Source organism: Scleropages formosus, chromosome 7 (genome assembly GCF_900964775.1).
Source record: "Scleropages formosus chromosome 7, fSclFor1.1, whole genome shotgun sequence".
In the NCBI taxonomy this organism is placed as follows: domain Eukaryota; kingdom Metazoa; phylum Chordata; class Actinopteri; order Osteoglossiformes; family Osteoglossidae; genus Scleropages; species Scleropages formosus.
This window is the reverse complement of record NC_041812.1, coordinates 27,026,918-27,283,854: the sequence shown is the minus strand read 5'-3', so window position 1 is coordinate 27,283,854 and position 256,937 is coordinate 27,026,918. Positions and strand designations below refer to the sequence as shown.

General features: G+C 45.0%; 4 protein-coding genes across 8 annotated transcripts; 2 read left to right on the top strand and 2 right to left on the bottom strand.

Annotated features, from left to right (window-relative positions):
- Window positions 1–32,627: 32,627 nt before the first annotated feature.
- LOC108926253 (SH2 domain-containing adapter protein F-like) lies at window positions 32,628–103,658 on the top strand. 3 transcript variants are annotated; one of them, XM_029253308.1, is made up of 7 exons: window positions 32,628–34,263; window positions 52,373–52,502; window positions 85,133–85,351; window positions 91,033–91,164; window positions 96,847–97,021; window positions 97,238–97,357; window positions 100,075–103,658. In XM_029253308.1, the coding sequence occupies exons 1-7, from the start codon at window positions 33,814–33,816 to the stop codon at window positions 100,259–100,261; spliced, it is 1,413 nt and encodes a 470-aa protein (XP_029109141.1). In that variant the 5' UTR covers window positions 32,628–33,813; the 3' UTR covers window positions 100,262–103,658. The 3 variants fall into 3 exon arrangements, with proteins under 3 accessions (XP_029109141.1, XP_029109142.1, XP_029109143.1); XM_029253309.1 differs by lacking the exon at window positions 91,033–91,164 and adding an exon at window positions 85,847–85,948; XM_029253310.1 differs by lacking the exon at window positions 91,033–91,164.
- Window positions 103,659–108,841: 5,183 nt separating this feature from the next.
- Window positions 108,842–113,144, bottom strand: ubl7a (ubiquitin-like 7a (bone marrow stromal cell-derived)). The gene is made up of 10 exons (XM_018738854.2): window positions 112,692–113,144; window positions 112,480–112,599; window positions 112,194–112,276; window positions 111,492–111,576; window positions 111,344–111,401; window positions 111,003–111,136; window positions 110,857–110,906; window positions 110,518–110,694; window positions 109,756–109,866; window positions 108,842–109,269 (listed from the first exon to the last, which is right to left on the bottom strand). The coding sequence occupies exons 1-10, from the start codon at window positions 112,873–112,875 to the stop codon at window positions 109,132–109,134; spliced, it is 1,140 nt and encodes a 379-aa protein (XP_018594370.1). The 5' UTR covers window positions 112,876–113,144; the 3' UTR covers window positions 108,842–109,131.
- Window positions 113,145–114,422: 1,278 nt separating this feature from the next.
- Window positions 114,423–167,029, top strand: LOC108926274 (CD276 antigen-like). Of its 3 annotated transcripts, none has more exons than XM_018738864.2 (8): window positions 114,423–114,465; window positions 120,218–120,309; window positions 131,985–132,335; window positions 135,432–135,728; window positions 147,768–147,901; window positions 153,611–153,649; window positions 156,123–156,155; window positions 165,823–167,029. In XM_018738864.2, the coding sequence occupies exons 2-7, from the start codon at window positions 120,255–120,257 to the stop codon at window positions 156,126–156,128; spliced, it is 882 nt and encodes a 293-aa protein (XP_018594380.2). In that variant the 5' UTR covers window positions 114,423–114,465; window positions 120,218–120,254; the 3' UTR covers window positions 156,129–156,155; window positions 165,823–167,029. The 3 variants fall into 3 exon arrangements, with proteins under 3 accessions (XP_018594380.2, XP_018594378.2, XP_018594381.2); XM_018738862.2 differs by lacking the exon at window positions 114,423–114,465 and adding an exon at window positions 115,852–116,086; XM_018738865.2 differs by lacking the exons at window positions 114,423–114,465; window positions 120,218–120,309 and adding an exon at window positions 121,837–121,882.
- A 55,804-nt stretch (window positions 167,030–222,833) lies between these two features.
- Window positions 222,834–250,240, bottom strand: LOC108926190 (inhibitory synaptic factor 1-like). Its single transcript, XM_018738756.2, has 3 exons — window positions 249,747–250,240; window positions 248,706–249,057; window positions 222,834–223,698 (listed from the first exon to the last, which is right to left on the bottom strand). The coding sequence occupies exons 2-3, from the start codon at window positions 248,847–248,849 to the stop codon at window positions 222,892–222,894; spliced, it is 951 nt and encodes a 316-aa protein (XP_018594272.1). The 5' UTR covers window positions 248,850–249,057; window positions 249,747–250,240; the 3' UTR covers window positions 222,834–222,891.
- Window positions 250,241–256,937: the final 6,697 nt, after the last annotated feature.

The window sequence follows — 256,937 nt, the reverse complement described above, 5'->3', positions numbered from 1 at the left end:
AGTCTTTACCATACCTTTAGTGACTAAACTGTCAGTATTGTATGCAGGGGAAATGGTAACAGAAGATTTTATTTGATTATTTTATGTGTTTGAGTAAAAAAAAAAAAACTGTTCTGCTTCAGCTCCGTGGGCTGTGAACCTTCTGCAAAATACCACCTGGTTTGAAATTTTATGGTTAGAAATGGAATAGTATTTTTTCTTTTTACCAATAAACTTGGTTTCCCGTAATTAGAATTAGCTGGTGTGGAACAAGCGACTGGATGCCTCGGAAAATAATTGCTGCCATCCATTACAGCCCGACAACGAGAGATGGAGCTTTAAACAATAATTAACATCCCGAGATTCTAATTTGGGATCGTTCGTTTCAATTATCTCCTGGTAGCTTTTCAAATGATGTGTGTCCATGTTTACGCAGCTACAGAGTTTAACCGTACATCGGAAGATATCTCAAATTTTTTGGAACTGAAATGATTGGCAGTTGTATAAACTGCACACAGCTCCAGATCCTGCGCCACTTGGATATTGTTTTTAGGTCCGTGTGCCGCAGTGGCCTGGCTGTGGTTGGAGAAGGTGCGATGGAGCCGTTTTCCCCCAGCACCTGCAAAGACTTTTTTTCTCAGAGTTTCAATGACGAGAAGCCCGGGTGTCTGGGGACAACTGGGACCCCGTTTCTCTCACCTGTTGCATTGCTCTCTGCGCTGAGCGCCCCGGCCCTCGCTTATGGGATGTGGGGCAGAGTTCTGGTGAGGGCCGATCGAGGCCCGTGGTGGAAACAGCCGGGGGGAGCGCAAGTTGTGCCCGAACATGACTTAACGCCCGCCAGCAAATAATTTCTTTTTCTCCTCGCTGTTGACGTTTTCCCACAGTACCTGCAAATGATCGCAGCACTGGAGCTCAGGGAAATATGCAAATGATGGAGGCAAGGGAAAGAAAGCAGATTTTAATTCCCAGTGTGGTCCACTTCTCTCTGCACACTGTAGGCCAGAGCATGAAACTGTTCAGAAAGCGTGAGAAGTGTAAACAATTAGGGATGAGCTGTCTTATAAACAGTAATACCGCGATCATCACACCTTACCAAGTACATTTTGAGCCCAGGAGAGAACATCCACCCTACATGCGCAAAGCTAATGCCATATTTCCCCTGATTCCCAACGTGTGTTTATCCTGGCTAGTGGGCTGATCACCCAAATGCTGCGACATCTCAAAAATCTGGGTTAATAATGTTTACTTGAGGGTCTCCCTAAGCATTGCTCATTTGCAGGAGAAAAGTATTGCTCATTTGAAGGAGGATGCTTTGGGGGTAGGGGGTGTGTGGTGGCGCAGCAGGTTTGACCTGTGCCTGCTCTCTGGTGGGTCTGGGGGTCAAGTCCCGCTTGGGGTGCCTTGCAATGGATTGGCGTTCCATCCTGGGTGTGTCCCCTCCCACTCCAGCCTTGCGCCTTGTATCGCCGGGTTAGGCTCTGGTTCCCCGTGACCCCACTGGGACAAGCAGTTTCAGTCAATGTGTGTGTGTGTTTTGGGGGTGACCCCATACCTCTTGCCCGACAGCATTCACCTGATCTGCTCCTAGCTGTAGAGTAGGTGGGCAACCATGGGGGTATCAGCCCTCTACTGGACTGAAATGCAAACCTGCCTCTTAGAAACTGTCCATCTTGGAAGTGGTGTAAATATTAATGATGCTTCCATCCGGCTGCATGCGCATCATGAATTAGAAGCTACAATCACCAGTTCCCTTAAAAAACCAATTAGATTTTCTTTTCGCACCCGTTCTTGACCGAGCCGATCATAAATATTCATTGTTTGCGTTTTTGTCAGCCTTTCTTCCCGGCAAAGTAGATGTCTTTTAGCTAAGGGATTTATTTAATATGAAAATTCATAGCGCAGTGTTGATTTAGGCAGTCTTATTAAATATCTTCCCAGGGTGCTTGAGCATAGTTGCAAAATTAAAATCCGCCATAATTAAACCACCCGTTACGTTCCACAGAATGTTCCCTCGCTTTCACCCTCATTGGACTCGTGTTCTACAAATGCCTCCATGTAGGAAACCCAAGCAGGGCCAGATTGCCCCCCACAAGGAACTCAGTGTAGGAGGTGAACTAGAACACCTCTGTGCAGCAGCTCCTAATAACCAAAGTGAATCAACCAGTAAAAGCTATAATATGGTAGTTCCTGTTCTCCATCCGTGGTATTTCTTACTGTCAGGTGAACTGAACGCGAAGAAGCTGCAGCTGAAAATGCTGTTTTTGCAATCAAAGAGGAAAAGGGCGGGTTACCGTGGTACAAGTCAGCCTTGCAGGTAGATGGCTTACAGTGAGTGCTGTGTGGTCAGTCGCTGTCAGGCCTTTATGAATGAGGCGCGGTCCTGGTGCTCGCGCCAGCCTCACGGAGCCCTGCGGCCAGCCCAGCTGGACCATCTGTCTCCCGCCGTGCCACGGCTAAGATGCGCCGGGCGGCCCGGAGACAGATTGTCACAGGTGGGGCACACTTAAGTGGCTGATGAATGAGAGGCCAGGGGTGGTTAAATGGCTTCATGACACCATCAGCGATAAATAGATCACAAGAAAGCGAACGTGCATCCCTCTTGGCGGGTGAAGGGGGTCCCGTTGGTAAAAGGCGAAAGAGACGTGACAAACGGCGCTGTGTTGAACTGTTTTGTTTTTTTCACGCAGATATTCCCCCCCCCCCCCTCCCCATTTCATCAAAGCATGGAGTCCAGAGTCCGTCCCAGGAGCGTAGGGTGCGAGGAAGGGTGGCTGCCGGTCCATATGCGCACTAATATATTAATATATTACTTTTAGAGTCATCAGTTGATCTGAAACATGTCTTTGGACTGTGGGAGGAAACAAGAGCACCCAGTGGATACTCAGGGGGAGCATGCAAACTAAACACAGACGGAGCCGGATTAAAACTCATGTCTAACCCACATGCCACCCAGTGCACCAGTGCTATTCGCTGTGCCACCTTGCTGCCCCGCGCTGATATTTTCTCCTTCAGCTTTAGACATTCGCACAAGCCATGGGCGCTGGGGCCGTAGTTGCCATAATGGGGCAAGTGGTTGTGTAGTGGTTAACGCTACTGGCTTTGGACCCAAAGGTCACAGGTTTGATTCCCACTTCCAGCTGTAGTGTACACACACATTTGCTAAAACTGCTTGCCCCAAGTGGGGTCGCGGCAAGCCGGAGCATAACTTGGCAACACAGGGCATAAGGCTGGAGGGGGAGGGGACACACCCAGGATGGGATGCCAGTCTATCACAAGGCACCCCAAGCGGGACTCGAACCCCAGACCCACCAGACAGCGGGACCTGACCAAGCCCGCCGCACCACCGCACCTGATTCCACAACCCCCCCCAGCTGTAGTACCCTTCAGCAAAGTACTTACCCTGGATTGCTCTGGTAAAATTACCCAGCTGTAAAAATGGGTAAATAATTGTAAAGTAGCTTAACATTGTCAGTTGCTTTGGAGAAAAGAATCAGCTGAATCAACATACAGTATGTAATAAAGGTTCTGGTCCTCTGTTGATACAGTGTTACTCAGCTGTATCAATGGGTAAATTAGTGTACAAACCTAACGTCTTAAGAAGCTCCGGTGAAAAGTGTGATGTAAATGAAGAAATAATAAGGGAACGTGGACTGTTTGTATGGAGGAAAGTGTGTCAAGTGCTGTGGGCAGCGCCTCCAGAACAACATCATAAGTGTTACCTTATCTGGTTCTCACACAGAAACGGGAACGCCACCGATATGCGACTTTATGCTTCTGCGGAAGCAGGATGTCTGGATCCAGAGACAAGATCAAACACTGGCTGACAGAAACAGATAAAACAAGGTAAATGTAGGTACTTGGCACATGCGTGGACCCCTGCATCTAAAATGGACACAGCTGGATCGCTGTCCTCCTGCGTGAGGCTGAGAAGTACCAGAGCCCAGAGAGAGAAATCAAAGCTGTTGGACTCGATAAACATCTTATCGTCGGGGGTGCGAGAGACGTCTTGAACGCAGCAGCTGGAGTTCGACTGAATTTCTAACCCGCCGCAGCAGAAAAGTCCCTTTGTTTCGTTTCTTTCCAGCATCGTTGCATTTTCGATACGAAATCTTCCCGTGAGCGCAAGAAAATAGTGCGATGCACATACGGTGTAGTGTGGATGCACACTTCATATGGACAGGCTATACAGTAGCAATCAAAAGTTTGAGTACAGCAGGCATCCTGGCCAGTACTTGTATGGGAGGAACTGGACTGGAGTGAAAGAAGCACAATCCAAGTGTCCCACATCTTTGGGACCTGCTGCAGAAGAGCTGGGAATGTTTTCTTATCTACTGCTTATACTTATTTTTAAAAATCGAATTTCCGGCAAGCATATTCACATTTTTTGAATGGTACCGTATAAATACGTGAAAGGGGTATTTGCATTGTGATCACGTCTTAAGCAAAGGTTGATGCGTAATGTCCACTTCAGTGAGCAGCGCATGTGTCCTCATCCTTTTTACCTGAGCCCATTAGCCGGGGAGTCTCTAGGCTCTTTTACTTTGGCCTGAAATATCACCCACATTACACTGGTTTTACAGCGTCCGCAGCTAGAGCGCTACATTTCACGTGCATATAAACCGTGTTCCGATTAGACCGCTGCAAGGCCTTCGGGTGCCCTAGAGATGGACTTGGACCAGCATCGCAGATCCAGACGCCATTAATCAATGAGCTCAATCGGCAGACGAACGGGGGGTCCTTTTTCACTCTTGAGACAAGTCGATATCTCCGCGCATCCGGATGGGAGCGATCCCATTAAGGCAACCCTCGACCCCAGTCCTCGTGGCGGGATTCATCAGGGCCTGATGGTTGCGGGGGAGGCGATCCATCTGAGCGTGATGAGGATGAGACGAGAGAGCTGTAGCCACGGGGGAGCTGTTCTCAGGCAACAGTGCGTCTCTCCGGCTGCCTGAGAGACCCGGTGAGACGTCGTCTCCTCCAGAGCTCTTCTAGAGCAACACCACTGGGAGTGGACCTTCTTGCCACTGTTACTCGGAGCTCTGTGGTGCATAGTGCTGTATTACACTATTGACTTGCCAGATGTTTAGTATTGAAAGTTTATGGTTTTACAGAGTACCAGTTCAACACGAGTACCTCCCTGAAGGTCCAGGCAGAATTAAAGGTTGATATCCGCTGGTTTCGATCAGTCACATTGTGCAAGAAGCTGGATGTGAATGTCACGTTTAATAGTGGCTCACAGTGCCTTTCTTTCTCTCTCTCTCTCTCTTTTTTAGCGAACAATTACAATCAAGCAGCGTTAATAACAATAGTTGTTTAAGATCTGTTTTAACATGCATATTAAACAAAGTGTCAGATAGGAGCAAAAAGAGTTCATAACATAGCAGCGTTACGATTGAACCTATTATGCAAATTATGAACTGTTCAAATTATACCACGTGTTCAAAGATAAGAACGAACAAATATTGATGTAGGGAAAACACACAGAGAAGCGGCTAGAGCAGTACTCCAAAATTATTAAGTGTATGCTCTGTATTTACAAACACATGCATACAATTAAGGCCTTTTTGTGACCATTGCCTTGTGTCTGCTTAGCATTAATTTTATTTTTTGTAGGTTGACTTTTCATACAACTTGATTACGTAATTTATCCCTATAAAAAAAGCATTGCTGCTTTGGGGTACAATTATTCACTTTTTATTTATGTGTATAAAATTTCCCATATAAAACGAGAACGTTGTTTTTATAATATTTGCAACACATTGCTTTTATTTTCATTATACCTAATAATGTCTTTGACAGTAAATGAGTGGCTTTGTTCCTACCATAGTTATGTACAGTATAATAATACAGTGATTTTGTGTGCACCGTGGCACCAGAAATACCACTTAATCTTCAGGCACCAGCAAAAGTGCCCTACCTATAACTGTGCTTGGATTATACAGATTATGCCTTTTAAATAGTTTTGAATATGCTTGGGAAGCTAACGCTTGCGTTGTGTGCACTTTTCAAAGACAACAGGATTCCACAGAATTACCGCATTTATATTTGCATTTACTCATTTAGCAGATGCTTTCTCCAAAGCGACTTTAAGTGACTACAATGTAGTATTTAGCTGACACCTTTATCCAAGGTGACTTGCAGCTACTCCCTATAATCACATTCTCCCATGTCTACATTTTTAAATAATTACCATTGTCACTCCAGACGCTTCTTATAGTTATTTGCTTTGTGTAAAATATGATGAAGCTCATTCTCTGCAGAATTTCATTTTGTTGTAAGGTACATAGCAAATTGTGGACTGGTACAGATGGCCGTAGAGTGCTGAGCGAGTAGTGCTGCTGTCTCACAGCGCCTGGGTGGTGCGAGAGGACGTGGGTTCGATCCCCGCTTAGTCTGTGTGGAGTTTGCGTGTTCTCCCCATGTCTGCGTGGGTTTCCTCCTACAGTCCAAAGACATTCTGTTCAGGTTCCCTCATAGTGTGTGAGTGACAGAGAGAGAGTGTGTGTTCCACTGATGTATGGATGAGTGACCCAGTATAAGTAGTGTATCTAGCAGTGCAAGTCTTCGGGTGCTCTGGTTTCCTCCCACAGTCCAAAGACATGCTGTTCAGGTTCACCCATAGTGTAACAAAGAGTGTGTGTGTGTTCCACTGATGTATGGATGAGTGACCCAGTGTAAGTAGTGTCTCTAGCAGTGTAAGTCACCTCGGTGAATAAGGTGTGTGGGCTGGTAACACTACATAGAGTTCATTGGAAGTCGCTTTGGAGAAAACTGCTAAATAAATAAATGTAACAGTACTCCTGTATTATTGGTGTCCGGTCTGTTCAAAACCATTTATGTGAGTCCACCTTCAACAGACATATTTCCACACTTGGTCCTCACTTTCACCGTATTCCATTTCCTCATAACGTCCGACCACTCCCTCATCGAACAAGACACACGCGCGTTTACAGCGGCTCTTTTGGTCCATTGTGTGAAGAAATTTGAATGTGATTGTGGAAACCACTTTAAGGTGATTTACTGAAAGGTTTGAAAAGTGTTGCAGTGAAGATGTCAGATTGAGAAGATATCAGATTCACACAGCCTGGAAAAGTGCAGTGCTGGGACTGGGAATCTGAACAAAGAGCCAACTAGAAATGTAAATGCGTTCATCTCTGCAGCGCTAGTAATTTTCATTTACATAATTTACATTCATGTATCTGACTCTTCTTTCCCTGGTGACTTACCATGCTAGGCTTACACACAATTTACCCACTCATACATGGGGGTAGTTTTTAGTGGGCTAATTCAGTGTAAATAACTTGGTGGAGGGGATCTGAACAAAGGTCTTCTGATGGTAAGGCCAGTGCTGTACCTGCTGCCCCACATGTATTTTTGAGTTGTGTCTGTGTACGATAGATGAATATCTCTGCACCAGTGGCACCTTTTCGTGGTGAAAGACTTTAGTACACAGATCTTGCTGCGGATATGGAATTATTACATTTTTCTTTTCCTGCCTGCTGGCAACCAAATGATGTGTTTAAATTTCCCTTCCCCACACACACATCGTGCGTAATTTTCCCAAAAATATTTTTGAAGGTGGGCAGGATGCACAGTTTGGAAGCTCCAAATGCAGGCAGTGTTTAATTTATTGCATATTTAATGTCCAGCTAATAGTGATTTGTGTAATTAACAGTGTGCTGGAAAGGCACCCGTCTGCCAGGATAAGATCTGCAGTGTCTCGGTGTGGAGAACGCCTCCCGAGGCTCGGATGAAATTAGACACAGGGCTGCCTGTCAACTGCGCTTTTCGTTCTGTTGGAGATGCAGGCAGGAGCGCTCTGAACATCATTAGGGCTCTGCTGCAACCTGGCCTCTCTCACTCTTCTCACTGCGTGCAGTGAGAAAGATTTGTGTTGTATTATTATTATTATTATTATTATTATTAGCAACAACAATAAATATAAATACACACACACACACACACACACACACACACACATTTTCAGAACCGCTTGTCCCATATGGGGTCACGGGGAACCGGAGCCTACCCGGCAACACAGGGCGTAAGGCTGGAGGGGGAGGGGACACACCCAGGACGGGACGCCAGTCCGTCGCAAGGCACCCCAAGCGGGACTTGAACCCCAGACCCACCGGAGAGCAGGACTAATGAATAATAAATATAATATTAAATAAATTATTATTATTTAGTTCTGCAAGTTCATTTTGAGGTTGACGATTCAAACCTTACAGACCTGAGCTGTGATTCTGGCCAAGTCGACCTGCTGTTGCATTTTATACAACAAGCGAAGGGCAGTTTTTATCCTCTCCATCAGGAAAAAGAGCCCCTTCCTCTCTCACCTGGTGTCCAGTGTACTTGACAGCTGCGGGGGGGTCCAACATTTTCAGAGTTAATGATAAACCTACCCGTGACCAGGTCGCACGATCCCGTTCTCAGTGCCAACCCCGGGATCGCAAACACGGCACTTTTTAATTACCCGCCCTTCTTTCCACAAGTTATATTAATGACTGTTTCATATTTTAAGTAGCCTATTTATATGCAAAGTCCTTTCTGATGGATCTTTCCATTATTTCACATCAATATATTAATGTGTTCAGATGAAGAGATGGTGAGCCTGGCCTAGAATGGTAGATGTTGTCTTCGTGCAGGCCCGTTGGCTACTGTGCCACGGTGCATCTGTCAGGATGTCCAGTTTACGGTTATTTACTTTTCTCCAAAGAGACTTCCAATGGATACTACATAATGTTACCAGCCCACACACCTTATTCACCAAAGTAATTTACACTGCTAGATACACTACTTACACTGGGTCACTCATCCATACATCAGTGGAACACACTCTGTCACTCACACACTATGGGGGAACCTGAACAGCATGTCTTTGGACTGTGGGAGGAAACCAGAGCACCCGGAGAAAACCCACACAGACAGAGGGAGAACATGCAAACTCGACACAGACTGAGCGGGGATCAAACCCACATCCTCTCGCACCACCCAGGTGCTGTGAGACAGCAGCGCTACTCCCTGTGGCACCGTGCCGCCCCCATTTACAAGTGGAACATCGTTCACTCAGACATCAGTTCGATCTGCAGGTTGTAGAGCATTTGTACCACGTGCTTGTTTGGAGAATTTTCCTTGAATTTGCTCGCTGCTGTCGAGTAAAATATAACGCTAGTTAACGATGGAGATTGGGCGGTCCAACCATGGGTAGGAGGCAGGGACATCGCAAGGGACAGCGCCCCTGCCCTAATTCAATAATGACAGCCAGCTGCACCCACTCAAGCACAAGAAGGGGGACTTTAAAGGCAGCTGGCCTGAAGACTCGGGATGGTGTTTTGGGTGGTTTCTGGTGAGCAGCTACAGGATTATTATTGGATTATTATTATGATTATTATTATTGATTGCTTCCCAAATTATGCAGTTTTTTGGTTTTGTTGTCTTTACACTTTTTTTTTTTTCCCCTTTCTTTAAACCTGTGCCTCAGTACTGACTCAATTCTTTACAAGTAAGCTTTACCTGCCCTAGCGTTCCATCAGGATATCTTCGTATCTCAAACAAGCCTTTAAATTAATTTAGCGGACGCTTTTCTCCAAAGCGAAGTACATCTCCGAGAACAATACAGAAAGCGCATTACGCCACCAGAAGGAGAGATTCGGACGCAGGCTGTCAGATGAAGTTAGTTAACACTAGGCCTTTCAATTAGCTGAGTTTCATGTGTCACTTAACATCAGCTGTGGAGCAACGTGGTGCAGGAGTGGGGTGACAATGGGATGCTCGCTAACTCACGCTCTCTAGCCCGATCTCCAGTGTGCGTGGCCCTGACGGCCTCCCCCCACGTAACCCCCACCTCTTCCCTGCATGTGCAGTGGTGCTGGGTACTCATTCACAGAGGGGACCGGGGGGGGCTTCGCATGATCGAGGTGGACAAAAGGGTTTTGAGAGATGATTGGACATGTCAGCAATGATGGACTGGTCTGTTCGCTCTCGTAAAGCCTCGACTTTGTGGTGGGCTCATGGCCTTTATGCGCGTGCGCATGTGTGTTTGTGTGTGCGCGCGCTTGGTTTTAATGGCCCTGGCTAGAAAAAGGTCGAGACAGGCGAGGCGGTGCACTTCATCTCCCTCACGATTATGCCCTGCTACATTTGCTGTACGTACGAAAATGTCCATTATTGATTCACAGCAAAATGTGCCTTTATTTGTCCGTGTCAATAAACGATTAAGGTAATTACATAGCACTTAGACCTGCAGTTTACTGATGACATCATGCAAAGAGAGCGAGACGTTCTAAATGGGCTTTTACACAACAGTGCAAACCTTATTAAAAATCTTAGTCACTTCTGTGCGACTGCAATTAAAAAGAGAAGGATTACCCTGAATGGGTCTCGCCTGTCATAACAGATCTGAAAGGCAAAGGCATCTTTAATAGTGCTCCCGTGCCTAAAAGAACGTCTGTTTTCATCACTGTTAATTTTATTATCGCATTTCCGGCATCGCGATACAAAATAGAGCGCGAGTGCATTTTGTAGTCTTACGTCACCTCGAGGAATGTTGCTGATTGTAAAAGCGTTACAGCAGGAGTTTCTCTGAAGGTGCATGTTGCGGACTATCTATCATACGCTTGATATGATATATGGATCTGCGGTATTCTGCAGCTTGCTGTGTCATGTTGTAATCAAAAAGAGTTTTGTGTTTCAGTACCAAATAACCTTTGAAAAATTGATGTTGCCACGCTGATTTTGTTAACGTTGATCTGCGCTCCCTGGCTGGCGCTGCTTTGGACGCTAACGTCCGACATGTTCGGCTAGTGAATTCTTAAGGCCGACGTTAAAGATCCAGAACATGAGTTTGGCTGCCAGAAATCAGGAAGGGAACCATCATGCTTGATCCATATAGTCTCCAGCCGGGAAGGTCATGTTCTCCGTTGTGTCTGGGTGCCCCTTGTACCGTGCGTGCACCGGTTTGTGACAACGCCCTCTGCTGGGGTGCTTCGGACAGGGCTTGATGAGAAGTTTTGTCCAATAAAACGAGCTGAGATTTCATACCAAAGGCCTCGACGTGCTCGGAGACATTCTTTCTGCATGCCAAAAATCATTTTTAATATGCACGAATATAACATAAATCCATTATCGTGACTGATGGGGGAAAAAATATTAGTGGGTGTTGCGGGAGCGGGCTACTGAAGTGAGCTGGGGGCTGGTTGATTAGTTATTAATTTAAGAGATGCGTTTCTCCAAGATCGAATTCCAGTGAACACCGTATAGTGTGTAGAATTTAGCCCACACCTTTACTGCCCGAGGTGTCTTACAGTGCTAGATACACCAGTGACTCACTCATCCGTACATCGGTGGAACACATTTTCTCTCTCTCTCACATACACTATGGGCAATTTAGGGTCACCAGTTCACTTGAAACGTGGGTCTTTGGACTGTGGGAGGAAACCAGAGCACCTGCAGGAAACCGGTGTGTGATTAAATATATATATGCGAATGAAGATGGCATAGCTTGAGTGCTAATAAACACAAACTCCAGCAACCGAAATGAATGATGCTAATCATTTATTCCTTATTAAGTGTGAATTTAAATAACACTGGAATCATTCTGTCGCTGGAGATTACAATACGGGACCCTGTAAACCACCTGAAATGAGGAGAAATGAGCCAAAACTGCAACAAAAATGGATACATTTTAATTCGTACTATTTTTTGATGTGACAGATTTTTTGTCCCCCATTAAATATTCCTCTTTGTGACAAAATGTGTCAAACTTGTTAGAAGATGACGCCCGAGGTATGCACGTGTTTCCCGTATCTCTCTGAAATGCGGGAACAGCTCCGTTTCCTCGTTGGCGAAGCAATTAGCGAGGTGCCGGCCCATGGAGGCCCGAGGACGTGACGCAATTTAATTTCTTGCAGCGGCTCATCCGACGCACCTGCGATTTCAGGCCAGCAATGGAGGGAGCGCTCGGACGAGCCGGCGGGTGAGAACGGACCCGTCCTGTACCCCCAGTGACCTACAAACTGGCAGAAGCTGGGCGTTTCAGTGGCGATGATCTCAGATTGATGTCGATGCAATCGAAGCTTCCTGCTTAACGCGCAACCAATCGTTTTGTCACCAAGGAGCTGGAGGCATAGCAGAGAGGAAAACTGAAAGCCAAGGCTGTAGACCTGCTCTTTTCCATCAGTGTCGATGTCTTACTGACAGCGAGGATGACGTCCAGATGTTCTGACTGCACCTTAAGGTATGCATAACACATTGTAGAGGCACCTCTACCATGGCGCGCCATCACTTGCCCAAGACGGGATATACATGCAATCTCATCCTGTCCAGGGGGGAAGGAGTTAAGCCCACGCAACACACTGCTTCCGAGTTCCATCTCATTCGTTTAATTGGGCCGTTGATCTCTTTAATTCGTTCGCCCTACCTGGCTTCCTGCAGATGCCCATGTTAATGTCTTTTAGACCCCGCAGCCTTGGTCGCAGGGGCCTAGTCTGGTGGCTGAAATCACATTATTGTTATGGAGTGTTTTTATTACATTGTTGTGGTTGTACCTCTCCGTCTTCGTCTCCGAGTTGTACGTCGCCTTGTAGAAAAGCATCTGCTAAACGTATTGACGTAAATGTTTGCTTTATCCTGGTTTTCCGGTGGACTGCTCTGCACGTGCGGCGGATGCCGTGACGCAGGTGCTTCGGAGACGGGGCACTCTGTGAAACCCGCCGCTCACCCTGCAGGTGAAACGCAACTTTCCTGCAGGCGAGTGATTAATGGATTGTTAACGGAAAGGTGTTTCGGGTGACGTGCTGGGCGGTTCTGGACAGGAAAATGTGGACTGACAAGGGCATCAGCCAGAGCGGTGCTGCCATTGCGCCCCCACCCCCCACACCCCATCCTCTTTTCCTTCATTTGTCCCCTCTCCCTGCACGTGTGCTCTGCAGCACTGACCTCAGAGAATGTGAGCTGCTGGCAGGTTGGTCCTGCGCATCATCTCTGCAAGTGCTAATTAATTTCACCACCGAGGCGCTTGTGGCAGAGTCGTCGCCGCGGCCTGAGCTGCAGCAGGCTTCCGTTGCTCACGTTCGTGTTGCTGCTTTCCTCGTGCTTTTGACAAGCGACACGCGGAGCTGAACGTGCCACGCGCGGGCACTGCACCGTGACTCTAATCTCCGTTAATTCACGCACCTGTCAGGCGCGGCCATAAACAAGGCCCCTTTTTATATGTGCGTCCAAACAAGGCATACATCACCGTGTTTGTTTTCCCCGCGGGCTGTCACGTCCTGCCGCTCTCACCTCTGCTTCGCCTCCGTCGCTTTTACGAGCAGCTGAGCCGGGAGCGCGCCGTTGGCGCGGATTGATGGCTTCCAGCACGGCGAGAAGGTGCACGGTGCCAAACAGCAGGTTTGAGCTGCAAAACATGGCCAGCCAGCATAGAAGGTGTGGGGTGGGTGAGCGGCGACTGATGGGGCTCAGCCTCCTTTTTGCGTGTGACACCTTGCGGCTTCCCTTCCCCTTTCCCCATTCCCCTTTCCTTTCCCTTCCCCCTTTCCCTGTTCCTCATTCCCCTTCCCCTTTCAACTTCCCCCTTCCCCTGTTCCCCATTCCCCTTCCCTTCCCCTTTCCCCTTCCCCCTTTGCCAGTTCCTCATTCCCTTCCCCTTTCAACTCCCCCGTTCCCTTTCCCTTCCCCCTTTCAACTTCCCCCTCTCCCCATTCCCCTTTTCCACTTCCCCCTTTCCCGTTCCCCATTCCCCTTCCCCTTTCAACCTCCCCCATTCCCCTTCCACTTTCCCCTTCCCCCTTTCCCTGTTCCTCATTCCCCTTCCCCTTTCAACCTCCCCCGTTCCCCATTCCCCTTCCCTTTCCCTGTTCCTCATTCCCCTTCCCCTTTCAACTTCCCCCTTCCCCTGTTCCCCATTCCCCTTCCCTTCCCCTTTCCCCTTCCCCCTTTGCCAGTTCCTCATTCCCCTTCCCCTTTCAACCTCCCCCGTTCCCCTTCCACTTTCAACTTCCCCCTTCCCCTGTTCCCCATTCCCCTTCCCTTCCCTTCCCCATTCCCCTTTCCCCGTTCCTCATTCCCCTTCCCCTTTCAACCTCCCCCGTTCCCCTTTCAACTTCCCCCTTCCCCTGTTCCCCATTCCCCTTCCCTTCCCCATTCCCCTTTCCCCGTTCCTCATTCCCCTTCCCCTTTCAACCTCCCCCGTTCCCCTTTCAACTTCCCCCTTTCCCCCTTTCTCCATTCCCCGTTCCCCTTCCCTTCCACTTTCAGCTTCCCCCTTCCCCTTTCCCCTTCCCTGGACGCAGCAGACAGGTAATGAACTATACGGAGCCTGCAGTCGGCATCTCTCTCGTTAGAACTCAATCAATTTACATGTGTATCGTATAACTCAACTCGGTGGCCCGCAGTTAATGTTTATCGACCTCCCCACAGAGCTTCACGGGCACTGAGCGCCGCTTGTGTTTTTGGCTGCATCTGGTTCCTGCCCCCCTTTGGTCCACATTTTATTGGCAGGCCGCTGCAGAACTGCGAAGGAATGTCAAGTTATTTACGCTGCCATCATGTATGATTAATTGCACACATTTAGGGAGTTTGCTCAGCTGCGTCGGGACACACGTGTCCGTGCCCGGTAGCCCTAATTTTGCGAAGAGCTATATAAGTGTATTGTGTTACCGTACAGTACCATAGTAAGCAGATGAACTGGAAGCGGATACTCGCTGATGTTTTCCTCTGTCTCTATTTGCCCTCATCAAGTCCCCATTGTTTGCAGTGAATTATGGTTTGCTTAGTGCTTTGTGCATGTTGCTGCTGATAAGGGCATCCACTAAGCCAATTACGACAGTAAAAATAATCTCCTGGATATCTCCATGCCCTTGCCGTGGAATGCGACTCAAAGAGGGCTTATTGATTTTGGTCGGTCGGGGGATCTGGGGGGTCTTGGGCAAAATGGCTATGGCCGCACACGGCATGCGGGGCTGTCAGGACTGTTTACTGGAAGCTCGCCTTGATGGTCTGTGATTACCGGACCAAATTGGGCCAATCAAAGCCCCGCCAGGCTCGTTTAGCACCCTCGTCTCCCTCAGCCTAGACACACACAAGCGCGCACACAAATGCACACACCGATCTTCCATCCCAGCTCCAATTCCCTGCCAATTGTTTCAGCAAACCCCCCCCCCCCCCCGTCTATTATACTTGACATTCCATTGGATTTTTAATCACTTTGTTTGATTTAGCCATACTGGAAAGAAATGAGAGGCACCAAAACTGTAGACTGAGGAACACAAACATGGCCACATGAGCACCTACCAGCAAGGAAAGGTCTTTGGAAAAGAGATCCCTGGGGAACATACTTGTCTCACGAACAAGCGCCTTCTGCTAATCACCCAGCGAGAGCCGCTAATACTTTGGAACATGCGATGAATGTAGGTCCACCCATTCTGTGGAGGTTCCACCCCCTCTCTCTCGAGAGAGAGAGTTGGCTAGAAGTTAACTTGCATCCTGCTCGACGTGACCCATCGCTCCTACCAGCTGAAGGGGCGTCTTTGCCTGTCCTTGGAAGAGAGCGCTCCTGGAGTTGGGGATGGGGGGAGAATGTTGCTGTATATTTTTTCTGCTTCAGGGACATGCATTTGTATTCCTTTCTTGACTCTGACAGGGCAGACAAAGGTGGTGCGGGGAAGTGGGTGGGGGCAGCGGAGACAGAGGGGAGCTGCGGAGGAGCTACAAGGTGCCAAAATCAAAGGCTTAACAAGCCGCTCGCCCTCATGGGCATTTCAGCACCTGTAATCGCGCTGGGAGGGGAAATACTGCGCTGCATATCGCCAGCCCACATGGTCAGGTGGTGCGAGATCCAAAGCAAACAGGATGAATTTTAACGTAAACATGGAGGGGAAATATCTAAATGTAAATAAATCAAAGCCGCGCACAAACTGACTGTGCTTCCAGTGTCACACAGGCGCGCGTACATTCGTCCCCCGAGACTTTGTCTTAGCAGAAATTTTTTCACTTTTCCCAGGCCCACTTCTGGATTTCCCAGGCCTCCAAACAGCTGAGGGCGATGAGACATTTCCAATTCTTATTTAGCGGTTCCTTTTCTCCAGCGTGATGAAGTGTGATTGTTACGTAGTCTTTCTCCACTTTTCTCCAAAGTATACAGTGCGTAAAAGCTATGAAAGGGCTCCTGGAGCGCAGGTAGACAGTGTTACAGAATACAGTGTTAAAAAGTAATTAATGAGGGAAACTGCCTTATTTTGCTGCATTGTGGCAACTACTGTTAACTGCTGAACTGTGTCCATTTTCCAGGATTCTGTGATATTTTAGCACAAATCTGTGTTTGTTTTCTGGAGCAAGAACCCATAAAAAAGATTTATCACTGAAAACAGCGGTAATTGCGTATTTGAGTTACGAGGACGGGGGGCGTGGTGGCGCAGCAGGTTTGGCCGGGTCCCGCTATGGCGGGTCTGGGGTTAGAGTCCCGCTTGGGGTGCCTTGCGACGGACTGGCACCCCGTCCAGGGTGCGTCCCCTCCCCCTCCAGCCTTGTGCCCTGCATTGCCGGGTTAGGCCCCGGCTCACCGTGACCCCGCTCGGGACAAGCGCTTTCAGTCAATGTGTGTGTGAGTTACGAGAATTCACCTCAGTTCAAGGTTTTTCAAGAACAAATGACCCTTTGTAAGGTGGGGGAAGATTGTTCTGAAATGCACCTCTGTTTCCTCTGAGTTTGTATGTAGTTGTACATATGAGTACTTTTAAGTATTATACTTGCACACACATATATCCACGCAAGGTGCCGAGTCAAAGAGGACCCGTAGCGACCACTTGCCTGGTTTTCGAGGCAAGTCAAGGGAGGTGGGTTGCCTTCCTCTGCATGTTGGGGGAGGTAAGTGCAAGGAGAAACACGGGCTGCCATGTACCCCAGGTGGGACTCGAACCCCAGGCCCGCCACACAGCGAGGCACCGGTCAATCCCGCCACACCACCACCACCACCCACATATATACAGTTATACAGTTCAATTCTTTTTACAGAACTGAGCACAAAACTACAAGATACTGAATGTTCCATGAAGAACATCGTACTGTGCTTTGGTCCCTGTAAACCAAATTACTTAGCAATTCCCAAATGTCATTTAATTTTTTTAAAAACCTATCTATGACCTCTTCAAGGTCACCACATGGGTGAAATCTTTGTTTTAGATGAATTTCAAAATCAGATTTATGTCAGCTTTCTTTAAATGCCAACAACTGCTGCGGGACAGACCTGGACTCGGCGCTTGCTGAGGAGCCCGATTCTGTCCTGCGGATGTGCTGATGTGGACAGAATTTCTGTTCTGGTCAGCCGTGTCACGGTAATGCAGAGTGTGTGTTACATTCCTGACAGCTCGCAGACAGAGAGAATGGTGGATGAAAAGGGCACTGGAGCAGTGCGCTCGCTCTCAGGTGACGGAGCAGTAGAGGTTGACAAAGGTCAGCTGCAAGATGATGGCAAATAAGTTCTGATCTCGTCAGCCCACTGCCTGCCTGCCACCTCCTCAGCAAAGCAGACTTGTGTGTGTGCGGTTGTGTGTGTATGCGCGTGCCAAGAGAAACACCAGCAGTGGTACTCAGACCGCGAACTTGCCCCGACCGCACAGAGTTGACAGGGGCTGCGGACCGTGAATCTTGGAGGGAGCTGCTCTGTCCCAAAGGGTCACTCAGCCCAACTGACCAAGTGCTTCTCCTCTCTGAACCCGTAGCTGAGAAGCTCAGCTCAGGGGAGGAAACACACTGTGAAGTAGTACACCACCCTGGTTTTCGAGCCAGTGAATTTCGTACCTTAACTTTGATTTACGAGTGACTTCCCTTCTTGAGGGCTTGAAGGAACCGGTGGTATGAATGATCCTCGTTTCATGTCTCAGGTTTGTAGCTCTCAATTGAACGTGCCTAAATTTGGCCTCATAATATAATACACTGATGATTTAGTTCTGGAGAACGTAATGTTGTTATTAATTGAATTCATATAAATTCAGTTCAATTTATAATTCACTGCTGTCATATTATATTTGCCAATTTTGAGAAACATATCTGGCTTGTGATAATCCATTTTGTTTGTTTTTTTTTTTTTTTTGCTTTTATAAAGAGCACAGGGCCACAGCAGCAATACAGTACAACCATAAATTGCAAATATTGTAATTGCAATATTGTAAACTGTAACTTTTTGACCTTGACACCTTGCTGTATGTATGACCACGTCTGCAATTTCTCTGTATTTGCTTTGTGTGTATCTACACACATATATAGGGTATATAGGTATTATGGTGGCACGGTAGCATAGTGAGTAGCGCTGCTGTCTCACAGCACCTGGGTGGTGTGGGAAGATGTGGGTTCGATCCCCGCTTAGTCCGTGTGGAGTTTGTATGTTCTCCCTCTATCTGTGTGGGTTTCCGCCGGGTGCTCTGGTTTCCTCCCACACTCCAAAGACATGTTGTTCAGGTTCTTCTGTAGTGTATGAGTGACACAGAGAGTGTGTGTGTTCCACTGATGTATGGATGGAGTGACCCATTGTAAGTAGCGTATCTAGCAGTGTAAGTCACCTTGGCGAATAAGGTGTGTGGGCTGATAACACTACATAGAGTTCATTGGAAATCACTTTGGAAAAAAGTGTCTCCCGAATAAAAAAATGTAAATATGCACAGTGGCTGTCTTAAAATCTCTTGCAGGACTATTATTATAAATTCAATAAAACACGCTGGTATAAACTTCAACCTTTCATTCATTATTATTAATTGCTCATCCGGTGCAGAATCATGGTGCTAATGTAACATGACACAAGTAAATTATTGAAAGTATAACTGAACAAACACGCCGCTCTTTTTTTAAGAAAACCCCAACATCACTTTGATTGTTCTGATTAGATTTTTCCACTACATACATAGTTCATTTCTTCCTTCCTTGGGGCTAATTATTTGCACAGGGCAATAAATAATTCCCGCTGGGCGTTGACACACAATACTTTTTCTTCACGGCTCTGTGAATGTGCAAAGGTTTAATGTCACTGCCTCGGAGTGCCAGCTTCCGCAAGACGAATGCTGGGAGACGATGCCTGAAACAAACATACGGATGAGTTGTTCAAGAAGGTTCCCTATAATATTCTTCTCGCCCTGCCTCTTTTTCCACTTTGTCTTTCCGTATCTTCCTTCTTTATCGTGTTCCTGCTCCATCTGTCCCTGTCTCTCAATGTTTGGGTCTGTATCAGCCTGTATCTGGTGGCTCGTTCAGCCTTTCGTAGCTCAACTCACACACAACAGTCACCCTAAAGGGAATTTGGCCAAGCAGCCACACACACCAGCGTGGATCGCTGCCAGCAATGCTGTGGCCCTCTGTGTAAGTGTTTATGTGCTTAGCGGTATCAGTCTGCCTTTTTTGCCGATGTCACATGAGACTTTGTTCCTCCTGCCCTGTGCTGCTGCACGCCCATAGGAGGTATGTGAAGGTCTGAGGTCTTGAGCTCTGGTGGCCCACCGTGGTGAAAGTTAATGTGGTGCTGTAAAGGTCTCCAGGCATTCTCTGCTGAGCATGCTGTTGAACTATCGCTGTCTTCTGACATTTAAGACAATCCAATTCATCTCACTTCAGCTAACTTTTATGCTTTATGCAGCTACGTGTGTGATGTACACTGGTTCGTATGGTAGGGTGTGACAAATTGACTGTACTCTAGAATCACGTGTCTGCATCCAGATCTTTCCTTCTCTTGGTGTAATGCACACATTGTATTTTTCTCTGAGATGTATGTTGCTTTGGAGAAAAGCATCTGCTAAATGAATGAGTGTAAACGTTGCCCCTTTCCACACCAGGCGTACTCGAGACCCTCAGATCCATCACAAATGTGCAAAAGTACACTAATGGTGAACTCCGCCTAGGGATTCCTTCGGGGTCCCCTGCCGGTCCCAAGCCTAGATAAAGGTGGAGGGTTGGGTGTGAGGCTAGCGACCCCATCCCGTAAAAAACCTACACCGCTACAGAAACGCCAACAAATACTGTCGGCGGCCTGTGCCCCAGGAGGGGTAGTAGGCATAAGTAAGTAAGTATGGTGAACAGGATATGAAAATACCCATTTAGAAACAGGAATGTGCAAAGGCAGCTGAGGACAGAAACGGAATGGCCTAAGGCCTCTATACAAAGAACGAACCTGTGGGGGTCCGAGGCCAGCTGGCTACCGAACTCCTCTTGGACACGTCGACACACGTATGGGAAAGTGTGTGTTTCGTCTAACATCTGGGCTCTACAGGACTAAGGTCCAAGAAGACTGGATAAGGAATTTCTCATCAACCTTTGAGTTCCTACTACTTTAACAAATGCTGAAGAGTGATTAGGTAGGTTTGATGCGAACTGATGAGTTGATGTGAATTCTTGCCGTCTGCACATTAATATCTTCCGAAGTCTCCAAAACTGTGTTGGGCCACGAGAGTCAAAACTTTGTCCACACTCCATTTTTTTTTTCCCCACCCTCTCCCACTTCCTCTGAAGGTTTTAACTTGCAGCTTATGGATCCCGATTGCTTGCTGCATGTTTAATGCAGAAGTTAAGCTCATTTGGCTGGTTCTGTACATTTCGCTCGACTATAGTGGCAAAGTTACCCAGTCTGCTTGCCTCGGGCAGTGTAAGGAGCGGAGAGGTGCTTTCAATTAGGAGTTGCTCGTACCGAGAAACGAGTTGAACTGAAAACCGGATCTTGACATTTTTGAATATCTCAACGTAATGTATATAGAGCACTTTCTTCTGAATTCATATTCATAAGACCACCATTGTTTCATAGCAGACATAGTTTCAGCTGTCAATGTCTGCAAATTGTCTGAGTTTTCTGAGCAATGTTAGTTTGTAAGCAACTGTAAGAACTTGAAATGTAAAAGGGTATGTCACTATAGCCTGGGCTCGGCGTGAGGTCCATTCATGATGCTTTAACTTCCTGTTACTATGGAGGAGCAGGCGAACCACATTTGTGGGTCAGTAAATTTCAGCGTGTCTGTCTGGCTAGTGCTGTGCACACCCACTTTGTGAGAGAGGGACGTAATTACTACAGGTTGAGTGGAGCGGCAGAGCGTGGAAATGCCAACAGTGTTGATTGTGACAGAGAGAGACTGTCTTTCAAGGCCCCCATCTGACACTCCCTGCTTCCTCCACTCATTAATTTCAATGAGTTTCCACAGACAGTGGAGGAGCGGGGGGTGTGGAGGCACTGTGTTCGACATCTCTGTAATCAATCAATCCATCTCCGGGTTAAGGAGTGTGTCTCGGCCCATCATAGCACATACACCGGTGATTCATTAGCCATTAGCCATCCGCCATCAGCGCTGAATCTCGTTCGCTCAAGTCTCACACGCCGTTCCCCAGCTGACGGGACACACATAATCTCCGTGGAGGGATAGAAGCTCCGTACCTACGTGCACTATGAATTACGGGATACTACCCATTTCAGTCCATGTCATGGTGCACCCCATCACTCATAGCTGTGAGGTTGTTAGCAAGTCGAGAGGAGCTGCATTAGGACTGTTCAGCTGAAAATTGAATTCATATTTGAATGAATTTGGATCCCATTCAATTTCGTGAGCACTGGCAGACATTTTTCAAGCCTTCATATTCAGAAATGGGTAAGATATGGTGTCTCATTTGCAGTAAAGGGTTCTATGAGGACTGAGCACCGTCGTTTGAAAATGGAGAGCTGTGGTACTTCTAACACTGCACGAAACTGCGAATCACAGTCATGGCATCATTTGATTAAAATCAGGCAGCAAAAAATTAATCTCTGCTCAAATGATTTTAAATTTGGTTCAACTATATGAGGATATAGAGGTATATATTCCTGCATAATATCCGTCTCAAACTGTGACATCCGTAGCAATTCGAGAGGGTTGAATACAGGAATACAATCACCTCCACAGTGTATGTCGTGAGCCAACTTCACCTTTTCATTCCACGGGCTCCAGGCTTCCTCAGGTAACATGGTACACCTGGAGGGGAGCTTTAGCTGCCCAATTTCATCCACAGCCCCACAGACACATAAGTGGTCATGGGTGGCACCGAGAGCAATTACCCAACCATTTGACCCACACTGGGGAACAGGAGCCCATTTGTGTTGCCCGGACTCTCACCGCAGACTACAGTGTAGCGCAGCACGGAGTCGAAACCAGGTTTCCTTCACAGGGCATATCGAAATGAACGAGGTAGGCTGAGTCGAGCATTATTGTAGAGCCTAGAGGTGTTAAGTTAAAATCCCACCTCCTGCTGCAGTACTCGAGCAAAGTGCTTACAATGAATTTCCTCAGTAAATGTTACCCTCCTCTATAAACGGTTGCAGCATTTTAAGACATTTTGGATAAAAACCCAACTAAGTAAATAAATGTGAAAAGTTAAAAATTTCAATTTTCCAGACTTCCAACTAGATAATCTCCAGGCTGGACTGAAGTTCCTTACAAAATCAAATGTGGCAAAAGGGAAAATTATGCTTTTTGCTAAACCGAGCACGGGTGGTTAGGAGTGTCGTCTTGTATGCGTGTCACGGGTCATTTTGACCTCCCCACATGTTTAACGGACCCATCACGGCAACCTGTGGTGACAGTGTTTCATGGAGGAGAACCCATGGGCTGCTTCGTAGTTCGGACATCCTTGCCACGTCTCCGGGACAGCGCTCCGCCCATTCATCATCCTCAGCATCTAATCATGTTCCTGACGACTGAGCTTTTATTGAGTCATGAGATTCGCCCCTCGCTGTTGTCAGGCCCTTGAGGAAATTACTTACTTATCATTCACGGCTCAGCGGTCACCGCTTGCGTGCGTTCTCTCTCTTCCCCTCTCCCTTCCTCTATGTCTTTCTAGGACAGTGTTCTCCAACAGAGGTCGGCACTCTCTGCTTTCTCGCTTTCTTTGCCCAGGAACGAATAATTTCCGAGAAAACTACGTTGATGTAATTTCCCGAGAACAAGGGCCATTAAACACAGCCTGCCGGCGTCCAATTTCTACCAAAATATGCTTAAGTGGCGTGCGGCGACGTTGTGTGTTTGTGTCCGACACTGCAAAGAAATGTGCAGAATTACCACGTTGTCGCGCTCGCAAAACACATGTAGCCACACAAATTGCATCTGTAATCTGTCTCCGATGCCTCTTTGGAGGACAATATACATGCACTGCGCAACCTCCTATTTCGCCCCAGGGACGATTTCACTGGCAATTGGTAGCCGGAGCAAGAATGTATCCAAATGTTATTTTACTTACGTTGCTAATCAGCCCACTTCAGATTCTGGGGTTTAATTAGACTTTCCTTCTGTATAGTGACTGGAAGGACTCATTTCATGCCTCGAATTGGCACGGAATTCACTGGAACGCTGAAATTCGGCTCAATTGGAAAGGCGTCCTCTGCAGATGACTATTACTGAGAATTGCAGAACCTCACACACCCATCCCATCATATCACAAGATAATTTCTCACGGTTCTCTGACATTTGCTTTTATTCTAAAATGAAGATCCTGCTGTTAAGCGTTTATTGAATGACTGAGAAAACGCTCACCTGTTTTTGCTAACGTTTGTCCTGGTCGCAGCAATCCAGAGCCTATCCTGAAACCACTGGCGGGGGGGGGGGAATACCATGGATGGGACACCCGTTCTTCACAGGGCAGACACACACACGCGCACACACACACACACACAGCAGTCAACTTTAGTGCCCAATTAACGTCAACTGCAAGTTTTCGGACCGTGCGAGGAAACCCATGTAGACACGGCTAGAACACGCAATCTCTGCACAGACGGCTGGAATCACACCCACGCCCAAAGAGCCCAGGCACTGTGAGGTGGCAGTGCCACCCAACCGACAGAACCATCGGGTAGAAAATGTTCATTTTGAAAATGCATCTCACAATGAATGTAATAAATACAACTTTCCCAACCTTCGCATTTAACGGCAAAGTACTTCCAGATGAAAGAAACCCGCAGTTGTGTTAGAACAAGGCTTTATTTACATTTCTGTATTCATTCCTTGTTATGTGTGCGCTTTCCAACATAATGTCAGTACCATATTATATTTGCACAAAACGCTACAGAAGCCTCTGAGATGCATTGAAACAGACATGTCGGTCTGTGCATACCTGCTCCTTTTACAGTTTCTGAGAATTACCGCATCCTTCGCAATGAGCCTCATAGGCTGTTCTTGACAGAAAAATACCTTGGAAAGTGAGGGTGCTGTCATGGCTGCCAGGCCTAATCTGTTCTTGAACATCGCTACAGCAGACGCTAAGTCTCTTAAAGATGAAACTTTGCTGATCTGTGTTTGTTTGATGCTTCACCAGTGTAGCTTTTAAAATGAAGAAAGTAAGCTCCGAAACGACTCTTCGGTAGTTTAAAAAAAAAAAGTACTTCGACTTATTGATCATCTATTCACAAGGTTGTGTATATAATATATAAATGTAGCAAGGCGAGATTAAAATTTTCTTTTCAGAATGAGGCCATAGGTTTCCCTAAGAAGTTATGAATTTAAGGGTAATAGTGCAGTGATTAGAGCTGGCACCTTTGGATTCACAGGTTGCAGGTTTGAATCCCACCTTCTGCTGTTGTACCCTTGAGCAAGGCACTTACACTAAAGTGCCCCAGTAATGTCTCCCAGCTGTATAAATGGGTTAGTAATGGTAGGTAACTTAATGCTGTAAGTTGCTTTGGAGAAAAGTGTCGTATTAAAGTAATGAATCAAGACTATAATTAAAAGATAACCTAATTCATGGATATGATTCAAAATCTTGTCCATCCATTTAAAAAAAAAAAAAAAAAAATTTAATTAATTAAGGGAGGCGCAGTGGTGCAGCGGGTTTGGCTGGGTCCTGCTCTCTGGTGGGTCTGGGCTTCAAGTCCCATTTGGGGTGCCTTGTGACGGCCTGGCATCCTGTCCTGGGTGTGTCTCCCCCTCCCCTCCAGTCCTGCGCCCTGTGTTGCCGGGTTAGGCTCCGGGTTGCCGCAACCCCAATTGGGATAAGCGGTTTCAGTCAGAGTGTGTGTGTGTGTGTAGTTTAATTAAAAATGAATAGAACACAGAAGAAATGCCCATTAAGTCCTTCTCCTGTGTATTCCTGCTTATCCAACACACTGCCCACGCTCACCGTCAGATCAACATTCTTTCCCTACATCTGCTTCAAACAGTGTTCTGGCACTTAGGAGGCCAGTATGCTCATCTGAAAAACAGCAGTGTTCGACACTAAACAGTAAAAAATGCGTATCCTAGTCGCCGTTGCCAGAGAGCACAGGAGAAGACGGAACTGATTAACATATGTGCTTTATAAATAGAACTCAGTGCCTGGGAAGGCACCACACTGCTCTACTGCATTCGCTGTTTGCTGTCGCTGAGACCAAGGAACAGTCAAGCTGGCAACGAGAGCCACGTGCTGCGGGTCCGAATGTACTGAATGGAGGAAAAACAACAATTGCGCACTGGTGAAGTAGGATTACACTTCTCTGCTGTCTTTCCTCAATGCAGACCTGTTGAAAGCCCCCCAAGAGCATCGGTAGAGCACGAATGCACGTGCCTTTTTGTCACGTCCATAGTTTAAAAACACCAATGAATGCAAGCTGACATTCAGAGCAGCCAAAAAATGTCTTTTTTTCTTTCGTCAACACCAGAGTGAAATCCAACCTCAGTGAAAACTCAGTAAAAATGGACAGACTGGACGGGGTGGTGTGTTGACGCCAGGTAGCACAACAGCCCCTGCTGCGGATGGACAAGAGCAGAAGAGGTCAGCGCCTAATCTGAGTGTGGAGGGTAAACAATGCCATGTGACCACAGTAAGGGGGGTAATGCGTTTCAAAGATCGATGCGGCACACAGAGGCTCTGGCCTTGAGCTCCTGCTGTGTGACGTGTGTAAATAGGGTGCACCTTCCTTCTGTTAAACAAATGGGCGCAGGAGAAGGGACAAGTGGCGAGCTGCCTCTAAGCCCTCATTTGTCAGCTGCCATCAAGCGTGTCATCCTGAGTGGAGAGGCGAGGCTGTGCGCAATGGTACTGCGATCCATCTCAGTCTGAGCGCACCCTGTAGCAGGCGCAGCGGGCTGGAACCGAGGAGGGGCTCGTCCAAACTGTCACCGCTACAATAGCCACTCAGAAAAGAAATACGTTTTTCAACGCTTGCACAGAGTTGGTAATCATCTGTGTGATGTTTTTTCTGTGAAGAATCACACCGCTCGACATCCTGTGTGCATCTGTGTTTGGACATTGTGTTTAAATTGAGAAGAAATGGAACATTCCAGAATTCTGGAGAATATACATATATGCTTAGTTATCCTAAGAGCTAACCTGAGTGCTCCTTGAAAGTATGTGAACCTGTTTTGTTCCTTAGTTTCACACAAAGTGGTTATTTAATGAGAACCAGTTTTTCTCATGTGGCACAATAGGTGTGTAATGACCAATTTAATGTAATATTTTATACAATCATATTAACCTTCTCAGGGGGCGCAGTGGCGCAGCGGGTTTGACCGGGTCCTGCTCTCTGGTGGGTCTGGGGTTCAAGTCTTGCTTGGGGTGACTTGAGATGGAGTGGTGTCTTGTCCTGGGTGTTTCCCCTCCAGCCTTATGCCCTGTGTTGATGGGTTAGGCTCTGGCTCGCCACGACCCCACTTGGGATTAGCGGCTTCAGTCAATGTGTGTGTGATATTAACCATCTCTATAGGGTTTGCATACTTTCAAGTAGCACTGTCTGTCATCAGTTTCAGCAGCTAATACTTAAAACACCGCACATGAGATATCTTTTAGAAGTACATTTTAGGGTTTTGAACAGAGTCTGCTCCCTCACACGACCAACCGATGTATTCCTATCCATGTAATACTGCTGTTTTAATTGACAGATGAAGCATCTGATGGTTTCACCTTGACTTTGACCTCAAGGCTTTAGGACTCAATGAAAATATGAAAAGGCTGTGAAAAGTTGTCTTTCAGAATGTAGGTCAATCAACTGAACTCGCAGTCCTGGCTGCTTTTGTTGATCATAAGTTACGAGGCCATTCATGGACAGGAGAGCTGCGTTCCTGCTGGGATTTCAGGTAACACGTCTAACGCTGTAGCTTCTGCTCTGGGCAGATTAATAGTTTGCTTCTGTTGCAGCACAGATTCTGAGATTAAATCTCCCATAAACGCAGAAAGTCAGCAGAAAAATATCAAGACAAGAATCAGAATGCTGGAAAAAATGGAACAAAAAATAAAACAAGAAAAACTGAAACTCAAAGAACTTTGAGGAAGGAAGGGGAAGTATTCTCTCACAAGGAGAGTTTAAACCCACCAAGAGCATGAGAAAAAACAGATTTGGTTTGTCAGTTTGCAGATTTGAACAACATAACCCTTCTCCTCTTCCCCAAGAAATATATAACAAAAGGTAAACCATTTCCACTAAAAAAAGAAATAAAGAAAAATCTCTGTGCTTTATACTACCAGCACAATGTGAAATCCCTTTAAAAAAAAAATCTCTCAATTTCTCCATCCACAACTGCTAGAAAGCACAAGGAGATGTACATGTCGGAGAGAACTGCTGCCGTGTTGTTATTTTGGCAGTTCTTTTACATCGCAGCTATAATTCTTTGAGGACTTATGTACGACAGTTGGGGAAAGTGCCGTTCTTTTGCCAGTCATTGAGTGTTGGGCTGATTTGACAGCTGGCGCAGAGTGGTTAACGCTCCTGTTGAACATTACATGTCACTGCTGCCACCTCTGGGGAACGGAGATGGCTGAATGCCGGAGTGCCGTCCATTGTACCGGTATAACGGTGAAAGCTTCCGCTACCGGATCTCTCCCTTTGGATCAATGCCTTTTCTTTTCCCAGACATTAAGGAGCTTTATGTGTTTAGATTACCGGTCATAAGGTTCAGAAATAGGATCTACCACATCAGGGTCCCATTGGTCATACATAAACCTGAGTCCATCCCACACCTGCAGTGCTGTCAGTGTCTGTAGTGGACACTGGGCCATGAAACATTGTGAGCACAAAGTCCAAGTTGACATTAACAAGAAGGGTCTGTCTGGCAGCTGGGAGGAGGCAACCAGAGCAAAGTGAAATGGACCTGATTCTAGTTTAAGAAAAACTAATCCAAAAGTGTGAGAACACACAAATGTTTTCTAGTGTCTCCCTGTGAGAACATGCTTTTGTACTTGTCCCCCAGCATACGGAATTCACGTGCAATAGCATATGTTCATCAGCGGCGTCCGGAATCTACATAAAGTCTGGTCGTCTTCGTTTAGCTGAAATGGATAATTCAGCCCGCCGAACATGTGAGCAATTGCATTTGTGTGTGACGTGTCAGATTTAGCAAGCAAGCATCACCTCCTTTGAGGAGTGTATCTACTCCCTACAGCTGCTGCTGGAATACATTATAAAAACATCATTTGTCCCATATGAACCTTTTGACAGAGAGCAATCAGCTCCAATAAACACTTCTTTTCACCCTCACTGCAGCAGATTCCACATTTCATAATTTTCTGTTAAACAACTGCACAGCACTCAAGGTACTTTAACAGCAGCGATGGTTATGAACTGAATCAGCTTGTTTCTTTTCTGTCATTGTTTCATGTTTTGCTTTCAAAGTCTTATTTTATTAAAAATAAACAGGCAATGACCGACATTTTCCACTGACAGGAGGTGTTGACAGTGTTGTGCTCGCTACAAATTGTGCAATATTGAAAGAGACTCATCAGAACATGACATTCCAATAAATGGTTTTCCCTTGAGGAGAACTGAAATGAATCATGTCTGGATAAGGATAACTGGAATCGTATGCCAAAACCCCAGGTCTCTGGCATGAAGAAATAATGCTTACCAACCTGTCAAGTGAGATGATGCCATCCCACATAATTAGCGGAGGAAATGTAACCGTGTTTTACCTCGCTTACAGCAATCTTTCTGTGGATTACTCAGTGTAGTGAAATCGCGGTATTTAAGGACACAGCAGACCCCTGCTGATCCCTAGTGAGGCATTCATTCACGTTTGAATGTAGAATTTAGCAACATTTTTTCTTAAGATGTAGAGAAGGGTTGCTACAGAATCAGGTCACATATCAAAAAGGGGCAGATGGTCTGAATAGGAATAGAAGATTTGGCAGAAATATTCAACACAAAACAGCCGTGTTGATGACACATCTCACGGAAGCACTCAAGGCAGATAAAAGGCTGTCGTGAAAGTGGATTCGGGGTCCATTTGAAGTCCGCCCCACGTTTCATCTTTCAGAGTGCATGGGATTCGGCTACAGGTACCCATAAAGGAAGGCTTCTCCATTTCTGCCTGACGATTGCTCCTCCGAACGATCAAGACGCCCTCGCATCAGGCCAGTGTCTTCAACGGCAAACACACGCTTGAAAATCTCATAAGGAGTCGCCCTACTGTGGTACCTCCGAGATGAGGAGTAAAGGACTCAGAAGTCCTTCCAGGAAGAATTTGCCTGAAACTTGGCGAACCTTGATAGGCTTTCACTCTCAACCACTTTACCGTCTTTCCTGGAGTATTCCAGGCTCTTCATGAGTGCACTTGGCTGAGATTCGAAACGATATAAACTGACCTTGCAGTTTGCCTGGGTTTTAAAGGCTCGTTATGGATGTTTGCATGTGGTTGCAAAGTGGTCAGCATTTGTGTGACGACGTGCACATCTCTGTGACGCGTAGGACCCATGTAGGTTCTTGACAACCTTTCAAAATAGGACAGCCATAACACTGGCAAGTCTGCCTCAGGTTGCGGCTCGTTTGCAATGCAAATGTTGCTTCTGGCAGTGACCCGGTGGCCATAAAGCCTTCTCCATACGGCTGGTGCGTGATTGATAACGGCCCACAGTGACTCGCTGCCTTTGGGCCAAGCACATTAATCTCGGAGGGCAGTGCTGCCCGTGTTCTCGCAGCATTTGCGGGCTGTTTGTTGTTGGCACCGTGAGCCATGCTGATTAGCAGCCCAGCGCCACCCAGGATGCAGCAGTAACAGGGCAGTGCCAAGTGTTCGCTGGCCTCCTGCCATGCCACTAAAACGCACATTCAGTGATTATCCATCGGGATACCATGTTCTGTACACAACTGCGTCTCACAATGTATTATTTCTGTGCTTAGCCAACACTTAACTTTACCACATCTACATTTTGCAACTATATTTAGTGGATCGTGTACCTCGGCTTTAAGTAGACCATTGCAGCATTTTTATAGTAGCTTTTTGTGCTTATTCACCCAAGCTGTGGCTAATTGGTTCCTCTGAAATGAGGACAAAGGGGGCAAAGATGCTGACCAGAGAGTTTTTTTTTTTTTCATATTTTTCAGATGCCACCTTTCTCAGAAGCAGCCAGCGTGGCGGGTGTGAGGATGCTGCTCTGCCAAGGTGTTAGTGTGCAAACGTGAAACTGAAGATGCGGTCTGCAGCCTGCGTCTCTCAGAAAACACACGAACACTACATTCTAGAGTAAAGGGTATTCTATTTCCGGAGAAGGGACTGAAGCAGACTGCTTGATAAAAGCCGGACCGTGCGGTTACTCAGGCACTTTATGGCCCCCACCATGGGCTCATTGTCTCCCTGCAGGGACGGCAGCAGGTCTGGACCCCATGACACCAATGGAGTCTGGCTCCAAAGATTCAATTAGTGCCTCCCATGTGCATTCAAGGTCCCCGTGTCCCATGTGCCTGACTTTGGACCTTGCACCTTGCAGAGAAGGTGCATGCTGTTGTCTGGAAGATGTGATCTTACAGAATTACATTCGCTCTGTCATACAATATATAGAAGGAAAAGGGCTGGATTGTTTGACAGCAGAACTGGGCTTCTGTAAAGATACAAAGCTTTGTGTTTCACAATCAATACAACACTATTTATTTTCCAGCGTGGGTAAGATAAACATTGTACTCGCTATAAAGCTGCTTTATGCTACAGCTTTATCTTGATATTTTCCTTTAATACATGAATATTCATTTGCATAGGTATATATGTATATAAATGTGGTGTTTCTCTATATTTGAAAATGATACATCACATCTGTATACGTTTCAATAATTTCCGGTGACATATCCATTATACAGAATTGAAATTAAACATCAATTTTCCAGGTTAGGCAGGATTTAGGGAATCTGCAGTCAAGGAGCCTTTACACTGCTGCTAGCTACTCCTGTATTGTATGTAAATGTTTGTGTACCTTTAAAATAAATTCTAGGAAGGCGATCAGGATTATCCTGAGTTTTGTGCACCTACTCATGCGATGAACATGGGTGCATGAAGTGGAAAGAAACAAACTAGGTTTACTTAAGAATCACACGTCTGCAACTATGTCTCCCTTTCTCCTGATGTGATGCACAAATTGTATTTCTCTGAGATGTATGTTGCTTTGGAGAAAAGTGTCTGCTAAATGAATAAATGTAAAATGTAAATGTAAGGACCTGCAGTGAGGTGTCTCTCTTCAGCCATCATCTGCAATGCTGATAAGGATCCATTGACTGCACATCTGGACATGAATGGGCCTCAGATCAGAGGGAGTAGACTGTCACCTTTCGCTCTTCGTTACTCTGCTGTCAGACATGGAAACATCCAAATGTATTTAAAAGATCAGCATCGTATTAGACAAATGCATTAACATATTAAAAGATATTTTTTTTTGTTTGCTTAAATTGAACCTTTATGCTACCTGTCATAAACAAAGAAGTTTTTGCTAACAGTAAAAGTATGGAGCAATATTGTAACGACGCACGTTATTAGGAAATGTCACGTTTGAGCGGGAGACAAATGTTTATTGTAAATAGGTGAGAATTGTGGGGAAAATGTGAAACTGTTGTTCAACTGCTGTGGGGCCTCACGGGGATTATGAGGGGGTGAGCTTGAGAAGGGCTAAGATCTTGAGAAGGCTGGTTTGAGGTGTAGGTTCAAACAGAAAAGAAGGAAAAGGGGTCCTCAGACCAAGAGCATTATTTCCTTGTGTTCATGCCGTTCCATCTCGCCGTGTGCTGGTGTTCCAATAAACGTTGTAATAAATGGTGTCCGTGCATCCTTCTTCACCCCATCTGAATCCAGAGCCAACTGAGTCTCTGCTTCTCCCCACACATTATAGCTATAACCCACTCCTGCAGATAGCTCCAGTATAAAATTCACAGCTTTTGGTAATATCTCACACTCCACACAGCTCCTGGTTCAAGCCATGGTGATAATCCCACCTGGGCTGATGCAACTCCTTCCTGTCTGGTCTTCCGTTCTTTGCCACCAAGCCTCTCTGGCTGATCCAGAAGACGTGGCACAAGTTGTGCTCAACTTGCCAAAACAGTCCCATGTATCTCCCTTCAGTGGCACCTCACCACTGAGGCTCATTCAAGGAGTTGCTCAGAGGCACCACTTTGGAGACATGTCCATTGAGTCATTCACCTGACACTTTCTGAACTTACAATCATTTACACATTTATACAGTTGGGTAATTTTACTGGAGTATTTCAGGGTAGTAGCGGGTGCGGTGGCGCAGTGGGACCGGGTCCTGCTCTCTAGTGGGTCTGGGGTTCGAGTCCTGCTTGGGGTGCCTTGCGACTGACTGGAGTCACATCCTGGGTGTGTCCCCTCCCCCTGCAGCCTTTCGCCCTGCGTTGCTCGGTTAGGCTCTGGTTTGCTACGACCCTGTATGGGACAAGCGGTTTCAGATGATGTGTGTGTGTGTGTGTGTGTCTACATTGCTCAAGGTTACTACAGAGTTGCTGGAATGCAAAGTTATGAAAAAGAAAAGCCTGGTCATAGTGCTGCTCTGCCTTTATAAAACTCCAGTCCAGTGACCCTCCTCACAGTTGTGTCTGGCAGACCGGTGACACACTCCATCCACCCTGTGAGGGGTCTGGGCACACACTCCGCATTGTCCAAACTGCGGGCTTTGTGTACCGAAAACTGCTTCACCTCTCCCCATGTATTGTACCCAGGTATTTCAACCCTTTGAGTGTCTTCTTCATATTTAATTATTTTTAATCCAGTTTTCCGGAGTTCTTATAGTTTCATGTAGTGATATTCAGTCAGTGTTGGTTATTATGAAAATAAGGCATGTGCAAAAAACCCTAATTTTTGCAGCGCCTCAGGTGTATTGACACGTCCATACGTGTGTGAGTGTGTGTGTCACGTAGCTCTGCTGTGTACACAGGTGAATGATTGTAGGGAGTTCAGTGTACTCAGTGTAACTAGTATTGCAAGTCACCTTCACAAGTGTCAGCGAAATCCTAACCCTTACTAACTAGTAAGCTGTTGTGCACGCTCGAGAGAAGCGTTTGCTAATGAATAAATGTGAAATACACAAAAAAAGATGAATCCTGACGTGTCTCGATTTTATACACAGCTACGGGCCCATTAAAAGTCTAGAATACAGAGCTAATAAAGCGCGATGATTTGAAAAACTTGTCATTCGAAGATTTTCTCGAGCTTCGACGTGCGGCACGATTAGAACTCCTTTAAAACGAGTGGAAGTAAAACACGGTACCGCGCGTCCGCGCTCGCTCTCGGCGCTGTGTGCGAAATCGCCGCTAGGGGGCAGCGCGCGCTTCGCCTACCTGCAAGCTAGAGAGGCTGCACCTCGTCTCGCGCTGCCAAAAGGCCGCTCTCGCGCGCTCGCTCGCTCTCCCTCCTTCCCTCCCATGTTGCCTAGCGGTGGACGGGGGTAGAGCGCGCGAGTGGCTCCTCTGCGCTGCGCTCCCAGTCAGTCACTCACTCACTCACTCACTGAGTCACTGTTAGTCTGCTCTCAGCGGCGGAGTTGGCGGGAGACTCGGGTTCGAGCCCGGAGTCACTACGAGGCGGGGCGAGAGCGCGCGCACCTGGCACGGAGGAAAAGTGGAGCGGCGAATATCGGAAAAGTGACTTTGGAGAGCGATGCGCTGGCATGGCCAGATGGTTCAAGGAACACCTGCCGGGATTCAAAAGTTCCAAGGCGTCGCCTCCGGCTCCACCAAAGCCGGACTACAGGCACTGCCACATGGCGGCGTGCGGCGGCGGCGGCGACGCCGGCGGCGCCCCGGGCTTCCAGCAGACGGGCCCCGGGGCCACCTGTCAGTACCCGAGCGCCGCGCAGCCCGACATCCTGGCCGCATACAAGCTGCAGAAGGAGCTGGACTTCGAGGACCCGTACACGGCGGGCGGGAACCTCTCCTTCCCGGGCTTCTCCTCTCTCGCGGCGCCCGACGTCAAGTACGTGTCTCCGAAGCACCGGCTCATCAAGGTGGAAACGCTGGAGAAAAGCGGCGCCGGGACCTCTCAGAGTCAGAGCGCGAGCGCGGCTGGCGCGAGGTCCCCGCCTTCGTCACCCCCCACTGAGCAGGACGGCAAGGAGAAGGTGAGGGGTGTGTGTGTGTGTGTGTGTGTGTGTGTGTGTGTGTGTGTGTGTGTGTGTGTGTGTGTGTGTGTGTGTGAGAGAGAGAGAGAACCCCGGAGCAACTTTGTCTCGAGCGCTTCCACGCGCCATACATAATTGATTTACATTATCATAAAAACCTGTGTGAAGTACCTCACACTCGTACTGTATCACCGAATTAGTACTGACACTAAATCAGTTCCGTTACTCACACCGTCACTGCATAACTCACTTTAAATCAATGACGGTAAACACTGACTCTATCAGTGACATCACTGGACCATTTATTACTAACACCGTATCAGTTACATCACTAACATTTGCAATAATAATCACTTACTTTAATAATATATCAATTACATGGCTACCACATTGGCTCAATTTACTAACATTGTGTTACATTCTAATTTTGAATTACACTGATAAAACTCTTCCGTTCACCTTCATTACGTTTATAGAAAATTAAATCTGTGCAAGTCCCAGAGTGTGATGCAAAGTACAAATACAGGATATATAGTCGTGTATCACTGGCTTTACTAACATTGCGTCATTATCGACACTATCAGTTACAGTACTGATACTGTACCAGTTACATCACCAGAACTAGCTCATTTCTCTGGTTTACTGACACTGTTCACATTTCCTTTCCTTTGTCCAAGTTTCACATCTGTTAGTTGAAAGAAGCTGTAGACCCCCCAGCCCCCTCCCCTCCTCCCATATGCTCCTCAGTGTAAAATGTGCTTCTAGAGCATGTAAAAACCAGTGATACAGCAACTTGTCGAAAAATATCAATAGTACTCAGTGGAGTAAAAAACAAATGTTGTGGGGGAAGCATTAGGCAGGCTTGAACATTGGTGGGGGGGGCATCCCGGGGGGGGGGGGGCATCCCTCCCACCCCCGTCCCCCGATCCTCCTTGTTGCTCCTCGTCTGGTGGAATCAGTCATCTGTTTTATCTTCTCTACCTGTCAGTGTGTTTGCAGTAGACTGCAGTGTGTAAGAGCAGTGCGGCGGAAACCGGATGAACAGGTTGTTGGAACAGCTCGGTGTCACTCTGTGCACAGACACTCTGAAATTTACCTTTACCCTCAGCGACCGTTTACCGTAATGTCCACTGACCGATATTTAATGTTCCTTCGCTGCACAGATACCGTGGTGTTACTAAGGAAAACACGAGTGACCGATAAATGGAACGAATCCCAACTTTTCCCGCCTGCACTGAGCTGTTGCCGTCAATCCTTTAGCAGTACAATATTTTAAGAGAAAATGTTTAAAACCTTTTCACTGAAGAAAAGGAACCCTTTCAATCAGAGTAGGTGTGATGGAGTTCGCACAAAGAAGACCGCTGAACATCTTCAAACCGAAGATGAATAGTTGTGGACCTCAATCAGTAATGGATTTGAGGGCTTTCATCCTCTTTGTGGTTCTGGCTGCGGATGCTGGTTTACTTCGGTAAGCAGTAAAATGTCACTGCGTCTCCTTTTTCCACATTAAAACATTCCCTTTACTGTTCTTTATTGCGGTTATCCTGAGAGCCGGCATCCGTCACCCTCTCCTACATATGCTCTTTATACAGTAGGTGTTCAGCCGTGCTCCACAGTTACTTGAAACCCCATGTGACATGCTCATCTGTGGAAAGAATGTGTGTATAAAAATGTCTGCCACTGGCAAACTTAATTAGCAGGTGTAAGAAAGAAGCAGCCCCTGTGCGTGAAAGGACTAGACATGGGAGGTGTGGGAACTGAAAGAAGTATGTGCTGGAGACACAAGTGTGGAGGTGTTGCTCAACGCGGACAACACCCCTCCCTCAGGACTCCTCCGTTCGGCTAATCCACTGATCCCTGGGCGCTGTGTGTGTGTGTGTGTGTGTGTGTGTGTGTGTGTGTGTGTGTGTGTGTGTGTGTGTGTGTGTGTGTGTGTGTGTGTGTGCGTGCGCGCGCGCACATTTCTGCCTTATGCATTTAAATGTGTAAAGCACACTATAGCCTTTTTTATAACAGCAGATAAGTCAGCAGCGGTAGATTATGACCATAAATGTCCGACTGTAACATGACCACCTTATCACCTGCTTCCATAGAAAATGAACAGTACGCTGTGTGTATGATAACTGTGAACAAGATTATTAGCACTGACCTGCAGTTATAACTGGGTTGCAAAGCTGACCTTTCTCTGCCACTTTATCCTCATTTCACCCCAGATTTCCTTGCAAGGACTGAGATGATCACCCACTGGGCTGTGTCTGGTCTTTCTTGTGATTGTCTTGCTAAATGTATGGTTTTCTGTCATTGTCTCTGAGCTACCAGCTTGTTTTTTCATTTGTTTGTTATTACTGACCATTCATCCGCTGCAGCACCATTGTGGTTTGAAGCCCATCCCAGAAGCATGGGGTGTGAGGCAGGGTACATGCTGGATGGGACACCAGTCCACGATAGGACAATAACACACACACAGAGGCATTTTGGAGTTACCAGTTTGTCTGAACTGTGGGATTAAACCAGAGCACCTACAGGAACCTGGTGACGATGCGGGGAGAACATGGATCGTGGGGACTGCGCACAGACTGAGACAGGTGACTGTGCAGGAGCTGTGGGGCACCAGTGCTACCTGCTGCTCCCCCATCCCACCTGTCATCTTTTTCTTGCTATATTTAATACCGCGAGTGTTCCTTGATAAGTGTGGTTGTGCATCTTGTTCTATTTACTCAAATTGCTTTAATATTTATGTGTATTCATTAAGCAGATGCTTTTTTCCAAACATATATCTCTGAGAGCGGTACAAAGAGTGCGTTAGACCAACAGAAGGAAAGTTCTCCATGCAGACACGTGATTCTGGAATACAGTGAATTTGTCACATACTGCTGTATAAACCAGTGAACATTACATGAATAGGTGCATATAGGAGAATGGGGGGGGGAGTGACTCCGAAAGACATGTTTTTTTTAAAAAAAAAAAAAAACAACTTTAATTTGTATCCCTGAGGGGAGTTTTGAAATGGTGCTTAATCGCAATGCTGCTGTTGTCCCATGCAGCAGTTAGCGAGTTCTCGGGCGATGACCCAATGCCCATACTGCCGGTGTTCCCCTCTGCTGTCATCTCTTAGTGGCAGTTACATTTACCATGCGTTGTCTTTTTACATGGTTTCAGCAAAGACACCGACATGTGGCGATTAATGAGAGGTGCTTGTCTTCCTGCACACATGGCATAATATGCAGTAATTGAGGGGGGTGGGAGTTTTATGTCTGGATGATTTTATGTTTGCGAAAATCACTTTGATCATCGGTGCTATTATTTGTAATTTGTGGGTTTTTTATGTTTGTTTATAATGCCGAGACCTTCGAGGTACACCGAGTGGAGGCACATCAATTACTGTACCATCCTGGCGTAGAGCTAATTAAATCCTCCCTCAAGCAGCTGTGCCTCCTTCCCATCGCCGACATTCTTCAGGGCATTTGAAAACTTGCCCAGAGATTCAGAGAGGATGATCTCACGCGTGAAACGGAATGGGATCCAGCATTACTGCGAAGGTTACCTCCTCAAGGAAACGTCGCGTGCAGGCTCCGTGTAATCCTTCGACATTAGGGTGTGTGTTTTTCTTTTTTTTTTTTTGTTTTCCTCTCCTCGCTGTACTCAGCCACCCATTAATGTAGCAGTTCACTAGATACCTGTGTTCTGGTGTGACTGGGTGTTTTGTTCCAACGAAAAAGGGATGTTTTTGTGAAACGTGTGCGTAACGTAGTCTACTGCAGACGAAATTCGTTTCTTTTCCCTTTTCGTGGAAAGGAGCACATCTTCTGAGGGAGGATTTGTGTATGGATGCTATGTTCTGCGTGTGTGTTGCTGGAAGTTTAGCATCAGAAGTTCTCTCCTGTGTGATGTTTTCCCTAGATGTTAGAGGATGGAGGCTGTCCTGTTTCAAACTGTACAGCGATTGACCTGTAATGCTTCACTGTCCTTGTAAAGACAAAGTGAGCAACTGGACACCATTGCTTCTCTAGTTCTCATGCCGATACTAACGTACCTGCATATTATGTCTTTCTCTTTCCTTGTCTAGTAATAATCACAGTTGTTGAGGTTGTTGCTAGGTTGTGGTTAGAGAGGGCTGCCCCCTTGCAGTCCAAGGGCCTAGGTTGAATCCATGCTTCTGCTGCAATACCTTTGAGCGTGGTACCAATGCTGAATTGCAGCACTAAAAATTATTCTGCTGTATAAATGAGTGAATAACTGTAAGTAGCTTAGTAATGCAAACATTGTGTGTTCGCATCTCATACTGTGCAGTTTAAGTAAGCAGGTAAGGTCCGGTATCTTGCTGAAGTACAGTACACTGGCTCCTGCTGTATACTACTATACAAAACAGAACTGAGACAAGAAGTTTGTTTGTAACTCAATTTTTTTCATAATTCCTAAGTCACTTTGAGCAATATCAGAATCGATAAACACTACATAATAGTGACATCCCTGTTTTGACTCTACGGTTAGGTTCTGTAAAAACCTCTGATGAAGGTGCTGTTAAAAGTGCTCCAAACACTTCTGTTCATTCATTCACTACCAGTCATCACTTGTCCAGTCCAGGGAGGAGTAGCCAGAAGCCTGTTCTGAAGCCACAGGTCTCCAGGCAGGGTACAGCCTGGATGTGATTGCCATTTATTTTGTTAACGTCAAAGTGCGTTAAAATTAGAACTCATTAAAATTACTGAAAATAAAAAAATTTTGTACTCCACAGCCTCCTATTTAATGCCGGTTGTTGACAGATTTATCCCATAAATACGCAATGTTCTTCACCTTCTGGCCACTTTCAGCTGTTTTTGTTCTCCAGTAATGGCAGCTCTGTCATCTCAGGCCCTGGGCTGTATGATCACACCTCGATATCCCTGTGTTTCTTCCTCCAGGTGCTCTCCAAGGGCATGTGTTTCAGGTCAACTGGTGTCTCCAGATTTCCCGTATTTTTGAGCAAGCGAATGTGTTATATATTTATTTACACTGTCAAAATGAGTGAGTGATTGTAAGGAGTTTAGTGTATCAATTTAAAGTCGCCTTGGGTAAAAGCATCAGCTTAATGTTACTTAATATAACAAACATCTACAGAATGAGTAAATGTAAACATTAAAATCTGCAAATCAGATTAATGCAGTCAAAGTACCCCATTGTCACTTTCGAAACCTAAAATGTAGGTATAATGAAAATATTTACTGAGATTAATTATTATTAGCTTCAAGCTATATTAAAATTAAAACAAATTTAAAATGGCAGTAAATAAATACGCATTCTCGACAAGTGCCAATACCTGACCAGTTTGTCAAGTAGTTGTCTAACGTTCATCTTATTGATCAGCGCTCAGAGATCAGATGAGCTGCAAACACTGTGGAAGTGAGTTGAATAGGAAGGTCTCTCGCTCCCGTTTCAGTGCCATCGAATTATGGCACCTGGAAATGCAGGTTGATTTCGCTGTGCTGCAATAAAATGGTAAAGGATGTACTATTAAACATAAACCGATAATGTTTTTGAAAATTTGTAACTCTGGTGTTCATAAGACGAGGAGCCAGTGTGCAAGTCCTCTCTTGTGACTCGAACTGTTGCAAATCCAGCTCTTTAGTCACTATGCTACCTGCTGCGTACCCTCGTATTTATATGCTTTGTGTCTTACTACTTTGGGAATTATTCCAAGCAGGCAGCAGCGAGTATAGCGACAAGAACCATCACTTTTCACCTCGAAGGACCCAGGTTCAAATCCCATCTCCTGTTCTAGTAACCTAGAGGAAGGTACGTAGCCTGAATTGCTCTAGTAAAAGTGCTCGGCTTTATGAATGGGAAATCACTGTAAGTAACCTAACGCTGTGACTCGCTTTGAAGAAAAGCATGAGCTGAATTATTAAACAACTGATCAGTACGTAGTTACCGGGTAGGCTCCGGTTCCCCGTGACCCCGTAAGGGACAAGCGGTTCTGAAAATGTATGTGTGTGTGTGTGATCAGTACGTAAGAATACAAATGTGGTTGACGTACTTGATACAGGTTCTGTTTCTTACCTGCTTCCACACATGACATAATGGAATGACGACCGAAAGCAAAATGTGCCGTGAATTTCCTGTGAAAGACTCTGCAGTCTTCAAAAAAAGGCACACTTTATTTTTTTATTTTTGTTTTGGAGCCTGCCCGTGTGTGCCTGTTGCACACCCATCCAAAATACTTTCCGACACCCAATCGTTTCAAAATCCAAGAGTCATTCAGGCCTGTTTTTGTTACTGTGCTTTCAGCCAGTTTTCCCCCCATACATTCTCCTGAAACGAGAGCTTTCTGATTCGTTTCCCCCTCTATTGCCTCTCCAAATTGATGCTGCAAATGGGCATGAGCTGGTCCACCTACTCCATCAGAACGAGAACACAAATAATCAGATCCCTGGACATGGAATGATCCAATTAGGTGTCGTTTGGAGAAGTCCATGAACAGACGGCTATGCCAGATCGGCTTGAGAGAGCATTTAAGCACTGTGTGGGACTCTCACCTTGTTTACCGTGACACTCCAGCAGCACACACTCTGCCTTCTTTCCTTCCTCTCCTTTCTTTTTTTTTGTTCTCCCTCCACTAATTTGTTTCCCTAAATAATAGGCGTGTCATTTTCGGGCTCAGCCGCACAGTAAGAGAGCCCACGGGCGTATGGTGCGGCATGGCTGTCGCGGCTCTCCGTGTGACGCCGATCCTCAAATTGAGCCCATTGTTGAAAGCGGCCCACTGTCTTTGTACAGGGCCGAGGTCGGTGCCTCTCTTTTCCAGAGCGAGCAGTCAGGTTTCCCTTCGGGAGACGAGTTGGGGCGGAAAGCCATCTACCGTATAAATATTAGTTTTCTTCTTGCTCTCTGTGGGCTCTTGGAGAGGTAACGGTGCTGTCGTGTTTTGTTTGTCTTTCGAGAGCTCGACTTCTGTCCGTTAGAGTCCAACCGCCAGCCCGTAAACGCTGTCCGTCTGTCCACAGGGGCCAGAAAGCGGCCCTTGCAGCCCGTTTCCCGGTGGCCAGATGACTTTTATTTACCAAATATCAGCAAACAAGAAGTCCTGTTTTGGAAGAGGACAGAGTTTACATAATGAGATTAGCGCACAAGTCGACGTGGCCTTTGTCCCCAGCTCTTTCTGGAGTCCAGCCCGGGTGTCCTTGTGGTCTTTTGACTGTTTGGGCAATCAGAAATCATTTCTCGAGGACTACTGGGTGAATATAACTCCCCTAGTAAGCTTTTGTAATTTGTTTTTTTTTAAATTAAGTGTTGGAGATTGCCCGTTAAAGTATGTCAATATTAAGTACCTCAGAAATGTGTCAAATGTTTAGCCTTGCTATAAATATTTGTTGCCAGCAGAAACTGCTGCTGGAATAAAGCCGTCATGAGAATTATGCCGCGTTTGGGCAGAAATGAAGCTGTCGTGAGAAAATCTTGCTCTCAGTGACGTGCACTGATTTTTGACACCAGGGACGAGGAGAAAGTGAAGCATTGCGGCTTCTCTTTGGTTGTTGCCGCATCTCTTTTTCGACTTGAGAATAAAAAAGGCCCACTTTAAGAGTCAAAAGTGCAAAAAAAGGAAGGGAAATCACATTTGTTCTCACCAATTAAATTCATAAGCATTGAGTGGCCTCGTTCTCCAAAATGTGATTAATACTTTGAAGACCCTGGTGCTTTCTATTAAAGATGTATATCTAATCTTCTAATTCAGCCTGTGAATGTATTGGTCTAAAATTAGTAGCAAGAACATGGCACATAAATTTCCTGCACGTGACCTTGAAGGGCTGTTGGGAGAAATGAGATGGCTCCAGCTGCCAAGGGTCGGTGTTGAATAGTTACCCACAAATCAGTGGAGCATCGCTTATAAGTCCCAGTCTTTTTTAACTCAAAAAGGATGAATGTCGTGCCGTCATTGAGCTATTTAACGTGTCTGAGTTTTTGAGACCAAGCGGGGCCGTCTTTGGATCTGAGTGAAGAAACCCTTCTTGCCGAGTAACTTTCTGTTGCTCATTTCCTGGCTCTTTAGGCTCCCCAGAGCTTCATGTCATTTGTTTCCCTTGCTTTGCAGGACCCTCTGACACCTCACATGGCATACGGGAGTTGCTCTCAGAAGCAAAGGGTTTATTTTCTATTCTTAATGACACTGTAACCTTGACCCAGTGTAGTGGGGACACTTGTGCCGCACTCATTCTTATGTCGGGTTTCTGTCACATGGCTTCACTCGGCATACAAAGCAGATGCTGGTTGAAAAAGAATTCGTAAGCAGACAACGGTTGACGGTGCTTGATGTTGAACATCGTTCCTTTGCTGTGTACAACTAACTGGTGTAAACCACAGTCCTGAGTCACTTGTACATCGTAGAACTGCAGATGTTCCTCTGTGTGATTGATCAAACACTTGAATCACCAGTGCAGCATCAGTTCTCATTGTTGGATTTGAACCTGGAACCTCTTGTTAGTAAGTCTTTCTCTATATTGCTTCACTGCTGCATGATGGGAAGTTTGTGGCAACTCTGAATTGCAGTGAATTTCCCAGAAGTGAGGTAGCTGTAGAACGTGAGGAACATCTAGGAAAGGACATTCACTTTGAAATGTGGCCCACATATTCATGTTAATGAACAGAAATGTAGTGTCTGCTGTTTGGTTCTTCCTCCTTCCTTGTTTTTTTTTTTTTTTTTTTTTGGACAAACTGATTTTAGCTGACCCTGCCCGTACCCTTTACCTGTACATGACCGCGGTCGTTGTGGAAGCATGGTCGGTCTTTGCCTTTATATCTAATTTCATGTTTGATCTGGGGATGCTGGACTTCTTCTGAGGAGCATGGACAGCGGCTTGTCGGTATCTGGTATCGAGAATACCCTCATTTAATGTGTCCCATTTCATTTCTAAGAAAAAGGGAGGGTGCCATTGCTGGGAAACCGTATCGCAAGCTGATTAGGGAAGAACTCTTTTTTTTTTTTTTTTTTTTCTTCTCTCCTGCATCCAGGGCTTATGTGAAAAGGGAAGGGTAGGTATTTTAAAATACTCAGTGGTAAAAGATGAAATGATTTTCTCATAACAGAAATGCCAGTTTTTTTAGATGTAATTCACAGTAAGCCCTTTAAACTCTGGTAGTGTTTTCCACCATCTGGTATGGAGTACAATGGAATTACTCTGAAACATTGTTTATATGGCAGTGAGAAGTTATGTTTTTCATCAGTTTTTGTTGAGCAATAATAGCCTGAAATTAGTAGAGCTAACTAGATGGCTCAGTTCTTCAGTATTACATTTTTGCCTCCTGAAATGCAGTAATTGGAGCATGACAGTGCACCAAAGACATTACGGTAGCAGCTGTAATATCTGGACTTATTGTTCAGGGAGGTTAAACATTCTCCGTATGTAGTAGATTTTGTATGTTTTCCTTTGCCACTTGCCACAGTTGTGAGGAAGAAAAATGGGAACCCTTTAAAACTGTCTGGAATTCTGAATGAATGGCTCCCAAAATGTGATCGATCTTCCCCTAATTCGTAATAAAGACATTCTTATTTTGCAAACAAATACAGCATTTTGCCTTGCCATCTTTGAGTAAATGGTATAAACAAGATTATTGTTAGAAAAAGTATGCAAACCCTTTATATTCACTAATTAATGGGACCTGTTTTCGTGGCAATAACCTCAAGCACACACGTTCTGTAGCTGCTGATGAGACCTGTGCAGGTGATATTTAGCCCCATTCCTCTACACAATAGTTTCGGTTCATATATATTTTTGAGATGTGCTGTCAGAATGGCCTGCTTCAAATCATACCACAGCATGCCAGTGGGATTGTGGTCCAGGCTTGGACCCGGTCAGTCTGAAACTTGAATTTCTTCCATTTAAGCCAGTTTGTTGTTGATTTACTCCTGGGTTTTGGATTGCTATCATGTTAGATGATCCATCTTCTTTAGAGTGTTAGATCACACACGGATGCCCTGACATTATCCTGTAGAATTTTCTGACGCAATCTGTATTTCATGGGTCCCTCAATGTTTGCACCCAGGCCCTGAGGCAGCAATGCAACCCCCACCCCACCCTTATACCCCCTCCGTCGTGGTTAACAGTCAGGATGGCGTTTTGGAGTTGGTATGCGGTAATTTTTCTCTAAATGTAATGCTTTGTACATTTACCAGAATGTTCAACTTTTGTCAGAACATTATTCCAGTCGTGCTGTGGATCATTCAGATTTTAACCAACTTGCTTGCTTGCAAACTTGGCTGCAATGTTGTTTTTGAGATAAATGATTTCCACCATTGTAACCTCTAATGAACACCACTCTTATTTACTGTTTTTCTTAGGATATATTTGTGAGCACACACATTATCAAGTGCAAGAGATGTGTGTAGATCCTTAGGTGTCACCTTTGAGTCCTTTTGTCATTTGCCTGGAGATTGTCGGCGTGCCCTTGCACTGATGTTTGTATCATGTCGATTCCTAGGGAGTGTAGCAACAGTGCAAAATTTCTTCCGTCGCTGAGCTACCTGTTCGATTGTGGACTGATGGAGGTCCGGGTGTCTAGAGATCCTTTTTGTAACCCCTTCCAGTCTTGAGCATGAACAGCTTTCCTTTTTAAATCCTCTGAGGTCTTTGTTGATCGGTTCATATTGTACTTCAACAGAGTTTTGTAAAGAGCAGTTAATGAATCCTTTATAGTTTTCTATTCATTTTTTTACTGCAGGGCAGGTCAAACTCGAACTGTCTGTGAGCTGATTGGAACATCTGACTCATTAATTTGAATACCTGACTTTACCCAGGTTTCAAGATGTCACCATCCTGGAGTTTCACGTATTTTTTCCATCAGTGACCTTGATTATTTCAACTATTTATTCAATAATGATATGGAAGTGTAAAATCGTGTGTGTGCTATTCATTAAATAAGAGAGTCTATTATCATGACTTAGGTGAGGATCAGATCACCTTTTAGGAGCCATTGATTCATGAATCCAGATATTTCCAAAGGTTTCATTCTTTTTCTCACAAGTTTACACAACTAAGGAGAGTAATCAGCAAAGTGACCTTGTGTTGGAGTGACCTTCTGCTCAGCACCTGTCCTCACAAGGGCAAGAGCCACCCTCATTAATACTTACAGTGGCCGTGGAAAGTGCGGTAAATGTCGGTGAGCCTTGCTGGAAGGTTGGGTGATGTCTGACACAGCAGCGGTCCCAGTTTGAAAAGTAGACAGAAGTGGGGAGGAAGGCTGGGTCTTTGTTTCGCGGAACATAAAGAGCGTGTGGGCCGTCTCAGGATTAAGGAAGCGCTCCCTTCCTGCCAGGAAGTGTTTACAGCTTGGTGACGTTCCCCTTTCACTTGGCAAGTCCTCACTCGCCCCTTGCGATTTCGGGAGCTGAGCTGGTATGGAATGAGAAGGACATGGGCTGCTTTTCGACCTTGCTAGAGGTGCTCCGGAGAGCCTGAGCTGTGTGATCTGCAATGTCCTGTGTGCCCTGGTAATGTTTTGTCATTACCCCCCCCCCCCCCCCCCCCCCCCCGTGACCTCTGCTGTGACTCAGTCGCCCACCATCGCCGAAGTTTTGAAAGAGCCACAGAGTTGTTTGATATGCGGCCCCACCCAGCATTCTCTATTGTGAAAGTTCTTCTCATCTGAGTCTGAGTCACTGCTGCTGATCTCTGCTTTCATAACATGGAGAATTTTCTAACTGTTAATAATAGCTAATAATAGTAATAATGATGAATATGCGCTTCTTCTGAGTCCTTTCCCTTCAATGTCACATGCATGTTGAAGAACCCATAATTGATAGGAAACACTCTGCTGGATTTTGGCCCCTGGCCTTCGGACCTCCTCTGTCCCAGTGAGGTGATCATGGGGCGAGTTGAGAAAGGAAGGAAGAAAAGGATTCTTCTGTCTGACAAGGGTCAGACCTACGGGGATTTGGTGCCAGAAGGAATGTGGCGGCATGCAGACCTTATGCTGAAATGCATGCTCAGTGCATTCTAGGGCCTGTGGTTATGCAATGTGACCGTGTTCCTTCCTGTGTTTCGTCATCCTGGAAAGGAGGGCATGGGAATGTCTGTCAGGTGTTTGCGGAGATGGGGATTATTTGTACCTTGTCTTATCTCTTCCGTTTTTAACTACCTCTTTTGCATAGCCTCTCTGCAACGAAAAACACTCTCGCACTCTGGTGAAAGGGAACAGGATCAAAGAGTGTTTTTGAGTCGGCTACTGCTGGACATCAGCTGAATAGGTGCAGAAGGTAGCATACTGCTTAAAGACCTTTTTTTTTTTTTTGAGTAAGATGGCATTTGAATGTCCTGCCTATTGTGTAAGCGAGGACTGGAGGGTGAAGACATGCTGAACAAACAAAACTTGGGTAGGACTCATATTGGCAGTTTACAGTTACATGTCACTTCCCTCCAAAGCGACTTACAATCTCCTACAACTGTTTGCCCATTTATACAGCTGGGTAATTTTACTGGTGCAATTTAGGGTAAGTACTTTGCTCAAGGGTGCTACAGCTGGAGGTGGGATTCAAACCTGTGACTTTTGGGTCTAAAGGCAGCAGCTGTAAGCGCTACAGTACCAGGTGCGACATTAGGGCAGCTTGAAAAGTAAGTTTAACTGGACAGAATCCAAAAATCAAGAAAATGTAGCCGTTATCCCTCCTGGCCCAAACGCACTCCCTGATGTCAATTTTTGTTGTGCAGATGAAGAAAAGGTGCCTTGTTTTGTCAAGCAAAATGAAGTCGGTTGTTTTTTTTTCCAGAAATGCACCTGCTAGTTTCTTCATGGCACCGAGGAAGAAGAGATGATCTGAAAAACTGAGGATTTTGAAAATACGACTGTGTGTCTTTCCATGAAAATGTAGGTCAGGCTCTGTTGTCCTTCTCGTATAGTCTTTGCATGTCTTGGCATAGTGTGTGTGCGCGCGAGAACTTTTTCCTTCTCTGCCCTCTCCTTCTGCCACATCCATGACGGAAACTTCCAGAGCTGAAGTGATTAGTGGTTCGGTGTGGATCTCGCACAAGGTCCTGCTTCCCGTGAGGATGTGTGTGCCTGTGGTCACGGTGGCTCGAACCCACTGCAGCTCTGTACACTCCCAGGGTGAGAGGAATCTCTCACGGTGACTTGAAGGCATGTCAGTTTCTCACAGCATACACCACCACTCCCTCAGAGGTTGGCTTTTCCTTCTGATGCTGCCATTTCCTTAATTGATGCTTATTTTTATTCCACGATGACTATTGTATTCAGACCTTTGACTCCCAGGACACCGGTGTAGATCTTACAGCGATGTTGTACCAGGCTATATGTATTTTGTACATACTAGATACTGTATATATAACCATAACATATGTCAACTATATGTTCTACCTTGAACAAGGTACTTACCCTAAGATTGCTCTAGTAAAATTATCCAGCTGTATAAATTAGTAAATATAATACATACCTAAACATTGTAAGTTGCTCTGCAAAAAGTCACCTAAATGAATAAATGTAAATATCATGTGTACAGTAAATAAATTTGCATATGCATTGTATGTGTTAAATGTATGGTATAATACAATATATACTGTATACATACTATATATAAGGTATGCAAATACTGTATGGTATATATTCTATATATACAACAGACTCAAATATATAATGGATACTGACTATTTGTTTAAAAAAAAAATGTATGTATATATAGCAATGAGGGTTTTCTGGTTGCTCTTGAATGTTCCACAGAGCGGTCTTTCTCGAGCACTTTGTGAAAGCCCTTCCTCATGTTTGCTACTCTGAAGTCTGGCTAACCTTGTTCTGTGTGTTTCAAAGCCATACGAATCAGTCTAATAAATAAGTCGAGCCTTGAAGGCACAAGCTGCGTGAAGAAAAAAAGAGAAAAAGGGGGGGGGATGCAGGAAGCAAGGAAAGGCCGGGACACGTGAAGAAACGTCAGTCCGGGAAGATCGATGCCCGAGTGCGGACGGAGCAGGCGAACAGACGAAAACAAATGTTTGCACAAATTCGTTTGTGTGACTGGGGGGGAAGAAAAAAAATTAACAAATTACCAGTGATCTGAGCATGTGGAGGCACAGCTTGCTGGAGCTTGAAAGCTAAGTGTGCTTTTAAGTCTAATTTGCTTTTTCTTATTACCCAGTCATTTATCTTCCTTTGCCTTTTCCAAATGCGAGCGGGAAGCCTCGCACCGGAGCACTCGGCCGGGGATCCTTAATAAGGCTGAAAGCAAAGCTGGCAAATTAATTTACCTGCCGACAAATTTGCTTTTCTTTTCTAATGATTTAATTTTTTCTCCCCCTTTCCATATACCCCCGCCCTCCGGTCGCTCTAAAGAGAAAGTAAAAGGCACAGCTGTGAAGCCATTTTTTTAAGACTTTATAGCTGCTTGTGGTGGTTTATAGCTGCACATTCTAATGGGAAGGGGGCTGTTATGTGAATAAGCGATGCAGACACCTCCATTTGACCTCAGCAGGCATGTGTACACACACACACACACACACACACACACACACACACACACACACACACACACACACACACACACACACACACACACACACAGAGAGAGACAGAGACAGACACATACCTGCCTCACCCCAGGCAGGCCCAGAGGCGCTCCCACGCTCGACAGCATCATCCTGGTATAATGTGCGTCAGGGAGCAGTGTGAGCCACCATAGGGATGTGGGTTTTTTGGATCCGTTTTGCAGAGGGATCTCTTCGGTTCGCCTCTTTTTTTTTTTTTTCTTCTCTCTCTCAGGGTCTTTACTGCACGTACTTTGCATTATTTTTGCGCACAGAAATGAGGGATGTGTGTGTTAAGAAGTAATAAGACATATTCGCAGCCAAGCACTATTGGTGACTGGTGCTCATGATGCTCGACGTGACTCCGGGAAGGTGGAGGGTACCACCGTGTGCATTTGCTCATGGAGCAGTCGTCTCCCCCAGATGGGGTTAAAGCACTACAAGCGGTCACCCTGTGTACGCCTGGTAGTTTTCTGGAAGCAGGCTCTCTCCGGAGGGAAACCTCCCACTTCCCTCTCACTTGGAAACTGTTGCATGTCCTGCATAACAACATGGGCAGTAACGGGTTATAATTAAAGGAGGAGCAAATGACAGCAAGAGCGCAGACAACAGAGGAAAAGAAGCCTTTGAAAGGAGCTGATACATGAGGGCGGCTGGCCCTCCAGTTGTATTAGGTTATCTCTGGCAGGAATCCCATGTGGCATGCACATAAATCACCAGTTGTGCACCCCCCCCCCCCCCCCACCCGGCAGGGCAGCGCGCTACCCGTGCATCACATTCGCGGTGAGGCCCGGCCAGCAGAGGAATCACCAGGGACATGTGACATGCTTTTATTGCGCAGACCAATTGTTTGGAGTGTCAGCTCGGGTTCGACTCGGAGCCGCATCTGCAGGGTCCCCCCCCCACAGTACAACTGATGGGGCCAGTCAGGATTTTACAGGGATTCTGTACTAATAGAGGCTCTATAAACAAATTGTTTCTTTTAATTCCTTGTAATACCAACATATGATGTGAGGTATTTATGTGGCCCAGTTTCGTAGAAATCTACAATTCGGCAGTACATCATTCCCGTTGCCATAAGCGCGTCGCCGTTAAGTCTCAAATAATCGAACCGGGCAATTAAAAGACTCGGATTAAGGATTCTGTTTGTCCAGGGATCGCATTGCGGGGATGCTGGTCTGAGGCTGAAATGACAGGCTGTTTCTGTGTCTCCTTAACTAATACACTCCGCTAAGGTCTGATTTGAAATGGACTTAATTCCCCCAGTTATTCCCAAGCACGATAATACTACGATGCACTTTAAAGCAGACCCAGGCCTTCGAATGGTAGGTTTTATTGCCAGTGGGTGATTTGTAACACTATTGGGGTGCTTCACCTGTTCAGTTACTGGTGTATTGCGGTAATAAAGGTGCAAAGGGGAAGACCTTTTCTTTTTTTTTTTATTTTTTTTAAAAGCAGGGACACGGGTCCTTTGGCCTTGGCATCAGTTTTGAAACACGGTCCTCCAGGACACCTACATCGAGACTTTGCAGTTGTTGTGGAAGTGATGTGGAGCTTTTCCACACACTTTTTTTTTTTTTGTGTGTGTGTGTGTGTGTGTGAGAGAGAGAGAATTGAGCCCAGTTCACACTGCAGGCTCTTTTAGCACGGTTTCGTGTGTTTGTCTTCCGTTTAAGCCATTAGTTAGGATTCTAATGCTCCAGGTCTGGGTGTGTGGACGCCCGTACTGTCCTGTGCGAAGGGGTGCTCACTTCCAAAGAGCGACGCTGCTTTTTTACGAGAGGTCCTGCCTTTGCTTAAGCTCAAGTGTGCGAGGCTCTTTCCCTGTGCTGTGAAAACACAACTAGGTGCTGCACGCCGGATCGCGTCCCTTTCAAAAGGCACGGAAGCGAGACACGGCGGGAACCTGTAATTACGCTGCTCTGAATCGGTCCACGGCAATCGGTTGGGAAAGTTGGTGGGGGTGGGGGTGCGTTGAGGATGCATTGTTTAACTTATGTCAGCCTGCAGCGCTGAGTGGAGTGCTTTATTAAACCCACCTAATCCACTTATTGTGTGTGTGATCTGTTTAACGCCACAGCAGTTTATTTCCTTATCCTTCTTTGCTTAAGGTTAAAGCCGCCGTTGCTTCCTGCGCTTTGCCTGCTAATCCCAGGTGAACTTCAGTGCACAGCACGCTCTTGAGTCTTCCATTAAAAAAAAAAAAAATAAAAAATTACATTCGCATGAAATGTTCCTAAATGTTGAGAAATGTGTATTTAAATGGGCCCACTATATCATCTGGTGTTCTCAGCTCTTAAATTCACTGGATGCTCATTAACTGACCTCTGACCTGTTTGATGGTTGCTAGGGGCATTTGTCCACTACCCAGTAGGTAAGGGTTATGGCAGGTGCTACTGAGGGTACGTTGTCACTTGGCAACTACTTCCAAGGTAACAGAGGCTATGGAAGGGACTGAAACTGATCTATATACACGCGTGCACTTGAAGTGTGGGAGGAGACCCACTCAAGCCTGTGGGAACGTGGAAACCCCGCACAGACCGAGCTGGGTTCAGATACACATCCAAAGCCATGGTCAAGGATCTGCGAGGCATCACTGCTACCTGCTCTGCCTCCTTGCTGCCTGGTGCCCTAGCCAGCAGAGGGGTACCAACCAGAACAGCAGGTTCCTCCAGCTTGCTCTCAACACTTATGTGCCAGATGAGCAACGAGCTGCCAGACACGTTTGGAGGTCTGTCCCGCCCCAGTAGAGCTCATTCCCATTTTGTGACTTTGCTTTTCATTTGTTCTCTCTCTCCTGCACTAACTAGAAGTTTTCTTTTCCATGTCCTTGGGTGTGTGGTTTTCAAGCGTCATTTCTCCTCAAGTGGTGTGCGCTGATCTTCATCTAGAAGCTGCTGGTAGCATAGTGGTTAGACATGCTGCCTTTGGTCCCAAAAGTCACAGGTTCCAGTTCCACCTCCAGCTTTGGTGCCCTTGAGCTTACCCGACTTAACCTACATTGTTCCAGTAAAAAGGGTAAATAAGTAGCTCACCGTTGTAAGTTGCTTTTGGAGAGAGCTGGTGCGAGCTGCGTGAATAAGTGTAAATTGTCGTGTGGAGGTGGAGGAGGCTTCTGTCTCTCCAAAGGGGGTCATCTTCTACCTGTGCGTTCGTCTGCTCTGAATTACCGCGCTCCCCACCCTCTGTTACTTTATTACCCCTCTCAGCGAGTCAAGTGCAAGGTGAGATGGGTGTGGTGCTGTAAAGTGTGTTTCTCCCCCTTTGCCATGAACTCCTTGTTGTGTCCTATCCTCCCATGGATGTCATCACCTAAAGACCCAGTGAGGTATTTTACTCTATCTACATGATTTTGACCTACTGTCATCTGGTGCACGATGCTCGATAAGAACATGATAACCCAGATGATATCTAAGAAACGTCACATGCTTAGTTTGTGTTCAGATCCATTAGTGTGTGGACCTTGTCAGTGAATGAACATGTGACCAGCTACTCTCGCTGCCTTGCCCACTTGTGGTGGGAGTGCTCGGGGAGGGCAGTGAATCTGCCTTTCTCCATTCTTACCTTCCCTCTCTTTCTCTCCCTCTCGCTCCCTTTCTCTCGCTCTCTTCCAGGTTATTATCTTGGAAGACTACGCCGACCCATTTGATGCTAAGCAGGGGGGTGGGGGGCACGTGACCCCAGAGAAGGTTGCGGAGAACGACGGCTACATGGAGCCTTACGAGGCCCAGAAGATGATGGCAGGTAGGAGTGCGGCACTCAGCCTCCCTCGGCTGCAGGAGCGTGACTGGGTGTGCGGAGTCGGTTGACCGGTGCGGTCCCTTCCCCTGCAATGACTCGGGCTGAAACGAAGTGCAGAACCCTTTAATGGGACTTGGCCAAGGGAAGCCTTTCCCGTCTCTGTGAGGTCATCCAGAAACAGCATGTGCCTCTGCGTCTGAAAGCGTGCTTTGCCTCTAATAGTTCTGCGCTGTGTTGAACACCCTCGGCTGCGCGGCTGGAAAACACTCAGTTTTGTTCCTGCGGTGACCCTACCGGTGTCCCTCCTTGCACAGTTTCCAATTTTGTTACGAGCTCAGAACGTCAGCGTATCGGGATAGTGTCTGTCAGACACTTGTATATCAGTGATCAGTGCTGATGTCGTTTCCTTGCACATCTGCACAGACGCGAGCCCCTTTTCGGCTACTGCATGCTGCTCTTACCGCGTTTCCAGCCTCTTCCTTTGCGCATGTTTCTTATCTCAAAATTCCAGTTCCAGCTGAACACGTGTGCACATCTGGGCTTGTTGTGTCAAGGTGGATTCTTACATTCAAGCTTCTGTCGATGTGCAATGTGCTGTTTCAAAATATTGAATGAGAGAATGAATGAAATGAAGAATAAATGAATGAATGAAATCAACTTTATAAATCCCAGAGGGAAATTCACTTTGGATCCCAGAGCTTACAACATACATATATATGCACTCACACATACATACCTGCACACATAAGGTAAGCAACCATAAAAATGCTGAGAAATAATTCCACAATTTTACAACTTATAACTTTGTATTTTTTCTGTATTCCGATCGGTGCGTATCCATCTTCTCAGTCATTCATTCCTCCATCTTATCAGTATCCTTTCATTTCGTATTCAATAGAGCAGTCGATCAACATCACATCCCTTTTCTGTGACCTCCAAAAGACCTTTCACAAATCTGTATAAATATGCTGGGGAAAAATGGGCACATTGCTTCCTGCTGAGACAGTTTCAGGTGTTTCAGAATGCACCTGAAAGCCCACAGGGGCCTGGCAGCCCTTCCCAAAGCTGGGGGTTTGTGATCCAAGGTCCGACGGGACTCGGCTCTGAGGCTCTGCAGGCGTGTGTTGTCTGGAGCCGTCTCCGTCTCCCCAGGGCTTCGCATGGCCATGAAAATCACTTTCCTGTCATGTCTGCTTTCCTCTCTGTCCTGCCCCCCCTCTCCCCAGCGTGCTATCAGGGCCCTTTTAGATCCATAAATCGGATCCTTAATGGACCCTCACGTCAGTCTCCTGTGTTGTCTGTCCGTCTCGCTGTGTGACTTCTGATCCCAGCGCTCCCCGGGCAGCTGGAAACACTCAAAAATTCATGGGGCATCATTCACTTTGATCACAGGGTCCACCTGCGCTCTTTGAAAAAACCATTTGCGTTTCCATATTCGCCGGTAAAATATTAAACATGGAAATCATTCCGAAGTGCTGTTGAGGCTGAAAAACTCTTGTCCTTTGAATATAAGTCAATAGTTTGAGTACACATGCTGGAATGGGGTTTTATTTCCGTGAGGCTGGAGGTCAACTGACATGTTTCCAACAGTAGCGAGAGGTGTGGGACGCTCGGCTGCGGCTTTGTCTTCGCTTTCCTGCTCAATTCCTCTGATGTGAGTGTTGGCCGGGATGCCGTGTCTGCTCACGCTTGTCGGCATCCTGTTAAGTATCATGACAGCATCCCGTTAAGCATCTAGCAGCAGTGAGACCAGCTCTGTTATTCTGGCCGAGCATTACTTTCATCCCCTGCCCCCAACCTTGCCTGTGGTTCTCAATGTGCTCTTTCCCAGTGTCTTTGCAGAATAAGATCGGTGACTGTGCAATAACTGGAGGCCAGGTGTCATTCCTCGCAGTATGCATTCTGCTCTGGTGTTTCCACTTTCTCTCACATGGCTTCCCCCCCCACCGGATTACCCTGTCCTTTACCACTTAAAGGTGGCATTGCTGGCGTCCGTCCTTGCCCTGTGTGCCGGTTCTCTGATGTTCAGTGGTCTTGACTGGAGTGCAAGGAATTATTCGTGTTTTTTCATCCCCACGAAGAGCTCTGTGACCGCAGATGGTGCGCAGCGCTTCTCTGCTTATGTTTTCATTTCTTCAGCACGTTAATGCTGTCCTTGCAAGGCATCACTCAAGCTCTCTGGGGTTATTCTAAGCGATAAAACGTCATAATTCCATTACCAATGGCGTAAGCATTTTTCCTGACATGCAACTCGGCTATTGTGCTTTTTAAATGTTTGTGCTAAAATTCCAAATTTAAAATTATTGTAAAATAAACTTAGACGATAAATGATCATTATTATAAAACAATGGTTTCACTGGGGCTTTTTCCCCCAGTGTTTCTTGTAGAAAATATTGCCTTTTGTCATTTTCTGGCCTTCCAGTTATTTTAAAGTGGTAAACTGGGTTTGGAATGACACACATGGCACGTGAGGATTTAGACTGTCGCTGCTGTGTACATATTTACTCACCTGTACCATTTAAATTTTAATGCTCTCTCACTAAGGCACTGAGGTGCGGTAAATGTTACAGACCATGCGTTCCAGGGTTGCTGTGTGGTCACCGAGACGCAGGTGTTTGCACAGCTCTGAGAACGAAAGGCCTTCCGCCCTAATCTACCCACTCTCACTGGGGTCTGCCCCCCCGGAGTGTGTTCTGCAGCCGCGCTGTTCATTAACCTGCCCCACGCTGTTATCGCGACTCGTTGACCTTCACTGGCCTGCTCGTAATCCCACCCGACGGCCAGGGGACGCAGGCTCCTGCTGCTGTGTAAAGTTGAGACAGGCAGGTCAGGCTCTTCAAATTCTCTTTTACACATGTATAATTCTGGTCATAACCCCCCCAGCCCCCATAATTTCAATCACCAGGGTGAATGCTGGTGCTGCTCCAGCAGTGTGTTGCACTCTTGATGTTTTTGCCCCTTATATTGGCCCAGTGGCTCGGAGATGGGGGTTGAAGCTGTATGGGGCGTGCACAGTGCTTTTTACTGTACCCAGTCCCCAGCTCCTGCCCGCACTTCCCTCTTTCGCCCATGCTCTTGTTGAGGCTTGTCAGGAGTGGATGGAGGAGTCTTTGTACTCGGGTCTTCTCTCTAGGTGCAGGTGCTGAAGGTGAGAAGGAATGAAAATTCAACACCTCTCACTAGATCATTGTGTTAGTGTTGCTGAGTGCCTCCTCAGGTTTTCTGAACATTTATAATTATTTAACACACTTTTCTCCAATGTGGCATATAACTCAGTTTAAAAAATAAAAAAAAAAAAAGGTGGATTTCGTAACATATGAAGAGTTACACACGTGCGCATGACTGTTGAAGCACATTGTTTGTTTAATACGGCTGTTTGCGGCAGCACGTATTACAAGTAGCTTCATATAGAATTCACAGGATGTACGGATGTAAACGGCACAGGTAATGCAGTGTGAATTTATAGAGGAGACAGGAGGTCTTTACAGAGGTGTGTGTGTTCTGTGACATTTCTTGAATGTTGGAAGGGATTCAGCAGTTCTGAAGGTGGGAGGACTCTCTTTCCATCACATCAGAGCCAAATCAGAGGACTTTCCTGCTTCTGATTTTGGACGACTTCTCTGTGGGACCACAAAGTGGCCGGGTGTGGTGGAGCATTCCGGTCTCACCAGGGCAAAATACACTTTGTACTCACCAGGTAAATAACTTTGACTGCACGTTGGGGAGCAGCTACTGGCTGTAGGACTTATATTCAGCATGAATTGCTTCAGTAAATATCTAGATGCACAAATATGTGCAGGTATGAAACAGAGCTTACAGGGGTACAGTTTCAATTTAGGGCAAAAGGATTGTCAAGTAGTAAATCATAATATGAAATTCCATCCTTCCAGCCATTGTCATTAAGTGCTTGTCCAGACCTGGGTCTTCTGGAGCCTATCGCGGAAATGTAGGATATGGACAGGGTACGCCCTGGGCTGGACAACAGTCCATCACAGAGCAATCAGTCACACTTTCTCTTGTGTATCCTCACAAAGGGGAGTTTAGAGGAACACATGCCTTTGGACTGTGGTAGGAAACCAGAGCATGTGGAAGAAACCCACAAGAGGATGGGGAGGAATGCAAAGTCCACACAAAGCGAGCTGGGTTCAACCCCACCGCTCAGGATTTGCGAGGCATCGGTGCTACCAGGTGCACCACTGTGGTACCCTGTAATGAAGTGAGGTGGTATAATGTAATTCTGCTGTCCCAAGGGCCCAGTTAAACTCACCACGTGTGGCTGAGCTGTGGAAGACCTAGTCCTGGATACCCTCCCGAAGTGAACACTCAGTGCACTTTGGGCTCAACATACCACCGCTGCCATCTGGGATGGTATCCCACAGCACACTGATTGTTGCTGACTGCTTCCCAGCATGCAACTCAGTGTGTATGAAAAAGAAACATCTGTATTTATGCCTTTGTGCGCGCGCACACACACACACCCCACCCCACCCCCCCCACCTTGGGTCACTTAGGGCAGCTGATGACTGCAAAGAGGGGGCACAAACAGCCTGACACCCAGTCCTCAAACCCTCTTAATGTGAAATAAGTGTATCTGTCCAGTGTCTGTGCCACTAAAAATGCTCAGGGGCTCATGGGTCTCTGAGGTTTCATCTCTCTCCATAGTGTCCTTCCCGCTCTGAATACTCCTGATCGAAGTGTGGAGCAACAGAACGGTGGGCCCCCGGTGCGAAGGGGGAGGATGCTCTGACTGCCACGAAGAAGCCGTTGCAAAGGTTTACTTCTGCCGCGCCTGCAAGTCGAAGGCCCGGGTTTGTCCAACGACCCGTGGCCTTCCCTGGAACAACCTTGTTGTCTTTTGTACGTAATGTAAAGGTCATTTTGTTTGTCCAGCCTTTTCGTTTAGTGGCAGTTTATATTGTGACATTTATACAGGCCTGACCTTCAGAGATTCTCTGTTTGCTGCTCAAAGCAGTGCTGTTTTAAAGGGCTCCATTCAAGTTGAGTGTGTGTGTGTGTGTGTGTGTGTGTGTGTGTGTGTGTGTGTGTGTGCGCGCGCGCACGTGTGAGTGAGGGGAGAGAGAAATTAAATCATTATACTTTGCAATATTTTGTGCACTGGGGAGGAGTTTAGTCTTGCGTACTCTTTCCCACATCGGGCTCGAGCACGTATGTGTACGAGTACCACCTCTGTCCAAGGCGACTCTAGGTGGTCTCAGATGGTCTAACTGAACCCTGATGCCACGCCTGTGTGTTAACATCCAATGGGACACCTCTGTGCTGTAGGTGCTTGGAGGTATTTTTACTATATAGGGGTGTGGTTGGAGCTACTATCTTTCAATGCCAGGTTGGAATCCCACCTATGGCAGCAGTGCCCTTGATCAAGATACTTCACACTGGATTACAGTAAAAATCATTTAGGAGCTATGAGGCACCAGTGCTATGCATTGCAAAACTTAGTTAAATTGCTCATCTCTATAAATGGTTGTATAGTTATACGTAGATAAGTAATTTACTTTTTAAAATAGTAGTAGTAGTAGTAGTAATAATAATAATAATAATAATAATAATAATAATAATAATATGGTGGGGGTTTAATGGTGAGTGCCCTGCTTCTCATGCACACAGGCCTGGTTTGAGTAGGTTCTCAAAAACTGATGTTAAACCCTCCTAGCTGGAATATTATCACCTGTATTTCCCTCCATGCGTTAATGTAATACACATCCGTGATTTCACTTCAACTTTAGCGACAAAGATTTAGCCAAATGCATGATATTAGTTATTGTGGGTCAGCTGTGCGCTGTTCCTCATCCCTGGCACGTTCCCTCCTCTCACCTGTCACGTCTGCCATGCATGTCCTATTAATCAATAGCAATAAGGCTTTTGGCAGGCGCTTTGCCCCAACCGGCGGCTCCAGGTACGAATTGCTTCCCGCCTCCTGTTGATTTGATTTGTCTGTTGGAGAGGGGGACTCCTCTATGGCTGCGTGTGTGTAAGCACCTGTCCTGCACGTGGCAGCTAAGGGGTTGCAGATGAGCGAGAGACAAAGTGCAGGACACCGGACTTGGGGGGACAAATTGAGTCTCGATTTGTTGCCATGACAGCAGTAATACTGAGAGAGCAGCTGAGGGGAGGGGGCAGAAGGGGACCTGTGGTGCGAGTCTAGTGTTCTCTCCTTGGCCTTCACTTGCTCCAGATCGTGGTCACGTGGGAAAGTGCATGTGACCGCACGCAGAGGTCATTATTGGCCAGATGGGTTGCCCCGAACTCCAGCCGTCTGGTCTTGCAGCCCCACAACAGCACACTCTGGGTCTAAAGGCTTTACATCGAGATCCTGGAGGAGTGTTCTGAGAGGTCCAGGTGGGGGACCGTCCCAAAGGGAGTGTCAAAGGTTTCCTAGGGAAAAAGACCAAATTCTTAATGTAAATGTGTCTCGGGACAGCCATCGTACACTTTCTCATATGCCGCTGCTCTTTTTAGGGGCCTGAGGAGTAAAAGTGGGTCTCTGGGAGGTGGCTGCAGGTCCTGACAGCTGTGGTGTCCCACAGTCCACCTCGTAATTTACATGTATTCATTTAGCTGACACTTTCCTCCAAAGCTACTTACTATTACTGACCCGTTTATACAGCTGGGCAGTTTTACTGGCACAATTTAGGGTAAGTACCTTGCTCGAGGGTTTTACAACTGGTGGTGGGATCTGAACCTGTGACCTTTGGGTCCAAAGGCAGCGGCTCCAGCTGCTACACTACCAGCTGGCCCTGCCTTTGTCACGGGCTCTGTCCAGACCTGCTGTGATGTCCGTCTTTGACCACAGACAGGGACAAACACACCCGATGGCACAACGGTGCTGTAAAACAGTAAAAAGAAGAAAATCCTGGGTGACTAAAGTCACCCCAGACAGGAAACAGCCCGTATGTGGAGGTTATTGGTGGCAGTTTGTCAGTGGGGGGGACGGGGTTTTGCAGTTGGAATGTAATTACAGCCTTGATGTTCAAGTGGTGTGTGTGTGTGTGTGTGTGGGTGGGAGGGAGTGTGTCTGGAGCAGGTGGAAGCCAGCGGCCGGCATGCTGTGTTGTGCCCTGGCTCCGCAGGCCCTCTTCCTGACTGTGGGCACCTCTAGAAGCATTGCTGAGCATCGCTGAGCCTGCAGACGTCCTCTTATTTTCTCCTTTTCTTTCACGGGCGGCGAATTGACCTGCGGCGACTTGCATGACTTGCGCTGCAGTTTAATAAACGCATTCGCCGAAACAATTTGCGTTGGGTCTTGCTCAAGGGTACTGTATCCTGTTTCCTTCCTGGAGCTGAACCAACATTTTGGCACAAGTGTCGATGCAATGTCTGCGAATTGGCTGCTTTCATTTATACCTAACACTTTATATTACACATCAAATACTTTCATAAAACCAGGTAAACTTGCAGGTTCGAGTCCTCTCCACTACTGCTCTGATACTTTTACCTTACCTTACTCCAGTAAAAAACCAGCTGTATTGGTAGGTCCAGATATTTCAAGTTGATTGTGATAAACGGTCGACGTCCTGTAGAGAGCAGGTTGGGTATTGCCCTTGAACCGTGGGTCCCTCCCTGCTCCCTCTGTAGCGCTCTTCAGAAAGAGGGATGCGGTGTAAATTGCCCTGCTGCATACATGGGTAAATCACTGTAAGTTGCTTAGTGCTCCAACCAAGCATTTTAAGTCACGGAAAGCTATTTGAATGAATAAAAAAAGTAAGCAACAAATTAATAATACGTGGAGTTGGTTGGATGCAAAACATCATTAATTCGTGGCATGAGGTGATGTCACTTCTATGATATTGGTTAGTGGCAGGTGTGTGTGACACTTCGCAATCAGTACTGTAACCCTGGATTGTGTTGGGAACAAAGGGTGTGATGGAGCAGCCCAGGGAGGGTCGTTGGCTCGTCCCAACCTTGGTGTGAGCGAGTGCCGTCCGGCGGGACAGGCAGCGGTGTAACGACAAGGCAGCCGCCCTCCAAAATGGGTCTGTTGGAAAGCACACAGATGTCTCGGCCGGGTGGCGCGCGGGAAAGACGGAACCGAGGACCACGCCGGACCCTCATATGGCGGCAGCAGCCTGGGCCGCAGGGTTTAATGGCATCTAGCATTTTCAGTTTTTTCATCTGAAACAACGCTAACCCCGGGAAGAAGACATCAAGGGGGACAAAGCGCTGCCGGCAAAGTTCCAAACTGGCCTAGGGCCGTCACGTTTCTACTTCTGGAAATTTGACCACTTCCGGTTCACTTAAAATTTAAAGTGAATTTCTAACATTTCTGAGCTTAGCATCATTACAAAGTCTCCTAAATCAGGACAGATTTATGTGAAGTGTTAACAGCACATACAGCTATACAAATACATATATTTGGTTTTATATACAGTTATACAGCGTCCAAACATCCATCCATCCATCCATCCATCCATTATCAGTAACTGTTCGGTGGAGGGGCATGATGTTTCATATAAGTGGTGTGTGTGCGCGTTCACAAGGGGCGTGTCGAAACAGAGCGGTTGTTCCCGGTGAGTGTCGCTGGGGGGGGAGCCCAACGTGCTGGTGCAGGAGAGATGTGATAAATATTTACGCAACTAAATAACATGTTTTTCGGGGAAAGAAAACATGAGTGGGGAAATGTGTGCTTTTGCTTAACTTTTTTTTTGTGGTTTTTTTTTTTTTTTTCCCCCCCTCACTTTTTATAGTGAACAGAGTGATTGTTCAGCACATTTCGGCCACCACATTTTTGGAGTGGCGTTCACCTAGTGTGACATGCAGCGATGTGGAAAAGTCGGGACGCCCCACGGAAGATGTGGATGTCCGGTGCACAGGTGTGCTCGACGTACTTTTTCTGTTGAATAAGTTGTGGCAAAGTACAAAGTCACATTTCCCTGACACCTTTCTCCAAAGAAGCTTCTAGTATCAGGATACTTAGTGATTTTACCCTTTTACACAACTGGGTAATTTTCAGTGGAGCCTGGTGAAAGTACCTTGTTCCAGGACTGTGGGTCTGGATATGGGTCTGAATCCAGCTCAGTCTGTGTGGAGTTTGCTGCTTCTCCCCATTTTTGTGTGGGTGTCCTACAGGCGCTCTGGTTCCCTCCCACAGTCCAAAGAGACGTGTTTCATGTGAACTTGAAATTGCCAGTAGCGCGTGTGCGGTATGCGAGAGCGAGCGCGTTACGTTTCACGACTGTGCGACTAGATCAGTAGCAGTTGGTAGCTTCCTGATGTGTGTGCTGGTGGCCGCCGTGGTCCGAGCTACTTGGGTCAGGAACACTTTAGCGTTTTGTGTCTTCGCTTGTATGTCTGTTGATTTCTGACATGAAGTGGGGATGATGAGTGAAGAATAAAGCAGCCGACTGTTCCTGGACTGTACTGGGGGGGGTGCGGTTTGCCAGATGGCAGCACTTTAAAGTGCTTCCCGTCCCCATGTGACCTACGGAGCCCGGCAGCAATATCTGTCCCGTTTGTTCCCGCCGCCTCCGCCAGATGCTTTTGTTCCAGAACTTTTCCTTGTTGCTCCCCCTGCCCAACCCCCGCAGATCTCCAGCTTCCGTTGTCAAGTTGAGATGAAGAGAAATTGGGCAAAATGAAAATGCAACAAAAGGCTTTGGGGGGGGATGGTTGATGAATGTGCCATTAGGCAGCGTCTTTGAATAACCAAGTGCTGTGAGCAGATCGTGGCCCGTGGGGTTTCATATGTTTATAGTAATGGGAGGAAACGTGTTCGGGAACCTGGTTTACGCCGGTGTATACAGTACACCACCTCTCCTGAAGGTGTCCATTCCTTTGTTTCTGTACAGCGCTGCTTCAAAGTGTGTGGTTCCCTTGCGTCCCTTATTTTTACCACGAAATGGTTATTTAATGAGAATCAGTCTTTCTCATGTGACGCAGTAGGTGTGTAATGACCAGTTCTTACGTTGCTTTAGAGGAACTGGTGTGTGCAGTAGAAACACAGAAGTAGCGTAGGTGTGAAAAATTAATTAGTGAAACCCAAGTTGCATTGGTTAAACCAGGTAGGTAAGTTGAATCAGGTGTGTAAATCATCATTTATTCATTTTCTGTTTGTTTTAATATTTCAGCTTTACATTTCATGTTTAATGTAATATTTTATACAAGAATAATGAACATCCCTATAGGGTTCACATACTTTGAAGCAGCACTCTAGGTATTGTTCGTCTTCAAAGCACCTTGCGGTGATTTTCCTGTGTATGCAGCGTGGTCATTTTTACTGGAGTAGGTTGGAGCAGGTACCTTGCTCAGGGGTACTACAGCAGGAAGTAGGATTTTAATCTGGGACCTTTGAGTGCGAGGCGGGGGCGCTAACCACTACGCCACCTGCTGTCCCAATTAGTCACAGGAGATGGGTTGCACACACAACTGTGTACATGTATCACCTTCTTTGCATACTATAATACAGAGCATCTAAAGATCATATAATGATGTTATGAGAATGGGATTAAACAGTACCTTGAATATGCATAAAGGGCGGGGAGGGGTCATCAATGGTGTCATTAGTGACAAGATGTCATCCTGTGTCCAGCGTGCGTTTCTCTTGCTGCAGGGTCACACACAGGTATGTGAAACTCCTTTGGGACACAGGAGGCAAACAATAACTCTGGATGGTATAATGTCATTCCGCTTTATCCAATTAGAGTAATTGTTCATCAGTCATTGTTCATCATGTGGTATTGAAGTTCCTTAAGTCCTGAGATTTAATCACTGCTTTGATGTGAAATAAATAAACAAATGGCATTTTAGGCACTTAGTTTATTTATTCCAGCCGTAAGCACTTTTCCAGAGCCTGTAATTCTTTTTTCTGCTGTTTACATTAAAATTGCCTTCTAAATCAATACTGGTTTGCACAAGAGTTTAGCTGCCTTGGGAGTGTATTTCACATGAATGCGTGTTATTTTATGAAGGCGCCGGTGTTTTTGTGTAAGGATGCTTGGAGATGCATATGCCGCGCATATTTTCATCAAGCATGGCCAGCCAGAATATTCTGTGATGAACGAGGGCTTTCCATCGGCCCGGCGGTGCGAGCATGCAGCAGACAGCACAATAAACTCACCCACCGTATCTCACCATCATGTATCATATGCCTTCTTTTATACTCTATACACTAGTGACGGGATTCGAGCGACAGCCTGAACAGGCCGGGTCCTGGGGTCGCATCTGCCCAGCTCAATTACTGCATCGAGAGCGAGGAAACTGGCAAGAGGGAACCCCACTTTAATGCGTCGTCATTACACATCGCTTTATTTTCCACTGTCAGACTCCTGGATTAAAATCGCAATTACCCCGATTGAAGGGAGGAAATTCAGAACTCAGGCTGAATGGCAGCAATTTAAGACTTAAATGATTTGCATAGCTGTCCTGTAAAGTGACATTTAATTAAAATGTTTAAAAAAAAAAGTGTGTGGAAACACATTCCGGTGCGGATATTGCAGATCGCTTTTGTTAATATGAGATTTCTTTTTTGTAAGCAGGTAGCATGGTGATTGGGGCAGTCACCTTGCCAGTGAAAGATGCCGGGTTTGAATCCTGCTCCCACTGTTGTACCCTTGGATGAGGTACTCGCTCTGATATACTCTAGCAAAAATTATTCAGCTGCACCAATGAGTAAATCATTGTAAGCAGCTCAGTGTACTGCACAAACCAGACATTGATGTTGCCTTGGATAGAGGTGTCAGGTGAATAAATTGATGGCAATAGCAATAGCTGTCCATCACAGGGGCAGCTGAGTAGCGCCGCTCTAGTGGACAGAGTGGGTATGGAGTGGCAGCTCAGCTTTGGCCTGCTGGTTGTAAGGAGTTAAACACTGAACTATTCGCAGTTTTGGGTGAGAATGTCTGTATGAAAGGGTTTGTGCATGTTAATGGCTATGCATGTGTATACTGTAAATTTATTTTTTTATTTTTTGTTCAGATACTCCATTTCATCAGTCCCAGGAGGGCTCGGGTGGGGAAAGAGGTTGCTTAAAGATTAAAAGTATATGAGTTGTTGATTGTTTATATAAGAAATTAATGGCAAAAAGAACTAGGTCCGTTTACTACACGCAGATAGTGAAAACATGTTGATGTGGTTTATTTTCCTTTCTCTTCTGAGTTTGTCGGGCTGGAGCGCTGCAGGCACTAACGTCCTTTGAGTATCAGAGTATTTTATTCAGATTTGATTTTTAGGGAGATGTGTGGTCCCATCCTGGGTGTGTGTCCCCACCCCCCAGCCTTGCGCCCTGTGTTGCTGGGATAGGCTCTGGTTCGCCGCGACCCTGCTCGGGACAAGTGGTTTCAAAGAGTGTGTGTGTGTGTGTGTGTGTGTGTGTGTGTCGCTGCTGCTGCTCATCCCCATATGCTATCGCTCTGGGTACCCATGTTTAGGGAAACTCGGTCTGGCTTCAGGGAGAAGAAAAGCTCTTCCTTTGGCCCGAGGAAGTAGTAGTAGTAGTAGAAGTGCGCTGCTTGTGTCCATGTACCCGCCGTAATCAGCGTGATAAACGAATACGCTGGGAATGGTTTATAATGAGAAGCAGGAGGCTCGAATACTAGAAACCTTGTTTATGTAATGTTCCACGACTGCAATGCTTTCTGCTCCTCTTGCCTGTTTTTTGTTTATATAAGAGGATTTGTAATTTCATTTTTTTTTTGTTATTTCCGTCATCAGAAAATTGCCTGACAAAAATTTTAAATCACATTTCATTCTGAAGACTTCCCCATTTTTGGTTGTTCTACTTTGATTCTCGGCTCTGTTTTCAGTTTTTTTTTTTTTTTTTTTTTTTTTCCTCTCCATTGCGCTTTTTGACAATGCTGTTTACTGGAATTAGTCTCCTTGGTCTTAGATAAACACAAATTCTAAGCAGTTCACCCATCGGCCAGACTTGCCTCTTGCGCATTTTCGAAACACGAATAAATGCAAAACTAGGCAAAGAAATACATTTCATATTTGACTACACGTTTCCATGCTTTTAAAGGCTCAATGCAATGTATCCTTAACATTTTCTTTCTTGACCTTTCCTCACCTCCAGGCACTCCATGCGAGAGCCACAGTGGAAGTAGAGAAGGCACAGAGGTGCACAGTGACAGACCGTGCGCTTTCAACTCCAACGGCCGAAATGCCTCGAGTGCTATGAAGGTGTGCTGTGCAGCTCTGGAGAGTTTCACTATGGGCACGAGGATGTGAAAGTAGTGTAAATAGAAGTACGTTCTCAGCTTGAATCTCTGGAGTGGAGATGCAAAGGCAGGAGTGATGGGATACTTGGTGGCAGCTCTATGTCCGTTGGAGGAGCTGTTCGCCGCTACATTAAGACGGTTCTCCCTCTGTTTTGTGTGTGTGTGTGTGTGTGTGTGTGTGTGTGTGTGTGTGTGTGTGTTTTAAATTTAATATTTCAATTATCCCACTCCTTTTAATTTCAATAAAAGAACTAGGTTGACTTTTAAATGTGCTCAATTAAGCACATTTGGAAGAAAGTCAGCATGTCACTTAGTGACTTAATGAATGTTAGGAGACAAGTAATTATAACATGTCCTCGAAGCATGACTTTGGTTCTGTTGGAGATCCCCTACTTTAAGTGATTTGTGACATTAAGAGTAGCCTCGAGGTGGTTGTCCTAGCAATGGCAAGATCTGCTGAAGTTGCGTTTGATTATGGCGACCTCAGCAACACTGAACGTTCAGTGTGAACTTGAGATGTGCACGAATGTGAGGACACATGATGCTGTAGGTTGGACCTTTTGCTAGTACTGTTTCCAGATGTTATACTTCCTTACAATATATAGACTGCATATAACACTGTGAAAGCTCACTGTGTGACGCTTGCTCTTCTTATGGAACTAAATTCCAGCAGATGCCAAGCCTAACCCTAAGGCTGGAGGGGCTGTGCACCGGTCAGTGGAACAAGTGATGGGATTGTGTGTGTGTCTCTTCCAGAGTTTGTTGGGCATTGCGGTCAGAAGAAGCTGAGAAGGCATGGTTGCAGAGAAAGGCACAACCATTCAAGTACCCTGCTCTTATCCTGCTGTCATTGCCAGTCTTCTCACTGCTGAAACTAGGGTAAAAGTTGGGGCAGTTGCACACCAAGATTCTTACGTCCACTGGACCTGGCGAGTAACCGGACCTCCGGCTAACGGGGACACTGGGGATGATGAGTAGTCATGGCGGGTGACCTTAGTCTCCTGCACCTCAAACAGCTTAATGGGTGATATCTAGCTCCCCCACAGATGCTATTTAAGGACACCTGCCGCCACATCAGATGCGACATCATCTTCTTATGACCCCCCAGCACACTTTTTCTCTGAAGGAGACGTTAAGTGGAACAGCGACTAAAGATCCTCATTTTTTTGAGCAACCCCCTCTGGCTTTGGAAGCCATTCCCTCGCATGGTCCGGTAGAAGGTGAATAACGCATTAGCCCACCCCTCCAGCCCCCGGTGCTGCAGACGCATTTTTCAATTTACCTGTTATCTTAGGCTTTTTCTGCATGAATGGGTAGCGCGAAAAGCCCACGGTGGGAACGCAGCCAATGGGTCCGAAAGGCGCTCGTCCGATTACCCGGGATGTTTGTCTCGCGCTCTCACAAAGAGGGAGACGTCCATATCAGATGTGTCGCATGCCACACGGTTTCCTATGAACGTTGCGGTTTTGTGTCAAGGAAGAAAAGCCGATGGGAGCAGTAGCTGTGTGTTTCCGCCGAGGCATCCCAAGCTTTGTGCGCTGGATTTGGCTGGCTGCTTATCTGGGCCGGGCGGCTCGGCTTGGGTGTAATTTCCCCCTCCCTCTCTGTAGCTGTCTAATGATTTTTTTTTTTTTTAATTTTTTTTTCCCCCCCTTGGATTCGTACCTCTCTGGGGTTCGGCTCTCACAGCGCCGAGTTGACCTTTTCACCTCTCTCTCATCAAAACCTCCATGGTATAAAATTAGGATCCTGAGGAATTTCTTCATTTACTTAGGTCACTCTCCCCATGGTCAAGGTATTTCTCGCTCTGTCTCTCTCTCTCTGTGCATCTTATTTCCCATTAATGTATTCTGTCTAGCCACATCGTGCCCAATTCCTCAGCTGCGAAGCTTTCTGTATGGGGACGGTATTTCCGTCCACCCAAGGTAAACCCAACTGTGGGAGGGCACCTGGCACTCGGGTTTGATGACCTCCAAGCGACTGCAGGTTGCGAAAGGCATAAGAACAATACTGAGTGCTGCTTACCGAAATGGTACGAAATTGTGTGCAAGTTTGTGTGTGGGAATTGGCCTGATTGTGTGTGGGAATTGGCCTGATTGTGTGTGTGTGTCTATCAATGTCTTCGCTTACTAAAAGTGTGGTTTGATGAACTCTCATTTGTACAATCGTTAGACATATAACTGTTTTTTCTCTCATGCGCATCTGGGACGGCGGAATTGGTATCAGCAAGACATCCCTGAAGAAAATGCTGCTTCCATCGGGAAGAAATCATCACCGTGGCACTTTGGCGAGTGTCTTATTTCACACAACGAGCCGTTTTTTTCTGTTCACTCAGCAGTGCTCGTTTGCAAAGGAGAATTACCTCATTACGATGTCTTTGCTGCGGAATTACAGGGTGTGGTTTCACGCAAGGATGTAACTTGAGTTGGACGTGTCATCTCAGCATAACGTCCAGCACTGCATCGGATCTGTGCCAAGGGAGGTGACCACGGCTTTTCTTGCTCCGGAGACACGGCGCTAGCGTGTGTTCTTGCTGCCCTTTCCCTTGACCATACACTGTACAGTCTGCTGTCATTGTCCACCTTGCACCAACTCAGGGCTCTGAATGTCTCAGTTCATGTGTAAATGGCAGTGTGCTATTCGGGAATTGTACTGCACCAGCGCAGTGGAGGGTACGTTGTGGATGGAGTGTATGATGAAATAATGTTGGGTACGGCCCCGACTGGTGGAGTAGTGACACCGGATATACTAATGGCTGGTGGAATTACTGTATTAGGTGCCGTGGTTTGTGTAGAAATGCAGGAGAGGGTGAAGGACAAACATGTAGTGACAACAAGTGAAACAATATGCGGTTCCTGTGTCGGGTCTCTCATACATCCGGAGTCCGGAGCTCCTGTTACTGCGCTGCACCTCACTCTGAGCTTCTTCCTTTAATTAAATTCCATACTGAGGAGCAGTTGGACGTGCGGCTGACACTTAATTCACATTGGACCCAGTTTTACAGCGGTGTAAAACAATGGAGCCTCTAGCTAAGTAGATTGCCTCCATTGATTCGTACGTGGACAAATGTGTTCAGTTCAGTACATTACCTTGAGCGCAGATCTGCTTGTGCAGCAGATCCTGGGACGTAACTCCTGGAATTGCCCGCAGCAACTCCCCTTCCGGGTACTATGGTCTCCGTAATGCCACCTGTCTGGGTAACCCTTTCGGATCTTGAAGTGCAGGTCTCATGTAAATGTGTCAGTACCAGTGTGTTTCTTAAATCTGACATCGCTGTTCCATTTCCGGGAAGGTAAAGGGTGTTTGTTTATGAAAAAATGTCCTTAAAAAAACAGACCGCCTTAGCTCAGAAGCATCCCTAAAACACTCGCTCGCTCCTCACGAACACTACTTGGTAGCTGACCCAGAGTGGGCCAGAGCAGGCGTTGCAGCCGATGCCCAGGGTACGGAGATGTTTGTGTGGACACGGGACAGGTGACGCGTGTCTCTCCAAGCGGCTGACCAGGGCACCCCGTGGTTATAGGAAATGCCCAGGTGTAAGTGTGTGCTCTATGAGCTGGAGGAGTGCCTGTGGAGGGCCTCCTATACTTGGCGCCCTTACACATTAAATTGGTGTTTTAGCGCAGTGTGAAATCAGTTCAACACCTCTCCTGGTGGAGGCGCTCTTGTGTTCAGTATATACTGGCTTGTTTTTGTCCTGGACGTAGGACGCTTTGAGGAAGATTGCTGGACATGTTTGCTTTTAGTTGTATTTTCAGCTCCTCCCGCACTTGAGACTTTGCTCCAACACAAAGTGCCAAATCAACCCCAAAGGTAGCTAAAGTTTTACGTTTGACACATTACCATGTCTTGGACTTCTCCTTTAATTGTTCTGTCATGTTCATTTGCTTACAGTAGACCTAGTATTGTTTTGTTTAAAAATAAATCACTTCTTTCCTTTATTTATAAAGAGGAAAAAAATCCTTTCCTTTCACAATCCCTTCAGTGTGGCTGAGGAGCCAGGAGCTGAGGTGCTCGTGTGGCTGCTCTCTGTGCCACCTGCTGTCTTCCTCCTACCCTCCGATCAGCGGTCCACACGTGGGCGCGTGACGGATCCCTGCACTGTGTGCCACGCCTGCTCTGGCTGCATGTCCCTCCTCCACTACTGGCCCTTTGAGAGAAGATGTACATTTCAGCTTCCACTCCATATAGTGCTGCGTTATTGGCTTCGCTCGACCTATTTAACCTGAGGCTGCTGACAACATTACACCGTTTACGATTTCGCTCTTTAGCCGTTTAAAGAAATTGAAGTGTTGAACTGCCGAAGCTCACTCAAAGTGCATCCTCAAGGGTACAACAGAAGGGCCCTTTCCGGGACTTGATCTCGAGGCGTTTTGTCTCGCCCTTGCCCGACGCCGCTGTGAGCGATAGTGATGGATCTAAGTGTCTGGTTGGCACCGCGTAACGTTGCATTGATGAAACGCTCTTTCTCCTGATTAACTGTCACCGCACTACACACAGCATGAAAGTGTATCAGTGGTGCAGACAGCAGCTCTCTCCTCGGGGGAGGCAGGTGCCTGCTGTTCTACAGGGGCCCTCGATGCCTAATGAGGACCATTAACCGGGATGGCGTGCCCAAACAAGGCGTCAAATAAAGTTCTTCCTTGTTCCTGGACCTGATTGTGCAAGGGCGTGCGATAGATGGTGGCCACGGAGGTTCGATGCGAGCTGCTGCGACACGCGAGGCCCGATTGTAGTCTCTCTTCTTCATCTTGCTCCCAAAGGCTCTTTGTCTGTGTCCCTCCCCCAGGAGATCCGTGTTCGGCTCTTTGAAAGGTCAGCTGTCCCCCCGAGCAGCGGCGATCACATCTCCTGCATCTGTGCCCGTTTACGTAAGGATGCGAGAAAATATCAGGACAATTACGTGGCGCCGTCGAGCCGGTGCCGTCGCTTCTCCCTTCTTTCGCGAAACCCAACTTTTGCAAGGCCATAAAGGCACTTCTCCTTAGTTTATTTGGCTGATGCTCTTATCCAGAGTCTCTGTGTTTTTGAAGGCCATAGTATAACCTTCTAATAGTGGGTGGCAACAGGGGAGAAGTGATGTTAACCACTGTGTTTAGTGTGTTCCAATGCATTAATTGTTTTTGTTTTGTTTCTTTCTTTGTTGTTTCATTTCTTTCTATTTAGCACCTTTCTCCAAAGTGCCTTACAGTACCTTGCTTGGAAACGAGCATATTTAAAATGATTTTCCACCTTACACAGCTGCCTGATTTGTACTGGAGTAATTACTCTGCTGAAAGGCACTGTTGCGGGAGTTGGGATTTGAACCCAGACCCTTCAAGAGGATAGTTTTAGCACTGCACCACCTGCTGCCATATTTTTATTCACAACCTGATGATTTTCCTTATTCTTTTGATTGTGCATGGTTGGGATGCCATAATACATGGTACCAGGGGGGAGGCCAGAGGGCTTGGAGTTGCAGGAAACTCTATTCGGTCACGCAGGCTGAAAGATGAGATGAGATACTTTGTCACTGTATGGAATACAACGAAATTTTGTGTGGCAGCCCTCCACAACAGCAGCAGCAGAAGGAAAGAACACTTTAATAAGAATTAGACTGAAACTTTGAAGTCTTTTCATCTAGCTTTTCTAATGCTGACATAGCCTTGGCTAATGGGGGAATGTATAGCCTACTGCACCAGCTGTTGTTCACACAGACGCTCCGCTCCGCTTCTGATCTCGTCCATGTTGTTGGCAATAGACCTGGGGGTGGCGAGGAACAGGCTCGGAAGCGCTGGTCTGTACGGGTTAGCCTGTAGCAGAGCACGTGGCCCGGGCTTGCATCCCCGCTTCTGTTTCCTCTCCTTGCGCCGCCTGCGCTGCCTCGCTGGTGGGATGGCAATTCTGATGGGGTCTGAGGGGTTTAGGATCTCCGAGGGGATGGAAGTGGTGTCGAATCTGAAAACTGCGCGGTGGTCTCTGGTGAAAAGTAACTGAGATCAGTAATATGCGCTGAAAGCTACTGCTGTGCTGAGGGAGAGCCGAGCCACTGCGTCTGCATGTGCCGCCATCTTGCCCCTTAAATAGTGACGGTACTGAGTTACTGCGGTCTATCGGGTCATTTTCGCTCATCCCTTGATTGAAGTAGGGGGCTTAATGAACTGGGATCTGAACCCCAATGCAGTTTTCCAGCCGGTCTTTGCTCTCCTGGATCCCACCGCTTTTTCCTTGCTTGAGAAGGATGGAGAGGAGATGTGTGTGTTCTCCTCCGCTCCCTCAGCGGGATCCCACTCTGTATTTCAAAGTCAGGCGAGCCTGAAGGTCAGGCTTTCATCTTCTCTTGCTCGTCTCCCTGCCGACAAGTGCCGTGCCATGTCACGCAGACACCGAGGGGGAGCGCAGGCCATGCGCCGTGCGCTCTGTTCCGCTTTCCTGCGGACACAAATGTGTGTTCCAGCCACAGTGTGACATGGACAAACGTCTCACATGTGGATGTATGTCTCTTACGATGAGTTATACCAAAGTGCAGGCAGCTGCTATGTCTGAGAGAGTGTCAGACGAAGCAGAGAGAGGACCTCACGACCGGGGCAGGCATCATGGAAACCCTGCAGCCAACTATCTTGTCATCTGAAACTGCCCAGTTAATTTACTGTTCAATATTAGTTCAATATTTTGATGGGAATGAATCGAAGGAAACACATTTTCCTTGCGCCCAGTGCATTAGAATGTGGGTTTTTCGGGGCTCCTGTGCTCCGAAAACACGAACTGGTGCTGTACGGTCAGTCTCCGGTCGGGGCACGAGGAAAGGGCACGGCAGTCTGTAAAGACCCACAGGTCAACGTTCGCTAGTGGAAGGACAGGAGAGCGGAGGGCGGGGAGGGTGGAGACCGCAGGTGGGAGGTGGGATCTGCTGTCTGCTTAGTGGGGCTGGCAGGTATGGAGACATGGGGACAGCGAGGAGGATGCCGCAGCAATCATGCACACGGAGCGTTCATGTCCACAGACCCACTGCGGATGATCCAACACACACACACACTCTCTCTCTCTCTCTCTCTCTCTCTCTCTCTCTCTCTCTCTCTCTCTCTCTCTCTCTCTCTCTCTCTCTCTCTCTCTCTCCCCCCCCCCCCCCCCCCCCCCCCCCCCCCCATAGCCATTTGCTGAATGTTCAGAGGAGCTGGCTGAAGTAAGACACTTATCACATTCTGTTATGACGGCCCACTGTTTTTGTGTCCCTTCTCCTCCCCATTTTGAGAGACGATTTATCATGACTCCGTGTTTTCCGCCACGCGTGCTGTCATGGCTGGACATATAACACTGTTTTCACAGGAGATGAACAGAAGAACAAATGTGTTTGTACTAAATAAAGTGAGGAACAGAACAGACATAAAGCCCTATATTCATACTCGTATTCAAGATAAATAGACTCATTTAGTTTAATGTCATCTTTTTTTTTTTTTTAAAATTAACATCTTTTTTTGTATTATTTATATGTAAATAAACCACCTGTGCAATGAACACATCTCAGAAATGACATAAATGGTTACTTTAACTTTTTTATGAATATTCTGAACATGGCCCCTGCTCATCATGATGCGATGCTCCTTTTTTCCCCTTGTATAGTCGCATAGATCTCATACATGATGATAGAAATATCTAAAGATAATGTTTTTCTTTCTCTCATTTTCCATTCCTTCGCTCAGTTTAGTCACATTTTTCAACGTGCTTTTGTTCTGGTTACCTGCTTATTTGGAAATGAGCATCTCTTCCTGCATCATTTCCTTTGGGGGGGGGGGGGGGGCAGCAGGTGTGCATAGTGGCACAGGAAATAGGTTTGTAATCTTAATGTTGCCAGCTCAAATACCAGCTGGGGCTCCAGTGCAGCACTCTCGAGCAAGGTAATTAACCTGAATTACTCCAGTAAAGATCCAGCTGTACGAATGGGTCAAAAAGCGTAAGTAGCTTTGGATAACACCAGTACGATAACAAGAGTACGATGAATCCGGAATCTGGCCTGTCATTGCCACCCCCAGTGGGAACGTGTTTTCAGCGCAGGCCTGGGTCAGTCTGAGCGGTGGAGTCGGCACTTTCCCGCTGTGCCGCTTCCTTGCTGTGAGACCTTTGAGGACAGGCGTGTGCGTTCCAAAGGATGCTATCGATGTTTCTTCACTTGTGATTTTGCCATTGATCCTTCACTGACTGACTCGAGGGGCAGAAATCGCCCCGGTCCCAGGGACTCGATGGCTCGACCGAACGATCTCCATTTGACTTGCAGTGTCAAGAGCCTGATGGATGTTAAGTTGGTTAACTCAAGTCTTCAGCAGAACTCTTCAAGGCTGTGGCGGATAAAGGCTTTTGGAAAACCGATCGAGTTTGACATCTCGTCCGTAACCACTTCGGTGCTCAGTGCAGCAAAGGAGACGAAGCAGAAGCGGTTCATACAGAAGATGTAGAAACGTGGTTGGGGACAAGGAACATGTTTGCTTTTTACACGACTCATGTACCACCTTTGTTCGCCCAGGGTGGGTTTTAACCACCTAGTAGAATCGGAGGATTGAAATGCACAAGCTCCTGTGGAGCAGGATCAACATTGTACAGCGTTTTACTGCACAGGCTGAGTAAGCAGGGCTTTGACGTGGTTAAAATAACAGGAGCTGTTTTCGAAAAGGATTCCTAACAAGCAAGGATTGCGTTATGAAAAGTGTAACTGTACAAACGGATAAAAGTGCGCCATGTGTTTCAATATTAGCCTGGACTAATGTTTATTGAATGTCCAAGTTAAGATTATGTCAAATTGGTGTTTTATTTATGCTCCCTGTGGAATGGATCTTAAGAATTATAGTCATTACTATGACTGCGGAGATCAGTGTAAAAACTCAGCCACCCGTTGTAACTTTATTGGTGTAAGATTAGAGTGGCTTCAGAAAATCATTGTTGCTATATTAACTGAATTAACTGGACTTTTTTTAAAATAAAGGATGTCTTTGCTGACAGTAGCCGTGTGAGCCATGTGGGGTACGGTGTGGAAGGTATGATCAAGTTTCAGAGGGATGTATGGAAGCATGTGTACATCTGAAATGTGAGTGGAGCCCTCCTGGGAAAAGCATAAATGCGAAGAGTATGGAAAACGAAACACACCCCTTGAATGCGGACCGACTGCTGTTGGACAAGTCAGTACACCTCCCGAGCGAAATGGCACCGGTCGTCATGGTCCATAAAAAAGGGTGTTAATGTCAAGGCATGTTAAATTTTGAATGAGGAACATCTTCACGGTACAAAGGTGTAAGCCCTGACGGAATTTACACAAGAGAGTGTAAGGCTATAAAAACAAGGCACGTTGTGATCGCGTTTGTGAGGAATGTGCACGTGTGGCGAACGCGACAAATATGCTCGGCCCGTTCGCCCCACGGTGCTGCCGATTGCCCTCATATGTACATTACGTGGAGGTCTAAATGGCCCACAATTGATTTCCTGCCTGAAATGTCACCAGTGCCGAAAACATTTTAGAATGTGTTCCTGTTCTGGAAAAGAGCTTTATTTTATTGGCTCACCGGTGTTGGCGTTTGCAGCGATCGCATCCCGTGTGTTTGGTGCCAACCTGTTGTGTCTCTGCTCTCCTGGCTCCTCGTCTTCGGCTTGGCAGTCCTCCCCTGTCCTCCAGGCTTCATCACACGTTGACCTGACGGAATGCCACGGACATGGGGCTGCTCAGCACCTGGCGCCAGGCTCAACAAGATATTACTCTTTAAATTATTTATTTTCTTGGCAGAAGCTTTCAGTTCACTCTTAAAGCCCTTTTATCACTTTCCTTCAGATGGGTGTTTATTAAAGCAATCCCTTCATAAATTATCAATTAATTAATACTGATCCCCTGTGGGACTGGAACAGGCAACCTGTTAGTCTCAAGTCTGCTTGCTCAACCGCAAGACCACCTGCTCCCTCTGATTTCCCCAAACCAAGCGAGACCTATGCCTCCGATCCTCTCCGCAGCTTACATCTTGGGGAATTTGGAAAATGTCGAGGCAGTGGATGAAAGGTTCTCTGTAGATGACACACGGATATCGGTATTACTGAACCGGTCGGGAATGTGGGAGTGCGGGAAGCTGAACTTGGAGCAGGCAGCGGCAGCCCACTCTCATGCAGGTCTGGCACAGCTTCCTCGTTTCATACCTTTCATTGTCGAGGGCTCCACTCCCAGAGCACATTAATCTGTAACCCGTGATACCTGGCCTGTTGTATATTGGCACTATAACTGGTGATGTGTGACTGGAACCAAAGCATGTAAAGGATTACTTTCACGTTGGCTTTGTCCTCTATATGTCAGTTTGGGTCTGGGGAAAAACCCAAATTCATTTGTAGGGTGCGTAGCATCCATGACCTCACAGGCCATATTACTGTACCTTCTCCAACTCTGAGACCTGTTATTTTCACAGGATGGAGAAACAAGGCTATGAATATGTCACATGGAGACCCAGCCATCCTACACTGATAGTAACGCCGCAAAGGTCCTTTTATTTCCACGCATGCGTGAGGGACCTGTCGCTGACCGAGAGCATTTCTCTGCTTGACTTCACCTCGCGTGTCGCTTCGGGATTGATCCAGCGCTTTCTGCTCTGCCACTTACCATGGAGCCGTTTTCATTGACTTTCTCCCAAGTTGCGATGCGGACGCTGCCCAGCCGGACCTCTTTCTGCTAGATAGAAGCAGTTTTCTGACTGTAATAACTACCTATTAAATTGCTGCTTTGATATATTCTCCTATATTGGCTCCCTTTTATATCATTTTGGTTTTAAAAAAAAGTAAAATTAATTTTACATCTACTATAATAATTCATAATTCCAGCAAGTATTGTCATGAAGAGCTGTAAAAGGACTGTTGCAAAGTCATGAGCTCATGCTGAAACTCTAACCTGAATATACTTAACGTAAAAGTAATTTGTTCTGAGAAATTCTTGTATTTATTGTAATACTCCGTAGAAGGTCAAGCGAAAGCAGTACAGGACAACACACAGGTCAGATGTGGCTGTAATGCTGGTGTGTGAGTAGAATCAGAAAGATACGACAGGCACCTGCTGGGAATGTGGAGAGGAACCTGGAGCTCTGCACATGAGATCCCCAACAGGCACGAGGAGGTCCACACCAAGGCATGAAAGACATCAGTCCGACTTTCTTCGTGGACCGCGCTGCTGCCTTGGACAAAACCGCATCCTTCAGCATCCCGTATGAGAGGACAAGGTTATGGTCCTATCGCAACAGTTCATTATCCTCCTTCAGCGAGCACCACCTTCCCGACTGTTTCGAACGTCTCTTCACCACACAGGTTTCAGGCATATTCATCTACCTCATTATGCAACTAATAGTAAAAGGACGGCACACCAGGTCAGCATGGAAAGAGAAATGCCACGATGACGTTCCAGCCAATTTTCAAAAGCTGTTAGTTTACCTTTTTGCGCTTTATCCAGTCCTGCAACTCAGTATTTATTACAGTAATCCAGCAAAGATACTCCGCATCATTCCTGAGCTTCTACTGCACATCTCCTGCTGTTACTAAAAGTGATGACCTGCTTTGCTTTTCTTGATTTGTGCTATTTCTCTGCTCACCGGAGAGCTGCTGTAGACGTCGGGGTGGATGCGACTGGGCTGCTGCTGTCGGAAAAGGCTGGCTAATGGGCTGTTGAACCCCAGCAGGAAGGTGGTGGGTTTATCATAATCATCTCCTCGGTGTGTTGGCCATGTTTCCTTGCTGGCTGAGTAATAGCCTTCTTAACAGGTCCTGCTCTGTTCCGAGACCCACAGAGAGCTCCACGCATGCTTCGGTCTGTCTCTACTGCTTTGCAATCCTCCCCTTTCCGATCTGTAGCTAGTTTTACAGTAGTGCTGCGATTTTAGGATCTTTTTTCCAAATAGCTCCATCCATCCATCCATCCTCCTTCCCTCATTGTTAGCACATTGGTGTTAGAATTTCGGCACGGTCCTGGAGCAAAGGACAGTGGCTTCCGCTGTCAGGCAGCGAGTGAGTCAGTGAACTACAGTAATCACTAATGTTATATGCTCTCAGTGTCTGTGTTGTCAGACTACTGGAGTCACAGTCATTTTCTTAAATGTGGCTTTAGCTGTCTCTCGCCAACAAAAAGAGCAGAAAGAGCTCAGTCTCATTTCAAAATGAAAACTAACATTCGCTCTCCATTCATGAGACTTCAGCAGTGCTTACAAGCTCTGATTGGAATCAGAAACTCCAATCCAAACTAGAATCGGTGCACTCCTGTTAGCTTGTGAGGGCTGCTTGGAGGACGGACAGTCTCATTTAGGACTCTTTGGGAGGACAGTCCTTCTTTTGTGCCAGCAGGATGGAGACAAACCATGAACTGCTGCCATACTAACCTACTCTAATTCCGTTTTATCTGTCTCAGTATTCATCTACATAAAGTTTCAAGTGTTACTGTCTTACATTTTGCTCATGTTTACTGTTATTAGTTCAGTGTTATTTCTCCTTTGTTCCCCTCTAAGTGCTTGATTACCGCTTTGCTTTGCGAACTCGAGGGGGGCCTTACCGAGCTGTCAGGCGCGTTCGAGTTAATTAAAAAAGCGTTAGAGTGCCATACTCTGGCTAAGCCTGCCGCTCTAAAAATACCACAAAGGGCTTGATAAATCTCCCATTAACTGGGTTTCAGCTCAGTAACCTCTGAAGTGCATCTGTATACACTTGTGCTGTGTTGTTCTTGTGCGACGCTTGACAATCAGCTCAGTGTTTCCATCGGAAGTTCAAATGCGGGCTTTCTTTCCCGTCGTCCTTTTCGGAGATATGGAAACGGAACAAACAGTTCATGAACCTGCAGCCAAAAGCACCCCAGGGACAGGTGTGGGCTTCATTGCTGGGGGCGAATTACTATGATTAATATCAATGTAACATAGAAATTTTCAAATAAAATATATATTATTTACAACTACTGTTTGGCTGTCAAGGGGTGCGGTGGCGCAGTGGGTTGGACCACAGTCCTGCTCTCCGGTGAGTCTGGGGTTCGAGCCCCCCTTGGGGTGCCTTGCGACGGACTGGCGTCCCGTCCTGGGTGTGTCCCCTCCCCCTCCGGCCTTACGCCCTGTATTACCGGGTAGGATCCGGTTCCCCGTGACCCCGTATGGGACGAGCGGTTCTGAAGATTGTGTGTGTGTGTGTTTGGCTGTCTTTGAATGTATGTTTCGTTTGTACATTGCAAAACTTTCAATGATTTACACTACATTTAAATGAATTTGGGAGTCGCCTCTCTCCACAGCAACGCATGGCTCCAGCGATCCGCTGTTGCTGCCAGTTTGTACAAATCGGTAATTCCTACTGTAGGTCAGTTCAGGGCGCCTGTTACACAAGGGTACGACAGTGTTGATTCGAATCCGGATCGTTTAGTTGGAAGCGTGCGGTCCTATCGCTCCAGTAGCCATTATCCCAATCAATGGGGTATGCTTTGAGGGGTCAAGGGAATGTCGTGTCTCTATAAATGATGTAAATTTAGGGTTGTTTGCACTTGATGACATTACACCTGAGCAGGACTGTGATCTTTCGAAAGGTTTCGAAGAATTCGTGTTGCAGGAATTGGCTGAGAATGGCATCGCTCAGCGTGCAGTTGCTGCGCTGCCCCGCGTGCGGTCGACACGCGACAGACCAAACCTGTGTTTGTTCCGCAGCCCTTGTTTGCGAAGCAGATTCCTTTACACAAAGCAATTTACTCTAAATACCCTAAGTACAATTTTCCCTCTTCATGCAGCTGGATATTTACTGAAGTAATTTGGGTTAAGAGCCTTGGGCAAAACAGTAAAGCTCAAAGATTTGAACGTTCAACTTCGTACCGAGATGTTTATTTCTAGAGAAATAGGGCTCACGCTGCACACACGGAACCTCAGCCGAACTCCGAATGGCGCTGCGTTAGTGTGTGGCTCCCGGTATGTTTCCGTGCCAACAAGTGAATGTGTGGTAAGACAAAGTGGTACCATCCCGGAGGAAGCGCTGCTTTGTCTCTCTGTCTCCCTGTTTCTCCCCAGCTGCTGATCCCTGGCCCACTTTCCTCTGCGCATCATAAAGGAACAGGATGTGAGGTTGTCTGTTCCCTGCCTCCCCTGAGTCTGTGCTGCTGTGCCGCTGTGCCAGTGGCTGTGGTCCACCTGCAGAGGCGTGCTTCCAGGAGCACGGTGAGAAGGCATGTGCTCTGACCAAATGGGGAGTGCTCCTGGGCTTCCCGTCTTTGGCCCACCCAGCACCGGTTGTGTTCTGCTTCGCCATTCGAACCTCGTGAGCTGGAACGTTCCAGCGTGACCATCTGAAACGTGACCATAATTGGCATCCGCCTGTCGTGCACTCAGTCGGATTACCTTTAATTGTCCCTTTTGCGTTTCCATTTTGGTAAAGAATGAGTAATTGTAACTGCACGTGAAAAAATGTGTAGTTCTGCATCAGGTTCTTTTCTTCTTTAAGGAATGTGACAAGGTGTTCACTGGCATTCCACCTTTGCTTCCTTAATATTCATGTAGCCTCCATCACTATTGCTGATGTCTTCTTGATGGACGTCCTTCCCTATTGTGCAGCCGCTCTCCGGAGGGTCTGCGGGGACCTCCATCATTCATCTGCTGAGAACCTTCTCAAAAGGCCCGGCCTTACAGCAGCCTGCGGCATGGAAACACGGGTCAGGAGGCAGCCAAGCTCGGGCTGGAGACCAGCAGGCAGCGCCAGATAGTGCTGAGCCCAGCGTGGGCAGCTTTGATAGTGGGCTTTGGGTGTGTGAGGCACCGGCGATAAACTGGCATTAAGATAACTCCTCAAATCCTGTGGCAGGATAGAAATTCTCAGCCAACCTACCTCTATCCCCCCCGCACCATCCCGGCCTGCTGTCTCTGCGCCTAAATCCCACTGGGCTGCAGTGGTGTCCGCCTGCTTCCGCTCGTCTTGGACCTGCGTGGGTTTGTCGCAAACAAAAAAAAATTGACCAAAGTGAGGTGTCACACTGAAGAGAAGCATTATTAGTGTGGAAACACAAGACCCAACTGCTCTGCCTCTATGGGGGTCGGAGGTTTCTACAGGTGAAATTTTGGCCTCGTTACCTGGGTTTCACACCGCTGTACCTTGTTTGGCCTCCGTTGACACATTCGACACTGAGCTGCAACAGCTGTCCAATTGATCCTGACTCCTCCTTAAACGCACAAAACTGAGAATCAGCACGTGCCGTCAGGAGTACCGCGCAGAGTGTTTGTAGCACGTGTCAACGGGGATGCGTGACAAAGCCAAGCTGCCGCATAGGGGGCACTTACAGTGTCAGGGGAGAAGGAACCGCGTGACGGTGAACTTGCGTTGAACTGAGTGTAGAAAGACCGTTTGTGTCGAACAAAAGCGCCTTCTCCTCGCTCTCGCACCTTGAGCAAAAAAGAGATAAATGGCAGCGAACCTCGGGGCAAGGTTCCGTCACAACTGTCGAGATGCTCACACTAGAAGAGGTGCCACGGTGTTCTTCTGTTATATTTAGAGCTTATGACTGCTGGTTTTCTGAAACACTCAAAAAGTGAGACTTCTGAGAATTTCGTGCAGTCATTAGAGGCAAGGGAGGGACAGAGTTTTGACCTTTGGCCTCAGTTATGTCTTATATTTAGTGTGTTGTGGCCTGGAGCGTTCTGTACATTTCCTCCTATTGACGGAAGTTAAGATGTGATTCCATAATTGTTGTGCATGTGAAGCGGTTCCTCAATTCAGATGTGCTCACGAGGGCTTTGAACACAGCTGAGGTCATAAGAAGGTAATGAATTTATAAAAATAGACCACTCTTTGAGCAATGCATTGAATTAAATTGTTTTTAGGCAGGAAAATATTGCATATTTAAAAAAAAAAAATACAACTTACTAATGTAGTCCCCCCCGCCCCGGACACATACAGAGCAATTTGGAAAATGTCTGCAGTCATATTCCGAGACACAACCACTAGAGGTATGAGAGCCTGACTATGGAGGTAAATTTTTTTTTTTTTTTTTAATTAAAAACCTGTAGTTTGCCTTACAGAAACCTGAAGTCGCATTCCATGTGTCAATAGCTGAGCCATCTTGTGGTCTTCTCTACAGTTATACACCATTAGATCATGTTCACCTGTTTCACCTGGTGCGATGTTGGTGATCACAACCCCTCGTTGGACCGTCCAAACAGTGCTGGTGGTGTTCGTTGAGTTTTGATTCTTCGGCATTGTTGTCATGGATTTTGTCATTAGTAGTCTTTACATTAAAGTCTGAATAAATACAAAGATATTGAGTGCCACGTGTAAGTATGTTGTGATTAATGGAGTTTAAGTGTACGGTAAGGAGACAGCTGGTAGTGTGGTTAGAGCTGCTGCCTTTGGACCCAAAGGTTGCAGGTTTACATCCCACCACCAGCTGTAATACCCCTGAGCGAGTTACTTACCCTAAATTGCTCCAGTAAAATTTCCCAGCTGTACAAATGGGTGAAAGCTGTAGGTAGATTAACATTGTAAATGACTCGGGAGAAAAGCATCAGCTAAATGAATAAATGTAAAATCTGTTAAACGGCTGGATGAGTGCAGGTAGACAGCCATGCGGTATTACAGAGTAATGACGGAAAATTGTTGCGTTATGATATCTAAGGTTATCTCCTGAAACAGTTGCATCTATTTTAATGGGATCTGGTTTTTTTTTTTTTTTTTTGTTTTAGCATAAATGGGTGTCAACTTCAGGGCTCAGGAACACATGCATTTTTTTACCATTAACATGAATGATGATTAGTGCATGTCTTCATGAAAAAATGACCTTTGATAGGTGGGGAAGACTATGAATTCATAATTTACAAGTTGTGGATACCGAAATATGTAATCATTGGACACATTAAGGAACGATGGCATAGTGGAACAGCACAGGTCTCTCACAGCTCTTGGCCTGTTGATTCAGACGCAGGTTCAAATCTGGTTCTCAATCTGGCCAGAATTTCCATGTTCTCTGTTCATGGTGCTCTGGTTTCCTCCCATACTCTAGGGACATGTGTTTCAGGTGAACCAAATTACCCTTAGTGTGTGCACGTGTTAGTGAAGGAGTGTGTTAGTGATTACACCGCAGTGGACAGGCATCCTGTCCAAGGTGTTCCCCACTCTGTAGTTCCAGGGTAGGATCCAGACCACCGCTACCCTGTGCTGGACAAGTGGTAACTGACATGGATGGGTTTTAACCATGTAAAGGTAGAATAACCATTGAAGTCTTTGGACCTTGATAATTGCACTGGTCCAACAGTAATCAGGTTTTGGTTTTTCATACACCTAGTTGTTTTTGGTATTTATATTATTAAGTAGGATTTAAAAAAAAATATAAAGCAGCAAGATGAGTAATTAAAGAGAAAAAATAATGAAGTGTTGTTTTCATCATAAAAAGCATTCACACAGGTCTCAGGTTAAACCGTGAGTACTCTTCACTTTAAAAGCTGCTACCCACCACAGAATGATTCACTTGTGGTATTTTTTTTTACATGAATTATTTAGAGCATATTAGTTGTGATGAATCCCCAGAGCGACTGACATTTCCCAAGCTTGACTTTTTTTTTTCCTCTCAAATCATCGCTTAACTGGCAAGATGTTTCTGCCCTTGAGCATTTGCTCATGAGGCACGAGCAGGTAACAGGTACAATGTGTGTCCTGCAGGCAGCGTCCACTGGGCCTCTGGATATCCAGCCACTAGCCGTAGTAACGGGATGCTACGCAAAGTAGGCCCGACAACACACGAAGCGCTGCATGCTGCGAAGGTGGATCGGAAAGCGGTCCGACAGTCACCGACGCTGTGGTGTTCCAGCATCCCAGTCTGCGGGTGAAAAGAAAAAATTAGATCCCAGCAAACCAGCTTTCGCCCAACCTCCAAGGAGCTCATGTTCAGGGATTATCGAAACATCCCGATGGGCAGAATGTACTGCACATCCACAAAGTAAATGTCACTCCATGTGCGCGTTCTTCTGAAAAACAGGACAGTGTCTTTCGCAGAGCATGACCACACGAACGGGGCACTTCTTTGATTGTAGAGCCCCTGCTACTTCTGCTCCGTCCACAGCCCTCGAGCACAACCGCTACAGCTGGCCTGCTCTTACCTGGATAGCATCCCATAATTTGAGCCATAGATGAGAAGCCTTTGGCCTTTCACCTTCAACCTCATGTGAACTGGAGGTTCGCTCAAAAGTAGCTGACAGTGCTGAACTTTTCATGGTTGGTCACAGCGCAAGGTCAGAAAGGAATGAGAGTGGTCACGCAGCTGGGAGCTGAGCGCTCAAGGTGCAGTGTGACCGTAATGACGGGCCCTCCAAGGGCAACCTCTTTGAAGGACCTTGTTTGCGGCCGGGATCTTAATACCTTCCAGCGGTCTTTGGTACCAATCTGGATAAACAAGTCTAACCCTGACCATAGTAGAGTCCCCTTCATGATCGACCACACGATGCCGAACACTGCCCTACGGGATTGACATGAAGGCCCCTGTGGACATTTCTCACTTTGCAGCACTCGCCATTTTTCTGCTGCTGCGTTTCTCCTTTCGCTAAACACCGAATCTCCGATTTAGAGCCCGTATCCGCACACGCATGTCACTCTCCTCCAGGTGACGACGTGAGGCACACTTCTTTACTCTGGGTTGTACTTTGCTTTGGAGAACGCGTCGGCTAAATGGGTGAATTTGGATGCAAACGACGTCTTCGTTGTGCACATGCCCGCGGGGCTCAGTCTGGATGTCGATGTGGTCTCGGGGTCTCACCTTAAAGAAGTGCATCGGTTCCGGCGGGATTGTCTCTGCACACGTATTACTTAAAGGTCTCTTTCATCCCCAGGAGCTACGCCGTTAGGCCCTGCGCATTCCTCATTGTTCCGCAAGAGCTCCCCTGAGCTGAGAGGCAATTATACAGCGGCGTGGCGTAATTTTTCTTCCCTCCCGCCTATCTCCGCTGTGCTCTGTGACAGCGTGTACCGCTAACAGCTTCATACTGCCTGAGAGAGCATGGGAGGGGTCCTCCAGCGCCGGTCGTACCGTGGACCGTGGCACTAACAGCAGAGTGACACGCAGAGGGAGAGGGGAAAAACGAAGCCGGTGTGAGATGAGCAGAAAGAACCCTGCAGTGCTCTCCCGTGTTTGTGTGTGTGTGTGTTCACAAAGACATGAACAAAGAAAGTGATGTTTCAAAGCATGATGCAGAGCATTTCCTTCAGGTGCTTTGTGTACCAACCGCGAGTTCCCTTCTTGTCCATTTTCAAAGTCAGATGACTGCTCCTCTAGGTAGAGTGAGGGCAAATTTTCTCTTATTACAATAATCATAGAAAACGGGGATATTAACTCGGGTGAGCGAACGACAGCAGACCTCCGATCTCGTGGCTGCAAGTCTCAGTTTGAGCTGCGACTTCTTTGCTCCACAGGAGCACGAATGCTTTGTCCCGATGTTCTGTCCCACGTGGTACCACTCTCTAAACTCAGCACTTTTTTCCTCTGGCCCCAATCAGAGATCCGAGGAGGGCGGAGCCTGAAGGATGGTCCCCTGCGCCAACCGCCCCTGTACGACACGCCTTATGAACCGGCAGAGAACGGCGGCGACGACTCGGACCCCGAGCGGCCCCTGTACTCCAGGGAGAGCCGGCTGCCCCAGGATGACGAGCGGCCGCCGGAGGAGTACGACCAACCCTGGGAGTGGAAAAGGGACCGCATCTCCAAGGCCTTTGCAGGTAGGAGTAGGAGGAGAGATGCCCTGTCGGTGGAGTTTTTGAAATTGGGGTTTTGTTTGTAAAATGGTGATGCCGGACAGCAAATGTTTGTAGGTAATCTGTCCTTCACTGCCCTCATTTAGGTCCTCTTACCTCCGGACAAAAATTGATGAAAAACTGTTACTGAAAGCCTTTCATGGTTGCATTAGTAATACATGTTTTCTCCCTTAAAATCCTGTGTCCACAATTGTTTTGGGTGCATTTCCAGTGGCTCTCGGTGAGAGGGTGCAGGGCCATGCCGTGTGTGTGTGTGTGTGTGTGTGTGTGTGTGTGTCAGCGAGGATCCTCAGTAGCTGTCATGTCAATAACTGAATGAGGCTGTTGGAGGAAGTCCTAAACACTGGAGGAAGAAAGAAAAGTACTTGAGAAAGCCTTTCATTGATTTCTGACATAACATTTTAAATCTTTGAAAGGTTTCTTGTCTTTTTTCTTTCTTGTTTCCTGTTCCTTGAGCAGCTCTGCTCTGTTATGACTGCTTTAGCATGGAGGCCACAGTAGCTGACTCTGGATCAGCCTCCTGCAGGAGACACGAAGACGTCACCTCTAAGTCTCTCACAGGTACCGCAGAAGCAGGCAGGGGGGCCGGGGAGGGCTGGGACAGTCATCTACCACCCCCCCGTTCTGTGTGTGTGTGTGTGTGTGTGTGTGTGTGTGTGTGTGTGTGTGTGTGTGTCTGCTTCCTCCCTGCAATCAGTCCCTGTGTGTGTGACTGTGTGTGCGTGTGCACGCCTCTAACTCCTGCTAACCCTCTGAAGTCGAAGTATTCCAGCACATTGGCTCCCCTTGTGCCTTAATGTGTGTGTGTGGGTGCTGGATTCTTTTCTCCCCCAGAATAAGACAAGTACTTCTTTCAGGTGTTCAAAAGTGTGAAATTGGAATGCACCAGCAGGTGGTGTGGTGGTTTGGCTAGTTCCTTGGCCAAAGAAGGGGATGTTACCTCTATTTTTCTTCAATCTGTATGAACTGCTCTACCGAAACAAATTTTCTGTCCTGATAAATAATGTAAGCTGTCCATGACGGTCAGCGACGCAGTTGCCTCTGCATACATCATGAGGCAGAAGTGCTGAAAGTGCAGCCCGTGTGTGTATTGACCCAGGATCGATGCGTTACGGAGCTAACTAGGCCTCCGAGGCGTTGGAGGTCTCGCCGAGCATCTCGCCAACCGCCAGCAGAGAATGGCAGCTCGCTAAACGCTGCTCTGTGTGTGCTGGCCTGCTGCACACACACAGATACACAGGGCATGTTCACAAGTGACCTCTTGACCCAGAGACACCTTAGTACTTCATCTGTGCCATCAAGTGTCTACGTCTCCATCACGATGGGCTAAGACTGGTCTGGGATGTGCAAACAAGGTCTGGGGTTTGAGTCCCGCTTGGGGTGATTTGCGGCGGACTGGCATCCCGTCCTGGGTGTGTCCCCTTCCCCTCTAGCCTTGCGCCCTGTGTTGCCGGGTTAGGCTCCGGCTTGTCGCGACCCTGCTTGGGACAAGCGGCTTCAGCCTGTGTGTGTGTGTGTGTGTGTGTGTGTGTGTGTGTGTGTGTGTGTGTGTAATCCAGGTGTTATCATACATTAAATGAAATGAATGTTCCAGTTCTAGCTTGTTGGACACTCTGTAAAGGACTGGGAGGGTCTCCATTGGGGCTGCAGTCAAACGCAGTAAAATGTCACTCTTTTCTATGGAAGTTTCCAGTAAGGGTTCTCTGTTTGTTTGTTCCTCGCTGGTTGATCTCATGTGCCTCCCCAATTCCACCGCACCCACCCTGCACTTTGTCAGACTGACCACTCCTCATCCTCTTGCTGTTCTCCCGCTCTGTTGACCGGGGATGTGAACAGTCCGTCTAAGCACGGTAAAGTGCAGGATTTCTTCTCACCCACAGCTCGTGTGCTGGAGGAGCGAGAGGTAAATTTGCACGATGCAAACATACAGCTACTTCCTCTTCCAGCATGCCACTCGTGTGTGTGTGTGTGTGTGTGTGTGTGTGTGTGTGTGTGTGTGCGCGCGCACTCCTCAGTGTGTCTGAGTGTATGTGTGATTCAGCGCTTAACGCTGGCAGTCGCCAACCCCCGCTGCGTTTTGAAATAATGCATTCAATAATCAGACCACATTAAGCTGCATCAATTTAAATGCACTAAATATGTGCAGTAAATCTGCCGTTCATTATTCATGAAAGGCAACTAATGAAGAAAAGGGAAACATAATCACAATGCGATGATTCAAAAACAAACACCCTTGTGGCACAGTCCCTAAACAAAAGGAGAGCACGCACAAAACGAGCAAGTTCCAGCTACCTGGCTGTTAAGAAGGGTTGTGTTTGTTTATTATTAGTAATAATAATAATAATATTGTATAACTTATGTAGCTGACACCTATGTCCAAGATGACTTACGCTGTCAAGCTTGTATGCAAATTTCTCCATTTATCCAACAGGGCTCCGTTCCGGTTAAGTACCTAGATCAAGGGTAGTGCAACAGGAGCAGGGATTTGAACCCAGTTCTTGGATTTGAAGGTGACATCTGTAACCACTACAACACCTGCTGCCCTCCTTGTTTCAGGAACATTTTTTGGGACCATGTCACGTGACTGTACCCCAGTCCTGCCCACTTGTTTTCGAAAGGGCTTTGATGAGTTCTCCGGATTGTTGCCTGTAGAGGTTGCAAGCTCGACACTGAGTTGCTGTCAAACCGATGAGGAGGGAAAAAAGACCATAAAAGATGGATTTGTCTGTAATTGCTTCTGAAATGTTTTATTCTGTTAAAATACAATAACATAAGTGGCACATCTTCCCAGTTTCAATAATACTTGTGTGGATGGGAATGTCTAAAATATTTAGGCTGCCTTCAGCAGCCACTTTAATATCGACCGTGCCGCCTTGAATCTCTTTTTTTTTTTTTTTTTTAATCCTACAAATTATTTTTTTCACTTCCATTACTCAGAGGAATAACAAGGGCATCTCAGACGGTTCACCATAAATAATAGATCTCTGCCATGTGTGAGACACCAGTGCTGTGAGCACAATAGACAGCAAGGACCGCTGGCACACTGTTAGGGCTGCAGACAGCTCTTCTCTCCTGGAAAGAGCACAGGTCTCTAGTGTCGATCCCCAGGTGCTCTCGTATCCTGGCCAGAGGTCAGGGTCAATCTGCCTGGAGCAAAGGCTGCGGTGCAGGACAGGTGCAACCATGTGTACGTGGGGGAATATAAAGAACTGCAGGAGGTTCCCTCTCACGGTTCTCTGCACCATGTGTGCGTGCGTGTGCTTGGCCTTTTGCTGACAGTGAACTTAAGTGACGAAGTGATGATTAAACAGACTTGCTGGACACAACGCAAGTGTGGGTGGGTTTGTTCAGCCAACGTGAAATGACAGGTCATCTTGGTTCTTGTCGCTGTTGACCTGGGAGAGGTGACCACCTCCTGTAATGTGGGAACGTCACGTGGTCTTTTGTGACCAGTGGTGTGAAACAGATTTTTAATCACGGTGTCCAGAGGCCTCTGCTTCGCTTGCAGATGTCAGGTATCGGTCTGACCTTGATGTGGCCCCAGAAGCAGCGTTCCTCTGGCTGCAATGAGGGAGCCCGGGAGCAGGACCCCTGAGGCTGTCCGAAACAATCTCATTGTCCATTTAGGGTCTCAACTGATCTGTTCTTCTCACTGTTTGCAGATATTGATAAACGTTTTCCCCATCCTTCAGTAAAGGCACGATTATTGATTTATTATTGATTCACGTAGTTGACACCTTGGGGGGTGCGGTGGCGCAGTGGGTTGGACCACAGTCCTGCTCTCCGGTGGGTCTGGGGTTCGAGTCCCGCTTGGGGTGCCTTGCGACGGACTGGCGTCCCGTCCTGGGTGTGTCCCCTCCCCCTCTGGCCTTACGCCCCTGTGTTCCCGGGTAGGCTCCGGTTCCCCGTGACCCCGTATGGGACGAGCGGTTCTGAAGATGTGTGTGTGTGTGTGTGTGTGTGTGTGTGTGTGTGTAGTTGACACCTGTCTCCAAAGCAGCTTATGACAACACGACTTACAACAGTTGGTACAGCGGAGTATTTTTTTGCGGTATCAATTCAGGGTTAGATCTTTGATTAGGGATGCTGCAGCGGAAACTAGAATTTGAATTTCTTTCACCGCAAAGTGATGGGTTAAACCGCTATGCCATCTGCTGGCCCTGCAAGCATTGCCCGTGACCTTCAGTGCAGGAATCGCTAAGAATTAATATGATGGCTCTTACTTCAGAAAGGTGGTTGAGGAAGCCAGGAACTTAGCCAAGAATCTTCTGATGTCTGATGTGCGGTACTGCCCATGGTGGTATTTCCACATTTGGTGCGCCTCAGTCCTTGTCAGTCTGAAGTGTCATTGCTTGTTGTCAGTCAAAACAGATAGAAAGAGCAGAAAATGGTATGGTGAGCGGGACCGTGACTTTGGATTGTGCAAAGGTGTGTCACGTATCCACTGACATCGATCCCCTTTGGTAGGTTTCTGAGCTGCTGCTGTGAGCTGAGCTCACCAGTGAGACAAGCCCCTCCCCCTACCCACCCCGCTCCAACCACCCATCCACACCTTCACTTTTACTTCCGCTCCTCGTCTCCCACTCTCTTCAGGAACGGTGTAACTTCCAGTAAAGATGTCATCTTCTCGACTGGCCGTGCAGCGCTCGATTCCCTGCAGCCGACCGCCCCGCTCCACCAGTACGTTGGCTGGCTGGCTGCGTGCCACTTAATTCGCTCCGTTAACCCCCCACCTCATCGGGAAGCATTAAAGTAATTAATTTAAAGGCTGGCTTGCTGAGTGATGGAGCAGGCAGGCTGGACCTGATGGTGGCCCATTAGCGTTGGTGAAGCGTGCTGTCCTGCTGGAGCGGAAGCCAAACAGGGCGGCTGCAGGACAGGATGTGTGGTCTACGAAACTGGAGAGTAGTATTTGGGGAGGAGGAGCCCAGCTCCCCCTTAGGGCTCTCAGTTAATTGTCCTAGTTGTTAGAAAATATGTTGAGGTAAAACTACTCCCAACAGGTGTGGAAATCGAGTGTCTCGGACAACGCTCATAGTTACGGCTGTATGCGGTCGTGACGCTGGGAGATTGAGACCTGGGTGTGTTTCGACCACAGGCCTTCCTCAGCTTGCGCTGACATTGGTCAGACCACCGACTAAACAGCAAACGCATACAGCCATGTGACGTACAGTTGCATGTAATAAGATCATTGGACAAAAACCAGTGTTAACCATCAAAACAGCAAATTTATCCAAAGGTGTCCATTACATTGCAGAGCGGTTGCCATGTTGACTTTTGAAAATGGCGACAGAAGCAAACTGAACCGAAGTGTCACGTAACGGATTCCCTTTGTATTGTTTTGGCCGTGTCTGTAAATACATCCTAAGACTTTCGGGAACTCGACATGTTTGGCTTGTCTCCTTGTAGGCCAGAGGCTGGGGAGAGTGAGCGCTTCTAACTCGGACTCTTATTTCAGCCCTGCTCTCCTGTGCTGTGGCACAATGCCCTCCTCCTTGCTGCGCTGCCTGCCCTGGTTTATTCTCACACCTCGCCTTCTCCCTGTGTCTCACTCCTCTTTCTTCTCTTCCCACCCTTTCCCCTCCTTGTGTGACCCTCTCTCTCTCTTACCCCTGCAAACCTGCCTGCCTCTGTGTGCTTTGCAGTAGAGATTAAAGTGATCAAGGACCTGCCCTGGCCTCCTCCCGTAGGGCAGCTCAACAGCGCCGCCCCGCTGGCCGAATGTGCGGAGGAGCACACCGCAACAGGACAGCCAGCCAGTGACCAGCACCATCGCGGTGGGTGTGTCACTTGTCACTGATTCACTGATGTCCACGATGACCCACCTTGCTGACGTCTCCCACCCAAAAAGCACATTTTAATCCACTCGCTCCTCGCCAGAGCTCACTGTCTTCTGCCTCATCTCCTCCTTCCCCACATCCGCCACTTCCCACCTCTTCCATGTTTTTCTCTCCCGGCTGAAGCATTGCCAACGTTAGTGACGTCTCGCCCAAAAACGCTTGTTGTTTGAATAATTGTAATGCGCCGAATCGAGGGTGAATTCATTCCTCGCTGTCCAATGCCGTTTTTCCCCACTAAATTCAGTCCCGTACAGAAGAAGCTGTGAAGATATCCGTTTTGCGAGTGTGCCGACACGCTCTGCCAAGCTCCAGCGTAATCCCGTGTGCACGTTGCTGTGGGGCCTCAGTGTTGTGCACCAGTGAAAACTTGATTAATTTCAGCTCAGATGGATAATGTTAGGCAGATAAATTCAAACAATATCCCGTGTTCTCACTTCCAACATGCTCCCGACATACTACAGAGCCGTGCTCGTTGTACAGCGGGAGCCACACAAGCTGAACAAACGGTCGTAAAAGCCTTAATTGGAGGAATATTAAGATGTCGCTGCTTGTCAAAGGCCTGTCTCAGGGCTCTGTGGTGCCCTGCTGAGCTGCACCATTCTCAAGGACACCTCTTAATGGCGGTATGGCTGCTCTGACCTCTCAAGTCCCAGGTGGTTGTGGCGGCAGCCCCATTCGTCGTGTTTCTCGTTGATGTGTGCTGTCGTCCAGTTTTCCCGGGCGAAATGGGACCTACAGCTGGACTAATTGCAGGGCAAGAGGGTACAAAGTGTCGTTTCCAGAAGACGTGACTCTTTCCCTCCCCATCAGCCCTCCCGTCTTCTCACTTGCTCTTTTTCTTACCTCCCCTTTTTGAGTCAAAACGAGTGCTAGAGTAGCAGATTGGAAGAAGGGTATGGAATGGGGGCTTTGGGTGTCTCCACGCTTATGCACGTTTACTCATTTAGCTGACATTTCTCTCTACTGTGATATACAACATTAAGGTACATACAATAATTTACCCTTTCATACAACTGGGTAATTTTTACCAGAGTAAGTAAAGGTAAGTACTTCGCTCAAGGCTTGTACCTGGGGCTTTTGAGCCCAAAAGACTTTCATTTACATTTATTTATTTAGCAGATGCTTTTCTCCAAAGTGACTTCCAGTGAACTCTATGTAGTGTTATCAGCCCACACACCTCATTCACCAAGGTAACTTACACTGCTAGATACACTACTTACAATGGGTCACTCATCCATACATCAGTGGAACACATATACACACACACACTCTCTCTCTGTCACTCACGCACTGTGGGGGAACCTGAACAGCATGTCTTTGGACTGTGGGAGGAAACCAGAGCACCCACAGGAAACCCACATAGACACAGGGAGAACATGCAAACTCCACACAGACTGAGCAGGGATCGAACCCACATCCTCTTGCACCACCCAGGTGCTGTGTGGTCGTGTCACCCAAGGCTCTAAGTACTATGCCACCTGCTGCTCCTTACCCAACATTTACATGAACCTTGGGACTGTCTGGGTTGTGAATAATCTGGTCTTTCATTATTCTTGTGGTTCACCAGCTGAATGAAAAAATGTAAACGTTTTACCACCTTAGCTCAAAGTGGAGTGCCATTTAGCAAGGAGCTTCATATGGGATTGGATAGGGTCATGGGGGGAGTGCAGGATTCCGGACAGTTTCCCTCAAGCGTAGCTCTTACTGTGGTCACTGTAGCACAGGTTAAGTGTGGAAGAATGTACACAACAACTTGACAGTTGCCTAGTATAGTGTTGGCAAGTTTCTGAGAGTGGCCCCAACTCTTTCTTTTGATCCCGGCATTTTTACAGCACGAATATGCCCCTCGATCACTCCAGCACCATTATAGTAGTTGATTATTTGTTGTCAGAAGGGAAATCGTGTCTGCATGTAAATGAAGGGAAAGTCTTTTGTGCGACTTCTGCAGAGCGCGTGCCTTTCTTTGTCTCGTCTACATGCGTTTGTTTCTTGTATATCCCTCTGTTTTTGTGCTCATGAAGTGCAGAGCGTTGTAATTATAAATGCACTTACTCCGTGCAATTTCTGGAGCATTTTAAAACATTTTAAACACAGAGGAAAGTGCAGTTTGAGTTATTGTTCATTTGGACCAGAAGAATCAGATGAAGTGACAAGTCGTGTTTGTACACAGCTATAAGTATATATTATGCATTTTTTTTAATTGTGTGTGTGTGTGTATATGTATATATATATATATATATATATATATATATATATATATATACACACACACACACACACACACACACACACACACACACACACACACACACAGTGGGTGGGTGGACAAAACAGCAGAAACGTCGCATAAAGGAGTTTATCATTGAAGTAACTAAATCACCATTACTACTAACACGGTGGCAAAGGGAGAGATATGAGGTCCGTTTTATGCCAGTTGGCAGTATGTGTCAGTTATGAAAGAGCTCTGAGAATTAACACTTGGATAAGTGATTTTTTTTTCCAAAACAATAAGTCAACTAAGAGTTCGAAAGAGGACAAAAAGTCTGTGCCCAAAACTGCAGATACGGTGATGACAAGAACTGCAAAAATTATTCTGTGCTCAGGGGAAGTCTGGAAAATGACAGCGCGTACCGAACACGGGCGAAGTGCGTTGGCGACGAGGACCCCCGGTCGCACGTCGAAGGTCGTCGACAGGGATGGACGGACGGACGCTTCGCGGGAAAGTCGCCGAACGGCCCAAAAGCAAAGCCTCTAAAATGACCACGCAACCGAATCGACGTCTCCGTGCCCCAGTCTCGAGGAAAACCGTAAATGACGAGCTTCGCAGAGCTGGAACTTGAGGCAGGTGCACCCAGCGCCGCAAACACTTTTTCCTGCTGCCGTGTTCCAGGATGGTATCGCCTCAAACGCCTTCCGTGGCCTCGTCGCTCACCGATCTACATCTCACCGAAGTGCGGAGCGCAAAGTAACTTTCCACCTCCTCCATCTCTCAAGGAAGTGGAGGCTTTTGTTCCTGGAGGAGCGGAGCAATGTACTTACACGCAGTTTGAGTCTCGTACGACAGCGTTTCAAGAGGAACCGAAGCTTGTATGAAGGCAAAGGGCGGACCGACTTCTTACTACATCCTTTATTAATATTTTCTAACTTGTTTCTGGTATCTTTTACCCACTGTAATAGTGAGCTTTTAATGGCCTTGGTTGCATTTTTCATAGTTTAATCACATTCAGAATTTTTGTTATTTTTTTACCCACTGCAAACACCACAAAAGACTTGTTTCTCTTCTTTTGTCCACCCCATACATTTATTCATTTAGCTGACACTTTTCTCCAAAGCAACTTACAATGTTAAGGTTACAATTATTTACCCATTTATACAGCTGGGTAATTTTACTGGAGCAATTGAGTGTAAGTACCTTGCTCAAGGGTACTGCAGCTGGAGGGGAGGCTCAAACCTGTGACCTTTAGGCCCAAAGGCAGTTGCTCTAACCACTACGCTACAGGCTATCCTATACAATATATATGTAGTGAATACACACAAATGTACGCTGTAAATATTTATTTAGCTGACCCATTTCTTGGAAAAAGACTTAAAATGACTTACCCATGTATACAGCAGGGTAATTTTCAGGGTAGTTGCCTTGCTCACAAGTGTTATAGTAGGAAATGGGATTTGAATCTGCAGCCTCCAGGTCCGGGGTGGCATCTCCAGCCACTACACCACCTGCTTTCACCACCTCGGGTCATAATAGTTAGCTTTTAATGGCCTTGGTTGCATTTTTCATAGTTTAATCACATTCAGAATTTCTGTTCCATTCCGCACAATCGTCCATCTGTCAGGCTTGAACAGTAGCTATATGCAGTAATGTGCGGTGTCTATATTGTGAACTGACAGCTGTGACACGGTTTGGTATGGGGGATGGGGGCCATCAGCAAAATTCCCTTTGCCAGTGATGTTTCCATGGAAACTGACTGCGACACATATGCACAGGTATGTACCATATACGCGTTTGTGTAAACGGACAAGCGCACGGAACAGAGGCGTTTTACTTAGTGTTGCACCTTGGAATCTGTGTCTTACAAAATTAAATGGCGAAAAATGCCTAATTGAGGCTAGAGCTCAAAGGTGTCTCCGTTTGACAGCCACGAAAAACTGCTGGAAAAACTAGTTCATTTGGGACCATCGCTCTCATATCTTTTCTATTGCATCAGCGCAGAACAAAGATTTATCACAGTGTTTCAGCAACATGGTGTCCAAACGTAGATTTTTAAACTGCATCAAGCAGCAGATAGGAGCCCCTGGCCCTCTTCATATTGGGTGTTGCAGGCTCAAAGGGCCAAAGGAACTTCCAACACCATATTCCTCATTTTTTACTTTCAAAGGACTCTGACTTTTCCATTTTACATGGAAGTGCATTGAACAGTTATTACACTTAGATGCTTTTGAATGTTTTAAGGATTGTTTTACCCTTGAGTCAACTAACTGTTTTTGGTCAGTCAGTCTAACAAATTTCTGTGAGTTTTGTGGGGACGATTGCTGTTTTGAGCGTCTACAACAATCAGACAGCTAATGCTGTCTAAGTTAGCTCCCGAATGGACTTGTTTTGATTTGAGAGCCTCTCTGTAATGGGCCTGTTGAGCCAGCGCTGGGCGAGAAAAAGCCCTTTGAGTGAGGCTGTCCATTAAAGTGTGCTGGAGAGCAGGAAAAAGAGCAAATAAAAACGACCACTGGATTCAATTTCCTCCACACGCAGCACCCCCATCAGCAGCGCTCTTTCATGTGTCGCTTTTCAACCTAAAAGCAATCCAAGCCTGCGAATGCAGCTGCAAATGTGTCTCATTTAAAAGGGTGACCTCAATTACAGCTGGCCGGGCAAATGCAACACCACTAAAGAGGCCATCTCCGCAAAAGGCTGAAACGGCATCAATTAAATGTGATCTGGGGTGTTGGTCCGGGCACTGCTCCCTGCGGGGTGTGCGGGATGTCCAGGTCCTCTTCCATCCAGACAGCAGTGGGCTGCAGCAGCCGGGGGTCTTTATTGCTTTGCATTGACTGGCACCCGCAGCCTAGTTTGATTTCTCTCTCAGTATTGCAGCCCAGAGTGGCCATTGTAACTAAAAAAAATTTGCTCTCCTCCTGATGGATTTGCAAGCCTAAACATGGCTCCCATCAGGTTTCTGCTTCTCTGAGAGACCGTGCCAACGACGTGTAGAGGTGACTCGGAGAGGCCTCTGCTGAAGTGTCACGTTAGTGGCCATTTGTCAACACACGCTGCTCCATTGCCTTCTGTGAGGTTGTGCAATCGCTGCCATTTGTCACCCTGCCCTGGGCTCCTTGCATATAACCCCTCGATGCAGATGTACCCTATCATAAGCCGCAACCTGGGAAAGACACCTAGAGAACAGCTTTGAGGCACCGCAATGTAGCCGAGAACTAGGACGACCTCTGTGCTTTTCACTGAAACTAAAGTCTCTGTAAAGAAGTAAAACCGGAAAATTCTAAGTAATCGTAAGACTCGTGTGAAAAATGTGCAGTGAAATAAGGTAGTAATATTGTGTTTTGAAGATGGCAGAATGCAGGACACGCAACACGTCGTCACCGTGCGCGTCTCTCTTCCTGCAGTGCACTTTGACGGTGTGGACAAGTCCCAGACGTCGCCCACCAAGGAGGGCAAGGCACGCCACCCCCGGCGGCATTCGAGCGGCTGCCTGGTGAACACCAAGCTGGGCTCCCTGGATCAGTGCCACCCCACAGTGGGCGAGCGCATTGACCCCTCGCTGCCGCTCGAGAGCCAGTTGTGAGTTCAACGCCTCATTTCCCCTGCGGATCTGCCACTTGTCATAACTGTGTTTCTGGTTAGTCTGTACACCTCGTACGTGGCAGGCAAAGGGTTAACCGGTCACCTGCTCTAGGGAGTACACAGCGCTGCCTTCTGTGGAGGGTCGCACGATACAGCCTGTCTCCAGCATGTGATGTTGACACAGTTAAAGTGATGCCCCATGCCCCCTTGCAGCTGGTACCATGGTGCGATCAGCCGGACGGATGCGGAGTCCCTGCTGAGGCTGTGCAAGGAAGCCAGCTACCTGGTGCGCAACAGCGAGACCAGCAAGAACGACTTCTCCCTGTCCCTCAAGTAAGGCCATCCGTCTCAGGCTGACGCAACTTTCCCAGCAAACGGGAAACACGCTTTGTCACACACTGCCCTATTCGCAGTGTCCGCTGCTGCACAGGTGAGGGTCTTTGGGAGAGGTAGTGCACTGCTGAGAGAGGGGCGGTCCTAGGACCAGCACCGTGTTCTTTTGGCAAGGCACACACACAGTCTAAAGGCCAGGTGCTTGGGTTTGCTAGGAGTGAGCTCTGCACAGACCGATGATAGCTCTGCAGCTATAGCTCCAGCTCCTTATGTGTGGCTTCTTAGCGCCGCGTGTGCTCCGTTGCGCTTCCCTGTCTCGTTTATGACAATCTGACTTGCCGCCGTTCCCACGCACTCGCTCAGTATGACGTTCCCGATCAGCTTACTAGCTGACTGATCGACGTGTCATTAAAGGAGCCGCTTTGTGTCGTGCTCTTTACCACAGGCGCAAGCCATTTATGAGGAAGGGAAGGTTGCGTAACGCCCCGAGTGATTATACCTCGTCATACCTGATCACACGAGGCGTCACGCAGCCTACGTTTTCTCATAAACGGCTCGGCTCTGCAGTAAAGAACACGACACATAGGTGATGCTGATGTGTGACCGACGAGTATGATGTTGCTCAAGGCCCTGGCTGCTCGCACCTTTGGGCTGCTGCGGCGCCATTCACCAAACGTTTGCACTTTGATAACGGATCATGTTTTTTTCCTTCCCTCCACCCCTAAGCTTTTTGGCTCCCATTGTTTCGTTCAGACATTCTTATCTATTCACCTTTAAGGTGGTGGCACCGAACTAGAGAAGTAAAATGTGTTTAAATATATATATAAAAAAAAAAAAAATTGCACAGCAACGCTTCATGCTGTGGAGAGACAGTGAAAAAGCCATAAAAGGATGTTTAAGCTTAAACTATATATTTTTTTCAGTTGTAAACTAAAATCTAAAGTAATGTTGAGTTTGAGAAGCACAAGTGTTTTTTGTCTTATAAACCTCCAGTTCTTTTCCAGAAACTTCTTTGCTGTATTGTAAGCCTTTTTAGAGCCTGTTTGGTTTTCAGGACGACTGCAGTACATGGCGGTAGTGTCCACCATTAACATTTTGCCTCCTAAGTGATGTCATTTTTGCCATTTCAGTTTTTGAGGCTTTCATTCTTATTCCGTAATATTGTGAGAATAGGAATTTGCAGTCCCCCCCCCCCCCCCCCCTTCGTTCTAAAGCTGACAAGCAGACAGTTTAGCTTTACTGATAAAATGCTGCCGTCAGTCATCCACTTTGACGTTTCTCTCTGACAGTGACAAACACCCTTACAGGCACCTGGCCAAGAGGCATCTGCCAGCATCCTGATGTGTGCTAGCGTTCCAATCTGGTTGTAAGACCAACCTGAGCCTTAATCTGTTTTTTTTATAAACTCATCTTAGGAATGGATAGTTGAAAACCAAAATACAGAGAGTTTAAAAAAAAAAAAAAAAATAGGAGGAAGAAAATAGAATAGGAACAACGCTCAACCAACAGGAAATAAAATACTTGTATATCTTGCATCCCACGGTCATAAAAGCAAACGGCACAAGAAAAATGGAGGAATATAAGAATTAAGAACATTCGTTCCTTTGAGGCTGTGCAAACCAGACTGATAAGGCATATTCCAGTATTGAAATAAATGCAGTTCTAAGCTTGTCTAATTGTACTACTATCATAATGCGGAAATATTTGGCATTCCGGGCATTCATTTTTACTGTCTTCCTGAAAATTCTGTCGGCATCTTTTATCTTTTTTTTTTTTCTCTTTTCCCTCCCCCATTCAGATTTTTTCATGGCGTCTGTGCATGTGATTATGGTAAAGCCGAGGTGTGTGCCGTACTTCGGCATTTTCGCGGCCCAGTCCTGACAGTGCCTGCCCTGGACAGCGGAGACGTGACCTCAAGTCGAGAGAGGATCCTGTCAGGAGACTGTTTTTCCCACTCCTTTAGATGGATTGCGGTGGACCTCCTGTCTGTCAGTCAGCACCGTTTGTTCCTCGACCTGTTTCCTGTTGATGGGGAAAAATAAAAATTGCGGCAGAATGTCAATTACACACTCGGCCCGTCTGCCTTAGCTTCCGAGCGCTGATTTCAATGGGTGGGTGCCTTGGTTACCGCAGGATTTGGAAAGATAAATATGAACTGGGCCAGCAGTTCATTGTTCAGAGCCCACGGTCGGATCTATATTTCTATTTTTAATCCATCTTGCGGAGAGCCAAGCCCAAAGTGTGATATTTCAGATCAACGTAGAAATTCTGATTGCACGTGGGAGGAGAGTAATTGTCCAAGTGTTTACGGTGTAAAACCCAGCAGCTGGCTTGGAGCGTTGAGGAGGACGTTGTCACGCGCGTGTTTGAAAAGGTTACTTTATCCTCGCGTTTCCAGCTCTGATCCTGCGCTGTGTAACTTGCGCGATACGGTCGTCTGACATTTTGATAAGAGTCACATGTGGAAGCCACTTGGGGCACCAGACATTCATGTTCCCTGGAGGTACTCCTCTTTCTCATTCATTAGCAAGTGTTGCAAATGTGATTTTTCACTGCTGCTGCGTGTCTGCATGTCTTTTTTGTTTCCCTTCCTTCCATCGCTCTCGTAGTATTTGCACTGTATGGCTGTGCTCGACAAGCGGAGGGTGTCTGGGAGCTGAGCCCAGTGGTTATTGTTCCTGTGTTGTGTTTTTTTCTGCTTGCCTGTGCGGTACCAGGAGCAGCCAGGGCTTCATGCACATGAAGCTCTCCCGGACCAAAGAGAACAAGTACGTGCTGGGCCAGAACAGCAGCCCTTTCGACAGCGTGCCCGAGATCATCCACTTCTACTCCAGCCGCAAGCTACCCATCAAGGGGGCCGAGCACATGTCCCTGCTGTACCCCGTGGCCATTAGGACGCTGTAGCGCTCCAGTCCCGTGCGCCGGCTACGGGACGGGGGCAGCAGTCCACGCTCCCACCCCTTCCCGATTGTGTTCCTCTCATCGAAGCCTCGGTGAACATCTCAGAAGGGCACAGGCTCAAAGGTTCGCAGATGCTCTCGGATGCGCTCCATTGCCCTGCCCCACTTCGTATCCATCTCCTTCCTGTCTCATGCAGTGTGGACTGCAGTGATTCTGTCACCACCAACTCTGAGGATGGATGCTCCTGTAGATCAGTATGTCTGCCTGTGCTGTTTGTACTGCTCCTAGTTAGGCGCTTGGAGGTAACCAGTTGGGAAGGGTGCCGCTGTACATGAAACAAACAGAAGTGAACTGCATCAGCACTGAATGAAACCTCCTTCAGGTCCTGCTGGAAGACAAGTCCGTACCAGAAAGACACTCAAACCAATAAGGTGAACTTAAGCTGCTTTGTTCATTTCTAATTTCTAATAATCTGTTTTTTTTTTTTTTTTTTTTTTTTTCTTCTTCCCCATTTCAGTTTAAACGTGGGTGGTCTGTACCCTTCGTCTTTTATATTTTTGCTGAACGTGTGGTTGTCAGATGGTAAATGTTATTTCTCTGCAAAGGATTGCTCTTGGAGAAGCTCACTACTGAGGAAGTTCTTGTATAAGGAGCAGTGGGCTGAGTACCTGGTAGGCTTTGAAGAGTACATTTAATTTTTTTCAACAAAAAAACAATGTTAAAAAATAATAAGAAGGGGGGAAAACAATTCAGTGTTATTCAGATTTAGACCCATACCTTTGTAAATTACTCACATAATATACTGTGGAGTAAAAATTGGATCAGAAGCTGTAGTTAAAAAAAAAAAAAAAAAGTAGTACATTTTTGTACATGAGATGAGCACAAATGCCCAAATGCAAGTAAGAAAGGGTTTCCCAGTCCAGAGCTGGATGGCTGCGGTGTTCCAACTCCTCACCTGAGTTCAGTTCCACTGATAGAACATAACCATCTGAATGTCACATTGGCTAAAGAAACAGAGGTACTGTTGTGCAACACAGTAAAGTGTTGTTTCGATCGGTCTGCATCATTTGTTTCTTCAAACAAAACGTTTGTTTCTGTGCTCAGTGTAATTAATCTTTCTGTTTCGTGAAACAAAAATAAAAATATTTATTTTACAAAATGTACTAACCTGTCAAGGGATGTGTACAGCAGAAAAAGGCATTTTACATTTTACCACTGCGAAAAAAAAAAAAAAAAAAAAAACAGAAAACATTGGTACAGGTTTCACAGCTGTCAGTTGCAGGCTAATTGCAGTAAGGACTCTGTTAGTTATTCAGTTAATTTTAGCCCATTGTGCTCTTGGCCAGAACAAAGACCAGTGGGACTGGGAAGCCCTGCAGGAAAGTGTTTTTCGTCTCACTTGTGTTTGTGCGAAGATGCACAAGATGTGAGGATGTTTTGTGCTTGCCGGGCTCTTACGATCTTCGGGATCCTCAAGGGCCGGAGGACCTCGCCGATGCTGCAGCAGTCATAGCAGAGTCCAGGCTCATCCGTGTCCTCCGCTGGATGGACACCAGCTGGGCCGATGGCAGCCATCCTTCCTGGCGCTTGTCCTGATCGCCGATTCCCTCTTTCCCCTCTTTTCGTCCGGCCATCAGAGAGAGAATTTGCAGCTTTTGTGATTTCCCTCCGCTGTTTAGAGGCACAGGACACGTTTTGGTGTGTGAAATTGCCTTCGAAATCTTCAAACTCGAGTGGGATGGAATTAGAACTAATCAAGCAGGCATGCAGTGTCTATCTCAGGAAAAACGCCTCCATTAAATTCACCTAACTAGAGATCAATATCTGTAGTGGGATTGCAGATATGGATTTCTACCCCGAGCCCTTTTTTCCATACAGCTCTCAAGTTTAAATATACAAGGTCGAGCACTATCGTCAGGAGGCGGCGAGTAGAGGTGTTCTAGGTGTGTGTGTCACATGCTTTACCGTGTCATTCTCCCGAGCATTCAGTCAGGGATCTTTTGTAGCACCATCACATTGCGGGTTAATGCTCATCGATCCTTTTTTCCACGTTACGATCTGATACCCGGACCTTGCTCTCAACCAGCGTAAAACTCTGTAACCCGCAGTCACCTCTTTTGTGTTTTTTGTTTTTGAAGAGTAGCAGGACGTTGGACAGTGTCAAGGAGAGTGTATAGTTAGCTGCCACCTTTTGTCCCCAGAAACGAACCCATTGTAACTTCCTCCGCGTTTTGTCCCCCCGTTTGTCGCACGTTTCAAGTGATATACTTACTGTACGCTCGCAAGCTCAGCGCTTTGTCTGTGCCGTGGTGTTTCTCAGTACCGTGTTGATGTTCTGCCCTGTGTTTAATGCACCGCTAAGCTGTTTGACCGCAACGGGTGCGTCTGGCGGCTCCGCAAATTGTTCGGATTCCATCCTCCCAGCAGCACGACGACAGCGTACGTTCTTTAAATGACCGTTTTAGGTCAGTGCTGGCAGGACTCCTGTTGGACCCATTGCCCTGTAGTTATCCTGCTTGACTTCGGTACGACCGCAGAGATCAGTGCCATCCGTCGACAATCGGCGATGGGCCAGGGGGGTGTTCGTTCCCTTGGAAACTGCCTGCGTTGAGGTGTGCCCTTCTGAACTGTTCCTCCCAGCTGCTCAGAACACATGAAAGCTGGAGGCCTGCAAGTTTGGAAGCTGGACGGTGGAGCCTCGGGAGCCTAGAATCCCGGTGCCCCCTGGCTGTCTCATGCAGACCTCAGTGCTGGATGAGAGGAAGGACAAACAGGTCGGGAAGCCTTGCTGTGAAGGATCCACCCTGCAGCTGCCAGAATGATGGGAACTGTGGGTTCTTGCTGGGGCACCTGGCTTTCGTATACAATGTGCTTATGTTTTTGAATCGGTAGCAGTTTCAACTTGGTGAAAACACTCATGGACCCTAAAGCACAGAGGAGATACAGTGTAATAACTGGACATTTGGTTATTGTTGTTTTTTGTAAATTTTTTTTTTTGTCTTCCTCCTGGAACCTCGGACTATTTGCACACCACTGAAGGTGGACCTAAGAGAGGACCGGCGCCGCTCACTGCGAACTCCGGGGGTCCGGGAGCAGAGCAGTCAGCGGTCACTGTGCCCTGAGAAGGAGCTGGCAGCAGCCCCTCTGCGCCCCTGTCCCCCCATCCCTTCCCGTAACGATGTCACGTGCCTGTGTGTGTACCGTCTCCTGTCAAGGTGGGCTGGGGGGTGATTTATTTTCCACCTTTCGTGTATGTGTTCTTCCCTTTGTATGCACTTGTGTAGCTGATCTGTACCGTTCCTCTGTGCCAAATGTATACACTGAATGTACCGTTGGGGGGTGTGGCCCCTTTCCGAACGCAAATGCCTATGGACAATAAAGTACGGTTCACGAGTCAAGCTGTGGCGTGTGCGTGGCCCCGTCTCTCTGCCCAAGCCATTGTTTCCCTGGCTGTTTTCAGTTTGCAGGAAGACCTTGACGGTCTTATTGTGAGTTTTTCAACAAGTACAAAGTAGAGCAAAGTGGCAGTGTGAATGCTGGTTGTCATGGGAATGCTATCTAGCCATTGTTGCGGCAGCCAAACACCGTTCTCACTTGAATGGTGAGCAGCGACGGCAGCACAGCAAGTAAAGGGGAGACAGCATTGTCTGTGTGTGTTCCCTGCCCTGCCAGTAACCTTCACTTCACATGTCTTATCTGAGCTTTGGGCTATTATGTCAATATTGAATATTCTTTGTGGGACGTTGGCATCTCGGTGCCCTATCTTGATTAACTTAAGGGTACCTGGTTTTTGGTAGCTTTTTGGCGATATTTCCCAGCTAAAACGTGAGCAAAAACTGCTGTATGGAGAGCTTCCGAAACTGTACTCGGACGTCGGCTGTACACTCTCTCTGGCTCTTCGGAGGGCATGACCCGTCCCTCTGGGGAATAACCTTACAGTTACATTTAGAGGCCACAGCGCTTACTCACGCTTATTTAAACGAGTCCGTTCGCTCACCCGGAACTGCTGTAAAAGAAGCCATTATCCCACCTGCTGATCAGTCGTATGTTTCACACTCAGTGAGAAGCTTTTTACACCGCTGTCTGTAGGAATTTTTTTCTGCACAGCTTAACGAATCAACAGCTGAGTGTTCGAGGAATTGTTTATAATGTTGTTTCTAAAGTGAATCTACAACCAGCCATATTCCCACCGACGCTTAACCGGATGGGGTTCTGGTCCTGTTCAACAGGCGCTCCTGACAAAGGAACGCCGTTAGGGTACACCGCGGTCTTGATCCAAACTCGGATCGGCGCCACTTCTGCAATGCGCTAATTAGTCGAGTCAAATGCGTACAGAAAGACGGGCCGTTAATTGCTTTGTGGAGCCGACCTTCGGCGGAGTCCCTGACGGTTGACTCTTTGCGAGCACACTTAATTAAATAATTAAGCAGGAGGATTGAGAGGCGGGAAAGCGGCGCACAGATTCGGAGCAGAGCAATCCCCCTGCTTTGATAAAGCGCAGGTCTCTCACGAAGCTCTGCTTCAATAGCAAGGCTTTGAGCGGAGGGGAAAAATGCATCTTCACACATGCAATGTACTTTCCTCTCCTCTTGCGCTCCCTTTGTGGAGAAAGAGCAACATGCAATTCTGCACATGACCTGTAGGGGTCAGTGTGGTGTTAGCTGGGGTCACCCCACCACCTCACCAGTGTTTGTGTGGTTAAGGGCTGGAGACAAGTGGCATGTCTTTCAGAGGAGGGAGTCCCAGAATCCCAAAGCCTTGGAAAGAACAAGGAGACTGTAGTTGACTGACGTCAGGTAAGTCAGTCATTGACATTATGTCCAGCCTGAGTTTGCTTCTTTGAAAAGGTCACGTATCAGCCAGGGGGAAACTATACTTTGAATTTATTTATTTAAATAGATACACAGACACACATGGAAGTAGTTCCCCTGGACACATGGCACAGTGGGTTTGAATGTGATCCGCTCTCTGTGGAGTTCGCCTGCTCTCCCCGTTCACATGTGGTTTGTGTCCAGGTGCTCTGGTTTCCTCTCTGTCCAAAGACATGGAGTACAGGCAGATTGGTGATGCTAAACAGTGCATGTGTGTCAGCAAATATATACAGTTCCGCTTTGATGGACTGGTGACCCGTCCAAGATGTTCCCTGGCTTTGCGTCCGCACCAGTGCAGCCGCGCTGGACGGCCTGTCACCAGTAATGAACGAGAGACCCAGCACAAGTGTGGGAGCCGATGGACACGCTATCCCTGGAGACCTTGTTTCCCACCCTGTTCAGGGCTTTCTGATGAGTATTTGATGGGTATTTCAGGTAAGACGACCATGTTTTTGATGAAGGGATTATGCTCTTGTTGAAAGAAGACAACAGCTGAAACACAGTAGTGGCACAAGGAAGGAGGTAGGAGGTAACTATGTTTACAAACTGTTGCGGGCCATTCTGGCTTAGCACTGTCTGAGTGTGTAAGGGTGTAGCTGCATGTCAGCTCCTGGAACCCGGGTGATGTTTCTCTGCAGCAAGTGTTAATTCTACATTGGTCACTTCCGGTTCCACCGCCTGCCCCCCCGCGGTCCTCGGTGCACACCCAGCTGATGGGTCATTACACTACTGAGATTAAAGCGCACAGAATGAAAGACACGGACCTGTTCTCCGGTGGACAAAAGACGGCTCAGACACCAGGCCGGAGAAGAATCGCTTGAGAGCGGTGGGATCAGCAGGAGGGAAAAAAAAAACCGCCCCTGTCAGTCAAGAGCCTCATTGCACATTCTGCTTGGCGCTGCTCACCTGAAAGCAATTCCAGGTAATGGACTTGTCGCAAACAGCCAATGAACGTCAGCATTGTAAAAGAAAGAGAAACTGGAGAACTTAAGGTCATTGTTCTTGGTTTTTTCCCCGCATGGTCTAAAGGACTTGAAGAATTGGAGTGACTGGCAATTTCTGAGCATCGGATGCTCCTGAAATAAAGCCTGGATGTGCAACTGAAATAGGCTGTGTGATGACCCCCCCACACCCCCACACAGCTGCTTGGTCCCGAATCTGGAATGAGACGCAGTCCTGAGAGGAACACGTCAGCCGGGCTCCTGAGAGACAGTGCCGAGGGCCCTTTCTGTGTCGGCTGCTCACAGGTAATAGGGAGGCAGGTGCCTGCAAGAACACGGGAATGGAGCTGCTGGGGGGGGGCACATGGAGCTGTAGAAGCCAGGAGATCACTCCCACCCCCCCACCCCAGGGGAGATGTATTGAGGCCACACTGTTCCACTACCGTCACTCTTTCTGCTCACTCTCCTCTTCTAAGTCATCACTGGTGTCCACCCTCCACCCCCCCTTCCATCTACTCTTACCCTCCTCCTGCTCCCCTTCAGCTCCAGTAGTCATTCCACGATGCCTAGAGCAGCATCACCACTGGTCATTGGACCTGGACCTTCGTCTTCATGCCCGGTGAAGGGAACTGCTCTCGCACCTTCAATGTCCAGCGATGCAGTACACTGGTTAAAGGTTACGATCATACCTGTCATGAGTCACTGTGCATGAAATCACGCGCTAAGACCCCTTTGTATGATGTAAACATCATGGCGTTCTCCCTTTCTGCAGTGGAACACCTGTATGGCGCAAGGATGTATCCTGTAAAGTCTCAAAACCAAAGTGTTATTCTGCAGCGCAGTGTACACGAAAGTGGCCTCTACCATAAATGTTCTCTGTCCTCCGGTTCACATTTAATTTAACTGAGTTCTTTGTTATTTTCCGCTGCTGAACTCCAGAGCGCGGTAAGTGTACTCTCTGTTCGGCTTGTTTTCATTCCCTGTGCTTTATCGGCACGACCCATTCTGACACACTTCTGCTGCAGTGCTCAAGCAATACTACACACAATTGTTTTGTATCGAAAAATAAATCATATTTACCTGTTATATTTAATAAACTGATAAATAAAATTATCCTCTCTAACTTGCTTGAGCTTGCATCATGGTCCTGTTATGGTTCTGCACCCCTGCAGAGGGTGGAAATATACAGCTTCTCAGCAACTGACCTCGTTGTAGGAATCTCTGCTACAGGAGCCTCCAATCTGCCGTTTGTAATGCAAGAGGAGGGAAAAGGATATGTAAGTAATGAGTGAAAAAAACAGGCCTGTCTGTATTTATTTACTTTTGAAGCCCAAACTGTATTGGAATTGGAAGATGCATCATTAATTTTCAATTACTCCAATGCAGCACTTTCTTTGCCATGTGCCGTCCACAGGGTGATCAATCAGAAGGCCGATAGCTCTGAGGGTCTGCACGCATGAACACTGCGAAAGCAGGACTCCTTTTATGAAAAAGCAAGGTGTGACCTGCAAGGATAACTGTTCAGGCAGAGGCAAGAAGTTCCACACAGGTGCATATGTGTGTGATGCACAGGAAAGGGAGGTTGCTTTGTTTTGGTGTTCTTGGGGGGGGGGGGGGGGGCTAGGTGGATGCCTGATTGAGTGGGAAACCTCGGTACGATAGCGTGCGACACAAAACAAAGCGCTGTGATTAGCAAGGACTGAGAGTTGTGGGAGGGGACTGGGGGTGTCTACTTTGCTGTCTGTGTTCCAGATGCCACTCGAAGACAAGACAACAATAAAGAGAATGAGCACTGAAGTGGTCTTGGCTGTAATAAGTGTGAAATGGGTTTCAAAGGTTATAGCTTGGCCTTGTTTATATGGTGAGTCAGGAACATGGTATCTTCCCCCGGTGCTTTTAAGGGATGTGCCTTCTGTCAGTAGGGACATACTGAATTGCGGAACAATCCTCATACATTTCTAATGTTCAGGGCAGCTGGTACCGTAGTGGTTACAACTGCTGCCTTCGGACCCCCAGGGGCATAGGTTTGAATCCCGCCTCCAGCTGTAGTACCCTTCAGCAAGGTACTTACCCTAAATCACTCCAGTAAAATTACCCAGCTGTAAAAATAGGTAAATTAACATTGTAAGTCCCTTTGGAGAAGTTTCAAGCTAAATGAAAAAATGTAAACATAATTACTGTTAATCCATGAAAAACATCATGATTCCAAATTCTGAGGTTGTTTTTAAAGACGTGCTGCGAATAATCTAATCATAAATGATGGGGCCTAACATATTGATTTCACGTGCCTCAAAATTGTATGCAACACCCCACCCGATAAAATACAAGTGCATACACATTCCTATACGTGCTTTACATACATGATTCCTGTGTGTAAAATGTAAACATCGAGTTCATACCTGCATAAAAAAAATCTCCATGTGGCTGTTTCAGACACAAGCTATACTGTGGTGTGTACTGCCCCCTACAGTCTACCCACGAGCACTACACCACCGATTGCGCAATGTCCTGCGTTTCAGATGATTCAAAGCTTATTCAAAGGCCTTGTCATGGTTTAAATGTCAACTGTAGGACCCACAATGCTTTGCTGAAATAGTTCCTCACTTCCAATTACCATTTAAATTTTCTTCCTTAAGGTCATCCAAGTTTTCATGTAAAAATACAGACTGATGACCTTGCAGCCTACAATGAATTTAACTGACACTTCCAAGGTCATTGTTGTCAATCATACCACAAGTATATTTAAAAAATAAGATTGTTTGTTGTCCTGTATGTTTAGTGCCTTTTATTTCTGCACAATAAAAGAAATATCCACATTCCAGAAGTTATGGGATTAAAATAAATCAAATTAAAAATTCCCACAGAAAAGCAAAAGATATTTAATCTTTGCAATGTCTCAAAAGATGACATATGTCCTCTAAAGATAGCTGGTTATGTCCAATCCGGGATGTTGGGAAGCAGAGCTTCAACACCGCTGCTGTGGTTGGTGTCTGTTCGCATCATCACACAAAGCTGGTGCAAAACAAGGTGAGACGTTCCCTCGACAGCAACATGCTGCAGCTCAAGGTGCTCCCCCAGCAAAGATGAGCTCCAGGGCAGCCTGGATGTCCCCACCTGTAGCTTGCAGCGCCCGCAGGATGAGCTCCTCGTCCTGGATTCCCATGTCCCGTAGCTGCTGCAGCTGGGACTGCCACTGGCTCTGCAGGACAAAGAGGAGGTACCGTGAGCCACCGTTCAGTGAGGGTGCTGCACAGCACTGCTGCGGAGCCATGGGGGTAAAGAGTGCAGTCCAGCCCTGGGGTGCAGTACCTGCTCATCTTCCAAAGGCTGCCGCCCTCCTCAGCTTGAAGTGTAATGTCGAATGAACTTATCTATCAACTGGCTAAAGTTAACTGTGTAGCTACCACCCTGGACTTAAAGGACTCGGGTTCAAGTCCTACCTCCTCCTATAGCAACCTTGAGCAGGGTAATTACTCACCTTGAATTGAAAAAATAAGTTTAAAAAAAAGCCAGTTGAATAAACTGAAAAATCATTGTAAGGACCTTAATATTTTGAGTTGCTTTGGAGGAAAAATAGCAGCTGAACAAATAAATGTAAATAAACCTATATACAGAGAAAAAGAGAATGAGAAATAATAGCAAGTATAAGACTTAGTGTAACCCTAAGCAGCAGACAGGCTCTCACCTGCAGAGAGGACAGGCTAGACACCTGCAGGGCCTGCTGCAGGGCTTGGTTGAAGAGGTCATTGGTGATGGGTGTGCCAGCAGGCACAGGAGACACCCCAGAGGAGGTAGCCTGCCCACAGAAAAACAGTGACACCCTTAGTTACTCTTACTTGGGGATGTTTAAGGGAAGTTCTGACTTTATCTGAAACTTTGACATTTTTTCACAGCTGTTAATAGCCGTAATTTACATAGCATGTGAACAACTGGAATAAGTCATAAGGAGTTACTGGAGGTGTAATGGTCCAGCCACTGAAATGGAGTAGAAAGTAGCACAGAGGTTAAGAACACAAACTGAAGGCTGCTGGTTCAAGTACCACACGGGGTCTTGCTTATGTACTTAATCTCAATCCAGATGGACAAATGGATATGACTCATTAAATTTGGGTATAAGTGAAGTCAGCTAAGCAACAAAGTAATGAGGACAAGTCCACCTACAATCTGGAGGAAGTCAAGCCTGTGATTATTTGGCAAATGAACCATTGCATGGAAATGAAAAACTAAAATGTGTTTTAAAATAATTGAATACCAAGAGCTATTTGTTCCTTGTTGAATTTAATAGCCCTTAAACTATACTAATTACTGTAATCTAAGTTACTACTTATATTTAATTAGTGAAATTAGTCTTCATTCTGCACTGGGGACAAATGTTCCTCAAGTGCAGCCTTTTCCTAACCTGATCGTGACACGTGTGCCACTAAAGGTGTGCGTGTACTCGCTTTACCTGGTTCCCTGTGGTGGGTGTCACTGCACTGCTTTCAGGAGTGCTGGCCAGGGCGAGCGCTGTCGCCAGCTCACTCTGTGTTATTGGCCGGGGCCCAACTGCCCCGCTGTAGCCCAGCGTGGCTGGCCGAGCCCCCGAGGGGCCCCCGGCACTAGTGGACGGTCCAGCACGGTTCCCCTGAAGACCAGAGCACACAGAACCAGAATTAGAGCTGCACTGCATGTGAATGCGTATGCGATACACAGCCGCTTCAAAGTAACTGCTGAAATCCCAAGAGCCCCTCTGAAAATAATGGACTTCATTATTTTAAAAAAAAAAAAAAAAAAAAGTTTGCCTTACTGTCTGGAAATCTTCTTCATCATCAGACATGCCCTCAAAGAGAAAGCCCCCTGAAAGTACAAAGACAGAAACCCATGAGAATGGTGTTGCGCTGCTAACCAGAAAACTCACAAGCCCCTATCGCATCAGCTCCCTTAGCTGCACACCTGGCATATCACTGTAAGAGCTGGAGGACACGTTGCGGGAGGAGGTGGCACTCTGTGGGACAGGCACACTGCCTGCCACTGAGTGCAGAACCAGGACAATGGCGTTCACCAGGGCCGGGTGCGCGCTTATCAACCTGCGGGCCAGATGGAAGGTGGAAACAGACATGAGTCAGTCTTGGGAGCTCAGTCTGGATTTCTCATCTACTCAAACCTTGACAGACGGCACAGTGACCGCTAGATTAGGTTTCACTGACAGTATATACAGATAGATAGCTATGCCACCCAAAGCAATGCAGGGGGAAAAATGTATGAACGATAAAAAGAAAAATTAAAAAGCTCACTTGTCAAGCATATTAGGGTCTGTGAACTGAATGAAGAGATCTTTGTCTTGCAGCACTCCTGAAAGACGAAAATGGATGGATGGATCCCAAAATTAAAAACAGCTGGATCTCAGAAGCCCAATTGGAAAATGGCATGGAGACTACTTGCCAAGTGCCACGGGATCACTGCTGAGTCCAGGTGTGGCCACAATGATCTGATCAAGAGACTCCTTATTGTTGAGCATCTTGAACACCTGGCGAGATAGGTGGGGGTAAGTTTAAAAACATCTAACAGGTGTGATGACAGCAAAACGTTACACAGCACAGCCATGCCTTCTTTTGCAGTAGGTCACACCCAGTAAAAACCATCATCATCATCACATGGTTAACTTGTTCTACAGAGAGCAAAGTTTTTGTCCAACCACCCCCTTTTTAAAAACATTTTACATTGTGTTTTATAGGGGACGGCGCAGCGTGTAGCACAAGTGCCTCACAGTGGCTGGGCATAGTGAGGGGATGTGAACTTGATCCCTGCCACCCGGAAGTGCTCCGTGTGGAGTTTTCATGCTCTTCTCCTGTTTGAGGGGAATTCCTCACAGGCCAAAAACATGTTTCAGCTGTTTGTGATTCCACGTTGCCTTTAGAGTACGAACTTGTATTTGGGTTATACTACTCTCCTAGGTGGACTGGTAGGTAACTAAGTTACCGCAGAGTACATGTGATTTAAAATTGCTGCAGAAAATGGCACCAGCTTTCGGGCGGCTCTTTTTCAACAGAGCCCGAGAAGCTAAAGAGGGTGCCGTTGAAGCAGAATGTACCGACCATCCCCTGCATCAGAGCAGAGGTGGCGCCCACGGGGCTGCCTGCTCACCGAGTCCCTGTAGGCTGAGCTGGTGTGGAGGGCTGCCTGCAGAACACGAAACTCCCTGGCAGCTGTCGCCCTGTCAACGGGTTCTGCGTGGGGGAACAAAGGGCACGGCGATCACAGCAGAGCAGGTGTCTGACGTTCGGCTCCACGGCTCGGCCGCCTTCGTCCTCACCGATCTGCGCGCCTCATGGGTGTTGTGGTGCGAGATCCGTGGAGAGGGTCGCACTCAAGTGGTCCTCGCCCAAGAAGACGAAGCCAGCGGGACCCAGCATCATCCGCGCACACCTACCTGGGTGCACCTCGGGCTCCGGCCACGACTTCTTCAGGATGTGCACAGTGGATCCAGGCAGGATTCCGTACGAGTCCAGAGTGAGCTCGTCCTTGAGCTTCCGGCCGCAGTAGACCAGCTCTGAAAGGCACAGCACAGCAGCGTGTGTCCCAGGGTGTCTGCGACACCGCACGCAGCCCCCCGGGACAGGCCAGGGCCCAGGCCACACTCACCGATGAGCTCCGGGTCCGGCACACAGTCGGCCAGCTGCGCCGCCACCAGTTGCTTGAGGGTGGCAACCCGGTACTCGCCCGGGGGAACGTCTCCGGGCTCCGCGTCGGGGAACTGCAGCACCGACTTGGGTAGAGCCGGCTGCTCCATGAGCTTCAGCGACAAGCGCCACTCCTGAGCTGCCATCCTCCTCGGTCGGAGCGACCGGCGCTGAATTATCCTGACCTGTGTCTCCTTCCTTGCCAACCAACCGTCGCGTCTGTCAGCGCCCCGGGCAGGAACCACCAGTGAGGCTTTACCTGGAATAACAAAATCACTCTAACCGGTAACTGTTCGCAAACCCTGACTTTCGGCGTTGAATGAAACGGGGGGAACCACCTAGAATAACAATATACCGGGAATAAGAATCACTGTAACCAACAGCTGTTTACAAGCCGCTATGACCCGGATGTTGTGCGTCAAAAACCCCGGAAGTAAAGCGCCGCGAGCGAAGCGCGAAGGGGGAAACATCGCCACCTGCTGAAGTGGAGGAGCGCGCTCCAACCGAGCGGCAACTCCTTTCCGACAGACGTGAATAAAGTGATTTATTAATTTCTAGTAGTCATTTTGCTTCTTTTTTTTGTTTTTTTAAAAGCAGTCTGGATAGAGTTCAGGTTTCTAAGCGCTCATTTTGATCCCGTGTTTTTCCGTTTTTCTGACACACAATTTTAATTACGTATAAGAGCGCGCCAGTAACTAAGATTTAGGCCTAGTACATGCATTTTTAATATAATGTGAGAAGAGCGTCCGCAGAAATCGGAAAGTTCCTGTATGGCAAACACTTTTAACACTTATACACCAAATATCTTCCTCTGAGAACTTTATAATGTGAAAAAGTCCTCCCCTGATGGGACGTAGCAGGTTTCAATATCGGAGGCTAGACCCCATTGGATTTAGTCTCTCGGTCCACAGGTGGTAGAGCAGTGAGGAAACACGAGACACAAATGTGGTGAAACACCTCTGGATGTTTTCACAGGAGAGCGACGCTTGTAGCATCGCGGCTCTTACGCTCTTGAGTTGTGAGCATCGTTCACCTGGGCAGTCACTATCTCAGGTGAAGAGATTCATCCTCACAATGTTCAGGCTCTCTAAGCGCATCTCCTTTAGACTCACCTCTCCCTGATCTGTGTGCTTCATAAATGTCTACTAAATAATTTTTTTTTAAAACCTTATCTGCAGCGACTCCTGTAATATACACTGCTCTCTATGGTGAAATGGTACGGATTTACTGTACTTTGAATTCACGTGTCTGCATTCAGATCTCTCCTGTTGATGTAATACAGTTATTTGATTTTACATTTATATATGTCGCTTTAGAGGAAAAGCTGTCAGTTAAATGAATGTAAGTACTGTAAATGTAAATAGCTGGCATTTGTCTCTTTCTGTCCCTCTTAAGTATTAAACCTCTCCTTACTGAAATAACAGCTATTACTCACCACATGTCACTGCAGCTGCCTACCTTATTATACTGCTTTTATTCTGATATGTTATCACAGCTTGTTTCCTATTCAAACTCTTTATAGTATTAATAACGATTAAAATCTGAATGGCGTTTCGAGTGTAGAATGTCATTCTTTATGGGCAGGAAATGCAAAAGTGAACACAAATCATTTAAAAGTTAAGGTGACGTGTATATTTTGCGTGTTGTCAAATTGATTTAACTGTTGATTGTGACCACTCTCCACCGTAGGGCAACGAGAGTGTGATCACACACACCGGCAAGCACCGTGCTCCAAGGTACGTAACACGGCACTGCGTCATACGTGTTGTCACCTCGCCGTGGCACAAAAAGGCTTCAGAGATAGTCTTTTTGATATTTTGCCCAGCACCACTGTCAGGCAGGAACATGTGATCAGCAATACTTTGAAATACTTTAAGAACCACATGAAACTCTCCTTTTGTCTCCTCTTTAATTCAGTCATTTGGGTGTTCCAGACAGTCTGACAGAATTTCCTGCTCTTTCTTTGTTTGGTACTGATGTGTGCAACATACAAGGAAACATTCAAACTTGTGTTGGAGGGAACGCTATAAAATGATGAGCTGATTTCTCTTTCCATCCAATGGGCTCTAAGTAAGAGCCTCCCGTCTCATGGCTTCTTGGGTTTGCGTGTCAGTGAGCTGGATGAGCAGAACGACGGAAAGAGGGAAAACGCGGTGAAGGGCAGCAGGAGCACAGCTAGGCTGGAAATACCCTTCATTTCCTCCCCAGTCTCTCAGTATCCTGCATGAAAAAGCACTAAAATACATAATCGGTACTGCACTTACCATGTTTTTTTGTTTCGTCTGACCCTAAACTGCCTACTTTGTTACCTTCAAAATGGTCATTTCTCATTCACTCATGAGTAACAGTGTTGAAACCATCCATGTAAAAGGACAGCAGGTAGTGTAGGGGTTATGCAAGTTCTTGCCCTCTAAAGACATGTTTGTTCTGGGTTCGAATCCCATCTCCTGCTCTAGTGTCCCTGGGTATGGTATGGTAGGCTACTTACCCTGAGTTGACAAGAGTTAAAATTAGCCAGCTGTATAAATGGGTAAATAAATGAACTGTAAGCAGCTTAGCACAGAAATCTAATATTACAAGACATGTTGGAGATAAGTGTCTGCTAAAGGAAAATATGGTAAATGACAGTAAAGGGGAGGGTGACAGTGCTCATATGGAGTATGAACTCGATCTTCCTCATCACTTTAGTCTCGGGCAGGTCGGGGGTTGCACTGCACAGTACCAGGTGTAACCCAAAGTTTAATTCACTTATATACGAACTGTACATGTAACATGGTTTCAATGTCACTGTTTTGTGTTTAAATCGGAGAATGTGCTGTACACGCCATCAGTTTATCTTGCTGGTTACAGCTTAAGTTAACTCTGAGGAGTTGCAGGGCCAGGGGAGTCGCACGCGGAAAGTGGAACCGTTAGGTTTGCACGCTGGAGGCGGACAAAAGTACTTGTTATAGAGCTTTTTAGAACAGAAGAAGAAAAAGAAAGAAGAGCCGAGGAGGAGGACCGCTGAACTTAAGTGGTGAAGCCGGCATTTACTTAAGGAGGGACCGCGCGTGAGGCGCGCTGCCGTGAAGCGGCTGCTGGAAACGGTGGAAACCGCCGAACGCCGGGATTCAGAGGAAAAGTGTGACCGAACTGAACAATAAACCTCGATATTCAGTCACAAGTATGAGCGTGTTCGCCAAGATTTAGAGGAGCGCTCCGTGAACTGGGATTGAAGTTCGTCATACAGACTTTCCGTTCGGAGGCGGCGCCGCCGCGTCACGTCAGACTCTCTGCTCTCGTTCTTTTTTTAAACACTTTTCTTCGTTTTATAAACACTTTCCAGTGTCACCGCCGCCCGCTGTCTGGTGAATACTGGTAAGTCTCGCCCTCCACATTTATTTTCTTTAAGCCGTCGTAGTTTTGCTAACTCTTGAATTCGTCGTTTGAAGAAAAGCGACTAATAAATGAATGAAATGGAAAATGTTCAGGTAGAAAAAAAATGGAGTCTCACCCTTTTTTTTTTTCCCATCTGGACTAGAAAACAATTTGCATAATAACAACAACAGCAATAATATAATCAACACGTTCTTTTTCATGTTACGCTTAAATTTAAAAATTGTAGAGTTATTTGGTCAAAACGTTCCTCAGGTAGAACAATGTAATGAGAAAGCTGATGTTATTGCAGTACTATTCATAGTACTGTTGCTGTTCTTCTGTATTGTACGTAGCCTAGTGTGCATTGTACATTGAGGATTGAGTTGTGAAAGTCACCCCAACTCCTGGGAACTCAGAACTCACACAAGAAGGATGATGGGAAAAATATCTATGGTCCCTGCGGAAGTTCTCACAGAGTAGAGAATGGACAGTATGTGACAACCTAGACCTCCCCCACCCTGGGAAATGTTCACATCTCCTGCTCTGATCCTTTACCTTCTAATCAGGATGGACCTCAAGTCCTCCGCCGCGAAGTCGGACTTTTATCACGGTGTAAATGGGGCGATTACAAGTTCCCAAGAGCCTGTCAAGGGGGTAACTGAAAGCCAGTGTCAGCATGAACAAAAAAGGAATCACATTATGAAAGAGCAACAGCTGAACCTCTCACTACCCCATGTGCCTGTTAGAGTGGACATCAAGATGAGATGAACCAAAGACTGCAAGTGATCTTACTACCGTAGTGTGTCTGCTAGTAGAAGGAGCAAAGACATTTACAGTGTATACCTGAACTGTGATGTGGTGTACAGAATCACACATTGCCAAATTCCCGTTGAAAGCACTTATGGCTGTGTGGAGAAAATCTGAGGTACCATACGATGCTGCCAGTTTGGTTTGTTCCTTGCACAACATAGATGGTTGTGTTTCTATTCTAAGGCAGACTGACTTAATCTAGTGTGATTCTTTGTCCCAAACCACCCATTCTGTTTTGTGATGATTCGTACCCTCCCGGGATAGCGATCTTCAGTGTTCCAGTTAGCAGACCTCGCATTTCCTTCAAGAGCACGAGGATGAAGTCATCGCCTTGTGGGCTCACCACAATAGCAAAATCTCCTACACGTTGTTCCAAGGACCCTTTTTGGGAGTGTCTGGCACGACGGTCATGGCAAAGGTTTCTGCTGAGGCACAATCTTCCATGACCACTCATCTCATGTTATTACTTTGTGTTATATGAAATTTTATGGATAAGAACTCACTTGTATACACTTAACATTTTTGACACTCCTGTTGATTCCATGGACTCGATGGTTTAAAAAAAAAAAAAAAACTGTTTGAGGACAAAGCTGTCTTGACTTTAAATATCTAATTTCTATGAATGCTTTTAATCCCAGAATCCTCTCTGTGCTAAATCGCCACTGGTGCCATGAGTCTTTGTTGAGTTTTCATTCTGCCTTACAGCAGGTGCTCTTAAAATAAGGCTGAACAGAAAAGTTCATGAAAGTTTGCAGAACTTCCTTTACCCAGTTTTGCACAAACATTCCATTGCAGGGTCCAGCACAGTTCCTATATGTATAAACCAAGGCAGTCCATGCTGTGAACTTGTATGGTTTTTTAATTTGCATGGTATAAAGGTGAACATAGTAATTGAGCCTGATCCCGGACTGTAAGGTAATATCTTGGAGTGTGCATAGTGCTGGCTTGGTAGATATGAGTACTGTTAGAGTTCAAGAAGGTTCTCCTTGGTATTCTCTTTCATAAGATGTGTGGTGCTATGGAGTGTCTATAGAAAACCTCATCTGGCCAACTTTGTGGTTTCCGGTGAAATTGACGCTGCCTCCTTTTGAAGTACTGGATGTTTTTAAAGAATAGTGTATCACCGGTCACCAAGGTCAGATCGGCTTTATGGCTCAACTGAGGGCAGCAACGAGAGCAGCGTATACCTTGTAGAAAGTTAACACTTACTGACCTTTAAAAGGATTCGGGACCATGGAGTATCTGTTCCATCATTCAGAACCCAGACATTAAAATGGTGATTTGACCATTATATCCTTTTTGTTTGATCTCAGAAATGTATCTGCCACCTGCATAGTGAGGGGTAGAAGGAAATTGATTAACTTGGATTGGGTTCCTACAGCTGAGGGGCAGAAGGGGGTGCTGGGAACCACCACAGAGTCAAGGACATGTACGGTAGATGGCCCGTGATTCGGAGGATGGAGCTGTTCTCGGAAGTGGGCTTCGATGTATCACGCAGGAAGCTTCAGTATAGCCTCTTGCTGTGGTGACTGCTGTGCCTGAAAATACTAGTTTCAGAAGAACAAAGTTGGTCTTCGCTGTCCTCAAAGTGTTATGTCTCAGGTGACTGTGTTTATTTGGTTTTAAACCCCATTTTCAAAGAATATGCTTGTAAATATGCTTCTAGGTAGACTAACATTATAAGTCACTGTGCAAGAAAATGTCAGCTAATGAAATAAATGTAAAATCTTTTTTTTTTTTCCCCCTGAGTTCAAAGAAGTTGGCAAAGTTTTTTTGGGTTTTTGGATTCATAGCAAAGACACCTGGAGCTGGACTTGTCGTTGGACTTGTTAATGTCCAAGTTTTGTAGGCACAGAATTTTGTGCCCAAATAGGCAGATTAGAAAAGGAGATGAAGTAGGAAAAAAAGGTGTTCGTGAGGCCTTGAATTGGGAGGTTGACATGCCGTCTCAAGTTTTAAGGTTTGGGTCATGTGTAATGTCGCAGAGGGAAAAGTTCACGGAAAAAAGAGGTTTCTGCGGCGTTGCTTGTAGTGTGTTAGCAATGAGTGTGTGGCACAGCACGGTGGCTTTCCCACATCCATGTGTGCTTTTCCTTTGTCTGCATGCATTCCTGACATTTCCTGTAGGCAATTGGGAAGGACGAACCTCCTCCCCCCACCCCTGACCACATCCATCTAGCTGTCCAAGAGGCAATAGGCCCAGAGTGGCCTGGGATCTGGCTGGAGGCTCATGGGTTTCCCACCCAAGGGAGAGAGGGAAGACAATTGGGCTGTTAGACTGGGAGAAGCAAAGGCAGGAGACCCTGGAAAAGACACAAATGGAAAGATGGTGAAGAATGTGAGGAACTGTTGCTGAATTTCCTGTTCAAAGACCTGTTACAGTGGACACTGTCATTTTCTGCCTTTATCAGTTTTCTGTGTTGTGGTGAGTATGTCATAAATGTACTAAATTCCCTGCAGAAGGGCTGGGGGAACAAAGGAATTGTGGGCTGCAGGTGGAAGAACGCTTAAGGACACGGGCTTCTTTTCTGGAGGATTTCTTTTCAAATCTATACTGCTGCTTTAGTGGCCTTTATTAAGGTACTTACCCAGAATTGCTGCAGTAAAACACCCTGCTGTATAAATGCATCAAATACTATATGTTGCTTTGAATGAAAGTGTCAGCTAAGCAGTAAATTAGTAATAAATGTATCTAATTGTCTGCAATGAAAAGGAATTTAGCTGTAAAACTGCAGTGTAAAGTTGTGACTTTCTGTGTGCTGTTGATGATGATTCATTCGTGTACCTATGTGGTGGAATGTTGCATTTATATTATAAATTGGTACATTCCCCTCCATCTTTCTTGTTTAAAATAAATGTTGAAAGACAAAAAAGAGATGGTACCAAAGGAACTCTCAGTTCATTGTTATGCCCCTCTTTCATGCACGTTGTATAGGTTGTAATAAGGGAGAGAGGATTTTCAGGTATCTTACACCTCACTGCCATGGCCTCAACAGTTTCTTGGTCCAGACCATTTTAGTCAGATGTATTTGTCTTTGCTAAGGTCTGAGCATACAGTATGTACGCATACACACACACAGAGGCACGTAGAAGCACGGTGCATTCTTGTTTTTCCACTGAAGGAGAGAATAAACATTGCAACATTACATGTAATCGTATCCAAAACACAGGAATATTGTTTTGCTTCAGCTAGCAACCAGAGACAAGCGTTGATAATTTCTCCTTTCCTACAGCCTTTCCGTTACCGTGATGTGACTCTGAGCAAGCTCTATGTGTAAGACCTGTTACAAGTGTTGTGAAAGGCCTTTGTGTTTGTTGCAGAGCGTTGACTGAGTTTCCTGCGCTGTGCTCAACTGTTATGATGGACCTGTTTCCCCTGCTGTTCCCTATGCTGCTAACACTACAAAGTTCTGGTGAGTTCTCTCTCAAAGACACGCACACCAGTGGTTCAGATGTTGGGAAGTCATGCTTAACTAGTGACTTAACTTCTGCACTGCGAGACAATAGTTTTGAACATCTTCTGCCCCTGGACATCCCCGCAGTTCATGTGAATGTGTTTCTTGCACTTGGCCACTGATTGACCAGCAAACTTTGTCTCTTTGAAAACTTTTGCTCAAAGCTGTGCATTGCTGTTATACCTTGTAATACCTCATCTAGAGCAATGGTTAAACATTTTGGGACCACAAGTTTAACAGTCTATAATCACCCAGAAGCACTTTTTCCCGCGAGATGGGAATTCCCAGCAAAATAGCTTCAGTGAAATATTCAGCTGTATGAATGCTTATTTACATTTATTCATTTAGCAGATGCTTTTCTCCAAAGCGACGTACATCTCAGAGAAAATACGATTTGTGCATTACATTAGGAGAGAGACATAACAGAACATAGTTGCAGACATGTGATTCTTAAGTAAACTTAGTTTGTTTCTTTCCGCTTTACGTGTCAATGTTCATCACACAAGTAGGTGCATAAAACTTGGAATAGACGAATACTGATCACCTTCTCACTTTTTTTTTCTTTTTTTTTTCTTTAAAGAAAAGGTACACAAACATTTACATACATACAATACCGGAGTAACTGCTGTGTAAAGGCTTATCTGGGCATGATCATAAAGTTACGGTGCATGAACATTTACACTATACATGAGCTTGGGAGATCCTGGGCGAAATGAGTCTGGAAAAGGTGAGTTTTCAGACCCTTATGACCTTGTGCAATGCTTTTTCACTAATAAATTTTTGAATTATTAATAGGTGGTTATTTTAGTAATAGTGTGAGTACACCTGGTCAACCTGGGTGGTACTTATATGGGACGAGTTGGACAGAATAATGAAAACAAAGCAACACAAAAGTGTCCTACATCTGAAGGAACTGTGGCAGGAGAGCTGTGGAGACGCTGGCTTATTTCCTGCTCAAACTTGCTAACGAAATGCTTCATAAAACAAACTAGTTTCCCGAAAGTGTACTCAAGCTTGTGCTGTATATTGCTCTAGATTCAATAATCTGTGGAGAAGTTAAATGTCTTAATGTCAGGTTGTCTCTGTTAGTGTTCCAGGCTGCTGCAGCCACAGTAGCGTCATCAGGCATCTGCTTTTCCAGTGAGTCAGAGCGTGGTCAACTTTGTCTCCCCGTGTCTCCAGGGTGATGGTTTACTGGGCCTGGCATGGGTTAAGGGCTTCCGGTGAAACCACCTCAAGCCAAACTGCTGACCTCAGCGGGGAGTTAAGCCTGAACAAGCAATCAAGTTTGCTGTTAAGCTGAAGAAGGGCCAGAGTGCTTTAATAGCCCCTCCCTGGGCCAGCTTAATGCACCATTTGCGCCGTTCATTACAGCGTTGCTGAAGCCGGTCTGAAGTTACTTTGCTGTTCAGCACTCTAATGGATTCTGAGGCTCAGGCACATAGTGCCTTTTTTTTTTTTTAACTAATAGGATCTGCTGCCTTTGTTTACATGCAGACCACAATTACTTTTCTGCGTGATTATCTCAAAGGTATGACTGCGTTTTTTTTCCCGTGCATCTCGATAAATAAATGTGTTTCAGTACATGTGCTGTATATGTAACAGTACTTTCAGCAAGGTTTATTTCTCTTACATTATTTTTAAGTTTATTTAACTTTAATGTCATGTAGGGTCTTCTGATTTAGTTATTCTGTGGTCTGCTGGGAGCCCTACGTTTACTTGTACATTACTCCATTTAGTTGACACCTTTATTGAAGGTAACTAACAATGTTAGGTTTTTATGCTGAACTATTTAAATTAGTGTACCCATTTATACAACTGGATCATTTGTAATGAATCTATTCAGAGTAAGTACTTCACTCAAGGAGGGTGCGGTGGTGCAGTGGGTTTGACCAGATCCTGCTACGTGGTGAGTCTGGGGTTCGAGCCCTGCTTGGGGTGCCATGCGACAGACTGGCATCCCATCCTGGGTGTGTTCCTCCCCCTCCAGCTCTGTGCCCTGGGTTGCCGGGTTAGATTCCGGTCCTCTGCAACTCTGCTTGGGACACGCGGTTTCTGACAATGTGAGTGTGTACTTTACTCAGGGGTACTACAGCAGGAAGTGGGATTTGAACCTGGGAATGAAAGGTGATAGCTATAACCAGTATGTCATCTGCTCCCCAGTGTCTTTTACAGGACCACACATCTGCATTTTATCTCTCCATTTGTGGCTGATTATAGATTTTTTTTTTTTTTTTTAAAAACCTCTCGGCCATGTGGGCCCACCACCCACAAGGTCCAATATGGGGGTTGGGTGCAATGTATACCAGGCAGCAGGAGAGGTCGGGGTGGCACGTGGTGTCACGACAGAAACTGGCTCTTGGCATGTGGAGTGTAACTTCACTGGGGGGGAAGAAGCTGGAACTGGTGCGGGAGGTTGAGAGATACCAACTAGATATAATTGGGTTCACCTCCACTCACAGTGTTGGCTCAGGAATCAAACTCCTCGATAGGCAGTGGTCCCTCTCCTACTCAGGAGTTGCACGGGGTGAGACGCGCCGGGCAGGTGTGGGGATACTCAGAAGCCCCCCGGCTGGCTGCTATACAGTTGGAGTTTATCCCGGTGGACGAGAGGGTTGCCTCAATGCGACTTAGGGTCGCAGAGAGGAAAACTTTGACTGTTGTGTGTGCTTATGCACCAAACAACAGTTCAGAGTATTCAACCTTCTTGGAGAGGGTGGGTGGGGTTCTGGACAGGGCCCCACCTACAGACTCCATAGTCCTGCTGGGGGACTTCAACGCTCATGTTGGCAATGACTGGGAAATCTGACGGGGGGTGATTGGGAAGAATGGCTTGCCCGATCTGAACCCGAATGGTGAAATGTTACTGGACTTCTGTGCTAGTCATGGTTTGTCCATAACGAACACCATGTTCGAATACAAGGATGCTCACAAGTGTGCTTGGTACCAGAGCTCCTTGGGCCAAAGGTCAATGATCGACTTTGTAGTTGATTCATCTGACTTGAGGCCACCTGTTCTGGACACTTGGGTGAAGAGAGGTATTGAGCTGTCAACCGATCACCATCTGGTGGTGAGTTGGATCAGGTGGCGAGGAAAACTAATGGACAGACTTGGTAGGCCTGGGTTGCCGCCCTGGCTGGCACCAACAAGCTTTTGGCCACAGCTGTGCCTGGCTGCTTCCACAATGGATGTTTTGAACAGGGTCCATTCAGAATCCATGTCCCCTACCTCTTCCGGGACATGGGAGAAGCTCTCCTGGAGATGCGAGTTATAATCATTCCGGAAAAGGTCCTCCGACAGTCGTTCCCAGCACGCCCCGTTTAATGAGGGCTCAACCCGAGAACCTGCTGGTGGACACCGGTGGTGAGGAAAGCCATCAAGCTGAAGAAGGAGGCCTTTAGGGCCTGGTTGGCTCTGGGGACTTCTGACTCAGCAGACAGGTACTGGCAGGCGAAAAAGGCAGCAGCTGCTGCAGTTGCAGAAGTGAAATCCGGGGCATGGGAGGAGTTTGCAGAGGCCTTGGAAAATGACTATCGGTCGGCTTCAAAGAGGTTCTGGTGTACCATCCAGCAACTCGTAAAGGGTTGGAGGAGCTTCGCTCAGGCTGTGCTCAGCAAGAGTGGAGAAACTCTGACCTCTGATGAGGACATTGTCGGGAGGTGAAAGGAGCACTTTGAGGAACTCTTAAACCCGAGTGATATGCCTCCCTTACCGGAGTCAGGACCAGAGGTTTCCGGGGTATCAGAGTCCATTTCCTTGGTGGAAGTCACTGAGGTAGTTAGTAAGCTCCACAGTGGCAAAGAACTGGGGGTGGATGAGATTCGCCCAGAACTGCTTAAGGCCCTGGATGTTGTAGGGCTCTCATGGCTGACACGCCTCTCCAATGTTGCATGGACCTCGGGGACAGTGCCTTTGGATTGGCAAACTGGGGTAGTAGTTCCTATCTTTAAGAAAGGGGACTGGAGAGTGTGTGCCAACTTTCGGGGTATCACACTTCTCAGCCTCCCTGGGAAAGTCTATGCCAGGGTGCTGGAAAGGAGGCTCCAGCCGATAGTTGAACCTTGGATTGAAGAGGAGCAGCGCGAATTCCGTCCTGGCCGTGGAACAGTGGACCAGCTTTTTACCCTCTCACAGGTAATTGAAAGGGCAAGGGAGTTTGCTAATCTGGTCTACATATGCTTTGTGGACTTGGAGAAGGCCTATGACTGTGTTCCCCAGGAAATTCTGTGGGAGGTGCTTAGGGAGTATGGGGTACCGGGGCCACTACTGCGGGCCATTCGGTGTCTGTAAGGAGTAAAAGCTGTGTCCGCATACTCGGCATAAGTCAAGCCTGTTCAGTGTGGGTGTTGGCCTCTGCCAAGGTTGTGCCTTGTTTCCACTCCTGTTTGTGGTCTTCATGGACAGGATATCAAGGCGCAGTTGAGGCCAGGTGGGAATTCTGTATGGGAGTCGGAAGGTGATGTCTCTGCTTTTTGCGGAGGATGTTGTCCTTTTGGCACCGTCATATGGTTGCCTCCAACACGCACTGGAATGGTTTGCAGCTGAGTGTGAAGCAGTTGGGATGAGGATCAGCACCTCAAAGTCTGAGTCCATGGTTCTCTCACGGAAAATGATGGCATGCCCCCTCCAGGTAAGGGGAGAGAATTTGCCCCAGGTGGAGAAGCTTAAGTATCTTGGGGTTTTGTTCACGAGTGAGGGGAGAAGGTAGTGTGAGATCGGCCACAAACTGGGAGCAGTGGCGGCAGTAATGCGGTCGTTGTACCGGAGTGTAGTGGTGAAGGGGGAGCCAAGCCATAAGGCAAAGCTCTCCATTTACCGGTCTATCTACGTCCCTAACCTCACCTATGGTCATGAACTTTGGGTAATGACCGAAAGAATAAGGTAGCGGATACAAGCGGCTGAACTGAGTTTTCTCCACAGGGTGTTGGGACTCACTCTCTGTGATAGGGTGAGGAGTTCGGACATTCGGGGAGGAACTCAGAGTAGAGCCGCTACTCCTCCACATTGAGATGAGCCAGTTGAGGTGGTTTGGGCATCTGATAAGGATGCCCCCTGGGCGCCTCCCTTTGGAGGTATACCAGGCACGGACAACTGGGATAAGGCCCCGAGGTCGGCCCAGGGCCCGCTGGAGGGATTATATCTCCCAGTTGGCCTGGGAACGGCTGGGGATCCCCCAGGGTGAGTTGGAGGAAGTTGTGGGGGACAGGGGCAGCTGGGCCTCTCTGCTCTCTCTGCTGCCACTGCGACCCTACTAGGACAGCATGGCTCATGAGAAGTGGCACAGTCGATTGAAAATACTAAAAGTTCACCTGACTATCTTAATGAAGTGTTGCACGCTTCCGTTTTGTAGCATCATTGTTCGGCTGATCAGGCAGTAATTTGTCAAAAATAAGGGTACATGTTAAAACCATTTTACTGTGGAAAATTATTTGCCCTCTTTCAGATTTTCTCTGTTTTCCCTGCTTTTTGATGTAAATATGATAAGATCGTTTTGGAGGAAAGAAGTGACACCAGTAATGTTTTCATGACATTTGTATTATGCTGAAGATAAGGAAATGTGCAATCATAGGTGTGGAAAAATAATTTCCTCTTTGCAGTTGGTAAGTGATTACCCCACCTTTAGTTGCATTGCCTGCAATTAAAAGCTTTCTGTAACTGTTGACTGGAGTCTCACATCACTGGAGGTAATTTGGGCCAAGCCTCTGTGCAGAACTGCTTTTGCTTAGCAACATTTTTAGGTTTTATAGCATGAGCAGCTCTTTTCAGGGCTTGCCACATCATCTCAATGGGATTCAGGTCAACTCTTTGCCTAGGCCTTGCCGTAACTTCAGTTTTGTGATTTTTGTAGCCATTCTGATGTTGACTTGCTTTTATTTTTGGGATCATGTTCTGCATGACCCAACTTCACCTTGAACTCACTGACTAATGGTGTGACAATGTCCTATAGAATTTTCTGATACAAAGAGCAATTCGTTTCTTCAGTGATAGCATGGTGCTCTGGTTTTGTGGCAGCAAAGCATTGCCAGATCATCATACGTGCCACCAGCAAGCTTAACTGTTGGCACAAGGTTCTTACCCTGAAATGCAGCATTTGCATTTCCCAGACTTAACATGGGCCATGTCATACACAAATTTCTGCTTTTGATGCATCAGTCCACAGAACATTCTTGTAGAAGTCTTCCAGATATTTTTGTGAACCGTAGATGAGTTTTTATGTGCTTTTTAGGGTGCAGTAGTTTCTACCTTGCAGCTCTCCTGTGTGTCCTGTTTTATGTGCAGCACCTTTCTTATCGCGGAGTCATCACTACTAGAGGAAAGAAAGGCCTACTGTTCCCTGTATGTTGTTCTGTGGTCCTCTCTGGGCCCATCAATGACTTTATACCTTGCTTTTGGAGAGATTTTGGCAGCATAGCTACTGCTTATTAGATGCAAAACAGTTCTGAACTTTCTCTATTTGATGGGCATGGCTCTGACTAATTTATTTGGGGTTCAGAGCCATAGAAATAGGTGTGTAGAACCCTGTCCAGACTGATAGGCATCAGAAATTTTGTTGAGGTGTACTGTGATGTACCTCTTTGAGTCTCTGTTTTGCCAAATTGACTTACCGGTAAGGATTTAGGTAGGTGAAAATAATACTGGGCAGGGAAGGCCCAAATCAGACCTGATTGTATTCAAACAGCTTACTTTAATTACCCCTTAATTAGGTGGATTGAAGTTAAGGTGCGGTTACCAGGGAAATGACACAAAAACGATTGTAGTGTCACTTTTTCTCTGAGTCCATTCATATACTGAAAGTGACAAAACTGAGAAAATAATCTGATGAAACTCAATGTCTAAAAGCCAGAAAAACAGAATAAACTGAAAACAGGCTGATACTGTTCCACCGTAGTGTAGTTTACGATCACACACAGCGTTCACTTCCCCCTGTGCTGTTGGCGTCGGCACAGTGGGTGATGTCACTGTCAATTTGAGCACAGGAAGCTGCCTTATATGCACTGTTCAGCATTTTGTTTTAATTCGTGGTTGTCAAATGCACTTAGATGCTGTGGATTCTGCTTGTTTGCTGAGAGCACCAGCTGACCCATGCTGAGTTAATGACAAGAGTTGCTGAAGAATCAGTTAGATTTTTTTTAAATGATTGAACAAATTGCAGCCTGGGATAGAAGCTAAAGGGTGTGAGCTCTGAAACCAAAGGCTAAGGCATATCGCATTTAGGTCCATGGGTCTCAAGCAAGCCCTTTCCATACACTACATATATATATATATGTGTGTGTGTGTGTGTGTGTGTGTGTGTGTGTGTGTGTGTAATATGTTATAAGAGAGAGATCCTTCATTTGGTTGCCAGAATTCAATTTAGGATTATTGCTCCATATCAGCAATGTTCTAATTTCATTGCGGCCAGTGAAGTTTTTTTTTTTTTCTTTTTAAAAAAAAGACTGAGGGCCAGTGTGGAATAGATTGCTTTTGCCGTGATGCATGCATAATCCGTGATCTGTGCTCCCTCCCAAGTACCCTCTCTCCTCCCTGGACGTGTGGAAAAGGCCTGCATTACTGACCAAGTGCTTCATGATTATTTCAGCAAGTCCTAAAACTCAATTCCATGGATTGCTTAGAAATTAATGTCCAGCTGTGATGGCGGCCCACTTCGGAAAGGGCCTAGGGCCATTTGCGATGGCTCAGTCATAGGATACTGGTCTGTAATTACTGGGACGAGTGATCCTGACTCTGCATTTATGGAGTGTGATCCAGAAAGGGGCTGAAGTCATTTACAGCTGGTGTAGTCACCTGATGAAGAAAAGGATGTATCTTAGTGTTAAAGAATGAGTCAGAAGCAGACCTCGTAATCCCAAAACATTTATACTGGACATGTTATGATACAGCTTTCATTCTATATTTTTCGGTGTCTGAAATTACTTTCGGCCTGTCTGTCCACTTGTGTGTGATGTGTAATGTGGAAAGCACCCAGCCTTCATTTATTTTTATGCTAAATATACCTCTTTTGGAATGTGTGATGTGAACACACCTTTGGCAATCCGGTGCATTGGTCTTGAGTCATCTGCCTATAGCTGCAGTATTTTACCATCAGCTGAACCCCAGGATATCCCCTGCTTCCAGGATTTCCGCTGTACTGTGGCTATAAAGCAGACAGTTTGAGAGAGGGTGAAGGTGTAGAGCCAGAACAAGTCCAGATGTTTTGACAAAGAAGTCGGAAAGATGCTGAGTAATGCAGGAACTCCAAATGTGAGCACAGAGGCATGTTCAGCTGCTTTTTAAATAACGACTACGTAGATTTCACAATGGACACATCCCCTTATTAAAAGCAATTGCAGGGTCTCTGTCTCCACATCGGCAGCATGACCATAGCACATAGCACAACAAATACCTATAGTGGTGACCTCTGGTTCTCAGTTGCAAGACTGATGACATATGGATCAAAACACATCAGTCTTAACCAGCAGACATGATGCTTTTAAGACAGGAGCTAAGTTCTTCTACAATAATGTCTGCACCTTCTTGGTATGGAGACAGTGTTGATTTGGTTCTAATTTTGGGCTTTAGGTGATGCTTCTCCCTTTCCGGTGCTGCCTTTTGGCCCCTTTGTTATGTCTCAGAGTTCTTTAATGGCTTGCAGTTTGTCCGCTCAAGACCATAAAGTGGCTGTTGAGCAAGGAGGAGACAGCCTGGCCTCCTCTTCTCCTTCATACAGAAGCTGCCCACGCTGCAGACGCGCAAGGGCCTGGAGCGAGGAGGCACGTATCATCTGCTTTATGTTACTGGGAATAAACCACCTCCAGCTGCCTCCTCCTCCTCCTCCAGTTACTTCCTGCTTGCAATTTAGAAGATGCTGAGCGTATCTGTTGGTTACACAGCGGCTGGTGTGGGCTGAAGTTACCAACTGAAATGGTGGCATTGACGTTCCTCACAGCTTGAGTGGGTTCTATATTTACTGTTTGTTGTATAATTGTTTCAAGATGCTTCTTTTTTTTTTTTTTTTTAAAAAACGGGTTACCCTGTCGGTATGCTGGGTGTGTATGAGCAAACATTATTCGGATGGATGTGTTGTCCATGGGAGGTAAATTGCACAGCCATGTAAGACCAGGGGGGGGCAGTATGGCCACAGCTCAGTATTGTGCAAGACAGGACAGGCTAAATGGTGGAGCATGTTGTTGTTACTAAGTTTGCCTGCTTTCTGACATTTGTCAGCTTTGTGTTTATGTGCATGCATGTCTGTGCCTTCCAGTGGGCCTCCACCCTTACAGACCCCTCTAATTCGCCTGTGATTCCATGGCTGCATGTGTTTGTAAGCATGTGATACACCCTTGAGCTTTACATGTGTGTTTTGTACCATTTGGCTGTGTCCCACAGATTGTCTATCACTGACTCACAACCAACGGTCATGGTGCTGCGGTGATGCTGGGAGATTACCTCATTCTCAGCAGCCACGTCCAAACCTGTGTGGGTTGGTGGCTTCAGTGTTAGGCTAGGCCAAGGCCTTTGTTTACAGATGTTTGCCTTGAACTCCACAAATCTGTTACCTCATTTTGCTTTTAACTTTTCTGGACTATTCTTCACTACACAGTGATTGCAGTACAGCAGAGCCTTATTTTTTTCCCCATGTCTCGTGTCCTGGCTGATGATGCGGCTTCTAAAGCGACAGCAGTGTTTTTTTTGGGGAGATGTTGATTTTGGCTGCATGTAAAGCTCCAGTGGGATGTACTCTGTTGTGCACCACAGACTGTCGGAGTTCACATTTTGTTAAAATCCATATTGCATTCTTTAAGGCCTCCACAATTCAAGCAGTGCCAAAGGTCAGAAGTCATAAGGTAATATCCGTTCCGTTTGTGTTATATAGCCCAAACAAATCCTGGATCTGAGTAAGTGGGCGGGAGCAAAGGGATCCTTTTTCTGATCCTCTGCAAAGCCTAAAGGAAGCAGCAAAGGGCTGCCCTTCTCACCGGCCACTTTGACATTTTTCAAAGCTGCCTTATCACCGTTATTTACTCTCACTGCTCGAAAGGCCTGTCCTTGAGCCATCCAGTCTGGCCCCTAAAGAAGAGCCAAAATGCTCTCCTGTCATCGGTGCTCCTGTAGGCACATGCTCGGTGTCACAGTCCCGTGCCGCCTTGTTTCCTGCTCCCTTCAAACAGCTCAGGTGACTTTGAATATTTTCTGGAGAGCCCAGGGGGTCACAGTTTTTTGAGCTGGTAATCTCTTTGCTGATATGCCTCTGCGGTATTTCCCTGTGCTGGGCGTAGTGTATCGTGCGGGGGGAAGCCGCTTTCAGCTGCAGTGCAGGTGATGTTTTATTCTCACTCTTTACTTGCTTTCTTACCTTAAAAGACATGAATAAGTCATTTTGGACTTTGCACTTCACCATGGCAACAGCATAGTCAGGGGGCCCAAGCATTCGCGGCAGGTCAGATGAAGGGATGTGTTGCTCCCTGAGCTAGTGGGCTGGGTGGGAGGGGGGTCCTCCAATGAGTGCCTCATGATTCTCCCGCATGTTTCTGCTGTTTTGCAGTGCCATAAAAAGAGAGAACCCCCCACTTCCAACATCGAAGGGCATTTTATCTCCATGAATGAATCTGAGTGAGAAACAGCCATCTGAGGGCCTTTGTGGCAGCGTCAGTATGTGACTGGTTCTCGTGGCTACCCTGAGTTAGTGCTGCCGTCTCTCAGCCCTGAGCTTCTTCATGTGGTCACAGCAGACGAATCCTAGGAACGTAGGACAACATTAGGTAATGCAATAAGTGTGGGCTTTTCTGATTTTTTTTTTTTTTTTTTTTTGTATGAGATAGGAAGGGAACATTAATAATCATAGGATTTGATAGACTATGAATTATTCAGAATTGGATGGCATGCTGGATGATAGTGATTTTAATACTTTCCCAAATGGCACAGATTCGCTGTAAGGGGGATAATGTGAAGAATTCATCTTGTTTGAGTGGCCTGTGGTAATCTGGCCTGTAGGCCTGTAGGTGGCAGCGTGCATGCAGCTGACCAGCACTGCATCTCAGTTTGTTGATGGGAGCCAAGGAGAGCTACATTAGTCTCACATTATCTTTTATCATACAGCGATCGGGCAGGTTTACACTTGATTCTGTTTACACTGTAAAATGCATTGTTTCTGCTGGTTTTTTCTCAAGGCCCTATAAAGCAGGTAGAAGCGGGTCATGATGGTTAGGCAGGAACTGAGTCAAAATGTATTTTATAGCAGTCCGTTGTTGAGGAAATATTACTGCAGGACAATGCTGTGATAAAGAAATAAACAGTCTGAAAGTATATGATAGCGTCATTGAAGGGGCTCTGTTCTGCTGATGGAGAACCTGAGCTACGTTTACTGGTCTGTGGTGCCCTCCCTTGCTCGTAAAACACACACACAGAACCCTAGCCTTGTTCAGTTTAGTGTTACAACATATTCTTGTAAGCAAGACTGTGCTGAACCACCTGTTCTGTGACAAGGACAGACCTGTCTTTTTGTGGAAATGCATTTTGTAGCTTGTTTACTTGGAGTAAAGCAGAGACTGTAGGTATAAGGTGGTGAAAGAGAAGTTCAACCCATTTCTTGCTTTGCTGAGAAGTTTTCAAAATAATTTTTGCCTCTCTCCATTTCTTTCTTCTGATCTCTTCAGCCTTCCTGGAGCTCCAAGTTCCTGAGGTGCCCGTGGTTGCACTGTTCGGACAGGACGCCATCCTGAACTGCTCCTTTGACCCCACCGGTGCATTCAACCTGTCGGATCTGAATGTGTTCTGGCAGTTGACGGACACAAAGCGCACCGTGCACAGCTTCTGGGCGGACCGCGACCAGCTGGCAGATCAGGCTGAGGGCTTCGCCAACCGCACCAGCCTGTTCCACACCCAGCTGAGTTCCGGGAACGCCTCGCTGCTCCTGCGTAACGTGCAGATCTCGGATGATGGCAGCTTCACCTGCTTTGTTAGCTCAGGCACCTACAACAGTGCCTCCATGCTGCTACAGGTAGCAGGTGGGTGATCAACATAGGGGGAGGTGAGGGCACCTAAGTTATGTTTCATTTAATTCATTTATTTGAAAGTATTTTGATTCCAAGGTAAATTGCACTGTCAGCAGTTTTATACTAGTGGTGACAGATGCCAGTGAAGAAAGTGATGTATTCAAAAAAGGATAATCCAGAATATTATCTTTTTTTCTTACTGGATTGCAGTTTGCAATATATTGCCATTTCAAATCACAAAATATTGTGATTTAATGTTGCAGGGAATGTTTTTAATTTGGCTGCAGAACACATTTGTAAAGACGAAATTAAGTAAAAATTTATAACAACTCATTAAAAATTCTGTAAAATGCAATTGATACATTTTAGTTGGAACTCTTTTTAATTGTTGAGACACTTAACACCAAGTGACGTCTCAACACAAAGTCTCTATATAAGAGGATCTCAGTCCTGGATTTGGCTGTTGGGTGTGTTTAAACTGACCTTTCAATAATTAGCCTGGTTTAAGCTGTTTGTTAAATGAATTCAATCCACACTCTGTAGAACCAACTAAAAGAAAATAACTATTTTTACCTTGTAGAATGTAAAGAAAGACTGTGAATTTAATCAATCAATGATCACAGCAAACAAGTATGCCGTCCTTCTTAGGTTTTGAACAATTCTAAAATTTAGATGAATTAATTCTTTGTTTAGTCTGTGTTCAATACTAATTTATTTAGATCTCGGTTTTACAAATGATCAAATAAAAGAAGTGTATTAATACACTAGCTCAGATTCAACAGTTTTATAGTTTAACTGCAGTCGGTGTTCCTCCAGAAAACTTTCTGTTTATTGTGATTCAGGACAGCTCAAGTCCTCAACATGTGTGTTCAGATTAAAATGTCAGAGTTTGTTCAGTTAAGAGCTCCTCTGGAACTAGAATCTGTACACACAGTGGGTCAGCAGGACTAGAGCTGAGGATTTCTGTATGGAGCAGACACTGCATTTGAATCTCCTTATCCATACCAACAGCTGTCACATGAGCAGATGTAAAGAGTTTGCTTGTGTATTATCAAAGCAATTTGTTTCAACATGCTCTTTCTCTAGTGTCCTTTTCAAACTGTCTGTAGCTCTTATGCCAGTCACTTGTAGTTGTATAAGGAAAGATATATATTCCTCATAGCTTGAAATGTCATTTTAGAAATCAGTCTAAGTCGATGTATTCATTTGTGTGGGGAAAAGTTTGATTCTGTATTGTTTAGATTTTTTTCCACCTACCGGCTTTTTATATTTTTCTCTTTTACACAGCTTTATATTTGCTGAATTATTCTATTGTAAGAGTGTTTTCCAAAGGTATGAAAGTAATCCCTTTGCAGCCTTTTGGCCTGAAGTCCTGTGTCTTTACTACTTCACTGCCTGTTGCCGTCCCTGCAGTCTCACTTGTATGATTATACAGTCTGGATTTATAGGAAGTCACCAGAGAGATATTGTGTGTAATTGAGAGATATGATGTCTCTTGCATTATAGTGACAACATGTCTCTCCAGGTTTGTGAGAGAAGTGTGTTAAGTGGTCGTGACATCCATCTTTTCATTTTTAGAAGCCACTTACCTTGTACAGGGTCATGATGATATGGAACTTGGGAAGTGTATGGCATGAGGCAGGGTCCACTCTGGAGAGGATGTCAGTCCGTCTTGGGCCAATCACACACTCATTCATTCACATTAACGCACTAAGAACAGTTTAGAGTCACAAATTTACTTGAGTCACATGTGTTGGACTGCGGGAGGAGACTTGAAGAAACCTGAAATGAAACCACACGAACGCAGCAAAAATATGCAAATTGCCCAGATTGAGGTAGAACCTGTGTCCAAACACACAGCCTAGGAGAGGTGAGGCACAGCTGTCTCTCCAGGCTACTTTGGAGGAGACAGTGACTTAAAAATAATTTACTTCAGGATTCTCATATTTGACGTGTGTTTTACATTAGGACACAGACCTAATAAGACATCGTAAGGACAGAAATGGAGGATTTGCCATTCCTTTCCCACCGCATTCATCTCCAGGTGCATAGACACAAAGACACACAGCTGTTCTGAACAAGCTGAAAAGTAGCCATGTATGACCAGCACAACAAGGGAAGCAGCAATAAAAACATTTACATCCACCGAGATTGGTCGGTTGTATCTGATCAATGAACTGACTGCATAGGCCATCCAGGTCAATATTCTTTGGCTTCGATTATTAGTAGTTGCTGTGGCTGATTGAGCATAGCAAACAGCTGTGATGACGTGGTCTCTCCATACCCCTGTCAATAAAAGCTGAATCCATTAGTGGACCTCTTAATGTATAATTTCTTTAACCCATGCAGAGAGCCCTCTTTTCCCTGTTATAGTTTCCCACTTTTAATGCAGTACGTTTTCTAAGAACTTTTAAGAAATTTGAAAACCCCAGCGATTTCTTCTTTGCTGAGTGTAATAAAACACAGTGATGACTCATCTGCCTTTAGGACTAATCATATTTAAGGTAAGAAATATGGTAGCTGGTGTCTGCAATTAACCTCCCAAATGTCTTTCCCTTGACTGAGCTGGGAAATTTTAACCGAGCTTGGTTGTCACATTTCTTCTCGTCTAGTTGAGATGAAGAACAGTTCTCACTAGGGTGACCTCAGTCTTGGTTGTGAGCCTTCACATATCAGAGAGAACCAGAATAAACTCATTTCGCTTCCCCTGGCTCTCTCTCGAATCCTGGTTGTTTGCTATGGCCTGATTGACTTTGGGAATAAAGCAGGCTGTGGATACTGTCTCTCTGGCTGGATTATGAGCTCTGGGGAATGAAGGGCTGTGATTCCATCTGATGCGGGAAGTTCACCCTGGATCTCAGCTAAGATGCATTCAGTTCTGACCAGTGAGAGTGCACGGCTGTGTGAAGCTGTGGTGAGAATGGGAGTAATTATAGGATACATCTGGACAGACTTGTTAAAGCGCTCAGCAGAGTAAACGACAACAGAGCACTGATTAGTGTGGGTCAAAGTCGAACTTGACGGTGCAAATTTTGTTTTATGGTTCAGTTAGAATTTTCAACAGCAATGCCACGTTTAACAGTATTTCCCCTTCCTATCCATTTTCAGCTCCTTACTCCAAGCCTGTGGTAACCATGGAGCCAAACTCAAACCTGCGTCCTGGTGACTACGTTTCCCTGAGCTGTGCAGCATATGGCGGCTTCCCCATGGCTGAGGTGCTGTGGCAGGATGCAGGAGGGCGCAACCTTACGGACAACGTGACCACATCCCAGGTGGCCAATGAGGAGGGCCTGTTCAGTGTGCGCAGCGTCCTACAGGTCATGGTGGAGCCCCAAAGCACCTATATGTGTAGACTGAGCAACTCACTGCTGAGGGAGGAGGGCCATGCCTCGGTTACCATCTCAGGTGGGTGTCCTCTCACCTTCAGGCTGCCATTCATGTTCCTGTGGACCGCTGCCAGGTCCCAGTAGTGCTCTGGTTCAAGTTCCTGTTAATGATAACATGTGGTCTGGTTCAAGTCTATATAAAAGCATGAAACAAGATTTCTGTGTTACATCAAGAAGTCATCTACATAGTATGGAGACAGTGGGTGGCATAGTGGTTACACCTATTGCCTTATAATCAAAAGTTGTAGGTTCAAATCACCACTCCTGCTCCTATCCCTTGATAAATTAACTTTCTCTGAATTACACCTTACCCAGCTGTTTAAATTAGTAAATTACTGTAAGTTAGCATGAAAAACTTCACATTGTAAGTTGTCTTGGATAAAGATGCATGTGAAATAATCGGAATAATGGCAGCTAATAGAAAGTTGAAATGAAAATCATCATGGCTGAACTCGTCACTTGTCATTGGACAGAAAAATACAGATTTATTATCTATTTATTTCAGGATACCACTCCAAAGTGGCTTACAATGTTAAGGTGCTTACAGTGATTTTACCTATTTATATAGCTGGGTAATTTTTTCCGGCGCAATCCAGGGTGCCTTTCTCCATGAGGATGTAGGATTTGAAACTGGGTACTTCAAAGGAAGCGGTTGTAACCACTACACTGCCTACTGCTCCTGCCAGCAGCACCTGCTGCTGTGCAATTTAGAAAGGTGGGTATGAATAGTTGTCCTTTGAGTTAACTCTTGTCTACGGTCTTGTCCTCTTCCTAGTTGGTGTTTTCTTATGAGTGTGTAACTAGCAACCTTCAGTTGTTACCAGTTGATTTTATGCAACAGCTGACTACGAGAGATGGAAGAGAAGCCAACTGACTTCTCAAAAGCCCCTGCCAGTGGAAGTGGAGGTTCTAATGTAGGCAAAGCAATGAAAGTCTACCATTGCCTTTTATTGCTTTGAAAAACCCTCTTGTGAGAGATTCTGGTCTGTGGTTCCCTTTGCCTTCCTACCACTAGCATGCCAGGATGGGACTTAGATTGTAGTGATGCTGCTGTTTGGAGCCAGCCAGTGCATGAATTGAGGCATAGGACTGTACACAGAGCAGCACTGATGGGTAGGCTTTCAGTCGACAGTACCCCCACCCCCACCCCAGCTCCTCTAGTGACTGACCAACAGCCCCTTCCAGGTTCAGGTGCTGCTCCGCTGGTCCAGGAAATTACTGGTGGAGGGTTGGCAAGTAGGCTTTGCGAGATGCGAGATCAGCCTAGACAAAGACCGTGGCAGAGCCCTCCTGCTTACAGGGCCAGCGGCTGAGCACTGCCAGGGCTGGACAAGGAGCCCTGCTTATTAGTGCAGCTTCCAAGACGACACATTACACAGCTCTGCAATCGAGCAATCCCTGCACCACCCAAACTGTTCTTTACACCTCAGCCACGACACATTTTGCAGATGTGTCGGGGTCAGTTACAATGGGATAGCAGGCTTCAGGCATTGCAGATGAACAGGGACCAAATGTGCTTTTGCAAGGATGCCAGCCTGTCAGGACCAACCACAAAACCTTTGCAAGAGAAGTGAAAGGAGCAGTCTGTGCTTTGGAAACCTGCCGTCAAAAGCACAGTGAGATGGAGGAAAGATTGGAGAAGAACAAAGCAAGCCACAAGCCATTGATCAACTCAGATCATGGGTCTTGTGTAGGGAGGGGTAATATGTTGCAGTAATTTCCCTCTCCAAACAGCCACCTCATGAGATGGGCTATCCTGTTAGCAGACAAGCACCGGCTTTATCTCTGTACACAATGGGGTGTGAGAGATTTGTTTGATATAAAAATGTGTTTGTGTTTGTTCACAACAGCTGCTGTATGCTTAACGTTTTTCCTAATTAATTTCGACCAAGCAGAACGAGCATACTGGTGTGTCAATGTGTATGTAGAAGTCTCCGTTATTGTTTAGTTAATGCTTTATAATTTCCTAACAGCCCTCTTGCATTCCTGCTAAAAAGATGGGAAATTACCAGCGCACAGAGCCTTTATGTGGGGTGGGGGGGGCAGTGGCACAGCTGGTAGTGCTGGTGCCTCGTAGCTCTTGAACTGTTCGGTGATTGTGGTTTTTGAGAGCTGCTCCGGATGTGTGGAGTTTCCATGTTTCTCCTTGTGTTTACACGGATGAACCATACACAGAAGACGACATTGTAAAACCACTTCCATTCCTCCCTTGTCTTAGAAAGCATGCCTTTGGTTACTGTGAGTCGGCATTAACGCCATCACACCTCTGTCATCATCTGTCTGACTTTACGCCATTTACAACACAATCAGTGCTGCTAAAATGTTGGCTCTGGTCATGCCACATTTCTGTAACAGAAAACTGCTGAAGTGCTGGCAATATACCAAAATAAATGGAACTACAAACCATGAAATATTATGATGTGACCACAGTTTAGATTTTTATAATATAGAGCTTCATGAGTGGCTGACTCAGCAGGTCTCAGTATTGTCCAGTTTCATACATTAGCCATTTAAATTTCTGAAATGGTCAGTGAATTTGATCATTTGCTCAATTTTTCAACATGATTTCTCCTCTTGTGATCCAAATCTTTCAGCTCCAGTATCGTACACATCACAGTCAGGGCTGCCCTTATAATTTTATTCCCCTTACACAAGCATCTCCTAAAAGAACAGGTAAAGGAGATTTGGAGGCATAGGTTCCGGTAGTCCTTTACCTCCAGGTCGACGGAGGAAGCCTTCCTCCAGGCGCGTTGTGGGATGCTGTATTGACATGCCTTGAGTGAACAGGGCTCTCCGGGTCAACAGTCCAGTAATCCTGTCCTCAGTGTGGTCTCACTTGAAATGTGAAAAAGGCCAGCTCAGTTGTGCTGACTGAATCAGTCTCAGCTTTTCTGTGAGTTCAACAGAACTACGGTGCACATCACTGAGTGCCTGCAGATACCTCTGTTTGCTTTCTGGTCAGGGTTTAATCCCTCGCCACTGTGGCACCCACATTCCCTCTAGCTACAGAGAGCGTGACCCCATGGGGCCCTGGTGCTGGTAGGGCAAACCGATTGAGAGTGTTCGTCAGACTAAGTGACACACCAAGCAATCCAGACTGAAGGCTGGAGGATTTTGCTGAGGCCAGAACCGCAGTGCTGAGCTACGACTTCTTGCACCCTGACAGCAGGGAGATCAGCTAGGCATTGCTCAGCCTCTCCAGTTAAGTGGAAAATCACCAGGCTTCATCAGCTGTTGTTGAAGGAGTCATGATGAGCAGTGAGGACATGTATGAAGAAAAAGTGTGAGCTTTGCCTGTGTGATACACATGCAGACAAAGATGTCCGAGGAATCTGAGGTTTTGTTAGGTGCAGAACTCCAGGAAAGGCAGGGTGATGGTGCTGATTCTATGATGAGCCCTTCAGTGCTTTTACTAATCCTTTGGTCTGATGCTATAGTTGAGTTGGCTAAATTGAGTCTGTAACTAACAACCTGTTGATGACAGGCCCAGGACCTTAGTCACTACATCATCTGCCAGATGGTCATACTTTGGGTGATCACCTACCATCCCCATGGTTTCAGCATACAAATGACATCCGGTGGGAGTACTCAGGAGGTTTCAGGTGTATTATGCCATGAGATTGCTTCCTCTTGGCAGAGTTGCTTTCAGCTCTGAGCAGTTCCTTCTTTCTGTGCAGTGGGGAGCTGCCCTCTGTTTCCCTGTCATACTTTGGCTTCATTCCTCCAGAACAATACTTGTTTATTGCAGCAGGAAAGTAGAGTAAGATCCCTATTGTTTTTGATAAGTTAGATTTTTTTATTTTATTTTTTTTTTGTGTCTGTCTTGTGGTGTTGCCTGTGATGGGAACACAGGTTTCCCAGAATATAGTTAAAGAAGCAATGTCAAATCCGTTAAGAGGGATTAGTTTCAGAAAGGCCCAGTGTCAGTTTTGGCTTTGCATTATAAAATCATATTACTTTAAGTCCTTTCAGAAATACTGGGTAAAAATAGCCATTGAGAAAACTAGCTATAGATTGAAACGCTATCCCTTTATTTGTTTATTTTTCAATCATATGTTTCTTAAAGTCAACAAGGATAAAGCTGTGAATTACTATTCCACAAGTGATGTTTTTGTAACCTTTTCTAGATTGCTTTTGTTCTGGTCTTTGAAACTGCGGAAATCAATATCTGGCCATACATAAAGGAACATGGTCTTGAGCATAGATTGTTTTTCATGTGATTCACAGTGAAAGCCCATCCTGCGCTGTAGTGGCTTTCCTTCCCAGCAGATCTGCCACTGATCAGTGATTGTGAAACAGAAGCTGGAAGCTAAACGTGCTTCTGTGTGGTCTTCTCTTCTGATATGACCTCTCCCCGTGTGATCTCCTGCTTTATGATTACCTCAAACCTCATCTGATGCTGTTCTCTCTAACATGGTCTACTGTGATAAGATCTCCTTGAGAGGAGGCAAGGAATTTCCTGGTGACCCCTGGCTTCTGCAGAGGCCATATTCATGACACATGGCAGCCAAATCTCAGTTACAAGTGCTGCTCATCAAGTATTTTAAACTATAAGCAGAAATACTAAGGTCAGGCATGCCTGGAATCTTTTGACTGCTCTCCAGCTTAGTCCCCAACCCTCTATGCTTGTTAACCAAACTAACCCAGTACCACAGCGAGGGAAGTTAAGATGGGTGAAAATCTGGAAGGTGTCCTTCTTGCCAACATAATCATTACCACTGTTGTCAAATGCATTCGGTTTCGCTTGGTGCTTTCCGAGACTATTAAGATTATATCTCCGTGTCAGACGATGTGACCGCAGTTTTCCGGTTCTCTTTTTGTGTTTACCATCAATCTTATAAGCTTTCCATTACTGTTTGTGATAAAGGAACATTCACAGCAGTATTATTTAATACAAGTAAAACACTGCACTTTTAAACTGTTAAAAATTACCTTAAAATGTCATGCCAGTATAAGTACATCTTAGTTCTAGTAGATTTGCCTGGCCCCCTGTGAATGTCACTTTTGTTTGATAAGGCTGTGTGTTTGTTAATATTTTTCCGCTTCCTCTCTCCCCTGAAGACCTGACTGTAGTGTGTTTACAGTATACTTCATTCTAAGTTGTCTTTTGCTGCTGTTTGTACTTTTTTATTAATTTGGGGTGCAGCTTATGATTGGTGTAAGTGCACATTTATGTGATTGAGCAATTATAAAGAAGCACATTTTCATTAACGTATGAGGTTGGAGATACCTGTAAAAAACCTTGGACCTTAAGTTTTCTAGTGGAGGCTGACACACTTGGATAATTATGTGGAAATCTCCAAAGCTCTTTCTACTCAGGATAATTATTTTTTGTGATGTTTATGTTGATTATGGTTGATTTAATTTCAGCAGCCAGTCAATGCATTCAATGTTCCTGCCCACTGACCAGCTACATTAACAGCTGAACAGTAGACCTGTGAGTTCAATGTTCAATGTACTGTCTAATGATACAGATTTTTCTAGACAGGCATGTGTCAGACAGTGCTGCTCATGTAGCTACTGAAAAAGTATGTTGCTGATCGTTTACACAGCTGGATGATCTTCTCACCGTGCTCTGGGGAGGAACAGTGGCTTTTTCTCTTAAAACTCCGACCGGCAGCCTGTTACAACATCTGCTACCAAACCATTGTTCCCCACTGCTGATTTCCCTCTTTCCAGCATCTACTCGCTTTTGTCGGTCTCTTTAAACCAGGTAAGAGGAAGTGGCTCAACTGTGCACACAATTGCATCCAAGAGAGCAGCTTCCATCCCAGCTGTTTAAATGCAGCCAGAGCTGCCGATTATCATTATTCAAGGGCTATGCAGGGAGGCTGGAGTCGTGCTCCGAATGGATCTGGAGGATAAGTCCATCTACTCAAATGTGCCATTAGTATCTACAGGAGCTCCCAACCCTATTGTCAGTCTGCTCATGCATCCACTAGCAATTATATCTAAGTGTCCTTGAGGTCTTCTCAAGTGTTTTCTTTGCCTAAAAGGTGTCACACACATTGTGTGCCCAGGTATTTATTTATTTATTTATTTATTTATTTATTAATGTTTTATGTATTAATGTAAAGTGCTTTTCAGTGGAAGGTTATATATATTTTGAAGCAACAACTACTTGGTTAATCACTGGGGATGTTTGAAGGTGTTTTATTTGAGAGGAGACCTTCTTAAAAGGGTGGTTTGTCGGGCTGTACTGTATTGAGGCTCCTGTGTGCGAGGTAAAAGAGATTGCCGTCATGCAAAACTACTAAGGCCTGCAGAAGGAGGGTCTGAAGTTTTTTTTTTTTTTTTTTTTAAATAATGAGGGCCTTAGGCAAAGAGATGGTTTTAAAGAAATTATGTTATATAATCTCCTGGAGATAAGGCACAGGATAAGGAATTTTCAGAGCACAACTTATGCCTGTGTGCTGAAACTTTGGAGAGATCTGAAGATAATTTTTTTGTTCTTTCCTTGTGTGTTTGTTTATACATGGTTGTTGGAAATGGAGAAAAACAAACGATCAAAACGGGAACTGGTGACAAGGCTCACAGAAGAATCAGCGGTTTGCCTCTCTGCCTTTTTCCCTTTAATCTCCTTCTTGTCAGCACAGCCTCTTCTTGGCAGCAGTTTCCACAGATACTACCTCGCCTCCTCAGCTTGCAGGACGGACCCTGTGGGGAGCCCTCAAAGCCTGGAGCAGGGGTTGAAGCAGCACATCTGAGAGCATTAAATGCGCTGACCAGCAGGTGGTGTTTGGCACCAGCATGGTCAGGAGCGTCCTCATTGGTGACTGAAAGGCTGTGCATTTCCAGGAGTGCAACACTGCTGTTGTACCTTGGAGGAAACTACTTAAGGTGGATTGCTGCAAATGCCCATATGTCACCACACGCTGTGTTACAACCACACCTGATGAACAGATCGATACTGTAACATGCTAAGAAAGTGGCCCTTGACATTTTTCTGGACCTCGGTTAAGCAGTATACTCAGGAGACAAGCCCCTCCCCACAACCCTCTTTACCCAAGTTGAGACATAAGGCTGGGTAACTACACCATAGCTGGTGACTACTCTCACTAGCTGTTGCTTCCAAAAACTCACGAGTGTCTTATAGTCCTACTTTTTGGAAAGATAATTGAAAATTATGAACACTGTGCAGCAGTTGGCTGCTTGCTTTGGCTGATTTGAACTCAAGACAGAAGAGAAATCACTAATGTCCCTATGCCACCTCCAAGTCTCAATAACCACTGTCTGGAGCAGGTGGGCCAAGGCAGCTCAGTGCCTTTCAGCTGGAGAGAACCAGATGTTTTAAACCCAAGCTCCTGGGCAGTGGAGTTCAGCTGAGGACATCTGCTTAATGCATGCAGCTAGGGTTACAGGGTGGGTGTATCCTTCTGGCTTGTACCCCTCTGTCAGCCTTGCCCCTACAGGCTACATCGCTGGCAAAGCTGCCTCTACTGGGTCTTCCACCTTAAAGATGCTCTTTGTATAATGAGACCACCAGCGCTAACGAGACACCCTCCTCGAGTTTACTTTGAACACTCGGCACACTTAATTACACATCCCGCGGGGTTTTTTTCCTGCTAAGAAAAGAAAATCGCATTAGCGCTAGCTGTAAAGGAGTTGGCAGGAACCTCGATTAGACCCAGTGTGATGACATCACTCTACACCAACCAGAAGGTGAGACCCTTCCCCCTCCCACCCTCTCTTTAGAGCTGACTCGTGCCTTGTGTGTCTGTTAACACAGAGAGGGTCTGGTTACAGCTACTGTGGATTTCCGTAATCTGAACATAATATTGCTGGGTCACCTCAGAGAGTTTCCTTGGTAACCGACTGTATTTGTGTGATGCAATTACTGGCCAATAGATACTTGGGTAATTTCTGTTCAAGTGTTGTTCAGGTACATTTATTTATTTATTTTAGAGGACATGTTCCTTGACAGTAGTTATGCAAGGCCTAAACTGTGCACTGTGGTTTAGTGCGTGTCTCTGTGTGTCTGATTGTGGTGATCACTGGAAGAGCCATTATGGCTTTCCTCTGTGACAAATGGAAATGGATGTATTGCAGAGGTATCCAATGGAGTGGAGGGCATGTTCCTCTCCCTGCCAGCAAGACTTCTGTCCTGGAGCTGTCTGAAAAGCAATTCATTAAAAAAAACAGAAAAAGGGGGGAGAAAAAAAAAAAAAACAACTTTGAGATGCTGACAGGACAGAAGTCCTTGCCCATCCATCTGTGTTTGCCAAGTGCAGTCCCCCCACATCCCCATACCCCACGCACAGCATCCTGCCCTACCTCAGCGGTGTCTGCAAGGAGACAGGCTGATGAAAGCAGACAGCATCTCCTCCTGTGCTTTTGGGAAAAAGACAAATTCCGCATACGAGGTTTTGATCACCTTTTTTGACCATGATAGAATGGGGTCTGCATTACGTCCAAAGTCATTTACTGAGCACAGATCCTTCAGCGCAGAAGCAATAGCTTATCCTACTGTGCTTTCTGTCCCTAGTCCTTATCATCTTGGCCATCCGCCCCGTCTCGCCTGCCATTCCTCTTATTATTGTTAGACGTGCTACGTAGAGGGCACGAATGAGGACGTTTATGTAATCCACGAAATTTCAGAATGCGGTAATGACTGTGGGTTTGGCCAGTTTGGGGAGTTTCAGGAAACCAGAGTGTATGCACGTTACTGTACAGTTCAGCTTTTGTAAATGTTTGTAGATAAGATGAATGGTAATATATATCCAAGGGGGTGCGGTAGCGCAGTCCTGCTCTCCGGTGGGTCTGGGGTTCGAGTCCCGCTTGGGGTGCCTTGCGACGGACTGGCGTCCCGTCCTGGGTGTGTCCCCTCCCCCTCTGGCCTTGCGCCCTGTGTTGCCGGGTAGGCTCTGGTTCCCCGCGACCCCATATGGGACAAGCGGTTCTGAAAATGTGTGTGTGTGTGTGTGTGTGTGTGTGTGTGTGTAATATATATCCATAATTTTCTTAAATTCGTTTCTTGCCATCTCATACTGTCTATGTTGTTCTGTGTAACGCACACTGTACAGGAGAGCCGTGTATCAATGCATGACCTTCTGGATCGTAGGTTAAGATTGGATGTGAACCTGCATGATCAATAACAATCTACATGCTACCCTGCTGCCTAACCAAGTAAATAATATATGGATAACTAATCGGTGGGGAGCTTTACTCCCCAAAGTAGCAGAATTGGGCACTCATCAGCTGCCAAGCCAGCGAGTCCTCCTTAGCACTTTCAGCCTGTCCTCTACCTGGTGGCTTCTCTGTTACCTGCTGTGCCTCAATGCCCAGCAGCAGGGAGAGGTGAAGTAAACCGTCACAGTCCTCTGTGACTCAGTACTTGCCCGTATAGCTCGACTCCAAACACTCACTGCTGTTTAGTCACACTGCCATTCACACATATTTAAGCGTGCTTTTAGCCCTTTGACCCAGAAATATGAGGTGTTGTGTTTCTACTCTATTGTTTTTAGTTATGAGCAGTACATGTTTGGCAGAGTCCTGTCTAATGGACTGATTTATTCAATCTGAAAAGGGCATTTGCAAAATAATGTTTGTTTGCTTAGTACAGAAAATAATGTGGACAGACTTAGTGCATACGTTTTATATGTGTGTGTTTCCATCCGTGCATAGGCATCTGCATCTGTGTTTTTAATGTTTCTTGGTCTTGTGTATTTCTCCGTGTGTGTATGCAACTTTTGCATGCTTAGTGTTTACTCCTTCTTGGGAGAGATAAGTTGAGGCCGAGGGTCTGAGGGGAGGCCTCGCAGTGAGAGAGCAGGAGCAGTAGGGGTGGGGATGGGGAGATTACCCCATCAGGAGGAGGAACTCTTCATAACGGCATATTCCATGGAATTTAATCTGCTGAGTCCCAGGCATGTTTAGTCTGGTCCCCTCCCCTTCAGCGTTACACTTTCAGTAGCAACAAACTGTGGTCCGATGGGTTACATTTCAAGTCCATCGCCTTCCCCGTGATCCGCAAACAGAAGTGGCCGTGGTGAGGGAGCGCCTGGCAGGAGAGGAGAGAGAGACGTGATGGGCAGGAGGGGGAGGTGTGGAGGGTGTCCAAAGCAAAGAAAGAGGAGGTGGTAGGAAAACAGAGCCATTACAGACAAATCTATTTCTGAAGAAAGCAAAACCACATCATCAAACATCGGGAGGAAAATCGCAGCCCGCGGGGCTGCCGGGGCTCGTCGGAGAAATGATAGCTGGCAGTGGCATTTGTCTTTATCAGTCTACCCTGGGGGAGTGAGGCGTGAGGAACGCCATTTTAACTCCTGCCAAACAAGCTGATCCAATTAGCACTTTCTCTCATTAACAGTACAGACTCTATTAGTAATAGGAGCATTTGTAAGAGTGGTGGTCCTTACTGCTTTTAGTTGTTATTGTGATTGTTATTATTAGTGTGTTTTGTACGAGTAGCAGTTCACATCTCCTAACAGTAATAAGTTTCCATTAATCAGCATGTATTTTTTTGTATTTTTTGCACACCGTTTATTAGCCGCAAGCACTTTGGAAGGAGTGAAGGTCTTGAGGAATGAGAGCCGTCTGCTTATATCGATCCAGAGGTTGCAGAGTGACAGGAATCATCATCACACAGTTGGCTGCTTCTCAAAGGCCGGGGAGACGGAAAAGCCGGGTTCGCACCGCAGCATCTGAGCTTGGAAAAGGCTCCAAATAACGTCACAACGTGCTGATCGATTGTTAAAATTCAATAGCAATTACCTTATGCCACCAAGCAAATGTTTTATTTTTAGCAGTCACAAAATATACATTGGGGACAATAATGTTTATTGAAAGATAAGTGAGAACAGTGTGATAAATTGCATCAAACTTAAGTTGTATCAAATCTTGCCTTTTTAAACATTAGAGGAGCAGTTCTTTACCTGTGGAAAATATGAAACATATGCGGTATTAAGGCAACAGACAGCAGAATGGTTAAGGACAAAGACTTGGATCCTGAAGATGTACAATTAGTATTAGAATATAGCTGTGGTAGCAATAGGTAGCTGTTTAAATAGAGGAAATCACAGGTCCCTTTGATTTCAGAGGCGTGCTAATATACATGAGGAACATTTAACACTGCGATCTTGATTTTTCTAGAATGAGCACCTGAAGGACCTTATATAACCTTGTCATTAGTTTTGTTTAGTCTGCTCTCCCCCCCCGTGTCTTCTTTCTTTCTTTCTTTCTTTCTGGAGTGGGTGAATGAGGGGGCCCTACTCTTCATGGAGGTTTCATATCTTTGTTTTTCTTAAGGCTCCTCTGAACACAATCCTGTTCTCCAGATTTCCAAAGAAGATTGAAATACCTCCATGTTTTCTTTTCCTCTCTTATGCCACATCAAAAGGGATGGGTATGTCTTCCTTTTAGCACAGCCCCCTCCCCACAAAGAAAAAGAGAAGATGATTGGTATTGACCTCATCCTGCTCAGAAATTCGGTCTCATTTTCCCTGCTGCCTGCCCCAAGTTTTTATAAATGCCTTGTCATTTTTCACGAACGCAGGCCCATTTTTAGACTTTTTTTCAATTATCTGTGCAGAATGGGCTATATGGCAGTGGCCTGTTTGTGTTACAGTCAGTGTGGCAGCTGTGTAGTGGAACTGCTGTTTGTGGTACTGTCTCTTTCTTCACAGTGCCCCTGGGAAATCTGGGTAGGCAGACCTCTTTTCGCGTTGACCACTTTTATTTTTTTGTTTGCTCTCGTTTGCTAAGCCTGTGTCAGACATTGAAGTTTGCCTTCCTCCTGAGTGAAATACAGGCAAACAACCCAAGAGTTTGCAATACTCTTAACATTGGTACAAAAAATGCGTGTTCTCATTTTGGTGTCTGTCTGTCGTATGACTGATTTTTTTTCATTGGCTGCAAAGGGTTATCTGGGGTTACTTGTCAGAGTTCACATACAGGGAAGAAGACTAAAGCTGCAGAAAGGTGTTGTGATGATGGCGATGGTAATCAGAAACGGAATATTTGTTACACACATGATCATCATGGAGATCATGATGAGGGTAACGAAGGTTGCGGTTTGAAAGAGGTCTAACCACTGTGTTGCTTTCTCCTTGGGCAGGTCAGGGGGTGGCATTCCCAACCGTGGCCCTGTGGGTGACAGTAGGCTTGGCTGTATGTCTGTTGGCCCTTCTGGTGGCCCTGGCTCTCGTGTGTCGGAGGAAGATCAAAGAGAGCTGCGAGGAAGAAAAGCAGGTGAGGTTTCTCGACGTGGTCACCACCCTTTCATGTTGACTATTAAGATGCCCTGTTCATCAATTAATTCTTCTGGAGAGGACTTCACAAGACACAGCTTTGCAGTTATCGGTGACTAAATGTATGCTTGGGTTCATAGGTAACGTGTAAATGCAAATTTAAGTAGCTTGGGGCTTTTTTTTAAACTCTGAGAGGATGACTGTATTCATGAATGTGTGTGTATTGATATGAGAATCCAGTAAATGAGGTAGTGAAGTGAGGAGAACTGAACGCCTGCTGATGCTTTGGCCCATGAAAGACAACCGAAGGGAAAGCTCTGATGCTGACTGGCTACAGTGTATCAGCTTTGAAAGCTGTAAGACAGTGAGGCTGCTGGCAGCAGTAATGTGTTAGTGTTCAACCGAATTAACTTACGGAAATGACCCCAGATGGAGTCTTGGGTTTTCACTTTACATCATCAGAACACCGCCAAATGAGGCCCTTTTGTTTTGGGCCATTGTTTAACTGTGCCCAGAGGACAAATTCCATCTTTCCTGCCATTTCCATGGTAATGATAATGGTAATGATGGCCATGGTGGGCATGAGACCTTGTGTCCTGTGCTCTGAGCTGAGCCATGATGGGATTGTCCCTGAGGCTGGACAGGAACCCTTGCTCAACATCTGAAGCAGCTCCAAAGTTCTCCACTGGAGGTCCTCCTCCTCTGCCCTGCTGTGAAGGTCTCTCTAGCCAGACTGTTTTGTGCTACAGCAGGGCTGTTGGAGTAGCTGCAGTGTGAAGGATAAGTTACAGAATTGAACTGATGCTTGGAATGCTGTAAATTGTTTTGCAAAGTCTTCAATAGCACCCTGGCTGCAAAACAGAAAAACTGTGCTTAATAACCTGGGCCCAGAAGTGGTTAGGGGACATGGTCAATCAGCACGAGGTGTAAATCCTACGTGTTATACTGTGGGTGCTGAATTATGGGTAAAATGCTAATTTTATAGGCTCTGTGGAATGTACTTAGTAAATCAGTATGAGTGAGGGAGAACAGGCCGAAGTGTCAGTAGTTTAGCTTTTTCCACCATGGTGTCACTGCGTGTGTGAATAGCTGCTCTAGGTTGAGGATTATCAGCAGCGACTGCTGCGCAGTTGCAGGTTGGTGTAAGTGGTTTGAGATGCAGTGTCACCACTTCTGCCGGAAACTCTTGCGGAGCAGAGCTGCAGTGAAATGTGGAACTGTGCCATTGCTGCACACGTTACGCTAAATTCTCAGCAGGATAGATCTCACTGCCCGTGATGGGGAGTGTTAATGCAGGATATCAAGGAATAGAGTACCCACAGAATGATAAAGCACAGACTATGTGTGTGTGCGTGTGTGTGCACGCGTGCGTGCCTGAGTGAGAGAGGGAGAGAGATGGCTTCTGGAGGAAGTTCATTAAGCAGCGTTTCATAATTAGCTGCAAAGACTAACTGTATCTCAGGGGAAGGTGAGGGGGAAAATCTTAAAAATGGATAGGTTTAGACAAGCACCTGCTCACCTGTAATGAGGACCTTTCAGGGGGAAAAAATTAATTAAAGGTCGTTCACGTACTGTGGAGGGCGCCAAGATTTAAAACAAAAACTGGAACTGACAAAATGCAGGGCTAAAGCAAAATGGATGTATAAAGTACATGTAGCACCAGGCATCTGGGCAACTGGGCCAGTACTTGTACAGGATGAAATGGAGAGGAGTGAAAGGAAAGCAGCGCAAGTGTCCTGCACCTCTGGGAAGTGCTGCAGAAGAGCTGGGAAGACATGTCAGCAGGTTTCCTGCCGAAACTTCTTAACAAAACGCCTTGTTGTAAAAAGCCCATGTACTCTCACCTTTCACTGCTACTGTACAGCAAAAGTTATGAGACTTTATGCTGAAAAAGGCTTTAAATCTGTGTTTTTGTTTCTCATACTGCACTCTATAGCATTGACTAGTTGCACATGAGAAGGTGAGGTGAAGGTTTCGAACCTTTGTGCTTTTCAATGTAGTGTGCAGTCGACTTACCTTAAACTCTTACTCGTAACACTTTGAGGTCACCGTGTCTATTGGTTTTGTCCACTATTTCAGTGATATAGTGTGAGTGTATTTCGTAGTTCGTCACCAAGACATGTCAGTTCTTGTCATATATTCTATAGCCCTTTTTTATTTTTCCTCACCCTTGGTGACCTAGCAGTAATTTATAGGATGATCTGCATTAGACCCCCGTGCCTGTATATCTTATTGGACTGATTGACTTTTATGTATATGGTAGCAGCCATCAACCTTTATTCTGGTAATAATTTTTGCCACTTTTTGACAGAATTGAAGTATTTTGGGTGCCACGGTGGCACAGTGAGTAGTGCTGCTGTCTCACAGCGCCTGGGTGGTGCGAGAGGACATGGGTTTGATCCCTGCTCAGTTGTGTGTAGTTTGCATGTTTTCCCCGTGTCTGCGTGGGTTTCCTCCAGGTACTCTGGTTTCCTCCCACAGTCCAAAGACATGCTGTTCAGGTTCGCCCATAGTGTGTGAGTGACAGAGAGAGTGTGTGTTCCACTGATGTAAGGATGAGTGACCCATTGTAAGTGGTGTATCTAGCAGTGTAAGTCACCTTGGTGAATAAGGTGTATGGACTGATAACACTACATAGAGTTTATTGGAACACGCTTTGGAGAAAAGCGTCTGCTAAATAAATAAATGTAAATTTTTCATTTTATTTTTTCATTTTGAACGATACCATTGCGTGATTAACCTATTGCACCTGATTCCTTAGTTTTTCTCAAATGTCTGTACACTTTTGACCTTCAGGATGAGCTCAGTGGCTTCCCTTCCATGTATCATTTGGGCGTATATTATTTCCTCTTTGCATTTCAACAGACACGCATATGAGGAGCATACTTGAAATTGGGTACCTTGTGAAAATGCTGTAACGAGATGCTTTAACTGGCCCTGTTAAAAATCATCCATCCATCCATTACCAATAAGTACTTGAGGGCCCAAGGCAGCATACATCAGGATGCCAGTGCATCTTGGGCTCAGGTTACAAAAGAATATAGGGCTCTATTAACTCTTTCCTCTCATTCCACCTTTTCCATGTGTCTTTTTGAGCATGACATAATGCAGTCTATAGCTGCACTGGAAGAATTTTAAAGATTTATTAAACATTTCTGAAACTGCCCACCACCCAGCTGTCACTCATCTCACGCACCCCTTTGTAGTCATCGCTGTCCTTATTCTGACTCTGTTACTTCTGTGCCTTTAAAAACACCATCTCCTCTTGTGTCACACAGTTCTCCCCTTAAGGCTCTCACTTGTACTGCCAACGGCTCACTCCATCAAAACGCGTTTCCCTTATGACGGGAAGAATGCTGCAGTGGTCCCATGAGGACATTCTCCCAGATCCCTGCGTGCCTTCAACAGTCAGTCGTCTCAAGAGCCCACAATCCGTTTGACTTTTCCAGTAAACTTAGGAGCAAACAGCCCATTTGTGATTGCAGAATGGATTCATTTGGTATTGCGTGATGGAAGAGTAGCAGAAAAGGGTTCGTAATTAACCTCATTACCCCCCCAATCAACGTCTTTGTCATGCTACTTCCTCTGCTCTCTCCCAGCTTGACGGAAGTGAATCGGCTCCATTCACATGGCGCCTTCCTCTTCACTGCAGCTGGAGTTGAGCTGAAATGCAGGCAGGAGTGTGAGGGGAAAGAAGAGCTATAGAAAGCTATTTTCTCCTTTCTACCTGCGGGAGCACATTTGTAAATGTTGGCATCATATTTAGTGGCACAGATTGTGGCAACAAATACTTGAGATGGAAGGATGCCGACACCTCTAGTACACAGCATGGAACCCAACAGCTGGAACACTGAAGGTGCTCCTATTCACACTCACAGTATTTACTGCAGGCATAGTTGTGAACAGCTCTCTTCACTTTCATGGAACATAAATAAGAGATCCCATTTGCTTGGAACCACAGACATATTCACTACACTACTGGAACATTATCACTCCAGGTGACAGGACGTCCATCTACCCATTGGTTAGCACTAACCACCTGTCCATTGCAGGATCACGGTGGTTTGGGCAGGGTATACCTTGGGCGGGAGGCAGCCCATCATAAGGCGTTGTACTTATTCTGAAATATGCCTGTAGACTATCCAGTTGTACAAGGGCAGCTGGTAGGGTAGTGGTTAGTGCCATTGTCTTGCAGTTAGAAAGTTCCTGCTTCAAGTCCCATTTGTGCTGCTGTACCTCAAATGGTACAGTAACAATACCCTGCTGTATAAATGGGTAAATCATTGTAAGTAGCTTAATGAACATACCTAATGTTGTAAATTAGTTTGGATAATAGCGTCAGCTAAATAATAAATTTTACAAATAATTCATAGTATAAATGGGGACAACAGTACAGCCTCTGATGCTCCCTTCTGCTGGATTACACTATCAGTCTCTTGGAATAAAAGAGCCAGCCAATAAATACTAAGAACAAAATGCCCACATTTTTCCATTATTGTTACTTATTATTGTAGATGAATTTGTGGGGTTAATTGATTGATTTATTCACTGTAATTAAATTGTGACCCTGTAGAGGTAAACACAGATACTGAAAATAGTCACACAATTACATAAATATGAAGAGTGAATAAACTCAGTTGTAAATCTCACATTTGAATGCATCACACTGAATATCTCTAACCTGTGGGCATATGGAATGTGAGTCTGCATTTGCAAAATGCATACACAAGACAGCTTGGAAGGCCAGCAACAGGGAATTGAAAAGTGGGATGTGTGAATAGCCTCAATCTTACATGCATACGTATTTGAAGAACATGCTCCAAGCATGCACATATTGCTATTGCTGGCTCTGGTGCGTGTTTTTCTATTTTATTTCTCTCTGTACTTCTGCCAGTTGATTTTTTTTTTTTTTTTGGAAAAAAAAAAAGAAAAAACACAAATACAAATAAATCAGGGGAAAAAAGTTTCTCCTTTTAGTTGTTATGCTTTACTCGCAGACGGTGCCCTGTGCTTGCGGGTTTTCTCACAGACAAAGGAAAACAAAGGGAAATATAAAAAGGTTACAGAGTCAGTAAGCAAGGGAGTGCGGTGGCGCAGTGGGTTGGTCCTTGTCCTGCTCTTCGGTGGGTTTGGGGTTTGAGTCCCGCTTGGGGTGCCTTGCGACGGACTGGCGTCCCGTCCTGTGTGTATCCCCTCCCCCTCCGGCCTTACGCCCTGTGTGCCGGGTTAGGCTCCGGTTCCCCGTGCCCCGTATGGGGTGAGTGGTTTGGACGGACGGACAGAGTCAGTAAAGAAATGGACACACCAACACATTACAGGCCTCTTGTGGTTGTTCTGGGCTCGTTTTTCAGCACATATTTCCGTGTGGAGGGTGGCAGCATTGCTTTGGTTTGTTTTGTCAAAAGACTTGTCTCTGGTTTAGGCCATTTACATTAAATGATTTTCAAGAAACAGACAAGTAATATAGATGCTAAGGATTCTGTCCTTTGATGCACAACCTAATCGCTACACCACCTGCAGTCCATTCATGATGCAATTGTCATTTCATGAGCAGTTGAGCTCCTATTACTCCTATTACACTGAAGGATGAGTTTGTAGTGTGTAACTGTCTGCCTGATGTTATATAAACTGAGCCCACTGTCCTATTGTAACTATTGTTTTTTTTTTTTTTTCCACTGCTTTTGTGATGTTGTGATGTATGTCTTTGTAGCTGAAGAGGGGAAGCTTGAAGAGGACAACTCCAAGACAGGTGAGGCAATGTGAAATTTCAACCAATGCCCCTTTCAGCAGCTGCCTTATTAAAAGTAAAGTGGATTGCTACACTATCCCATTAGTCCTCATGGACAGAAATTCCCTGCTGTTTGTCATTTTGCTTTTCCTGTGGACTGTAACCAGATGAGTTACTGTACTATGTAGTTTAAATTATATGAATGTCTTCTCAATGTATTCCCAGAGCAAACGATAGCCATACCTGCCTCCAGTACATGAGTCAAATCGCTATGCGAGGCAGGCAAAAACAGCGGCTTGTCATTCACGCTCCTTGGATCCTGGCACTCGCCTCCACCCACCCACCCGGCTTCTAATGCAGCATTCCAACTGCGCAGTGGCGATTTGCGGGCCGGGGGTCCTTCTGTCATCCACAGTGCTTCCTAAATACTTCGAAGCGCTGCTTTTGTTTCGCCATCTGGATGCGATTGCCCTGCCCTGTGCACACAATTTCCTGCTCCGAACAAAGGAGATGAAATAAACCCCTCCGTAATCAAGAGCAGAGGGAGGGTGACGAAGCCCATAGCTGTGATCTCCTCATTATCAGGCCGGGGGCGGGTGGGAGAGCAGCGCAGCTCGCTGGAACAGCATCCTTTGATAGCTTGGGGAAGTGGCCCTGATTTGGGAACTGGTGTTTTTCTCCCTGGAGCCCATTCATCAAGAGAACTGATGAAGGTCTGGGTGTTGTAAACAAGATCTGTAAACTCTCCTCATGAGTGTCCTGTTGTCTGTAAAAGGCCATGCTGTAATGACACACTTTCACTTGCAAACATTAGTTAACAGACACACAACACAATGAAAACAAACAGTTCCAGCTAATACCGCATCTCTGGCTAATTTCAGGTTTTACATTGTTTGGTGGAATGTATGTGAAGGAATGTATTGTTACATGCAAAGGGCTGCTTTCTAACATTTGAAAGAGTATTGCAACATGTGAAAGAATGTTCTGTAACATGTGAAGGACTGTATTATAACGTAATGGACTGTATTGGAATGGACAAAAGACTGTATTGTAGCAGAATACAGGCCAGCTTTGCATTTCCTCACCTGAACCTGCTGGGAGGCTCAAGGTGACGAGATGACAAACAAACGAGAGCTGACTTCATAAATCTCACCCGCCCTGCCGTAGGTTTGGCACTTCTTCCTTCTTGGAGATACAGGCCCATCCATCACAGCCCCCGCAGCGTGGCACCAGCCCCCGGCAAGCCCGCCCGTGGTTTCCTCATTAGCGGGGGCGTGTCTGTTTGCACTCAGCGGGTGCTGCATTTGATCACCCAGCACTAGCCCCCAGAACAACCCGTGTCTCGGACCTTGTCTGCCAAGGCGAGAGCGGGAACCCCAAGGAGCGGACGTTAACAGGAGCTAATGAATCCTTTTCCCCATCTCTGTGTGGCTCCTTCGCACTCCATTTCTGTGTTGAAACTCGACAGCCAGCAGACGCCAGTGCAGCGCCCAGTTATGCTGAAGTACCTGTGAGAAACCTGCATTTGCACCAATGAAGCTAGTTGCCCACCTCTCCTGTCTGCACTGCTGAGGCCTCACAGCTGCCCGCTTCTGCCCGACCACTTCAGGTCTCTCAGGGACAGGTTGTGTTTTCCAGAAATTTTCAAATCTATCAGAAAAGTGTCGGAACAGACAGCACGTCACAGTGGTCCAATAAGGAGTCACCCTGTGTCCAGTTTAAAAGCGACATATGCTGCAACAGCAGTGCCTTATAGATGATAGTTGTCATTTTACCTGTTGTCTTTTGATGTTGATTTTTAATGCTTCATCAGTTTCTGATTTTAATGCCTTAATTAGAGTGGTGGGCTTACATATTCAAGAATTAAAAAAAAAAAAAAAAAAGAGAATGAAATGCTAACACAGCACATAGCATGGGTTTTTGAGGGACATAAGATGCAGCTGCTGCATCATTTGTTTTGGTGTGACTGACTTCCTTACCCTTGCTTGGCGATCAGTCTCATTTATCCGGTGGCGGTGCAGTTTCACAGAACCCTTCAAGCATTATTGGTAATTAAATACACGGTTGTGCCGTCAATTTGGCATCAGCTAGGGCAAGGCAGTGAGCTCACAGAGGCAGGAAGGTGACGGATTAGCACTGATACCCACCTCATCGTCAGGGGATCCACAGCATTAAGGCAAATAAATAGGCGAGTGTGAGGCTTGTGATGGAGCAATCTAACCGCGTTTCACCTGGCTGCCCCCATGAAAACAAGGGAGGTGATTTAGCAGGGCCTCCACCAGGAGATTCTAATGATGATGTTTTTTCTCCATCTGCCCTGAGATGCGGCTTTTGACAGAGCCAGCTGCGTGAGTCCATATACATCACCCTGAGGTCTGCCATTGTGACTCCCAGCTCAAGTTGCCTCAGCTGACTTCCTGTTCCTTAATTAATGCACTCTGCTTTGGCGCAGTCGTATCAACATCACACTAATTCTCTTCTCTGTACATTTCAGCCATGATGCCTCTGAAGAGCTAAAGAGACTTGGGTAAGGCTCACTTACACTCGCATATACTTGAAACTGTCATGCATCACTTTGAAAGCTGTATGCCCTCAACTAGCCAGCAATGACAGTACGGAGCACTGTTGTTCAGGAATATGAAACTCTGCATCATTGTGCTATGTGTGCAACGGTCTGCTTTGCAGTGTTAGTCACTGCTATTTGTAGCTGTGGAAATCTTGCCACCTCCAAAAAGTGTAGTTTACTGGTGGCACCAGAGTGCACTTTTTATAAATCTGCAGCCTCTCATTTGTCATAGATGGTTTTTGGAAAGCTATGCATTATTATTTTTACATTTTTACTCTGAGGGAGGGGACTGCAAGGTCATATATTGCTATGACAGTCATTTTTGTGTCCTACCTCTTCAAATGGTAAGTCTTGGTAACATTGATTAGCATTAATCATTTTAAGGTATGACTCATTGAGGCTGCCAAGGCCACGTGTAAAAATGTACCAGTGAAATGAACTGGGAGGGGGTAAAAAAAAAAAAAAAAAAAAAATCCTTTGGAAGAGATCCAGACTTGAACCTTTCATCATTTCAGCTTGCTGTTTTTTGTGTGTTTGACATCAATGCTGTACAGTTGTCCAGCATACATATAAAATACAAAAATTGTTGAGGAAACTGCCTATTTATCCTGTTCTCTTCTGGTGCATTTTAAAAAATACTGTCTTGTCTACTGCTGGGATGCCTGAAACTCAGCCTGATATTACCAGGCCAAGGGGCAGGTTAGAGCTGCTGCCTTTGGACACAGAGGTTACATGTTCAGATCCCACCTGCTGTTGTAGTACCCATGAGCAAGGTACTTGTCCTGAATTGCTCCAGTTGAAATTACTCAGCTGTGTAAATGAGTAACTCAGTGTAAGTAGCTTAGCATTGTAAGTCATTACGGTGAAAAGTGTCTGTAGATCTGGCTTGGAATCCTTGGATACTGAGGTGGGGTATGACACAAAAGTAAAGGATAAAGTTTACGAGCCTTGTCAGTAGGAAAAATTGCTGTGTAGTCCGTATGGAGCTGTAGCACTGTGTCTTTAGGACAGTGTTGTAATCTGTAAGGCATGTGGCCATCAGTGGATTCAGACCAGTGCCACGACTCTGAGACATGCTATAAACAGAGGTCAGTACAGTAGGCTGTAGGACATGCATAGTGCTACAGGGCAGCTGGTACCATGGAATAGCCACATTGCAGTATTATGATCTGGGTTCAATTCCTCGTTGCCAATTTAATACCCTTGAGCAAAGTCTTTACTGTAAATTGCCCTACTGAAATTTCTTTACATTTATGAATGTTTACATTAATTTACTTAGCAGACACTTTTCTTCGAAGCAACTTACAATGGATATTATGTAGTTTTACTAGCCTACACACCTTATTCACCAAGGTGACTTATCCTGCTAGATACACTACTTATAATGGGTCACTCATCCATACATCAGTGAAACACACTCTCTCTCTGTCATTCACACACATTATCTATAAATTTTAAAAAGTTCAGTATACAAACCCAACATTATTAAATTGCTTTGGAAGAAGGTATCAGAAAAATAAAGGTGAAAAATAAAAAAAACAAAACATGTCAGGGAATCAAAAGCATAATAACGAGCTGTAGGAAAAGAATACCATTCAGCCACAGCAGAAAATACTGCAATACCTTAGTCCTCAGAAAGAGTCATTTGTCACAGAGGTGGAATAAGAATATAAAACTGAACATTTATCTGTGATAAGTCCCTGATATGTGGTAGCTGGCCATTTTCAAAAATGAGATGTAATGGTGTTACACCGCTCCAGGTGCTTATCGTGGAAAGGATTACTTCACATGTAAAATATCCCAAGGATTTTTATCAGTTCTTCAGTTGGATGGGCAAAGTCACAAATCGGAAGGTGGGGGGTGGGGGGGGGGAAATGGAATTCTTAAAAATTGCCCTGTGTTGGACAGAGAACGTTAAAGACCATTTAAATAAAATAAACTGGAGTGGTTACGAAGCTGCAATAACACACACACACACACACACACACACACACACACATTTTCGGAACTGCTTGTCCCATACGGGGTCACGGGGAACTAGAGCCTACCCGGCAACACAGGGTGTAAGGTCAGAGGGGGAGGGGATACACCCAGGACGGGACGCCAGTCCGTCGCAAGGCACCCAAAGCAGGACTCGAACCCCAGACCCACCGGAGAGCAGGACCCGGTCCAACCCACCGCGCCCCCCACTCGTTATTAGATATCCAGTATAAAACAACATGAAACAATAACACTTGATGTTTAATTTTGCAAAATGTCTTTGCCAAGTATGTAGTCATGAAGAGGTGTGTGTGTGTGTGTATTTTTTTTATATATAATATGTGTGTGTATATGTATAATACAGTGTATATATATATATATTATATATATGCGTGTGTGAGACTATTGAGTTATTGTGATTTATGGGAAATTAAGTAACACTTGCATAATAATTCATAACAAAGTTTTCATTAACTATGAACAGTCATGTTAAGTTTAAGATTAGCATTGATAAACTGTGACTAGAGTTATATTTTATTAGCCTGGCAGCTTCTCTCAGGACACCTTATAACAAATTTTGTCCTTGTTGGGTTTTTTGGTCTTTTTTTGCATTATTTAAAGTTTGTCAGTATGTGTTCAATTAAAAACAATTAATATTCCAATATGTCCTTGCACCGTGCAGAAAAGTACAGTGCACTTTATGTAATCCAGGTGCTCCCTTACGGGATAATGAGCCCACTTCGTTTTCCATGCATACGAGCAAACTTGTGATTTGGGCGGTGGTTGGGGCCGAGTGCCCGGCCGACCCAAACCTCGGGCGCCAACTCTGGTTTTTGGGACTTGGAATGTCACCTCACTGGCGGGGAAGGAGCCTGAGCTGGTGCGGGAAGTTGAGAGATACCGTCTAGATATAGTCGGGCTCACTTCCACTCACAGCTTGGGTTCTGGAACCACTCTCCTCGATCGAGGGTGGACTCTCCACTATTCTGGCGTTGCCCAAGGTGAGAGGCGGCGGGCTGGTGTGGGCTTATTAATAGCCCCCCAGTTCAGCCGCCATGTGTTGGAGTCTACCACGGTGAATGAGAGGGTCGTCTCCCTACGCCTTCGGGTCAGGGAACGGTCTCTCACTGTCGTTTGTGCTTATGCGCCTAGCGGCAGTGTAGAGTACCCGGCCTTTTTAGAGTCCCTGGGGGGCGTGCTGGAAAGCACTCCCACTGGGGACTCTGTCGTTCTACTGGGGGACTTCAACGCCCACGTGGGCAGCGACAGTGATACCTGGAGGGGCGTGATTGGGAGGAACGGCCTCCCTGATCTGAACCCGAGTGGTGAGTTGTTATTGGATTTCTGTGCTAGTCACGGTTTATCCATAATGAACACCATGTTCATGCATAAGGGTGTCCATCAGTGCACTTGGCACCAGGACACCCTAGGTCGGAGGTCGATGATCGACTTTGTAGTCGTTTCTTCTGACCTTCGGCCATATGTCTTGGACACTCGGGTGAAGAGAGGGGCTGAGCTGTCAACTGATCACCACCTGGTGGTGAGTTGGATTCGATGGCGGGGGAAAAAGCTGGACAGACCTGGCAGGCCCAAACACATAGTGAGGGTCTGTTGGGAACGTTTGGCGGAGGCCCCTGTCAGAGAGGTCTTCAACTCCCACCTCCGACAGAGCTTCAACCAGGTCCCGAGGGAGGTGGGGGACATCAAGTCTGAATGGACTATGTTCCGCGCCTCCATTGTCGGGGCGGCGGTTCGGAGCTGCGGCCATAAGGTCTCCGGCGCCTGTCGCGGCGGCAATCCCCGAACACGGTGGTGGACACCGGAAGTAAGGGATGCCGTCAAGCTGAAGAAGGAGTTCTATCGGGCCTGGCTGGCTCATGGGACTCCTGAAGCAGCTGACAGGTACCGACGGGCCAAACGGAGCGCGGCTCTGGCAGTCGCCGCGGCAAAAACTCGGGCTTGGGAGGAGTTCGGTGAGGCCATGGAGGAAGACTTTCGGTCGGCCTCAAAGAGATTCTGGCAAACCGTCCGGCGACTCAGAGGGGGGAAGCGGTGTTCCACGAACACTGTTTACAGTGGAAGTGGTGCGCTGCTGACCTCAGCTGAGGATGTTCTCGGGCGGTGGAAGGAGTACTTTGAGGATCTCCTCAATCCCTCCGACACGCCTTCCGTAGAGGAAGCTGAGGCCGGGGACTTGGAGGGGGACTCGTCCATTACCCTGGCTGAAGTTGCTGAGGTAGTCAAAAAACTCCTCGGTGGCAAGGCTCCGGGGGTGGATGAGATCCACCCCGAGTTTCTCAAGTCTCTGGATGTTGTGGGGCTGTCTTGGCTGACACGCCTCTGCAGCATCGCGTGGAGTTCGGGAACGGTCCCTCGGGACTGGCAGACCGGGGTGGTGGTCCCTCTTTTTAAGAAGGGGGACTGGAGATTGTGTTCCAACTACAGGGGGATCACACTCCTTAGCTTCCCTGGGAAAGTCTACGCCAGGGTACTGGAAAGGAGAATCCGACCGATAGTCGAACCTCGGATTCAGGAGGAGCAATGCGGTTTTCGCCCTGGCCGTGGAACACTGGACCAGCTCTATACCCTCACTAGGGTGTTGGAGGGTTCGTGGGAGTTTGCCCAACCAGTCCATATGTGTTTTGTGGACCTGGAGAAGGCATTCGACCGTGTCCCTCATGGCATCCTGTGGGGGGTACTTCGGGGTTATGGGGTTCGGGGCTCGTTGCTACGGGCTGTTCGTTCCCTGTATGACCGGAGCAGGAGCTTGGTTTGCATTGCCGGCAGTAAGTCAGACCTGTTCCCGGTGCATGTTGGACTCCGCCAGGGCTGCCCTTTGTCACCGATTCTGTTCATTATTTTTATGGACAGAATTTCTAGGCGCAGTCAGGGAACGGAGGGTGTCTGTTTTGGTGGCCGCGAGATCTCGTCTCTGCTTTTTGCGGACGATGTGGTCCTGTTGGCTTCATCAAGTCAAGACTTGCAGCGTGCACTGGGGAGGTTTGCAGCCGAGTGCGAAGCGGCGGGGATGAGAATCAGCACCTCCAAATCCGAGGCCATGGTTCTCAGTCGGAAAAAGGTGGATTGCCCCCTCCGGGTTAGGGGGGAGTTGCTCCCTCAAGTGGAGGAGTTTAAGTATCTCGGGGTCTTGTTCACGAGTGAGGAAAAAATGGAGCGGCAGGTTGACAGACGGATCGGTGCGGCGTCCGCAATAATGCGGTCATTGTACCGGTCTGTTGTGGTGAAGAGGGAGCTGAGTCGTAAGGCGAAGCTCTCAATTTACCGGTCAATCTACGTTCCTACCCTCACCTATGGTCATGAACTCTGGATCATGACCGAAAGAATGAGATCGCGGATACAAGCGGCAGAAATGAGTTTCCTCCGCAGAGTGGCTGGGCGCACCCTTAGGGATAGGGTGAGGAGCTCAGTCACCCAGGAGGAGCTCGGAGTAGAGCCACTGCTCCTCCGCATCGAGAGGAGCCAGTTGAGGTGGCTCGGGCATCTGTTCCGGATGCCTCCTGGACGCCTCCCAGGGGAGGTGTTCCGGGCTTGTCCCACTGGGAGGAGGCCTCGGGGCAGACCCAGGACACGTTGGAGAGACTATGTCTCCCGGCTGGCCTGGGAACGCCTTGGGGTTCCCCCAGAGGAACTGGAGGAGGTGTGCGGGGAGAGGGAAGTCTGGAGGACTCTGCTCGGACTGCTGCCCCCGCGACCCGGCCCCGGATAAAAGCGGAGGAAGATGGATGGAAGATGGACGAGCAAACAGTTAGAACCTGGGATCCCCCTGCCTTACTGATTGAGAGAGACAAAATTCTAGGGACTAATACTGCATGACATCCAACCCTCGTAGGCATAGCACCGTTAGAATATTTTACTTCCCAAAAGTCCTGCTTTCCGGCAGGATTCAGTCCTCATTCTACTTTAGTACTCTCTGTCAGTCTCCTGAGGTGTGCTGTGGTGTGTGTCTGGTAGAGAGACACTGCTTTGGTTGGCACCCTTGGCAGTGCCAGCACTCCTTCAGGAATATGCAGACTGTGGACACTGATGCAAATCCATGGATGACTCAAAGCAGGGCGAATTCACTTAGTCCAATGGTTTAAGGCTCGGCAAAAGGCATGAAAAGATATAAATTTGTAAATGCGTGCTGTTTCCTAACCCTCAAATATAAAGAACTGCCTAATGCGCACACACACATTTTCAGAACCGCTTGTCCCATACAGGGTCACGGGGAACCGGAGCCTACCCGGTAACACAGGGCGTAAGGCCGGAGGGGGAGGGGACACACCCAGGACGGGACGCCAGTCCGTCGCAAGGCACCCCAAGCGGGACTCGAACCCCAGACCCACCGGAGAGCAGGACTGTAGCCCAACCCACTGCGCCACCGCACCCCCCTCTGCCTAATGCAGGTTCAAGTTTTTAGAAGTTTTTTTGTCACTTCTGTGTGACCTGTGACAAACAACATTTTGATGCTAAAATTCTACACTTAAATGTAAAAATGTTTTTTTTTCTCCATAAGGCAAAAATTATATATCTATTTTTAAGTTAACCTTCAAATTTTTTTAAAAATGTTGCACTTAACATGTTTTTATAAACTTACTGTTTTATCACTGGATGCAAACAGCTGTTTCATTCAGACCAGTTTTACCTTTACATATACATTGCATTTACATGTATTCATTCATCTGATGCCACCTACACCTAATTACACATTAATAGAGCTGGGCAATTTCACTGGAACAATTTAGGGTAAGTACCTTGGTCAAGGGTTCTACAACTGGGATTCAATTTGGGGCTAAAGGCAGTAGCTCTAACCACTACGCTACCAGCTGTGTGGGGTTTTTTTTTTTTTTTTTTTTTTTTTTTTTTTTTTTTTTTTTTTTTTATTATTATTATAAATACTGTATTTGGCCATATATTCATTGTATAGCACTGAACACATGGCATCCAGCACAGGGTACAGGTATCTCAGGTGATAAGGAGAGTATGAGAGGAGCAGCACCGTTTGTTAATCCAGCCAGTCTGCTGCGGTAGCCAGGGAAGCAGGAATTCAGATGCCTGTGGTTCAGCTGTGAACTTTGACCTCCAGTCAGCTCCAATAACTGGATAACAGTGGTGGTGAAGCTCTCATCAGCTTCCTGTGTGGTCACAGTATTGTGTAAAATGTGGTGGGCAGGAAAAAATGAGGAGTCCATAGAGGAAGTGGGCAACATTTAGGTGTTCTGAGATGGGCTTGGCTTGCCAAGGCGGATGGAGCCGTCTTTGTTGGACCCCATAATGCTTCATCATTGGTTTATTACTGAACAAGTGGCTTTGGGCCGGAGAGGAGAATGAAGATTAATGCACTTTCACAGCTCTCTTCAGCTCAGGGGAAATTAACTGCTATAATTAACACCACAGGACCTTGAAGGACATGGGGGTAAAATCATACAAAATGGACAAATTAAGTAAAATACTGGATATCCGTTTTGTCCGTGTACATCGATTCTGGTTTAAAAAATGCAAAAATATAGCTCTGCACCCGATTTTGTGTAATCTCGGCAGTTGTGAGGGCACAGGGAATAGACTTATAACTTGAGGGATGTCAGTCTAAATCTTGCTGCTTACCTTGAATTGGTCCAATGAATATTCATTGATGTATGAATGAGTCAATTTGGATAAATCTGTCTGTTCATTAGCAAACAACAATAATAATAATTCTTAATTCAGTTACAAATTTAATTACATTTTCAGTTTAATTGCATTTTGAATTTAATTGCATCTGTTTTGCTTATACTTTATTATATGTAATGTTCACACCACACTAGTTCACCTGTGCAGGTAGAAACAGTTCAGCATCCTTCCAACTGTATAAAATTTCTCATAAAATGCTCATAAATTGCTTATTAATTTGGCTGAGCTGGGTTTCCTGTTTTACCAGACTTTGTTATGTATGTTTAGTAGATTTGTTCGGGACACATTATGTAGGGGGTTTCTGTCATGTAAAGCACCTAACGCAGAACTTGGTTTGACAGAAGGCATCATTCAAACGATTTTTTTCAATCAGCCAACAATTTTTGTAAACATCAAGACAGCAGGTTGGTACTTTTGTTCACAATCGGTTACCATGGAAGAGCACGAATTATGGCACTTCAATCAGTCGAAATGAAAGAGGAGCAGATGCAGCGAGGAGTCAGTCATTACTCAGAGTGCACTGTGCTCCCGTTGCTTTTAACTTGCCTTGTGTCCTATAGCATGCAAATGATTATATCTCAGTGTCCCATAAGCGATTCATCAGCATGGAGCCAGGCTGGTAAAGCAGCCTGATGATTTTCAGGTTTAGCCTTGCACACTCGGAGCCACATTGTGGCATTAAACCCTAATTCGTTGGACCGGAAGCAGGGAACATCTCAACATCCTGGTGACAGGACAGCTTTTGAACAAGAAAAAGCTGCAGAGGTAGATCAGTATTTTTTAAAATTCATGTACAAAGTGGGTACAACTCCAGCCCCCATGGTGACTCAGAATCAAGAAATTCATAGTACCTCACAGATGTGCAGATTTATTATTTTTATTTCTCAGGCACTGAAGTTCCATGTCTATCTGCTGTGTATAACTCTTCAATCACACAAAATAGAGCTTGCAAAGCAAAATGTCTGGATGACATAACTCATTCTTGTCTAGTGGTTTCCCCCCCCCCCGATAAACTTCTTTAGGATTTATTTTAATCATGTACTGTATGTAAATCTGGAAGCTTATTGTCTCTTGTTCCTATTTGGAAGTTATACAAAGAGGCTTTATCTATGTCCCCACTATGTTCTGCAGTAAGTTTATTGAAGCTGGTGCTTGTTTTATTGGTGCAAAGAGATCAGCATTCTTCAGTGTAGAAAGTGCTTCCTGTTTCACATTGGCATGGTAACATGAGATTGCATTGAAATGGTTCAGAAGATGGTGGTGTGGTTAGTGGTGCTGACTTCCACTTGAAAGAATCAGGTTCAAGTCCCACCTTGCTGTGGTACCGTTGAACAAGGTACTAATTTGCTCCAATAAAAGTTACCCTGCTGTATAAATGGGACATGATGGGGCAGCAGGTAATACTGGAGCCTTGCAGCTGCTCGGTGGGTGTGGGTTTTCAGTCCAGCTCGAGGTGTTCTACCTGTGTTTGAACCCCACAGATTTATGATGAAGAAGGCACTGGCACACTACTCCTGTTTCCTCCCGAAACTTTGTATTTTATCCTCATTATCATGATAAGTTACAATGTTTTGCCCAAAGTCATTTTGGGAGAAAAGGGGGGGGGGGGGGAGTAAGTGCAAATCATGGCATAAAATTACAAGGAAGGACATTCTGGAGGCATTCATGAGGCTTAACTAAAGGCTTCTAAACAAATCTCCATAGAAGCATTGTGGATGTGAATTTGCTTACTTTTGCACTTTCTTGTGACAAGAGTCCCAGAAGAACTCTGCTTTTGTGTGACCCAACTGGTGTGGGATTTGAATTCAACATGTGCTGTTTGTGTATTAATGGGTGTTGGAGAATTTTATTAAGGTAAGTTTACCTATTTCTCTTGGGTCACTATGAGAGTCTTGGACATCTTGTAAAAAGGAGAGGGATTGGTTTGTTTCTTCCCAGTCTATTGTTCCTCATAATTCTCCCTCTGTGCTTCTTTCAGGTGTAATGTCGTGGGATTTCTGCCGTCCCAAGTGATGCTGTAATATGTCATCTCTCCCTCCAATAATGCCTCCGATGCTGGGCTGGGCTGGGTTGAGCATGGAGATGAAGTTGCATTTTCCTTGAGATTCCTCTCTTCTCACCTCAGCAAGAACAACTTAAAATTTCACTGGATTGATGTATGTTTCCAAGACCTGTTTGACCCTTTGTGAATAAGGAATCCTGTCCACAAGAAACAAGACATGGCAATCTTATGTTGTTCTGGTTCTTGCAGTACTTTCTACTTATCCTTTACTCACAGGTGGGTAAAACGGTATATTTTGTCAATATTTTTATAAGGGAATTTTAGATTAACAAAATCAAATGGAGATTTGGGGCAGCACAATGTAGATACTACTACTTTGAAGAATTCAACATATTTCAAGATTTGCTACAAAGTAAAGAATCAGTGAGATGCCTGTTAATATCTGTGTCCAAGATGGGATCTTCACCCCAATTTACCAAAGAGTTGCCAATTATTAGCTGCCAGAGAAACAACTTGCAACCCGACAATCTCCATCTGCTCTGCTGTAACTTTTTAACCTAGGAAGTTCAAACCTGAATGTCAATTAAGCTTGAAAATACTAAAATTAAATGTTCAAAGCCTTTAGTGAAATATTGGAAAGGAAAAAGGTTAGTGAAAAAGTTTATATGCCATCATTTACTGGAAATGGAAAATTTTTCTGTTTGATAAAAGATAATGCATTGCACACTCTTTCACATCAGAGAAAAAAGTCCTGTTTGTCATTGTGTTGTACATGAAAACAGTTGGTGTGGAAATTCAGTGTTAATGGGCCATCCAAGAATTTAGGGGGAGGGGGGGAATTAAAAGCCAATAGAAAAAACATTAACTATTCTGTGGTTCCTCTCACTCACTTTCGATAACTGTTCGTACCATGCAGAGTCCGGTCAGGACCGGAGTTTGTCCCATAATCACTGATCACAAGGTTAATGGGATGCACCCTGGATGGGACGTTAGTCTATTGCAGGATATCTATTGTTTATGTTTGTGCCAAATTAGGACTTGATGAAATTAACCTTTCTCCAATAAAAGTGATACACATTTCACCTCTAGCATACTGAAATGGGCTGCCTATCTCCTATTAAAAGCAACTCTGACTTTTCAGACATTTAATACTCCAAAGGGTTTGTTTCTAAGCCAAGACCACACACCACATTACTAGCTGTCAATAAAGAATCAGCTTCCATTGTCAGAAATTGTGCTGCTGTTTTCTAGCAGAAAAGAAGGACTCTCTGCACTGTGACTCCGCTCTGACTCTTGTCATCTTTCCTCTTAGCTCTGACTTCGTAATTCAGATCTGTGGAAAAAACATAATCTGTTGAAAAATGCACTTCGCTAAATGATCCGGCCCCAATTTTGGCAGTCTAGCACCGGCTTGCAGCAGGTTTCTCTCAAATTAATTGCTTAATTAATTAAATCAAGCTACCGAGAGATAAGACGAGGGTTATAACCCCTCATTGTTGACTGTGCAGCGGAAACAGTTGCCTGAGACAGCACCTTGAAAATTGAAAAATCAATGTACCAAGGCAAGAGGACCAAGTAGTGAAGCCACTTTAATTGGGAGGGCTGTCGTGTTTAGTGCTGCCATTTCAAATCTAATTCTCTTCCACTCTGTGGATACACTGGTTTGCTGTGACAAAAAAACGCCTTAGAGGTGAATTTGGTCCTTTTAATATGCACATGCTTTCATTTTTAATTTTGAGCTCCTGCTGTTTTGTTTTCATTAAAAATATGCTTAGCCTGTCAGTGTACGATGCCACTCAAAAGTCTGAGCACAGAAGCTTTAAAACAGACTTGCCTCAGCTAAACCCACACAAACTTGTTTCAGGAATGCAAGTTAGTCTTGCTGACAGATGAATCAAAAATATTTGGGTTCAACTCTACAGTATTTGTGACTCGGTGGTTCCCACTGTCCAGCATAGATGGGGCAGTGTCATGGTCTGGGGTTGCTTTGTTGTCATATAGTTGATTATCTTTAGCAGGTCCATGGGATCACAGCCAGCATGGCTATCATAGCACACTTCAGAGACATTCTTCAACAATCTGTTCAGAACACTGGTTTGGTAGTGAAAGGTGTTCAAAACTCTCTGGCAAATAAGGAAAGTGAAGGACAACTCAGCCAATGACCTAGACATAAAAGAATTATGAGGAAAAAACTAGTTTCAGCAGTTTCAGTTTTTTTTTTTTTAAACAGTGTTGCTTCAAAGTATGTGAACCCCCATGTCCATTAGATTTACCACAAAATGGTTAGTTAATGAGAAGCAGTCTTTATGTGACACAGGTGTGTAATGACCAATTCTTATGTTGCTTTAGAGGAAATCATGTGTGCAGCAGAAACATGGAAGTTGTGCAGATGCAGGAATAAGTGAACCCCATGCTGCATTAGTTAAACCAGGTAGGTAAGTGGAATCAGGTGTGTAAATCATAATCATTTATTCATTTTATGGGTTTATTTTAAGATTTACATTTTATGTTTAATGTACGAGTGTATACAAGAATTATGACCATTCCTATACGGTTCACATACTTTCAAGCAGCACTGGATATGGCTTTGCTGTGTGCGGACTGTAACAATCATTGAGAGTTTTTGTTCCAGTCTGTTTGAAACAGAAAATATTGATGATGTGCCAAAGGTAAAAATTACCATGAAATTTTATAAGGGGGTGAGTAAGCACAGCCTGTGTATCTGAAATTTTGAACTAATTTAACGGAGGGGATGCAGCTCAGTATCTCACAGCCAGCAGAGCGTAGAGCTCAAATTAAAACACATCAAATAGCTGGTCCTTGCCAGCGGTTTGCTGCCGCGTCCGCAGTCTGCTAGCGAAGCGTTGCCAAGTGCTGCTCCGGGGAGCGGTCCGCGAACATGATTTCACATGTCGGGTGTTTTCCGTGTTTGGCGGGCAAGGCACATTGCCATAATAGTGTTTTGTTGTTGTGCGTGTCTCCAAGTGGCTTCGGCACAATATCCTGCATACCCAATGTGGCCTGGCTGTTTCTTCCACCCGGCAGCCGGTGTTCTTTATCCACTGCATCTGTCACTTCTCACGTTCCCCTGCCCAACTCGCTTACTTGTTTGAAACATCTGCTTTACTTTGAAATGGTGTGTTTCTCACAGTCAGCAAAGTAAGTGCTTATTTGTATTCTGAGGCAAATTCTCATGGCTACAGTACAATTGTGTTCTTTATCTGCTGCTAACAGCTGGTAGCGTAGTTGTTAGAGTGCTGACCTCTGGCTCCAAAGGTTGCAGGTTTGATCCCCACCTTCAGCTGTAGTACCCTTGAGCAATGTACTTACCCTAAATTGTTCCAGTAAAATTAAAATTACCCAGCTGTATAAATGGGTAAATAACTGTAACCTTAACATAAGTTGCTTTGGAGAAAAGTGTCAGGTAAAAGTATACTCCTGGAGCATTATTTTAATAGTGTTGTAATTTTAAATGTGTACTCTACTTCTGGGTTTCTTATTCCTGTTATTGTAAGACCATCTCTCATAGAAAAGGTCTTCTACAAAGTGGGATATTTTGATTTCCGGCAGGGGTCTCCTTTTGCTATTTAATATGAAATGCGGTGTTGCTTACATTGCTGAACTGCTGATGAATGGCTACTGCTGGTGTAACTGTTAAATTAAAATAAAAAAAAAAAAAGTTCACCTTAGGTCACTTGTTTATCCACAGAGTTAGCAGCCATTATGCAAAGCATTTCAACACATTGAAGTAGTAGTTATTTTAAGGTATGTTGCATCATTCATCCCTTGCAAAAGTTCTGACATTATACATGACTGGATGGCTTGAATTTGATGTGAACTAACTACAACTTCACTTATTTATTTATTCCTCCCCTCCAAATTCAGATTAGGCTCTGTGGGTGTGTTGAAGTCATCGGCCAGATGTTAGATTCATTTCCCTGAGGAATTGTGTTGCACCGTGTTCCATAGTCCTGTTATTGTCAGAATAGGCTGATCAGTTTAGCCCTAGTAACAGGCCCTAGTAACAGGTAAGTCATCGCTTAACCAAGACGAATATGGGGGAATTGCTGATGATGTTGACCATGCTTGCTATACTGTGTTGTTTGGGAAGTCTCATGTTACCATTTGGGCAAGAATGATAAGGACACAGCAGCTGAGCCTCCCTTCCGTATGTTCTGCGGTGGCATTAATAAGACGGGGCCAAGACGGCTGGGAACGCTGAGACGGCTCCTGTGTTTACATTGTACTGCAGCCTCAGTACAGTCCAGCGCTGCCAATTTAAGCTCACAGCAACTTAAGGAAGCTGAGCGAGGCTCCCGTTGGGAGCATTTGCTTTTTGCCAGAGAGACAGGGCCGAAAAATCGGAACCTTTACGTTTGAAAGGTTAATGAGAATGTCGAGGTTGCATTGCGCAAAATTGAATTCAGCTCTGCCGGCCTGATACCAGAAAATTAGACAGCTATTTTTGTTTTCCTTTCCTGCTTCCTTCCATGGCCAGGGCCCGGTTTTTGCTAATTAAAGTGTTCTGCTCCGTGGAGCTTCAGACTGGTCCAGGGGAGGCAGGGATCTGTCTCATTTCCACCGTCTAACACATCTACCATAATTGCTTTTGTTTACAGTGAAATGGCCCCTGGTCAGGCACTTAAGTGCCGGGACAATAATGGTACTCGGATTTTTCGGGGCCTCTTTGGAGATCTGCAGCAAACGTGGCCCTGACTTCCTCAAACCAGACTACCTTGTCTGTGCTTATCCTGTTGGGCTGGAATTCGGCTTTTTCACTGTGTGCCAACATTACCCTCCTTTACTATGCTTGGGGAGTGGGGGGAGCTTGTCATGTGGTACAATTTACGTGGTATTTGTTGAGACATGAAGGTGTTGGTCAGGTGCAGCCAACAACACATTCTTTCAGATGGAGTAAATGTGACAACAGTTTTGTCCTGCAGAGGGAAATGTAGAAAAAAAATCACGTCAACTTGTACGAAGTTCTCTCCCATATTCGGTGCATAAATTTACTATGAAAAACAGGGACATTTCTTAGCCTACAGGGGCCAGCCTTGTGGAAGATTACGTAGAGCGAGGTACAGAAATAGGACACAGGGAACATCGGGCAAAGAATAGAACAGGAGAGTTAAGCAAGTTTGTAAGGTCATGATATAGTGTTGCAGAAAGGCCACTGTGCAATGTATCTTTCCACGCTCTGCGTTGTCAGCAGGCTCACGCTTTGCAAACTGTTCCACGCTTGCTGAAAATGAAGGCAAAAGCAGCTATGACCACGTCGGAACACCTTGCATGTGACCTGTAGAAGTTAGATGTTCCAGGATGAACGACCGTCCCGTCAGTGAAGACACTGCAAGTCTCCCGAAAACCAGCCGGAGAGCACATCTACTGCAGAGGACCTGAGCACCACCTTACACGAAGGGCTATGCTCAGTGGAAGAAGCACAATTCATCTTCATAAGACCAAAATGAATGAATGAATGAATGAATGTCTTGGGTATGTTTTCTGCATTATCATCAAAGTTGCTGTTATTATTTTTATTTTTCACTGTTAGTGTCTGTCCTCCCTATTCTGAGGGATTCCTTGTTTTGTATGTCTTCTCGTTATGCTTCTCCTTACATTTCAATTAATCACCTCCATTTGTTCGTATATTTGCATCTCCAGCCTCAGGCCTCAAAATTCAGCTTTGCTATGGATTCGGCCTTTCCTGAAACTGGATTTACAGCCATCCTTGTACTCAGGGGTGTCTTGTTTCCAGGTCGGTCCTTTCTGCAGTTTGTGGCGTCAGATGTGCTGACTCCACAGTTTATTGACACACTGTTAAGATAAGTCAAATACGATTAATTTGAATTTGATTTTTGTCCCAGTAGTTAGATTGTGATTTTAGTTAATCTAAATAAGTCTTTATTGGCCACATTAATAAATGTTAATATTGAAATGTGTATTGTCTCCAAATCCAAGTCCTCGATGAATACGCCTTGCTATGAATGCTCCTAGTGAACTTGAGGAAGACTGGACTGAAAAGGATGAATGGGCTCTTGTAGTGGCTTGCAGTACAGGGCCAGCTCCAGCTCCCATGTTGTCGCTTTTTCAGCGTATTTGACATGATCTATAGCAGGATGGGCTGAGGAGGAAATATTGTTCTCGAGAGGGTATTGCAACATCTCGTTGCCACTTAAAAATGAAATGACCTTTTGTTCTTACAGCTCAGAGTAAAGGAGGGGAGATTTGAGGGGAAAGAAATAATTGATTTTTATCAATGCCAAGCAAAATAATTTGGTGTGTTTTTTTTTTTTTTTTTTTTTTTTTTTTCTTTCTTTCTTTCATAATGCCACCCCTAGTTTGTGCTATTTTTGTTCCACTTCCTGTCCCCTCTACCGTCCTCTGATGGCCTTCTCCACTCTCGCCCATGTTGCCCATCATGCGTCTCCAGCAGCGATCCCGACCCTCTTGTATCGGATGTTGCTTGTCCGTCGTGTTTCTTTGTGTGATTTTCTGAAGCACCTAAGAAAAGCAGGAGTCAGTGAAGCTCGTAGGTCGCTGCTGTTTGTTTGTGTAATATCGTTATAACAAGAAAAACAAACAGCAGATCTGACCTCCTTAACGTCAAAGGTTTTTAACAGTACAGAGTTGTTCATTTTCATGTAATTAATAAGTGCTTGCACTCTTCGTTTAATCCGGCGCTCAAAGACATCTTTTCGTTATGACCACAGGCAGCAGTGTACCTGCATCCATTAAACCACATTTTCATGGTTCGCAGAGACAAGTGGCGCTGCTCTTCAACTGTTTCTCTTTCCAGCTCCGAGGCATCAAATGATGTAAAGTCTGAGATGGATTCAGCAGATGCAAGAATGTTACCGGGTGCAACAAAGTACGGAGAATGTAGGGCCCGACTGCATTTTTCCAAGGTTGGCCATGACGCACCTTCACTTTTCTTAAAAGTAATTCCGAGCAAATCCCTGTGAAACAGCAGAACTAACAGGATTATGGTAAATGAAATGAATTTATCAAAGCTGGAGGCAACTGCGGGGAGGTATCACTGCACAGTTATTTTAGGAAGTCTGAAAATGCATTTCCAAGTGTTTCTGCCACCACTGGGTGTTCAACACCTGAGAAGCCAAAGAAGCCACTGGCGAGCGATTTGGCTAAGTCCAAGGCGACCACGTGAGTTACCACATGAATTATCGGAGCTGCAAATAATTGTCTTGGTATGTGACGGTAGCATGAAAGCAGCTCTTTAAAACTGCAGTTCACTTCACTGATGGACGAGCGTGATTTTCATGCGTGATCTCGGTCAGCGTTGGCCAACGTGAACGCCATCAGCCGAACCAGTATAGTGACAGTGCAGAAATGCAATTTGCTGCTTCCTTCCTGTTTTGTGCTCGAAAGTCAGAGCGACTGTTGTGATATTTACCCAAAAAAAAAAGTAAATACTTTGTGTGTCTGTGCAGAGGGATTTGTGCACACTCCGAGGGCGCTGCAGAGAGCATTCTTCTGCCAAGCGCCTCTGCTTTTTCGTTTGCGGAGCAGCTCTAATTACAGCTCTGTTCGTGATGCAAACACGGCATTATCTCTGAGGATGAAGCACTAAAAAGACTAAACAGTCGGCCGGCGCTTCTTTGGCACAATCCATTTGTCCCCCATGACCAGAAAAAACACCGACATTGGAAAAGTACTAAGCTGTCACCAGTTTATATTTCTCATCCTCCACCTTTTTAGGACTCTCTCCTTGGCCGTGAGGCTTACCGGACACGGTTTTCCTGGTGTTATTGGCTCGCTTTTATCCACAGCCACTTTAAGCAAGGTGATTTTTTTTTTTTTTTTTTTTTTTTTTTTTTTTTTAAAATCATCTCTAAATGTCTTGCTTAAGGGTGCCTAACTAGCCTCCCGGGGCTTGAATGAGCAGCCTTCAGGATACGAATCCATGTCCTTAAATACCTCTGCTTGCTCAGGAGGAGCGAAACCCCAGCTGTCCTTCCATATGAGATCCACTTTGGAAATACCGTAGCACCGCTGACATGGGGAGACTAGCGGATCGCTTTAAGAAGTCACGTTCATTTTTAGTTGAGGTGAATGTGCAGTTGGGTCTCTGCTCTTGGAGTTGCTCGCAGTGCTCATGAATCCATGTTGTCAGTTTGCATCAGTGCTTCTGAAATTCTGAGAGGATTCGAGCAACCGCTAGAGAAGCCATCAGTTCTGTGGCTAATTGGTGCCAGAGATGTTAAAGGGCGACGTGATGATGTATGAATAAAATGTTTATGTATATTTCCCTGCATTTGATACAGTATCGAAATTTGTTAAATGATTGTATAAATATCACACAGCTCTCCTACCAGTTCATTTATATGACACAATTCACAAATGTTGCAATAGTGGGAGGCTGTAATTTCTCAGCTATTCATCGGGATTCTGTCCTTTGACCTTTTGTGAAGTTTGTGGTTTGTGATGATAGCTGATCTCTTTTTAATATTTTTTCCTTTTTCTTTTCCATGACATCCCAATCAATCCTGTGCTATCTTGTTTTGTGGCCCTTATAATAATGATAATGATGAAAGTAATTTGGAGAGAGGGCTTTTTTTTTCTTTTTTTCCCCTGCTAATGCAGATTAACATATTGGAGCGCAATGATGATTATTTATTGTGATAGCCAGACCCAGCAAATGACTGTCACCTAGGAATCGGAAATGGAAAAACCAAACTCCGTGTCATTTCAGATAAAGGTGATGGATGACAAGGCCACACGATTTGCTAAAAATCTCACCAAAGCACATTCAAATGGAATTCAAATTCCATATTCCATGAGAATGCATTGATTATTACCTCACCCTAACAATATAATGGAAAATGAGTAATAGATATACTAGTGTATTTTTGGTTGCATTTTGACTGATTCTGTGTCAGAACCACTGGTTCATTTAGAGGGCTCAGTGTGCTTATTTGTTTTGTGTTAATAAATAGTGTTTGTATGGAGATAACGGAATTCCAAAGACATTTACTGCATTGATGTTTCCACGGGATACCTTACTTCTGTGCTTATTATTTGTACAGGAAGCGTGCACCGTTGTTGACAAGAAAGGAAATGCATCCTAAGTGAAGGGTGCTAGTTTCGGGCAAGTGCCCTAGTTCTGCTGTGCAGATTAACCTTGCCTCTCTGTCTTTTGATGATGCTGTAACCAGATTGGCATAATGATTTGCACCCATTTCTCGAGAGGAGATCACAGAGCTGATTTACACATCATACGCTGCCTTCTCTGTCATCTGAGCAAAAAAGCACATAGGCTGAACAGGAGACTTTCCATGAAAGGAAAATGGGCAAACAGAAAAGTTTTTTTTTTTTTTATAATTTATTTATTTATTTATTTTTTTAATGGGGCCTAACCTAAATTCCAAGAGCAATAGTTATGTTGAGTAAGTTGAGTAGAGAGATGCTTTTGCCCAGCAGGGCAGATGAAAGGCAGTGTGAGGAGGACCAGGGACTCTCCTCTTGGCAGCAGTGTGTGTGGTACTGTAAGGTTAAAATCAACCAGGTGGGCTTTTGGAAGAACATCGAGGTTGATTAGTCTTTCGAGATTTATTTCAGTCACGAATATATATTTTACAGCGAGAGCTGGGATGCAGTTGATGAACAAAAAAGTATAATTATATTCTTTGCTTGGTTTATAACCTGCATGAGGGCATCTGCCACAGAGCTCCTGTGAAATGAAACCCAAAGCTATTACTGTGAGCCAAAATCATGCACCTTCAGTAACTATAATGGAATCTAAATGCTTTCAGCCAATTATACACCCAAAATCCAACCAGGAAATAACATTCTGGACAAAAATGATACCTGAGGCTGATGAAGTCTTTTCAATAAGTAAATCCATCCAGAATTATCCATGTGTACATTTTGTAATAACAACAGTAACAAAAGTAACATCTGTTATTTTATTTGCTGAAGAAAGTTAGGGAAAATGATTAAAAATTAATTTTGTTAAGGGGACGGTAGTAGTGAACTGGGATTGCCTCCTTTAATTGCATGCCTGGTGACTGAGGGCTTTAGCATGTGGAAGGAAAGTATTAGGCCAAATGGGCTTTGTTAATTACAGACATCTTTACTACACCAGGATACACGTTCCCCTGCTGACTCTCATGGCATAAATATTTGACTAATCATTTACTGAAGAACACTCCTGCTGCAAGTCTACCAAAATGCTAACATCTTCCAAACCGTGTGTTTGCCTGGTTATTTTTCTGCTATTTCCACTGAAGGTCAATTAGGGTAGGAATTGACACTTATTTTCCAATTTGTGTGTGTGTTGATTAATTATACATTTTTTCACAGTGGTCTTTGCTCTGTGATTTTATTTTTGGGTGTCATCTGTGGTTACTGAGGCAGATGACATATGATATATTTTGGTTGACCTCCCACATTTAATAAGAGTGTTGTTTTCCTGTTCAGCTGATGCTTTTATTCAGAGCAGTTTACATAATAGGCCCATACCAACCAACTGGGCTTACTCTAGGGTTAAGTAGCTACTCTTCTGTTAGTTAGTAATTAATTTTGCTGGCACTCGCCACCGAAGCAACTTAGTGTTTTTAAACTGAACTACTCAATGTTTTACCGATATATATATATATATATATATATATATATATATATATACACACACACGATTGGGAACTTTTTTTTTTTTTTTTTTTTAAACTTGAGCCATCCTGAGTTAGTACTACCACACATTGGGAAGCGCTATGGGGGGAGAGCAAGGGTGCCTACCATGGTGATTATAACCAGTCGATTACATGCTGCCAAAAGTTTTCTGTTCTTGAGATTACACTCAGTCTTAAGACTGTTGTTCAGGCATGAGTTTCAGGTTTGGTTGAGATTAGCACAAAATTTCAGGCCTGGAGAAACTCTCTACAATGAAGTAATTGGATATTTTTTACTGGACAAAGTTAGCAAGTGTTTCTCTTAAGGGGGCTATAGAAGCTGTCATTCCAAAACTACTTGAAACAACAGTTTTGGTCACAAATATTTTCAGGACGTTTCATAGGAAAATCCATCCATCCATTCATCCATCAGTAACTGTGTGTTCAATTCATAGTTGCGATGGTCTGGAGTCTATCCGAGAAGCATGGGATATTAATCAATGAACACCATGGATGGGATACCAGTCCATGCCCAGGGCAGTCAAACCCACACATTCATTCACTTGCACACGACTGCAGTCTTTGGACCGTGGGGGAAAATTAGAGGACTTGGGAAAAGAACCAGCTGTTAACTGGTGGAACACCAATGTGGTCTGGACATTAAGGGAGAACAAAACTTGGGCATGGTCTAAAGTAAAAAGGGTCTGATGGAGGAAAGAGTCCAAATAAAGTGATATGTAAAACTTCCAGTTAAAGTTATTCTGAGAGTTCTGCCACCGATCCTTCACTCCTCTGATGTCACAGAAGTCCCTTACACTCACCCATCCTTACAGCTTTAACACACACACACGCACGCACGCACACTAAGGAGAGCAAAGATCAATAAGGGTCCTCCACCATCACTGTGAAGACATGTCTCCTTGAGCTCTCTGGCCATTAAATCAAAGGCCATACTCTTTGCACACTGTATTTCAGCAATAGTCTGAAGTCATTAAAGCTTCACTTACTATCATTTAATGCAGTCCCAACTGTTAATGGGCTCACAGAGCTGGAGCATGGACCAAGGCAACACTTGTGGGGTAGTCATGTTCACTTCCCGAATACTTCAAGAAATACCATAAAGTACATTTACATTTATTCATTTAGCAGATGCTTTTCTACAAAGCAATGCACATCTCAGGGAAAATACAGATTTGTGCATTACATTAGGAGAAAGAGACACAGTTGCAGACGTGATTCTTAAGCAAACCAAGTTTACTTTCCAATTGATGCATCGATGTTCATCGTCGAATAGGTGCATAAAATGCAGGATAGATGAATCCTGATAGCCTTCCTGCAATTTTAAAAACAAAAATTTTAAGAAGGTAAACAAACATTCACATACAATATAGGAGCAGCAGCTGTGTAAAGGGTTATCTGGGGATGATCATAACGTTACGGGCATGAACATTTACACCATACATGAGCTGGAGAGATCTTTGGTGAAATGAGTCCAGAAAAGGTGAATTTTCAGACCCTTCTTGAATGGACACAGAGTTTCAGCAGTTCTGAGTGAGAGGGGGAGGTCATTCCACCACAACGGAGCCAGAGCTGAGAACCTACGCGCTTTACCTTTCGTGTGTGGGGCCACTAAGCGAACAGAAATACACGAGCGAAGGGGTCTGGCTGGGGTGTAGCGATTGATGAAGCTATAATAGCTGGGAGCAGTTCTGTTGATGTATTTGTAGACAAAAACCAGGGTCTTGAATTTGATTCAGGCAGCTATAGGAAGCCAGTGCAGAGAGATGAGTAGAGGAGATACATGGGAACACTTTGGCAAGTCAAACACAACTCGTGCAGTAGCGTTCTGTATCAGCTGCAGAGGTTTGATGGCAGTAGCAGGAAGACCACACAGGAGAGAGTTGCAGTAGTCCAGACAGGAAGTCACCATGGCCTGGACAAGTAGTTGGGCGGAGTCAGTTGTGAGGTAAGGACAGATCCTGCAGATGTTATGCAGGATTTATCTGCAGGTCCGGGTTGTGGCTTCGATGTGCTGAGTGAAAGACAGAATCGAGTCAATCGTCACTCCTAGACTCTTAGTCAAGGAGGTAGGCAAAATGAGTGCGTTGTCCAGTTTGATCGATAGATCGTGACAGGAGGACAGGCCAGGTGGGAGGTGAAGAATCTCTGATTATGACATTTTGTCATAGTGATTGTGTTGAGGCATGTTGCATTGGATTCGTTAACCTAAGCACATGTAGCCAGATGTCTTTTTTGTTGGATGCTCTACCCTGGGCTGAATAAAGCTGCTCCACTTGCAGTACATACTGAGTCCATTTACATAGAGTTTCTGCTTCTGCACTTTGCTGTGTAACCTGCAAATTGTATTGCGCCATGGAACTGCTAAATGCATTAAAATGTATGCTTTATCTGCAGGAACCTGGTAAGATGCAAGAAGAGGCCACATCTGTGCCATATGTCCAACAGGCCATCTTTGTCAGACTCTGATGTCGGCGCTTGTCTCCTGCACGTAGAAACTCTGCTTAGTGCCGTTAGTACACTAGGAGATGGTTTTGATCTCTGATCTTAAGGCCCCATTATACTACAATCCATTTGTCCCAGAATGACTCATTTTGGGTATCATTAGCAAATACTTTTCAGCTCTTTTAAGGGATTAGGCTAATTAGTTGTTACAAGACCAAAGCACCCAAAGCGACTGGAGACTTATTTCAACAGCGCTCGCGATCCATTGCCCGCTTGCAGCCAGTGCAGTCTGGGACATTGGCAATCCACACGACGCCCCTGCGCTGCAACCGAAGTCCGACAGTTAATAAACTCCACAGAAATAGATTAGCGATATGTCACACTAAGCCCTGAGCAGAAATCTGCGGAATGGGCAAGACTCCTGATTCTAAAAGAAATAAAAGAGATAATCAGAAAAAACCCCAAAGCCAGGTGTGTCTGGTTTTTTCTCTCTTTTTAATGGATCACAATTTACCCACCTATAGTGCAGAGCTGGATATTTACGGGTGCAGTCCAAGAAAAGTAGCACTGCCTTGCTTGGTGTACAGCCAAAGGAACCCCCCCGGGGTGTGATCTTCCAGCCTTCAGAGGGTGGTGGACCTCTCTGAGCTGTAGAGCAGCTGCAGCCTCTACAGGGGGTGACTCAGGTAAATGCTTGTTGTAGGTGGCTCTTACCTGCGTGCGACGTGTGTTTCATTTGTGTGTCACGTTTCGGTCAAACATCTTGTCTTGAATAAACACAGAAACCTTTTCAGAAGATTTCAGGAATCACTGTCAGAGGGTTCGAGTTAGACAAGTGCAAAAGCACCTTTAGTTAACCAAAATATAATGTTATGGTGCATACAGTGTATGATTTTTGGTTTCAGAAATTTCGGCTGCCCGCTAATGCAAATTTCACAGTGTGTTACTGTTCGTACATGTGTGGTCTGTCTGAAGTTGGGGTGTCATGACCATTTTGTTGGCACGGGGTAAGATTTGTGAGAAATTGTCACAGTTCGCTGCTAGCCATGATAATCCCCCATAACGACCAGTTTTTTGAAAATCTGGTTTAAAAGACATATAGAACTCAAAGTACAAGTTGGTCTAACACCCTCTTCATAATACAAATTGCAATAATTTAATCATCTCTCATTTTTATGTGTAACAAAAGAGAAAAAAAAAAAAACTATAATTTGCTACTTCCATTGTACCTTTTAAATGCATTTTTCAGCTGGCTGTTTTTTTTCCTCCATTTTCTACATGATTAGTTACATAATTTATTTTTTTTTCAGAACAATATTTCTTTTATGTTTTGTGAAACAAATGATTTGGTTCACTAATGCTGCTTCATTATCAGATTTATCTTTTCTGAAAATTCTCCCCTGAATACCAGCTTTGCATGGTGTACCCTTGGAATGCCAGGAAATCAGTGCTCAGTTTTACAATGTGCTGTTGGCAGATACTCATTTGGGAGGTCAGCCAACATCATGGCAAAGTGCAGCACCAGGGTAGCCAACGTTACAGCCTTTGTGGAAGACGACATGTCATCCTTGGTCATGCTTGTTGGCCGGGCCTTATGCACACCCTAACCCTGAGTTTGACGAACATTTTGGCACCGATTGCTGACGTTGCTGTTTCCGCAGTGTCTTGGAACTGTTGTTTTTGACCTTCACGCTCAAAAAATGTCACCCGCTGCTGCCAATAAACATATTTTATCACTGTTAGACGAGAGCCTAAACCCATTTCGCCTGCACAGTGGCCCACCTAAAAATGGCCTTTCCACACCGCATCTTCCTGAGTCCCTCTTTAAAATTCCCCTGTGGGTTAAGGGCGTAACCTTAATTTGCATGGAGTCAGCAGAGGAGCATGCCACCTTTTCCTGACCTCTGTATAACTGGCACTGGAACTGGTACCGTTATCACCACTGGAACCCGTACAGCAGCTCCTGAATAGGAAGCTATTGCAGAGGAAAGAAGTAAGAGTAGTTGTAAGAAAGGTGCGAACGAGGTGCAGAGCGACGGGGGGGGGGGGGCGGTATCTCGGGGGCAGGGGGGTACATCAAAGAGCACTGCAGCAATCTGTTTCTCGTGAAAAACAAGACTCCCACGTAGTGGTAATCAAGGAAGCTCGCTTCAGCCTGCCAGGTTCTAATTGAGTCTCTTTCACACTTAAAGTCATTTTTACTATGTTTCTGTCAGAGATATATTTTATTCATGGATGGCTTTAAAGCCTCAAGCTATAGATTAAACCCTGATGTCTATTCACATGTTATTATTTTCGTTGTTGGTTCACGGACAATGGAGGGTTGCATCTGTTAGAAAACCCAAAATATAAAAGAGCGACCTCATTATGGTTAATTAATGTCTGTCTTGTGGGGCACCGGAAATGTGCTATGAAAACGATTCCCGCTCCCTCTTGCCGTTTGCTCCGGCGAGGAGCCAGTTGGCAACGGAGCTGACATTTTCTCGGCCGTCAGACACATGCGCTGACAGACGGAGGGCGGGTCGGACCACCCGGCTCTGGCTGATCGAGTGTTGGAAGTGCGGCGCAGTCAAACGAGGACCTGAACGTGGCGCGGCGCGGGGCGGCCTGCTCGGCCCCTTGTCTTGTTAGCGCCACGTGTCTTTTCCCGTCAAAAGCTGCACAGCTCTCTCAAAGCAGCGTGCGGAAAAAGTCCCGACTGACAGAATTTTTCAGTAACGCCCTTTAATATTTCATCCGCAACACATCCCAGGACGCGCTCCTTGTTTCTTTCTCATGCATTAGGAATCGGAGCCTGCCCGCTTCATCGCGCTCATCTGCATACGAAGGGAGCTGAGCCGCTGAGCCGTTCACGCGCTTGTGATGGTGGTTTGACCGAGAACCGGACGAAGAGCCCGCTCTGATCGAAGGTCGGACTGGGACCGCTGCTGGCTCTTTAAGTACTTTTTGACACAGTTCCTGCTGAATTTTTTTAAAATCCCCCCTGCCCCCGACAGCCTTAATTCAAACTTTGTTGTATTTGTGAATTATCACAATGCACGGATGTAATTTCGAGAGTTGCCCAACAGGTCAACACTGAATGACTGCTTTGTTTATTTATGAACTTGTCCAATTTACGGGAGCTTCTGTTGCTCAGCACTATTTGGGCAAAGACGTAATAAGAACAAGGCCGGACTCCATCGTACTGAGGTCAGTTTCCATTTTCAGTTTTGATGAAAATAGGTTTTTTTTATTATTATTATTTTCACCTCTTTTTTTATTATTTTTACCACCTCACCACCCCTCCCCCTTTGTCACTTTGTTTTGTGTAGTTTGTATGAGAACTCCGAGAAGTGATCGTGGCGACATCGGCGAATGCCAGATTCTGTCACAAACCTTAAGCCACGTGTATTTTAAAGTCTGCATCACAAACCAGTGATCAGTGAAAAAATTCTGAGGCTGCTGCTGCTGCATGGGAAATGACACAGATGGGATTTTCACATCCGCAAAAGACAGCAGGTGTAATGTGCGTCCTGTTGAGGATTTCTCCTGTTGGAGAGACGGGGAGACGAAGGACTTTACGCCAAGATTTCATTCAAGTGCTTAGGTCAAGCTTAAGAAATCCCTCACACACAGCTAGGAAGGCTTGGGTAAAACTTTAAAAAAAAAAAAAAAAGTGAATCATTCAGTTCTGCATCATTGTCATCTTAAATTTTAGTGCTGCAAATCTGCAAGAGCCCCGTTTCTAAACTGCCCGAATGCCTCCACACTCCAGTCACTCCTGCCTTTGCTGTTTGATGTTTCCCGGTTCTCAGTGTAAATGTGTGTCCATCGCCGTGTGTGCATGGCTGTTTTTTTCTTCGTATACAGACACAAGAACGCAAAATATTAGTAAGAATTTAATTAAAATATCTCATTTAAAAAAATAAGCACACTTTAATAACTTTCTGGTGCTCATTTAACTCTGTTCCACTGTGTTGATTCCTCTAAAACGCTACTAGCAATAATTTGACAGATGCAGTGACATTTCTGCAGTCAGCAGAATTCACAGCTGTGTCCAAAATCATTGCACCCCCTTGGAACGATGACTGCTTCCTGCTTCCGGTTGGGGGGAGGGTGAAGCCGTTTTGTTTCATTGATAATTGTCCATCTTTCAGGTCAGGACCATCTTCAATTCTCGGTAGCCTGTCCTCTTCCATCTCTTCTTGTTTTTACTCAAAATACAGAGACTCCTGGGAAGCTGCTGGTTGAGGCCATTATTACCCTTTTGTATGCTACTCAAGCATTGTGCCAAGTGCGCCTAACTTTTTCCACACTCTGTTTATGTCATTAAGCTGACTCTACCTTCAGAGCCTCTTCTCAGACTGTATAAAAATTCTTAGCGCAGTCAAGTCCTCCTCCTCCTCCTCATCATCATCATCATCATCATCACTATAGGACTTCAGATAAATCATTCTGAGCCAATGCTTTTTCTTAACCAAATCAGGAAAATATCACGCGTTGCCTTCACGTGTTATCAGCTTGGAGACTTGGCTTCTATTAGCAGCTGATTTAATCCATAAAAAGCTCTGGGAGCACCATAGAGCTAATGCACATTATTGCCTGGATGCAAGTCCCCGCTGACTTCACAACCCTACTTAGCTCCCTTCCCCAGTAACTGTCAGCTGCATTATATATTTCCTTATTATAAAACACTATCACAAACTTATATAATAAATTATATGAAACCCTACTATAAAAATCACTTGTGATTGAAATCCTTGAGCTTTTGTTCATCAAGGCTACCAAAAACCACAAATGCATCCTTTTTTTGTACCATTGATATATTCTGAAGCCCCATGCTGATGTTCGGTTTGAGTATAGGCCCTACTTTCTTGAAACCCCTTAGTACGTCGTACTTTTGTATCGTACATTGTACTGTACTTTTAATTGTCGGCTACTCCCTGTTAATGTCTGCACAGTCATCTACAAAAAAAGAGAGAAATAAAGGCAGACGTGCATTGGAGCTTTCCGGTTCAAGTTCCATTGCAGACTTTCCTGTTGCACCCTTGAGCATTGTGCTTAGCTGGACTTGTGAAGTGTCTCGTTGTGTAAATTTGTAGGCTTTCGGTAAGCAATAAATAATAAACAGCATCAACAAAGCTGAGCTGTCATAATCGGGGAACTGATTTGCTGAATGTCTTCCAGGTAAATTCCTGTGACCTGGTGCTTTCAGGGCCTGTACAGTAAGCTGTTGGGAAGGAGACAGGAGGAGCCAAGTGGGAAATGAGAAAAACATGAAGGAGCAACTTTGAACCACCATCCGGCCTTCCCTGTGTCCTCCAGAGCGGGAAGTTCTCCGCTTTTGAAGTGGGAACTAGGCACAGTGTGACTGGGCTCTCATTTGCACATCTTTGGCTGAATCTTTGTGGGGGTATGAAAAAGAAAACTAAAGGCTGCTCCTGTGGTGCTTGTGGTCCTCTATCCTGGAGAAATGTATTACAAATTAAATTTTCAAAATTAGGGAGACCAACAAGATATGGCAGGCAATGATTAAGACTTGCAGCTCAGAGAAATAGTCTCAGCAAGGCATTGTGTTTCTCTCTAATCGTGTTTTGAGAACACCCATCTTCTTGTTACATGTTACTTAATTGCACGTCTCTTCAATGCACATATTTCTCTATTTGTGTGCTTTCTGTCGATCATCTCCTCGCCAAGCTGGTGACTTTACATCTGTGTCAGTCCTTAGTGCAGAAATCAAAAAACTAAAAATAAAATGTCTTTCCCATTATTTCTAAATGGTATGTGACAGGAGCAATGATGACAAAGGTCTGTACAACTGCACCTGGACCGTGAAACCTACACATGTACTCAGGTTGGAAAATGGTCTTGGGAATAAAATGGAGTATGTTGAAAATGGGATGACAATGCACCATTTCCAGGTGTGGCCCAAGGTGGCTGTCTACCAGGCTTACATGTACCATGGACAGTTGTGGGTTAAAATCAGTCATAATCCATTCAGTTGTTGTCCTCCCGACTGTGGAGCTGTGAAGGGCTGCGGGGATGAGCCTTTCCACGTCAACGCTTCCCGAAGACCTTCACCGAATGCTCCCCAGCTGTGATGTGAGCCCAGTCAAGGATCACCTTGAAAACCGAGCTAATCCATTAACTGCAGTTTAGAGTCATCTATGCAAAACACACATTGCTGAGACCTCCCACAATCTGTTTTGCAAATTAGCAAGATAAATTAGCAATGGCTACCGGCATAATTGTGCCAAAGGAGCTGCAGGTTTTATTTAGACTAGAGCACCGAGGAGAAACCTGGGCCATCATTTGATTACTATGTGGAGTGTGTTGTTTCACTTTCAGACGTAACTTTCCCAGTGTCATCTCGGAGAAGATATAAATTTAGTTTTTGTCTCAGGGTGGTGCAGATGATGTGGCGCTGGATGAGCACTATGTTCCTGAGCGAGTTCCTTATTTCAGCAGACATCCAGCTGTTTAAATGGTGAAGTGTAAAATTGCAGGCTATGTAAATTGCTCAGAATAAGTACCTCTACTGAATTAACATGATCTGGAATACCGTAAAATATTAAGATAGCTGCAAGATTTCGTGGTTAGGTCACAATGAATATTGTCTTCATCTTCAGGCGGCACGTCAAGTTTTTGCTCTTCGCCTCTTCAATACCGCAAAGTGAAACGATGTCAAATGAATCGTATGCTTTTGGATCGGGGCCCACGCCTGACGGTCCTAGGTGAGAAGACCACATAGTGAGGCTCTTCCCGAAAGTATCCCTTCTACCATCTCAATGGGTGCCATACCGCAGCTGGAGAGCCAAAACCATGAATGTAGTACCAAGAAGCTGACGAAAAAAGTCTGTATAGCTCGCTGGAAGTGCCACTCTTCCATCCCATCCTTCATTTCCATCAGTTGCTTGTCCAATGCAGGGTTGTGGTGCTCTGGAGCTTAACCCAGAACCATGCGTACAAAGTCCTCACTGACTGAACTAAATTCAAACCCGCATTCGAATCTAAACCCACTGATCGGGAAACTGCGTTACTGTCACTGACTGCGCCAGCATAGCTGCCATGTCACTTCCACAGCTTACATGTATTATTATTCCTCATGTTGTAATGATATTTTGGGGTTAGGGAACCCACGAGGGCAAGTTGAGGAGGATTTCATGTAATGTTGCCTCTATAAAGTGGATGCTTTTGCCTTTCCCTACGTAAAACATCAGTCAGATATGTTTTAGCTTCTCCCTTGTTTTGCTCTTTGAGATTTTCTGCTCCCAGTCTGACATCTCGGTGTGTCACACATTCACTCTGGAAAGCAATTCTGTTAATGATCAAAAACATATTTAAGCCTTTTATAGGTGCCGGTGCTGTTATAACGTATACCCATATAATTAGTATGGCTATACTGGTTCATGGGCAAAAAAAAATGGCATGTGCTAATAAATAGAGCTATGATGGAGCCAAACAGTGTCGTACACTGTTATAAAATTAATAATATCTTGGATTTCATCACTCTTAAATTGCAGATGGTTAACTCAATTTACTGCAAGGAATTTACGGCTGACACACCTGAAAAAAAGCACAGAAGAAGGTGAAAGGAAGCGCTTACCAAAACTTTCAAGGTTACCTACTCTAATTACAAGTATTAATTTAGCTGATGTTTTTCTCCAAAGTGACTTACAATGTTAAATTACTCACACCATTTATAGAGCTGGGTAATTTTACTGGAGGCATTTTTTAGGGTAAGTACTTTGCTCATCAATACTACACCCAGAGGTGAGATCCAAACCTGCAACCTTTGGATCCAAAGGCAGTAGTTCTAACTACTACACTACCAGCTGCCTCTTTAGTTGACAAAGAAATGGAACCATTGCCCCTTAACATCAAGCAGCAGTTTAGAAAAGAAAAGCTTTTTCTTGAAAAATGTTTTCTTAAGCATCTTTGGCTTAGAGGGACTATGGTGGCACAGCAGGTTTGGCCTCTGCCTGCTCTCAGGTGGGTCAGGGGTTCAAGTCCTGGTGGGGGTGCCTTGTGATGGACTGGCATTCCCTCCTGGGTGTGTGCCATGTGTTGCCAGGTTAGGCTCTAGTTTGCCACAACCCTGCTTGAGCCAAGCTCTCTGTGTATGTTATTAATGATGTATTCTTTCTTCAGTAAAGCATTTGAACTTGTGAAAGATAAGGAAGCTGATGGTGAAAATCAGTCCAATTTAATTCTAAATTCCTGTGAAAGTGTTCTGATGTTATTTAAATGAATAAGTGTATTTGGCCCTAATATATCCAGCATGAAGAGCTCTTCTACTCCTCTACTCTGCTCTTCTCTATACCAAAGTAAGTGCTGCTTTGTAGATGTGTTGTGTTTGTTGTTTTAAATCTTCCGGTGGTACAACCTCTGGTGAGACAACAGCACTTTAACCAAGTCTCTGGAAATTAAAGGCAGAAAGAAAAACGTTATATAAAGCAGAATGTGCACAAATTTAAATGTGGAAGTGAAACGGAAGCATTTATTTCAGTGGAAAATACATAAAACTATGTTTTTCCAGCAGACAATCTCCTGGTTACTGAGTAGCTTTCACTGGCCTGCCAGTGCAGGGTTGTGGGTTTGAATCTGGTACCACTCCTGTCTATCTAGGGTATCTTTGTTCTTCCTTGTTTTACCTGTTTTCTCCAAGTTTCTTGTCTTCCTCTCACAAGTAAATGGCATGTGGTTCGAACACACTGGTGACTCTGACGGTATGCCTTGAAATTGATCAGCATCCTATGCTGTGCTGCTCCAGCTACATAACTGGCACAAGTCGGTCGTGGAACGGAAATTCTCTGAAAGTGCAGAAATATCTCATTGAAATTGCAGATACTGCTGGTGTCTCGCGACTCCTGTGTCTTCGTATGTTCTCTCCAGGCTCACGTGGTTTTCCTCTGAAATGCTCTGGTTGCCTCCCATGGTCCAAAGATGTTTCAGATTAATTGGTGGTTAAATTGCCCTTCATGTGTGAAAATGTGCATGACTGTTTGTGTGTAGCTACCCTGCCATCAACTGGTATCCTGCCTCACTCCCTTTGTTTTTGGGATAGGCTCCATACCACTGCTACCCTGCACTGGAAAAGCAGCTATTGATAGTGAATGATCCCAAACGGATGAAGCCAAAGGCCACCCCTGCGGTGTGGTCGCAGACTATGGCAACTGAGCCACATGAATGGCTATCATCTAGCCTCATCGGGGCACATGTTTTGTCAGGTTCGAGGAAGTATGATGCTGACAATCATAAGGTTAGATATACCTCGGATGAGCATGTCTCACCTCCACGGGCCTGTTGACTTGCTTGTAATTCCAACATTTCTAAGCTTGTTTAACTGAGGCAAAAGAAATCAATTAATTATGGAAGTGATTGAAAGTGTTTCATTGTGTAATTAAAAAAGTCAAATTGAAATGATGAAAATTTGATTTACAATATTGGTGTCTTGGTGTGAGGTTATTAAAAATGATTACACGTTTTAGTAAAATGGCTGTGCGCTTCAGATGTAATAGAGAATCATTTGTAAATCGTTTCCTGCCGTTATTTTCATTATGCGCAAAGACAGGGTCTTTCTACTACAGACTTGAAAAGTTGTGGGAAAGAGTATTTATGCACTTATTTCAAAGTGTTCTGTAAGGAAAGCAAAGTAAATGCTTCATTAATTTGATTTTACAGAAATATGGAGTCTATTTCGGTGAGCGCGGTGCTCCATTCGTCATCTCCGAACAGTGATCAGTTGCCATTATCAGTCTTTGTTTGCGTCGCAGTGCCCAGTAGCCACTCGCTCTCCAGGCTCGACACTCAGCCATTAGCGCAAAAAGCTTCTGTCTACCAAGCACTTTCCTTCCATCAAACCACCAAAGCATTGTTCCTTTTAAGCCAGACACATTTTCTTCATTACACTCTCAAAATTTTCCCTTATTTCCAGTTGAGTGCCAAGGGGATATAATTTCATTTAAAAAAAAAAAAAAGAAAACAGAGAGTGAAACATATTTAAATTCATCCGACAAATTTATGCAAGCGTGCCGGAATCAGAGCCTTGATCACACCAGTGGTGGTCTGGTACGCATCTTCGTGTTTAGCAGGCTCTCGTACAGGCCTCTAGTCACGTTCACGTTCACTGTCAGTGATGCTCGCTGGGCCCTCCTCAAAGTCCTCACTCTTTTCCCGAATGTGTGCGCAAGACTCATGCTGGCTGTATTGGCTCTGGGGGGGATGGGGTGGGGTGGGTGGGGGTGCTGACCCTCCTTCCTCTCATCTGATGCAAATCGACCTGGCAGCAGAAATACCTTGCTTGATATGCAAATGTAAATGTTAAATTATAACTAGTGTGATCTGCATCCTCTTCCTGCTAATTGCTCTCCCTGTGGAGCCACGAAACGATATTAATGCAGGCTGACACGCAAACAGGGAGGGACAGTGGAGCTCGGGCACTTGGGCCTGCTGACGGGCGGACAGGCGAAACTCCCCCCTTGATGTCCGGAACGGTAGCGTAAGCGACAGCGAAATGAAATTTTATGCCCAAGCAGTGTTCTTTGTGCGGGGCAATGTTTCTGCTTTGAAAGTGTCAATACGCCTCTGAATGGCTGGACCGCACGCTTCGCCGGCCTTCGCCAACGAGGGCTCTTCAGCTCTTCAAGAGCAGTGCTCAGATTCACTGGGATTACAGGATAAATAATAATCAATGCTGTAACCCTTTGATAAACAGCGGTGCTTGATCACAGGGCCGGATTTTGAGCGAAGGCCGCCGGATGAGACGTAGGCCGGGTACGTCATGCAGAGTGAAAGGGCGAGGAGCAAAAAGGGCAACGTGTGTCACTTAATTTAAAGTGAGGTCCCGTTTAGGGAGGAACTGTATACATTATATAATTATTGAATCCAAAGTATCTTGTTGCACTTTTCGTAGGAGTCCACACACTGAACACGCAAAACGTCCTTTCACCTTCACCGTGTTCAGTGCTTTCAACCCTGAAGCAACATTATTTGTATAAAGTGAGATAAATATGACCCATTTGATTATCATGATCTTATAATTAGACGCCATGATTATTCTGTCATTGCTGATCCAAGAAATCCGTACCGTTTGTTTCTGGGAAACGTGGTGATGTCACTGATGCTTTATATCCTATGTATTTTTTTTCTTACAACATAAGGTAGCACATTTGTCATAAGAACAGAAAAGAGAAACACAATGCTGGCTGCGTGCGCGATCTTTCCAGTTGTTTTGTAGCTTCTGTTTCATTCCCTTTTGTTCTTCGTGGGTCCAGGGAATATAAATGTGTTATTTACAATCCACATACGGTATATAATGTATCACATTTAGTTTCAGCAGAACAAACTTGTAAAAGGGTTTAAGCAAAGCAAAACAAGAAAAAAAAAAGCCCTCCCTTAGCGAGCTGCTGAGCTCAAGCAGAGACGCGTGCCGTCGCGGTTAGCGTACGCGTTAAGCGTTTTAGCTACCGCCGCGAGTGACCTGAGCTGTCTGTCAGAGTAAGGCCGAGATTTCTTCCGCGGTAACGGCATGTCCTCCGCAGCTCCGACTCTCTCCGGGGGGCTCAGTTGAAAGCGCAGCAACTTCACACCTCTGATATTGAGATGGGGATTATCTCAGGTCCCATGAGCCACCTCCAGCACGGCCGCAGCCCTCGGCCAACAGGAGGCAGGGCAGAAAGGCTCGGTACCCCAGCTTTGAAAGGAAGTATTAATAGTGATACGTTACCTGTGTACCTACTCAGTTGTACCCATAATTAAACTTAAAATGCATGGCAGTGCAATTTCTGAGCAGCAGTTAGAAAAGTGCACGATGAGGAAGAGCATGACCCCGCTAGAGCAGACGCTACCGGTCCTGGTCCTGGTGGACCGCAGGGTTTCCTGCCTTTGGTCCCAGCTGAGTTCTTAGTCACTCAGCTTCATCACCGGGTAAATATTTGAAAAGTTCTCTCATTGTACTTATAACCATGTGTAGTAGTTATAATCGCTGATACTTCCTCGCCCGTCCAGTGCTCGTTGTGTAGCCCGAGTGGGAGAAGTGGGTTCAAGGTGTTCTGTTTTCATGGCACATGAAGCTAATGAGGGTGGTGAATTCTCTATGGCTCCCAGCATTCATGCATGATGTTCTGCTGTTCCTCGTTTGAACCTCGGCTGTTCTGTTAGGTGCGGCATGGGACTACGCAGTGGCTGCCGGGTATAACAGGCCTTTTTAAGCGGGGGTTTAACCGAGTTCGAACAGAAGGACTTAGCAACAGAGGGCTGCTGTAAATTCCCTGCAACGTCGACGTGCAGAGTGCGAAACGATCCTTTGACAACACGTCTCCAAGCAGATCTAACGCGCTTACCCTTCACCCCAGAGTTTATTGATTTTTATTTTTTATTTTTTTTTGTTTTTGCCCCTTTCACACCCAATGAAACATGGATGGTAAATGTAACTTCGGGGAAGGAGAGGTTGCTCTAGATGCATTTGCTGCTCTTCTGTAATCCTGGAAGTAAACCTGGGGGAATGTGGGGCATTGTAAGGGGTAGCAATGAATGTTTCAGATCACACTCCACAAAATACGAAATATATGTTCAAATAACATGAAAGCCAAAACACATACAACATTTATGGCTGGAGTCCTCTGCTACCGAGTCAAAAATTTCAGCTCAGCTCAAATTGCTTGAATGTACTTGTTTAAGGTGCAATGTAGGAATGGGCAATTTTAACTGTTTTTACAAAATCTTTCTTATCGGCTAGCTAATTTAATTCTTTGTTCACTGACTTTTTTTTTTTTTTTGACCAAACAGTACCAAATTAATTTGGCAAAAAGTAAAGTCTACAGCAGTCACTTTAAAGCACACCCACTGTCTACTTACTCCATCAAGTTGGGGCCTGTTGCATCAGTTGTAGGGATGGTTTCTATTTATAAATAATGTATATTTCAACATTTTGTTTAGTGCATTTGTTGCTAAGCAGCTCTCTTATTATCTCTGTACCGCTCTTTCTTTCTCATACATACATCAATATGTATAATATTGTAATATTGCATTACTATTGCTATCGTGCCATACTGGGCAAAAAAGACTATCTCATCATTCATTGTCTCTATATGTCTAAAATAATTTCACAGCATCTTGTCATTAATTTCAAGAACACAGAGAAGGTCAGAAAATATCTTCTGCATTTTGAAGCTCTTGGTGATGACTGGGTAGACCAAGGGCCCCCAAAGTACAGGACTCTGGAAAATCCAATGTTGTTGTGGACAGAGAAAATCCTGTCTTTTGCTCTCAGATGATGCAGGCCATGGATGGTGGATCGAAAATAACCTAGCCATGCTGTGCTGCAACATTATTTCGCTCACGTGGACCATTCCATATTGAGGACCTTCTGTTTTCAATAGATGAGATGATCCTGAAGGCAAATTTCACTTCTGTTCTTATTGCCAGCCTTTTGTGTGCATGTTAACACCTCATAAGCAGGAACAATGTTTTAAGTCAAGCCTGAAAGTCCATTGTTAAGGCTTCTTTCGATGATATTTTAGGACACTGGGAAGACTGTCCTGGTGGGCTGAATGGGTCCAAATAAGCTAAAAGTGAATAATGTGGGGGGGAATAAATGAGTGAGAAAACAACAGATAGCCTCCTGTAGCTGTGCAGCTACTGTACATAGGGTGCTGCTTGAAAGTATGTGAAGCCCTTGTGTGCCTCAGTTTTACCACAAAATTGTTATTTAATGAGAATCAGTCTTTTTCATCTGACAAATCCCATATGTTGCTTTAGAGGAACTGGTGTGTGTAGTAGAAACACAGAAGTAGTGCAGGTGTATAAATAAGTGAAGCCCAAGTTGCATTGGTTAAACCAGGTAGGTAAGTGGAATCAGGTGTGTAAATTATAATCCTTTATTCATTTTATGTTTATTTTAAGATTTAGGATTTAGATATTTTCAGTCTATTATATTTTATTCAATAATAATGACAGTTCCTTTACGGTCCACATACTATTAACTAGCTCTGTATACATGAAAATTGTAATGTCAGTGAGACTGGAAATTAAGAGGAAAATCCAGAGAAATTTAATGTAGTAGAGCACATTTGATGTGGACAGTATGATCAAGCATAGAAGCCTGTCAACTCATTTGGCCTGCTGCCCTGCCAGTATGGGTTTTTAAACTTGTGTGGTTTCAGCAAAATACTTGCCATCTATGAGCTTGTGTGTGTGTGTGTGTGTGTGTGTGTGTGTGTGTGTGTGTGTGTGTGTGTGAGCATCAGAGCATGTGCATTCGGTTGAGTGTGTGTTAATGTGAACTGACGGAATTGCAAGTCCCAGCAAAGATGCCGTTTGAGACGCAGAACACGGCGTGCGACATGATTAATGGAGGGGCTCGGCGATGGATTTTTAATGTGATTAATTGGGCTCAGGACCCCATCTGCAATGTTTTGATGAAAATGAAGAGTGGAAGAAGCGGGAGATGGCGCTTGGGCGAGGGCTGGGTGGACGAGCACTCTAATGAAGCTGAAAGACGAGCGATTGCAGGGACTTTATATGACAACTGTGCGTGTGTGTGCGTGTGTTTCTGTGTGTCACAATTCTTGCAACAGTCAGACAAGGGGGATGAGCTGGAGGAATGAAACAAACACACTGGTACTTACAGATAAATAATAACCACATTTTTTATTACTGTCAAGCTTGGGTTGTTTAATTTTTTAATAAAGTCTATAACCATCTCAGACTTCAGGAGTCAAGCTGGAACTTTCATTTCACAGCAAGGATCAGGTTTTTTCATTTACCCCAATATTTAAAGAAGACATTGGGACACGTAGTGAGGGCAATAAGTGGATGGATTTGTACCATCAAGGATGAAGTCTCATGATGCCTTTTATTTTAGTAAACTTGAAGAAAGACTCACACTTTAGTGTCAGTTAAATATAGTGAAAATATTTTAAACTGTGAAATATCACTATAAATGGGAACAATTTTAAACTACATTGGATAAACTAAGAGGTATGTAGGAAAATGGTGAGCAATTTAACTCGGGTTCACGAAGCATGAAATAATTCAATTTGTTTTATTAAATACAACTCCCATGTACCTTCACACTACTGAAACCAAGCCTGTGATGAGAATCTGTGTATCTCCTTGAAATAACACCTCCCAGATTTGGAAATATTGAACTGGACAATCAGCATGCCTCTGTAAGGGTCTCGGGACAGGTGAAAATGGAGAAGCATCACCATTCCGCTTGAACTCTTTGAAGGAATGAAAAACTATATGGCACAACCCTTTGCTCAATGCAGGAAATTTACCAATGAAGAAAGGGATATTTTAGAGGTCTTTACAACAATCTAACACCTTTAGTTGAAAAATTAATTGAAGAAAAAAAGTGCAGATAATTCAGTACATTCTGATGTGTAATTAAATGATTTTATTGAGGCAGCTCTAGGCTTGATGACTTACTCTTTCAACACCAATTAGGTCTCTTAGAAATAAACATCACGCAACAAGATCCAATTTGCAGAACCCTTTACATTGCATTCACTTGCTTACAGTATTTAGTTTGTTCATTTTATTAATAGTTGAGTACTTAGACATTATATAACTATGACATTATTAGCTTGTCGAGTCTTATTCCAATGTTTTCCCAGAAGCAGAGAAATATCCTTAAACTTGGACGTGATGGATATGATAGATATTATGGAAATGTCAAGATCAGGTACTGTCGTTAAATTGGAAGATATATTTGAAGCCTTTGAATCATATGTCTATAATTATGACAGAAACAGGTCTGCATGACTTTTCCCACACCTCTCTGTCATTGACATAGACATTTAGAAGAACAAATGAGACCCAGTTATCTACAAGATCAGCCACTATACCCCAACCAGACCACTACGCTCTTCCACATCTGCCTGCTAGGTCCTACGCACGAAAGGTAAAGCACAAAGGTTCTCGGTTCTGGCTCTCATGTGATGGAACGACCTTCCCCTCTCACTCAGAACTGCTAAATCTTATGTCCACAATTAAAAAGGGTCTTAAAACTCACCTCTTCCAGACTCACTTTGCCCATGATCTTTTAAGTTCATGTAAGGTGTAAATGTTCATGCACTATACCTTTAAGATCATGCCCAGATAAACCTTTACCCAGCTACTGCTGTAATGTACATAAATATTTGTGTATCTCCAAAAACAAAAAATTAGCGGGAAGGTAATCAGGAATTGTCGATATTGAGTTTTATGCAGCTACTCGTGTGATGAACATTGGTGCAAATAGTAAAAAGAAACCAACTTTACTTAAGAATCACACATCTTCAACTATGTCTCTCTCTCCTAATGTAATGCACACATTGTATTTTCTCTGACATATATGTCGCTTTGGAGAAAAGCGTCTGCTAAATGAATAAATGTAAATTTAACAACCATGAGAATGAGGTCTATAAGGAAGCTCTTAAGAACTGTGCTGCTGATAATTTTGTTTCAGCCTCCTTGGGTTAGGCTCTTTCTTGACAGGTTTCAAGATCCTCGATGACACCTGCAGCCAGTTTTAGACCAGCTGTTGCTTTAACAAAGCCTGTCATCGTTTCCTCCAAGTCTGCTCCTAAAGCAGTCAAGTGATGTCATGTCTTGTCTTGTCTTGGGTGAGGCGGTGCTCAGACTGAAGTTATTGATGGACAGTCGCCGATTGCATTCAGCATCCAAGTAATCCTTCTACAACTTCTTTCTGCTATCCTTGTGACCTTTTGTCTTTGCTGTAAAAGTCCTTTGACAAAGTAAGATTACCCATTAGTACGTCTTTCAATGTGGGTAGTGTTCTAGCGCGGGCCAAATTGTGGGCCAGCTTAGGTGCTGGGTGAATGTAATCGGCAGAGTGCTTGGGTAATCAAACTGAATAGAGAGGAACTCAGGCCATTTCCACCACGGCTTTTTTGCTTTCAGCTGTCGTGCACCTGAATATCCATTACTTCTTCCATGGGTCGTCTCCTTGAACTTTCCCTTGGCAGAAGAACATCATGATTCACAATCACATCTGTTTCACAGACATACATCATGGTATGATTTTGTGTGCTGTCACACCTTGGCCTCTCGCAGCACCAATATCACAAGTATGTTCTTCTCTATTCTTGACTTTTCCTGTTTTTTAAACATGTTACTGTGCATTTGATTTTCCATGTTGTGTCAGGGGTGAAACAATGATGGGAAAATCTATAAGGATAATTTATATTCAGATGGTCCTGCGTAAAGAGAATTTTAGGAAAAAAAGATGACATCAGTAAAACGAATTTCACCCTACAATTCAATGCATGTTCTTAGTGAGAGGTGATAGTGATGGAAAGAATAAAAATGTGATATATATAAAGGCTAGTAACTGTAAATATGAACAGTAAAACACAAGGGTGACCAAATGAAACAATGACTTACCATGATGGGAAGGATGGGATTTCTTCTCAAAGACTGTAGATGTGAGCCAACTGAACTGTAAGCAGTGTACAATGATTTTTAGCTAAAGTGGACAAGTTCTAATGATGTATTTGCATCCGGACAAGTTCTCGTTTAGGTATCCTTTTAAACTGGCAGCGGGCATATGTGGACAGTGGGCAGCAAGAAGCATAATGGTTGGCATGATGTGTCACATCTTGGGTAGGAAATGACTTCTAATCTCTGTTCCTACTGCTAGCAAACTATTTACCTTGAGCCCCTCTACTGAACAAAAAAAATGCTAGTTTTTCTCAATGGGTAAATCATAAGTAGCTTTGTATACAAACTTGTTATTTTAGCCAAGCTAATGCAATTGTGTCAAACAAATAAGTGAGAACATCTCCCTTTCTTCTGTTTGCATTTGTAATTGTTCTCTCAGATACGGTGGTGTGGCCTGTCAGATCAAGACTATTGTACAGAATTATGCTGGATATAGCACCAGACAGATTGCATATTTTGTATGATTTTATATATGCATCTTCACATAATTACATTTTTTGCTCATAATAATCAGCACCACATTTCCCTGAAAGCAGAATTCAGAACAGTCAGGATTGGGCTGCAACACTTCATGGCTTTTTAATGGGTTGCTAATAATAGCAAAATGACAACAATTTAGCAGTCTGAAATATGACACCTTGGGACCACAGGCCTGGTCTGACACCGTGCAGGTTTCTGTAGTTATTTGACATAATTGGCTCACTTGAGCTGGTGTCCAGTTGAACTCCAGCACAAGCCTTTCGTACATGCAGCAAAGAGATTCGCAGGCATGGGACACCACTTCCCATGGGCTACACAAAGTGGTGCAACATAACAAATATACCCTTCTGTAACATGCAGTAGGCCAGGCAGTTTCTCACCCTGATACTAAGAGCCAAAAACCAAGAAATCCAAACTAATTGCTCAGCGCTCTCAAAGTCAAACCCAAACTATCGTCAGGTCTTGCCATGAATGATTAAACCATCTCTTAGACCTCTCAAACCGTTTGTGATCTCTGACCAGGACCTGATCACACAAAGAGATTCTTGATTGTGCACATTGTCCACACCTCGTTCTTGTTCCTCAACAAGCTGATGAAAATATTGCCGTCCCTTTGGACAGGGAGTGGCCGTGGTCAGTTTTTACATATCATTTCTGGATTGTTGTTAAACTGCTTTGTGTTCATGAAGAATGCTCTTGATTAACCAAAGGTGGGGTAGCTCAGTTTTAAATCTAAGCAAAACCGCATTTAAAAATTCTGCTATTCAGATGTGATTATTCCACACGAACTGCGATAATACTCAAACGCATTGACCAAACCAGCCAGTTCACCATTAGTTACAAGAACAAGTTCAATGAAGACCTTGAAGGACCGCCTGTGGAATTAATTTGCCATTACTGCTCACGCCACTCTTCTTCGGAGGAAGAAACGCCCCTTTCTACTGATCAATGAGGTAATAATGAGAAAAAAAGAAACCATCAATATGGTGTGACAGCTGAAATTGTCATTTACCACCATGAAGTTCAACAGCAACAATTGAATGTCATAATAGTGTGTCGTGGGATCACTGTGACTTTTAATGAATGCACGAAAGATTTCACGGCACAGTTTTTGAGGGATTGGTCACAGCCGGTTTTTAATGATACAGGTAGACAGTAATTATTTGTAATTTATGTGTCAATAGTGAAAGTCAACTAATTGAAGCGGGCACTTTGAAACTGATCTGGAAGCTGTCCAACAGAATTCTCACCTCCTATACTTTTAGAAATGTCTGCTAGATTGATGGGATGTTTGCTGCACTTTTACCTCCAAATATTTTCTCAGGGATGATGTTTTTTTTTTTTTCTTTCCTTTTATATGGGCCACCTATTTCTGAGAAGAGTTAGTCATCAAAACCAAAGTTTAAGGTTATAACTCTATTTGACAAAATCAAATGTAATCAACTGAGGGCAGATTAATATATGTACAGTGTAACCATTATTTCAACAAATAGCCTCAAATCTGATGCTGGCTACACCTCATTGGCTGGGATTCTAATGGCCATGTTAAATGATACATGGAGAGATACGGTCAGATCCTTTTCATTAATATACAAAGACTGAATGGTCCTTTGGGGAAAAAAGTAATTAATTTGAAATATATAGCCTAAAACTTCCTTTAAATCAGCAAATTGGGTTTTCATAAATGTCCTCATTTGTGTTATTTAAAAGATCCTCACAATTTCTGGGTGATTCTTTTTTGTACTTCACCCTTTTTTAATCCGAGTTCAGTTTTAGCCATTAACCCAGTTGCTACATTCCCTCTAGAAGCATGATGCCTACACCAACTCAAAGAGGGGGGGAAAAAGTTAAGGAGGAGGGAGAGAATCCCAGTTAACTCACCTTTCCAAGGGAGAACAAGTCAGTTTTCATGTCCTCCCAGTATGGACCAGTGGTCTCATGAATCTGTGTCCACACCTGAGGCCACAGGTCAATGAGAACCTTTCTTCTGGTTCCTTCAGAGGTGCTTTCACATTTTGCGAGGTTAATGGCCACGTGCTTCACTGGGCCCAGTTCCCGGAGGCCGAGAGCAGTGCTGAGGGGCAGTAGGAGAACCTTTTCTGTTTGTTTATGACCTTATTCATGGTGCATGTGCTTGGATGTCAGACGGGACAATGAAGATGGGAGCAGGACTGAGTCATTGATTTGCTGGCCTGACTCTGTGGTCTCCCATTTCCATGTTCAATGGCTGTTTAAGGGTTCTGCTCTTGGATAGGTTCTTAAATCCATCCTTTGTTTCAGCTGTTGTTTTGACACCTCGGTTCTCCTTGTACATATTTTGTTGTTCCAGTTACTGCATCATATTCATTGATTTAAAAAAAAAAAAAATAGAGATCACATACGTCTGGTAAGTCTGCACTTCACCCATGCTCTGTCAAATTTAGCGTTTTCATTCCATCGTTTGGTGAAGGATTGATTAATTGCTCTTGGTGTAATTAACCCGTCAAGTCAAGTGTGTCCTCCTGTCTAATGGGAGGGCGAAGTCGCAATGTAACAGAGCACCATGGGAGCACAGAAGCAAGAAGTGCCCTGGGTAGTCACCCTTAAACCTTGGTTTCACATGAGGAGGGCTTGCTTTCAGGCCTGTCGGAGGGGAAGGTGGAAGCTACCTAGACCCCCTCTGGTCTTCTGTCAATACTGATTTCCTTTGCAGTTTTTACAGCAGTGGCTGAGATTTGGGCTTTGTTTGCTCCATTCATCATAGCAATGCTTAAGATAATCATCCAGGAGGCTTTGTAGTGCTCTGTTATAGGGTACACTTTTTAAATTCTCTCCAGTGTTTCTTTTCCCGTTTGCACTCTATTTGACAATATTGTTCTGGATTCCAAAGGGGGTGCGGTGGTGCAGTGGGTTGGACCGGGTCCTCCTCTCTGGTGGGTCTGGGGTTCGAGTCCTGCTTGGGGTGCCTTGTGGCGGACTGGCGTCCCGTCCTGGGTGTGTCCCCTCCCCCTCTGGCCTTACACCCTGTGTTGCCGGGTAGGCTCCGGTTCCCCGTGACCCCATATGGGACAAGCGGTTCTGAAAGTGTGTGTGTGTGTGTGTGTTCTGGATTCCCATTTTTAGTCGGATTAGCACGGAATTTGTCACTTCCCCCACTTCTCCAGCAACCACTGCCATAAACAGTGCTGGACAATCTTGGCTAAAGCCTTCATAAATATAGCTGGCATCGGGCCCCTGGTAAAAACAGAGGTAGAGTGTCAGTCCACACAGACATTTAAAAGTCCGTTGTGCCCCCTGTCATCATGGCCTTTCTTCCTTCTGCTTTACCTCTCGTTCAGCTGTTCCCATAAAACTCTGCACAGCCATAACATCTCCACCTGCTCTCCCTAATAAGACTGGAATGAAACTGGATTGTAAAGTGTCGTATAAATCTTTCAGGGCCTGTTAATATAAAAGGTCCTCAAGGCAGCTGGAACGGTTGCATCTGATTGTGTAACATTTAGGTATTAGTGCTTCCTGTCTTTTTCAGAAAACGTGCTGTAAATTTTGAGCGGGTCAGGAGGCTTTATGGCCGCCAGTCCTGTGCTGCGGTCTCCAACTGTAGCCAATGGGCTTTTCTTTTTTCCTGAAAGTAGTCGACTGTTGGGGCCAGCGCCATCCAAAAAGGACTGCGGCGTCACACCAAAGACGCACTCTGAAAACGTAGGACTCCCCGATTTCTCATTATTCTTTTTTTTTTGTCTTTTTCTTGCCTTTGATATGGTTGTTATAGCAATTTTGAGGGACTCAGCCAGTTGGTATAGGTCAGGCTGAGCAGAGGTATTTCCATGACAACGATTTGCTGAAAGGCTCTGACTCAAAAGGCAAAGAAGATCATTCCAAAAACTCAATACCTTGGTTCTGGGAGAGTAGGAACACAAGGGGGAACAGGGTCTTTTCACCACCTTCTGTGGTAACGTAGAACATCTGCTCCACGTTCAAAAACATACAAAACGATCAGCTGGATACCTCAAAAGATTAGTTAAGGCTAAGGTGATTCAGACACTCATTCTGCTGCAATGATATTATTAAACATATTGTAGTATGAGGGTCACAATACAAATGTTTTAGTTTGTAAAAATGAATCCCGGTTTTTCGGTGCGCTGATGCTGACACTTATGTTTCAATGAGCCTTATGGCAGATTGTTCAATAGCAAGTCATTGCTCAGAATAATTTGCATTTATTCATGTACTTTCTGCAGGCAGGCCTCCTATTAGCATGACCAGCACCTGCAAATTACTGCATGAACCACACAAAACATCATCCACATTTAAGACCATTCAGGTGTGAAAATTTCACTGTACAATAACAAGAACATATAAGGGTAAGTCAAAAAATACCCACAATACACCCCTAAGTGTCGTTGTTGCTGATACTTTTTCTTTTTTTGTAGCTGCGCTGTGTGGGTTTGAATGCGGCTCACTCTGTGTGTGTGTGTGTGTGTGTGTGTGTGTGTGTGTGTGTGTGTGTGTGTGTGTGTGTGTGTGTGTGTGTGTGTGTGTGTGTTTGCATGCTCTCCTCATGCCCGAGTGGGGTTTCTCCCAAATTCCAAAGGCATAATGCTCCGGTGAAATGTCAGCGCTAAGAATGTGAACGTGTGTGTGTTTGTGTTAGGGAGGTTATCCTAGGGTGGACTGGTGTCCCATCCAGGGCGTACCCCCCTCACCTTTGTGCGCAGTCATTACAGGATAGGCTATGGAGCCCTGTGATGCTGAACAGGAAAAGCAATTAGTAAAAATGAATGAGTATAACCGTTTTGGCCTTTCAAAAATTAAGTATAAGTGTTTAACCAAAATTATAAACACTAATTTATTCATTACAGGAAGAAAAAAATAAATATTTTGCTAATACACATAGCCTTTGAATAACACAAATTAAGTTTAATATACAGTAGTTGATAAGACGGTGGGTCCTCATCTGTCGTGTTCTGTTTTTCCCACTTTGAAACTTTCAGTAACATTAACATCACTAACATGATTCTGTTCTGTGTTAATTAACTGATCAGTAGTGTTACTCTGTGGCCATGCTGCTAGAGGATACCGTTTTTCAGTGCACAGGTGTTTGTATGGATGAGTGACCCAGTGTAAGTAGTGTATCTAGCAGTGTAACTCATCTTGGTGAATAAGGTGTGTGTGCTCATAACACTACATAGAGTTCACTGGAAGACACTTTGGAGAAAAGCGCTTGCTAAATAAATAAATTTATATATAAGCATTTATACTTTAAATATTAAATAACTTCTTTTATTTGTTTAGAGGGGAGTGCGGTGGCGCAGCGGGTTCGACCGGGTCTTGTGTTTGAGTCCTGCTTGGGGTGCCTTGCGACGGACTGGCGTCCCGTCCTGGGTGTGTCCCCTCCCCCTCTGGCCTTACGCCCTGTGTTGCAGGGTAGGCTCCGGTTCCCCGCGATCCTGTATGGGACAAGCGGTTCAGAAAGTGTGTGTGTGTGTGTGTGTGTGTGTGTGTGTGTGTGTGTGTGCCAAAACTTTTTAAAATGCCATTAGGTACCATGCCACCCCGCCCCCAATCCCACTCTCCCATTAAGTCTAGTTTCTCAATTATGACATCACCCTCTACAGTGTCAGACATGGGGAGGGTTCTGTGATACATATACGATGATGAGTACACACACATTTTCAGAACCGCTTGTCTCATACAGGGTCGCACAGAACCGGAGCCTACCTGGTAACACAGGGCGTAAGGCCGGAAGGGGAGGGGACACACCCAGGACAGGACACCAGTCCATCACAAGGCACCCCAAGCGGGACTCGAACCCCAGACCCACCGGAAAGCAGGACCGTGGTCCAACCCACTGCGCCACCGCACCCGACAACGATGAGTAATGAGCTGCCAATAGCTGAATCAATGAAAGTAAATGTATTGTATGTCGTTGCTCGACAAATGATTACTTGGAGTTACTCGGAGTCACGGGTGACAGTTGATCCGTTATAGACTAGACTTAATAACTGGTGCTGTTTACTGATGAGTGTTGTACACAGAGGGAGGGGGGACAGAGAATTGAAGCGCCTGCCCCATTTATATTTTGACCGGCAACAAACTGTCTACGACTAACATCTTAGTTTGCCCTCTTATCCACTCAAAAAGGATTTTGTGGCTCTGCTGGGTTTAAAGCTGTGGGAGGATTTTCAGCAAAGTGATGGACTGCAGTATGGCTTCTGTGGAGGGTGGGGGGGGTTCGACCCTGCAGCCTTTGCTGTAGCCCTTGCTGCAGCCCCTGCTGCTTGCCTTCCAACTTTATACCTGCAAAACCTCTCTCTGCTGTTTTTGATCATTTGTAGTTCATTTCTTGCAAGGAAGTCGGCACAGCGTATGAAATGTTTCAACGATACTGAACTCGTGACCCTACGCTTTCCCAAATTCACAGGAGAAAGGCAATCGTTTGGACTTAATTTTTTAATTTTAATTTCTCACGCTCATCTTTATGTATACACTTTAATGCTTTATTTATCTTTATCCATGAAAGGACAGGACCTGCACTCTCGGACGCTCCCTGTAATGTGCTGTAATGCTTACAGAGGCATTTTTATATTCCAAATTAGCTATTAACAAGCAAAGCGCAATGCAGCCTGTCTAAATCAATCTCTAGCAGGTAACTTTGGTTCATCTTTTCATGAATCATATCTGCAGTAGGTGGAACATCTGCAATTTGGATTGTCTGATCCTCCTGAAATGTACAGCCACGGGAAAGGAGCTGCCCGAGTTAATTCACATTCTGTCAAAACATAATTAAATAAAAACACTATGAAAGGGTTTGCATGACAGGACGGCTTTATGTTCCACTATTTTTGTAGATATTATCTCAGTTCCTCGTAGTTATTAATGTCACAGTCATCATGGTTTGGGGATTCAGTCTGGAGGCCTTCAAAATGAGATGAGGATGCAGAGCAATGCATTATGGGAAATAGCTTTGCGGAGCATAAATCAGAGCAATTATTATAGTTTCCTGCAAAGTCTTGCCAACATTTCGCAGACATGCAAAGAGCTGTTTATTAATGTAGTTGGGTTTACAGTTTCAACCTCCAACTTCTCCTTGGCATGTAGATTGTTCAACGTACAGTGTTCAGGGCAGTGTTACTCCGGCACGGCAGCGCCAGGGCATTATCCATCTTCCTGCCATTCACAAGTTTAATCAGTGAAAATATATTTAAACCAAACATCCAAGTTCTCTTTTCAAACGACTTTTTCACTTTTAAAAAAATTTTAAATGCTTCTTAAGTGCTAACTAAATTTTAACTGCTTCTTCCTTAACTGCCGCCTCACTTTGGAGCGAATCCTGCAGTGCCGGGAGTGAATTTTAATTCAGACCGCAGGTAGGTTTTGAAACGATTGTCATTATGTATTGATTAATGCCTCGAGTTTGTGAACCTTTTCTCTGCGAGGAGTGGAAGTGGACGTGTGCAGGTCGCTAATTAGCTCCGCTGTCTGTCTTATTTCATAAAGAAACCTCAGCGAACCTGTTTTCCACACTAATTGCGGATGGGTTTGCTGCTTCTGCAGCAGAATCTCTGCAAACGATGGTCTCCGTCAGATTCTCTGTTGGATAATTCAAAATATATACTTTTTAAATTTAATTAATGCAAGCAAACTCCAGCAAAAAGGGAGAAATTAATAGTATGTGATTGTGTTAGTGATGAACATACTCATCAGTTATTAAAAGTAAGCAGTAGCAGTTCCAGGCTTTTCCATGTACTTTTACTTGACTTACAGTTCTTTACTGCATATATACATTTATTATAGGCCTATTTGTCGTCAAATTACAGCAAGTCTGCTTTTGTTTTCAGGTGGCCCAGCGTTTATTCTGTCAGCTAAAAGTGAGTTAAACACTGATCATTTACGAAACCCTTAAAATAAGTAATGTGCTTTTAGCAGTTATGTATTTCTGCTGACAGAGAAATAAAAACTTTTTACGTACCCTTATTTATCTTGCATGTAACGTCTGTGAAGCCAGCTGCTAATGCAGTACAATTAAAACTGAAATATGCTTTTTGTGTGCGGGGAAATTTATTAAAGTTATTTCTATTCTGTGGCCTTTCCTCGAGCTCACTGTGGGGTGCTCTTTAAAGTAATGTATACAGCTCATTATTTTTTCAGGTTATAAATCCTGAGAGCCAGACTGGTTGTGAGTGTGAACTGAGTGTGGGCCTGTGTCAGTTGGTGGTGGTGGTGCCACCCTCGAATCGCTGCCATGCCCCCACTCCACTCCACCCCAGTCCTGCCCTACCCTTCCCTACCCTTCCCTGCCCTTCCCTGCCCTTCCCTGCCCCAGAGTGCTCCTGGCTCAAATCTCTGCGATCGGTCTGCAGTCGTCCCGCCTCATGTCCCGTGCTTCCGTTCACAGCTTCCCGACCTTGACAGGCTGAGAGGGTATTATGGAGTCTTTTAGTCAAACTCATTCGTCTCACTCCCCTCGGGATACATCTTAAAAGAGGCGCAAGGGGCTGATGCCGAAATCAGCCGCTGATGCTTCGAGCGAAAGGACAGGATGCAGTTCAGGTGGAAAGTGTATCCGTGCTCTTGGTTTGCCGCATCCTTGTTTTGTTAACAGAAGGCAGCTCTTAAAGTGCAGGAGATGATGAAGAGTGACAAACGTAAACCCTAAAGTTCAAATTTGCTGCTGTTTTGATGAAAGGTGCAAACTGCTTTAGAGTACTGTGAATTTTAATCTGCAAGAGCAGGCAAAGTATGTGAGCTGTGTATCCCAAGTTAGTATGACCAGGTAGTAGGCAAACAAGGCAAACAAAGTAAGTTTGAAAACTGCGACAGAAGCATTTTGTTTTCATCATCCGGTGGAACGTCATGGCAGATTTTTTTTTTTTATTTTTAAAATACATAAAAGATACACTGAAATGGTTCTGTCAGAACTATTCCTGGTGCTTTTTTTCCCAAGTTAAATGTTAAATTTTATTTTTTACGTTATTTTCAGAGCCAAAATTGATAATCTGAATGATTTTATGACAACAGTTCAGGAAGTCAGATGACCACAAACCGCTGGTTTCCCTTTGAATTCTGAAATAATTGGTTTTTCTGAACTTTGCGCATTTGTCTGATATTTTCCAGTGAACATGTCTGTTGGAGACGGGCCATGGGAGAACTCCAGTATGGGACAAGATAGATCTGCTCGCTCTCAGAACTTGCATCCCGTGTGTCATGACCCCTCAGTCCCATCAGTCAGCGCAACGTCTCTCCAACGCTCTCTGAGACCGTCGTTGCCGATTTGTGAACTGCGCAGGAATTGGTCAAACTCTGTATGACCTGTTCCTTTTAAACTGGTGAGCGTTCTTTCATGGGAATTTACTTGATCAACGATGATGCCACACGTCCATGAGCTTGCAATCACAGCCTTCTCTGTTTTCCCTCTGGTTCACCTACAAACCATAGACTAAGTTCCTAAAATACCATACCACATGCCAAATATTAATCATGAACTAACTCATTCTTTGAGACAAAAAGTCAAATTGTATTTTTGTGCATTTATTTGCTTACGAAAGCCGTTTCCATACATTACTTTGGTATTTTCTAAACACCACTGTATTTTCTCACCAATAGAAATCCACTGTGACTCATAAGCATTTTAAGTTTAAACTTCATCACATCACTTTGATAATTATGTTAAAAATACCTTCTAAACAAAAGCACACCATTTATGCATCTTGCATTTCTTCAGTATTTTATTGAAAGTGACATTTGACAGGCCACCAGGAAATGTAGAGGCATCTGAAGAGTTGTTTAAATAGAGATTTGTGGAATCTCAGGTAAGATGTAGTTAAACCATATCACTTTTGTTAAGTGCGTTGTAAAAGTGCTTTCATACTACAGAGATGTATGCCTACACGTTCATTAATTCACAAAGCGTTGCCTAATGTGATCGTCAACATACAGTAAATATTTCTCTTTTGTAACCCATGGGTAAGGTCATTGTTAGCTGGAACTTTGGAAAGTTGCAATTTGCTTTGTGTTTTCCCCTCGAAGCCTCTCTTTTAAGAATATACCATAAAAACAGGCATAATGCATTGTCTTGGAAAGACAATCAGAGCTGTCTTCTGCAAGGGGCTGTCTTCTGAATGTTTTATAATACTGATCAAATCTGTGAGAAGAAAAAAGTGATGACAGGAGAAAATTTTAAGGCGCTGACACAATGCTTATGTATTTTTAGAAAATGAATTCAAGGCCCTTGTATCAGTAATGAAGGAGCATGGCTGTGTTCAGGTTGCCGTTAGTGTCACGAAGAATGGCGAATGTTGCAACTGAAGACTTGCACAAGACAGGGATGCTGGCAAACAAGTGCGATGTCTGACTTGAGCAGGGTTGCTTTACTCTCATTTTTCCTCCTTGGTTTATGTGGAAATAGGATGGAGAAGAGCAAGAAGTAGACAAATTTATCTTCCATATAGGCATATACTGTAGGGCAGGGTTATTATTTGCTTTTCGTCTTTGAAGGTGTTTTTGTCAAAGTTTTAAGGTTCTAAAAGTTGACGGAAGTTCCAGATCTCCCCAAGGTCGGTGGCAGACAAATGGTGTTTTTTGGGCAGAGGCAGCAATGGAGGAAGCAGGAGAGTATTGGAGAACAGCACCTTTTAAGATCTGTGTATTTCCTGGAAAAAAGGGTGGGATGATTCCTTGCCAACATGCTTATAGAAATAACCAAGGTTATCAATTATTATTCATGTTTTCTGTGTCTTACTGAGAAAACAAATTTGGTAAATTAGCCCGTTTGCAATCCCCTGCACAGTCCCTCCCTCATCAGTAATTGGTTTCTTTGTTTCAGGGATCAGGGATAGCTTTAGCACCTTCTGACTCTATTGTGAAGTATCTTCTTTGTAAATGAATTCCATTAGCGTGTGCTAAAGGACAGGAGAAAACGTGCTGGTGTATAATTTATTATAGATGCTTTCTCGCTTTTCAACTTTTCAACAGCCTAGGCTGCCAACTCCACATGCGGTGAGCATGCTGCACTAACCATAGTTTACCACCACCTGGATGGTACTTGGATGGACTTTGGCCGATCAGTGGAGACCTAAATGCAACCTCTGGTTGTCGTTTTCCAGAAATGGCCAAAGTTGCGCAATTGCAAATGAGACATTGTCTTTGAACAGTCCTGTTGAGTGTGTTGTTCAACCAAGCAGAGGCTCTAACATGAGCTGTTTGTTAGTCAGAACCAGCAAACCAACAATATCATTCAACAAGCTCTCAAGGTATAATGAATATAATTGGCTCATTTAAAACTGCTCATCAAGAAGAAAATGCATGCTCTCCGAAAAGAGGTCACTCTTACAGTTTCGGACCTACGTTGTGGTTGGGTTCCAGAAACCCTTACATAGGTCGTAATTTACTCAAGTCACAATTGACCCCACCCTACACCCATTAATCATACCTTACACATTATTAGATAAGATCCTACAGACTCTGCTTTTTGCCACAGTAACCCTTATGGCACTCTTGTACTCACTGACCAATGAATGAATGAATGAATGAATGAATGAATGAATGAAAACACAGAAAGTCTCCCCACACCCAAAACTCTGCACTGTGGCTACTTCCATTACACCAAGGGACAAACAGGCTGATTACTGGTGATGACCACCATCACAAATAATAAAGGAAGAACCTCTAATGTTCTCCTGCAAGTTGTTCACATATTGAGCATATTAATGATATATAATACATCACACATACCATGAGCATATTAAGGGTATAGACTATCTATGTGTACTATATATATATATAATAATATAAATGGTGGCATAATGGCAAGGAGGGTGCGGTGGTGCAGTGGGTTGGACTGCAGTCCTGCTCTCCGGTAGGTCTGGGGTTCGAGTCCTGCTTGGGGTGCCTTGTGACGGACTGGTGTCCTGTCCTGGGTGTGTCCCCTCCTCCTCCAGCCTTGTGCCCTGTGTTGCCGGGTTAGGCTCTGGTTCCCCGTGACCCTGTATGGGACAAGCGGTTCTGAAAGTGTGTGTGTGTGTGTGTGTGTGTGTGTGTGTGTGTGTGTGTGTGTGTGTGTGTGGCACGATGGCACAGCGAGTAGTGCTGCTGTCTCACGGCATCTGGGTATTGCAAGATGATGTGGGTTTGATCTGTTACGATCTATACCGTATCGATTACAGTTATGATTGATCCATACATTGTGTGGAGTTTGCATGTTTTCCCTGTGTCTGTGTGGGTTTCCTCAGAGTGCTCTGGTTTCCTCCCCAAAGACATGCTGTTCAGGTTCACCCATAATGTGTGAGTGACAGAAAGAGTGTGTTTCACTGATGTATGGATGACCCATTGTAAGTAGTGTATCTACCAGTGTAAGTTACCTTAGTGAATAAGGTGTGTGGACTGATAATGCTACATAGAGTTCATTGGAAGCCGCTTTGGAGAAAAAGGTATGCTAAATAAATAAACATAAACATCTAACAAGTAGCCTAACCTGAACGGTACAGTGACCTAATTGGCAGTCTTTTCTTGGGAGAAAATGTCCACTCTGGAGCCATTTGCGCAAATGATAAATAATATGATAAAAACTAGAGCAATATATTCAGAGATCACAGATAATCTAGTACAAAATGGTGCTGTGCGGTATTGTTATACAATGAGTTTCCGAAGATTTTGTGCGGTGCACAACATTGTGAGAAGAGGACACACACTTGCTGCTTTAAAAAGCATGTAGTGATCCATATTAACTTATGATCAATAACTTGGAGCGAAGGCAGCATGTTCGATGAAGCCACTGATGGATTATGCGTGGTTTCAATTCGTTTATATGCAAGTTGTTCAAGAATACCACAAAACGAAATAACTCAAAGTAAAAAAATAAGATGGCAAGAAACTATAAATGAGACGTATTTTAAATATTTTACATTTTGAGGAAAAAAATGGATTTTTAAGCATAGTTAATTCATAATTTAGTTTTCATTTTTAAAACAAAAAACAAACGGCATTTTTTGAACCCGGCTACGATGTCCCATCTTATCTGTTATACACACACACACACACACACACATATATATATATATATCCTATGTATGAATTTTCTGTTGTTAGCATATACATTCAGTCTGAGAATACAGATTGTCAGTTGTTGCAAAGCATTTCTTTTTCCTGTGTTTGTATTCATGATGTCATCAGCGACTTGTTGACGTCGACTCGAGTTTCATCACATAACTGTCGATTTTGAAAAACCTGAAGTCGTGCAACCACTAATTGTGACCCTATGTTATTTATAAATAAACAAATGGTAGCATTAGTTCACTACCCACTCACACTGAATATACTATAGGCCCTGTACAAAGACTTCCCTGCAAATCCTCTTCAGCCTACTTCGATGGTCACACACTTAGCCCAGCAATCTTTTCAGCACCCCTCTTCCACCAGTTCCTAATACCTTACCATCATTTGCATCTTCTATCTTTTTTCCTTTGGAACAAGACAGCCTGTTTAGAAGTTTCTGACAGCAAAATGATGTCTGGCCTCAGGGATGACTCTCATAGTGTCTGTAAACCGTAGCTTCCAACCCAAGTCAACCAATCATTGGCCATATTTTGTCACAAGGAGCCATTAACTGGCACCGTGTGCTAATTCTGCTCTTTCACCTTCCTCTGCCAGCCACCAGGTCCTGCTATGTATTATCACCACAACAATGGACTCTGTCACTGCCTTGAGCACCTGGTCATGACACCTGTGATCATGGACCTCAGCTAATGCTCTTGGGTGGCTGCTAAGAGCATGCTCCAATGATGTTCTCTTTGAACATAATGGGCATGATGGAGAATCAACTTTTTTCCCAGCTATACACGTTTGATGGACTAGGCAGGACATCGTAAACTGCCTGGACTAAGAGTTTAACATGGTGTGACTGTGCTCTCGAGAGTTCTGTGCATGAGCAATCATGTTCAAGAGCTTGTTCCCACTTTCTCCATTCTCCCTGCTGTTGCATCCCGACCATCCTAGCCATCTGTCCTTCCGGCATTGCTATACCCACTTGTTCCTGTAGGAGCTTACACTGCATCTTCTCCAGGACCTTGAGATGTTGAATGGAGCAATGACCAGGCCAGCTCTTCCAGACGCCCTTCCGCTCATAATCACACGGTGCTGAAGCTGGGACTCTGCCTGCCCCACTACAGCCAGCAAACTCCACTTCCTTCCAGTCTTTACATTGATATTCCCTCCAGCAACACTAGGATCACTCCAGTCCCTGTCTTGCAGCAGCTCTCTTGACCACATTACTCTAAACTCCTCTTCTTGGCTCCTAAATGGTAATATTAGCATGTAACTCTGCCAGTACAAGGAAATATTGCTCAGCCTTTAAGGTAAAGTAAGCCCCCTACTCTTCTCCATCTACACATCTTCCCTTCCTTCTGTCATTGCAGTCATTCGTTGATTCTCCTGTCACTGCTACACTGAAAATATCCAGCTCTTCTTCTCTTGTCCCCTTGCAGCTGCAGACATTTCCTCATATATTGCTGCTTGCGTGTCAGACATCTCTGCTGTGATTGTTTCTGAATTCACACCCCTACAGTATACATACCTTCATTGCTGTACAACTCTGCCCCTTTTCTTGATGAGCTGTTGGATCCTCTAGACCTTATACAGCTTTTGGCAATACTTGTAGACCTTAGAGAGTACTTCACTTAGGTCTGAGCCCGAGCTTGCTTCGGCTTTACCCAGCAGTCTTATGCCTCTCTCCAAGCAGATGCACCCTTGTCCAAGGTAACCTGTGAATTTTGTAGTTCTATTAAGGTCTTACACTGCTCCCATTCCTGGTCTCAGGTTAAATTGCTATAAGTGGTTGAGGGATAGTTGTCAACTTCCTACATGAACAATAAAGCATCCTACTATGCTTCTGCCCCAATAGCTGCCATGAATCCAAAAGGATCCACTAAAAAAGCTTGCTACTTCCTGGTCCTCTCTTTATTCTTGCTCCTATGCGGCTCCATGCTCCGCAAATACACAACCCTTTTCCTTAGAATGTACTCTAACTTCGTTAGTGTAAATCTTTGCTGCCCTGAACTGACTCTGAAATACTGTGGCACGCAGCACCATGGGTTTGGAGGGGGTGAAGAAGGACACGGAGGTAGCGTTCATGATGAACAATTTATTCGAACACCGGCACAAGGGAAATGATGTTCTCAGGCCAAGGACCCCCTATTTCCTGCAGGACCTGGACTTACAGCCAGCCTTCCCAGCCTGCCTTATACCCCTAGGCTCTCTCCCAACCCACTGGCAAACACAGCCACCCCATTATTTTCTCTGTAAGTGCCCCCAGTGGTTACACACACATTTAACATTATTTCCCATAATGCAACTATTTACATCGAACCAGTAACGCGGGTCGTTACAATACCTTTAATTCCTAGTTCAAACCCAGTGTTCTCCATGTTCAGTTGATTGTCTTTTCTTCCTCGCCAAACCTCTCTCCTGCTAAATTAATGACAGTTGTTGTCATTTGGAGTCTGTTATCAACATTACCCTTCAAGGTTGCCTCTAGCACCTATCTATATCTTCATGAAATTAATACTGCTCTTTCTTCTTGTTGCCCTGAGGATACCTTACCTGACACCTTTCTGCCACTGTACCTAGGCTTGTGCCATTGGGAGATTCTGGGCACTGTGAGATGCCTCCTGGCCTAGCCCCTCCTGCATCTCATCAGGTGCTCTACCTGTATATTGTGACACATGGTCTACCTTCAAGTATTTCACTTTAGTCTGATGGATCCTTATTCCTTGAGAGTTCTTGCGCACCTAACCCCCGAATCAAGGCTCAGGTTTCAAATCTGTAATATGAATCAGCAGGTAGTACAGCCTAGCATTTAGCAGTGTCTTTGCAAGTGGAAGTTTCCTGGTTCAGATTACCCTCCTGATTACCCTTGTTCAAAGAACTTAAATTGAATTGGCAGCGTAAGAATACCCTGCAGTATAAATGGGTAAATCCCTGTAAAGTTGCTTGTCACACATTATTAGTTGCCTCAGACAAAGCTGTCACCGAAATAAATGTTAATAATAATAATTAAATATTCAGAGGTTCAAAAATGAGATTGGCATTAGCCTTGTTTTTCAAATCTCATTCATTCACATTTTACGTATTCTTTAACCACTCACAGATTATTAAATAATATATTTTTAAATATTGATACATTTTTCACTCACTATTGATAACTGTTCTAGGCAGAGTCACAGAATCTGGAACCTATCCTGGAAGCATAGGGTAGTAAGGTAGGTGGGTTACACTCTGGACAGAATGCCATTGTCACACAGGGTAGCCACACCCACTCTTTAAAACTTTACTGCCTTTTAAATGTAATGGTTTTTCTTATTTGTGTTTTTGGTGTTACTGCTCAGTAACCTAGATAAAACCAAGTTAAAAAATTACACTGAATCTCAGCCCATTTCCTGCAGATGGTGCTTAAAGGGATTTTGAATTAAGGGTGGGATATACTGATTAAATACAAGAGATTCAATGGGGAGAGGGGGCATTAAGCAACAAGAAGACAGACAGTAGAGCAAAACAATTAATAATGGATTTCTCACTCTGTCTCCTCTCCCTGCTGTGATCTAACAAATTAGCAGGATATAAGATGTTTCAATTAAGTAAGGCTGTAGGACTCATCGCTTGAGCCATGATGACCCAACATCTTCCAAAACTAAGTTGAGTCCAGTTTCCTCTGTATTTTCCATTTGTTCCAGTGTCTCCAGTTTTTAAAATATATTTATTAGCAACTTTGATAGTTTGATTGCAGGACTCATTATGTAACACTGCCCGCACGAGACATGGAGGCACAATTGGCTGCACTCTTGGCATCAGAGTGAACGCTACGTCGGGGTAGAGCGACAATGGTTTAGCAACTTTCCGCATCCCACAGAGGAAGTTGCTCCACGCTCAGCTGGCTGCAAACCCGAGCACGTGATGACTGAGCATGAGGAGCATGCTGCACATCTCACTGGCTGCAGATTACCCCACCCCCTCAAAACGTGGCGGATAAATAACAGCCGTGTTAACAGAGAAGCAAATGACAGCCCCTAATCTTTCTGCATCTGGTCGCGCTGGCTTCTCTGCGGGCGGCAGTGCAATAATGTGCCGCTGTCACGAGCACTGTACGCGGGGCATACGAGACAGCAAGCGAGCAGCGCGGCGGCCTTGGAAGCAGAAGGAAAAACGATAATGTTAGTGTAGCGGAGCGACTCCCATTATAATGCAATTCGTTCATGATCTGGAGCTAGGACTGTTTCATGCCTACAGAAAATCGTTGCTTATGAATGACAGCTGATACTGCTGTGGCACGGTTCGTTTTGCAGTTGCTCTCTTTTGCTTTGCTTTGCTTTTACGAGGAGAGCCACAGACCGCCACATATGTGGCGCAGCTGGTTGACAGCTGCCAGGACACCAGGGTGTTTGGGTTCATGCCGCAATGGTGTTGGATCAACTGGGTCTTTCTTTACAAACTCTCGAGGCACATTAAAATGAACGTAGCTCAACTTAGGGCCTGATTTTTATGAAAACTAAGCTTGAAGAGGCTAATATATTTTTTTACCTCAAGATTCATAGATTCAAACAAAATGCACTGACGGTAAATTCCTATTTGATGTGCTATTTTATATAAAAAAGTCAAATGGAAGCTTCAGTATGATGGTTGTGGTTGAGGGCAAAACCTCGTGGTGGGTCCACGTCGCACCAGGTGTTGCTGGTAAAAGGACCCTGGGACACAGGAGTCGGGGCAACATTCTACAGTGTCCCGAAGGCTTTTAATGTGCTTCCTCTCAACCAGTGAACTCAGCATTGGAAAGTTCTGGCAGGCTGCTGTGCAGGACACTGATGGAGGGTTCCTGCCTTCATGACTGATGAATAAGTGGAAAAATGCATCTATTAGCGTAATTACGTTAGTTGGACTAGTTAAGATGGTCTATGGCAAGAGGTTGGGATAACTGATGGTGAATGGCTGAGGGAAACTGTCCGACGGACCACTGCTTGCTAACCTTTCAGGGGTGGGAGAAGAAGAAAGATGTCCTGCGTGTGATATGGAGCAAGGAGTTGGAAACAGCAAAGTTGGGCGGGAGCACGAAAGATAAATGGTTGATAACTGTGTAGGTTTCTCCAGCTCTCAGTGTGCAGCTTCATATGCCACTGATTACAGCTCTTCCTATTTCTGTGGTGGAAGCTTTATTATGACTCTGAGTCTGGGAAACTAATTCCAGAGCCTTCCATACTAATTAAGTCTTTGTGAAGGACAAAAATCGGACAAATGCTGCCTGGCAACTGTTGCAGGTAGTAGATTAAGAGAAGGTGGGGAGGGGATTTCATCACACGTTTATTAATAGTGTTTTGCTGTGACAGCTCGGAACATGGGATGCTTAGCAGATTTTAATTTCACAGATGGATTTTTGAATTAACCGCATATACGCATGATACTGTTTAATTAATTTTATATATTGCCTCTGTTCCACTGGTATTAAAACGCACTGGCTCCAGGCAGGACTGCGATCATCTCTCTACCTGTCCCTGTGAGAAATACCTTTCCTGCTTCAGACTGAGTCTATGTTCAGACAGATAGCTCCTCCAAACACCATAATCGTCCACCACGGCCTTATCGAAATGTGCCTTGCACCTGGGCTGTGGCGGGTCGTTTACATTAAAATGATTTAAATTTGACAGCACTTTGAGTGTATCAGAGCAGAGTAATACCGTAGGGTGGGTGAAGAAGTCGGGGGGGGGGGGTCACTCATTAAAATATCCTAACACCAAAAGATAATCACTACTGCCTGAGTTTCTGCCGCAGGCATGCGAGTTAAAACAGGATGTGAAATGGAGACAAGGGGTTATTTGCATTTTAATCTGTGATCTTTGACTTTCGCTCTAAACACCAAGAGGTTAGAACCACAGTTCTCAAACATGTTGTCATCATCCTCATGTTACCGTTCCAAGATAAAGATGCAACTTGTAAAGCAAAACTTTTCAGTATTTGAGTTCATTATATACATTCTTCTGACATGATGCTAAGGCTGCAGATAAGGGGAATAAACCGAGATGTGCAGTGACACATCCACCGCTGAAAGATGCACCTGGCCTTGACATATCTATAAAATATTTGAAAAATGATTAGACTGTGACTAATTGCCCGTTTGATGGTTAAACAGACCATTACCTTTTAATACCTAAAGTAAGGAATGGGATTAATTAAGCAGAAATGTATTACTGTAGCTTGCCAAGTCCCATCCCGACACTCTCTAAAAAGGCGTCGGATGGTGATTCAGACCTTGGGGAATCAGTGGTAATGATGTGAATAGATGTCGAATCTTCTTTCACTGGTCTGAAAGAGAATGGGCATGTGGATGAATGTGTTGAAGAATGAAGGAAGGATTCTGAGGGTGCTGGTTTGTGCATGGTTTTGAGCTTTTGGAGTTACAGCGTCATGTCCTTTGAGCAGAACAGCAAAATGAAAGGGGTGTTCTCAGTCATTCAATTACCTTCTGTTCTTGAAATGATTTCAGATGTCTCCAGCCTGGAGCAAAGCTGGTATGGCATCCCGCTCGAATAATTAAGATGCCTTAAACCTTAAAAGTTTTTGTAAGGCAAGCAGAATTTCTGTTGCATCAGAATGGACTGCTCTCATATGTATGTCCATCGTCATGTTCAAGCATGGGAAGCAATGGGAGTTTCACTGTCAATTTCGAGTCCTACATTACATGCATCCTCCTCTGAACTCCAGATCTCTCAGGCGAAAGGAGAGCTACCTTTCCATCACCTCCGCGCAAAACCATTGTTATTTTTTATATAAATATATAGGGGGCGCAGTGGCACAGCGGGTTTGACCGGGTTCGAGTCCCGTTTAGGGTGCCTTGAGATGGTCTGGCGTCCCGTCCTGGGTGTGTCCCCTCCCCCTCCAGCCTTGCGCTCTGTGTTGCCAGGTTACGTTTCGGCTCGCCGTGGCACCGCTTGGGACAAAGTGGCTTGAGTTAGTGTGTGTGTGTGTGTGTGTGTGTGTGTGTGTGTGTGTGTGTGTGTGTGTATATAGATATTTTATATTTCTTCATTTTGCAGATGGTTTTTTCCAAAGCGACGTACATTTCATAGAAAATATCATGTATTCATTACATTAGCAGAAAGAGACATGGATGCAGATGTGTGATTAAGTCCATTTAATTTCTCTTTCCACCAAATGAACCAATGTTCATCACACAAGTAGCTGCATAAAACGTTATCTGAATATCCTTGATTCCTGATCACCTTCCTAGTAATATTTTTTTTTTGAGATACATTTAAACATTTACGTTACATTATAGGAGTCGCTGTGTAAAGGTTTATCTGGGCATGATCTTAAACTTATGGAGCGTCATCATTTACACCTTACATGAACTTAAGGGATCATGGGCAAAGTGAGTCTGGAAGAGGTGAGTTTTAAGACCCTTTTTTAAATGTGGACAGAGATTCAGCAGTTCTGAGCGAGAGGGGGAGGTCGTTCCACCACAACGGAGCCAGAACTGCTAACTTCCTTGCTTTACCTTTTGTGCATGGGACCACCAAGCAGGCAGATGTGGAAGAACGTAGCAATAGCTTTATTCACAAGCTGGAGGTCATATGGAGGAGAAATAAATGCCACCCACTTGGGGTAATTTTCTTGTAGGACAGAAGACTGGATGAAAATTCAATGCCCCTCTCCTTTCCTCTCTGCCCCCCACCTCCCCGGAAAGAACATACAATTGCTTATATAAATAGCCAACAGGCTCCAAGACACCAAGAGTAGCTGTAGGCCTGGATCAATAGTAGGAGCGGTCTCGCACCTCACGGATTATGATGCCAAGGAAAGGGTACAACCTGATCAATACGATTTTATTGATTTATTTATGTATGTATCTATATGTATGTCTGCATGCTTCTGCTTAGCAGCAAAATGGTTGTTTTCCATATTTTACAGTCCTTTGGCTGCTCTGCAGAGCCCCAGCCACGTCTTCCAACGTGGATGGTTTAGTCTTTTTAAAAGCCTTTTAGAGGTGTTATTAAGTCTCTGTTCAGGTTATGGTTTTGCAGCATGAAGTGGAGGAAGGAATACATTAGAATAACTAAACATCTCTGAGTAGTTGGACACTTCCATTTTTTGAAACCTCTGGTTGTCAAGTCTCATTTTTATTCATACCGTTGTGCTCCTTTCTGTAACCTGGGCTTAATCTACATCGTGGAACCTGTGTTCTTGACCAGTATGGGGAAGACAAGTTTGAGAAAGCTCCCCCCTCTTACTATCGTTGTTAATATACAAGACTACAAAACACCTGTGTGAAATGCTGTTCACTTTATCTAGGTGATACTCTTCTCCAAAGCAAATTACAGTGAATACTAAGTTGTGTTCAGCTGACACCTTTTCATCCAAGGTGACTTACAATGCTGGACACACGACAGTATGCTACCTACAGTGAATCACTCATCTGTACCCCTGAGCAATGTAATACGCTCTCTCACAAATACACTCACAAAGGGTAATTTAGAGTCGCCGGTGCAGCTGAAACACATGTCATATGACAGTGAAAGGAAATTGGTGCACCAAAGCAGAGCCATGCAAACACGGGGAGAGCATGCTCACTCCATACAGACTAAGTAGGGAAATCGAACCCATATCCTCTTGCAATGTCCAGGCGCAACAGTGCTATTTACAGCACCATGCCATCCATATCTTATCTAATCCGCTCAGTAAACACAATGTAAAGTCACGCTGTTTTTGACTTCACATGTGCAGTACTTTGAATTTAAAGTTCAGGGAAACCACAAACAATGTGGCTCATTTAATATTTTCTTTTTAATCGCATATCCCAAATAGTAACAGTCTTTCATGACTGCAAAGTCCCAGCTTTAGATGTGTCAAATTGCAGCATCCACGTAATTAATGAACTGTGGCAGAAACGTTGGCACTTCATCTGAGGTTCAGTCATACTTGTGAAAATGCATATTTCTCTTAGAGGAAGATGTTCTTCAGATGGAACTTTTGATGCATCGGGTGGCTCGAATTAATGACTAATGATACTTGTAATGAATTAATCACCATACTTAGTTATGACTGCCGGTCTACACTGGATGGGCTACTAGTGAGCACCTGTCAGGCTGCAGTCTCTGCTAAGTGGGCTCTGCATGGTGTAATGATGGATTGATGGGGCAGGGAATGAAAAGGTATGCTTTTTATCTGAAGAACACATCCGCATGCACCTATAATCTTCATAGCCAGGTAGTTGCTGTAATACAGGTAGTCCCCAATTTACGATGGGGTTACGTTCCAAGAAACCCATCATCAGTTAAAAATATCGTAAGTCGAAAATGCATTTAATACACCTAATACACACCTCTGTGTGATAGACTGGGTGATTCGGATTGCTGCTGCCGTCCAGCATCACGAAAGAGTATCGCTCCGCATTACGCTTCCCTGAAAAAAAAATCAAAATTCGAAGTATGGTTTCTGCTGAATGTCTATCGCCAGCTCACCATTGTAAAGTAAAAAAAAATCATAAGTCGAGGAGGATATGTATATTAAAAAACCATAGTAATTTTAATGCGTTTTCATTATTTTAGTGCTTTTCTGACTAGTTTATTATAAACAACCAAAAGTGGAAAAAACTGGTCTCAGCCATCTTTGAAATTACTGTCTGTCTAAAACTCTTCTAGCCATCTCACTAGAATTTTAGTGCTGTCAGCCATACAGACAGCGACATAACTGGTTCCTTTTCATTTTTAAATGTATATTTGCTTGATGCTAATGAGAACCCAAATGCTGACTTGGCAAGGCTGATGGGAAAGAAGCTCAACATGTTAGAATATGAATAAAATAAAACAGAGCTTTATTCCCTTAAAGAAGGCATTGGTGCATCAGATGTACTGATGTATTATCGAAGCGTTACGCGTAAGCCCACATGATGACACGTGTACAGCTCTGTGACAAGAGACTAGGGCTGGTGTGGAGAGGTGCCTGGATTTAGCTGCTGTCATTGGCACACATGAGAATGAAGGAGGAAGGTGAGGGGCATGCTAAAAATAGGAGCTGGAGACAGACTATCTCCAGGGCCTTAGGATTATGTAGCAGACCTTACTCTTTTTCACCTTGAGCTACGTTTTCTGAGTGGTCTCTATTTTGCTTAAAAGGCTTAAACAATAAAATAAGCAGCTGAAAATAAAACTGGAGGGAAATGAAAGTTTAACACAGGAAAGTGGGGAATTGCATGGCCTTGCGACATTGTGCTCTTGTTTCGAGAGGTTTTGCAGACAGATTGATCAGCATGCTGAGAAGCAGAATCAGATCCTACATTGATGCATTTTTCTCTTCGGTTATTGATGCTGGTGGTTTATGCTGCCTGCTGATGGTCCTCAAGTCTGTTAGACTGGGTGATTTAGAACCAAGGTCCTTGAAAACCCATCACGCGCAGTTCTCTTGGTCTTATTCAACTCCAGTCCTCAGGTGATCACCAAGAGTTGTTGTTGTTTCATCACCTTACTTGCAGCCTGTCATGTCATGATAACTCTTCATATGTACTGGGGAATGTGTGGGGTGATATGATTTCAAGGCAGCCCTACTTGTTTTCAGAGACCTTCACCTGAAGACTGCAATTGAAACTGTTGTACATGTTGTTCCATGCACCCACCTCCTAGCAGATTACGTGATAATCTGTGGAAAATCATCATTGGCGTGAATGCTCAAATTTATACCAGTTGCTAGGTCCAAAGCTTGTGTTCTCTACTTCCAAATGTGACATTGCTGCTTCCAAAGTATTAAGTCTATTCTTTCTGTCTATATTTTTAGCCAAACCTGTTGTGAATCTGCATTGATCTGTTTGCTAAACAACACAAAACTAGTAATGATGTAACGTAAACCGGTTGTCATGCCAACAAGACTTATGTCATAAAAAAAATCTGGCCGATTCTTCCCACAGAAACTTTAAAAATGCAATAATTTTGTAACTGTGCCGTCTTCTGATTTGCAGGGCAGCGCTACATTACTGCAGCAAAAATCTAGTGTCTACATCCAATATTAAATCAAGCTTTTCGATCAGGTGTTCAACACATTTAACGTTAAATAACTGAGCTGCTGGAATGGTACTTATGATTAGTTTCTCATAAACACAAACAATGAAATCTTTGATCAGCCAGGGTGGTGGATTCATTGACTGCCTTCACCCGTGAAGAATTCACAAACCTCTGTGGGTGGGTGGGAGAACAGATGCCGTATTTGGAATAAAAATAGTTTGTTCAAGCCACAGCAGGCAAGAAACGACGTGGAGATAAAACGTGTTGGCTCTCACTTGTCCAGTTCATTAGTCATCCTGTAATGCTCCTTGCCACTGTGTTTCATGGACCTTTTCCAATCTGCACAAAAAACTTCTCTCCCACAGCCCACATCCTTGCTCCTCCCTTTGAGTTTTTCAGCCCAGTAGAAAAAAAAAAATTGTTGAGCCCTCCTATCACGCCCCGCCTGTAGCCATGTCACAAGTGTGATGAAGGACTGCAAGCTGATATCTTTGTAGGGAGATGTCAGTTCAGCTTTCTGCTGTGGTGATGAGGAATTAGCCATGAAACGCACAATCAGATAATCAGATTGTCTCACAGAGAACCCACCTGCTTGCCTTTGGCAGCCGAAGCATCCTGCTTTCCAGAAGAATATCACAAATATACGTGCGTACACTCTTCTTTCCAGGCTCACTACAGCATTCTGTGACATTTACAAAAATTGAAATATATTTCTGTGGGTATTCTGCCTATAATTTATAGTACAGATGAAAATATGAGGGCTGCTCAGTGAGCCCACTAAATGCTGTTCTCCGCTTGGGACGGGGGCAGGGGGATTTAGATTTGTCTCTCCTCACCCACTTGATCTTTCACAATATGACTGTCGATCAAGACTGGAGAATTGGAGACAGAGGTCAGGAGCACCTGATGTAGACTGGAGGAAATTTTGGCTCTATTGATATCGCATCCTTTAGTGAAAATGGGGACAGATTATCTTTCTCTGCAAAATCACTCAACGCTGGATGATGAAGGTTGCAACTCTGGAAGTCATGGAGTGTAAAAGGCTGACCTGTATAAGGAGTAATAGAGAGGTACCTGGGAAAGTATGAAATAGAGGAATTCAAGGTATGTGCTGTCAAGGCCATTGAAATATGTGAAGGCTGCAGTACAATTCAAAACCTGAAGGTTTGTAAAACTAAGGCTCTGAAAGCAAGGAACTGGAGGAGCTTCATTAGAATAAGCCAAAGCTTGATGTGAGAGGGACCCTGGTGGGTGTCAAGCCCAGGAAGAAGTAAGGCGTTTGAAAGAAATGCAGAAACCCAGTTGGGTGGGGTGGGGGAGTGCTAAACATAGCATGCCCCCCTTGATGAGGACATGTGGGAGATGAGTCAGCACTGGGCTCCAGCACCGGAGCCACGTACAGCTGCCAATGTGGGAATAATTTGGAGCAGTGTGTCTCGGGGTGGACATCCTTACTCCGAATATGCCCTTTGTTGGCCTCCCATTACAATTAATTTTCATTTCAGATTTCCAAACCCGCTATCTATACCATAGGTTGTCTATGGCGCTATTTGCAAATGATCATGTATAATATAAAAACAAAAATATTGTGACGTAGCGCTCGTCTAAGAGAAAACAAATCGCCAAGCCTCAAAGAGGCTTGCCACAAGGCTGCTCTACAAGTTAATGAAGTGGGTCTGATAGAACTTATGATGGCTGCCTTTTTTTTTTTTTTTTTTAATACTGGATAGGAATGGGTGTTTTCGATCTCTCTCACATCCATTCTTGTCCTTTAAGGACCGCTTCAAGAAATTGGCCTCTTTTTTTTTTTTTTTTTGAGCAGAGCAGAGCAGAGCATTAATAGTCGTCTTTATTTCCCTGAGGCTCAGAATGATGTTAGGTAGTCCAGCCATTTTCCATATAGCATTTATTTATTGAATAAGTCATTTTTATTGGTGTATTTGTCTATCACCTATGTATTTCATATTAAATAGTACACCATCTTTATGAGTTTCACATGAAATCATACACTATTCTTGGAGGCTCCTCTGATCTTCCTCTTAGAGCTGGTCCTTTGTTTTCTGTTTGGCTGGGATATAGGGCAGTACGGTTTGAGTGCTCTTGTCAGAGACAGTCTGTGTGCTGCTATTCCGTAACAGTTTTTTCCGGCTCCCCGGACGGAGGAGACCTTTTCTGGTGGCTGTGGTGGCCCCCAGTCCAACCTGCAGCCCTGCAACCCTCTGTGGCGAGTGGGCAGAGGTGGAGTCAAGGCAGTTGTGGAGGGATTGGTCAGAGGAGGAGGACAGGGTCGGTGTGGGAGAGGCTGCAGGTGGGCTGATTGCGTCATCTGTGTCCGGTGTTCCTTCCTCCCCCTCCTCATCCTCGTCGTCATCACAGCACAGTGCGTGGTACAGTATCTTGTCGCTAAACCGGACCCGCTCCCTGGTGCCAGAGGTCCGGGATGTCTTGTGGCTGTGCGTTGAGCTTGACGCCTCCTCACTGGAGGAGTCAGGGGTAACTCTCAGGGGGCCGTTGGGGATGGGGAGCCCACCATTCATCTGGGAGTAGGCTGTGGCAGTCATTGGTGGTGGAGGCGGTGTCCCGCATCCGCCATCCCGCATCAGCTCCGGCCCCCCCGCCGGTTCTGCGGGCTTCTGGTTTAGCCCAGTGCCCAGAGAGGTGCCCTCCAGGAAACTGCAGAATTCCCAGCTGTCCGAGAGCACGTCGGGGTTGAAGAAGTCCAGTCTGAAGGTGTCACTGAGACCCCGCTCACTGCTGGAGGTGCTGCTCACAGTGGCCACCGTCCAGTCATCTGGCTCCAGATCAAAGTCGAAGTCTGATGTCAGCTTGTCAATCTGACCCACCACCTAGTGGCGGAGAAGAGGAAGAGGGACTTTTAATGCCACATTACCTTCAAACAACGCCTTACCAGCACTGTGTTATGAGGGCACACACTCCTTCCTTCTCTTTACCAGCCACAAAAAAGACACGAGAGAGCTTCCAGTTCTAGGGGACCGAGGCGTTAATGTGGGAGTTCGTGATGCTACTTTAGGAAATTAGAAAAAACAGGAAATCCCATTGACTCTTGATTGTATCCTCTCAAAACAGCTCTGCAATTTAGCTACTTTGAACCTCTCAAAGCTCATAGACTGAGTGCTTGACTGCCGTTGCATGGCAAAGGCATCATGAGCTGCATCTGAACTATGTGGTAATTGCTCTCTTTTTGTTGCAAAGAATTTACTTTGTGCTCTCTGTAGCTTGTTCGAAAATGTAAAAAAATATAGAAGTATAAAAAGCACTGGAAAACAAGCATGCTGCATCAGGGATTAAATCTAAATTTGCCAGTCAGGTCTACAGAGTGTTAACACGGAGAGCGGGATGGTGATAAGTGTAGACAAGAGGCACAGAGGTGAATAAGAGGTACGTGGATTGATTGTAGTCTTCGCGTGAAATAACGTCACCTGATCATTTTACGCACAACCTCCTGGGCCTTAAAAGGCTTACAGACCCATCTTGTTTGTTAGAATGATTCACTAGTCATTGAAAGCAGGTGAAACGGTCAATTTGGATGCTTTAAGGAAGTGCCGACTGCTAAACGGCCTGGAAAGGCAGCAGGGATTTCAACGCGGCCTCAGCTTTGGACTCAGAATGGAGAGCCTTGAGAATTGAAGTCTTTGCAACTCATCTCTTTGCCAACAAAGCAGGGATTTGAATAAGATACCCTGTAGTCACAAGCTGAAATCTCACTTTCTGCATTACCCCAGTGCAATGGAAATATTGCTGGAGATTATTTGGGAAAGGAAGGAGTTTGTATACTAATAACATGCATAACCGTCATGCCCAAACCCCTGCGCTGTGGAACTAAAATGCCTGGGCCATTCTTATACAAGGGGAATATGGTAAATCAGCATAGCCAACATGTTTCACACAAGTAGAAACCTGAGGGTCTGGTGTCGTTTCACCGAGTTTTAAGAGAAAAGTTTCTCCTCCTCCTCCTTTTCTCCTCTTCAGATAATCTTTTCCACTGACTGTGTCTCACCTCATACCAGAATTTGCTTTGACTGAGTTAATAGGGTCCGCTGACTTTTTCTAGGTCACAGATGTGCAGGAGTGCAGGGACAGCAAGGAATAATCTCTGCATTCCAGAAAAAAAAATCTGAGAGTTGAGCAGGACTGAACAGCCAAAACAGAGAAAATGTACAAGTAATGTAGGAGTGCATCATCAGCAAGGGCCAGGTTGGGTTTTAAATGTGGGGTGTGCAATGGAAACCTGCCACATTAATTATAGTTCCCAGTGTAAAATCACACCTTTTTGTTTGGTTTCACAAGTTGTAAGATGGCAGAGATTGTGGCTCAATGTGTGTCTGTCACTCTTAGTATGAGAAGCAGATGCTATGTAGCACGCAGCTCATTTTCCCAGGATTTTAGGGGAAACATTAGCCCAAATAATAATAAACAGCCAAAACAAAATTAGTTTTATAGACTTTGACCATTTTTGCCAAGCACAGCGACAGGACTGAAATACCTAGTGATACCACGGTTTAATCCCTTGTGTACAGTATTAGGCAGAAAGGTTGGAAAGTTTTTATCCACATGCAAAAGTTGATCCCAGATGGGGTCTAATTGTTTTATACATGAGCAAGGTACATGATCAAAATGACACTTCTGAAATGAAATACCAAACAGCCAAAAAACCAGGAGCCTCCTTCTATAACAGCATCATCTAAGCTGCAATATGATAATATTGTGATGTATCCAGACTGTGACACTTGGGGTCCTTCATATACTATGGGTTTATTCTCTGGCACTGCTCTGCCCTTCAAGGGCTTTGCTGTGTGTTGGGCAGTCCAAGGCAGGCCATGCGGCAACGGTCACACACATCGCCCTCTGCTGCTCCGGTCTTTTAGGTGGGATCGCCGGCAGTGGTCGCACAGGGTTGGCCAAGTCTGGACAATTATGGCCATGGACTTGAGAGAGACATGTCCCAAGTTGGTACAGTAAGAATGATGTGAAAACAAAGTTTAAAAATGTAGACTGAAAGAGCAATTAATAGCCTGTTGAGAGACCAGGGGTGTCGTGGATGGGAGCACACTGTACTCTGCACACGTTAGTAGCTTTTGTCATTTGTACACCTGTTCCATTTTGTTAAACTCTGTTGTCTGTAGACGGATATTTACAATGGTACCAGGCGTTTTTAAAGCGTCACACCCTGTGGTTAAAACAAGAAAATATTTTCCTCTCGAGTAATTCGAGATGATTCTCAGCCTGTGCCGGTGACCTTTTTCTTGGAAGAACCATGATCTGACTACTAACATAGACACAGAAATGCTCAATAAAATACCTCCTTCAGCATGAATACTGAATGGGAAATGGCTTTACTTTTGTTGAAGGGTACAGTAGAGCGCCTCCTAGTCCTGTTTATATCAGATAAAGACGCTATGCTGGGCAGTGCTGTTCCCCAGGTATTGGCAGAAATTACAGACCGAAGATCCTGTGTTGATTTTAATTCTTGACTTTTTTCCAAATCAGCTGCCAAAATATCATCGCTATGCAATACAAACCAATTAGACAGCATACAAAAATAACCACCATCATGTCCTTGCTGAAGCGTGTGGAAGTACCATTTTTAATATAATTAGATGTTCATGCTGTATCCTTCATTGACTCCCAGTTCCACATTATTTTCAGCCCTTCCCTTGCTCTGTTGTCTGAGACACTTGTACACCACTACCCGCTGAGATAATTAACATTCTCCATGTCATTCATCACTGGGTCATCACTCTAAATGACAAGGATCTGCTCAAAGGAACTACCCAAAAAAATTTTTTTTTTTTTTTTTTTTTTTGAAAATATCTGGACCGTTGATGCGGTGTTATCTTTATTTGAGTATTGTTATGTAATACATATGATGCATGGAAGGTGGGCTTTACATCACATTTATTATTAACCTAGAAAATGGAAGTTGATTGTTTAAACGACATAATCACAATGTCCGCATTAAACAGGTCAACAGGAATTGCAGTGATGGACAATGTAAGTACTTGCACTGAGCAAGGGCACATGCTCATTATAAGCTACCAGCCATTTTGCTCTCTCATCTGGCCTCATTCCAGCTCCCATGGAAGCTCTGCTCAAGCGCCCAGGCAACACGCTAACAAACACTACCGTAATGAGCATGGAGCCGCAGCCTTACCTGACAGCTGGGTCATATAAGCGGCACCTGAAGGCTGCTGCATCATGGGCAGTTATTGACCCGGGTGCCCTGGAGAACCTCATTGCTGCGAATGGAGTGGTGCGTGCTGGATGCCGAGCAGCCGCCATCTGCGAGCCAATTTGCGGCACCTGCCCATCACAGTCCTCAAATAGCTTGCAAGAATTTTTGTTGTCTCTGCAATCATATGAGGACTGCTTGAATTAGTTCAGATCAGGTTTTTCTGTTAAAAGGTCTGGCTGGGGGCTGTGTGGCCACTGGTTCCACAGTATCAGGTACTGTTCAGACCAAATCTCCAACCAGCTAGAGTTGTGGCTGCATCACAGTGCTTTTAATTTACAGATGAGAGGACAAGTAAAACAGAGCAGGGGTTAGTATTACATAGCATGGTAGTTAGCTGATGTTGGTTGGTCCTGTCGAAGCCGTACCACCTTGTTTTACATCTTCCGGTGACACTAATTGTGTCCAGTTCTGGGAGCAAACTGACATCATATGGTGGATGGTGGTCTTCTGGTTCTTGTTCGTCACAATAAATAGAAATCCATTAAAAAAAAAGCTCCTAACAAAGAGAAAAGCCTCTTCAACACACTAGAAGAACACTTTTCATTTAAAAGGTGAGCATTACAGCAACTACACACACACACTGTCTGAAACCGCTTGACCCAAGCAGGGTCCCGGCGAGCTGGCGCCAAACCCAGCAACATAGGGCGCAAGGCTGGAGGGGGAGGGGACACACCCAGGACAGGACACCAGTCCATCACAAGGCACCCCAAGCGGGACTCGAACCCCAGACCCACCAGAGAGCAGGAACAGGGCAAACCTGCTGCACCATTGCACCCCTGATTACAGCAACTAGTCTTTCAGAATATCAATACAGGTGGTCCCCAATTTACGATGGGGTTACGTTCTGCGAAACCCACCATAAATTGAAAATATCGTAAGTCGAAAATACATTTAATACACCTAATACACACCTCTGCGTGACAGACTGGGAGACGCGGATCGTTGCCGCTGTCCAGCATCACGAGAGAGTATCGCTCCACATAGCGCTTGCCTGTGAAAAAATCAAAAGTCAAAATTCAAAGTACGGTTTCTACTGATTATCTTTTATTAGCTCACTCTACTTTTATCTGCATCTTGTCACTGTCATTCTGTCTGTGCTGTGGAAGTTTCTGTCACCAAGACAAATTCCTTGTATGTGTAAACATACTTGGCAATAAAGCTCATTCATTCATTCATTCATTCATCACCAGCTCACCATCGTAAAGTCGAAAAAATTGTAAGTCGAACCATCGTAAATCGAGGAACGACCCCTTCTATCTGCCAGGGACCTTTGCGTATGAGAAGTTTGATTTGAAGAGAGTCATTTAACAGCCTGTGATGCGTATGTTTGCATACACATTTTCCCCAGCAATGGAATGCATTTACATCCATCAGATTTTAATAGTCACTTGTCCTGAACAGGGTCGTTGTGAACCGGAGTCCACTGAGCGTAAGGCTGAACGGGGGTACACTCTGGGCAGGACGCCAGACCATTGCAGGAGTGTATTTACATGTTTATTAGTTACCCATTTATTTCCTTCCTTTTTTGTACCTGTTTATAGTTTACTTGGTCTGAATATATTACATTGATTAAAGGGCTAAAACAATCACACAAGGCATTCCTGCAAAATAGCTTTCCTGCATATCACTACTTCAGTCATACATGCTGAAATAAGCTGATTGAGCAATGAACTTGTGGACATTCTGAAGGATGTGACATGGCAGTTCCTCATTTATTAAGTTGAAAATGAATGATTTGGTCAGTTTATATTGGGGTGGTTGAGCCAGGTTTGTCATTAAAGTCACCAGAGAAGCGACCTTGTCGCTGAGCCAGCTCCTGGAACAGTGAAGAGTACACTGGTTAATTAATGGGGCTGGCATTGTAGGGAAACAAGGCTTAATCCAAATCAAGCCTGCGTGGCGCACATCTATGAGCATGTCACTGGTTCAGTTGTCCTTAAACGATGAATAATCCAACAAAAGACCCAAGAGAGATTCAAAAGAGGAAGTACCACAGATGCTGGAGAGAGGATTGACTTATGGTTTTAGATTGTTGTGCTATGTTATTAGAGACCCAGCTTGTTCTTTTTTTTTTTTACAGAGTGTGAAGGTGTGTATTTGATGTACTTTAAGTAATTAACTGTGCTAATGGGAGCTTTCGAGGATTGGTGTTCCCAGCTCGTATATTCATCTCCTTCCGCTGTAATATTCTTATACCAGTTTGGGATTTATACAGTCAAATCTTACATCGCATTGCTTTATGTTTATTCATTACATCCAATATTTGATCCAGGAAGCCAGCAATATGCAAATTATACAACATTCATTTCTTTCTAGATAAGGTTTAATATTGAATTTCTTATTACATTTGGCTGCAAATTTTATCCCATTGCTTTCAAAAAAAATAGCTGTCTGCAAGATGACATCATTATCATTTTAGTTCAGGACAGTGTGGAAAGGGTGATATTTCCACAGATCTCAAGTCCAACCTATTCATTTCCATTTTATCGGTGCATAAATTGCAAGTTTCAATTTATCAACTGTAAACAGAAAGCTATGATATCTCTCTGGTCATAAAACATATTGCTGCAGCATCTGTTCAGATTCTGTTTATATTTCCTGCAATACTGGGGTGGGGGGTTATTTTAACATATGGACTTCGAATGCACTTGCCCTCATTTTATGCTTTGGATGCTCTTGGTACCGGGTATTAAAATTGTAATGTGTGGAGACAAAGCAGGTTTTGATAGATTTTGATTAGGAACAACCCTTGCTGAAATATGTATCTAGGCGCCAGACTTGCTGATGGGACGTTAACCCACATATTTTGAGAACTGTCATTCTTTTGAAAAGTATCCTGTCTGACTATGTGCATGAAGCTGTGTAATTTACACATTTTGGAAAGTGTGGTACCTGTGAGTTCATACATATGGATCACCTACCCATGTGCATCTTGTGTAGCTTATGCATATATGATTTCCAAAGTAATTTTTGCTGTTCTGCTGTAATGGCTCACACGTGCTTTGACTTGATAGCCTCGCTGAATGTGCTAGGATTTGGAGAGTAGTGTAGGTACTAAGGAGAGAAGCCTTTGAGCTGGCGCCAATCTGAGCTGTGCAAGGCCAGATTGGTCCAGAGGCGACACTCCTTGGCATTGCTGGGCCTCGAGTGGCAAATGTTTGATGTGGACACGTGTGAACAGTACAGTGACACTCCCACAGTGGCTGACTGTTCAGGAATGACCGGTATCAGTAGGGCGGTCTGGTGAAGCCTACATTCTGACAACATGTTTTCTAGATACATATTTCAGTGGCCAATTAACTAGGCAAGGGAGAAAAAAATATGGTTCACTCCCTCTCTTTCTCTCTCTCTCTCTCTCTCTCTCTCTCTCTCTCTCAAATGCTGTTGAAATACTAGAGTGTGAATGTAGTAACGTGACGGACGGTGAAAGACAAATAAGGGTTAACGGGTAATTGCCTCTCATCCCCTCTCAATATTTGTACAAACTGTGCAGACATGAGAGAGCGCATCAGACCATTTCAATGACTTAATCAGCTAAGCACCCTTATAGTTTCCCCTTACAAATATTCAGTTTTATTGTACACTTGATGTGTGTGAATATAAACTATTATGGTGGATTCTGGTGTTAAAGGCGCCTTAGTTTGACCAATTGGATCAATTTATTGTGCTTTTTGATCTACATGTACTTAAATTTTGCACCGAAGGGGATCGGAACAAAGTTAACCATAATAAATCGTAATAAAAATATTGAAGCAGCTATAGCTGCAGGCATGAAAATTAATTTTTTTTTTTAGCATAGAGACAATATCCACATCCTTATTCAAGTAAGATTAGCAAGTAATAGAGAGGCATTTTTGTTCCCTCCAGTTGATGTGTGTCCACAGCATGAATCATTTTTCATGGTCTGTTGTTCCTTCTGTGAACCACATGGCCCACTCACACACACATTGTCATGAAAGTAATTCATCACCATTCACAGATACATCTCCGGAACACTGTCATTGAGCATAAAAAAAACTGGGTGGTGAGTCTCTCTTTTCACTGTTTTGCAATTCTTTGGTATGATGACCAATGAATCCAACAGCTACCAGCTCTCTTTAATCCCTCATTGACCTGAGCTTGATATAAATCTCATTATTTAATAGCACATCCATATCTCATTGCAAAGGTGAAGGTGCCATAGCCCTTTTCACCCTATGAATTCCTCTTTCTGGAAAACTGAGAAATTGGATGGTCCACGCACAGAGCCTCCGATTCGCAGACAGCCATGACTTTTCAAAAACCGCATGCCTTGGCAAACATCTGTGTTCTTTTTTGTCAAACCATTGTTTTGTTTGTTAAATGGTGTTGGCAAGTATGCATTGGGCTCAGCGCCTAATTAGCAGGTGCATCTGCTGTGTCGATTTTAACCAATATCTGAGCTTTCTTCTTTGAGATCTCTTGGGAAGAAACCCTCGCTTGGAGAAAAATTTCATTTGTCAGCATTCTTATCAATCCTGGCCTTTCTTCTGCCTTGGCAGCTGTACTACAAATATATTTTTAAACTTTATAATATTTCTTGCATCAATTTATTTATTATCTTTACACTTCTTGTGACTATTTTTCCAACTTTTAAATCTGAACTAGAATCTATAAAATCTGTAATTTCTGTAAAGCCACACTCAGTTTTCGAAAGGTTTCTGAGAGCACATTGATTTTACAGCACATTGATATTGAAAGTTAATTTTTGGGAATGGATAAGGTTCAGTCCTCTTTGGACAAGCGTACTTTTAAATATGTTTACACGCATCAGGCTGGATTAAGTGCCTCAGAAGAAAAATTCCATGAATAGCACTTAATCCTTTTAAGGTTTAACTGTTGCTTCATGTTCTTATAGTTCCATTTGCTCTGCACTCTGTTTGTGGGATCTTTAAAAGAGAAACCTCCAGATTTAACCCCACTCAAAGACCCCCCCAGAGGAAGTTTGCAAACCTGCAGTCTGCTTTGCCAGAAATTAGGACCAGAACATGTTACCCAGAAGGTTGTGTGGGGTGAGCCAGCACTGCTCCGGCCGCACTCAGGCCGCACTTCGACTCATTAGTCTGGTGTGGGAGGAGAGGTTGGCTGTGTGAGACCACCAGGCTGGCGTACATCCACCGCGTGGGCGCCCCCACCCACTGCATCTGACTGACCACCTGGGGGCTAGCTTGGTTGACATACCCAGCTCATTCACATGGCAGCTTGTCCATAGTTTTTTTTATGTTTCTGAAATGAACATTTTCCTTCTGTTGCATTTTCTTGTTTCACCTACATGCGAGTCCTTGATCCTGTGCAGTAATAACGAGACAGAACAAAATTCACAGCGGCCTTGGCTGTCTCCGAATGTGTCATGCAAACATCCAAGCATGGTTTGTCCAGCCTGTCAACTCGAAGTACTCTTACAGTTGCCACTCACCTCAGCTCCAGGGTCTATTACATTAGACTGGTCATTTCAGACATCAGCAACAGCAGTCTGAGCCGTCGGGCCGGCATCAGATCTGTCAGCCTCCTTAGAGAGAAGGTCCCTTCAGAACAGACAGACATTTCAGCAGGCAGCTGTGCAGCGCTGATAGACTTGGCCTCTGCACCATCTCTACACAAGTTGACTTTTTTTTTATTTTAAACAATTTTTTTTTTTGTTTTCCTCGTCCATCCAGTAGTTTGTTTTGAACTCTGGACTCTGAAGCTGTTGTCAGCTTTAGTCTGCCACGATGTCATAAAAGCCTTTTGAGAAAAGAGGTTTACTGTCAAGCAACTGCGCTGCGACTCTCTTGTATACCCAAATCCCCTCACCAACACTGTCCATTTATTTATTTATTTTGCTTTTCACAATATGGTGTCTAGTCTTTGCAGTGACACTTCCATTATTCCTATCACTGTTCATCTGGGTATTGTTTCAGCCTGTCTAGTGTTTGTAGAATCTCTTGAATACAAGAGAAAAATTGATCTATGTATATGTGTGTATTTGTGTGTTTTTGTGTATAACGGACTGCTGTATTGAAGTAAACAGCACGTTATTTCAGTGGATTTCCTATGTCTGATATTAAGATAATGGTTTCTTAGTTCGAACAAATGGTTACTTAAATTCTACTCTTCCTCAGTCTAAGAAATGCCACAATTATACATTCAGGTAAAATTTTCATCTTAATCTTAGTCTGGAATTTTTTTATCTGCCCCAGGTCTCAGATTCAGAAATACAGTTGGTTGTATCAGTTTGTATATAAAATTTCTATCTTTACTGCTAAATGCTAAAGTTTTAAAACTGAAAAAAAAAAATGGAAAAAATACCTTTTAAAAAAGACAACACTTCCAGTTGTCATCAGTAGCTGTGATACTGAAGTAGCTTTCACTTGTACATTTTAGAATTGATAGTTTCATTCCAAAAGTAAGAATATCTTCTTCCCGGACCTTATTTCCAATTCTGAATCATGCAACAGATTTAAGGATAATAAAGGAATAGTTCTTTCCCAGTAAGCCTAAATCCGTATTAATGCCCTCATCTGTTCTACAGGGGAAAACTGACATAATTAGTTTGTTGTACTGTCAGGCAAGTCGATTGATTAAAGCGCTGCAGATGGAGTGGAAGCAGCTGACATGGAAGCATTAACATGCACATTATAATACACGTGGTGTCAGAAGTGGGATGGTAAGCAGGCAGACATACATGTTGCAGATGACTCCAGTAGATTTTGCAGATGGGAATGAAGAACCCCACGCGTGGATGACTCTGTGAGCAATCATCAACCTGACATTTCTTTCTTCTGAACTGACCGCTCCCTGCCCCCATCACTATGCTGTGGCACTGCTATTACTGTGCCATCGTCTCCCTCACGCTCCATGCCACCTCTCGTCTCACTTCGCCTCATCTGGGCTGCCAGTGCATGAACCTGCTCTGTCTCATCGACAGCAGCTATAGGGACGCAGTCATCTAAAGACAAGCACTGTGTTATTTATGGCCAGTAAAAACCATGCCAGTGTGGCTACTGTGCACGTCTCCTCAGGGTACTGTTTCAGCATTCCTCTCTGCATGACTGTTTATTTTTACCAGATAGCCCTGTACTATTATTCTTTGCTATCGGATAGAAGTGTAAACATTATGAATGTCTTCTAATTAGCAGAACATCAGCATTGTTTTCTTACTTTGAGCCTGAAGTAAATTTAGTAGATGTCTGTGACAATTTTGCTTTAAATAAAGGGTTGAACTGGTGGGCCTTCTACTGTCTAGTATTCTGGATTTACATGGAATTGTCATGCTTTGATTTCCTTGTTACACCCTAGGACGGGTCATCAACAGAAATCCCATACCTCAGTGTAGACAGCCCGACTACTGTCAAGCACCCGCCCAGTCTGTGCGTTGCATTTTTTTTCATAAATAAAACTCAGATTTCCCACTGTGCATCACCACGAGCTGTAAACACTATTAAAATGTCACTTTTACCATCCTTGCTGCATATTAGGAAGCGCAGGGCTTATTCAGGTCATATTAAAGGGACAACTGCCAACTTGTGTGTGCAGCACACACAAGGAGCTTGCTACTCATGTGACACTCAATCATCATAGGGGACGATGAAGCACATACTTTCAGCATAAACGATGGAGAGAATGTAGACGCATAACAACGTTCGTATGTAACAGTCCCTGACCCCAAAACGATGAAGGTTACTTTATTAAATGAGGGTTGGAGGTTCAAGGACTCAAAAACAACAGTGGGAATGTGGTGGGGAAGTAGTATTGTATTTTTACCATTTTTCCTGAATTTTAGGATCCCTGCAGGGAACCCTGCCTGTTCAGAGAAAACAAGGCCTGTCACATTGCTGCATCTCAAATCTCAATGCAAACTCCAGCGGCCGCTAAGGGACCTCTCATACAGTTTCCTGTCTGTCTAACTTCACAGAGTATATTATTTCTTAGATTTTTCGAAAATAATATTTTCTCTCGCTTGCAAATTTATTGTTTGATATATATTTCAGTCATTGACACCTCATTTACACACATACCCTAATAAAAATATAAATAATATTATATATAAAAAAACAATATATTATAAACAGTGAAGTGAATTGCTACATTCACCGTGCTTATGTGGGTGTGTATGTACAAAGAACATTGTGGCTTCATTATATGTGTTCGGAAAGATACAATTGTGAGCACCTTTTCCTTGGAATTCAATATACACAATGAAAAATGCAATTAATTTTTTCTTAAGTCCTTATGTGCATCCAGTTGTTTGCATTATTTTTCAAATTATACATTACTACTTCTCTCACATGTTGTGATTATTTTAAACAGCTAGACATTTACTGCAGCAGTGTAGATGAAGTTTAATGGTCACCTTCTGTGACCCATCACCTGATTCACAAAGAGCATTGTCAACCTTTAGAGCAGAATTTGGCTATGAAAATTTGATATTGCCCAAGTTGTTATCACCAGTTGTTTACATTCTTTGTTATCCACTCTTCTGTTATTACTCAATATTGCAGTGCCCCACTTTCAGAATCTAATCTGAATCACAGTTTTGCAGCCTTACGATATTGGAGCATAAGTGGAACCATGCCAACAGTTTGGACAGTTTTTGTTTGTTTGTTTGTTTTCTCCCTTACGGCACTGGTCTTTTGGTGTGAATGTGGGTCAGTGGAATGTATCAGAAAATGCCAGATCTCGCCACTATTCTTTTTGTATGAAATGACAGCTGTGTGAGATGTGCCACAACCTGCACTGCTGACATTCAGGAAGGAAACACTGATTAGGAGCAAGGAAGACGGATGACAGTTGGATGACAGTTTCACACAGAAGGATAATGTTTCAGAGATCTGAATCATTGTTTACCTCAGTTTTATTTCTGGGCTTCCTTTGGCCCATTCATTTGTTTGGGCCCCTTGATATTCATTCCACTACAAGCTGATGTTGTGATATGGCATTTAATGAATATCAAATTTGGTAAGATTAATAGCCGCTATGTAACTTACAATAAATAAAGTGTACTCTTTAGTATGAAAGAAAAAAGTCTGAATTTTGACTTTTAATTAAGCATTATTGTGTGTTTTAACTGCCAATGAATGCATTTCAGAAGCAGATTTTTATATTTTATAAACTCCGGTAGGTTAGAATATAAAAGAGAAGCATTAGGTTGTACAATAGTTGTATTTACATCTCTTAGGTTCCAGAACAGTTTCATATGGACGTTCTCCTAGGTCGCTGCCTTTGATCTAAGATTGAAACTAATTTTTGGACTTAAGATGTTCAAAGACCGAAGTGGATTGTGGGAGTTCGCTGTGGGCATCCCTGTTGAGGGAGATGATCAGAAAGATGGCTATTTACGTGTACATTTGCCAGTGGAGATTTGTGTAGAATTTAAAAGCAGCTGAGCTTTGCAAAGGTATTCGGACACCTTCAGCAAATCAATAAGCAGCAGGAACAACTGAATACTTCTGCAGTAATGTTTTGTCTGCTAATCCCAAAGTGTTTTCCCCTGCATAGATATCTAAAATTAAGCTACATTCATTAAACTGACACTGTTCTCCAAAGCAACTTACAGTGTTAAGATACTTGGTTATTTACCCTTTTGAACAGCTGGGTCATTTTACTGGAGCAATTTAGGATAAGTACCTTATTCAAGGGTGCTACAGCTGGGGGAAGGATTTGAACCTGTCATTTTCAGGTCTAAAGGCAATGGTTTTAACCACTATGCAAGCAACTGTCCCTTGATTAGGTTTCATTACATTTTGGAATACTGAGATTTGTCATGATATTCTTTCTTATACTTTAAACATAGCTGAATGTTAACAGTTCCTTCAGTGTAATTTGTAAAACTTCATATCATTATTGTTTTGTTTTGTTCACCTTTGATTACAGCTTTCCAGGATCTTTTTGTGTTCTAGTGATTTTTAAAATATAGAAAATTAAAATGGAATATTTTAAAACAGTAAATTTAGTGATGATGAATAAAATTCATCATCCATCATCAGTTACTTCTCTCCTGTAGGGTACCCTGTCCAGAGGGTAGCAGTGGTAAATAGCCTATCATAGAAGCAAAGACAATGAAGCATGGTACACCCATGAGGTATTCACAGTCATTCACTCATTCACTGACTCCAACCACACACTAAAGGTTATTTTTAGTCACAATTCACCTGAACATGTCTTTGGAAACTGGAGTACCTGAAGAAACCTGTGTAAATGTATGAGAGCACTTGGTACTGTAGTGGTTAGAGGAGCTGCCTTTAGACCCAAAGGTTGCAGGTTTGAATCTCACCTGCAGGGGTAATACTCTTTAGCAAACCACTTACCCTAAATTGCTTTAGTAAAATTACCCAGCTGTATAAAAGAGTTTACACCCGAATAATTGTAAATAAATGTAGGGAATACAGATTAAGTGAGATTTGCACTCATCCAAAACTACAGCCCTGGAACATTGAAGCACATGCATTATCTACTGTGCCACTATGATGCCATAATGGATGAAATTTCTGCAAAACGGTCCTTGTTCAGGCATGGTATGAGATGCAAAGAATGTTGTTGTAGAATAGATTTCCGGTATAGGCAGAAGAGCACAAGCAGTAATTAAGCATAATGAACACACTAGAACTCCTGTTCATGCTTTCCAGTCCTCATCCACACCATCTTGACCTCACATTAGCATTTCGTCCCCATCGGAACCAGTGCAACACTTGTGCTTCCTCATTCTCCTTGTCCCAAGACTTTGCCTTTGTCCTGCCTGCTAATGGAAAGGCTTGGTTTCTGTCAGTTGGGGATATCACCTCTGTTTATTAGGCACTTTTCAAAAGACCAGCAGCGCAGCAATTGGGCTTCATTAGGTTGGGACTGCAAATTGGCCTTTAAGGACCTATTTTCTATATCCAAATCGTATTTTTTTGCAAGTGTCTTCACTTGTCTGCACCCCTTTCAGCTGTTCTGATTCAGAACACTGTATAGAATGAGCAGCAAGTAGTTTAGCGGTTAAGGCTGTTACCTTGCAATCTGCAGGTTCCTGATTTAAATCATACTGTGTACCACTGAGCAAGGTACCTACCCTCAACTGCTGCAGAAACAATACCATGTCGTATAAATGTGTTGTTCATCTAACATATTAGTTGTCTTGGTCAAAATAAATAATAATGATCAGTGAAGGCATATGGAGATATTACAGCTTCAAAAAAAACCAGCATTAGGAAATGGATTTTATTATTTGTTTTGGAAGATGCATCAGACATATCTTAGCAATAATTGTGTTTTTCTAGTTTTCTGCTGAAATAATTTATGATGTGGTAAGTATAGATTGTGCTATAAGCAAACAATATTGACTGACAAAAAATGTGGCAATTACAGGTTGAAAAGTGCATCAGTGGTAATACTGTGGAGTTTTGGGAAATCTGAGCACATAGGAAGTCTCATTACCTCAAACTGCAAATCTGTAAGGGATATAAATTTTGCCCTTGAAAACTGTTGCATGTTCTCCAATATAGTGAGTATTATCCTGGACAACCACACACACTGTCTCTCTGCCCTGACCTTAGAGAAAATAATAACATTGGTGAAGTAGGTCACACTGATTGTAGCTTCTGTTTAGCTATTTTTTGAAATGATCATTATTTATACACAAATCTGCAACCAGGCTGTTGAGAGGATTTCAGTTTAGGGTCGTGGCAGATTGTAGATATTGATGAGATCAGTTTGAGATTTAAGGGGTTCATGCTTAGCGGCACCCCTCTTAAATGTTGAGCGGTCCTACTAGTTCGTCATCCTTTATTGTGTCAAAAAGAATCTCATAATCTCATCTATCTCCTCCAGGTACCCTGAAGATACCAGAACATTCATTAAAAACATTTTCTCTCTTTTGAATTGAGAATAATGGATGTGTTAAAGAAAACCACCCATCCTACATTGCACTTCTGAGCCATAAATATTTATTTTTCTGAAAAAGGAGATTTTGTGGAAAAATCTGATCCAGTGTGACTCAAGCTGGTCTCATTACTCTTTGCGTTTGAATAGAAGTCTAATAGCAGAAGTTGGTTTGGTTTGGCATCAGATGCAGCAGTTAGGAAAGGTGGCACTGAGAGGTTTCAGGTGTGAATCTAAGAAAAACATCTAACTTTGCTTTTAGCAGACACATAGCATTATAAGTGGAAGTGCAGAGATTTAAAAATAAACCATTGTTTGAGGGGAAGATAACTGTGGGTTTGTATAGACACATTAGATGATGTGTGGATGCCTAGCAGAATAAGTTGCTCTTGCTTACTCTCTGTCATCCTACATTTGTATACATTCAGTGGGGGTTGAAAGAATTCTCCCCACCCTCCCCAAGCTGCCATCACAATTTGTTATGTTGAACTGTACAGTTACAACACATTTAAATTGTTTTTTTATAGTACCACACTTAGCATTTTTTGAACCATAATAGCTTTTATTGTAAAAGTAAATACTATAAAACTGAAAAATCCAGCTTTGTAAAGTATTCGCCTCCTTTTCATTTACTGTCATTAAAAAGCATGACCTCAGGCTGTCACTATTAGAATTTGAACAAGTTGTGGATGGAAATATACATATGCGCACTTAAACCATTTAATTTCATTCACTTGTCTTTAAAATAGCTTCCCCAGGACCAGTGGAATACACTTATTCACAGACACAAGTCAGATGAGAGATACAAAAGCTTCTGAGAATCCCAAGGAACACTGTTAAATTGTCAGGAAATGGAGGAGTCATAAAACTACCCAGAATCCTCAAAGGTCACTCCAAATACTCAGCAGCCAAGATGCCAAACACAATTCTGAAGGATGTGCAGCATGACACAAATCAGATGGGAAAAATTGTGACTCTGTTAACAAATGATCACGTACTCCACTAATCTAAGTTGCGTGGTGGTGAGAAACTGAATTTTAATTCTTGAATTTGCAAAAAAAATGGGGGATTATTTGGACTTAATGACAAGCAGTGTGTGTGGCAAAAAGGAGACACTTTATTATTTAGAAAACACCACCAGAAGTGTGGGGGTGGTAGTATAATGTTCTGGGTTTGCTTTTGATTGGCTGGGACTACTGGGCTTACCAAAATGTAGGGTAAAATGGATGGTGTAAAATGTAGCAAGATGCTGGAACAAAACCCTTTACAGTTTGCAAAAGATCTGAAACTGGAGCAGCTTAAACAAGACAATGAGCCTAAAACCGAAAGTCAAAGCTACTCTTGAATGGCTTAAAAAAAGGTGAAACTCCCTGAATGGCCCATTCAAAGTCCTGATATAGATTTTCTATGGCAGGAACTTAGGAATGCTGTTCCCTGTTGCTCCCCAAGTAACTTGCAAAAGCTGGAACAATTCTGCAAGGAAGAGAGGGCAAGCACTAAACCTTTAAAATATTAACAAGTGGTCACATTATAACATCAGAAATTTGAGGCTGTAATTGCGGTGAAAGGGGAAGCTACAGAATATTAAATGCCTAATAATTAAATGGGTGAATACTTTTCAAAGCTGGATTTTTCAGTTTGTTTTTTTTTCTGGCTTTTATAAATGATGTTGACTTTTCAAAATGTATTTTTTTTACTAAAAAAATTAAAAATCAAAATGAAACTTGCTCTAACTGGTTGTGTGGTAAAACAGCAAATTATGGTAGCAGTGTTCAGGGGTAAATACAATATACAGTGCTGAATGAAAGTATGCAAACCCCTTGTGCATCTTAATTTTACCAGGAAATGGTTCTTTAGTAAGATGCAGTCTTTCTGATCTGACAAAATAGGTGCGTAATGATCAATTCCATATGTTGCTGTAGAGGAAATCATGTATGGAGTAGAAAAACTAAAAAAAAAAGTACAGGTGCAAAAATAAGTGAACCCCAAGATGCATTGGTTTAACCAAGTAGGTAAGTAGAATCAGGTGTGTAAATCATAATATTTTTTTCATTTTATAAATTAATTATTATAATATTAATTTAATATTCATATCAAATTAACATTTTTTAATTAATTAATATTATTTAATTTAATATTTTCTTCAAGAAAAATGACCATCCCTATCAGGTTAATATATCTTCAAGTAGCAGTTTATACCCACACACATTGCATTCACACTTATATACAGGCAGTCCCCGAGTTACAAATGTTCAACTTATGTACAACCTGTAGTTACGAACTCCCCTTACTGACCAGAAGTTGATTTTTTTGTCACCCTTAAGTGACAATCAAATGAACACTTCATAATTAAGCCTGTTATATTAAGAATTCAAATTGCTGTACATACAATGATTCATAATAATAAATGGGAGTTACTTTGCGAAGCGCATCAAAACATTACGCGTTTACAACGGTTTGTCGGCTCGTGGGTCGGGTGCATGAGCCCGAAGTACGACAGACTTCCTCCTTTTCCCGTGAACAGTGTCTCGTGTTACTGCATTTGACTTTAATTTTTTTATTTTTACCCTTCTAACCATGGCACCAAAGTGTAAATGTGATGCAAGTGATGGTGATGCATCCAAAAAAAGGAAACGATCACAACTGAAACTGAAGAGTAAATAATAAAGCAAAAGGTGAAATGCCAACAAACAATGGAAAAAGCAAATGTTTCTTTAATATTTTGCACGCACCCATGCACGCACACACACAGTCTCTCTCTCTGAAAGACACTTTTCAACCTCTTCCTGGTTGCGGAATCTCACTCCAGACAACCCCCCCGCATTCTCAAACCCACCTTGCTTTGCTCTTCCAAGTCCTGTCCCTCATCATTCCCCAGTCCCGTTCCACGTCTCTTTGTTAATAACCTCCCACCTTGTCCCTCGACCTCGATTTCAGGTCCTCGCCTGTGTTCATTTCTTCAATCCACCGACCATTCACCTGTCCCTGACCACGAGAACATGTCTAGTCCTTTGATTGTGAATAAAAGATCCTGCACTTGGGTCCAGCCTCCTCTGTGTCCTCTGTTCATCATCACAGTAGTAACATTTATTATCTCTATGTCTCTCTCTTTTATAAATACTGTAGTTATATTTATTATTATTTTTGCTACATTTACATTTATTCATTTAGCAGATGCTTTTCTCCAAAGCGATGTATATCATTATATTATCATTACGTCATTACCTTCTATTGTTATTACTGTATTGTCATACTAAAGATGTTTCAGTGTATCCAAAGTGTTTCTTTGATGTTTTTTATGCATAGAATGGTGCCTGATATATGATATACTAAGTTAAACATTTGACAAACTGACATTAGATACCTACCATACCTAACTGTTACGACTTTGGTTAAAATCCGATTTAAAGACGGACTGAGGACACGGAACTCGCTTGTAATTGGGGACTGCCTATAGCTGTCTTTGTCCTCCGATTTATACTAAGCACAAAAACACTTTCATCAGCATGTTTGTGGTGCACATCAAGGTGTGTCAAGAATGAACCCTTTTTAATTGATCTGGAGAGCACAAAGTAATTTTTGAATATCTGATTTTTTTTAAAGAAGCAACAAGAGATTCTCACCTGCAAGGTCTTGGGCAGCCACCAGACACAGAAAAATTATCAAACTACCATCTAGTCAGTTCATACACTGCTGTGCAAAACTTAATGTAAAAAAGTCCCCTGCCACACACAAATTCTGTGTACATTCCAGATTGTGATCACGTATCCTTTGTCATAACACCCCAGATCTTTTCCTGATAGCTTGCGTCTTCTTTGCCTCCTTCCCTCAGTCCTTCGCTACTGGTTTCAGGAAGGACACAGAAGAACAGTGCTGTCACACCCATCCTTGTGTCAACCCTGAAACCAATGTTTTAACTTTTGCCCAGGGCAGCAGTAATGGAGGTCACTGTATTGGTCTTTCCCCCACCTTTCAATCCCTCTCTATCGACCTTCTCTATTTAGTCGACAATAAGAGGAACTCTTTGCCAAGCAAGGACAGGCATTGAATCACTTTTTTTGGCACCAGGAAGAACAAACCTTACATGTAATTTGCTTAAAGTGCCAAGTACACCTACTACTATTTTTAATGCAGTGAGATGTTGAAAACCCCTTTATTGTTCACAGATGTACTATAATGAACTAAATTCTGCAGTACCAATTAGCAGCTAATGCTATGGAGTATCGTTCCAAGTTTAAGGTTGTGAAATTGACTTTTTAACCACTACCTTGTACTTTAAAAAGCACTAATGTATTGTAATAATCTTGCAGTTGTGCATTGCCTCGGACAGAGGTGTCAGATAAATAAATAGTAGTAAAGAATTTGTGTCGAAGGTCATGCAAATTACCTTACATTACAAAATGTCAAGATTTGTGTTTATTCTAATATATTCCTCAGGAATGATATTTTGCTTCTCTGATGGTGAGGTGAATTACTTCTTGCTGCAAGGTCTGAAAAGACAGAAGTACGTGTGACACTTTGGTTCCAGAACATGACAGATTCTTCCGCTGATTGTGGGAAAATAGGGAGGTACTGGCGCCTTGAATGAGAGCAGTCCATTTCTATCACCAGCAGCCTCTCCAGAGCACGACTATAGAAAATCGGTGCTCTGTATACCATTTTTAAGTGATTGGGGAGCTATCTGCAGTAACGACAGAGCAAGAGGTCTCCAACAACCCTAAGCAGAAAGTAAAAACCAGTCTGGACTCTAACACTGCTCTCACAGCCAGTTTAATGTTGTTTTTGGAGGTTTAAATACAAAAAAAGTATATTGAATTACGGACAAGTCTCTCTCTGATATTATTGCTGTTTTACCCTGAAAGAACACACTCTTGCCAGCTTTTTGGGCAATTAAGTACCACGTCCGGATTGTATTCACAGCATAAATGTGCACTACAGCAAACCAAGCAACACCCCTGGCTACAGCTATAAGAAATGATCACCACTTTTACACCGAGGTTGCCAAAAGGCCAGGGTGAAGAGAGACCATTATCTCCAATGAGCACCACTCCCCACCCTTAACCTCCCTGATCCCACACAGCAACTTAATCCCCAAGAGGAAGGATAAGGGTGATGCCATTGTACTTACATATTACAGGCTGAAATGCCTGTTCGTTCCTCCCTCACACTGCATTAGTCGTGATAAAGATATTTTTTCCATTATGGGGGAGATGTATTGATGCATTGGAGAAATGCATGAAGGCTGTTTTATGCTGTGGATCATGGATGATGACGGTAGTGATGGCTCCTGCCCTGAACAGAGCTGACTTGAGATCATCCATTAAACATTTCCACCTCTCCAAGAAAAAAGACAAAATTATTATGTTTTTCAAAGTGCTTGGCTCACACCCAAAAAGAGCAAGATGCCATTTGTACGGATCCAGCACAGAGGGGTTGGGTGGCCAATCAGGGAGGCTCACTAAACCAGCAGGTTCTCTTATTTATTTTTAATTTTTTTATGAGTAAGCTTTTCTGCCAGCCACATTGCACTACTTCAGGGGGCTGACATCTTTTGGTGTTGTTGCTTTCCTGTACATGCCAGTCTAAAGGTTGAAAAAAACACGTTTTTACGGTTTTTGTTCATGGAGTGCATGCAGAGCATAAAGGCCCTGTGTTGCTGGGTTCAGTGAAACCCGTGGCCAGGCGCTCATTCCATCCGTTTAGGCCAGGTCAACTGACCTTCTGCTGTCACGCCACATTTAATCACAGACTAGAGGTCAGGAGACACTGTTCAATTTCTCTTCCCGCCCTGTGCACTGAAATGCACCTGTAGTCTCTGCATTCACCTTTGTACCGAGAGCACTGGGAACTGAATGAGGTTTGACATTAAGGGGTTACAGGAGAGACCTTAATCACACTATGGTATGAGCACAAAACCAGGTGAGCTCATCCCTGCATCCAAAAAACACATGGCTCATTGTCTGATCAAAGCGGTGCGCAGCTCGTAAGGACTGGGTAAGGTATTAGCAACGAGTTGTCTATTTGCGATCACACTGTGGCTGGGACCCCTCTGAGGTTTGTATGGTCATAGTAGGTGTGCCTGCCACTCGGATAACACCAGAAAAAGACAAGTTGTGCTCCTAAATTTTCAACACGTTGACTACCGGAGTGGTCCCCAAAGCGGATGAAGACAACCAGCTGGCTGGTCTTCTTGGGCACGGAAATAGACTGCAATAAGCAGGGTATAAATCGGAATTCGGTGCAGAGCAGATGGCTTTCCTGATGTTCATATTGTCTCTGTTTGAAGTGAATATTTTTACAACATCTGCAATTGCTAGTTTCACAGAACTTTGAGCCATTGTGGGAAAAATTTTGAGATAACCCTTAGCTAAAATGATTCAGCAGGTCACGCATAATTGGGGAAAAGGTCTTTATGGGGTAGTCAGTCTGGTTTTGATTCTGTTTCTAAAACTGTGCTCCATCTATTTGAAGTAATACATTTATATTAGAAAGTCTATTGCCCACCAGTGAGTTTTCATGTCAGCAGGATAACTTTACAGCTAAGTGTATATGTATTTGCAGCAATGTCTTTTGTGGGTTGTTGCCTCCTAGTATGAAATTCATGACTCCATCGCCAAATCCATGAAACCCAGCTCATTTGTTGGATTTGCACTGGGTTAGAATTCCAACTGTCAAGAATACTTCACAGCTAGAACATAGACAGCTACGTACCATTAGTAAAGATATGGAGATGATAGCTAAAGCAAGTAACGTACTCCATCTTTAAGATTGCTACCTTTTCCCGATGCCGTTTTAACCAAAGATGTCTGTCCCAAAAATTCTCGAAAGGGGCCTAAGCAGAAAATTATGCGAGGAATGAAAACACATGAGTGAGGTCATCCTTCAGCATAGACTGGATTGAGGGTCAGCTCGAACGTCCCAGAGAGAAACTTTTTGGGGTGCCCCCAACTGACTTTTGCTACACGTTTAGCGGTGTTGGCACCGTTTTATGTAAGTGGCCATGGCTGTTATGTAAAGAGCAGTGCTGTGTGTTTTCACACTTCCCAAGCAGCACAAAGCAGTGCTGTGACGTTGCAGGGCTGCCAGCGGAGCTGGGCTCACTTCAGACATGGGCCAGTTGCTATTCCCACGGCTGTTGCCATGCCCTTTCCTGTCGCTAAGCTGTGAAAGAGAGAGAATGCATGTGCATCTGCTTGTGTGTGTGTGTGCCTGTGTGTAAACTTTTTGCTCATCTTACAGAGGCATTTTATGGAAAAATGCACCCACATTGGCAATAAAGCCTGAGAAACAGAGCTTGCAGAGATGCCCCAAAAAACAAGTGTTATTAAGGTTTTCTAAGGGCTTAAAAACTTGATTGTTGCTTCAAACTGCATTGTTCAAATGGGATTTAAAATTGTTTTTGCATTAAATTAAAACCAATGGAATATCTCCATATGGGCAGCAGTGGCACTTCAGGGTGACGGAGCTGAACATGTCACTAGGGGGTTGCATGTCCTAGTCCCAGGAATGCAATTTTTGGCCCGCTTACAGTCTTAGAACAATTGTAAGGTCTATGGAAGAGCTTTTGTGCACAAGGGCATCGGTGAGCTGTGTAGATGGCAGTCATAGTAGCACATTGTTAAAAATGAGATTGTCTCATATGATGTTTCTTCCCCATGTCTGAATCCATCAGACCTGTTTGCACATATTTATTTTGTTATAGATGTTACACTATATTAAGCACTCAATCATCTGTGCTGGGTGGCAACAGAGCTCGTCTACAGGTGAAATGAACTGCACAATACATTTAAAAATATTGTAGGATGTCATAAGAAGGACCTTCCAGTTGTTTCTTGTCATTCTGTATGTGGTGGTTTAGTTGTGTTTTGGTGTATTATGTTTTCGTGTTGAGAATTGTTGATGCCAAGGCGGTTTATTCGTCATATTTGCTTGCCCACCTTAAGTATGTGTACTGTTGCATTGTATGTCCTCCTTGGGGTCTTGATTTGGGTGGCCCAAGTGCTAAGTGGCTGTGCCCGCTGAAGACCCCTGGGTAATTATGAAGTCAAGGAACATAATGTGACCCAGCGTTACCTGAGTTGTTTGTTGTTACTATCCATAGTTTTTTGCTTTAGTGATTCCTTGAGACAGTGGATATAATAAAGAAATGTTGTTAGTACAACTTCCTACTATTAAGCCATTTCTCAGTCGCTGTGGAATTGCCATTTCTACTTGTGTCTGCAATATTTGTCAGAGCTCTCCAGCAGAAACAGGCCAGTGTGCCAGCAAACGAGACCTGAGACTGGAGGGTCAGAAAGAACCGCTGATGGGAATCAGCTATCCCTCTGGATGACGTCTGTGTGCCCCAAACCACAGCAAGGTTCCTCTACCCTTTACCCTCTGCACCCTGCTGCTGTGCTGGGTGGGGGTTTTCCACTAATGGACAACTGCTGGACTCCTGCATGGAGCCTAACTGTATCCCAGGGCGGAGGGGAGCGGAGGGGAGTCGGGCTGAAGCTTTGCTTGGGCAGGAGTTAGCAATGTCCCAGTGTCCCACTGCCAGAGTATTTCCTTTGGGGGTAACAGGTAAGGGTGATATTTCTGCACACAGCTCAACAAGGTATATCAAGATAGATACGCATGTGTATGCACACACTTTCCTCCAACAAGAGTCTTTTTCTGTCTTGTGAGCCCACCTTTGGTAATAAACCAAAATTTGTACACATCGTAAAATGCCTCACAGCCACAATTCTGCGCCTGAATCTGTCGCCACCCGGGAGATCCGTGAAAACATCACCAGGCTGTACACAAGATTCTTGCAGAGCTGAAGGAATGGTGGGGGCAGATGCAGAATGTGTAACTGCTCTGAGTTGCAGTGGTGAGGCCCCTGACCAGCCGCAGGTCCAGTGGAACTGCTTCAGAGGGCTGGCACGCTTAGCCCATCCGTACAATCAAGCCCTCGTGCGGAGCGCTCGGCCCAGCGGGCGGCTAGAAGAAAGCGTGATACAGCTCGCTGCAATAGCTGAGGCAACATTATCTCAGTGCGTGTCTCCAGCTAAGATCCTTTCATCTTGTTACCATGGCAGCTTTCAAAACACGGTGAAGGTCTGACCGCCAAACTGGTTATGTAACTATGCCAAGTTCTGTTTTCCCACCTAAGGAAGGCCTCTGTTTTCATCTGCATGGTGCTCTCCTCCTCACCGGGACTGTTCAGCACCACTAGACCCGCTACGTTTCTCCATCACAAATGCCTGCATGTTGCCTACTATGCCGCACTCACACTTCGAGGTTGGCGGGGCCCTGTCTGCTGATGCCTTCCGGGAGTTATCCCTGAAAGACGCACCTGTGGTACCTCACCCCAGTACTGGGCCGGCAAACAGAAGCTCAGTGATGCTAACTCATCAGCTGAGACTGTTTTCCATGCAATCCTGTAATTTTGTCATTTTAGCTTAAAAGTACTCACTAGATTCACCTGTCCTCTCCCCTACGGACTCAGTAAAACAAAGCTATTAGCTATTAGCAAAGCACTATGTAGTGTAGCGACTATAAATGCGAATGTAACTATGAGGTTGCCAGTTCCAGACCCAGGTGGGGTTCTGCTAAGGTACCTGTAGAAGTACTTAATTCCATTCACTCCAGTGAAAACAGCCGCCTGTCTTAAATGGGTGCAATGGCAAGACCCTTCAGATAAAAGCATTAGCTAAACAAAGGAACTAATAATGACAAAACGATAAAGGTAAAAGCCATGATGGAGGAGAGTCTCACCTCCCGCAGCTCCTTGGCCACCTCCTTCAGCTCCAGGAGGATTCCCTCCAGCTGGTCGATCACCATCCTCATGTGGCTGCGGATAATCTCTCTCTGGCTGGGGGTCTCAGAGTGGTCCCGAGCTGGAGCACCGCTGAGGGACATCCTTCACAGGGCTGGCAGCTGGACTGGCTGGGGGGCCACCGAGGGGTCCATGTCTCTGGCCGCGGGGGGGAGGCGCAGTGCAAGTGATCCAGATGGGAGCTTCGGCGAAGCAGAGAGGTCTCAACATCTTAAAGTGCGCCGGGCCGGCGGAGAAGAGCGTCTGCTGGCGTCCTCGTGTGTCACACGCACTTCTCTCTCTCCTCTCTCTCTTTCAGCAGTGAACCAAAGCATAAGAAAGAAACGGGTACATTAGAGGCACAGTTCTGGTGTAACAGGGAGTAACAAGAGCACATGCAATAGGAAAATAGGTCCAGAAACTCTACTTGTCATCATGCACGTGTATGTATACAGTGTTTCGGTTAAATTTTAATACAGGATACTATAGTGTTTTGAAACCACTTTTCAATGCTTTAGTTCATGATATTCTGCTCGTTTTTACCGAAAATGTAAGAACCATCCAGGCCTTAGTGGACTGGGGGTCGTGTCAACTTGCCCTCTTGTGCCACCATAATCCACGGCAGACAGACCACCGGACCCAAAGCTGCTCTGTGTGGTTTGTTTGTGGAGACAGATGACCTTCCTTTCCAAATATACCCCTTTTTGTGTTTCCTTTATATATTTTTCTCTTTAAACTTTAGGAAAACCAATCCAGAGATGGTGCCCCCAGTGTCCTGGGCTGTGTTGCCTTTCCTTCAGTGCGGATAAAATTTTGAAGCCAGAGCTATGTGGTGTCAGGGCTCCTGAATTGTGTCCTTTCCTCTCCAGATGACCAGCCGTAGGAGGCAGGAGGAGGAGGAGGAGCAAAATCTCTGATCTTCTGCTAAGGACCACTAATCCCAGGCTGGGAGCGGACAGTAAAAGGGATTTCAGAAAGGAAGCCGGGGCTCTGTGACTCACGATCAAAGCGCACTGGTGGGGGGCGATGCGCCGAGCGAAGAGGAGGAGGGAGGACAGGACCCCGGTGGAGAGATGACTCGGCCGGAGCACCTCTCATGCTGGTCCAGAGCCGCCGATCCGTTTTGACCCAGAGGAAGCCCGGCAAGAACCAGCAAGAATGACCGGTGGTGCCCGGGCTCTTGCCGCCTGAGTCCAGCCAGCTGGGCTGTGTGCTTTCAGCTGTTGTACTTTTAAGGGGACGTGTGTGTTTCCTCACACGCTGCCATGTAGGAGTCCTTGCCAGATGAGAAGGCCACCAGCCAGAGGTCCATCCCTGATCGAGCCAGAGGTAAATCCCAAGTAAAGTGTCCCCCCAAAGAACGAGGCAAGTGCGGGGGGAAGGACTAGCTCACACTGGATCCGTGGCAACGATGCTGGAGGAGAGGGAGACTCAGCTATCAGCTCCCCCTTCTCTCTGTCTCACACACACACACACACACACACACACACACACACACACACACACAGAGTCCGCCAACAGGAGCACAGCCGAGCCAGAGAACGAGGCAGTCCTGGAGCGGAGAGCGGATAAAGCTGGCGGTACTCCCAGGCCCGGCAGCTTCTTGGTTCCTCTCGGACCCCGCTGGCCCTCGTCCCCCTGCTCACATGGGTACCACGGTCCGGGGCTCGGCGTCCTCGCTGTACTGCGCTGTGCCGACGAGAACCGTCTCACACTGCAGGGAGAGCAATGGCCAGCCTCCACACATCTCGCTCGTTCTGTTGCAGCCTCAGTGTCCGTAGCCTTAAACACACACACACGCACGCAGCCGCACACACTCCCCCAACCACTCTCTCTCTCTCTCTCTCTCTCTCTCTCTCTCTCTCTCTCTCTCTCACTGTCTCTCACCCTCTTTCTTTCTCTCCCTCCTGCCTGCTCAGTCAGTAAGAGGAGGGATTTACTGCTGAAGCTCAGTAGAACGCATGGAGATGCGGGGCATGGAAGCAGCAGCAGAGCCGAGAGGTTGTAGGTATGAACCTCGAGGAGCAGCAGTTAGTCCAGCTCTTCGGTTGGAACTGTGTCTGTGTCGTCCTCCTGCTCCTACCACTGCTGCAGGATCTCTCTCCTCTCCATGGCAGTGAGGGGAGGACTCCTAAGAAAGCATACAGTGCTGGGGGGAGGTGGAGGCTGGAGATGTGTGGTGGGGATGAGAATGGAGATGCTGTGTAGCCCAAGCAAGGAAACAGCGCATCTCTCTCTCTCTCTCTCTCTCTCTCTCTCTCTCTCTCTCTGCCCCCCACCCCATCCCCTCAGCGCTGCACCCGAAATTCTGCTCGCCGACTACTGGGTGACGGGAGGTGGCAGCCAGAGTTGGTGGAGCTCCACTACAGGGGGAGGGACTGCTTTGCTTAAAGACACAGCATCACAGGTGAAGATGTAGCACCTTTTGGGGAACTAACCATCCAGAGTGCACAGTTTGGAACACTCTTTGGAGACACCATAAGTATATCTGAGAGCTTCGGAGCTTCAGCCGCAGCCGTATACTGTCGGTACGCAGCCGTGGAGCAACTTGGCAGCTTGCAGTGTCAGTGTGTGTCCTCCACTCATGCCTGTGCGTTTCTGTGCAGTGTGTTCACACTTGCATCGCACTGTTGGCCCAGTAAGTCTCTGTGTCTCAGGGACACTGCTTTAACATATGTGCAAGTAAGCATTAAAAGATGCATAAATGTATGTGCGAATCTTACAAGTCATGAGAAAGAAGCCTAATGCTGGAAGTTCGTGGTCTCAGAGACATATCTTGGCATTTTTTTTACAGTTCTTGATTGATTTATATTGTTGGAAGTCTTTACTGAAAATGGACCTAGGAATGAATATTTATACCTTATCAAACAAATCTAAACAAGGTGAACATGCAAACTCTTAGATTCCCTTTCAAAAATCACCAGGTTTTGAATTACATTTGTCTGAATAGAAGTAGTAAATGATAGTATTCAGTAAATGATATATGATATGAAATTAATACTATTCAGTAAATGATACCTGCACGAAAATATTAAGGCGTACATCTCGGGACTCTCCGTGCAAAGTTTCATTGGCTACCACATGGTGGCGCTGCAGTGCAGTTGTGATACTCCACTAAAATGCACTGCGTAAAGCAAAATGGAGACTTGACAGGTACAGGAAACTGAACAAAGAGGAATAATGTGTGACAATATCCCTGTGAACATTCATAAGGAGCTCCTGTCATAGTTAGACGTTTGACTGCTGACTACTGATATACGACGGCTGATTTGGTCTGCATGTGAATGTGGATGAGTTTCATGAACACGATTTGGTAACTGTGGGCCATGTGGAGGTGGAAGCTGGTGCTGGATTATAGTATGACCCCCACCCCTGATAGGAGTGGACGCCGAGGGCATCCACCAACGTCAGAGCTCCTGACCCACCTTCGGGGCTCTTCTCAGTCACAAGCAGGCTGTGCAGTAAGTGCTGTACAGGTGTCCCAGAAGGACCACGGTTCTGGCTCTTGGCCTGCTATCCAGTCGCGTGTAATTCATGATGACATTGCACTTAACAATCCTTTCAATATGCCAGCATCTTGTTTCATCATATTTTCACCTTTAATGTGTTTCACCTATAACCCTTTTAAACACGGGCAAAGGCAATAAATAAGGGCTTGTGTTGAAAAGCCTAATACACTTTTGTCATTGTAGCCAAAAGTGATTCTCCTTGTTGATGCGTGAGTCATATGTCATTTGTGTCTGGAGAATAAGTGCCTCATACTGAGCTGCCGAAACGGTGGCTCAGTGCAGTAAATAACCGACGCGAGGGGTGCAGAGGTGAAGGAACTGAACCTCATTGTAGATGGTGTAAATACTTAGTGAAAACTGCAGTTGGACCTTTGAGTGTTCTATCAAAATGTAAATATGTGGCAATATAGGTGGGTAAGGCAGTTAAGTTTTGAGGTTAGCTCTAGCTGAAATCATGGGGAAAGCAAATGCCATAAATGTACAGTGTGACTGTTGGCTGATTGAGAAGCTTTCTGAGGAACGGCCCTGAAGAGACATACTCCTTGAGTTGTTCCCTCCGGAACCCTATTCTGATACCGTGCGCGTACGTGTGTGCCTAACTGTATGTGTTTTTGGCTGTGCATAAGATTGTGTGCATGCATGCGAGTGTGTGTGTTTCGTATTTGTGTGTGTTTATTGCCTGTGTCTCCCCCATCCGTCCTCATCTGTGAGGAAGGGGGTGATGTTGCCCAAACTTGACGTGATGGATCACAGCTCCGCACGAGGGGTTATCTCCCTGCAGGCGTGTCGCTTATTTTAACTTTGCTTTGAAACTGGAACGGTGGTCGCGTTCTCTTTTTTTAGTGTGTAGATAGAGGTCACTGTACTAAAATGGAAAGCACTATTCATGCTTCTGTTCCCATATCTCCCTGTATAAGAGGGATGACGTTTTAAACACGATGCATAGGTGGTGAGGTAACGATAACGGTAACGTTAGTACTCTGATGTAGAGAGGTCTGTTTTTTGCTTGCATTCCAGCCATACGTCCCTCTACGGTTCCAAAGAAGTTCTGTGCCAAAAAAATTTGTCGACCACATTAAGATTAAAAAGTACTCAAAGTACATCCCTCATAACGAAGTACCTGGAAGCGGCTGTAACGCTGAAATCAAGGTGAGAGCACACCTCTTTGCTCGGGTTACTTCAGCCTGTGAAAAATGTTGCAAAATGAATAATTCAGTTCAATTTCGGTTCAGTTCATTGCGCTTGTTTTTGGCGCCCACCTCCGCAGGTTCCCTCAGAGTGCTTACCAGAGAATAATCCTGACTAAACGTAGGGCCTTCCAAACGCTTGCCGTAGTGTGAAGTTGAGAACATGTGTGGAAAAAGCCTGAAGGTGGTGAAAGAGAGAAAAGAGAACTATGTATAATGCCTGGTGAAGGAAATCATACCTGTGGTGGTCCAAGACCTCTTGGGTATGGTAATACTAAGTGAGTAAAAGTGATATGTTTGATGTCCTGTGATACCCCACTTTACTTACTAGGGTCTAGGGACATGCTTTAAACCAAGTGGTCAGTGATAAGAGAAGAATGAAAGATGTAGTTGTTGCGCTGGTTCTGGAGCAGTGTGGTGGCCCTTTACCTGGTAAGCAGGTGATCATCAACGGATCAGTGAGTCAGGCAGTGTAGACAGTCAACACTTTCGGGCCTCAGCCTAGCAACTCGGAGGAAGGAGGACAAGATAGACACAGACAGCATCACCACACAGGAAGACAGTTGGAAGAAAATTTCTTTGTATGAGAACTGCAGTGGCCACTTTTTTACAAAGGCTCACCAAACCACCTGTGCTTCCTTGCTCATTGATTCCTCTGTTTTCTTCTTTCCTCTGTTTCCTCTGTTTTCTTCTTCTTTCTCCTTGAAGCATGTGAAGTAATGACCCCCCTTTTCACCTGTCCCCCACACTTTCCTACTGCTGGAGTGCGTGTGGTGCTGTGTTTGCCAAAAGCTGTAAACAAGTGTAATAGAATTGAGGTGGGGTTAGCCGGCGGCTTCTCCCCAGTCACCCCCTGCCTCCCCTGTGGATTCCCGACAAGCTGGTTGGCCTCATTGTACATTCCAATCCAGTCCCGCTCATGTAGGTCATCTCTGCAGCCGCCACTTCCCTTTGGCCCCTTCCATTTGCCTTCCCTTTCCTCCCTTCCATTAGCTTCGTAATTTACTCCACCATTGCACCTCAATGGCTGCACCTTCACCTGTTTTGTTTTTTCTGTCCCCTCTCCTCTGTCAGTAACCTGTTAGAATCAGTCACCTTCCATGCCGTTGCATTCATTTAAAGGCTGGATACCACCATTTGACGTTTGACTAAGGATTGACCAGCCACGAGCACTAGCACTTTAAGTTTCTTCTTTCTTTTTCTGCCATAATAGATCTAAAAAAGACTAAAAACTTTTTGGCTTTGGGGATTTCCCCCCCACCCCCTATGCATTGAATATTGTTATATTGTTCAAGGAAGCGGGATGTGGCCTTCTGCTTCCTGCTAATGATGTTTTTCTAAAATTCCTCAAGAGGAGACATTGCTTTACTCAGGTATTCATGGGATTTGAAGTGGACGGGTGTGTGTTGAAAGTATATGGTGGGATTAAAAAGAAGCATGAGAGATTGAATGTTTGAAGCCTGCCCACCTGATTAAGTCACACCTTCATGAAAAAGACTTTTCCAGAATCTCAGGAGGCAATGATAGTGGAAGTGCATGGAGCTCACCTCTGTGGGGCTTGGCTTGAGGGCACTGATGTGAACCTTGCAGAGTTCTCCTGGGAACGTCGGAGGGGAAACTCAATGAGAAGATCCCTCTCTGCCCATCTAGAATGCTCCTCCGCTGCGCTCTTCTACCAGCCTAGTCCACATTTGTTAAGCTGGCCGCCACCACCGAGCCATTCCTCTCCCCGGGGGCAGCAGGCCATGACGGCCTGTGAGAGCTCCACAGCTCGAGGGCGGAGAGAGCCATTTCCCCAGACAGTGTATGTCAAGTCAAGGTGCCATAGTCCCTCTGTGTGAGGACTCTATTTTAATGCAGTGCTGGACACAGCAGGGCATGGCAAATGGGAGCCGGGAGCGCTATAGCTGACCCCCGCTGGACTGCCGTGTGCCTGTCCACAGAGGGCACCATGTATGGTCTCGGGAAAATGTTGTGTAGTTGTTTTGAAGGATGTAATGCGTGAGGGTACAGAATTTGGCAAAGTCAGCTGTGATCTCACTAACAAGGGCAGGGATCTGGTGCATCGCCCGCAAGGGATGAGATTTAGATGGAGTCTGTCAAACACTATAACTCTGCTTCTCTGTGTGCGTGTATGCGTGCGTGTGTGTGTGCATGTGTGATAAAGAGGGGAGAAAATTTTCATTATACACAATGAACGCCTTTGATAAAAGCTGTCATCAGAGCTGTCCATCAGCCAAGAGCATTGAGGGGGTGGGAGATTGCATGTACGGTCAGCCACTTGCCCAACAATCCAAAGAGGAAGTGGCTGTTGGTGAACTGCAGCCATCCACCCAACCCATCTTGGATTTGGGAATCATGCCACTCTGACCTGAAATGAGATTTACTAGGCATTAGTAGACCGTATATGGGAGGCCGGGCACTGGCTGGGATGGGGGGTCAGAGCTCAGCTTGAGTAACCATTCAGGGGATGCAGAGAGTACCTAACATGAGTTTTACTCCTTAGTTTGATCTTTTTCAGTGTGCTGCCCATAACTCTAAAGTTGTCTGATTAAATTGAACATCTGACGGCACATATAGATGTATACTTTGTTTATATGACCCTTGGTGGATTTTCACATAAATAAATGTGTAATGTTTTGTTTGTCGTACACAGATGCAGCCTTAAAAAACATCTCTGCTTTTCACCTTGACCTGATGCTGCATCATTGTTACAGGCCAGAGTTACAAGATTTATGGACTTGGGCAGAAATGGATTATGAATTCTGGAAGATTCATGCTTGGGTCTCTGTAGATACCAAAAAACAGCGCAGCTGGAGGGGGGGGGGCTCATGACGTGAAATCGTATCTTGTTTATTATACAGAAGATTTATTTGTGAGAACGTTGTGGTTCATGTTGACGAGCGTCACACTCAGAACCAGGAGCTATGCATTATTGATGACGGTATGGATCACGTTTAAGAGCTATGACAAGCACTGCGAGTGTTTGTTCAGCTCTGCAAACAGGGCTGATCAGGAGATGAACAGAGGACCCAGAGGGGGCAAAGTTGCATCATTGTCTGATGAGGAAGGGGGTGAAAAGTCGATTAATATTTAATAAGCACTTTGAAAAATAAATTTACAGATCAATTTAATGCTAAATAATGCATTTATTTTACCCCAGATAAGTGCAAATTAAAAAGCAAGCACTACTGAGAAAGAAAAGAACCGTTCTCCTGTTGTTTAGGGCGCAATGTAAAGCAAATATATATTATCATTGACTCCACAGACAAAAAGTGAACAATTTGGAAGAAATTACTGTAAAAATGTGTGAATGTAGGTGCACAAAGTCCACAGCAAATGAGTGCATGTTTCAGCAAGGACCTGGTGCTGGATCTACTGGCAGGTGGAGGTATGTGTGGTTTAATGGAAGGATGGGCTCGTCTCTGGCACCAGGTGACCCCACACTCGAGGAGAACAGCTAGAGGCTGGAGATGCTGAACCCGCAGTAGTGTGG

What these genes read in the sequence shown, in the direction of transcription:
- LOC108926253 (XM_029253308.1), top strand. Translation starts at nt 33,814, where the DNA reads ATGGCCAGATGGTTCAAGGAACACCTGCCGGGATTCAAAAGTTCCAAG. An exon ending in AGCAGGACGGCAAGGAGAAG is followed by an intron (nt 34,264 to 52,372) that starts GTGAGGGGTGTG and finishes GCTCTCTTCCAG; the next exon opens with GTTATTATCTTGGAAGACTA. An exon ending in GGCCCAGAAGATGATGGCAG is followed by an intron (nt 52,503 to 85,132) that starts GTAGGAGTGCGG and finishes GGCCCCAATCAG; the next exon opens with AGATCCGAGGAGGGCGGAGC.
- LOC108926274 (XM_018738864.2), top strand. Translation starts at nt 120,255, where the DNA reads ATGATGGACCTGTTTCCCCTGCTGTTCCCTATGCTGCTAACACTACAA. An exon ending in GCTAACACTACAAAGTTCTG is followed by an intron (nt 120,310 to 131,984) that starts GTGAGTTCTCTC and finishes TGATCTCTTCAG; the next exon opens with CCTTCCTGGAGCTCCAAGTT. An exon ending in TGCCTCGGTTACCATCTCAG is followed by an intron (nt 135,729 to 147,767) that starts GTGGGTGTCCTC and finishes CTCCTTGGGCAG; the next exon opens with GTCAGGGGGTGGCATTCCCA.
- LOC108926190 (XM_018738756.2), bottom strand. Translation starts at nt 248,849, where the DNA reads ATGTCCCTCAGCGGTGCTCCAGCTCGGGACCACTCTGAGACCCCCAGC. An exon ending in TGGCCAAGGAGCTGCGGGAG is followed by an intron (nt 223,699 to 248,705) that starts GTGAGACTCTCC and finishes CTCCGCCACTAG; the next exon opens with GTGGTGGGTCAGATTGACAA.
- ubl7a (XM_018738854.2), bottom strand. Translation starts at nt 112,875, where the DNA reads ATGGCAGCTCAGGAGTGGCGCTTGTCGCTGAAGCTCATGGAGCAGCCG. An exon ending in GACCCTAATATGCTTGACAA is followed by an intron (nt 111,137 to 111,343) that starts GTGAGCTTTTTA and finishes TCTGGCCCGCAG; the next exon opens with GTTGATAAGCGCGCACCCGG. An exon ending in CTAGCCTGTCCTCTCTGCAG is followed by an intron (nt 109,270 to 109,755) that starts GTGAGAGCCTGT and finishes TTTGTCCTGCAG; the next exon opens with AGCCAGTGGCAGTCCCAGCT.